Source organism: Taudactylus pleione, unplaced genomic scaffold, assembly GCF_031769625.1.
Source record: "Taudactylus pleione unplaced genomic scaffold, aTauple2 ptg000862l, whole genome shotgun sequence".
NCBI lineage: Eukaryota > Metazoa > Chordata > Amphibia > Anura > Myobatrachidae > Taudactylus > Taudactylus pleione.
In genome coordinates this window covers 3,456,741-3,745,098 of record NW_028285264.1, presented here as the reverse complement: position 1 = coordinate 3,745,098, position 288,358 = coordinate 3,456,741, and the positions used below count along the sequence as shown (strand labels likewise).

The 288,358-nt window shown below is 47.7% G+C and overlaps 1 protein-coding gene across 1 annotated transcript; it reads left to right on the top strand.

The window, feature by feature from the left end:
• Window positions 1-87,866: 87,866 nt before the first annotated feature.
• On the top strand, window positions 87,867-225,365 carry LOC148474249 (uncharacterized). Its single transcript, XM_088458898.1, has 6 exons — window positions 87,867-87,876; window positions 88,116-88,302; window positions 113,098-113,189; window positions 113,318-113,361; window positions 222,542-222,664; window positions 224,869-225,365. Exons 1-6 carry the CDS (start codon window positions 87,867-87,869, stop codon window positions 224,980-224,982), a joined length of 570 nt encoding a protein of 189 aa, XP_088315024.1. The 3' UTR covers window positions 224,983-225,365.
• The last annotated feature ends 62,993 nt before the right edge of the window (window positions 225,366-288,358 follow it).

Sequence of the window (288,358 nt, the reverse complement as noted above, 5' to 3'; positions counted from 1 at the left end):
GCTCTGAACGAGCGCCCGCTCTGAATCAGGGCATTTTTTTATTTTTCTTTTGCGGCCTTTTGGCCACACGCATAGCTGTGGGTTACCACCCACAGCTTATGTGAGCGGCCATGATGATGGTCGCGATGGTCAAGACCATCACGACCATCGGGCTTGTGACGAGACACTTGTGGTAGGGTCTCGTTGACGCAAGCCCCAGAGTGCTTTTGGCTCTAACAGAGCCAAAAGTACTCCCACTGACATCACTTGTGATGTCAGTGGGGCCGCCCCAGATGGTAGGTGTTCCCATGGGAATGCCTCCGTCTGGGCAGCCACGCCCCCGGCCCAAACACCAATGGGGGCGTGCTGTCACTCAACATCGACAGCACGCCCCCTTTGGTACGAGACCCAGAGTGATGGTTTGCCCATCGCTATCCGGGTCTCATGCATGCGCACGACGGAGCCGGCTCCCTCATGCGCATGCGCACTGGGCACCATCGACCCACTTGCGAGCATATAGCGCTAGCGAGTGGGTCTGAATCAGGCCCACAGTTCTACTCCCTCACTCAGACACCCCCAACACACAGCTCTTCTTCCTCACTCAGATCTCCTCCCCTCACACACACACAGTTCTGCTCACTCATACAGCTCTTCTTCTTGAATCAGGGGATGGGAAATCAAAGGAAAACATTGGAACTTTGAATACAAAACATTATTTAGAAATAAACATTGGTTCTCTGGAACCGATGTTTACCGATGTTTTTTTTTAAAGCAAACTGTATTTGTTTGCACACGTTTTTATTTTCTTGCTGCAGTATCTGCAAATAGCTGTTTTGGGCTCATTATCTTTCCTTTCAAAGTGTTTCCACAAATGACTTTTGGGTGGTGCCATGTTATTGTTATTGTCATTACTCACTACTAGTTACATACAGTATTACAGAGATGTGTTGTGTGTTACTGCTGGCAGGGCACTACTAGTGACAGACAGTATTACAGAGCAGTGTTGTGTGTTACTGCTGGCAGGGCACTACTAGTGTCAGACAGTATTGCAGAGAAGTGCTGTGTGTTACTGCTTTTTTAGGGCACTACTAGTGACAGACAGTATAGCAGAGAAGTATTGTGTGTTACTGCTAGCGGGGCACTACTAGTGACAGACAGTATTGCAGAGAAGTGTTGTGTGTTACTGCTGGCAGGGCACTACTAGTGACAGACAGTATTACAGAGAAGTGCTGTGTGTTACTGCTGGCAGGGCACTACTAGTGACAGACAGTATTACAGAGAAGTGCTGTGTGTTACTGCTGGCAGGGCACTACTAGTGACAGACAGTATAGCAGAAGTTCTGTGTGTTACTGCTGGCAGGGCACTACTAGTGACAGATAGTATAGCAGAAGTGTTGTGTGTTACTGCTGGCAGGGCACTACTAGTGACAGACAGTATAGCAGAAGTTCTGTGTGTTACTGCTGGCAGGACACTACTAGTGACAGGCAGTATTGCAAAAGTATTGTGTGTTACTGCTGGCAGGGCACTACTAGTGACAGACAGTATTACAGAGAAGTGCTGTGTGTTACTGCTGGCAGGGCACTACTAGTGACAGATAGTATTGCAGAGAAGTATTGTGTGTTACTGCTGGCAGGGCACTACTAGTGACAGACAGTATTATAGAGAAGTGTTTTGTGTTACTGCTGGCAGGGCACTACTAGTGATAGATAGTATTGCAGAGAAGTATTGTGTGTTACTGCTGGCAGGGCACTACTAGTGATAGACAGTATTGCAGAGAAGAATTGTGTGTTACTGCTGACAGGGCACTACTAGTGACAGACAGTATAGCAGAAGTGCTGTGTGTTACTGCTGGCAGGACACTACTAGTGACAGACAGTATTGCAAAAGTATTGTGTGTTACTGGTGGCAGGGCACTACTAGTGACAGACAGTATTACAGAGAAGTGCTGTGTGTTACTGCTGGCAGGGCACTACTAGTGACAGACAGTATTGCAGAGAAGTATTGTGTGTAACTGCTGAGAGGGCACTACTAGTGACAGACAGTATAGCAGAAGTGCTGTGTGTTACTGCTGGCAGGGCACTACTAGTGACAGACAGAATTGCAGAAGTGTTGTGTGTTACTGCTTGCAGGGCACTACTAGTGACAGACAGTACTACAGAGAAGTGTTGTGTGTTACTGCTGGCAGGGCACTACTAGTGACAGACAGAATTGCAGAAGTGTTGTGTGTTACTGCTGGCAGGGCACTACTAGTGACAGACAGTATTACAGAGAAGTGCTGTGTGTTACTGCTGGCAGGGCACTACTAGTGACAGACAGTATTGCAGAGAAGTATTGTGTGTTACTGCTGGCAGGGCACTACTAGTGACAGACAGTATTGCAGAGAAGTGTTGTGTGTTACTGCTGGCAGGGCACTACTAGTGACAGACAGTATAGCAGAAGTGCTGTGTGTTACTGCTGGCAGGGCACTACTAGTGACAGACAGTATTGCAAAAGTATTGTGTGTTACTGCTGGCAGGGCACTACTAGTGACAGACAGTATTACAGAGAAGTGCTGTGTGTTACTGCTGGCAGGGCACTACTAGTGACAGACTGTATTGCAGAGAAGTATTGTGTGTAACTGCTGAGAGGGCACTACTAGTGACAGACAGTATAGCAGAAGTGCTGTGTGTTACTGCTGGCAGGGCATTACTAGTGACAGACAGAATTGCAGAAGTGTTGTGTGTTACTGCTTGCAGGGCACTACTAGTGACAGACAGTACTACAGAGAAGTGTTGTGTGTTACTGCTGGCAGGGCACTACTAGTGACAGATATAATTGCAGAAGTGTTGTGTGTTACTGCTGGCAGGGCACTACTAGTGACAGACAGTATTACAGAGAAGTGCTGTGTGTTACTGCTGGCAGGGCACTACTAGTGACAGACAGTATTGCAGAGAAGTATTGTGTGTTACTGCTGGCAGGGCACTACTAGTGACAGACAGTATTGCAGAGAAGTGTTGTGTGTTACTGCTGGCAGGGCACTACTAGTGACAGACAGTATAGCAGAAGTGCTGTGTGTTACTGCTGGCAGGGCACTACTAGTGACAGACAGTATTGCAAAAGTATTGTGTGTTACTGCTGGCAGGGCACTACTAGTGACAGACAGTATTATAGAGAAGTGCTGTGTGTTACTGCTGGCAGGGCACTACTAGTGACAGACAGTATTGCAGAGAAGTATTGTGTGTAACTTCTGACAGGGCACTACTAGTGACAGACAGTATAGCAGAAATGCTGTGTGTTACTGCTGGCAGGGCACTACTAGTGACAGACAGAATTGCAGAAGTGTTGTGTGTTACTGCTGGCAGGGCACTACTAGTGACAGACAGTATTACAGAGAAGTGTTGTGTGTTACTGCTGGCAGGGCACTACTAGTGACAGACAGTATTGCAGAGAAGTGCTGTGTGTTACTGCTTTTTTAGGGCACTACTAGTGACAGACAGTATAGCAGAGAAGTATTGTGTGTTACTGCTAGCGGGGCACTACTAGTGACAGACAGTATTGCAGAGAAGTGTTGTGTGTTACTGCTGGCAGGGCACTACTAATGACAGACAGTATTACAGAGAAGTGCTGTGTGTTACTGCTGGCAGGGCACTACTAGTGACAGACAGTATTACAGAGAAGTGCTGTGTGTTACTGCTGGCAGGGCACTACTAGTGACAGACAGTATAGCAGAAGTTCTGTGTGTTACTGCTGGCAGGGCACTACTAGTGACAGATAGTATAGCAGAAGTGTTGTGTGTTACTGCTGGCAGGGCACTACTAGTGACAGACAGTATAGCAGAAGTTCTGTGTGTTACTGCTGGCAGGACACTACTAGTGACAGACAGTATTGCAAAAGTATTGTGTGTTACTGCTGGCAGGGCACTACTAGTGACAGACAGTATTACAGAGAAGTGCTGTGTGTTACTGCTGGCAGGGCACTACTAGTGACAGATAGTATTGCAGAGAAGTATTGTGTGTTACTGCTGGCAGGGCACTACTAGTGACAGACAGTATTATAGAGAAGTGTTTTGTGTTACTGCTGGCAGGGCACTACTAGTGATAGATAGTATTGCAGAGAAGTATTGTGTGTTACTGCTGGCAGGGCACTACTAGTGACAGACAGTATTATAGAGAAGTGTTTTGTGTTACTGCTGGCAGGGCACTACTAGTGATAGACAGTATTGCAGAGAAGAATTGTGTGTTACTGCTGACAGGGCACTACTAGTGACAGACAGTATAGCAGAAGTGCTGTGTGTTACTGCTGGCAGGACACTACTAGTGACAGACAGTATTGCAAAAGTATTGTGTGTTACTGGTGGCAGGGCACTACTAGTGACAGACAGTATTACAGAGAAGTGCTGTGTGTTACTGCTGGCAGGGCACTACTAGTGACAGACAGTATTGCAGAGAAGTATTGTGTGTAACTGCTGAGAGGGCACTACTAGTGACAGACAGTATATCAGAAGTGCTGTGTGTTACTGCTGGCAGGGCACTACTAGTGACAGACAGAATTGCAGAAGTGTTGTGTGTTACTGCTTGCAGGGCACTACTAGTGACAGACAGTACTACAGAGAAGTGTTGTGTGTTACTGCTGGCAGGGCACTACTAGTGACAGACAGAATTGCAGAAGTGTTGTGTGTTACTGCTGGCAGGGCACTACTAGTGACAGACAGTACTACAGAGAAGTGCTGTGTGTTACTGCTGGCAGGGCACTACTAGTGACAGACAGTATTGCAGAGAAGTATTGTGTGTTACTGCTGGCAGGGCACTACTAGTGACAGACAGTATTGCAGAGAAGTGTTGTGTGTTACTGCTGGCAGGGCACTACTAGTGACAGACAGTATAGCAGAAGTGCTGTGTGTTACTGCTGGCAGGGCACTACTAGTGACAGACAGTATTGCAAAAGTATTGTGTGTTACTGCTGGCAGGGCACTACTAGTGACAGACAGTATTACAGAGAAGTGCTGTGTGTTACTGCTGGCAGGGCACTACTAGTGACAGACAGTATTGCAGAGAAGTATTGTGTGTAACTGCTGAGAGGGCACTACTAGTGACAGACAGTATAGCAGAAGTGCTGTGTGTTACTTCTGGCAGGGCATTACTAGTGACAGACAGAATTGCAGAAGTGTTGTGTGTTACTGCTTGCAGGGCACTACTAGTGACAGACAGTACTACAGAGAAGTGTTGTGTGTTACTGCTGGCAGGGCACTACTAGTGACAGATATAATTGCAGAAGTGTTGTGTGTTACTGCTGGCAGGGCACTACTAGTGACAGACAGTATTACAGAGAAGTGCTGTGTGTTACTGCTGGCAGGGCACTACTAGTGACAGACAGTATTGCAGAGAAGTATTGTGTGTTACTGCTGGCAGGGCACTACTAGTGACAGACAGTATTGCAGAGAAGTGTTGTGTGTTACTGCTGGCAGGGCACTACTAGTGACAGACAGTATAGCAGAAGTGCTGTGTGTTACTGCTGGCAGGGCACTACTAGTGACAGACAGTATTGCAAAAGTATTGTGTGTTACTGCTGGCAGGGCACTACTAGTGACAGACAGTATTACAGAGAAGTGCTGTGTGTTACTGCTGGCAGGGCACTACTAGTGACAGACAGTATTGCAGAGAAGTATTGTGTGTAACTGCTGACAGGGCACTACTAGTGACAGACAGTATAGCAGAAATGCTGTGTGTTACTGCTGGCAGGGCACTACTAGTGACAGACAGAATTGCAGAAGTGTTGTGTGTTACTGCTGGCAGGGCACTACTAGTGACAGACAGTATTACAGAGAAGTGTTGTGTGTTACTGCTGGCAGGGCACTACTAGTGACAGACAGTATTGCAGAGAAGTGCTGTGTGTTACTACTGGCAGGGCACTACTAGTGACAGACAGTATTGCAGAAGCTTTGTGTGTTACTGCTGGCAGGGCACTACTAGTGACAGACAGTATTACAAAGAAGTGTTGTGTGTTACTGCTGGCAGGGCACTACTAGTGACAGACAGTATTGCAGAGAAGTGCTGTGTGTTACTGCTGGTAGGGCACTACTAGTGGCAGACAGTATTGCAGAAGTGTTGTGTGTTACTGCTGGCAGGGCACTACTAGTGACAGACAGTATCGCAGAGAAGTATTGTGTGTTACTTCTGACAGAGCACTACTAGTGACAGACAGTATAGCAGAAGTGCTGTGTGTTACTGCAGGCAGGGCACTACTAGTGACAGACAGTATTGCAGAGAAGTATTGTGTGTTACTGCTGGCAGGGCACTACTACTGACAGACAGTATTGCAGAGAAGTATTGTGTGGTACTGCTGGCAGGGCACTACTAGAGACAGACAGTACTGCAGAGAAGTATTGTAAGGTACTGCTGGCAGGGCACTACTAGAGACAGACAGTATAGCAGAGAAGGGCTGTGTGTTACTGCTGGCAGGGCACTACTAGTGACAGATAGTATTGCAGAGAAGTATTGTGTGTTACTGCTGGCAGGGCACTACTAGTGACAGAGAGTATTACAGAGAAGTGCTGTGTGTTACTGCTGGCAGGGCACTACTAGTGACAGATAGTATTGCAGAGAAGTATTGTGTGTTACTGCTGGGAGGGCACTACTAGTGACAGACAGTATTGCAGAGAAGTGTTGTGTGTTACTGCTGGCAGGGCACTACTAGTGACAGACAGTATTACAGAGAAGTGCTGTGGGTTACTTCTGGCAGGGCACTACTAGTGACAGATAGTATAGCAGAGAAGTATTGTGTGTTACTGCTGGCAGGGCACTACTAGTGACAGACAGTATTATAGAGAAGTGTTTTGTGTTACTGCTGGCAGGGCACTACTAGTGATAGACAGTATTGCAGAGAAGAATTGTGTGTTACTGCTGACAGGGCACTACTAGTGACAGACAGTATAGCAGAAGTGTTGTGTGTTACTGCTGGCAGGGCACTACTAGTGACAGACAGTATAGCAGAAGTGCTGTGTGTTACTGCTGGCTGGACACTACTAGTGACAGACAGTATTGCAAAAGTATTGTGTGTTACTGCTGGCAGGGCACTACTAGTGACAGACATTATTACAGAGAAGTGATGTGTGTTACTGCTGGCAGGGCACTACTAGTGACAGACAGTATTACAGAGAAGTGTTGTGTGTTACTGCTGGCAGGGCACTACTAGTGACAGACAGTATTGCAGAGAAGTATTGTGTGTAACTGCTGACAGGGCACTACTAGTGACAGACAGTATAGCAGAAGTGCTGTGTGTTACTGCTGGCAGGGCACTACTAGTGACAGACAGTATTGCAGAGAAGTATTGTGTGTAACTGCTGACAGGGCACTACTAGTGACAGACAGTATAGCAGAAGTGCTGTGTGTTACTGCTGGCAGGGCACTACTACTGACAGACAGTATTGCAGAGAAGTATTGTGTGGTACTGCTGGCAGGGCACTACTGGAGACAGACAGTACTGCAGAGAAGTATTGTAAGGTACTGCTGGCAGGGCACTACTAGAGACAGACAGTATTACAGAGAAGTGCTGTGTGTTACTGCTGGCAGGGCACTACTAGAGACAGACAGTACTGCAGAGAAGTATTGTATGTTACTGCTGGCAGGGCACTACTAGAGACAGACAGTATAGCAGAGAAGTGTTGTGTATTACTGCTGGCAGGGCACTACTAGTGACAGATATAATTGCAGAAGTGTTGTGTGTTACTGCTGGCAGGGCACTACTAGTGACAGACAGTATTACAGAGAAGTGTTGTGTGTTACTGCTGGCAGGGCACTACTAGTGACAGACAGTATTGCAGAGAAGTGCTGTGTGTTACTACTGGCAGGGCACTACTAGTGACAGACAGTATTGCAGAAGCTTTGTGTGTTACTGCTGGCAGGGCACTACTAGTGACAGACAGTATTACAAAGAAGTGTTGTGTGTTACTGCTGGCAGGGCACTACTAGTGACAGACAGTATTGCAGAGAAGTGCTGTGTGTTACTGCTGGTAGGGCACTACTAGTGGCAGACAGTATTGCAGAAGTGTTGTGTGTTACTGCTGGCAGGGCACTACTAGTGACAGACAGTATCGCAGAGAAGTATTGTGTGTTACTTCTGACAGAGCACTACTAGTGACAGACAGTATAGCAGAAGTGCTGTGTGTTACTGCAGGCAGGGCACTACTAGTGACAGACAGTATTGCAGAGAAGTATTGTGTGTTACTGCTGGCAGGGCACTACTACTGACAGACAGTATTGCAGAGAAGTATTGTGTGGTACTGCTGGCAGGGCACTACTAGAGACAGACAGTACTGCAGAGAAGTATTGTAAGGTACTGCTGGCAGGGCACTACTAGAGACAGACAGTATAGCAGAGAAGGGCTGTGTGTTACTGCTGGCAGGGCACTACTAGTGACAGATAGTATTGCAGAGAAGTATTGTGTGTTACTGCTGGCAGGGCACTACTAGTGACAGAGAGTATTACAGAGAAGTGCTGTGTGTTACTGCTGGCAGGGCACTACTAGTGACAGATAGTATTGCAGAGAAGTATTGTTTGTTACTGCTGGGAGGGCACTACTAGTGACAGACAGTATTGCAGAGAAGTGTTGTGTGTTACTGCTGGCAGGGCACTACTAGTGACAGACAGTATTACAGAGAAGTGCTGTGGGTTACTTCTGGCAGGGCACTACTAGTGACAGATAGTATAGCAGAGAAGTATTGTGTGTTACTGCTGGCAGGGCACTACTAGTGACAGACAGTATTATAGAGAAGTGTTTTGTGTTACTGCTGGCAGGGCACTACTAGTGATAGACAGTATTGCAGAGAAGAATTGTGTGTTACTGCTGACAGGGCACTACTAGTGACAGACAGTATAGCAGAAGTGTTGTGTGTTACTGCTGGCAGGGCACTACTAGTGACAGACAGTATAGCAGAAGTGCTGTGTGTTACTGCTGGCTGGACACTACTAGTGACAGACAGTATTGCAAAAGTATTGTGTGTTACTGCTGGCAGGGCACTACTAGTGACAGACATTATTACAGAGAAGTGATGTGTGTTACTGCTGGCAGGGCACTACTAGTGACAGACAGTATTACAGAGAAGTGTTGTGTGTTACTGCTGGCAGGGCACTACTAGTGACAGACAGTATTGCAGAGAAGTATTGTGTGTAACTGCTGACAGGGCACTACTAGTGACAGACAGTATAGCAGAAGTGCTGTGTGTTACTGCTGGCAGGGCACTACTAGTGACAGACAGTATTGCAGAGAAGTATTGTGTGTAACTGCTGACAGGGCACTACTAGTGACAGACAGTATAGCAGAAGTGCTGTGTTTTACTGCTGGCAGGGCACTACTAGTGACAGACAGTATTGCAGATGTGTTGTGTGTTACTGCTGGCAGGGCACTACTAGTGACAGACAGTATTACAAAGAAGTGTTGTGTGTTACTGCTGGCAGGGCACTACTAGTGACAGACAGTATTGCAGAGAAGTGCTGTGTGTTACTGCTGGTAGGGCACTACTAGTGACAGACAGTATTGCAGAGAAGGGCTGTGTGTTACTGCTGGCAGGGCACTACTAGTGACAGATATAATTGCAGAAGTATTGTGTGTTACTGCTGGCAGGGCACTACTAGTGACAGACAGTATAGCAGAAGTGCTGTGTGTTACTGCTGGCAGGGTACTACAAGTGACAGACAGTATTGTAGAGAAGTGTTGTTTGTTACTGCTGACAGGGCACTACTAGTGACAGACAGTATTGCAGAGAAGTATTGTGTGTTACTGCTGGCAGGGCACTACTAGTGACAGACAGTATTACAGAGAAGTGCTGTGTGTTACTGCTGGCAGGGCACTACTAGTGACAGACAGTATTGCAGAGAAGTGCTGTGTGTTAATGCTTTTTCAGGGCACTACTAGTGACAGACAGTATAGCAGAGAAGTATTGTGTGTTACTGCTAGCGGGGCACTACTAGTGACAGACAGTATAGCAGAGAAGTATTGTGTGTTACTGCTGGCAGGGCACTACTAGTGACAGACAGTATAGCAGAGAAGTTTTGTGTGTTACTGCTGGCAGGGCACTACTAGTGACAGACAGTATTACAGAGAAGTGCTGTGTGTTACTGCTGGCAGGGCACTACTAGAGACAGACAGTACTGCAGAGAAGTATTGTATGTTACTGCTGGCAGGGCACTACTAGAGACAGACAGTATAGCAGAGAAGTGTTGTGTATTACTGCTGGCAGGGCACTACTAGTGACAGATATAATTGCAGAAGTGTTGTGTGTTACTGCTGGCAGGGCACTACTAGTGACAGACAGTATTGCAGAGAAGTGCTGTGTGTTACTGCTGGCAGGGCACTACTAGTGACAGATAGTATTGCAGAGAAGTATTGTGTGTTACTGCTGGCAGGGCACTACTAGTGACAGACAGTATTGCAGAGAAGAGTTGTGTGTTACTGCTGGCAGGGCACTACTAGTGACAGACAGTATTGCAAAAGTATTGTGTGTTACTGCTGGCAGGGCACTACTAGTGACAGACAGTATTACAGAGAAGTGCTGTTTGTTACTGATGGCAGGGCACTACTAGTGACAGACAGTATTACAGAGAAGTGTTGTGTGTTACTGCTGGCAGGGCACTACTAGTGACAGACAGTATTGCAGAGAAGTATTGTGTGTAACTGCTGACAGGGCACTACTAGTGACAGACAGTATAGCAGAAGTGCTGTGTGTTACTGCTGGCAGGGCACTACTAGTGACAGACAGAATTGCAGAAGTGTTGTGTGTTACTGCTGGCAGGGCACTACTAGTGACAGACAGTATTACAGAGAAGTGTTGTGTGTTACTGCTGGCAGGGCACTACTAGTGACAGACAGTATTGCAGAGAAGTGCTGTGTGTTACTGCTGGCAGGGCACTACTAGTGATAGACAGTATTGCAGAAGTGTTGTGTGTTACTGCTGGCAGGGCACTACTACTGACAGACAGTATTGCAGAGAAGTATTGTGTGGTACTGCTGGCAGGGCACTACTAGAGACAGACAGTACTGCAGAGAAGTATTGTATGGTACTGCTGGCAGGGCACTACTAGAGACAGACAGTATAGCAGAGAAGGGCTGTGTGTTACTGCTGGGAGGGCACTACTAGTGACAGATATAATTGCAGAAGTATTGTGTGTTACTGCTGGCAGGGCACTACTAGTGACAGACAGTGTAGCAGAAGTGCTGTGTGTTACTGCTGGCAGGGCACTACTAGTGACAGACAGTATTGCAGAGAAGTATTGTGTGTTACTGCTGGCAGGGCACTACTAGTGACAGACAGTATTGCAGAAGTGCTGTGTGTTACTGCTGGAAGGGCACTTCCAGTGACAGACAGTATTACAGAGAAGTGCTGTGTGTTACTGCTGGCAGGGCACTACTAGTGACAGACAGTACTGCAGAGAAGTGCTGTGTGTTACTGCTTTTTCAGGGCACTACTAGTGACAGACAGTACTGCAGAGAAGTGCTGTGTGTTACTGCTTTTTCAGGGCACTACTAGTGATGGACAGTATTATAGAGAAGTATTTTGTGTTACTGCTGGAAGGGCACTTCCAGTGACAGACAGTATTACAGAGAAGTGCTGTGTGTTACTGCTGGCAGGGCACTACTAGTGACAGACAGTATAGCAGAGAAGTGCTGTGTGTTACTGCTGACAGGGCACTACTAGTGACAGACAGTATAGCAGAAGTGCTGTGTGTTACTGCTGGCAGGACACTACTAGTGACAGACAGTATTGCAAAAGTATTGTGTGTTACTGCTGGCAGGGCACTACTAGTGACAGACAGTATTACAGAGAAGTGCTGTGTGTTACTGCTGGCAGGGCACTACTAGTGACAGACAGTATTACAGAGAAGTGTTGTGTGTTACTGCTGGCAGGGCACTACTAGTGACAGACAGTATTGCAGAGAAGTATTGTGTGTAACTGCTGACAGGGCACTACTAGTGACAGACAGTATAGCAGAAGTGCTGTGTGTTACTGCTTGCAGGGCACTACTAGTGACAGACAGAATTGCAGAAGTGTTGTGTGTTACTGCTGGCAGGGCACTACTAGTGACAGACAGTATTACAGAGAAGTATTGTGTGTTACTGCTGGCAGGTCACTACTACTGACAGACAGTATTGCAGAGAAGTATTGTGTGGTACTGCTGGCAGGGCACTACTAGTGACAGACAGTATTACAGAGAAGTGTTGTATGTTACTGCTGGTAGGGCACTACTAGTGACAGACAGTATTGCAGAAGTGTTGTGTGTTACTGCTGGCAGGGCACTACTAGTGACAGACAGTATTGCAGAGAAGTATTGTGTGTTACTTCTGACAGAGCACTACTAGTGACAGACAGTATAGCAGAAGTGCTGTGTGGTACTGCTGGCAGGGCACTACTAGTGACAGACAGTATTGCAGAGAAGTATTGTGTGTTACTGCTGGCAGGTCACTACTACTGACAGACAGTATTGCAGAGAAGTATTGTGTGGTACTGCTGGCAGGGCACTACTAGAGACAGACAGTACTGCAGAGAAGTATTGTATGGTACTGCTGGCAGGGCACTACTAGAGACAGACAGTATAGCAGAGAAGGGCTGTGTGTTACTGCTGGCAGGGCACTACTAGTGACAGATATAATTGCAGAAGTATTCTGTGTTACCGCTGGCAGGGTACAACAAGTGACAGACAGTATTGTAGAGAAGTGTTGTGTGTTACTGCTGACAGGGCACTACTAGTGACAGACAGTATTGCAGAGAAGTATTGTGTGTTACTGCTGGCAGGGCACTACTAGTGACAGACAGTATAGCAGAGAAGTATTGTGTGTTACTGCTGGCAGGGCACTACTAGTGACAGACAGTATTACAGAGAAGTGCTGTGTGTTACTGCTGGCAGGGCACTACTAGAGACAGATAGTACTGCAGAGAAGTATTGTATGTTACTGCTGGCAGGGCACTACTAGAGACAGACAGTATAGCAGAGAAGTGTTGTGTATTACTGCTGGCAGGGCACTACTAGTGACAGATATAATTGCAGAAGTGTTGTGTGTTACTGCTGGCAGGGCTCTACTAGTGACAGACAGTATTGCAGAGAAGTGCTGTGTGTTACTGCTGGCAGGGCATTACTAGTGACAGATAGTACTGCAGAGAAGTATTGTATGTTACTGCTGGCAGGGCACTCCTAGAGACAGACAGTATAGCAGAGAAGTGTTGTGTATTACTGCTGGCAGGGCACTACTAGTGACAGATATAATTGCAGAAGTGTTGTGTGTTACTGCTGGCAGGGCACTACTAGTGACAGACAGTATTACAGAGAAGTGCTGTGTGTTACTGCTGGCAGGGCACTACTAGAGACAGATAGTACTGCAGAGAAGTATTGTATGTTACTGCTGGCAGGGCACTACTAGAGACAGACAGTATAGCAGAGAAGTGTTGTGTATTACTGCTGGCAGGGCACTACTAGTGACAGATATAATTGCAGAAGTGTTGTGTATTACTGCTGGCAGGGCACTACTAGTGACAGACAGTATTGCAGAGAAGAGTTGTGTGTTAATGCTGGCAGGGCACTACTAGTGACAGACAGTATTGCAAAAGTATTGTGTGTTACTGCTGGCAGGGCACTACTAGTGACAAACAGTATTACAGAGAAGTGTTGTGTGTTACTGCTGGCAGGGCACTACTAGTGACAGACAGTATTGCAGAGAAGTATTGTGTGTAACTGCTGACAGGGCACTACTAGTGACAGACAGTATAGCAGAAGTGCTGTGTGTTACTGCTGGCAGGGCACTACTAGTGACAGACAGAATTGCAGAAGTGTTGTGTGTTACTGCTGGCAGGGCACTACTAGTGACAGACAGTATTACAGAGAAGTGTTGTGTGTTACTGCTGGCAGGGCACTACTAGTGACAGACAGTATTGCAGAGAAGTGCTGTGTGTTACTGCTGGCAGGGCACTACTAGTGACAGACAGTATTGCAGAAGTGTTGTGTGTTACTGCTGACAGGGCACTACTACTGACAGACAGTATTGCAGAGAAGTATTGTGTGGTACTGCTGGAAGGGCACTACTAGAGACAGACAGTACTGCAGAGAAGTATTGTATGGTACTGCTGGCAGGGCACTACTAGAGACAGACAGTATAGCAGAGAAGGGCTGTGTGTTACTGCTGGCAGGGCACTACTAGTGACAGATATAATTGCAGAAGTATTGTGTGTTACTGCTGGCAGGGCACTACTAGTGACAGACAGTATAGCAGAAGTGCTGTGTGTTACTGCTGGCAGGGTACTACAAGTGACAGACAGTATTGTAGAGGTGTTGTGTGTTACTGCTGACAGGGCACTAATAGTGACAGACAGTATTGCAGAAGTGCTGTGTGTTACTGCTGGAAGGGCACTTCTAGTGACAGACAGTATTACAGAGAAGTGCTGTGTGTTACTGCTGGCAGGGCACTACTAGTGACAGACAGTATTGCAGAGAAGTGCTGTGTGTTACTGCTTTTTCAGGGCACTACTAGTGACAGACAGTATAGCAGAGAAGTATTGTGTGTTACTGCTAGCGGGGCACTACTAGTGACAGACAGTATAGCAGAGAAGTATTGTGTGTTACTGGTGGCAGGGCACTACTAGTGACAGACAGTATTGCAGAGAAGTGCTGTGTGTTACTACTGGCAGGGCACTACTAGTGACAGATAGTATTGCTGAGAAGTATTGTGTGTTACTGCTGGCAGGGCACTACTAGTGACAGACAGTATTACAGAGAAATGCTGTGTGTTACTGCTGGCAGGGCATTACTAGTGACAGATAGTATTGCAGAGAAGTATTGTGTGTTACTGCTGGCAGGGCACTACTAGTGACAGACAGTATTATAGAGAAGTGTTTTGTGTTACTGCTGGCAGGGCACTACTAGTGATAGACAGTATTGCAGAGAAGAATTGTGTGTTACTGCTGACAGGGCACTACTAGTGACAGACAGTATAGCAGAAGTGCTGTGTGTTACTGCTGGCAGGACACTACTAGTGACAGACAGTATTGCAAAAGTATTGTGTGTTACTGCTGGCAGGGCACTACTAGTGACAGACAGTATTACAGAGAAGTGTTGTGTGTTACTGCTGGCAGGGCACTACTAGTGACAGACAGTATTGCAGAGAAGTATTGTGTGTAACAGCTGACAGGGCACTACTAGTGACAGACAGTATAGCAGAAGTGCTGTGTGTTACTGCTTGCAGGGCACTACTAGTGACAGACAGAATTGCAGAAGTGTTGTGTGTTACTGCTGGCAGGGCACTACTAGTGACAGACAGTATTACAGAGAAGTGTTGTGTGTTACTGCTGGCAGGGCACTACTAGTGACAGACAGTATTGCTGAGAAGTGCTGTGTGTTACTGCTGGCAGGGCACTACTAGTGACAGACAGTATTGCAGAGAAGTGCTGTGTGTTACTGCTGGTAGTGCACTACTAGTGACAGACAGTATTGCAGAAGTGTTGTGTGTTACTGCTGGCAGGGCACTACTAGTGACAGACAGTATTGCAGAGAAGTATTGTGTGTTACTGCTGACAGAGCACTACTAGTGACAGACAGTATAGCAGAAGTGCTGTGTGGTACTGCTGGCAGGGCACTACTAGTGACAGACAGTATTGCAGAGAAGTATTGTGTGTTACTGCTGGCATGTCACTACTACTGACAGACATTATTGCAGAGAAGTATTGTGTGGTACTGCTGGCAGGGCACTACTAGAGACAGACAGTACTGCAGAGAAGTATTGTATGGTACTGCTGGCAGGGCACTACTAGAGACAGACAGTATAGCAGAGAAGGGCTGTGTGTTACTGCTGGCAGGGCACTACTAGTGACAGATATAATTGCAGAAATATTGTGTGTTACTGCTGGCAGGGCACTACTAGTGACAGACAGTATTATAGAGAAGTGTTTTGTGTTACTGCTGGCAGGGCACTACTAGTGATAGACAGTATTGCAGAGAAGAATTGTGTTATTGCTGACAGGGCACTACTAGTGACAGACAGTATAGCAGAAGTGCTGTGTGTTACTGCTGGCAGGACACTACTAGTGACATACAGTATTACAGAGAAGTGCTGTGTGTTACTGATGGCAGGGCACTACTAGTGACAGACAGTATTACAGAGAAGTGTTGTGTGTTACTGCTGGCAGGGCACTACTAGTGACAGACAGTATTGCAGAGAAGTATTGTGTGTAACTGCTGACAGGGCACTACTAGTGACAGACAGTATAGCAGAAGTGCTGTGTGTTACTGCTGGCAGGGCACTATTAGTGACAGACAGAATTGCAGAAGTGTTGTGTGTTACTGCTGGCAGGGCACTACTAGTGACAGACAGTATTACAGAGAAGTGTTGTGTGTTACTGCTGGAAGGGCACTACTAGTGACAGACAGTATTGCAGAGAAGTGCTGTGTGTTACTGCTGGCAGGGCACTACTAGTGACAGACAGTATTGCAGAAGTGTTGTGTGTTACTGCTGGCAGGGCACTACTACTGACAGACAGTATTGCAGAGAAGTATTGTGTGGTACTGCTGGCAGGGCACTACAAGAGACAGACAGTACTGCAGAGAAGTATTGTATGGTACTGCTGGCAGGGCACTACTAGAGACAGACAGTATAGCAGAGAAGGGCTGTGTGTTACTGCTGGGAGGGCACTACTAGTGACAAATATAATTGCAGAAGTATTGTGTGTTACTGCTGGCAGGGCACTACTAGTGACAGACAGTATAGCAGAAGTGCTGTGTGTTTCTGCTGGCAGGGTACTACAAGTGAAAGACAGTATTGTAGAGAAGTGTTGTGTGTTACTGCTGACAGGGCACTACTAGTGACAGACAGTATTGCAGAGAAGTATTGTGTGTTACTGCTGGCAGGGCACTACTAGTGACAGACAGTATTGCAGAGAAGTATTGTGTGTAACTGCTGACAGGGCACTACTAGTGACAGACAGTATAGCAGAAGTGCTGTGTGTTACTGCTTGCAGGGCACTACTAGTGACAGACAGAATTGCAGAAGTGTTGTGTGTTACTGCTGGCAGGGCACTACTAGTGACAGACAGTATTACAGAGAAGTGTTGTGTGTTACTGCTGGCAGGGCACTACTAGTGACAGACAGTATTGCAGAAGTGTTGTGTGTTACTGCTGGCAGGGCACTACTAGTGACAGACAGTATTGCAGAGAAGTGCTGTGTGTTACTGCTGGTAGGGCACTACTAGTGACAGACAGTATTGCAGAAGTGTTGTGTGTTACTGCTGGCAGGGCACTACTAGTGACAGACAGTATTGCAGAGAAGAATTGTGTGTTACTGCTGGCAGGTCACTACTACTGACAGACAGTATTGCAGAGAAGTATTGTGTGGTACTGCTGGCAGGGCACTACTAGAGACAGACAGTACTGCAGAGAAGTATTGTATGGTACTGCTGGCAGGGCACTACTAGAGACAGACAGTATAGCAGAGAAGGGCTGTGTGTTACTGCTGGCAGGGCACTACTAGTGACAGATATAATTGCAGAAGTATTGTGTGTTACTGCTGGCAGGGTACTACAAGTGACAGACAGTATTGTAGAGAAGTATTGTGTGTTACTGCTGGCATGGCACTACTAGTGACAGACAGTATTGCAGAAGTGCTGTGTGTTACTGCTGGAAGGGCACTACTAGTGACAGACAGTATAGCAGAGAAGTATTGTGTGTTACTGCTGGCAGGGCACTACTAGTGACAGACAGTATTACAGAGAAGTGCTGTGTGTTACTGCTGGCAGGGCACTACTAGAGACAGACAGTACTGCAGAGAAGTATTGTATGTTACTGCTGGCAGGGCACTAGTAGAGACAGACAGTATAGCAGAGAAGTGTTGTGTATTACTGCTGGCAGGGCACTACTAGTGACAGATATAATTGCAGAAGTGTTGTGTGTTACTGCTGGCAGGGCACTACTAGTGACAGACAGTATTGCAGAGAAGTGCTGTGTGTTACTGCTGGCAGGGCACTACTAGTGACAGATAGTATTGCAGAGAAGTATTGTGTGTTACTGCTGGCAGGGCACTACTAGTGACAGACAGTATTGCAGAGAAGAGATGTGTGTTACTGCTGGCAGGGCACTACTAGTGACAGACTGTATTGCAAAAGTATTGTGTGTTACTGCTGGCAGGGCACTACTAGTGACAGACAGTATTACAGAGAAGTGCTGTGTGTTACTGCTGGCAGGGCACTACTAGTGACAGACAGTATTACAGAGAAGTGTTGTGTGTTACTGCTGGCAGGGCACTACTAGTGACAGACAGTATTGCAGAGAAGTATTGTGTGTAACTGCTGACAGGGCACTACTAGTGACAGACAGTATAGCAGAAGTGCTGTGTGTTACTGCTGGCAGGGCACTACTAGTGACAGACAGAATTGCAGAAGTGTTGTGTGTTACTGCTGGCAGGGCACTACTAGTGACAGACAGTATTACAGAGAAGTGTTGTGTGTTACTGCTGGCAGGGCACTACTAGTGACAGACAGTATTGCAGAGAAGTGCTGTGTGTTACTGCTGGCAGGGCACTACTAGTGACATACAGTATTGCAGAAGTGTTGTGTGTTACTGCTGACAGGGCACTACTACTGACAGACAGTATTGCAGAGAAGTATTGTGTGGTACTGCTGGCAGGGCACTACTAGAGACAGACAGTACTGCAGAGAAGTATTGTATGGTACTGCTGGCAGGGCACTACTAGAGACAGACAGTATAGCAGAGAAGGGCTGTGTGTTACTGCTGGCAGGGCACTACTAGTGACAGATATAATTGCAGAAGTATTGTGTGTTACTGCTGGCAGGGCACTACTAGTGACAGACAGTATAGCAGAAGTGCTGTGTGTTACTGCTGGCAGGGTACTACAAGTGACAGACATAATTGTAGAGAAGTGTTGTGTGTTACTGCTGACAGGGCACTACTAGTGACAGACAGTATTGCAGAGAAGTATTGTGTGTTACTGCTGGCAGGGCACTACTAGTGACAGACAGTATTGCAGAAGTGCTGTGTGTTACTGCTGGAAGGGCACTTCTAGTGACAGACAGTATTACAGAGAAGTGCTGTGTGTTACTGCTAGCGGGGCACTACTAGTGACAGACAGTATAGCAGAGAAGTATTGTGTGTTACTGGTGGCAGGGCACTACTAGTGACAGACAGTATTACAGAGAAGTGCTGTGTGTTACTGCTGGCAGGGCACTACTAGAGACAGACAGTACTGCAGAGATGTATTGTATGTTACTGCTGGCAGGGCACTTCTAGTGACAGACAGTATTGCAGAGAAGTGTTGTGTGTTACTGCTGGCAGGGCACTACTAGTGACAGATATAATTGCAGAAGTGTTGTGTGTTACTGCTGGCAGGGCACTACTAGTGACAGACAGTATTGCAGAGAAGTGCTGTGTGTTACTGCTGGCAGGGCACTACTAGTGACAGATAGTATTGCTGAGAAGTATTGTGTGTTACTGCTGGCAGGGCACTTCTAGTGACAGACAGTATTGCAGAGAAGTGTTGTGTGTTACTGCTGGCAGGGCACTACTAGTGACAGACAGTATTACAGAGAAGTGCTGTGTGTTATTGCTGGCAGGGCACTACTAGTGACAGATAGTATTGCAGAGAAGTATTGTGTGTTACTGCTGGCAGGGCACTACTAGTGACAGACAGTATTATAGAGAAGTGTTTTGTGTTACTGCTGGCAGGGCACTACTAGTGATAGACAGTATTGCAGAGAAGAATTGTGTGTTACTGCTGACAGGGCACTACTAGTGACAGACAGTATAGCAGAAGTGCTGTGTGTTACTGCTGGCAGGACACTACTAGTGACAGACAGTATTGCAAAAGTATTGTGTGTTACTGCTTGCAGGGCACTACTAGTGACAGACAGTATTACAGAGAAGTGCTGTGTGTTACTGCTGGCAGGGCACTACTAGTGACAGACAGTATAGCAGAAGTGCTGTGTGTTACTGCTTGCAGGGCACTACTATTGACAGACAGAATTGCAGAAGTGTTGTGTGGTACTGCTGGCAGGGCACTACTATTGACAGACAGTATTACAGATAAGTGTTGTGTGTTACTGCAGGCAGGGCACTACTAGTGACAGACAGTATTGCTGAGAAGTGCTGTGTGTTACTGCTGGCAGGGCACTACTAGTGACAGACAGTATTGCAGAGAAGTGCTGTATGTTACTGCTGGTAGGGCACTACTAGTGACAGACAGTATTGCAGAAGTGTTGTGTGTTACTGCTGGCAGGGCACTACTAGTGACAGACAGTATTGCAGAGAAGTATTGTGTGTTACTGCTGGCAGGTCACTACTACTGACAGACAGTATTGCAGAGAAGTATTGTGTGGTACTGCTCGCAGGGCACTACTAGAGACAGCCAGTACTGCAGAGAAGTATTGTATGGTACTGCTGGCAGGGCACTACTAGAGACAGACAGTATAGCAGAGAAGGGCTGTGTGTTACTGCTGGCAGGGCACTACTAGTGACTGATATAATTGCAGAAATATTGTGTGTTACGGCTGGCAGGGCACTACTAGTGACAGACAGTATTATAGAGAAGTGTTTTGTGTTACTGCTGGCAGGGCACTACTAGTGATAGACAGTATTGCAGAGAAGAATTGTGTGTTATTGCTGACAGGGCACTACTAGTGACAGACAGTATAGCAGAAGTGCTGTGTGTTACTGCTGGCAGGACACTACTAGTGACAGACAGTATTACAGAGAAGTGCTGTGTGTTACTGATGGCAGGGCACTACTAGTGACAGACAGTATTACAGAGAAGTGTTGTGTGTTACTGCTGGCAGGGCACTACTAGTGAAAGACAGTATTGCAGAGAAGTATTGTGTGTAACTGCTGACAGGGCACTACTAGTGACAGACAGTATAGCAGAAGTGCTGTGTGTTACTGCTGGCAGGGCACTACTAGTGACAGACAGAATTGCAGAAGTGTTGTGTGTTACTGCTGGCAGGGCACTACTAGTGACAGACAGTATTACAGAGAAGTGTTGTGTGTTACTGCTGGCAGGGCACTACTAGTGACAGACAGTATTGCAGAAGTGTTGTGTGTTACTGCTGGCAGGGCACTACTACTGACAGCCAGTATTGCAGAGAAGTATTGTGTGGTACTGCTGGCAGGGCACTACTAGAGACAGACAGTACTGCAGAGAAGTATTGTATGGTACTGCTGGCAGGGCAATACTAGAGACAGACAGTATAGCAGAGAAGGGCTGTGTGTTACTGCTGGCAGGGCACTACTAGTGACAGATATAATTGCAGAAGTATTGTGTGCTACTGCTGGCAGGGCACTACTAGTGACAGACAATATAGCAGAAGTGCTGTGTGTTACTGCTGGCAGGGTACTATAAGTGACAGACAGTATTGTAGAGAAGTGTTGTGTGTTACTGCTGACAGGGAACTACTAGTGACAGACAGTATTGCAGAGAAGTATTGTGTGTTACTGCTGGCAGGGCACTACTAGTGACAGACAGTATTGCAGAAGTGCTGTGTGTTACTGCTGGAAGGGCACTTCCAGTGACAGACAGTATTACAGAGAAGTGCTGTGTGTTACTGCTGGCAGGGCACTACTAGTGACACAGTATTGCAGAGAAGTGCTGTGTGTTACAGCTTTTTCAGGGCACTACTAGTGACAGACAGTATTATAGAGAAGTGTTTTGTGTTACTGCTGGCAGGGCACTACTAGTGATAGACAGTATTGCAGAGAAGAATTGTGTGTTACTGCTGACAGGGCACTACTAGTGACAGACAGTATAGCAGAAGTGCTGTGTGTTACTGCTGGCAGGACACTACTAGTGACAGACAGTATTGCAAAAGTATTGTGTGTTACTGCTGGCAGGGCACTCCTAGTGACAGACAGTATTACAGAGAAGTGCTGTGTATTACTGCTGGCAGGGCACTACTAGAGACAGACAGTATTACAGAGAAGTGTTGTGTGTTACTGCTGGCAGGGCACTACTAGTGACAGACAGTATTGCAGAGAAGTATTGTGTGTAACTGCTGACAGTGCACTACTAGTGACAGACAGTATAGCAGAAGTGCTGTGTGTTACTGCTTGCAGGGCACTACTAGTGACAGACAGAATTGCAGAAGTGTTGTGTGTTACTGCTGGCAGGGCACTACTAGTGACAGACAGAATTACAGAGAAGTGTTGTGTGTTACTGCTGGCAGGGCACTACTAGTGACAGACAGTATTGCAGAGAAGTGCTGTGTGTTACTGCTGGCAGGGCACTACTAGTGACAGACAGTATTGCAGAAGTGTTGTGTGTTACTGCTGGCAGGGCACTACTAGTGACAGACAGTATTGCAGAGAAGTATTGTGTGTTACTGCTGGCAGGTCACTACTACTGACAGACAGTATTGCAGAGAAGTATTGTGTGGTACTGCTGGCAGGGCACTACTAGAGACAGACAGTACTGCAGAGAAGTATTGTATGGTACTGCTGGCACGGCACTACTAGAGACAGACAGTATAGCAGAGAAGGGCTGTGTGTTACTGCTGGCAGGGCACTACTAGTGACAGATATAATTGCAGAAGTATTGTGTGTTACTGCTGGCAGGGCACTAATAGTGACAGACAGTATTATAGAGAAGTGTTTTGTGTTACTGCTGGCAGGGCTCTACTAGTGATAGACAGTATTGCAGAGAAGAATTGTGTGTTATTGCTGACAGGGCACTACTAGTGACAGACAGTATAGCAGAAGTGCTGTGAGTTACTGCTGGCAGGACACTACTAGTGACAGACTGTATTGCAAAAGTATTGTGTGTTACTGCTGGCAGGGCACTACTAGTGACAGACAGTATTACAGAGAAGTGCTGTGTGTTACTGCTGGCAGGGCACTACTAGTGACAGACAGTATTGCAGAGAAGTATTGTGTGTTACTGCTGGCAGGGCACTACTAGTGACAGACAGTATTGCAGAAGTGCTGTGTGTTACTGCTGGAAGGGCACTTCCAGTGACAGACAGTATTACAGAGAAGTGCTGTGTGTTACTGCTGGCAGGGCACTACTAGTGACACAGTATTGCAGAGAAGTGCTGTGTGTTACAGCTTTTTCAGGGCACTACTAGTGACAGACAGTATTATAGAGAAGTGTTTTGTGTTACTGCTGGCAGGGCACTACTAGTGACAGACAGTATAGCAGAAGTGCTGTGTGTTACTGCTGGCAGGACACTACTAGTGACAGACAGTATTGCAAAAGTATTGTGTGTTACTGCTGGCAGGGCACTCCTAGTGACAGACAGTATTACAGAGAAGTGCTGTGTATTACTGCTGGCAGGGCACTACTAGAGACAGACAGTATTACAGAGAAGTGTTGTGTGTTACTGCTGGCAGGGCACTACTAGTGACAGACAGTATTTCAGAGAAGTATTGTGTGTAACTGCTGACAGGGCACTACTAGTGACAGACAGTATAGCAGAAGTGCTGTGTGTTAATGCTTGCAGGGCACTACTAGTGACAGACAGAATTGCAGAAGTGTTGTGTGTTACTGCTGGCAGGGCACTACTAGTGACAGACAGAATTACAGAGAAGTGTTGTGTGTTACTGCTGGCAGGGCACTACTAGTGACAGACAGTATTGCAGAGAAGTGCTGTGTGTTACTGCTGGCAGGGCACTACTAGTGACAGACAGTATTGCAGAAGTGTTGTGTGTTACTGCTGGCAGGGCACTACTAGTGACAGACAGTATTACAGAGAAGTGTTGTGTGTTACTGCTGGCAGGGCACTACTAGTGACAGACAGTATTGCAGAGAAGTGCTGTGTGTTACTGCTGGTAGGGCACTACTAGTGACAGACAGTATTGCAGAAGTGTTGTGTGTTACTGCTGGCAGGGCACTACTAGTGACAGACAGTATTGCAGAGAAGTATTGTGTGTTACTTCTGACAGAGCACTACTAGTGACAGACAGTATAGCAGAAGTGCTGTGTGGTACTGCTGGCAGGGCACTACTAGTGACAGACAGTATTGCAGAGAAGTATTGTGTGTTACTGCTGGCAGGTCACTACTACTGACAGACAGTATTGCAGAGAAGTATTGTGTGGTACTTCTTGCAGGGCACTACTAGAGACAGACAGTACTGCAGAGAAGTATTGTATGGTACTGCTGGCAGGGCACTACTAGAGACAGACAGTATAGCAGAGAAGGGCTGTGTGTTACTGCTGGGAGGGCACTAATAGAGACAGATATAATTGCAGAAGTATTGTGTGTTACTGCTGGCAGGGCACTACTAGTGACAGACAGTGTAGCAGAAGTGCTGTGTGTTACTGCTCGCAGGGCACTACTAGTGACAGACAGTATTGCAGAGAAGTATTGTGTGTTACTGCTGGCAGGGCACTACTAGTGACAGACAGTATTGCAGAAGTGCTGTGTGTTACTGCTGGAAGGGCACTTCCAGTGACAGACAGTATTACAGAGAAGTGCTGTGTGTTACTGCTGGCAGGGCACTACTAGTGACAGACAGTATTGCAGAGAAGTGCTGTGTGTTACTGCTTTTTCAGGGCACTACTAGTGACAGACAGTATTATAGAGAAGTGTTTTGTGTTACTGCTGGAAGGGCACTTCCAGTGACAGACAGTATTACAGAGAAGTGCTGTGTGTTACTGCTGGCAGGGCACTACTAGTGACAGACAGTATAGCAGAGAAGTGCTGTGTGTTACTGCTGACAGGGCACTACTAGTGAAAGACAGTATAGCAGAAGTGCTGTGTGTTACTGCTGGCAGGACACTACTAGTGACAGACAGTATTGCAAAAGTATTGTGTGTTACTGCTGGCAGGGCACTACTAGTGACAGACAGTATTACAGAGAAGTGCTGTGTGTTACTGCTGGCATGGCACTACTAGTGACAGACAGTTTTACAGAGAAGTGTTGTGTGTTACTGCTGGCAGGGCACTACTAGTGATAGACAGTATTGGAGAGATGTATTGTGTGTAACTGCTGACAGGGCACTACTAGTGACAGACAGTATAGCAGAAGTGATGTGTGTTACTGCTTGCAGGGCACTACTAGTGACAGACAGAATTGCAGAAGTGTTGTGTGTTACTGCTGGCAGGGCACTACTAGTGACAGACAGTATTACAGAGAAGTGTTGTGTGTTACTGCTGGCAGGGCACTACTAGTGACAGACAGTATTGCAGAGAAGTGCTGTGTGTTACTGCTGGCAGGGCACTACTAGTGACAGACAATATTGCAGAAGTGTTGTGTGTTACTGCTGGCAGGGCACTACTAGTGACAGACAGTATTACAGAGAAGTGTTGTGTGTTACTGCTGGCAGGGCACTACTAGTGACAGACAGTATTGCAGAGAAGTGCTGTGTGTTACTGCTGGTAGGGCACTACTAGTGACAGACAGTATTGCAGAAGTGTTGTGTGTTACTGCTGGCAGGGCACTACTAGTGACAGACAGTATTGCAGAGAAGTATTGTGTGTTACTTCTGACAGAGCACTACTAGTGACAGACAGTATAGCAGAAGTGCTGTGTGGTACTGCTGGCAGGGCACTACTAGTGACAGACAGTATTGCAGAGAAGTATTGTGTGTTACTGCTGGCAGGTCACTACTACTGACAGACAGTATTGCAGAGAAGTATTGTGTGGTACTGCTGGCAGGGCACTACTAGAGACAGACAGTACTGCAGAGAAGTATTGTATGGTACTGCTGGCAGGGCACTACTAGAGACAGACAGTATAGCAGAGAAGGGCTGTGTGTTACTGCTGGCAGGGCACTACTAGTGACAGATATAATTGCAGAAGTATTCTGTGTTACCGCTGGCAGGGTACAACAAGTGACAGACAGTATTGTAGAGAAGTGTTGTGTGTTACTGCTGACAGGGCACTACTAGTGACAAACAGTATTGCAGAGAAGTATTGTGTGTTACTGCTGGCAGGGCACTACTAGTGACAGACAGTATTGCAGAAGTGCTGTGTGTTACTGCTGGAAGGGCACTACTAGTGACAGACAGTATAGCAGAGAAGTATTGTGTGTTACTGCTGGCAGGGCACTACTAGTGACAGACAGTATTACAGAGAAGTGCTGTGTGTTACTGCTGGCAGGGCACTACTAGAGACAGACAGTACTGCAGAGAAGTATTGTATGTTACTGCTGGCAGGGCACTACTAGAGACAGACAGTATAGCAGAGAAGTGTTGTGTATTACTGCTGGCAGGGCACTACTAGTGACAGATATAATTGCAGAAGTGTTGTGTGTTACTGCTGGCAGGGCACTACTAGTGACAGACAGTATTGCAGAGAAGTGCTGTGTGTTACTGCTGGCAGGGCATTACTAGTGACAGATAGTATTGCAGAGAAGTATTGTGTGTTACTGCTGGCAGGGCACTACTAGTGACAGACAGTATTGCAGAGAAGAGTTGTGTGTTACTGCTGGCAGGGCACTACTAGTGACAGTATTGCAGAGAAGTATTGTGTGTAACTGCTGACAGGGCACTACTAGTGACAGACAGTATAGCAGAAGTGCTGTGTGTTACTGCTTGCAGGGCACTACTAGTGACAGACAGAATTGCAGAAGTGTTGTGTGTTACTGCTGGCAGGGCACTACTAGAGACAGACAGTACTGCAGAGAAGTATTGTATGGTACTGCTGGCAGGGCACTACTAGAGACAGACAGTATAGCAGAGAAGGGCTGTGTGTTACTGCTGGGAGGGCACTAATAGAGACAGATATAATTGCAGAAGTATTGTGTGTTACTGCTGGCAGGGCACTACTAGTGACAGACAGTGTAGCAGAAGTGCTGTGTGTTACTGCTCGCAGGGCACTACTAGTGACAGACAGTATTGCAGAGAAGTATTGTGTGTTACTGCTGGCAGGGCACTACTAGTGACAGACAGTATTGCAGAAGTGCTGTGTGTTACTGCTGGAAGGGCACTTCCAGTGACAGACAGTATTACAGAGAAGTGCTGTGTGTTACTGCTGGCAGGGCACTACTAGTGACAGACAGTACTGCAGAGAAGTGCTGTGTGTTACTGCTTTTTCAGGGCACTACTAGTGACAGACAGTATTATAGAGAAGTGTTTTGTGTTACTGCTGGAAGGGCACTTCCAGTGACAGACAGTATTACAGAGAAGTGCTGTGTGTTACTGCTGGCAGGGCACTACTAGTGACAGACAGTATAGCAGAGAAGTGCTGTGTGTTACTGCTGACAGGGCACTACTAGTGAAAGACAGTATAGCAGAAGTGCTGTGTGTTACTGCTGGCAGGACACTACTAGTGACAGACAGTATTGCAAAAGTATTGTGTGTTACTGCTGGCAGGGCACTACTAGTGACAGACAGTATTACAGAGAAGTGCTGTGTGTTACTGCTGGCATGGCACTACTAGTGACAGACAGTTTTACAGAGAAGTGTTGTGTGTTACTGCTGGCAGGGCACTACTAGTGATAGACAGTATTGGAGAGATGTATTGTGTGTAACTGCTGACAGGGCACTACTAGTGACAGACAGTATAGCAGAAGTGCTGTGTGTTACTGCTTGCAGGGCACTACTAGTGACAGACAGAATTGCAGAAGTGTTGTGTGTTACTGCTGGCAGGGCACTACTAGTGACAGACAGTATTACAGAGAAGTGTTGTGTGTTACTGCTGGCAGGGCACTACTAGTGACAGACAGTATTGCAGAGAAGTGCTGTGTGTTACTGCTGGCAGGGCACTACTAGTGACAGACAGTATTGCAGAAGTGTTGTGTGTTACTGCTGGCAGGGCACTACTAGTGACAGACAGTATTACAGAGAAGTGTTGTGTGTTACTGTTGGCAGGGCACTACTAGTGACAGACAGTATTGCAGAGAAGTGCTGTGTGTTACTGCTGGTAGGGCACTACTAGTGACAGACAGTATTGCAGAAGTGTTGTGTGTTACTGCTGGCAGGGCACTACTAGTGACAGACAGTATTGCAGAGAAGTATTGTGTGTTACTTCTGACAGAGCACTACTAGTGACAGACAGTATAGCAGAAGTGCTGTGTGGTACTGCTGGCAGGGCACTACTAGTGACAGACAGTATTGCAGAGAAGTATTGTGTGTTACTGCTGGCAGGTCACTACTACTGACAGACAGTATTGCAGAGAAGTATTGTGTGGTACTGCTGGCAGGGCACTACTAGAGACAGACAGTACTGCAGAGAAGTATTGTATGGTACTGCTGGCAGGGCACTACTAGAGACAGACAGTATAGCAGAGAAGGGCTGTGTGTTACTGCTGGGAGGGCACTAATAGAGACAGATATAATTGCAGAAGTATTGTGTGTTACTGCTGGCAGGGCACTACTAGTGACAGACAGTGTAGCAGAAGTGCTGTGTGTTACTGCTCGCAGGGCACTACTAGTGACAGACAGTATTGCAGAGAAGTATTGTGTGTTACTGCTGGCAGGGCACTACTAGTGACAGACAGTATTGCAGAAGTGCTGTGTGTTACTGCTGGAAGGGCACTTCCAGTGACAGACAGTATTACAGAGAAGTGCTGTGTGTTACTGCTGGCAGGGCAATACTAGTGACAGACAGTACTGCAGAGAAGTGCTGTGTGTTACTGCTTTTTCAGGGCACTACTAGTGACAGACAGTATTATAGAGAAGTGTTTTGTGTTACTGCTGGAAGGGCACTTCCAGTGACAGACAGTATTACAGAGAAGTGCTGTGTGTTACTGCTGGCAGGGCACTACTAGTGACAGACAGTATAGCAGAGAAGTGCTGTGTGTTACTGCTGACAGGGCACTACTAGTGAAAGACAGTATAGCAGAAGTGCTGTGTGTTACTGCTGGCAGGACACTACTAGTGACAGACAGTATTGCAAAAGTATTGTGTGTTACTGCTGGCAGGGCACTACTAGTGACAGACAGTATTACAGAGAAGTGCTGTGTGTTACTGCTGGCATGGCACTACTAGTGACAGACAGTTTTACAGAGAAGTGTTGTGTGTTACTGCTGGCAGGGCACTACTAGTGATAGACAGTATTGGAGAGATGTATTGTGTGTAACTGCTGACAGGGCACTACTAGTGACAGACAGTATAGCAGAAGTGATGTGTGTTACTGCTTGCAGGGCACTACTAGTGACAGACAGAATTGCAGAAGTGTTGTGTGTTACTGCTGGCAGGGCACTACTAGTGACAGACAGTATTACAGAGAAGTGTTGTGTGTTACTGCTGGCAGGGCACTACTAGTGACAGACAGTATTGCAGAGAAGTGCTGTGTGTTACTGCTGGCAGGGCACTACTAGTGACAGACAGTATTGCAGAAGTGTTGTGTGTTACTGCTGGCAGGGCACTACTAGTGACAGACAGTATTACAGAGAAGTGTTGTGTGTTACTGCTGGCAGGGCACTACTAGTGACAGACAGTATTGCAGAGAAGTGCTGTGTGTTACTGCTGGTAGGGCACTACTAGTGACAGACAGTATTGCAGAAGTGTTGTGTGTTACTGCTGGCAGGGCACTACTAGTGACAGACAGTATTGCAGAGAAGTATTGTGTGTTACTTCTGACAGAGCACTACTAGTGACAGACAGTATAGCAGAAGTGCTGTGTGGTACTGCTGGCAGGGCACTACTAGTGACAGACAGTATTGCAGAGAAGTATTGTGTGTTACTGCTGGCAGGTCACTACTACTGACAGACAGTATTGCAGAGAAGTATTGTGTGGTACTGCTGGCAGGGCACTACTAGAGACAGACAGTACTGCAGAGAAGTATTGTATGGTACTGCTGGCAGGGCACTACTAGAGACAGACAGTATAGCAGAGAAGGGCTGTGTGTTACTGCTGGCAGGGCACTACTAGTGACAGATATAATTGCAGAAGTATTCTGTGTTACCGCTGGCAGGGTACAACAAGTGACAGACAGTATTGTAGAGAAGTGTTGTGTGTTACTGCTGACAGGGCACTACTAGTGACAAACAGTATTGCAGAGAAGTATTGTGTGTTACTGCTGGCAGGGCACTACTAGTGACAGACAGTATTGCAGAAGTGCTGTGTGTTACTGCTGGAAGGGCACTACTAGTGACAGACAGTATAGCAGAGAAGTATTGTGTGTTACTGCTGGCAGGGCACTACTAGTGACAGACAGTATTACAGAGAAGTGCTGTGTGTTACTGCTGGCAGGGCACTACTAGAGACAGACAGTACTGCAGAGAAGTATTGTATGTTACTGCTGGCAGGGCACTACTAGAGACAGACAATATAGCAGAGAAGTGTTGTGTATTACTGCTGGCAGGGCACTACTAGTGACAGATATAATTGCAGAAGTGTTGTGTGTTACTGCTGGCAGGGCACTACTAGTGACAGACAGTATTGCAGAGAAGTGCTGTGTGTTACTGCTGGCAGGGCATTACTAGTGACAGATAGTATTGCAGAGAAGTATTGTGTGTTACTGCTGGCAGGGCACTACTAGTGACAGACAGTATTGCAGAGAAGAGTTGTGTGTTACTGCTGGCAGGGCACTACTAGTGACAGACAGTATTGCAAAAGTATTGTGTGTTACTGCTGACAGGGCACTACTAGTGACAGACAGTATAGCAGAAGTGCTGTGTGTTACTGCTGGCAGGGCACTACTAGTGACAGACAGAATTGCAGAAGTGTTGTGTGTTACTGCTGGCAGGGCACTACTAGTGACAGACAGTATTACAGAGAAGTGTTGTGTGTTACTGCTGGCAGGGCACTACTAGTGACAGACAGTATTGCAGAGAAGTGCTGTGTGTTACTGCTGGCAGGGCACTACTAGTGACAGACAGTATTGCAGAAGTGTTGTGTGTTACTGCTGACAGGGCACTACTACTGACAGACAGTATTGCAGAGAAGTATTGTGTGGTACTGCTGGCAGGGCACTACTAGAGACAGACAGTACTGCAGAGAAGTATTGAATGGTACTGCTGGCAGGGCACTACTAGAGACAGACAGTATAGCAGAGAAGGGCTGTGTGTTACTGCTGGCAGGGCACTACTAGTGACAGATATAATTGCAGAAGTATTGTGTGTTACTGCTGGCAGGGCACTACTAGAGACAGACAGTATAGCAGAAGTGCTGTGTGTTACTGCTGGCAGGGTACTACAAGTGACAGACAGTATTGTAGAGAAGTGTTGTGTGTTACTGCTGACAGGGCACTACTAGTGACAGACAGTATTGCAGAGAAGTATTGTGTGTTACTGCTGGCAGGGCACTACTAGTGACAGACAGTATTGCAGAAGTGCTGTGTGTTACTGCTGGAAGGGCACTTCTAGTGACAGACAGTATTACAGAGAAGTGCTGTGTGTTACTGCTGGCAGGGCACTACTAGTGACAGACAGTATTGCAGAGAAGTGCTGTGTGTTACTGCTTTTTCAGGGCACTACTAGTGACAGACAGTATAGCAGAGAAGTATTGTGTGTTACTGCTAGCGGGGCACTACTAGTGACAGACAGTATAGCAGAGAAGTATTGTGTGTTACTGGTGGCAGGGCACTACTAGTGACAGACAGTATTGCAGAGAAGTGCTGTGTGTTACTGCTGGCAGGGCACTACTAGTGACAGATAGTATTGCTGAGAAGTATTGTGTGTTACTGCTGGCAGGGCACTTCTAGTGACAGACAGTATTGCAGAGAAGTGTTGTGTGTTACTGCTGGCAGGGCACTACTAGTGACAGACAGTATTACAGAGAAGTGCTGTGTGTTACTGCTGGCAGGGCACTACTAGTGACAGATAGTATTGCAGAGAAGTATTGTGTGTTACTGCTGGCAGGGCACTACTAGTGACAGACAGTATTATAGAGAAGTGTTTTGTGTTACTGCTGGCAGGGCACTACTAGTGATAGACAGTATTGCAGAGAAGAATTGTGTGTTACTGCTGACAGGGCACTACTAGTGACAGACAGTATAGCAGAAGTGCTGTGTGTTACTGCTGGCAGGACACTACTAGTGACAGACAGTATTGCAAAAGTATTGTGTGTTACTGCTGGCAGGGCACTACTAGTGACAGACAGTATTACAGAGAAGTGCTGTGTGTTACTGCTGGCAGGGCACTACTAGTGACAGACAGTATTACAGAGAAGTGTTGTGTGTTACTGCTGGCAGGGCACTACTAGTGACAGACAGTATTGCAGAGAAGTATTGTGTGTAACAGCTGACAGGGCACTACTAGTGACAGACAGTATAGCAGAAGTGCTGTGTGTTACTGCTTGCAGGGCACTACTAGTGACAGACAGAATTGCAGAAGTGTTGTGTGTTACTGCTGGCAGGGCACTACTAGTGACAGACAGTATTACAGAGAAGTGTTGTGTGTTACTGCTGGCAGGGCACTACTAGTGACAGACAGTATTGCTGAGAAGTGCTGTGTGTTACTGCTGGCAGGGCACTACTAGTGACAGACAGTATTGCAGAGAAGTGCTGTGTGTTACTGCTGGTAGGGCACTACTAGTGACAGACAGTATTGCAGAAGTGTTGTGTGTTACTGCTGGCAGGGCACTACTAGTGACAGACAGTATTGCAGAGAAGTATTGTGTGTTACTTCTGACAGAGCACTACTAGTGACAGACAGTATAGCAGAAGTGCTGTGTGGTACTGCTGGCAGGGCACTACTAGTGACAGACAGTATTGCAGAGAAGTATTGTGTGTTACTGCTGGCATGTCACTACTACTGACAGACAGTATTGCAGAGAAGTATTGTGTGGTACTGCTGGCAGGGCACTACTAGAGACAGACAGTACTGCAGAGAAGTATTGTATGGTACTGCTGGCAGGGCACTACTAGAGACAGACAGTATAGCAGAGAAGGGCTGTGTGTTACTGCTGGCAGGGCACTACTAGTGACAGATATAATTGCAGAAATATTGTGTGTTACTGCTGGCAGGGCACTACCAGTGACAGACAGTATTATAGAGAAGTGTTTTGTGTTACTGCTGGCAGGGCACTACTAGTGATAGACAGTATTGCAGAGAAGAATTGTGTGTTATTGCTGACAGGGCACTACTAGTGACAGACAGTATAGCAGAAGTGCTGTGTGTTACTGCTGGCAGGACACTACTAGTGACAGACAGTATTGCAAAAGTATTGTGTGTTACTGCTGGCAGGGCACTACTAGTGACAGACAGTATTACAGAGAAGTGCTGTGTGTTACTGATGGCAGGGCACTACTAGTGACAGACAGTATTACAGAGAAGTGTTGTGTGTTACTGCTGGCAGGGCACTACTAGTGACAGACAGTATTGCAGAGAAGTATTGTGTGTAACTGCTGACAGGGCACTACTAGTGACAGACAGTATAGCAGAAGTGCTGTGTGTTACTGCTGGCAGGGCACTATTAGTGACAGACAGAATTGCAGAAGTGTTGTGTGTTACTGCTGGCAGGGCACTACTAGTGACAGACAGTATTACAGAGAAGTGTTGTGTGTTACTGCTGGCAGGGCACTACTAGTGACAGACAGTATTGCAGAGAAGTGCTGTGTGTTACTGCTGGCAGGGCTCTACTAGTGACAGACAGTATTGCAGAAGTGTTGTGTGTTACTGCTGGCAGGGCACTACTAGTGACAGACAGTATTACAGAGAAGTGTTGTGTGTTACTGCTGGCAGGGCACTACTAGTGACAGACAGTATTGCAGAGAAGTGCTGTGTGTTACTGCTGGCAGGGCACTACTAGTGACAGACAGTATTGCAGAAGTGTTGTGTGTTACTGCTGGCAGGGCACTACTAGTGACAGACAGTATTACAGAGAAGTGTTGTGTGTTACTGCTGGCAGGGCACTACTAGTGATAGACAGTATTGCAGAGAAGTGCTGTGTGTTACTGCTGGCAGGGCACTACTAGTGACAGACAGAATTGCAGAAGTGTTGTGTGTTACTGCTGGCAGGGCACTACTAGTGACAGATATAATTGCAGAAGTATTGTGTGTTACTGCTGGCAGGGCACTACTAGTGACAGACAGTATAGTAGAAGTGCTGTGTGTTTCTGCTGGCAGGGTACTACAAGTGACAGACAGTATTGTAGAGAAGTGTTGTGTGTTACTGCTGGCAGGGCACTACTAGTGACAGACAGTATTGGAGAGAAGTATTGTGTGTAACTGCTGACAGGGCACTACTAGTGACAGACAGTATAGCAGAAGTGCTGTGTGTTACTGCTTGCAGGGCACTACTAGTGACAGACAGAATTGCAGAAGTGTTGTGTGTTACTGCTGGCAGGGCACTACTAGTGACAGACAGTATTGCAGAGAAGAATTGTGTGTTATTGCTGACAGGGCACTACTAGTGACAGACAGTATAGCAGAAGTGCTGTGTGTTACTGCTGGCAGGACACTACTAGTGACAGACAGTATTGCAAAAGTATTGTGTGTTACTGCTGGCAGGGCACTACTAGTGACAGACAGTATTACAGAGAAGTGCTGTGTGTTACTGATGGCAGGGCACTACTAGTGACAGACAGTATTACAGAGAAGTGTTGTGTGTTACTGCTGGCAGGGCACTACTAGTGACAGACAGTATTGCAGAGAAGTATTGTGTGTAACTGCTGACAGGGCACTACTAGTGACAGACAGTATAGCAGAAGTGCTGTGTGTTACTGCTGGCAGGGCACTATTAGTGACAGACAGAATTGCAGAAGTGTTGTGTGTTACTGCTGGCAGGGCACTACTAGTGACAGACAGTATTACAGAGAAGTGTTGTGTGTTACTGCTGGCAGGGCACTACTAGTGACAGACAGTATTGCAGAGAAGTGCTGTGTGTTACTGCTGGCAGGGCTCTACTAGTGACAGACAGTATTGCAGAAGTGTTGTGTGTTACTGCTGGCAGGGCACTACTAGTGACAGACAGTATTACAGAGAAGTGTTGTGTGTTACTGCTGGCAGGGCACTACTAGTGACAGACAGTATTGCAGAGAAGTGCTGTGTGTTACTGCTGGCAGGGCACTACTAGTGACAGACAGTATTGCAGAAGTGTTGTGTGTTACTGCTGGCAGGGCACTACTAGTGACAGACAGTATTACAGAGAAGTGTTGTGTGTTACTGCTGGCAGGGCACTACTAGTGATAGACAGTATTGCAGAGAAGTGCTGTGTGTTACTGCTGGCAGGGCACTACTAGTGACAGACAGAATTGCAGAAGTGTTGTGTGTTACTGCTGGCAGGGCACTACTAGTGACAGATATAATTGCAGAAGTATTGTGTGTTACTGCTGGCAGGGCACTACTAGTGACAGACAGTATAGTAGAAGTGCTGTGTGTTTCTGCTGGCAGGGTACTACAAGTGACAGACAGTATTGTAGAGAAGTGTTGTGTGTTACTGCTGGCAGGGCACTACTAGTGACAGACAGTATTGGAGAGAAGTATTGTGTGTAACTGCTGACAGGGCACTACTAGTGACAGACAGTATAGCAGAAGTGCTGTGTGTTACTGCTTGCAGGGCACTACTAGTGACAGACAGAATTGCAGAAGTGTTGTGTGTTACTGCTGGCAGGGCACTACTAGTGACAGACAGTATTACAGAGAAGTGTTGTGTGTTACTGCTGGCAGGGCACTACTAGTGACAGACAGTATTGCAGAGAAGTGCTGTGTGTTACTGCTGGCAGGGCACTACTAGTGACAGACAGTATTGCAGAAGTGTTGTGTGTTACTGCTGGCAGGGCACTACTAGTGACAGACAGTATTACAGAGAAGTGTTGTGTGTTACTGCTGGCAGGGCACTACTAGTGACAGACAGTATTGCAGAGAAGTGCTGTGTGTTACTGCTGGTAGGGCACTACTAGTGACAGACAGTATTGCAGAAGTGTTGTGTGTTACTGCTGGCAGGGCACTACTAGTGACAGACAGTATTACAGAGAAGTGTTGTGTGTTACTGCTGGCAGGGCACTACTAGTGACAGACAGTATTGCAGAGAAGTGCTGTGTGTTACTGCTGGCAGGGCACTACTAGTGACAGACAGTATTGCAGAAGTGTTGTGTGTTACTGCTGGCAGGGCACTACTAGTGACAGACAGTATTACAGAGAAGTGTTGTGTGTTACTGCTGGCAGGGCACTACTAGTGATAGACAGTATTGCAGAGAAGTGCTGTGTGTTACTGCTGGCAGGGCACTACTAGTGACAGACAGAATTGCAGAAGTGTTGTGTGTTACTGCTGGCAGGGCACTACTAGTGACAGATATAATTGCAGAAGTATTGTGTGTTACTGCTGGCAGGGCACTACTAGTGACAGACAGTATAGTAGAAGTGCTGTGTGTTTCTGCTGGCAGGGTACTACAAGTGACAGACAGTATTGTAGAGAAGTGTTGTGTGTTACTGCTGGCAGGGCACTACTAGTGACAGACAGTATTGGAGAGAAGTATTGTGTGTAACTGCTGACAGGGCACTACTAGTGACAGACAGTATAGCAGAAGTGCTGTGTGTTACTGCTTGCAGGGCACTACTAGTGACAGACAGAATTGCAGAAGTGTTGTGTGTTACTGCTGGCAGGGCACTACTAGTGACAGACAGTATTACAGAGAAGTGTTGTGTGTTACTGCTGGCAGGGCACTACTAGTGACAGACAGTATTGCAGAGAAGTGCTGTGTGTTACTGCTGGCAGGGCACTACTAGTGACAGACAGTATTGCAGAAGTGTTGTGTGTTACTGCTGGCAGGGCACTACTAGTGACAGACAGTATTACAGAGAAGTGTTGTGTGTTACTGCTGGCAGGGCACTACTAGTGACAGACAGTATTGCAGAGAAGTGCTGTGTGTTACTGCTGGTAGGGCACTACTAGTGACAGACAGTATTGCAGAAGTGTTGTGTGTTACTGCTGGCAGGGCACTACTAGTGACAGACAGTATTGCAGAGAAGTATTGTGTGTTACTTCTGACAGAGCACTACTAGTGACAGACAGTATAGCAGAAGTGCTGTGTGGTACTGCTGGCAGGGCACTACTAGTGACAGACAGTATTGCAGAGAAGTATTGTGTGTTACTGCTGGCAGGTCACTACTACTGACAGACAGTATTGCAGAGAAGTATTGTGTGGTACTGCTGGCAGGGCACTACTAGAGACAGACAGTACTGCAGAGAAGTATTGTATGGTACTGCTGGCAGGGCACTACTAGAGACAGACAGTATAGCAGAGAAGGGCTGTGTGTTACTGCTGGCAGGGCACTACTAGTGACAGATATAATTGCAGAAGTATTCTGTGTTACCGCTGGCAGGGTACAACAAGTGACAGACAGTATTGTAGAGAAGTGTTGTGTGTTACTGCTGACAGGGCACTACTAGTGACAGACAGTATTGCAGAGAAGTATTGTGTGTTACTGCTGGCAGGGCACTACTAGTGACAGACAGTATTGCAGAAGTGCTGTGTGTTACTGCTGGAAGGGCACTACTAGTGACAGACAGTATAGCAGAGAAGTATTGTGTGTTACTGCTGGCAGGGCACTACTAGTGACAGACAGTATTACAGAGAAGTGCTGTGTGTTACTGCTGGCAGGGCACTACTAGAGATAGACAGTACTGCAGAGAAGTATTGTATGTTACTGCTGGCAGGGCACTACTAGAGACAGACAGTATAGCAGAGAAGTGTTGTGTATTACTGCTGGCAGGGCACTACTAGTGACAGATATAATTGCAGAAGTGTTGTGTGTTACTGCTGGCAGGGCACTACTAGTGACAGACAGTATTGCAGAGAAGTGCTGTGTGTTACTGCTGGCAGGGCATTACTAGTGACAGATAGTATTGCAGAGAAGTATTGTGTGTTACTGCTGGCAGGGCACTACTAGTGACAGACAGTATTGCAGAGAAGAGTTGTGTGTTACTGCTGGCAGGGCACTACTAGTGACAGACAGTATTGCAAAAGTATTGTGTGTTACTGCTGACAGGGCACTACTAGTGACAGACAGTATAGCAGAAGTGCTGTGTGTTACTGCTGGCAGGGCACTACTAGTGACAGACAGAATTGCAGAAGTGTTGTGTGTTACTGCTGGCAGGGCACTACTAGTGACAGACAGTATTACAGAGAAGTGTTGTGTGTTACTGCTGGCAGGGCACTACTAGTGACAGACAGTATTGCAGAGAAGTGCTGTGTGTTACTGCTGGCAGGGCACTACTAGTGACAGACAGTATTGCAGAAGTGTTGTGTGTTACTGCTGACAGGGCACTACTACTGACAGACAGTATTGCAGAGAAGTATTGTGTGGTACTGCTGGCAGGGCACTACTAGAGACAGACAGTACTGCAGAGAAGTATTGAATGGTACTGCTGGCAGGGCGCTACTAGAGACAGACAGTATAGCAGAGAAGGGCTGTGTGTTACTGCTGGCAGGGCACTACTAGTGACAGATATAATTGCAGAAGTATTGTGTGTTACTGCTGGCAGGGCACTACTAGTGACAGACAGTATAGCAGAAGTGCTGTGTGTTACTGCTGGCAGGGTACTAGAGAAGTGTTGTGTGTTACTGCTGACAGGGCATTACTAGTGACAGACAGTATTGCAGAGAAGTATTGTGTGTTACTGCTGTCAGGGCACTACTAGTGACAGACAGTATTGCAGAAGTGCTGTGTGTTACTGCTGGAAGGGCACTTCTAGTGACAGACAGTATTACAGAGAAGTGCTGTGTGTTACTGCTGGCAGGGCACTACTAGTGACAGACAGTATTGCAGAGAAGTGCTGTGTGTTACTGCTTTTTCAGGGCACTACTAGTGACAGACAGTATAGCAGAGAAGTATTGTGTGTTACTGCTAGCGGGGCACTACTAGTGACAGACAGTATAGCAGAGAAGTATTGTGTGTTACTGGTGGCAGGGCACTACTAGTGACAGACAGTATTGCAGAGAAGTGCTGTGTGTTACTGCTGGCAGGGCACTACTAGTGACAGATAGTATTGCTGAGAAGTATTGTGTGTTACTGCTGGCAGGGCACTTCTAGTGACAGACAGTATTGCAGAGAAGTGTTGTGTGTTACTGCTGGCAGGGCACTACTAGTGACAGACAGTATTACAGAGAAGTGCTGTGTGTTACTGCTGGCAGGGCACTACTAGTGACAGATAGTATTGCAGAGAAGTATTGTGTGTTACTGCTGGCAGGGCACTAATAGTGACAGACAGTATTATAGAGAAGTGTTTTGTGTTACTGCTGGCAGGGCACTACTAGTGATAGACAGTATTGCAGAGAAGAATTGTGTGTTACTGCTGACAGGGCACTACTAGTGACAGACAGTATAGCAGAAGTGCTGTGTGTTACTGCTGGCAGGACACTACTAGTGACAGACAGTATTGCAAAAGTATTGTGTGTTACTGCTGGCAGGGCACTACTAGTGACAGACAGTATTACAGAGAAGTGCTGTGTGTTACTGCTGGCAGGGCACTACTAGTGACAGACAGTATTACAGAGAAGTGTTGTGTGTTACTGCTGGCAGGGCACTACTAGTGACAGACAGTATTGCAGAGAAGTATTGTGTGTAACAGCTGACAGGGCACTACTAGTGACAGACAGTATAGCAGAAGTGCTGTGTGTTACTGCTTGCAGGGCACTACTAGTGACAGACAGAATTGCAGAAGTGTTGTGTGTTACTGCTGGCAGAGCACTACTAGTGACAGACAGTATTACAGAGAAGTGTTGTGTGTTACTGCTGGCAGGGCACTACTAGTGACAGACAGTATTGCTGAGAAGTGCTGTGTGTTACTGCTGGCAGGGCACTACTAGTGACAGACAGTATTGCAGAGAAGTGCTGTGTGTTACTGCTGATAGGGCACTACTAGTGACAGACAGTATTGCAGAAGTGTTGTGTGTTACTGCTGGCAGGGCACTACTAGTGACAGACAGTATTGCAGAGAAGTATTGTGTGTTACTTCTGACAGAGCACTACTAGTGACAGACAGTATAGCAGAAGTGCTGTGTGGTACTGCTGGCAGGGCACTACTAGTGACAGACAGTATTGCAGAGAAGTATTGTGTGTTACTGCTGGCATGTCACTACTACTGACAGACAGTATTGCAGAGAAGTATTGTGTGGTACTGCTGGCAGGGCACTACTAGAGACAGACAGTACTTAAAGTATTGTATGGTACTGCTGGCAGGGCACTACTAGAGACAGACAGTATAGCAGAGAAGGGCTGTGTGTTACTGCTGGCAGGGCACTACTAGTGACAGATATAATTGCAGAAATATTGTGTGTTACTGCTGGCAGGGCACTACCAGTGACAGACAGTATTATAGAGAAGTGTTTTGTGTTACTGCTGGCAGGGCACTACCAGTGACAGACAGTATTGCAGAGAAGAATTGTGTGTTATTGCTGACAGGGCACTACTAGTGACAGACAGTATAGCAGAAGTGCTGTGTGTTACTGCTGGCAGGACACTACTAGTGACAGACAGTATTGCAAAAGTATTGTGTGTTACTGCTGGCAGGGCACTACTAGTGACAGACAGTATTACAGAGAAGTGCTGTGTGTTACTGATGGCAGGGCACTACTAGTTACAGACAGTATTACAGAGAAGTGTTGTGTGTTACTGCTGGCAGGGCACTACTAGTGACAGACAGTATTGCAGAGAAGTATTGTGTGTAACTGCTGACAGGGCACTACTAGTGACAGACAGTATAGCAGAAGTGCTGTGTGTTACTGCTGGCAGGGCACTATTAGTGACAGACAGAATTGCAGAAGTGTTGTGTGTTACTGCTGGCAGGGCACTACTAGTGACAGACAGTATTACAGAGAAGTGTTGTGTGTTACTGCTGGCAGGGCACTACTAGTGACAGACAGTATTGCAGAGAAGTGCTGTGTGTTACTGCTGGCAGGGCACTACTAGTGACAGACAGTATTGCAGAAGTGTTGTGTGTTACTGCTGGCAGGGCACTACTACTGACAGACAGTACTGCAGAGAAGTATTGTGGTACTGCTGGCAGGGCACTACTAGAGACAGACAGTACTGCAGAGAAGTATTGTATGGTACTGCTGGCAGGGCACTACTAGAGACAGACAGTATAGCAGAGAAGGGCTGTGTGTTACTGCTGGGAGGGCACTACTAGTGACAGATATAATTGCAAAAGTATTGTGTGTTACTGCTGGCAGGGCACTACTAGTGACAGACAGTATAGCAGAAGTGCTGTGTGTTACTGCTGGCAGGGTACTACAAGTGACAGACAGTATTGTAGAGAAGTGTTGTGTGTTACTGCTGACAGGGCACTACTAGTGACAGACAGTATTGCAGAGAAGTATTGTGTGTTACTGCTGGCAGGGCACTACTACTGACAGACAGTATTGCAGAGAAGTATTGTGTGGTACTGCTGGCAGGGCACTACTAGAGACAGACAGTACTGCAGAGAAGTATTGTATGGTACTGCTGGCAGGGCACTACTAGAGACAGACAGTATAGGAGAGAAGGGCTGTGTGTTACTGCTGGGAGGGCACTACTAGTGACAGATATAATTGCAAAAGTATTGTGTGTTACTGCTGGCAGGGCACTACTAGTGACAGACAGTATAGCAGAAGTGCTGTGTGTTACTGCTGGCAGGGTACTACAAGTGACAGACAGTATTGTAGAGAAGTGTTGTGTGTTACTGCTGACAGGGCACTACTAGTGACAGACAGTATTGCAGAGAAGTATTGTGTGTTACTGCTGGCAGGGCACTACTAGTGACAGACAGTATTGCAGAGAAGTATTGTGTGTAACTGCTGACAGGGCACTACGAGTGACAGACAGTATAGCAGAAGTGCTGTGTGTTACTGCTTGCAGGGCACTACTAGTGACAGACAGAATTGCAGAAGTGTTGTGTGTTACTGCTGGCAGGGCACTACTAGTGACAGACAGTATTACAGAGAAGTGTTGTGTGTTACTGCTGGCAGGGCACTACTAGTGACAGACAGTATTGCAGAAGTGTTGTGTGTTACTGCTGGCAGGGCACTACTAGTGACAGACAGTATTACAGAGAAGTGTTGTGTGTTACTGCTGGCAGGGCACTACTAGTGACAGACAGTATTGCAGAGAAGTGCTGTGTGTTACTGCTGGCAGGGCACTACTAGTGATAGACAGTATTGCAGAGAAGAATTGTGTGTTATTGCTGACAGGGCACTACTAGTGACAGACAGTATAGCAGAAGTGCTGTGTGTTACTGCTGGCAGGACACTACTAGTGACAGACAGTATTGCAAAAGTATTGTGTGTTACTGCTGGCAGGGCACTACTAGTGACAGACAGTATTACAGAGAAGTGCTGTGTGTTACTGATGGCAGGGCACTACTAGTGACAGACAGTATTACAGAGAAGTGTTGTGTGTTACTGCTGGCAGGGCACTACTAGTGACAGACAGTATTGCAGAGAAGTATTGTGTGTAACTGCTGACAGGGCACTACTAGTGACAGACAGTATAGCAGAAGTGCTGTGTGTTACTGCTGGCAGGGCACTATTAGTGACAGACAGAATTGCAGAAGTGTTGTGTGTTACTGCTGGCAGGGCACTACTAGTGACAGACAGTATTACAGAGAAGTGTTGTGTGTTACTGCTGGCAGGGCACTACTAGTGACAGACAGTATTGCAGAGAAGTGCTGTGTGTTACTGCTGGCAGGGCTCTACTAGTGACAGACAGTATTGCAGAAGTGTGTGTTACTGCTGGCAGGGCACTACTAGTGACAGACAGTATTACAGAGAAGTGTTGTGTGTTACTGCTGGCAGGGCACTACTAGTGACAGACAGTATTGCAGAGAAGTGCTGTGTGTTACTGCTGGCAGGGCACTACTAGTGACAGACAGTATTGCAGAAGTGTTGTGTGTTACTGCTGGCAGGGCACTACTAGTGACAGACAGTATTACAGAGAAGTGTTGTGTGTTACTGCTGGCAGGGCACTACTAGTGATAGACAGTATTGCAGAGAAGTGCTGTGTGTTACTGCTGGCAGGGCACTACTAGTGACAGACAGAATTGCAGAAGTGTTGTGTGTTACTGCTGGCAGGGCACTACTAGTGACAGATATAATTGCAGAAGTATTGTGTGTTACTGCTGGCAGGGCACTACTAGTGACAGACAGTATAGTAGAAGTGCTGTGTGTTTCTGCTGGCAGGGTACTACAAGTGACAGACAGTATTGTAGAGAAGTGTTGTGTGTTACTGCTGGCAGGGCACTACTAGTGACAGACAGTATTGGAGAGAAGTATTGTGTGTAACTGCTGACAGGGCACTACTAGTGACAGACAGTATAGCAGAAGTGCTGTGTGTTACTGCTTGCAGGGCACTACTAGTGACAGACAGAATTGCAGAAGTGTTGTGTGTTACTGCTGGCAGGGCACTACTAGTGACAGACAGTATTACAGAGAAGTGTTGTGTGTTACTGCTGGCAGGGCACTACTAGTGACAGACAGTATTGCAGAGAAGTGCTGTGTGTTACTGCTGGCAGGGCACTACTAGTGACAGACAGTATTGCAGAAGTGTTGTGTGTTACTGCTGGCAGGGCACTACTAGTGACAGACAGTATTACAGAGAAGTGTTGTGTGTTACTGCTGGCAGGGCACTACTAGTGACAGACAGTATTGCAGAGAAGTGCTGTGTGTTACTGCTGGTAGGGCACTACTAGTGACAGACAGTATTGCAGAAGTGTTGTGTGTTACTGCTGGCAGGGCACTACTAGTGACAGACAGTATTGCAGAGAAGTATTGTGTGTTACTTCTGACAGAGCACTACTAGTGACAGACAGTATAGCAGAAGTGCTGTGTGGTACTGCTGGCAGGGCACTACTAGTGACAGACAGTATTGCAGAGAAGTATTGTGTGTTACTGCTGGCAGGTCACTACTACTGACAGACAGTATTGCAGAGAAGTATTGTGTGGTACTGCTGGCAGGGCACTACTAGAGACAGACAGTACTGCAGAGAAGTATTGTATGGTACTGCTGGCAGGGCACTACTAGAGACAGACAGTATAGCAGAGAAGGGCTGTGTGTTACTGCTGGCAGGGCACTACTAGTGACAGATATAATTGCAGAAGTATTCTGTGTTACCGCTGGCAGGGTACAACAAGTGACAGACAGTATTGTAGAGAAGTGTTGTGTGTTACTGCTGACAGGGCACTACTAGTGACAGACAGTATTGCAGAGAAGTATTGTGTGTTACTGCTGGCAGGGCACTACTAGTGACAGACAGTATTGCAGAAGTGCTGTGTGTTACTGCTGGAAGGGCACTACTAGTGACAGACAGTATAGCAGAGAAGTATTGTGTGTTACTGCTGGCAGGGCACTACTAGTGACAGACAGTATTACAGAGAAGTGCTGTGTGTTACTGCTGGCAGGGCACTACTAGAGATAGACAGTACTGCAGAGAAGTATTGTATGTTACTGCTGGCAGGGCACTACTAGAGACAGACAGTATAGCAGAGAAGTGTTGTGTATTACTGCTGGCAGGGCACTACTAGTGACAGATATAATTGCAGAAGTGTTGTGTGTTACTGCTGGCAGGGCACTACTAGTGACAGACAGTATTGCAGAGAAGTGCTGTGTGTTACTGCTGGCAGGGCATTACTAGTGACAGATAGTATTGCAGAGAAGTATTGTGTGTTACTGCTGGCAGGGCACTACTAGTGACAGACAGTATTGCAGAGAAGAGTTATGTGTTACTGCTGGCAGGGCACTACTAGTGACAGACAGTATTGCAAAAGTATTGTGTGTTACTGCTGACAGGGCACTACTAGTGACAGACAGTATAGCAGAAGTGCTGTGTGTTACTGCTGGCAGGGCACTACTAGTGACAGACAGAATTGCAGAAGTGTTGTGTGTTACTGCTGGCAGGGCACTACTAGTGACAGACAGTATTACAGAGAAGTGTTGTGTGTTACTGCTGGCAGGGCACTACTAGTGACAGACAGTATTGCAGAGAAGTGCTGTGTGTTACTGCTGGCAGGGCACTACTAGTGACAGACAGTATTGCAGAAGTGTTGTGTGTTACTGCTGACAGGGCACTACTACTGACAGACAGTATTGCAGAGAAGTATTGTGTGGTACTGCTGGCAGGGCACTACTAGAGACAGACAGTACTGCAGAGAAGTATTGAATGGTACTGCTGGCAGGGCGCTACTAGAGACAGACAGTATAGCAGAGAAGGGCTGTGTGTTACTGCTGGCAGGGCACTACTAGTGACAGATATAATTGCAGAAGTATTGTGTGTTACTGCTGGCAGGGCACTACTAGTGACAGACAGTATAGCAGAAGTGCTGTGTGTTACTGCTGGCAGGGTACTAGAGAAGTGTTGTGTGTTACTGCTGACAGGGCATTACTAGTGACAGACAGTATTGCAGAGAAGTATTGTGTGTTACTGCTGTCAGGGCACTACTAGTGACAGACAGTATTGCAGAAGTGCTGTGTGTTACTGCTGGAAGGGCACTTCTAGTGACAGACAGTATTACAGAGAAGTGCTGTGTGTTACTGCTGGCAGGGCACCACTAGTGACAGACAGTATTGCAGAGAAGTGCTGTGTGTTACTGCTTTTTCAGGGCACTACTAGTGACAGACAGTATAGCAGAGAAGTATTGTGTGTTACTGCTAGCGGGGCACTACTAGTGACAGACAGTATAGCAGAGAAGTATTGTGTGTTACTGGTGGCAGGGCACTACTAGTGACAGACAGTATTGCAGAGAAGTGCTGTGTGTTACTGCTGGCAGGGCACTACTAGTGACAGATAGTATTGCTGAGAAGTATTGTGTGTTACTGCTGGCAGGGCACTTCTAGTGACAGACAGTATTGCAGAGAAGTGTTGTGTGTTACTGCTGGCAGGGCACTACTAGTGACAGACAGTATTACAGAGAAGTGCTGTGTGTTACTGCTGGCAGGGCACTACTAGTGACAGATAGTATTGCAGAGAAGTATTGTGTGTTACTGCTGGCAGGGCACTAATAGTGACAGACAGTATTATAGAGAAGTGTTTTGTGTTACTGCTGGCAGGGCACTACTAGTGATAGACAGTATTGCAGAGAAGAATTGTGTGTTACTGCTGACAGGGCACTACTAGTGACAGACAGTATAGCAGAAGTGCTGTGTGTTACTGCTGGCAGGACACTACTAGTGACAGACAGTATTGCAAAAGTATTGTGTGTTACTGCTGGCAGGGCACTACTAGTGACAGACAGTATTGCAAAAGTATTGTGTGTTACTGCTGGCAGGGCACTACTAGTGACAGACAGTATTACAGAGAAGTGCTGTGTGTTACTGCTGGCAGGGCACTACTAGTGACAGACAGTATTACAGAGAAGTGTTGTGTGTTACTGCTGGCAGGGCACTACTAGTGACAGACAGTATTGCAGAGAAGTATTGTGTGTAACAGCTGACAGGGCACTACTAGTGACAGACAGTATAGCAGAAGTGCTGTGTGTTACTGCTTGCAGGGCACTACTAGTGACAGACAGAATTGCAGAAGTGTTGTGTGTTACTGCTGGCAGAGCACTACTAGTGACAGACAGTATTACAGAGAAGTGTTGTGTGTTACTGCTGGCAGGGCACTACTAGTGACAGACAGTATTGCTGAGAAGTGCTGTGTGTTACTGCTGGCAGGGCACTACTAGTGACAGACAGTATTGCAGAGAAGTGCTGTGTGTTACTGCTGATAGGGCACTACTAGTGACAGACAGTATTGCAGAAGTGTTGTGTGTTACTGCTGGCAGGGCACTACTAGTGACAGACAGTATTGCAGAGAAGTATTGTGTGTTACTTCTGACAGAGCACTACTAGTGACAGACAGTATAGCAGAAGTGCTGTGTGGTACTGCTGGCAGGGCACTACTAGTGACAGACAGTATTGCAGAGAAGTATTGTGTGTTACTGCTGGCATGTCACTACTACTGACAGACAGTATTGCAGAGAAGTATTGTGTGGTACTGCTGGCAGGGCACTACTAGAGACAGACAGTACTTAAAGTATTGTATGGTACTGCTGGCAGGGCACTACTAGAGACAGACAGTATAGCAGAGAAGGGCTGTGTGTTACTGCTGGCAGGGCACTACTAGTGACAGATATAATTGCAGAAATATTGTGTGTTACTGCTGGCAGGGCACTACCAGTGACAGACAGTATTATAGAGAAGTGTTTTGTGTTACTGCTGGCAGGGCACTACCAGTGACAGACAGTATTGCAGAGAAGAATTGTGTGTTATTGCTGACAGGGCACTACTAGTGACAGACAGTATAGCAGAAGTGCTGTGTGTTACTGCTGGCAGGACACTACTAGTGACAGACAGTATTGCAAAAGTATTGTGTGTTACTGCTGGCAGGGCACTACTAGTGACAGACAGTATTACAGAGAAGTGCTGTGTGTTACTGATGGCAGGGCACTACTAGTTACAGACAGTATTACAGAGAAGTGTTGTGTGTTACTGCTGGCAGGGCACTACTAGTGACAGACAGTATTGCAGAGAAGTATTGTGTGTAACTGCTGACAGGGCACTACTAGTGACAGACAGTATAGCAGAAGTGCTGTGTGTTACTGCTGGCAGGGCACTATTAGTGACAGACAGAATTGCAGAAGTGTTGTGTGTTACTGCTGGCAGGGCACTACTAGTGACAGACAGTATTACAGAGAAGTGTTGTGTGTTACTGCTGGCAGGGCACTACTAGTGACAGACAGTATTGCAGAGAAGTGCTGTGTGTTACTGCTGGCAGGGCACTACTAGTGACAGACAGTATTGCAGAAGTGTTGTGTGTTACTGCTGGCAGGGCACTACTACTGACAGACAGTATTGCAGAGAAGTATTGTGTGGTACTGCTGGCAGGGCACTACTAGAGACAGACAGTACTGCAGAGAAGTATTGTATGGTACTGCTGGCAGGGCACTACTAGAGACAGACAGTATAGCAGAGAAGGGCTGTGTGTTACTGCTGGGAGGGCACTACTAGTGACAGATATAATTGCAAAAGTATTGTGTGTTACTGCTGGCAGGGCACTACTAGTGACAGAAAGTATAGCAGAAGTGCTGTATGTGACTGCTGGCAGGGTACTACAAGTGACAGACAGTATTGTAGAGAAGTGTTGTGTGTTACTGCTGACAGGGCACTACTAGTGACAGACAGTATTGCAGAGAAGTATTGTGTGTTACTGCTGGCAGGGCACTACTACTGACAGACAGTATTGCAGAGAAGTATTGTGTGGTACTGCTGGCAGGGCACTACTAGAGACAGACAGTACTGCAGAGAAGTATTGTATGGTACTGCTGGCAGGGCACTACTAGAGACAGACAGTATAGGAGAGAAGGGCTGTGTGTTACTGCTGGGAGGGCACTACTAGTGACAGATATAATTGCAAAAGTATTGTGTGTTACTGCTGGCAGGGCACTACTAGTGACAGACAGTATAGCAGAAGTGCTGTGTGTTACTGCTGGCAGGGTACTACAAGTGACAGACAGTATTGTAGAGAAGTGTTGTGTGTTACTGCTGACAGGGCACTACTAGTGACAGACAGTATTGCAGAGAAGTATTGTGTGTTACTGCTGGCAGGGCACTACTAGTGACAGACAGTATTGCAGAGAAGTATTGTGTGTAACTGCTGACAGGGCACTACGAGTGACAGACAGTATAGCAGAAGTGCTGTGTGTTACTGCTTGCAGGGCACTACTAGTGACAGACAGAATTGCAGAAGTGTTGTGTGTTACTGCTGGCAGGGCACTACTAGTGACAGACAGTATTACAGAGAAGTGTTGTGTGTTACTGCTGGCAGGGCACTACTAGTGACAGACAGTATTGCAGAAGTGTTGTGTGTTACTGCTGGCAGGGCACTACTAGTGACAGACAGTATTACAGAGAAGTGTTGTGTGTTACTGCTGGCAGGGCACTACTAGTGACAGACAGTATTGCAGAGAAGTGCTGTGTGTTACTGCTGGTAGGGCACTACTAGTGACAGACAGTATTGCAGAAGTGTTGTGTGTTACTGCTGGCAGGGCACTACTAGTGACAGACAGTATTGCAGAGAAGTATTGTGTGTTACTGCTGGCAGGTCACTACTACTGACAGACAGTATTGCAGAGAAGTATTGTGTGGTACTGCTGGCAGGGCACTACTAGAGACAGACAGTACTGCAGAGAAGTATTGTATGGTACTGCTGGTAGGGCACTACTAGAGACAGACAGTATAGCAGAGAAGGGCTGTGTGTTACTGCTGATAGGGCACTACTAGTGACAGACAGTATTGCAGAAGTGTTGTGTGTTACTGCTGGCAGGGCACTACTACTGACAGACAGTATTGCAGAGAAGTATTGTGTGGTACTGCTGGCAGGGCACTACTAGAGACAGACAGTACTGCAGAGAAGTATTGTATGGTACTGCTGGCAGGGCACTACTAGAGACAGACAGTATAGCATAGAAGGGCTGTGTGTTACTGCTGGGAGGGCACGACTAGTGACAGATATAATTGCAAAAGTATTGTGTGTTACTGCTGGCAGGGCACTACTAGTGACAGAAAGTATAGCAGAAGTGCTGTATGTGACTGCTGGCAGGGTACTACAAGTGACAGACAGTATTGTAGAGAAGTGTTGTGTGTTACTGCTGACAGGGCACTACTAGTGACAGACAGTATTGCAGAGAAGTATTGTGTGTTACTGCTGGCAGGGCACTACTACTGACAGACAGTATTGCAGAGAAGTATTGTGTGGTACTGCTGGCAGGGCACTACTAGAGACAGACAGTACTGCAGAGAAGTATTGTATGGTACTGCTGGCAGGGCACTACTAGAGACAGACAGTATAGGAGAGAAGGGCTGTGTGTTACTGCTGGGAGGGCACTACTAGTGACAGATATAATTGCAAAAGTATTGTGTGTTACTGCTGGCAGGGCACTACTAGTGACAGACAGTATAGCAGAAGTGCTGTGTGTTACTGCTGGCAGGGTACTACAAGTGACAGACAGTATTGTAGAGAAGTGTTGTGTGTTACTGCTGACAGGGCACTACTAGTGACAGACAGTATTGCAGAGAAGTATTATGTGTTACTGCTGGCAGGGCACTACTAGTGACAGACAGTATTGCAGAGAAGTATTGTGTGTAACTGCTGACAGGGCACTACGAGTGACAGACAGTATAGCAGAAGTGCTGTGTGTTACTGCTTGCAGGGCACTACTAGTGACAGACAGAATTGCAGAAGTGTTGTGTGTTACTGCTGGCAGGGCACTACTAGTGACAGACAGTATTACAGAGAAGTGTTGTGTGTTACTGCTGGCAGGGCACTACTAGTGACAGACAGTATTGCAGAAGTGTTGTGTGTTACTGCTGGCAGGGCACTACTAGTGACAGACAGTATTACAGAGAAGTGTTGTGTGTTACTGCTGGCAGGGCACTACTAGTGACAGACAGTATTGCAGAGAAGTGCTGTGTGTTACTGCTGGTAGGGCACTACTAGTGACAGACAGTATTGCAGAAGTGTTGTGTGTTACTGCTGGCAGGGCACTACTAGTGACAGACAGTATTGCAGAGAAGTATTGTGTGTTACTGCTGGCAGGTCACTACTACTGACAGACAGTATTGCAGAGAAGTATTGTGTGGTACTGCTGGCAGGGCACTACTAGAGACAGACAGTACTGCAGAGAAGTATTGTATGGTACTGCTGGCAGGGCACTACTAGAGACAGACAGTATAGCAGAGAAGGGCTGTGTGTTACTGCTGATAGGGCACTACTAGTGACAGACAGTATTGCAGAAGTGTTGTGTGTTACTGCTGGCAGGGCACTACTAGTGACAGACAGTATTGCAGAGAAGTATTGTGTGTTACTTCTGACAGAGCACTACTAGTGACAGACAGTATAGCAGAAGTGCTGTGTGGTACTGCTGGCAGGGCACTACTAGTGACAGACAGTATTGCAGAGAAGTATTGTGTGTTACTGCTGGCATGTCACTACTACTGACAGACAGTATTGCAGAGAAGTATTGTGTGGTACTGCTGGCAGGGCACTACTAGAGACAGACAGTACTTAAAGTATTGTATGGTACTGCTGGCAGGGCACTACTAGAGACAGACAGTATAGCAGAGAAGGGCTGTGTGTTACTGCTGGCAGGGCACTACTAGTGACAGATATAATTGCAGAAATATTGTGTGTTACTGCTGGCAGGGCACTACCAGTGACAGACAGTATTATAGAGAAGTGTTTTGTGTTACTGCTGGCAGGGCACTACCAGTGACAGACAGTATTGCAGAGAAGAATTGTGTGTTATTGCTGACAGGGCACTACTAGTGACAGACAGTATAGCAGAAGTGCTGTGTGTTACTGCTGGCAGGACACTACTAGTGACAGACAGTATTGCAAAAGTATTGTGTGTTACTGCTGGCAGGGCACTACTAGTGACAGACAGTATTACAGAGAAGTGCTGTGTGTTACTGATGGCAGGGCACTACTAGTTACAGACAGTATTACAGAGAAGTGTTGTGTGTTACTGCTGGCAGGGCACTACTAGTGACAGACAGTATTGCAGAGAAGTATTGTGTGTAACTGCTGACAGGGCACTACTAGTGACAGACAGTATAGCAGAAGTGCTGTGTGTTACTGCTGGCAGGGCACTATTAGTGACAGACAGAATTGCAGAAGTGTTGTGTGTTACTGCTGGCAGGGCACTACTAGTGACAGACAGTATTACAGAGAAGTGTTGTGTGTTACTGCTGGCAGGGCACTACTAGTGACAGACAGTATTGCAGAGAAGTGCTGTGTGTTACTGCTGGCAGGGCACTACTAGTGACAGACAGTATTGCAGAAGTGTTGTGTGTTACTGCTGGCAGGGCACTACTACTGACAGACAGTATTGCAGAGAAGTATTGTGTGGTACTGCTGGCAGGGCACTACTAGAGACAGACAGTACTGCAGAGAAGTATTGTATGGTACTGCTGGCAGGGCACTACTAGAGACATACAGTATAGCAGAGAAGGGCTGTGTGTTACTGCTGGGAGGGCACTACTAGTGACAGATATAATTGCAAAAGTATTGTGTGTTACTGCTGGCAGGGCACTACTAGTGACAGACAGTATAGCAGAAGTGCTGTGTGTTACTGCTGGCAGGGTACTACAAGTGACAGACAGTATTGTAGAGAAGTGTTGTGTGTTACTGCTGACAGGGCACTACTAGTGACAGACAGTATTGCAGAGAAGTATTGTGTGTTACTGCTGGCAGGGCACTACTACTGACAGACAGTATTGCAGAGAAGTATTGTGTGGTACTGCTGGCAGGGCACTACTAGAGACAGACAGTACTGCAGAGAAGTATTGTATGGTACTGCTGGCAGGGCACTACTAGAGACAGACAGTATAGGAGAGAAGGGCTGTGTGTTACTGCTGGGAGGGCACTACTAGTGACAGATATAATTGCAAAAGTATTGTGTGTTACTGCTGGCAGGGCACTACTAGTGACAGACAGTATAGCAGAAGTGCTGTGTGTTACTGCTGGCAGGGTACTACAAGTGACAGACAGTATTGTAGAGAAGTGTTGTGTGTTACTGCTGACAGGGCACTACTAGTGACAGACAGTATTGCAGAGAAGTATTGTGTGTTACTGCTGGCAGGGCACTACTAGTGACAGACAGTATTGCAGAGAAGTATTGTGTGTAACTGCTGACAGGGCACTACGAGTGACAGACAGTATAGCAGAAGTGCTGTGTGTTACTGCTTGCAGGGCACTACTAGTGACAGACAGAATTGCAGAAGTGTTGTGTGTTACTGCTGGCAGGGCACTACTAGTGACAGACAGTATTACAGAGAAGTGTTGTGTGTTACTGCTGGCAGGGCACTACTAGTGACAGACAGTATTGCAGAAGTGTTGTGTGTTACTGCTGGCAGGGCACTACTAGTGACAGACAGTATTACAGAGAAGTGTTGTGTGTTACTGCTGGCAGGGCACTACTAGTGACAGACAGTATTGCAGAGAAGTGCTGTGTGTTACTGCTGGTAGGGCACTACTAGTGACAGACAGTATTGCAGAAGTGTTGTGTGTTACTGCTGGCAGGGCACTACTAGTGACAGACAGTATTGCAGAGAAGTATTGTGTGTTACTGCTGGCAGGTCACTACTACTGACAGACAGTATTGCAGAGAAGTATTGTGTGGTACTGCTGGCAGGGCACTACTAGAGACAGACAGTACTGCAGAGAAGTATTGTATGGTACTGCTGGCAGGGCACTACTAGAGACAGACAGTATAGCAGAGAAGGGCTGTGTGTTACTGCTGGCAGGGCACTACTAGTGACAGATATAATTGCAGAAGTATTGTGTGTTACTACTGGCAGGGTACTACAAGTGACAGACAGTATTGTAGAGAAGTATTGTGTGTTACTGCTGGCATGGCACTACTAGTGACAGACAGTATTGCAGAAGTGCTGTGTGTTACTGCTGGAAGGGCACTACTAGTGACAGACAGTATAGCAGAGAAGTATTGTGTGTTACTGCTGGCAGGGCACTACTAGTGACAGACAGTATTACAGAGAAGTGCTGTGTGTTACTGCTGGCAGGGCACTACTAGAGACAGACAGTACTGCAGAGAAGTATTGTATGTTACTGCTGGCAGGGCACTACTAGAGACAGACAGTATAGCTGAGAAGTGTTGTGTATTACTGCTGGCAGGGCACTACTAGTGACAGATATAATTGCAGAAGTGTTGTGTGTTACTGCTGGCAGGGCACTACTAGTGACAGACAGTATTGCAGAGAAGTGCTGTGTGTTACTGCTGGCAGGGCACTACTAGTGACAGATAGTATTGCAGAGAAGTATTGTGTGTTACTGCTGGCAGGGCACTACTAGTGACAGACAGTATTGCAGAGAAGAGTTGTGTGTTACTGCTGGCAGGGCACTACTAGTGACAGACAGTATTGCAAAAGTATTGTGTGTTACTGCTGGCAGGGCACTACTAGTGACAGACAGTATTACAGAGAAGTGCTGTGTTTTACTGCTGGCAGGGCACTACTAGTGACAGACAGTATTACAGAGAAGTGTTGTGTGTTACTGCTGGCAGGGCACTACTAGTGACAGACAGTATTGCAGAGAAGTATTGTGTGTAACTGCTGACAGGGCACTACTAGTGACAGACAGTATAGCAGAAGTGCTGTGTGTTACTGCTGGCAGGGCACTACTAGTGACAGACAGAATTGCAGAAGTGTTGTGTGTTACTGCTGGCAGGGCACTACTAGTGACAGACAGTATTACAGAGAAGTGTTGTGTGTTACTGCTGGCAGGGCACTACTAGTGACAGACAGTATTGCAGAGAAGTATTGTGTGTAACAGCTGACAGGGCACTACTAGTGACAGACAGTATAGCAGAAGTGCTGTGTGTTACTGCTTGCAGGGCACTACTAGTGACAGACAGAATTGCAGAAGTGTTGTGTGTTACTGCTGGCAGGGCACTACTAGTGACAGACAGTATTACAGAGAAGTGTTGTGTGTTACTGCTGGCAGGGCACTACTAGTGACAGACAGTATTGCTGAGAAGTGCTGTGTGTTACTGCTGGCAGGGCACTACTAGTGACAGACAGTATTGCAGAGAAGTGCTGTGTGTTACTGCTGGTAGGGCACTACTAGTGACAGACAGTATTGCAGAAGTGTTGTGTGTTACTGCTGGCAGGGCACTACTAGTGACAGACAGTATTGAAGAGAAGTATTGTGTGTTACTTCTGACAGAGCACTACTAGTGACAGACAGTATAGCAGAAGTGCTGTGTGGTACTGCTGGCAGGGCACTACTAGTGACAGACAGTATTGCAGAGAAGTATTGTGTGTTACTGCTGGCATGTCACTACTACTGACAGACAGTATTGCAGAGAAGTATTATTTTTGGTACTGCTGGCAGGGCACTACTAGAGACAGACAGTACTGCAGAGGAGTATTGTATGGTACTGCTGGCAGGGCACTACTAGAGACAGACAGTATAGCAGAGAAGGGCTGTGTGTTACTGCTGCCAGGGCACTACTAGTGACAGATATAATTGCAGAAATATTGTGTGTTACTGCTGGCAGGGCACTACTAGTGACAGACAGTATTATAGAGAAGTGTTTTGTGTTACTGCTGGCAGGGCACTACTAGTGATAGACAGTATTGCAGAGAAGAATTGTGTGTTATTGCTGACAGGGCACTACTAGTGACAGACTGTATTGCAAAAGTATTGTGTGTTACTGCTGGCAGGGCACTACTAGTGACAGACAGTATTACAGAGAAGTGCTGTGTGTTACTGATGGCAGGGCACTACTAGTGACAGACAGTATTACAGAGAAGTTTTGTGTGTTACTGCTGGCAGGGCACTACTAGTGACAGACAGTATTGCAGAGAAGTATTGTGTGTAACTGCTGACAGGGCACTACTAGTGACAGACAGTATAGCAGAAGTGCTGTGTGTTACTGCTGGCAGGGCACTATTAGTGACAGACAGAATTGCAGAAGTGTTGTGTGTTACTGCTGGCAGGGCACTACTAGTGACAGACAGTATTACAGAGAAGTGTTGTGTGTTACTGCTGGCAGGGCACTACTAGTGACAGACAGTATTGCAGAGAAGTGCTGTGTGTTACTGCTGGCAGGGCACTACTAGTGACAGACAGTATTGCAGAAGTGTTGTGTGTTACTGCTGGCAGGACACTACTACTGACAGACAGTATTGCAGAGAAGTATTGTGTGGTACTGCTGGCAGGGCACTACTAGAGACAGACAGTACTGCAGAGAAGTATTGTATGGTACTGCTGGCAGGGCACTACTAGAGACAGACAGTATAGCAGAGAAGGGCTGTGTGTTACTGCTGGGAGGGCACTACTAGTGACAGATATAATTGCAGAAGTATTGTGTGTTACTGCTGGCAGGGCACTACTAGTGACAGACAGTATAGCAGAAGTGCTGTGTGTTACTGCTTGCAGGGCACTACTAGTGACAGACAGAATTGCAGAAGTGTTGTGTGTTACTGCTGGCAGGGCACTACTAGTGACAGACAGTATTACAGAGAAGTGTTGTGTGTTACTGCTGGCAGGGCACTACTAGTGACAGACAGTATTGCAGAAGTGTTGTGTGTTACTGCTGGCAGGGCACTACTAGTGACAGACAGTATTACAGAGAAGTGTTGTGTGTTACTGCTGGCAGGGCACTACTAGTGACAGACAGTATTGCAGAGAAGTGCTGTGTGTTACTGCTGGTAGGGCACTTCTAGTGACAGACAGTATTGCAGAAGTGTTGTGTGTTACTGCTGGCAGGGCACTACTAGTGACAGACAGTATTGCAGAGAAGTATTGTGTGTTACTGCTGGCAGGTCACTACTACTGACAGACAGTATTGCAGAGAAGTATTGTGTGGTACTGCTGGCAGGGCACTACTAGAGACAGACAGTACTGCAGAGAAGTATTGTATGGTACTGCTGGCAGGGCACTACTAGAGACAGACAGTATAGCAGAGAAGGGCTGTGTGTTACTGCTGGCAGGGCACTACTAGTGACAGATATAATTGCAGAAGTATTGTGTGTTACTGCTGGCAGGGTACTACAAGTGACAGACAGAATTTTAGAGAAGTATTGTGTGTTACTGCTGGCATGGCACTACTAGTGACAGACAGTATTGCAGAAGTGCTGTGTGTTACTGCTGGAAGGGCACTACTAGTGACAGACAGTATAGCAGAGAAGTATTGTGTGTTACTGCTGGCAGGGCACTACTAGTGACAGACAGTATTACAGAGAAGTGCTGTGTGTTACTGCTGGCAGGGCACTACTAGAGACAGACAGTACTGCAGAGAAGTATTGTATGTTACTGCTGGCAGGGCACTACTAGAGACAGACAGTATAGCTGAGAAGTGTTGTGTATTACTGCTGGCAGGGCACTACTAGTGACAGATATAATTGCAGAAGTGTTGTGTGTTACTGCTGGCAGGGCACTACTAGTGACAGACAGTATTGCAGAGAAGTGCTGTGTGTTACTGCTGGCAGGGCACTACTAGTGACAGATAGTATTGCAGAGAAGTATTGTGTGTTACTGCTGGCAGGGCACTACTAGTGACAGACAGTATTGCAGAGAAGAGTTGTGTGTTACTTCTGGCAGGGCACTACTAGTGATAGACAGTATTGCAAAAGTATTGTTTGTTACTGCTGGCAGGGCACTACTAGTGACAGACAGTATTACAGAGAAGTGCTGTGTGTTACTGCTGGCAGGGCACTACTAGTGACAGACAGTATTACAGAGAAGTGTTGTGTGTTACTGCTGGCAGGGCACTACTAGTGACAGACAGTATTGCAGAGAAGTATTGTGTGTAACTGCTGACAGGGCACTACTAGTGACAGACAGTATAGCAGAAGTGCTGTGTGTTACTGCTGGCAGGGCACTACTAGTGACAGACAGAATTGCAGAAGTGTTGTGTGTTACAGCTGGCAGGGCACTACTAGTGACAGACAGTATTACAGAGAAGTGTTGTGTGTTACTGCTGGCAGGGCACTACTAGTGACAGACAGTATTGCAGAGAAGTGCTGTGTGTTACTGCTGGCAGGGCACTACTAGTGACAGACAGTATTGCAGAAGTGTTGTGTGTTACTGCTGACAGGGCACTACTACTGACAGACAGTATTGCAGAGAAGTATTGTGTGGTACTGCTGGCAGGGCACTACTAGAGACAGACAGTACTGCAGATAAGTATTGTATGGTACTGCTGGCAGGGCACTACTAGAGACAGACAGTATAGCAGAGAAGGGCTGTGTGTTACTGCTGGCAGGGCACTACTAGTGATAGATATAATTGCAGAAGTATTGTGTGTTACTGCTGGCAGGGCACTACTAGTGACAGACAGTATAGCAGAAGTGCTGTGTGTTACTGCTGGCAGGGTACTACAAGTGACAGACATTATTGTAGAGAAGTGTTGTGTGTTACTGCTGACAGGGCACTACTAGTGACAGACAGTATTGCAGAGAAGTATTGTGTGTTACTGCTGGCAGGGCACTACTAGTGACAGACAGTATTGCAGAAGTGCTGTGTGTTACTGCTGGAAGGGCACTTCTAGTGACAGACAGTATTACAGAGAAGTGCTGTGTGTTACTGCTAGCGGGCACTACTAGTGACAGACAGTATAGCAGAGAAGTATTGTGTGTTACTGGTGGCAGGGCACTACTAGTGACAGACAGTATTACAGAGAAGTGCTGTGTGTTACTGCTGGCAGGGCACTACTAGAGACAGACAGTACTGCAGAGATGTATTGTATGTTACTGCTGGCAGGGCACTTCTAGTGACAGACAGTATTGCAGAGAAGTGTTGTGTGTTACTGCTGGCAGGGCACTACTAGTGACATATATAATTGCAGAAGTGTTGTGTGTTACTGCTGGCAGGGCACTACTAGTGACAGACAGTATTGCAGAGAAGTGCTGTGTGTTACTGCTGGCAGGGCACTACTAGTGACAGATAGTATTGCTGAGAAGTATTGTGTGTTACTGCTGGCAGGGCAATTCTAGTGACAGACAGTATTGCAGAGAAGTGTTGTGTGTTACTGCTGGCAGGGCACTACTAGTGACAGACAGTATTACAGAGAAGTGCTGTGTGTTACTGCTGGCAGGGCACTACTAGTGACAGATAGTATTGCAGAGAAGTATTGTGTGTTACTGCTGGCAGAGCACTACTAGTGACAGACAGTATTATAGAGAAGTGTTTTGTGTTACTGCTGGCAGGGCACTACTAGTGATAGACAGTATTGCAGAGAAGAATTGTGTGTTACTGCTGACAGGGCACTACTAGTGACAGACAGTATAGCAGAAGTGCTGTGTGTTACTGCTGGCAGGACACTACTAGTGACAGACAGTATTGCAAAAGTATTGTGTGTTACTGCTTGCAGGGCACTACTAGTGACAGACAGTATTACAGAGAAGTGCTGTGTGTTACTGCTGGCAGGGCACTACTAGTGACAGACTGTATTGCAGAGAATTATTGTGTGTAACTGCTGAGAGGGCACTACTAGTGACAGACAGTATAGCAGAAGTGCTGTGTGTTACTGCTTGCAGGGCACTACTATTGACAGACAGAATTGCAGAAGTGTTGTGTGTTACTGCTGACAGGGCACTACTAGTGACAGACAGTATTGCAGAGAAGTATTGTGTGTTACTGCTGGCAGGGCACTACTAGTGACAGACAGTATTGCAGAGAAGTATTGTGTGTAACTGCTGACAGGGCACTACGAGTGACAGACAGTATAGCAGAAGTGCTGTGTGTTACTGCTTGCAGGGCACTACTAGTGACAGACAGAATTGCAGAAGTGTTGTGTGTTACTGCTGGCAGGGCACTACTAGTGACAGACAGTATTACAGAGAAGTGTTGTGTGTTACTGCTGGCAGGGCACTACTAGTGACAGACAGTATTGCAGAAGTGTTGTGTGTTACTGCTGGCAGGGCACTACTAGTGACAGACAGTATTACAGAGAAGTGTTGTGTGTTACTGCTGGCAGGGCACTACTAGTGACAGACAGTATTGCAGAGAAGTGCTGTGTGTTACTGCTGGTAGGGCACTACTAGTGACAGACAGTATTGCAGAAGTGTTGTGTGTTACTGCTGGCAGGGCACTACTAGTGACAGACAGTATTGCAGAGAAGTATTGTGTGTTACTGCTGGCAGGTCACTACTACTGACAGACAGTATTGCAGAGAAGTATTGTGTGGTACTGCTGGCAGGGCACTACTAGAGACAGACAGTACTGCAGAGAAGTATTGTATGGTACTGCTGGCAGGGCACTACTAGAGACAGACAGTATAGCAGAGAAGGGCTGTGTGTTACTGCTGGCAGGGCACTACTAGTGACAGATATAATTGCAGAAGTATTGTGTGTTACTACTGGCAGGGTACTACAAGTGACAGACAGTATTGTAGAGAAGTATTGTGTGTTACTGCTGGCATGGCACTACTAGTGACAGACAGTATTGCAGAAGTGCTGTGTGTTACTGCTGGAAGGGCACTACTAGTGACAGACAGTATAGCAGAGAAGTATTGTGTGTTACTGCTGGCAGGGCACTACTAGTGACAGACAGTATTACAGAGAAGTGCTGTGTGTTACTGCTGGCAGGGCACTACTAGAGACAGACAGTACTGCAGAGAAGTATTGTATGTTACTGCTGGCAGGGCACTACTAGAGACAGACAGTATAGCTGAGAAGTGTTGTGTATTACTGCTGGCAGGGCACTACTAGTGACAGATATAATTGCAGAAGTGTTGTGTGTTACTGCTGGCAGGGCACTACTAGTGACAGACAGTATTGCAGAGAAGTGCTGTGTGTTACTGCTGGCAGGGCACTACTAGTGACAGATAGTATTGCAGAGAAGTATTGTGTGTTACTGCTGGCAGGGCACTACTAGTGACAGACAGTATTGCAGAGAAGAGTTGTGTGTTACTGCTGGCAGGGCACTACTAGTGACAGACAGTATTGCAAAAGTATTGTGTGTTACTGCTGGCAGGGCACTACTAGTGACAGACAGTATTACAGAGAAGTGCTGTGTTTTACTGCTGGCAGGGCACTACTAGTGACAGACAGTATTACAGAGAAGTGTTGTGTGTTACTGCTGGCAGGGCACTACTAGTGACAGACAGTATTGCAGAGAAGTATTGTGTGTAACTGCTGACAGGGCACTACTAGTGACAGACAGTATAGCAGAAGTGCTGTGTGTTACTGCTGGCAGGGCACTACTAGTGACAGACAGAATTGCAGAAGTGTTGTGTGTTACTGCTGGCAGGGCACTACTAGTGACAGACAGTATTACAGAGAAGTGTTGTGTGTTACTGCTGGCAGGGCACTACTAGTGACAGACAGTATTGCAGAGAAGTATTGTGTGTAACAGCTGACAGGGCACTACTAGTGACAGACAGTATAGCAGAAGTGCTGTGTGTTACTGCTTGCAGGGCACTACTAGTGACAGACAGAATTGCAGAAGTGTTGTGTGTTACTGCTGGCAGGGCACTACTAGTGACAGACAGTATTACAGAGAAGTGTTGTGTGTTACTGCTGGCAGGGCACTACTAGTGACAGACAGTATTGCTGAGAAGTGCTGTGTGTTACTGCTGGCAGGGCACTACTAGTGACAGACAGTATTGCAGAGAAGTGCTGTGTGTTACTGCTGGTAGGGCACTACTAGTGACAGACAGTATTGCAGAAGTGTTGTGTGTTACTGCTGGCAGGGCACTACTAGTGACAGACAGTATTGAAGAGAAGTATTGTGTGTTACTTCTGACAGAGCACTACTAGTGACAGACAGTATAGCAGAAGTGCTGTGTGGTACTGCTGGCAGGGCACTACTAGTGACAGACAGTATTGCAGAGAAGTATTGTGTGTTACTGCTGGCATGTCACTACTACTGACAGACAGTATTGCAGAGAAGTATTATTTTTGGTACTGCTGGCAGGGCACTACTAGAGACAGACAGTACTGCAGAGGAGTATTGTATGGTACTGCTGGCAGGGCACTACTAGAGACAGACAGTATAGCAGAGAAGGGCTGTGTGTTACTGCTGCCAGGGCACTACTAGTGACAGATATAATTGCAGAAATATTGTGTGTTACTGCTGGCAGGGCACTACTAGTGACAGACAGTATTATAGAGAAGTGTTTTGTGTTACTGCTGGCAGGGCACTACTAGTGATAGACAGTATTGCAGAGAAGAATTGTGTGTTATTGCTGACAGGGCACTACTAGTGACAGACAGTATTGCAAAAGTATTGTGTGTTACTGCTGGCAGGGCACTACTAGTGACAGACAGTATTACAGAGAAGTGCTGTGTGTTACTGATGGCAGGGCACTACTAGTGACAGACAGTATTACAGAGAAGTTTTGTGTGTTACTGCTGGCAGGGCACTACTAGTGACAGACAGTATTGCAGAGAAGTATTGTGTGTAACTGCTGACAGGGCACTACTAGTGACAGACAGTATAGCAGAAGTGCTGTGTGTTACTGCTGGCAGGGCACTATTAGTGACAGACAGAATTGCAGAAGTGTTGTGTGTTACTGCTGGCAGGGCACTACTAGTGACAGACAGTATTACAGAGAAGTGTTGTGTGTTACTGCTGGCAGGGCACTACTAGTGACAGACAGTATTGCAGAGAAGTGCTGTGTGTTACTGCTGGCAGGGCACTACTAGTGACAGACAGTATTGCAGAAGTGTTGTGTGTTACTGCTGGCAGGACACTACTACTGACAGACAGTATTGCAGAGAAGTATTGTGTGGTACTGCTGGCAGGGCACTACTAGAGACAGACAGTACTGCAGAGAAGTATTGTATGGTACTGCTGGCAGGGCACTACTAGAGACAGACAGTATAGCAGAGAAGGGCTGTGTGTTACTGCTGGGAGGGCACTACTAGTGACAGATATAATTGCAGAAGTATTGTGTGTTACTGCTGGCAGGGCACTACTAGTGACAGACAGTATAGCAGAAGTGCTGTGTGTTACTGCTTGCAGGGCACTACTAGTGACAGACAGAATTGCAGAAGTGTTGTGTGTTACTGCTGGCAGGGCACTACTAGTGACAGACAGTATTACAGAGAAGTGTTGTGTGTTACTGCTGGCAGGGCACTACTAGTGACAGACAGTATTGCAGAAGTGTTGTGTGTTACTGCTGGCAGGGCACTACTAGTGACAGACAGTATTACAGAGAAGTGTTGTGTGTTACTGCTGGCAGGGCACTACTAGTGACAGACAGTATTGCAGAGAAGTGCTGTGTGTTACTGCTGGTAGGGCACTTCTAGTGACAGACAGTATTGCAGAAGTGTTGTGTGTTACTGCTGGCAGGGCACTACTAGTGACAGACAGTATTGCAGAGAAGTATTGTGTGTTACTGCTGGCAGGTCACTACTACTGACAGACAGTATTGCAGAGAAGTATTGTGTGGTACTGCTGGCAGGGCACTACTAGAGACAGACAGTACTGCAGAGAAGTATTGTATGGTACTGCTGGCAGGGCACTACTAGAGACAGACAGTATAGCAGAGAAGGGCTGTGTGTTACTGCTGGCAGGGCACTACTAGTGACAGATATAATTGCAGAAGTATTGTGTGTTACTGCTGGCAGGGTACTACAAGTGACAGACAGAAATTTAGAGAAGTATTGTGTGTTACTGCTGGCATGGCACTACTAGTGACAGACAGTATTGCAGAAGTGCTGTGTGTTACTGCTGGAAGGGCACTACTAGTGACAGACAGTATAGCAGAGAAGTATTGTGTGTTACTGCTGGCAGGGCACTACTAGTGACAGACAGTATTACAGAGAAGTGCTGTGTGTTACTGCTGGCAGGGCACTACTAGAGACAGACAGTACTGCAGAGAAGTATTGTATGTTACTGCTGGCAGGGCACTACTAGAGACAGACAGTATAGCTGAGAAGTGTTGTGTATTACTGCTGGCAGGGCACTACTAGTGACAGATATAATTGCAGAAGTGTTGTGTGTTACTGCTGGCAGGGCACTACTAGTGACAGACAGTATTGCAGAGAAGTGCTGTGTGTTACTGCTGGCAGGGCACTACTAGTGACAGATAGTATTGCAGAGAAGTATTGTGTGTTACTGCTGGCAGGGCACTACTAGTGACAGACAGTATTGCAGAGAAGAGTTGTGTGTTACTTCTGGCAGGGCACTACTAGTGATAGACAGTATTGCAAAAGTATTGTTTGTTACTGCTGGCAGGGCACTACTAGTGACAGACAGTATTACAGAGAAGTGCTGTGTGTTACTGCTGGCAGGGCACTACTAGTGACAGACAGTATTACAGAGAAGTGTTGTGTGTTACTGCTGGCAGGGCACTACTAGTGACAGACAGTATTGCAGAGAAGTATTGTGTGTAACTGCTGACAGGGCACTACTAGTGACAGACAGTATAGCAGAAGTGCTGTGTGTTACTGCTGGCAGGGCACTACTAGTGACAGACAGAATTGCAGAAGTGTTGTGTGTTACTGCTGGCAGGGCACTACTAGTGACAGACAGTATTACAGAGAAGTGTTGTGTGTTACTGCTGGCAGGGCACTACTAGTGACAGACAGTATTGCAGAGAAGTGCTGTGTGTTACTGCTGGCAGGGCACTACTAGTGACAGACAGTATTGCAGAAGTGTTGTGTGTTACTGCTGACAGGGCACTACTACTGACAGACAGTATTGCAGAGAAGTATTGTGTGGTACTGCTGGCAGGGCACTACTAGAGACAGACAGTACTGCAGATAAGTATTGTATGGTACTGCTGGCAGGGCACTACTAGAGACAGACAGTATAGCAGAGAAGGGCTGTGTGTTACTGCTGGCAGGGCACTACTAGTGATAGATATAATTGCAGAAGTATTGTGTGTTACTGCTGGCAGGGCACTACTAGTGACAGACAGTATAGCAGAAGTGCTGTGTGTTACTGCTGGCAGGGTACTACAAGTGACAGACATTATTGTAGAGAAGTGTTGTGTGTTACTGCTGACAGGGCACTACTAGTGACAGACAGTATTGCAGAGAAGTATTGTGTGTTACTGCTGGCAGGGCACTACTAGTGACAGACAGTATTGCAGAAGTGCTGTGTGTTACTGCTGGAAGGGCACTTCTAGTGACAGACAGTATTACAGAGAAGTGCTGTGTGTTACTGCTAGCGGGCACTACTAGTGACAGACAGTATAGCAGAGAAGTATTGTGTGTTACTGGTGGCAGGGCACTACTAGTGACAGACAGTATTACAGAGAAGTGCTGTGTGTTACTGCTGGCAGGGCACTACTAGAGACAGACAGTACTGCAGAGATGTATTGTATGTTACTGCTGGCAGGGCACTTCTAGTGACAGACAGTATTGCAGAGAAGTGTTGTGTGTTACTGCTGGCAGGGCACTACTAGTGACATATATAATTGCAGAAGTGTTGTGTGTTACTGCTGGCAGGGCACTACTAGTGACAGACAGTATTGCAGAGAAGTGCTGTGTGTTACTGCTGGCAGGGCACTACTAGTGACAGATAGTATTGCTGAGAAGTATTGTGTGTTACTGCTGGCAGGGCAATTCTAGTGACAGACAGTATTGCAGAGAAGTGTTGTGTGTTACTGCTGGCAGGGCACTACTAGTGACAGACAGTATTACAGAGAAGTGCTGTGTGTTACTGCTGGCAGGGCACTACTAGTGACAGATAGTATTGCAGAGAAGTATTGTGTGTTACTGCTGGCAGGGCACTACTAGTGACAGACAGTATTATAGAGAAGTGTTTTGTGTTACTGCTGGCAGGGCACTACTAGTGATAGACAGTATTGCAGAGAAGAATTGTGTGTTACTGCTGACAGGGCACTACTAGTGACAGACAGTATAGCAGAAGTGCTGTGTGTTACTGCTGGCAGGACACTACTAGTGACAGACAGTATTGCAAAAGTATTGTGTGTTACTGCTTGCAGGGCACTACTAGTGACAGACAGTATTACAGAGAAGTGCTGTGTGTTACTGCTGGCAGGGCACTACTAGTGACAGACTGTATTGCAGAGAATTATTGTGTGTAACTGCTGAGAGGGCACTACTAGTGACAGACAGTATAGCAGAAGTGCTGTGTGTTACTGCTTGCAGGGCACTACTATTGACAGACAGAATTGCAGAAGTGTTGTGTGTTACTGCTGGCAGGGCACTACTAGTGACAGACAGTATTACAGATAAGTGTTGTGTGTTACTGCTGGCAGGGCACTACTAGTGACAGACAGTATTGCTGAGAAGTGCTGTGTGTTACTGCTGGCAGGGCACTACTAGTGACAGACAGTATTGCAGAGAAGTGCTGTGTGTTACTGCTGGTAGGGCACTACTAGTGACAGACAGTATTGCAGAAGTGTTGTGTGTTACTGCTGGCAGGGCACTACTAGTGACAGACAGTATTGCAGAGAAGTATTGTGTGTTACTTCTGACAGAGCACTACTAGTGACAGACAGTATAGCAGAAGTGCTGTGTGGTACTGCTGGCAGGGCACTACTAGTGACATACAGTATTGCAGAGAAGTATTGTGTGTTACTGCTGGCAGGTCACTACTACTGACAGACAGTATTGCAGAGAAGTATTGTGTGGTACTGCTGGCAGGGCACTACTAGAGACAGCCAGTACTGCAGAGAAGTATTGTATGGTACTGCTGGCAGGGCACTACTAGAGACAGACAGTATAGCAGAGAAGGGCTGTGTGTTACTGCTGGCAGGGCACTACTAGTGACTGATATAATTGCAGAAATATTGTGTGTTACGGCTGGCAGGGCACTACTAGTGACAGACAGTATTATAGAGAAGTGTTTTGTGTTACTGCTGGCAGGGCACTACTAGTGATAGACAGTATTGCAGAGAAGAATTGTGTGTTATTGCTGACAGGGCACTACTAGTGACAGACAGTATAGCAGAAGTGCTGTGTGTTACTGCTGGCAGGACACTACTAGTGACAGACAGTATTACAGAGAAGTGCTGTGTGTTACTGATGGCAGGGCACTACTAGTGACAGACAGTATTACAGAGAAGTGTTGTGTGTTACTGCTGGCAGGGCACTACTAGTGACAGACAGTATTGCAGAGAAGTATTGTGTGTAACTGCTGACAGGGCACTACTAGTGACAGACAGTATAGCAGAAGTGCTGTGTGTTACTGCTGGCAGGGCACTACTAGTGACAGACAGAATTGCAGAAGTGTTGTGTGTTACTGCTGGCAGGGCACTACTAGTGACAGACAGTATTACAGAGAAGTGTTGTGTGTTAATGCTGGCAGGGCACTACTAGTGACAGACAGTATTGCAGAAGTGTTGTGTGTTACTGCTGGCAGGGCACTACTACTGACAGCCAGTATTGCAGAGAAGTATTGTGTGGTACTGCTGGCAGGGCACTACTAGAGACAGACAGTACTGCAGAGAAGTATTGTATGGTACTGCTGGCAGGGCACTACTAGAGACAGACAGTATAGCAGAGAAGGGCTGTGTGTTACTGCTGGCAGGGCACTACCAGTGACAGATATAATTGCAGAAGTATTGTGTGTTACTGCTGGCAGGGCACTACTAGTGACAGACAATATAGCAGAAGTGCTGTGTGTTACTGCTGGCAGGGTACTACAAGTGACAGACAGTATTGTAGAGAAGTGTTGTGTGTTACTGCTGACAGGGAACTACTAGTGACAGACAGTATTGCAGAGAAGTATTGTGTGTTACTGCTGGCAGGGCACTACTAGTGACAGACAGTATTGCAGAAGTGCTGTGTGTTACTGCTGGAAGGGCACTTCCAGTGACAGACAGTATTACAGAGAAGTGCTGTGTGTTACTGCTGGCAGGGCACTACTAGTGACACAGTATTGCAGAGAAGTGCTGTGTGTTACAGCTTTTTCAGGGCACTACTAGTGACAGACAGTATTATAGAGAAGTGTTTTGTGTTACTGCTGGCAGGGCACTACTAGTGATAGACAGTATTGCAGAGAAGAATTGTGTGTTACTGCTGACAGGGCACTACTAGTGACAGACAGTATAGCAGAAGTGCTGTGTGTTACTGCTGGCAGGACACTACTAGTGACAGACAGTATTGCAAAAGTATTGTGTGTTACTGCTGGCAGGGCACTCCTAGTGACAGACAGTATTACAGAGAAGTGCTGTGTGTTACTGCTGGCAGGGCACTACTAGAGACAGACAGTATTACAGAGAAGTGTTGTGTGTTACTGCTGGTAGGGCACTACTAGTGACAGACAGTATTGCAGAGAAGTATTGTGTGTAACTGCTGACAGGGCACTACTAGTGACAGACAGTATAGCAGAAGTGCTGTGTGTTACTGCTTGCAGGGCACTACTAGTGACAGACAGAATTGCAGAAGTGTTGTGTGTTACTGCTGGCAGGGCACTACTAGTGACAGACAGTATTGCAGAGAAGTGCTGTGTGTTACTGCTGGCAGGGCACTACTAGTGACAGAGAGTATTGCAGAAGTGTTGTGTGTTACTGCTGGCAGGGCACTACTAGTGACAGAGAGTATTGCAGAAGTGTTGTGTGTTACTGCTGGCAGGGCACTACTAGTGACAGACAGTATTGCAGAGAAGTATTGTGTGTTACTGCTGGCAGGTCACTACTAGTGACAGACAGTATTACAGAGAAGTATTGTGTGTTACTGCTGGCAGGGCACTACTAGAGACAGACAGTACTGCAGAGAAGTATTGTATGGTACTGCTGGCACGGCACTACTAGAGACAGACAGTATAGCAGAGAAGGGCTGTGTGTTACTGCTGGCAGGGCACTACTAGTGACAGATATAATTGCAGAAGTATTGTGTGTTACTGCTGGCAGGGCACTACTAGTGACAGACAGTATTACAGAGAAGTGCTGTGTGTTACTGATGGCAGGGCACTACTAGTGACAGACAGTATTACAGAGAAGTGTTGTGTGTTACTGCTGGCAGGGCACTACTAGTGACAGACAGTATTGCAGAGAAGTATTGTGTGTAACTGCTGACAGGGCACTACTAGTGACAGACAGTATAGCAGAAGTGCTGTGTGTTACTGCTGGCAGGGCACTACTAGTGACAGACAGAATTGCAGAAGTGTTGTGTGTTACTGCTGGCAGGGCACTACTAGTGACAGACAGTATAGCAGAAGTGCTGTGTGTTACTGCTGGCAGGGCACTACTAGTGACAGACAGTATTACAGAGAAGTGTTGTGTGTTACTGCTGGCAGGGCACTACTAGTGACAGACAGTATTACAGAGAAGTGTTGTGTGTTACTGCTGGCAGGGCTCTACTAGTGACAGACAGTATTGCAGAGAAGTGCTGTGTGTTACTGATGGCAGGGCACTACTAGTGACAGACAGTATTGCAGAAGTGTTGTGTGTTACTGCTGGCAGGTCACTACTACTGACAGACAGTATTGCAGAGAAGTATTGTGTGGTACTGCTGGCAGGGCACTACTAGAGACAGACAGTACTGCAGAGAAGTATTGTATGGTACTGCTGGCAGGGCACTACTAGAGACAGACAGTATAGCAGAGAAGGGCTGTGTGTTACTGCTGGGAGGGCACTACTAGTGACAGATATAATTGCAGAAGTATTGTGTGTTACTGCTGGCAGGGCACTACTAGTGACAGACAGTATAGCAGAAGTGCTGTGTGTTACTGCTGGCAGGGTACTACAAGTGACAGACAGTATTGTAGAGAAGTGTTGTGTGTTACTGCTGACAGGGCACTACTAGTGACAGACAGTATTGCAGAGAAGTATTGTGTGTTACTGCTGGCAGGGCACTACTAGTGACAGACAGTATTGCAGAAGTGCTCTGTGTTACTGCTGGAAGGGCACTTCCAGTGACAGACAGTATTACAGAGAAGTGCTGTGTGTTACTGCTGGCAGGGCACTACTAGTGACAGACAGTATTGCAGAGAAGTGCTGTGTGTTACTGCTTTTTCAGGGCACTACTAGTAACAGACAGTATTATAGAGAAGTGTTTTGTGTTACTGCTGGCAGGGCACTACTAGTGACAGACAGTATTGCAGAGAAGAATTGTGTGTTATTGCTGACAGGGCACTACTAGTGACAGACAGTATAGCAGAAGTGTTGTGTGTTACTGCTGGCAGGACACTACTAGTGACAGACAGTATTGCAAAAGTATTGTGTGTTACTGCTGGCAGGGCACTACTAGTGACAGACAGTATTACAGAGAAGTGTTGTGTGTTACTGCTGGCAGGGCACTACTAGTGACAGACAGTATTGCAGAGAAGTATTGTGTGTAACTGCTGACAGGGCACTACTAGTGACAGACAGTATAGCAGAAGTGCTGTGTGTTACTGCTTGCAGGGCACTACTAGTGACAGACAGAATTGCAGAAGTGTTGTGTGTTACTGCTGGCAGGGCACTACTAGTGACAGACAGTATTACAGAGAAGTGTTGTGTGTTACTGCTGGCAGGGCACTACTAGTGACAGACAGTATTGCAGAGAAGTGCTGTGTGTTACTGCTGGCAGGGCACTACTAGTGACAGACAGTATTGCAGAGAAGTATTGTGTGTTACTGCTGGCAGGGCACTACTAGTGACAGACAGTATTGCAGAGAAGTGTTGTGTGATACTGCTGGAAGGGCACTACTAGTGACAGACAGTATTGCAGAGAAGTATTGTGTGTTACTGCTGGCAGGGCACTACTAGTGACAGACAGTATTGCAGAGAAGTGCTGTGTGTTACTGCTGGCAGGGCACTACTAGTGACAGATAGTATTGCAGAGAAGTATTGTGTGTTACTGCTGGCAGGGCACTACTAGTGACAGACAGTATTGCAGAGAAGAGTTGTGTGTTACTGCTGGCAGGGCACTACTAGTGACAGACAGTATTACAGAGAAGTGCTGTGTGTTACTGATGGCAGGGCACTACTAGTGACAGACAGTATTACAGAGAAGTGTTGTGTGTTACTGCTGGCAGGGCACTACTAGTGACAGACAGTATTGCAGAGAAGTATTGTGTGTAACTGCTGACAGGGCACTACTAGTGACAGACAGTATAGCAGAAGTGCTGTGTGTTACTGCTGGCAGGGCACTACTAGTGACAGACAGAATTGCAGAAGTGTTGTGTGTTACTGCTGGCAGGGCACTACTAGTGACAGACAGTATTACAGAGAAGTGTTGTGTGTTACTGCTGGCAGGGCACTACTAGTGACAGACAGTATTGCAGAGAAGTATTGTGTGGTACTGCTGGCAGGGCACTACTAGAGACAGACAGTACTGCAGAGAAGTATTGTATAGTACTGCTGGCAGGGCACTACTAGAGACAGACAGTATAGCAGAGAAGGGCTGTGTGTTACTGCTGGCAGGGCACTACTAGTGACAGATATAATTGCAGAAGTATTGTGAGTTACTGCTGGCAGGGCACTACTAGTGACAGACAGTATAGCAGAAGTGCTGTGTGTTTCTGCTGGCAGGGTACTACAAGTGACAGACAGTATTGTAGAGAAGTGTTGTGTGTTACTGCTGACAGGGCACTACTAGTGACAGACAGTATTGCAGAGAAGTATTGTGTGTTACTGCTGGCAGGGCACTACTAGTGACAGACAGTATTGCAGAAGTGCTGTGTGTTACTGCTGGCAGGGCACTACTAGTGACAGACAGTATTACAGAGAAGTGCTGTGTGTTACTGATGGCAGGGCACTACTAGTGACAGACAGTATTACAGAGAAGTGTTGTGTGTTACTGCTGGCAGGGCACTACTAGTGACAGACAGTATTGCAGAGAAGTATTGTGTGTAACTGCTGACAGGGCACTACTACTGACAGACAGTATAGCAGAAGTGCTGTGTGTTACTGCTGGCAGGGCACTACTAGTGACAGACAGAATTGCAGAAGTGTTGTGTGTTACTGCTGGCAGGGCACTACTAGTGAAAGACAGTATTACAGAGAAGTGTTGTGTGTTACTGCTGGCAGGGCACTACTAGTGACAGACAGTATTGCAGAGAAGTGCTGTGTGTTACTGCTGGCAGGGCACTACTAGTGACAGACAGTATTGCAGAAGTGTTGTGTGTTACTGCTGGCAGGGCACTACTAGTGACAGACAGTATTACAGAGAAGTGTTGTGTGTTACTGCTGGCAGGGCACTACTAGTGATAGACAGTATTGCAGAGAAGTGCTGTGTGTTACTGCTGGTAGGGCACTACTAGTGACAGACAGTATTGCAGAAGAGTTTTGTGTTACTGCTGGCAGGGCACTATTAGTAACAGACAGTATTGCAGAGAAGTATTGTGTGTTACTTCTGACAGAGCACTACTAGTGACAGACAGTATAGCAGAAGTGCTGTGTGGTACTGCTGGCAGGGCACTACTAGTGACAGACAGTATTGCAGAGAAGTATTGTGTGTTACTGCTGGCAGGTCACTACTACTAACAGACAGTATTGCAGAGAAGTATTGTGTGGTACTGCTGGCAGGGCACTACTAGAGACAGACAGTACTGCAGAGAAGTATTGTGTGTTACTGCTGGCAGGGCACTACTAGTGACAGACAGTATTGCAAAAGTATTGTGTGTTACTGCTGGCAGGGCACTACTAGTGACAGACAGTATTACAGAGAAGTGCTGTGTGTTACTGATGGCAGGGCACTACTAGTGACAGACAGTATAGCAGAGAAGGGCTGTGTGTTACTGCTGGCAGGGCACTACTAGTGACAGATATAATTGCAGAAGTATTGTGTGTTACTGCTGGCAGGGTACTACAAGTGACAGACAGTATTGCAGAGAAGTATTGTGTGTTACTGCTGGCAGGGCACTACTAGTGACAGACAGTATTACAGAGAAGTGCTGTGTGTTACTGATGGCAGGGCACTACTAGTGACAGACAGTATTACAGAGAAGTGTTGTGTGTTACTGCTGGCAGGGCACTACTAGTGACAGACAGTATTGCAGAGAAGTATTGTGTGTAACTGCTGACAGGGCACTACTAGTGACAGACAGTATAGCAGAAGTGCTGTGTGTTACTGCTGGCAGGGCACTACTAGTGACAGACAGAATTGCAGAAGTGTTGTGTGTTACTGCTGGCAGGGCACTACTAGTGACAGACAGTATTACAGAGAAGTGTTGTGTGTTACTGCTGGCAGGGCACTACTAGTGACAGACAGTATTGCAGAGAAGTATTGTGTGGTACTGCTGGCAGGGCACTACTAGAGACAGACAGTACTGCAGAGAAGTATTGTATGGTACTGCTGGCAGGGCACTACTAGAGACAGACAGTATAGCAGACAAGGGCTGTGTGTTACTGCTGGCAGGGCACTACTAGTGACAGATATAATTGCAGAAGTATTGTGAGTTACTGCTGGCAGGGCACTACTAGTGACAGACAGTATAGCAGAAGTGCTGTGTGTTTCTGCTGGCAGGGTACTACAAGTGACAGACAGTATTGTAGAGAAGTGTTGTGTGTTACTGCTGACAGGGCACTACTAGTGACAGACAGTATTGCAGAGAAGTATTGTGTGTTACTGCTGGCAGGGCACTACTAGTGACAGACAGTATTGCAGAAGTGCTGTGTGTTACTGCTGGCAGGGCACTACTAGTGACAGACAGTATTACAGAGAAGTGCTGTGTGTTACTGATGGCAGGGCACTACTAGTGACAGACAGTATTACAGAGAAGTGTTGTGTGTTACTGCTGGCAGGGCACTACTAGTGACAGACAGTATTGCAGAGAAGTATTGTGTGTAACTGCTGACAGGGCACTACTACTGACAGACAGTATAGCAGAAGTGCTGTGTGTTACTGCTGGCAGAGCACTACTAGTGACAGACAGAATTGCAGAAGTGTTGTGTGTTACTGCTGGCAGGGCACTACTAGTGACAGACAGTATTACAGAGAAGTGTTGTGTGTTACTGCTGGCAGGGCACTACTAGTGACAGACAGTATTGCAGAGAAGTGCTGTGTGTTACTGCTGGCAGGGCACTACTAGTGACAGACAGACAGTATTGCAGAAGTGTTGTGTGTTACTGCTGGCAGGGCACTACTAGTGACAGACAGTATTACAGAGAAGTGTTGTGTGTTACTGCTGGCAGGGCACTACTAGTGATAGACAGTATTGCAGAGAAGTGCTGTGTTTTACTGCTGGTAGGGCACTACTAGTGACAGACAGTATTGCAGAAGAGTTGTGTGTTACTGCTGGCAGGGCACTACTAGTAACAGACAGTATTGCAGAGAAGTATTGTGTGTTACTTCTAATAGAGCACTACTAGTGACAGACAGTATAGCAGAAGTGCTGTGTGGTACTGCTGGCAGGGCACTACTAGTGACAGACAGTATTGCAGAGAAGTATTGTGTGTTACTGCTGGCAGGTCACTACTACTAACAGACAGTATTGCAGAGAAGTATTGTGTGGTACTGCTGGCAGGGCACTACTAGAGACAGACAGTATTGCAGAGAAGTATTGTGTGTTACTGCTGGCAGGGCACTACTAGTGACAGACAGTATTGCAAAAGTATTGTGTGTTACTGCTGGCAGGGCACTACTAGTGACAGACAGTATTACAGAGAAGTGCTGTGTGTTACTGATGGCAGGGCACTACTAGTGACAGACAGTATAGCAGAGAAGGGCTGTGTGTTACTGCTGGCAGGGCACTACTAGTGACAGATATAATTGCAGAAGTATTGTGTGTTACTGCTGGCAGGGTACTACAAGTGACAGACAGTATTGTAGAGAAGTGTTGTGTGTTACTGCTGACAGGGCACTACTAGTGACAGACAGTATTGCAGAGAAGTATTGTGTGTTACTGCTGGCAGGGCACTACTAGTGACAGACAGTATTGCAGAAGTGCTGTGTGTTACTGCTGGCAGGGCACTACTAGTGACAGACAGTATTAAAGAGAAGTGCTGTGTGTTACTGCTTGCAGGGCACTACTAGAGACAGACAGTACTGCAGAGAAGTATTGTATGTTACTGCTGGCTGGGCACTACTAGAGACAGACAGTATAGCAGAGAAGTGTTGTGTATTACTGCTGGCAGGGCACTACTAGTGACAGATATAATTGCAGAAGTGTTGTGTGTTACTGCTGGCAGGGCACTACTAGTGACAGACAGTATTGCAGAGAAGTGCTGTGTGTTACTGCTGGCAGGGCACTACTAGTGACAGATAGTATTGCTGAGAAGTATTGTGTGTTACTGCTGGCAGGGCACTACTAGTGACAGACAGTATTACAGAAAAGTGCTGTGTGTTACTGCTGGCAGGGCACTACAAGTGACAGACAGTATTGCAGAGAAGTATTGTGTGTTACTGCTGGCAGGGCACTTCTAGTGACAGACAGTATTGCAGAGAAGTGTTGTGTGTTACTGCTGGCAGGGCACTACAAGTGACAGACAGTATTGCAGAGAAGTATTGTGTGTTACTGCTGGCAGGGCACTTCTAGTGACAGACAGTATTGCAGAGAAGTGTTGTGTGTTACTGCTGGCAGGGCACTACAAGTGACAGACAGTATTGCAGAGAAGTGTTGTGTGTTACTGCTGGCAGGGCACTACTAGTGACAGACAGTATTACAGAGAAGTGCTGTGTGTTACTGCTGGCAGGGCACTAGTAGTGACAGACAGTATAGCAGAAGTGCTGTGTGTTACTGCTGGCAGGGCACTACTAGTGACAGACAGTATTACAGAGAAGTGCTGTGTGTTACTGCTGGCAGGGCACTACTAGTGACAGACAGTATTACAGAGAAGTGCTGTGTGTTACTGCTGGCAGGGCACTAGTAGTGACAGACAGTATTACAGAGAAGTGTTGTGTGTTACTGCTGGCAGGGCACTACTAGTGACAGACAGTATTGCAGAGAAGTATTGTGTGTAACTGCTGACAGGGCACTACTAGTGACAGACAGTATAGCAGAAGTGCTGTGTGTTACTGCTTGCAGGGCACTACTAGTGACAGACAGAATTGCAGAAGTGTTGTGTGTTACTGCTGGCAGGGCACTACTAGTGACATACAGTATTACAGAGAAGTGTTGTGTGTTACTGCTGGCAGGGCACTACTAGTGACAGACAGTATTGCTGAGAAGTGCTGTGTGTTACTGCTGGCAGGGCACTACTAGTGACAGACAGTATTGCAGAGAAGTGCTGTGTGTTACTGCTGGTAGGGCACTACTAGTGACAGACAGTATTGCAGAAGTGTTGTGTGTTACTGCTGGCAGGGCACTACTAGTGACAGACAGTATTGCAGAGAAGTATTGTGTGTTACTTCTGACAGAGCACTACTAGTGACAGACAGTATAGCAGAAGTGCTGCGTGGTACTGCTGGCAGGGCACTACTAGTGACAGACAGTATTGCAGAGAAGTATTGTGTGTTACTGCTGGCAGGTCACTACTACTGACAGACAGTATTGCAGAGAAGTATTGTGTGGTACTGCTGGCAGGGCACTACTAGAGACAGACAGTACTGCAGAGAAGTATTGTATGGTACTGCTGGCAGGGCACTACTAGAGACAGACAGTATAGCAGAGAAGGGCTGTGTGTTACTGCTGGCAGGGCATTACTAGTGACAGATATAATTGCAGAAGTATTGTGTGTTACTGCTGGCAGGGCACTACTAGTGACAGACAGTATTATAGAGAAGTGTTTTGTGTTACTGCTGGCAGGGCATTACTAGTGATAGACAGTATTGCAGAGAAGAATTGTGTGTTATTGCTGACAGGGCACTACTAGTGACAGACAGTATAGCAGAGAAGGGCTGTGTGTTACTGCTGGCAGGGCACTACTAGTGACAGATATAATTGCAGAAGTATTGTGTGTTACTGCTGGCAGGGCACTACTAGTGACAGACAGTATTGTAGAGAAGTGTTGTGTGTTACTGCTGACAGGGCACTACTAGTGACAGACAGTATTGCAGAGAAGTATTGTGTGTTACTGCTGGCAGGGCACTACTAGTGACAGACAGTATTGCAGAAGTGCTGTGTGTTACTGCTGGAAGGGCACTTCCAGTGACAGACAGTATTACAGAGAAGTGCTGTGTGTTACTGCTGGCAGGGCACTACTAGTGACAGACAGTATTGCAGAGAAGTGCTGTGTGTTACTGCTTTTTCAGGGCACTACTAGTGACAGACAGTATTATAGAGAAGTGTTTTGTGTTACTGCTGGCAGGGCACTACTAGTGATAGACAGTATTGCAGAGAAGAATTGTGTGTTACTGCTGACAGGGCACTACTAGTGACAGACAGTATAGCAGAAGTGCTGTGTGTTACTGCTGGCAGGACACTACTAGTGACAGACAGTATTGCAAAAGTATTGTGTGTAACTGATGACAGGGCACTACTAGTGACAAACAGTATAGCAGAAGTGCTGTGTGTTACTGCTTGCAGGGCACTACTAGTGACAGACAGAATTGCAGAAGTGTTGTGTGTTACTGCTGGCAGGGCACTACTAGTGACAGACAGAATTACAGAGAAGTGTTGTGTGTTACTGCTGGCAGGGCACTACTAGTGACAGACAGTATTGCAGAGAAGTGCTGTGTGTTACTGCTGGCAGGGCACTACTAGTGACAGACAGTATTGCAGAAGTGTTGTGTGTTACTGCTGGCAGGGCACTACTAGTGACAGACAGTATTACAGAGAAGTGTTGTGTGTTACTGCTGGCAGGGCACTACTAGTGACAGACAGTATTGCAGAGAAGTGCTGTGTGTTACTGCTGGTAGGGCACTACTAGTGACAGACAGTATTGCAGAAGTGTTGTGTGTTACTGCTGGCAGGGCACTACTAGTGACAGACAGTATTGCAGAGAAGTATTGTGTGTTACTTCTGACAGAGCACTACTAGTGACAGACAGTATAGCAGAAATGCTGTGTGGTACTGCTGGCAGGGCACTACTAGTGACAGACAGTATTGTAGAGAAGTATTGTGTGTTACTGCTGGCAGGTCACTACTACTGACAGACAGTATTGCAGAGAAGTATTGTGTGGTACTGCTGGCAGGGCACTACTAGAGACAGACAGTACTGCAGAGAAGTATTGTATGGTACTGCTGGCAGGGCACTACTAGAGACAGACCGTATAGCAGAGAAGGGCTGTGTGTTACTGCTGGCAGGGCACTACTAGTGACAGATATAATTGCAGAAGTATTGTGTGTTACTGCTGGCAGGGCACTACTAGTGACAGACAGTATTATAGAGAAGTGTTTTGTGTTACTGCTGGCAGGGCATTACTAGTGATAGACAGTATTGCAGAGAAGAATTGTGTGTTATTGCTGACAGGGCACTACTAGTGACAGACAGTATAGCAGAAGTGCTGTGTGTTACTGCTGGCAGGACACTACTAGTGACAGACAGTATTGCAAAATTATTGTGTGTTACTGCTGGCAGGGCACTACTAGTGACAGACAGTATTACAGAGAAGTGCTGTGTGTTACTGATGGCAGGGCACTACTAGTGATAGACAGTATTACAGAGAAGTGTTGTGTGTTACTGCTGGCAGGGCACTACTAGTGACAGACAGTATTGCAGAGAAGTATTGTGTGTAACTGCTGACAGGGCACTACTAGTGGCAGACAGTATAGCAGAAGTGCTGTGTGTTACTGCTGGCAGGGCACTACTAGTGACAGACAGAATTGCAGAAGTGTTGTGTGTTACTGCTGGCAGGGCACTACTAGTGACAGACAGTATTACAGAGAAGTGTTGTGTGTTACTGCTGGCAGGGCACTACTAGTGACAGACAGTACTGCAGAGAAGTATTGTATGGTACTGCTGGCAGGGCACTACTAGTGACAGACAGTATAGCAGAGAAGGGCTGTGTGTTACTGCTGGCAGGGCACTACTAGTGACAGATATAATTGCAGAAGTATTGTGTGTTACTGCTGGCAGGGCACTACTAGTGACAGACAGTATAGCAGAAGTGCTGTGTGTTACTGCTGGCAGGGTACTACAAGTGACAGACAGTATTGTAGAGAAGTGTTGTGTGTTACTGCTGACAGGGCACTACTAGTGACAGACAGTATTGCAGAGAAGTATTGTGTGTTACTGCTGGCAGGGCACTACTAGTGACAGACAGTATTGCAGAAGTGCTGTGTGTTACTGCTGGAAGGGCACATCCAGTGACAGACAGTATTACAGAGAAGTGCTGTGTGTTACTGCTGGCAGGGCACTACTAGTGACAGACAGTATTGCAGAGAAGTGCTGTTTGTTACTGCTTTTTCAGGGCACTACTAATGACAGACAGTATTATAGAGAAGTGTTTTGTGTTACTGCTGGCAGGGCACTACTAGTGACAGACAGTATTACAGAGAAGTGCTGTGTGTTACTGCTGGCAGGGCACTACTAGTGACAGACAGTATTGCAGAGAAGTATTTTGTGTAACTGCTGACAGGGCACTACTAGTGACAAACAGTATAGCAGAAGTGCTGTGTGTTACTGCTGGAAGGGCACTTCTAGTGACAGACAGTATTACAGAGAAGTGCTGTGTGTTACTGCTGGCAGGGCACTACTAGTGACAGACAGTATTGCAGAGAAGTGTTGTGTGTTACTGAAGGCAGGGCACTACTAGTGACAGACAGTATTGCAGAGAAGTGTTGTGTGTTACTGAAGGCAGGGCACTACTAGTGACAGACAGTATTGCAGAGAAGTGCTGTGTGTTACTGCTGGCAGGGCACTACTAGTGACAGACAGTATAGCAGAAGTGCTGTGTGTTACTACTGGCAGGGCACTACTAGTGACAGACAGTATTGCAGAGAAGTGCTGTGTGTTACTGCTGGCAGGGCACTATTAGTGACATACAGTATTGCAGAGAAGTATTGTGTGTTACTTCTGACAGGGCACTACTAGTGACAGACAGTATAGCAGAAGTGCTGTGTGTTACTGCTGGCAGGGCACTACTAGTGACAGACAGTATTGCAGAGAATTGTTGTGTGTTACTGCTGGCGGGGCACTACTAGTGACAGACAGAATTGCAGAAGTGTTGTGTGTTACTGCTGGCAGGGCACTACTAGTGACAGACAGTATTACAGAGAAGTGTTGTGTGTTACTGCTGGCAGGGCACTACTAGTGACAGACAGTATTGCAGAGAAGTATTGTGTGTAACTGCTGACAGGGCACTACTAGTGACAGACAGTATAGCAGATGTGCTGTGTGTTACTGCTGGCAGGGCACTACTAGTGACAGACAGAATTGCAGAAGTGTTGTGTGTTACTGCTGGCAGGGCACTACTAGTGACAGACAGTATTACAGAGAAGTGTTGTGTGTTACTGCTGGCAGGGCACTACTAGTGACAGACAGTATTGCAGAGAAGTATTGTGTGTTACTGCTGGCAGGGCACTACTAGTGACAGACAGTATTGCAGAAGTGTTGTGTGTTACTGCTGGCAGGGCACTACTACTGACAGACAGTATTGCAGAGAAGTATTGTGTGGTACTGCTGGCAGGGCACTACTAGAGACAGACAGTACTGCAGAAAAGTATTGTATGGTACTGCTGGCAGGGCACTACTAGAGACAGACAGTATTGCAGAAAAGTGCTGTGTGTTACTGCTGGCAGGGCACTACTAGTGACAGACTGTGTTGCAGAAGTGCTGTGTGTTACTGCTGGCAGGGTACTACAAGTGACAGACAGTATTGCAGAAGTGCTGTGTGTTACTGCTGGCAGGGCACTACTAGTGACAGACAGTATTGCAGAGAAGTGTTGTGTGCTACTGAAGGCAGGGCACTACTAGTGACAGACAGTATTGCAGAAAAGTGCTGTGTGTTACTGCTGGCAAGGCACTACTAGTGACAGACAGTATAGCAGAAGTGCTGTGTGTTACTGCTGACAGGGCACTACTAGTGACAGATAGTATTGCAGAGAAGTGTTGTGTGTTACTGCTGGCAGGGCACTACTTGTGACAGACAGTATTGAAGAGAAGTGTTGTGTGTTACTGCTGGCAGGGCACAACTAGTGACAGACAGTATTGCAGAGAAGTGTTGTGTGTTACTGGTGGCAGGGCACTACTTGTGACAGACAGTATTGCAGAGAAGTGTTGTGTGTTACTGCTGGCAGGGCACTACTAGTGACAGACAGTATAGCAGAGAAGTATTGTGTGTTACTGGTGGCAGGGCACTACTTGTGACAGACAGTATTGCAGAGAAGTGTTGTGTGTTACTGCTGGCAGGGCACTACTATTGACAGACAGTATAGCAGAGAAGTATTGTGTGTTACTGCTGGCAGGGCACTACTTGTGACAGACAGTATTGCAGAGAAGTGCTGCGTGTTACTGCTGGCAGGGCACTACTAGTGACAGACTGTATTACAGAGAAGTGCTGTGTGTTACTGCTGGCAGGGCACTACTAGTGATAGACAGTATTACAGAGAAGTGCTGTGTGTTACTGCTGGCAGGGCACTACTAGTGACGGACAGTATAGCAGAGAAGTGCTGTGTGTTACTGCTGACAGGGCACTACTAGTCACAGACAGTATTGCAGAGAAGTGTGGTGTGTTACTGCTGGCAGGGAACTACTAGTGACAGACAGTATTGCAGACAAGTGCTGTGTGTTACTGCTGGCAGGGTACTACTAGTGATAGACAGTATTGCAGAAGTGTTGTGTGTTACTGCTGGCAGGGCACTGGCTGATCCTGTTGGTGATAGTGGTACAGTAACTTAATGTCCTCCACCTCCACACACAAGTAACACTCACAGACTTCCTTCTCACTCTCTTCTCAATTTAATTTCTCTTGTCCATTTTTATAGACTTTACTCTTAAATGGGCCTATTCATCAACATGAAAATAACGTTTTTAAGGACATTTTCCTTAATTACCATGATTTTAGCATTCATTAAGAGACTGAACACAGGAGATATCACTGTCACTGCTACTCTCCAGTCACTGCTACTCTCCTGTCACTGATCTCTCTCCTGTCACTGCTTTCTCCTGTCACTGCTATCTCCTGTCACTGCTACTCTGCTGTCACTGGTACTCTCCTGTCACTGGTACTCTCCTGTCACTGATACTCTCCTGTCACTGCCCATCTCCAGTCACTGCCATCTCCTGTCACTGATATCTCCTGTCACTGCCATCTCCTGTCACTGATACTCTCCTGTCACTGCCATCTCCTGTTATTGCTACTCTCCTGTCACTGCTATCTCCTGTCATTGATACTTTCCTGTCACTGCTTCTCTCCTGTCACTGATACTTTCCTGTCACTGCAACCTCCTGTCACTGCTACTCTCCTGTCACTGCCATCTCCTGTGACTGATATCTCCTATCACTGATACTCTCCTGTCACTGCTATCTCCTGTCACTGCCATCTCCTGTCACTGATACTCTCCTGTCACTGCCATCTCCTGTTATTGCTACTCTCCTGTCACTGCCATCTCCTGTTATTGCTACTCTCCTGTCACTGCTCCTCTCCTGTCTCTGCTCTTCTCCTGTCACTGCTATCTCCTGTCACTGATACTCTGCTGTCACTGATACACTGATACAGGACATAGTAGTGACAGGAGATAGCAGTGACTGGAGAGTAGCAGTGACAGGAGACAGCAGTGACAGGAGATAGCAGTGACAGGAGTGTAGCAGTGATAGGAGATATCAGTGACAGGAGATATCAGTGACAGGAGAGTATCAGTGAGAGGAGAGTATCAGTGACCGGAGAATATCAGTGACAGGAGAGTATCAGTGACAGGAGAAGAGCAGTGACAGGAGAAGAGCAGTGACAGGAGAAGAGCAGTGACAGGAAAGTATCAGTGACAGGAGATATCAGTGACAGGAGAGTATCAGTGACAGGAGAGGAGCAGTGACAGGAGAAGAGCAGTGACAGGAGAAGAGCAGTGACAGGAGAAGAGCAGTGACAGGAGAGATAGCAGTGACAGGAGAGTAGCAGTGACAGGAGAGTAGCAGTGACTGGAGAAGAGCAGTGACTGGAGAAGAGCAGTGACAGGAGAGTAGCAGTGACAGGAGAGTAGCAGTGACAGGAGAGTATCAGTGACAGGAGAGATCAGTGACAAAGGATAGCAGTGACAGGAGAGTATCAGTGACAGGAGATAGCAGTGACAGGAGAGTAGCAGTGACAGGAGACAGCAGTGACAGGAGACAGCAGTGACAGGAGACAGCAGTGACAGGAGAGTATCAGTGACAGGACATAGTAGTGACAGGAGATAGCAGTGACAGGAGAGTAGTAGTGACAGGAGAGATCAGTGACAGGAGAGTATCAGTGACAGGAGAGTATCAGTGACTGGAGATAGCAGTGACAGGAGAGTTTCAGTGACAGGAGAGATCAGTGACAGGAGAAGAGCAGTGACAGGAGAAGAGAAGTGACAGGAGAAGAGCAGTGACAGGGGAAGAGCAGTCACAGGAGAGTAGCAGTGACAGGAGATAGCAGTGACAGGAGAGTAGCAGTGACAGGAGAGTATCAGTGACAGGAGACAGCAGTGACAGGAGACAGCAGTGACAGGAGAGTAGCAGTGACAGGAGAAAGCAGTGACAGGAGAAAGCAGTGACAGGAGAGTATCAGTGACAGGACATAGTAGTGACAGGAGAGGAGCAGTGACAGGAGAGGAGCAGTGACAGGAGAAGAGCAGTGACAGGAGAAGAGCAGTGACAGGAGAAGAGCAGTGACAGGAGATAGCAGTGACAGGAGAGTATCAGTGACAGGAGAGGAGCAGTGACAGGAGAGGAGCAGTGACAGGAGATAGCAGTGACAGCAGGATAGCAGTGACAGGAGGTAGCAGTGACCGGAGGTAGCAGTGACCGGAGATAGCAGTGACAGGAGAGGAGCAGTGACAGGAGAGGAGCAGTGACAGGAGAGGAGCAGTGACAGGAGAGTATCAGTGAAAGGAGAAGAGCAGTGACAGTAGATAGCAGTGACATGAGAAGAGCAGTGACAGTAGATAGCAGTGACATGAGAGTATCAGTGACAGGAAATAGCAGTGACATGAGAGTAACAGTGACATGAGAGTAACAGTGACAGGAGAGTAACAGTGACAGGAGACAGCAGTGACAGGAGACAGCAGTGACGGGAGACAGCAGTGACAGGAGAGTAGCAGTGACAGGAGAAGAGCAGTGACAGGGAAAGAGCAGTGACAGGGGAAGAGCAGTGACAGGGGAAGAGCAGTGACAGGGGAAGAGCAGTGACAGGAGATAGCAGTGACAGGAGATAGCAGTGACATAAGAGTTACAGTGACAGGAGAGTAGCAGTGACAGCAGAGTAGCAGTGACAGGAGAGTAACAGTGACAGGAGATATCAGTGACAGGAGAAGAGAAGTGACAGTAGATAGCAGTGACAGCAGAGTATCAGTGACAGAAGACAGCAGTGACAGGAGAAGAGCAGAGTCAGGAGAGGAGCAGTGACAGGAGATAGCAGTGACAGGAGATAGCAGTGACAGGAGAGTATCAGTGACAGGAGAGGAGCAGTGACAGGAGAGGAGCAGTGACAGGAGATAGCAGTGACAGCAGGATAGCAGTGACAGGAGATAGCAGTGACATAAGAGTTACAGTGACAGGAGAGTAGCAGTGACAGCAGAGTAGCAGTGACAGGAGAGTAACAGTGACAGGAGATATCAGTGACAGGAGAAGAGAAGTGACAGTAGATAGCAGTGACAGCAGAGTATCAGTGACAGAAGACAGCAGTGACAGGAGAAGAGCAGTGACAGGAGAAGAGCAGTGACAGGAGAAGAGCAGTGACAGGAGATAGCAGTGACAGGAGAGTATCAGTGACAGGAGAGGAGCAGTGACAGGAGAGGAGCAGTGACAGGAGATAGCAGTGACAGCAGGATAGCAGTGACAGGAGGTAGCAGTGACCGGAGGTAGCAGTGACCGGAGATAGCAGTGACAGGAGAGGAGCAGTGACAGTAGAGGAGCAGTGACAGGAGAGTATCAGTGAAAGGAGAAGAGCAGTGACAGTAGATAGCAGTGACATGAGAAGAGCAGTGACAGTAGATAGCAGTGACATGAGAGTATCAGTGACAGGAAATAGCAGTGACATGAGAGTAACAGTGACATGAGAGTAACAGTGACAGGAGAGTAACAGTGACAGGAGACAGCAGTGACAGGAGACAGCAGTGACGGGAGACAGCAGTGACAGGAGAGTAGCAGTGACAGGAGAAGAGCAGTGACAGGGAAAGAGCAGTGACAGGGGAAGAGCAGTGACAGGGGAAGAGCAGTGACAGGAGATAGCAGTGACAGGAGATAGCAGTGACATAAGAGTTACAGTGACAGGAGAGTAGCAGTGACAGCAGAGTAGCAGTGACAGGAGAGTAACAGTGACAGGAGATATCAGTGACAGGAGAAGAGAAGTGACAGTAGATAGCAGTGACAGCAGAGTATCAGTGACAGAAGACAGCAGTGACAGGAGAAGAGCAGAGTCAGGAGAGGAGCAGTGACAGGAGAGTATCAATGACAGAAGAGTAGCAGTGACAGGAGAGTAGCAGTGACAGAATAGATCTGTGACAGGAGAGTATCAGTGACAGGAGACAGCAGTGACAGGAGACAGCAGTGACAGGAGAGTAGCAGTGACAGGAGACAGCAGTGACAGTAGAGTATCAGTGACAGGACATAGTAGTGACAGGAGATAGCAGTGACAGGAGAGTATCAGTGACAGGACATAGCAGTGACAGGAGAGGAGCAGTGACAGGAGAGGAGCAGTGACAGGAGAGGAGCAGTGACAGGAGAAGGGCAGTGACAGGAGAAGGGCAGAGACAGGAGAAGGGCAGTGACAGGAGAAGGGCAGTGACAGGAGAGAGTATCAGTGACAGGAGAGTATCAGTGACAGGAGATAGCAGTGGCATGAGAGTAACAGTGACAGGAGATAGCAGTGACAGGAGAGGAGCAGTGACAGGAGAGTAGCAGTGACAGGAGAGTAGCAGTGACAGGAGATAGCAGTGATAGGAGATATCAGTGACAGGAGATAGCAGTGACAGGAGATAGCAGTGACAGGAGATAGCAGTGACAGGAGAAGAGCAGTGACCGGAGATAGCAGTGACCGGAGATAGCAGTGACCGGAGAGTATCAGTGACAGGAGAGTATCAGTGACAGGAGAAGAGCAGTGACAGGAGAAGAGCAGTGACAGTAGATAGCAGTGACAGGAGAAGAGCAGTCACAGTAGATAGCAGTGACATGAGAGTATCAGTGACAGGAGATAGCAGTGACATGAGAGTAACAGTGACAGGAGATAGCAGTGACAGGAGACAGCAGTGACAGGAGACAGCAGTGACAGGAGGTAGCAGTGACAGGAGAGTAGCAGTGACAGGAGAGTAGCTACTCTCCTGTCACTGCTACTCTCCTGTCACTGCTATCTCTCCTGTCACTGCTACTCTCTTGTCACTGCTATCTCTTGTCACTGATACTCTCCTGTCACTGCTCTTCTCCTGTCACTGCTCTTCTCCTGTCACTGCTCTTCTCCTGTCACTGATACTCTCCTGTCACTGATACTCTCCTGTGACTGCTCTTCTCCTGTCACTGATCTCTCCTGTCACTACTACTCTCCTGTCACTGCTATCTCCTGTCACTACTATGTCCTGTCACTGATACTCTCCTGTCACTGCTGTCTCCTGTCACTGCTGTCTCCTGTCACTGCTACTCTCCTGTCACTGCTATCTCCTGTCACTGATACTCTCCTGTCACTGCTATCCTCTGTCACTGATCTCTCCTGTCACTGATACTCTCCTGTCACTGCTACTCTCCTGTCACTGCTACTCTCCTGTCACTGCTCTTCTCCTGTCACTGCTACTCTCCTGTCACTGCTACTCTCCTGTCACTGCTATCTCCCCTGTCACTACTACTCTCCTGTCACTGAGACTCTGCTGTCACTGCTCTTCTCCTGTCACTGCTCTTCTCCTGTCACTGCTCTTCTCCTGTCACTGCTCCTCTCCTGTCACTGATTCTCTCCTCTCACTGATACTCTCCTGTCACTGATATCTCCTGTCACTGATATCTCCTATCACTGCTACACTCCTGTCACTGCTATCTCCTGTCACTGCTGTCTCCTGTCACTGCTACTCTCCAGTCACTGCTGTCTCCTGTCACTGCTATCTCCTGTCACTGCTATCTCCTGTCACTGCTGTCTCCTGTCACTGATACTCTCCTGTCACTGCTATCCTCTGTCACTGATCTCTCCTGTCACTACTACTCTCCTGTCACTGATACTCTCCTGTCACTACTACTCTCCTGTCACTGATACTCTCCTGTCACTGATACTCTCCTGTCACTGCTCTTCTCCCGTCACTGCTATCTCCCGTCACTGCTACTCTCCCATCACTGCTCTTCTCCCGTCACTGCTCTTCTCCCGTCACTGCTCCTCTCCCGTCACTGCTCCTCTCCCGTCACTGCTACTCTCCCGTCACTGCTCCTCGCCTGTCACTGCTCCTCTCCCGTCACTGCTCCTCTCCTGTCACTGCTACTCTCCTGTCACTGCTACTCTCCTGTCACTGCCATCTCCTGTCACTGATACCTCCTGTCACTGCTCTTCTCCTGTCACTGCTACTCTCCTGTCTCTACTATCTACAATCACTGATACACTCATGTCACTGCTACCTCCTGTCACTGCTGCTCTTCTGTCACTGCTATCTCCTGTCACTGCTCTTCTCCTGTCACTGCTCTTCTCCTGTCACTGCTCTTCTCCTGTCACTGCTCCTCTCCTGTCACTGCTCCTCTCCTGTCACTGCTCTTCTCCTGTCACTGCTCCTCTCCTGTCACTGATACTCTCCTGTCACTGATATCTCCTGTCACTGCTACCTCAAAATTGCCACAGCTGTAGGCAGTGCTCCTCATGCACTGGTTATACAGATGTAACAGCGCATGCGCAGCACGGATTACAGCTGCGGTAAGTTAGTGTAGAAAGAGAAAAATACCTATTTCCTGAAAAGCTGTCATGCAAAAATGGCAGCTTTTGGGAATAGATAGTTGTAGGGAGGATGTATAGGTTTAGGTATGATGAATAGGCCCCTGTGTCTCCTTTTTTTTTCTCTCTGTCTTCTCCACCCTCAGTCTCTGTCTATATGACAAACACACTCTCGCTCTCTCCTCACCAATGATGTCACGCCAGACACTTAAGCTGGCCACACACATAGCGATATTTTTCACGATTTGGCTGATTTCGACAAATCGTGATGAGAAATCATGTAAAATATGCCCAAATCATGAGTCCCCGCTGGTTGCACATCGCATTGTCAGATTTGCCGTGCAGTAGAGCAGATCTGACAATCTAGGAAAGCGATGCACTGTGACAGTCTGGATGCAGGAGAAATCGTATGAAGATTGGACACCAAATTGTGTGGAGATCATGTGCTGCTGCCGGGGAGAGTTTCAAGGGAAATCGTACACATTGGGTAATCGTGTGCACATCACTATGTGTGTGGGCACCTTTAGGCACCACTGGGTCTGTCACATGCAGTGAGTGCCTAACAGTGACACTGTGACTGACAGCTCAGTTACCAATAGCTGCAGCAGCCAGACACCCCAGTAGCCAACCAATGCTCACTGAGAGCAGCACAGTGAGCCAGGGGTGTGACTGTCCTATATGCTGCTGCTAATTGGATGACCATAGTGTCTTTCACTCTGCAGCCACCTCCCCCCAGCAGCAGCATGCACACAGCAGCCATAGCCCATGCCAATGCGTTCCAATGGCATTGCAGGGGCGTGCATAAATTAGCCAGTGTGTGGCCTTACACAGCCTGAGGTCTCATAGTGTGCACTGCAGTTAGCAATTTCTGAGTAAGGACAGAGCCTGTGTAAGTGTGTGTGAGGCTGCGATGGTTCTCCATGTTACCGATGGTTTCAATATTCTTCTAAACATTATGGATGTCTGTGAGGAAACTGGGCGTCCTTATGCAGTGCTGTCGCAGTTGAACTATGTGCGTACGCAGTATTGTGATCCATAGTGAATCAGGCCCTGTGATAGCTCTTAATGCTCATGTGGCAAAATATTGATAAATTCCAATTGTTTATAAAATATGAAAAAACTTGAACAGTTTTAAAGCCATTGATAAATTTCCCCCCCCCCAACAAAAGTGTCTCCTAACAATACATTGGGATTTTCTATCCAGGCATAAAGAAAAGTGACAAAAGTAAAGAAGAGACATGTGGTGACCGCAAACAGGAATCCAAAAAAATAAATAAAGGGACCAAAGGTAGCACTAAAAATAAGCCGTGTGTATGTAATGAAGCAAAGTGCCCAGGTGACCGTGATCAGGATAAGGAGAAAGACAATGAGAACGAGGACACTAGTGATCGGTGAGTCTGCGTTTGTCTATGTGTGATAACACCTATCATGGAGCACCCACACATCAGAATGGAGTCATTCGTCAGATGGGCTCAGGGCCCAATGCCCGTACTGTCATACCCCGCTATGTGACATATTACACCTGACACTGTGCAGCGCATATGTATGTAATTTCATACACCACACTTCCCAGCAGCCTCTGCTGCCATTCAGGAGTTCTGGAGCAGGTCACATGAGCAGTGTCAGATGGTCAAACATGTGACAGTTGGGGGACAGAAGCAATTGGTCAGGGCAGAACTTAGGTAACTGATCTGGAGGGTGGCACTATGCTGACAATTGGAGAGTTGGCAAGTAGGGATGGGCAGATCGAATCACTGCACCGAGTTGAGCCTCATGGCTCAACTCAGTGAAGTGTCTTGAGACACGACACGGCTCTTTAGATAGAGCAGTGCAGGGGAGCCAGCGACTCAGAGTGAGTCACTGACAGCTCCGCCCCCTACACTGCTGATCTGTGCACAGAAGTATAATCAGGACGGATCAGCAGTGTAGGGGGCGGAGCTGCCATTCTCTAGCTACCACTGACAGAGAGGCTAGGGGAGATGACAGAGAGGCTGGGGGAGGTGACAGAGAGGCTGGGGGAGGTGACAGAGGCTAGGGGAGGTAACAGAGGCTGGGGGAGGTGACAGACGCTAGGGGAGGTGACAGAGAGGCTAGGGGAGGTGACACAGAGACTAGGGGAGGTGACAGAGAAGCTAGGGGAGGTGACAAAGAGGATAGGGGAGGTGACAGAAAGGCTAGGGGAGGTGACAGAGAAGCTAGGGGAGGTGACAAAGAGGATAGGGGAGGTGACAGAGAGGCTGGGGGAGGTGACAGAGGCTGGGGGAGGTGACAGAGGCTAGGGGAGGTGACAGAGGGGCTAGGGGAGGTAACAGAGGCTGGGGGAGGTAACAGAGAGGCTAGGGGAGGTGACAGAGAGGCTAGGGGAGGTGACAAAGAGGCTAGGGGAGGTGACAAAGAGGCTAGGGGAGGTGACAAAGAGAATAGGGGAGGTGATAGAGAGGCTAGGGGAGGTGACAGAGAGGCTGGGGGAGGTGACAGAGATGCTGGGGGAGGTGACAGAGAGGCTAGGGGAGGTGACAGAGAGGCTAGGGGAGGTGACAGAGAGGCTAGGGGAGGTGACAGAGAGGATAGGGGAGGTGACAAAGAGGATAGGGGAGGTGACAGAGAGGCTAGGGGAGGTGACAGAGGCTGGGGGAGGTGACAAAGAGGATAGGGGAGGTGACAGAGAGGCTAAGGGAGGTGACAGAGAGGCTGGGGGAGGTGACAGAGAGGCTAGGGGAGGTAACAGAGGCTGGGGGAGGTAACAGAGAGGCTAGGGGAGGTGACAGAGAAGCTAGGGGAGGTGACAGAGAGGCTAGGGGAGGTGACAGAGGCTAGGGGAGGTGGGTGTCTGCACTCGCCAAACACTGAGTGACTCCAATCATTCACTCATCTGAATGATTCGAGTCAGTGTGTTGAGACACTCACTCACTAGCCTTCTCTATTGGCAAGTGTGCACAGCACAGCAAGGCATAGCACAGAGCACCACAGCAAAGGCATAGCACAGCATAGCACAGCATAGCACAGCAAGGGATAGCACAGAGCACCACAGCATAGTACAGCAAGGCATAGCATAGCACAGAGCAGCATAGCACAGCAAGGCATAGCACAGAGCACCACAGCATAGTGCAGCAAGGCATAGCACAGCATAGTACAGCAAGGCATAGCACAGCATAACACAGCAAGGCATAGCACAGCATAGCACAGCATAGCACAGAGCAGTGCAGCATAGTACAGCAAGGCATAGCACAGAGCACCACAGCATAGCACAGCAAGGCATAGCACAGCATAGCATAGAGCAGCACAGCATAACACAGCAAGGCATAACACAGAGCAGCACAGCAAGGCATAGCATACCACAGAGCAGCACAGCATAGCACAGCACAGAACAGCATAGCAAAGGTATAGCACAGAGCACCACAGCATAGTACAGCAAGGCATAGCACAGCATAACACAGCAAGGCATAGCACAGCATAGCACAGAGCAGTGCAGCATAGTACAGCAAGGCATAGCACAGCATAGCACAGAGCACCACAGCATAGCACAGCAAGGCATAGCACAGCATAGCATAGAGCAGCACAGCATAGTACAGCAAGGCATAGCACAGCATAGCACAGAGCACCACAGCATAGCACAGCAAAGCATAGCACAGCATACCACAGAGCAGCACAGCATAACACAGCAAGGCATAACACAGAGCAGCACAGCAAGGCATAGCATACCACAGAGCAGCACAGCATAGCACAGCACAGAACAGCATAGCAAAGGTATAGCACAGAGCACCACAGCATAGTACAGCAAGGCATAGCACAGCATAGCACAGAGCAGTACAGCATAGCACAGCAAGGCATAGCACAGCAAAGGCAAAGCACAGCATAGCACAGAGCACAGCAAGGCATAGCAAAGCACAGCACAGCACAGCAAAGGCATAGCACAGCGTAGCACAGAGCAGCATAGCATAGCACAGAGCAGTACAGTATAGCACAGAGTAGCATAGCACAGAGTAGCATAGCGCAGTGTAACACAGCACAGAGAAGCATAGCATAGCAAAGGCATAGTACAGTGTAGCACAGAGCAGAACAGCATAGCACAGCAAGGCAGAGCACAGAGCAGCATAGCATAGCACAGCAAAGGCATAGCACAGAGCAGTACAGCATAGCATAGCACAGAGCAGTACAGCGTAGCACAGCATAGTGTGATGCCATCAATTTTACATGTTATACTAACAACAAAGTAACTTTAAATTTCAGTATACATTAACATAAACAATTCCTATTTAAGATTCTAATGAAGATACAATAAGTTTTCCAGAAGAAATGTGCACTTTCTGGCCAGGCACCCTTGCGTTGGTGCACATATGTCTGGTTAATGGTTTGCTGGTGTATTGGTGAATGACAAGGGCTGTGGGAAGGTTCCTGCTGCTAAATATGTGGCTGTAATGGTTGCTTGCATGGTGCAAACCCAGGCTTGTTAACTTGGCCGCAGTGAGGGAAGCTGTTACCGGGTCCACATCGGCAGGAGTATGCAGTTCAGTGCCACAAGAGGCTGATACAGCGCTTTCTCCACAGTGCCGAGCCTTAGCTGTCACTCAATAGGAAAGGGGAGGCTTCAGGGCCGGCAGCAGAGCACTCCAACGGAGCTCACTGACACAGCTCTTCTGCAGCACAGTAGAGGTCTTCTGCAGCACAATAGAGGTCTTCCCAATAATTCACTCTGCACTTGGACATTAAGATATTCTTGTCTGCGTCCATATGGTCTCCTTGAATAGTGTGGTGGATAGCACCGCTTGTGGTATGGCCATTGTTGACTAGGACCCTAACCCCTTGCCTCACTTTCAACTTCTTTTGGATTCTCTTTACCTTCACTGTGTCAGTAGTTTTGCTGATAGTTACAGTGATGACCTCTGCAACATGGATGGAGTAATGATTGCGATCTGCAGCCTTGGACTGGAAAACCACCAGGACCAATTACTTTAGCTGCCCTTGCACCCTTCTCTCCATTGACTACATCAAGCTCAGCAGTTTCTCCAGTTCCAGTTCCCAGACTGTGAAGATATTTTCTTGGGTTTTTATTCTGGATGGCCGTGTAGTGCACAAATATATCTCTCTTGTTGTCATCGCGATTTATAAACCCATGACCGCGTTGCACATGGAACCATTTGACGTTGCCCAAAATTTTTCTTGAGCTGGTTTGGTCATTATAGCTTGTAACTGGTGCTACCACAGCTTTAATTTTATTCTGGACTACAGGATGAGGTTCCACATCTCTGGGCTGTCCTACTTCTAATGACCTTTGAATATCTACATTTAAAGACTCCAAATGATTGCAAGCAATTTCTATATAGCCACTGCTATTGCAATGCCTACACATAGGCTGGCCATGGTCTAAGAGGAGTCTTCTTTTTCTCTATTGGTAGTCCCATGAACAATCATTTTGCTGCCATCTGTGAAAACACCAGTCTGTCTCTTCTCGGCACAGGGCTGGTTGCTTCATGAAATTGTGCAATTCACGGTAAATATCAGTTACCCCACAGATCAGTATAGCAACTTGTTCTTTTATATCACTAGGTGGATCAGTTCTAGGTGCTTGTGCATCCCGTGCAACAACTTCTCTCAGTGTGTGAGGTCCCATGATTCCCTGCTGCACAGTCTCTGGAGGGTATTGATTTTCTAGGTACCCTGGCATCTCAAGAAAAGACATTTCATGAACCTTAAATTTCCCTTCCACTTTAATAGCAGCTTCTTTGAAGTTCAAGAATGAATTATGTGGGGTCTGTAGCTGAAGTAGCCATCACTGTGCCTTCACAATCTCACCGTGAGATCCCTCTATAAACTGAAGAATCAATACCTCATCTGTTGGATTGAAAGCCTGTAGTTCCTGAAGTACCTCCTGTAGACTGATGGCAAAGTTACGCAGAGTATCTCCTGGCTGCTCTTTTCTAGCACCTTAAGCTCAGACAATATTTTTTTAGTGTCAAATGTGGTAGTTAGTCGGTTCAGGATGAGACCATCTGTTTTTCTTTCTTCTGCCGGCCATGAAGTCAGGATCTCCACTTGCTGCTGCTCTGATAGTGGGTACAGGCAGAACATAGAACATAATACTTTAAGAGAATTTAAGAATAAAATGTGGTCTAAGTCACAAGCATCCCCAGAATCAGTGGTTAGTGAAAGGGGTGCCAAAATAGTATGGTAATGTAATCGGGTTTAATTGGGTAATCATTATAGCCCTTTGTCTCATGCTGCTGGCACCTACATCAGGCAAATCCACAATTTTTTGCTGCTCACAGGACATCTTCGTCAATTTGGATACCTAATTACTTTGAACTCTGGATTGTGTTTTTTTTGATGCCATCAATTTTACATGTTCTACTAATAACAAAGTAACTTTTAATTTCAGTATACATTAACATAAACAATTCCTATTTAATATTCTAATGAAGACACAATAAGTTTTCCAGAAGAAATGTGCACTTCCTGGCCAGGTATCCTTGCGTTGGTGCACATACTGTGTGTCTGGTTAATGGTTTGCTGGTGTATTGGTGAATGGTAAGGGAAGGTTCCTGATGCTCAATATGTTGCTGTAATGGCCACTTGCATGGTGCAAACTCGGGTTTGTTAAATTGGCTGCAGTGGGGGAAGCTGCTACCTGGTCCTCAATGGCAGGAGTATGCAGTTCAGTGCCACAATAGGCTGGTACAGCACTCTCTACACAGTGCAGAGCCTCAGCTGTCACTCATCAGGAAAGGGGAGGCTTTAGGGGCGGTGCCAGAGCTGTCTTCTAATGGAGCTCACTGACACATAGCATAGCATAGCACAGCATAGCACACTGTATCATAGCACAGCATAGCACACTGTATCATAGCATAGCACAGCATAGCACAAAGCAGCACAGCATAGCACACTGCAGTAAGGCATAGCACAGCATAGCACAACTGTGACTGGATGGAGCAGGCCATTCTTGGTGCTGAGAACTGCCCATTGGGGCCAGAGCAGGAGTGGTGCACCTAGCAGTGGAACAACAAGAGCCCTGAGGAAACCAAAATATATATCTAAGCTGTCTCCATTAGCCTGCCCACTCACTTCAGTCATAACAGCAACTGCTCATGTAGCGGAGGAGGGAACAGGCTTCCTCTCATATCAGACAGGAGGGCGGCTGTCCTGCTGTAACTCCGGTGACAGTCTCACTGCACACAAACCCCAGCCGCTGACTTCTGCTCAGTGGTGTATCTATAATCGGTGTGGGGCACACGGGCCCCCGGGTCCAGGGGGTCCCGCACTCACACCCTGCACCCACCCATATTATTTTAAACTTACCTGGCCATGGTCCCACGTTGGGTGTCAGCGCTGCTCAGAACACCAGAAAAATGGCCGCCACGGTTGTTCCAGTTCTCTGCGCAAGTGCAGTAGTTTCTGGGCACACTCTAGTGCCCGGAGTTACTAATGCTCTGGTGGCTGGCCTCCCATGTCAGTCGGCTACTGGCCACCGGGGAGAGATGAGGGGGCCCCACATGGGGAGTGCACACGGGCCCCCTCCTCTCTTAAGATGCAATACAGGAAACCGGGTGCTGTGGTCTAAAAAGAGTGAAATCTATAAGCAGCTACACCTAAGGGGTGGCTAGCCCCTAATAGAAAAGATGAATTGAAAAGAAGGGAGCGCTAATAGAAGTCATAAAACATTTAATAACAATTCATGGGGATAAAAGTAAAAATCACATATAGGAAAACATAGCATAGCACAGTATATATATTGCACATATGTACAGATATGAGCTGGTTCTATATAATTAGGTGAATGAGAACAGCAGCAATGTTACCATATGAATAATGTCCATAGTTAGGAGGTATTAAGGACCTCATTCAGAGCCGGTCGCACAAAGCGTGCGGTCGGTCTGAATGAGGGGAGGACCTCTTGAATTTTCAAGATGTCCTCCTTTGCAGTGGTAAGGCTGTGGGTTAGCCTATGGTGATGGTCGCGACCATCGGGACTTACGACGAGGCCGTAGGGTAGGGTCTCCCTTGTCGTAAGCCCCGGAGAGCTTTCGGCTCTGTCTGAGCCGGAAGCTCTCCACTGACATCACTATCAGTGGGGCCGCCCCCAAATGGTAGGCATTCCCATGGGAATGCCCCCGTATGGGCTGCCACCCCCCGGCCCGCCTTCCAAGCGGGGCGAGCTGTCAATCAACATCAACAGCTCACCCCCTTTGGATCGAGACCAGCTACGACCGGCGCTGTCGGTCATAGCGGGTCTCACGCATGCGCACAAAGGAGCCGGCTCCCTCGTGCGCATGCGCACTAGACAAACATCGAGGCGGGCGTGCGGTTGTAGACCATACGGCCGCCTCTGAATAAAGCCACACATTACACGTTATTCGCTTTGATTCAATTTTTAGATATATGTTAATTTAATATAAATTGTTTAAACCTATCTGTGCATACACTTTATACTATTCTAATCATTATTGTCTGTTTCTACTTTAAGAAATATTGATTAAGGGCACTGTTTTCCAATTATTATCTATTTATTCAGCAATGTCAGAATAAATCCCATTTTCATTATCCTATATGAGTAACAACAGAGATCACACCTGCTACCTAATTTTGTCTAATTAATAAGAGTATAATTAAGTCTGTGTGAGAAGTAGGAAACAATACCTCTGAGGAAACTGCCAGACTACCACAGGCAGAGAAACGCGTTAGAGTATCATATATTCTCACCACCCATTGTCTATTACACTACAGGACTGCTCAGACCCCCACGAGCTGTTTTTGTCCAGCCCGACTGGTTTTTCAACTAGCCGCTACTTCCCCCGAATCAAGGGGCTGCTCAGACCTTCATGAGCCATCTTTACCCAGCCAGACCGGCTTTTCCGTCAGCTGCTGCATCCCCTGCACCAAGGGTGAGCTGCCTTGCATCGGCTTCACCCGTCCTGCTCACGGTGTGACCAGGGAGAGCGAGGACTGCATTTCACGCTCCAGTACATACGGACCAGCTCAGGCTGAGCATTACCCTTTTACCACTATCTTCCTTCCTTAAGGCCACCTCAGAGCGGCATTCCGGACACTGCCTGCCACGAGAGGACAGGACTAGAAGGAACACTGTCTGATTAACATCGAGACCGGTCCAGTCACTTTCATCCATCAGCTTAATACTGGATTTAACATCCATTCATATTCCAGTCATCATACCCATCTGGGTTAACCCTCCTCAACGTTTTTATACATTGTGACACATTTTTTCACTACAGTGCAAGAACACTAGTCAGGATAGCACTGGTTCATAGAATTTTCACTACCAACCACTATTTTCTGGAAATGGAATCATCCTTTTTTATATGATTGGACATTCATGATCTCATATAGGTCACTTACAACAGCACTTAATACCTCCTAACCACGGACATTATTCATATGGTAACATTGCTGCTGTTCTCATTCACCTAATTATATAGAACTAGCTCATATCTGTACATATGTGCAATATATATATACATTTTATGTTTTCCTATATGTGATTTTTACTTTTATCCCCATGAATTGTTATTAAATGTTTTATGACTTCTATTAGCGCTCCCTTCTTTTCTATTCATCTCTTAAGATTCCCCTGCTTCTGCTATTATATAGACAGTGAGGTAAAGGAGGGAGATATCTTCATATCTCACAATTCATATATTATGGTGACAGTCAGCGTTACAGCAGCAATACTGAGTACTAAACTTACAGCTTCTTATGAGAAAGGGACTCTGAATAGAGGAAAGTGTAAGGACTAGCTATATGAACACTATATACTGTTAGCTGGTATTTATACAAAGCTGACTCATTATAAGGGGTGTATTTACTAAGAATCATGTCTGGCCGAGTTAGTATTCCCGTGAGAGTTTCCCCTAAATTTCAATCACGGAGATTTACTAAAGGAAAATACGGGTGTAAGATCAAAATTCTATCCACAAAACACGACTGAACACACAAATAGACGTCAATATACCATCGGCCAAACTCGCAAGTACTTTCCATAGACAGGAACAGAACACAGGGATTTACCAAGAATCATGGGCCTGATTCAGAGCCGTTCGCTATTTGTGGTCGTTCGTTCAAAAACAAGGGGTGGCTATTCAAATGATCAGTTCGCAAATTGCAGTCTGTTCCCACCTCTAAGTCTGAACGAGCGAGCAAAACATACGCTCGTTTATTTGATAAAAACGCCCCCTGGCCGCACGCACCATACGTCATGTCCGCTATTTATTAGATTAATCGAGTACATCGTACAGCGTATGAACTGCTCGCTATTCTTGCGGTTGGTGTTTTCAACCGCTATTTTGAGAGCAGTTCTGAGTTAAAAAAAACCAAGTGACGTGGTCAATGACGCTGCTGTATTAATTATGCACTCCCTTAAAACGCCCGTTTTGACCTTTAAGCACGCCTGCGTTCGGATCTCCACTCCCCGTTTTCAAGCACCTTCCCCTGTTACCACCCACATACGCCTCATTCTGTCACTCAAAATAGCAGGCCCTCGCTATATTGCGTACCAACGATTTTCGGCCGCACTGACTGGTTCGCGCATGCGTACTAAAAACCGTACGCATGCGCAGATGTGCGAACATCGCTCGGAACGAGCGTACTGCCGCTAGCGAGTGGCTCTGAATGAGGGCCCATGTCTGCAAACATGATCGTACATGGAGCAGACGCAAGACAAAATAGAAGTTAGAAATAGTCCCCCTCCTCAGCAACAGTGTGGTCTGCACTGCGCAGATCAGTATGATCTGTGCTGCTTCTGTGTCTACTACCATAATAAAAAGGATAAGTTGAAAAAACAAAACGGCTTTGGGCCCCCCACCCAAATGCATAACCAGACCTAGACCTCTGAGCCCAGTCTGTTAGAGAAAAATTAGGAGAAAAACTGGTATGGTGTTTTCCAGACCATACACAGTGTCAAACAGACACGCACATAGTCACACAGACACGCACATAGTCACACAGAGACGCACATTGGCCCTCATTCAGAGCCACTCGCTAGCGGCAGTACGCTCGTTCCGAGCGATGTTCGCACATCTGCGCATGCGTACGGATTGTTATACGCATGCGCGAACCAGTCAGTGCGGCCGAAATTCATGTGCTCGCAAAATAGCGAATGCCTGATAATTTGAGTGACAGGATGAGGCGTATGTGGGTGGTAACAGGGGAAGGTGCTTGAAAACGGGGAGTGGAAATCAGAACGCAGGCGTGCTTAAAGGTCAAAACGGGCGTTTTATTGGTGTGCATATTTAAAACAGCAGCGTCATTGACCACATCACTGGGTTTTTTTTAAGCCGGAACTGTTTGCAAAATTGTGGTAGCAAAAACCAACCACAAGAATAGCGAGCAGTTCATACGCTGGTCGATGTACTCGATTAATCTAATAAATAGCGGACATGACGTATGGTGCGAGCGGCCAGGGGGCGTTTTTAACAAATAAACGAGCGTATGTTTTGCTCGCTCATTCAGACTTAGAGGCGTGAACAGACTGCAATTTGCGAACGGATCATTTGAATAGCCACCCCTTATTTTTGAACGAACGACCGCAAATAGCGAACGGCTCTGAATCAGGCCCATAGTCACACAGACACGCACATAGTCACACAGAAACGCACATAGTCACACAGACAACACACATAGGCCCTCATTCAGAGGCGGTCGGAGGATGCAAGCGGTCGCTCAGAAACTTGGCGGCCGCTTGCATCCTGACCGGCCGCCTCTGTTTCGGTCGTTAGGCTGTGGGTTAACACCCACAGCTCTAACGACCGCTAGGGTGATGGTCGCTATGGTCTTTGACCATCGTGACCATCGGGGCTTACGACGAGACCTAGGGTAGGGTCTCACTTGTCGTAAGCCCCAGAGAGCTTCTGGCTCTGTCAGAGCCGGAAGCTCTCCACTGACAGCACTAGTGATGTCAGTGGGGCCTCCCCCAAATGGCAGGCGTTCCCATGGGAACACCTCCGTTTGGTCTGCCACCACCCCGGCCCACCTTCCAAACGGGGCGAGCTGTCAATCAACATCGACATTTCGCCACCCTTTGGAAAGAGACCAGCTACGACCGGCGCTGTCAGTCGTAGCAGGTCTCACGCATGCGCACGAAGGAGCCAGCTCCCTCGTGCGCATGCGCACTAGACAAACATCGAGGTGGCCGTGCGGTCGTAGACCTTACGGCCACCTCTGAATAAAGCCCATAGTCACACAGACAACACACATAGTCACACAGACAACACACAGTCACACAGACACGCACATAGTCACACAGACAACACACATAGTCACACAGACAACACACAGTCACACAGACAACACACATAGTCACATAGACACACACAGAGGCCCTGATTCAGAGCCGGACGCTCTGACAGAGCGCTCGCTCTGAATCAGGGCCAGCCTTCTTGTTTTTTAGAGCGGCCTCCTGGCCGCTCGCATAGCTGTATGTGACCACCCACAGCTATAGCGAGCAGCCAGGAAAATGGTCGCGATGTTCAAGACCATCGCGACCATCAGGCTTGCGACGAGACCCTTGTGGTAGGGTCTCGTTGCCGCAAGCCCTAGAGAGATTTCGGCTCTTACAGAGCCGAAATCTCTCCCACTGACAATCAACAGTTTTCCCATTGCTATCCGGGTCTCGTGCATGCGCACGACGGAGCCGGCTCCATCGTGCGCATGCGCACTGGGCCACCATCGACCCACTTGCGAGCGCATAGCAATCGTGAGCGGGTCTGAATCAGGCCCAGAGTCACACAGACACGCACAGAGTCACACAGACATGCACAGAGTCACACAGACACGCACAGAGTCACACAGACACGCACAGAGTCGCACAGACACGCACAGACATGCACAGAGTCACACAGACACGCACAGTAACAGAGTCACACAGACATGCGCAGAGTCACACAGACATGCGCAGAGTCACACAGACATGCGCAGAGTCACACAGACATGCGCAGAGTCACACAGACATGCACAGAGTCACACAGACCATGCCCATAGTCACACAGACCATGCACATAGTCACACAGACCATGCACATAGTCACACAGACCATGCACATAGTCACACAGACCATGCACATAGTCACACAGACCATGCACATAGTCACACAGACCATGCACATAGTCACACAGACCATGCACATAGTCACACAGACCATGCGCAGAATCACACAGACCATGCGCAGAATCACACAGACCATGCGCAGAATCACACAGACCATGCGCAGAATCACACAGACCATGCGCAGAGTCACACAGACCATGCGCAGAGTCACACAGACCATGCGCAGAGTCACACAGACCATGCCCAGAGTCACACAGACCATGCCCAGAGTCACACAGACCATGCCCAGAGTCACACAGACCATGCCCAGAGTTACACAGACATGCACAGAAAAACTGGTATGGTGTTTTCCAGACCATACACAGTGTCACAGATACATGCACAGAGTCACACAGACCACACACATAGTCACACAGACAACACACATAGGACCTCATTCTGAGTCGGTCGTTGTGGCCGCACGGTCGTACTGGAAAAGGGGCCGGATATGCAAATGATGTACACGCATGTTGCGTCCCTAAGGTCGGATCGTTAGCTGGCCGACCAAGGGGAGGATGCGGTCAGATCGCTAAAAAAACGCCCCCATCTCGTACGCATTACACATCATCTCCGGCCATATAAGGATTAATCGCGAGCATCGGAAACCATCGGATCTGGTCATAGAGCTAAAGGTTGGCCATACCCTCTCTTTGGGCTCTATTTACTACAATCCGCATATTGAATGCGGATTGTAGTGTGATATTACAGAGTGAATTCGCATTGCGAATTCAGGCAATATCACAGGGATTTACTATAAATCCCTTGCAGGGACAGAGCTTGCGATAAAGCTCTGTCCCTGCGGATCCCATCTGCACTCTAGTCGCGGTATTTTCAGAAAAAATACCGCGACTAAGAGGCCGCGCATGCGCCGACCCATCGTCGCTGCTACCACCCCACCGACGCTAAGTCCTGCCCCCGGCGATGAGGTCCATAGTCACATAGACACCCACAGAGTCACACAGAGAAACACAGAAACACACAGACATGCAAAGAGTCACGCATATTTTTCATGAAAAGTACTTCAGAGTTTTCTCATGGTGAGTTGATTCGAGTGGAATATAGTTAATACACTGGCGGATGCAGAGCCGTAACTAGAGAGAGCATTGGGCCACCCCATTTTTTAAATAGGGACATATTATAGTGCACCTGAAAAAGACCCATGGCTTCATGGGGAAGGGCCAGGGAAGACATAGGAGAGGCCAGGAGATGCTGGGGATAAATAGGGATATAATATAGTGCACCTGAGAGAGGGCCATGGCCTCATGTGGAAGGACCTGTGAAGAGATAGGGGAGGCCAGGAGATGCTGGGGATAAATAGGGACATAATATAGTGCACCTGAGAGAGGGCCATGGCTTCATGGGGAAGGGCCAGGGAAGAGATAGGAGAGGCCAGGAGATGCTGGGGATAAATAGGGATATAATATGGTGCACCTGAGAGAGGGCCATGCCTTCATGGGGAAGGGCCAGGGAAGAGATAATGGAGGCTAGGAGATGCTGGGGATAAATAGGGACAAAATATAGTGCACCTGAGAGAGGGCCATGGCCTCATGGGGAAGGGCCAGGGAAGAGATAGGGGAGGCCAGGAGATGCTGGGGATAAATAGGGACATAATATAGTGCACCTGAGAGAGGGCCATGGCCTCATGGGGAAGGGCCAGGGAAGAGATAGGAGAGGCCAGGAGATGCTGGGGATAAATAGGGACATAATATAGTGCACCTGAGAGAGGGCCATGGCCTCATGGGGAAGGGCCAGGGAAGAGATAGGGGAGACCAGGAGATGTTGGGGATAAATAGGGACATAATATAGTGCACCTGAGAGAGGGCCATGGCCTCATGGGGAAGGGCCAGGGAAGAGATAGGGGAGGCCAGGAGATGCTGGGGATAAATACGGACAGAGGGCCATGGCCTCATGGGAAGGGCCAGGGAAGATATAGGGGAGGCCAGGAGATGCTGGGGATAAATAGGGACATAATACAGTGCACCTGAGAGAGGGCCATGGCCTCATGGGGAAGGGCCAAGGAAGAGATAGGGGAAGCCAGGAGATGCTGGGGATAAATAGGGACATAATATAGTGCACCTGAGAGAGGGCCATGGCCTCATGGGGAAGGGCCAGGGAAGAGATAGGGGAGGCCAGGAGATGCTGGGGATAAATAGGGACATAATATAGTGCACCTGAGAGAGGGCCATGGCCTCATGGGGAAGGGCCAGGGAAGAGATAGGGGAGACCAGGAGATGTTGGGGATAAATAGGGACATAATATAGTGCACCTGAGAGAGGGCCATGGCCTCATGGGGAAGGGCCAGGGAAGAGATAGGGGAGGCCAGGAGATGCTGGGGATAAATAGGGACAGAGGGCCATGGCCTCATGGGAAGGGCCAGGGAAGATATAGGGGAGGCCAGGAGATGCTGGGGATAAATAGGGACATAATACAGTGCACCTGAGAGAGGGCCATGGCCTCATGGGGAAGGGCCAAGGAAGAGATAGGGGAAGCCAGGAGATGCTGGGGATAAATAGGGACTTAATATAGTGCACCTGAGAGAGGGCCATGGCCTCATGGGGAAGGGCCAGGGAAGAGATAGGGGAGGCCAGGAGATGCTGGGGATAAATAGGGACATAATATAGTGCACCGGAGAGAGGGCCATGGCTTCATGGGGAAGGGCCAGGGAAGAGATAGGAGAGGCCAGGAGATGCTGGGGATAAATAGGGATATAATATAGTGCACCTGAGAGAGGGCCATGGCCTCATGTGGAAGGACCTGTGAAGAGATAGGGGAGGCCAGGAGATGCTGGGGATAAATAGGGACATAATATAGTGCACCTGAGCGAGGGCCATGGCTTCATGGGGAAGGGCCAGGGAAGAGATAGGAGAGGCCAGGAGATGCTGGGGATAAATAGGGATATAATATGGTGCACCTGAGAGAGGGCCATGCCTTCATGGGGAAGGGCCAGGGAAGAGATAATGGAGGCTAGGAGATGCTGGGGATAAATAGGGACAAAATATAGTGCACCTGAGAGAGGGCCATGGCCTCATGGGGAAGGGCCAGGGAAGAGATAGGAGAGGCCAGGAGATGCTGGGGATAAATAGGGACATAATATAGTCCACCTGAGAGAGGGCCATGGCCTCATGGGGAAGGGCCAGGGAAGAGATAGGGGAGGCCAGGCGATGTTGGGGATAAATAGGGACATAATATAGTGCACCTGAGAGAGGGCCATGGCCTCATGGGGAAGGGCCAGGGAAGAGATAGGGGAGGCCAGGAGATGCTGGGGATAAATAGGGACAGAGGGCCATGGCCTCATGGGAAGGGCCAGGGAAGATATAGGGGAGGCCAGGAGATGCTGGGGATAAATAGGGACATAATACAGTGCACCTGAGAGAGGGCCATGGCCTCATGGGGAAGGGCCAAGGAAGAGATAGGGGAAGCCAGGAGATGCTGGGGATAAATAGGGACTTAATATAGTGCACCTGAGAGAGGGCCATGGCCTCATGGGGAAGGGCCAGGGAAGAGATAGGGGAGGCCAGGAGATGCTGGGGATAAATAGGGACATAATATAGTGCACCGGAGAGAGGGCCATGGCTTCATGGGGAAGGGCCAGGGAAGAGATAGGAGAGGCCAGGAGATGCTGGGGATAAATAGGGATATAATATAGTGCACCTGAGAGAGGGCCATGGCCTCATGTGGAAGGACCTGTGAAGAGATAGGGGAGGCCAGGAGATGCTGGGGATAAATAGGGACATAATATAGTGCACCTGAGCGAGGGCCATGGCTTCATGGGGAAGGGCCAGGGAAGAGATAGGAGAGGCCAGGAGATGCTGGGGATAAATAGGGATATAATATGGTGCACCTGAGAGAGGGCCATGCCTTCATGGGGAAGGGCCAGGGAAGAGATAATGGAGGCTAGGAGATGCTGGGGATAAATAGGGACAAAATATAGTGCACCTGAGAGAGGGCCATGGCCTCATGGGGAAGGGCCAGGGAAGAGATAGGAGAGGCCAGGAGATGCTGGGGATAAATAGGGACATAATATAGTCCACCTGAGAGAGGGCCATGGCCTCATGGGGAAGGGCCAGGGAAGAGATAGGGGAGGCCAGGCGATGCTGGGGATAAATAGGGACATAATATAGTGCACCTGAGAGAGGGCCATGGCCTCATGGGGAAGGGCCAGGGAAGAGATAGGGGAGACCAGGAGATGCTGGGGATAAATAGGGACATAATATAGTGCACCTGAGAGAGGGCCATGGCCTCATGGGGAAGGGCCCGGGAAGAGATAGGGGAGGCCAGGAGATGCTGGGGATAAATAGGGACATAATATAGTATACCTGAGAGAGGGCCATGGCCTCATGGGAAGGGCCAGGGAAGAGATAGGGGAGGCCAGGAGATGCTGGGGATAAATAGGGACATAATATACTGCACCTGAGAGAGGGCCATGGCCTCATGGGGAAGGGCCAGGGAAGAGATGGGGGGGCCAGGAGATGCTGGGGATAAATAGGGACATAATATAGTGCACCTGAGAGAGGGCAATGGCCTCATGGGGAAGGGCCAGGGAAGAGATAGCGGATGCCAGGAGATGCTTGGGATAAATAGGGATATAATATAGTGCACCTGAGAGAGGGCCATGGCCTCATGGGGAAGGGCCAGGGAAGAGATAGCGGAGGCCAGGAGATGCTGGGGATAAATAGGGATATTATATAGTGCACCGGAGAGAGGGCCATGGCCTAATGGGGAAGGGCCTGTGAAGAGATAGGAGAGGCCAGGAGATGCTGGTGATAAATAGGGATATAATATAGTGCACCTGAGAGAGGGCCATGGCTTCATGGGGAAGGGCCAGGGAAGAGATAGGAGAGGCCAGGAGATGCTGGGGATAAATAGGGATATAATATAGTGCACCTGAGAGAGGGCCATGGCCTCATGGGGAAGGGCCAGGAAAGAGATAGTGGAGGCCTGGAGATGCTGGGGATAAATAGGGACATAATATAGTGCACCAGAGAGAGGGCCATGGCCTCATGGGGAAGGGCCAGGGAAGAGATAGGGGAGGCCAGGCGATGCTTGGGATAAATATGGACATAATATAGTGCACCTGAGAGAGGGCCATGGCTTCATGGGGAAGGGCCAGGGAAGAGATAGGAGAGGCCAGGAGATGCTTGGGATAAATAGGGATATAATATAGTGCACCTGAGAGAGGGCCGTGCCTTCATGGGGAAGGGCCAGGGAAGAGATAGGGGCGGCCAGGAGATGCTGGGGATAAATAGGGACATAATATAGTGCACCTGAGAGAGGGTCATGGCCTCATGGGGAATGGCCAGGGAAGAGATAGGAGAGGCCAGGAGATGCTGGGGATAAATAGGGACATAATATAGTGCACCAGAGAGAGGGCCATGGCCTCATGGGGAAGGGCCAGGGAAGAGATAGGGGAGGCCAGGCGATGCTTGGGATAAATATGGACATAATATAGTGCACCTGAGAGAGGGCAATGGCCTCATGTGGAAGGGCCAGGGAAGAGATAGGGGAGGCCAGGAGATGCTGGGGATAAATAGGGACATAATATAGTATACCTGAGAGAGGGCCATGGCCTCATGGGAAGGGCCAGGGAAGAGATAGGGGAGGCCAAGAGATGCTGGGGATAAATAGGGACATAATATACTGCACCTGAGAGAGGGCCATGGCCTCATGGGGAAGGGCCAGGAAAGAGATAGGGGAGGTCAGGAGATGCTGGGGATGAAATAAGAGGAAACTACAATTAAGAATGCTACTAAACTGGAAAACTGACAGATCCAAACAGCACCCTCTGCCCTGCGGTGCCGTGTCATGGCACAGGTCGCACTACCCTAGTTACGGCCCTGGAAAGATGCAATGCCACTGTTCTAAATCCTGACACTACCTGCCCGACACGGGACTTAAGATATTCATCAAAATATCGACGCCTATCTCAAATCCGATGCCAGAAGATCAACCCCCGCCATCCCAATCATCATGTGCCGGGTAAGTATAACACTTAGCCCAGGGATGGGGGGGTTAGGTTTAGGGACCCCCGGGGGGACTTAGGGTTAGGCATCACCCCCCGTAGTTAGGTTTAGGCTGCGGGAAGGGGGCTTAAGTTTAGGCACAAGTTGGGAGGTTAGAGTTAGGCACCCCGAAGGGAGGGTTGGGGTTATGGGGGAGAGGGGAGGGTTAGGATACTTACCACTGGGCATTGGGATCTCCTACTGTCGGCCTTCCACTGTCAGGATTTGATCCAGCGGCTGTTGAGCCATCGGTATTTCATTACCATTCGGAGTTTGCAATCTTACCCGTTTTTCAGTGAAAAATTAAAACACTCTGCCACACTCACCCGAGTTTGTCTTTAGTAAATTTGCAAGATGAAAAACATGCCTAAACTCACCCGAAATTGCAATCTCAACCAAACTCGATTCTTAGTAAATTTGGGGGTCATTCAGACCCGTTCGCGAGCAAAGGACACTCGCAAACGTGTCGATGTTCCCCCACTGCACATGCGCACGATGGAGGGAGCCAAGCTGTCACTCCGGGGCTCGCACCAAAGGGTGCGTGCTGTCGATGTTGATTGACAGCACGCCCCCTTTCGTGGGCGTGCCGGGGGCGTGCCTGCCAGACGGAGGCGCTCCCATGGGAATTCCTACCGTCTGGAGCCGGCCCCACTGACATCACTAGTGATGTAAGTGGGAGTGATTTTGGCTCTGATAGAGCCAAAATCACTCCTGGGCTTGCGGCAGCGAGACCCTACCGCAGGGTCTCCGTCGCAAGCCCGATGGTCGCGATGATCAAGACCATCGCGACCATCATCATGGACGCTCGCATATGCTGTGAGTGGTCTCCATTTTCAGGGAGGAGGACCCTGATTCAGAGCGAGCGCTCTTGTCAGAGTGTTCAGCTCTGAATCAGGCCCTTTATCCCTACAGTATGTGTCCAAAGTCAGAGGCAGAAATAGAGGAAATTAAGAAAGAATCATTGGAATGCTAATGTAGGTGTTGGCACATATCCACACATCATGCAGTGAGTCGTGTTAGCCATTTTGCAAACAACCATGGAAGGGAACACTAAAACACTATACTATAACACTATACTATAACACTATACTATAACTCTACACTATAACTCTATACTATAACACTATACTATAACTCTACACTATAACTCTACACTATAACACTATACTATAACACTATACTATAACACTATACTATAACACTATACTATAACTCTACACTATAACTCTATACTATAACACTATACTATAACTCTACACTATAACTCTACACTATAACACTATACTATAACACTATACTATAACTCTACACTATAACACTACACTATAACACTACACTATAACTCTATACTATAACACTATACTATAACACTATACTATAACTCTACACTATAACTCTATACTATAACACTATACTATAACACTATACTATAACTCTACACTATAACACTACACTATAACACTACACTATAACTCTATACTATAACACTATACTATAACACTATACTATAACTCTACACTATAACTCTACACTATAACACTATACTATAACTCTACACTATAACACTACACTATAACTCTACACTATAACTCTACACTATAACACTACACTATAACACTATACTATAACACTACACTATAACACTACACTATAACACTACACTATAACACTATACTATAACACTACACTATAACACTATACTATAACACTACACTATAACACTACACTATAACACTACACTATAACACTATACTATAAATGTATTATTAGATACCTGAAGGGTACTAGCTCTTTAAAACCCAATTTTTCAAAAGCTGAAAGTCTGGAGTTACATATGTGATGAGAAGTGATGAGGATGATGTTTCCCAGTGGCAAACGCAGGATTTTAGAAGGGGGGTTTCCAATACTTGGTTACAAAACCAATATCAAAAAATCTAACCACATACAGGCAGCGCTCCTCAGGTACTCAATAATCCAAGCTTGTTAATCTATTACTGTGCAACATTTCAGATGAATTTATTACATATTTTGGCAAAGCCTTCATGAAATATGTAATAATTGCATCTGAATCGTTGCACAGTAATAGATTAACAAGTTTGGATTATTGAGTACCTGAGGAGCGCTGCCTGTATGTGATTGTATGATCAAGACTGAGCAGTCTGCACCCCGGCTGTTGAATGTTATTTGGAGTGTCGGTCTACTTGACTATATTTATGTGGAGCTTTTCAGCTCCTCGAAGAAATAAAAAAGACAGCACCGCAAACATACACAGTGACATATACACGCACACACTGACAAAGCCTAAATTCACACACTCACACACGCACTCACTGCACTGACAAAGCCTACACACACACCTAACACTACACACCCACACTGACAAAGCCAACACACACATACACACTGACACACTCACTGCACTGACAAAGCCAACACACACACCTAACACTACACACCCACACTGACAAAGCCAACACACACACATACACACTGACACACACTCACTGCACTGACAAAGCCAACACACTGACAGACACACAAACTGCACTGACAAACACATACACAGACTGACAAAGGCTAGACACACACACACTGCACTGTCAAAGCCTATACACACAGACTGACAAAGCCTATACACACACACACACTTATACACACACACACACACTGACAAAGCATAGAGTCAGACACACACACACACTGACAAAGCATAGAGTCACACACACACACACACTGACAAAGCCTAGAGTCACACCACACACTGACAGAGCCTAGAGTCACACACACACACACAGACACAAAGCCTAGAGTCACACATACACACTGACAAAGCCTAGAGTCAAACACACACACACACACACACACACTGACAAAGCATAGCGTCACACACACACTGACAAGGCCTAGAGTCACACACACACTGACAAAGCCTACACATACACTGACAAAGCCTAGAGTCACACAAACACACACACACACACACTGACAAAGCATAGAGTCACACACACACACACTTACAAAGCCTAGAGTCACACACATACACACTGACAAAGCCTAGAGTCACACACAAACACACTGACAAAGTCTAGAGTCACACACACACACTGACAAAGCCTAGAGTCACACACATACACACTGACAAAGCCTAGAGTCACACACAAACACACTGACAAAGTCTAGAGTCACACATACACACTGACAAAGCCTAGAGTCACACACATACACACTGACAAAGCCTAGAGTCACACACAAACACACTGACAAAGTCTAGAGTCACACAAACACACTGACAAAGTCTAGAGTCACACATACACACTGACAAAGCCTAGAGTCACACACACACTGACAAAGCATAGAGTCACACACACACTGACAAAGCATAGAGTCACACACACACACACACACACACTTACAAAGCCTAGAGTCACACAAATACACACTGACAAAGCCTAGAGTCACACACATACACACTGACAAAGCCTAGAGTCACACACACACACACTAACAAAGCCTAGAGTCACACACACACTGACAAAGCCTAGAGTCACACACACTCACTGACAAAGCCTAGAGTCACACACACACACACTGACAAAGCCTAGAGTCACACACACACACACACACACACACACACACACACACACACTAACAAAGCCTAGAGTCACACACACACTGACAAAGCCTAGAGTCACACACACACACTGACAAAGCCTAGAGTCACACACACACACTGACAAAGCCTAGAGTCACACACACACACTGACAAAGCATAGTCACACACATACACACTGACAAAGCATAGAGTCACACACACACACACACTGACAAAGCCTAGAGTCACACAGACACTGACAAAGCCTAGAGTCACACACATACACACTGACAAAGCATAGAGTCACATAAACACACACTAACAAAGCCTAGAGTCACACACACACTGACAAAGCCTAGAGTCACACATACACACTGACAAAGCCTAGAGTCAAACACACACACACACACACACACACTGACAAAGCATAGCGTCACACACACACTGACAAGGCCTAGAGTCACACACACACACTGACAAAGCCTACACATACACTGACAAAGCCTAGAGTCACACACACACACACACACACACACTGACAAAGCATAGAGTCACACACACACACACACACACACTGACAAAGCATAGAGTCACACACACACACACTTACAAAGCCTAGAGTCACACACATACACACTGACAAAGCCTAGAGTCACACACAAACACACTGACAAAGTCTAGAGTCACACACACACACACACACACACTGACAAAGCATAGAGTCACACACAAACACACTTACAAAGCCTAGAGTCACACACATACACACTGACAAAGCCTAGAGTCACACACACACTGACAAAGCCTTGAGTCACACACACACACTAACAAAGCCTAGAGTCACACACACACTGACAAAGCCTAGAGGCACACACACACACTGACAAAGCCTAGAGTCACACACAAACACACTGACAAAGCCTAGAGTCACACACAAACACACTGACAAAGTCTAGAGTCACACACACACACTTACAAAGCCTAGAGTCACACACATACACACTGACAAAGCCTAGAGTCACACACACACTGACAAAGCCTTGAGTCACACACACACACACTAACAAAGCCTAGAGTCACACACACACTGACAAAGCCTAGAGGCACACACACACACTGACAAAGCCTAGAGTCACACACACACACTGACAAAGCCTAGAGTCACACACACACACACTGACAAAGCTTAGAGTCACACACACACACACACACACACACTGACAAAGCCTAGAGTCACACAGACACTGACAAAGCCTAGAGTCACACATACACACTGCCAAAGCCTAGAGTCACACACACACTGACAAAGCCTAGAGTCACACACACACTGACAAAGCCTAGAGTCACACATACACACTGACAAAGCCTAGAGTCACACACACACTGACAAAGCCTAGAGTCACACACACACTGACAAAGCCTAGAGTCACACACACACTGACAAAGCCTAGAGTCACACACACACTGACAAAGCCGGCGCACACACACTGAAATACACACTGACACAAACACACCTCTCACTTGACACAAATTCAGCCTTATAAATACAGCGCTGGCATGGCTTATTAAAGATCACCCTCCCCCCACATGTAATAGATTACACCCTCCTGCGGCTCTGGGAGAGAGCACCGGTCACTGAGGAGGATCCGACACACGAGCTCTCAGCCTCCCACAATGTGGTGCCCATAGGAATTTAGAGCTGCCCGGGAGGAGCTGCACTACTGCTGCATCTCCCCCTACAGGCAGCTCAGCCAGGAACAGCTGCCGACTCACTCTGATCTCTTCACAAAAAAGAAAAATATTGCTAAGCTGTGCTGCGCTGCAATGTAGTGGTGGGCAGGGGGGGTTTCTAGGTACTCGGAAACCCCCCCTGCGTGCGCGTATGATGTTTCCCTACACTGGATACCAGTCTGCACTAGTGGACGCAGCCATCAGCTGGGAGAGCAGAAAACAGCCTATCGTATTGTCTACAAGCAAAGCTGAGTGCATGACACTCACAGAAACAGCCAAAGAGGCGATGTGGCTGGAGGAGATGTCTCAGATGTGATGTGATGTAATAAATTTGCACAAAATCACAATTCTATATATAAATATTTGAAGGGATATAAGAAATGTATCACATGCAGGAACAGAACTTGCAGGAAAGCTCCGTCCATGCGAATCCTCTCCCTGCACTTCTCAGGGCATTTTTCACAAAAAGTACCCTGAGACTGTGCCTGTGCCGCCAGGGACCCTCACCCCTCTCCACAACCTTCCTCCATGAACACCCCCCACATCCTCCACCCTTCCCTGCAATCCCACCTTAGCTAACACTTACCTGCATGATGATTGTTGATCTTCTCCGTGACCCCAGTCAGCTGGTCTGCGCTGTGAACCGACATCTCCATTTACAGGAAAGCAGCTGACTGGGGACACGGACCAGTAGCCCAGGGACCAGCTGGCTGCAGTCACCGAGGAGCTCACTGATCACCAGCCCCTGTTGCAGGTAAGTGTTATTCATTTTTTGTTGTAATATTTCCTTGTGATCTATATCTATCAGACTCACAGGAGCCGGCTCAGCGCTCTGCTTTCCCTGCATAACGCCATCTCCAGGTAGCGTTATTATCGCAGGGCTACTCCCAGTGTTTTTTTCACAATTTCTGTTAGTAAATCTGAATCAGATCGAATTTCCCATTATCAGTACGAGAAAGGCAATTTGCTTACTAAAGAATGTGAATTTAAGGTCTTGGAGTAGTTTTTTTTATGAAAACTGCTCCAAAAGCATTTAAGTGATACTAAAATAATGAGAAGAGGGTGTGAAAACACCTCTTTTCACATCATTTCTGTAAAAATAATATTGATAAATACACCCATTTGTGTGAACTGAGTTTTTCTTTATTCAAATAACCCATCAGCATTACATGGGGCATAAAGGGGCAACTGATTTCTCTTCTAGCACCAAACACTGTACTGCAGCTGCTCTGAGCATGTGACCATAAGACACTATTACATAAGAGGTAGCACTATAGTCAGTCATTTATGTGACTAATGAGATAAATCTTACAGATATAAAAATTAAGATTCTGATGTCACATGGGCTAAATGCCTTATTACTAAACTGTGAACTAGTGCGCATTTTATTTATTACTTCTCTTATATAGCGCAGAAAAACATGTAGTCCCCGTAGTAATAAAGGTTTGCTGCTGCACATACACGATCGCCGACCCCTGTACCCCCTGTGGCTGAGCACCATGTGCAGTCTTCTTCCTCTGTCTTCTAGACAAATAGGAGGTGGTACCACTGGGTGTCTCTTAGTGAGACCGTCCCTGAGAGATACTAGTGCCACATATAGCAGCGGTACTGCCACTATACACAACCGTGCCCCTGCCGAGGGCTGCACTACCAGTCACGTTTCTGCAATATGTCACTTGAATGCGTGTAAATATTATTAGTAGATATGTAACATTACATCAGGCAGGGGACATATCACACACAAACAATAAAATTATATATATGTTTCCCCTTAGAACCGGTACAACGCAGACTCTTCTTCTCATAATACTGCTAATCCTGCTTATATGTAGTGTTCTCCTATGGATATGGAAATACAAGTGTCAATGTAAGTGACAAATATCTCATAGCATTCTTATTACCGGTATGCTGGTACAGGAAGCGCTGTGATTTGCTAATGGCTGTGGAATCTCACAACACACAAGATAATGATACCATTGTCCGCTGATTTCCTAGGTAAGAAGAAAGCTAATTTGGCCAGAGGTGACAGTACTGTGGTGGTAAGTGTTGTATGACATGGGAATTATTATTACTGACCAGGATCTGTAGCACTAACTATAGCAGAGGTGCAGTGAGCTGCACTGGGCAATACCCCTCTGGAATGCCAGGTAGGGTACAAAGAGGAAGGGTACCAGGTAGGATATGAAGATGAAGAGTCCCAGGTATGGTCAAAATAGGAAGAGTACCAGGTATGGTAGGAATAGGAAGAATACCAAGTAGGGTAGAAATAGGAATTAGGAAGGGTACCAGGTAGGGTAGAAATAGGAAGGGTACCAGGTAGGGTAGAAATAGGAAGAGTTCCAGGTTGGGTAGAAATAGGATGGGTACCAGGTAGGGTAGAAATAGGAAGAGTACCAGGTAGGGTAGAAATAGGAAGGGTACCAGGTAGGGTAGAAGTAGGAAGAGTACCAGGTAGGGTAGAAATAGGAAGGGTACCAGGTAGGGTAGAAATAGGAAGAGTACCAGGTAGGGTAGAAAGAGGAAGAGTACCAGGTAGAGTAGAAATAGGAAGGGTAACAGGTAGGGTAGAAAGAGGAAGGGTACCAAGTAGGATATGAAGATGAAGAGTACCAGGTAGGGTAGAAAGAGGAAGGGTACCAGGTAGGATATGAAGATGAAGAGTACCAGGTAGGGTAGAAAGAGGAAGAGTACCAGGCAGGATATGAAGAGGAAGGGTAGCAGGTAGGGTAGAAATAGGAAGGGTAACAGGTAGGGTAGAAAGAGGAAGGGTACCTGGTAGGATATGAAGATGAAGAGTACCAGGTAGGGTAGAAAGAGGAAGAGTACCAGGTAGGATATGAAGATGAAGAGTACCAGGTAGGGTGGAAAGAGGAAGGGTACCAGGTAGGGTAGAAAGAGGAAGGGTACCAGGTAGGGTATGAAGATGAAGAGTACCAGGTAGGGTAGAAAGAGGAAGGGTACCAGGTAGGATATGAAGATGAAGAGTACTAGGTAGGGTAGAAAGAGGAAGAGTACCAGGTAGGATATGAAGATGAAGAGTACCAGGTAGGGTAGAAAGAGGAAGAGTACCAGGTAGGATATGAAGATGAAGAGTACCTGGTAGGGTAGAAATAGGAAGGATACCAGGTAGAGTAGAAAGAGGAAGGGTACCAGGTAGGGTAGAAAGAGGAAGGGTACCAGGTAGGGTAGAAAGAGGAAGAGTACCAGGTAGGATATGAAGAGGAAGGGTAGCAGGTAGGGTAGAAATAGGAAGGGTACCAGGTATGGTAGAAAGTGGAAGGGTACCAGGTAGGATATGAAGATGGAGAGTACCAGGTATGGTAGAAAGTGGAAGAGTACCAGGTAGGGTGGAAAGAGGAAGGGTACCAGGTAGGGTAGAAAGAGGAAGGGTACCAGGTAGGATATGAAGATGAAGAGTACCAGGTAGGGTATAAATAGGAAGGGTACCAAGTAAGGGATGAAGAAGGGTATTAGGGAAGAGTACCAGGTTATGGTACTAGTTAGGGTTGAAGTTGAAAGGTTACCAGGTAGGGCAGAAGAATAAGGTGTAAAGGGAGAATAGGATGGAGACATGGATGGATGGATCCTTATGGGAAACCAACAGTTAGTGGAAGGGGTGAGAGGTGTAGTTTGAGTATGAGACAGAAAGGAATAGCTAGGTGATTCATGAAAGGACAGTCTCCTGGATACATTACTGAAGAAATGCAGAGTGTGAAGAAGAAGTTGGTGATCTCCAGCTGATAGATCTAGCAACCAATCAGATTCTAGCTATTATCTTCTAGAAGGTGCTAGTTAAATGGTTGCTATGGGCAACATCTTCACGTCTAAAAACTCTCACTTTAGTAAATATACCCTTAAGACTGGAGGGAAGGGGGGTCAAGGGACATTTGAGGAAGAATTACCTCACATAAAGGGTAGTGGATAAGTGGAATAGCCTCCCATCAGAGGAGGTAGAGGCTAAGGGGGATATGTATAAACAGATTTTTAAAAAATGAAAGTGATAAAAAGGATTTTCGTCTAATTTTCCCTATAAATAAGTATTGTGGGAATGTAAGAAAGTCTATCGCTATAAATTTCGCTATTTTATTTTAGTTGAACTCTGATTTTAGCTTTTTTCACTTTTTTTATTTTCTTTTATTATAAATTAATGAGACCCTTATGTGTCATTGTTTTATCATTTGTTACACAACTTATCATTAATTTTTTTTGGCAGCTTTTGCTGGCATTAATTATATTAGAGCATCATAAATCTTGCTGTAAAATAATTTTTATCTTGTTTTTTTGTGAAATAAAGTACTTATGTATAATCAAAATGACCGTTGGCTATTATACTGTATATAGGGGAAATCTAGTAACAAGGGATTTCTTTATTTTGAAGAACCACTAGAATTTTGCTTGTTACTCACGCAGAACGCCATCTACCATTCACTGCGCATGTCCAAGACTGAAAGAGATCCTTGTTATTTTTTTTATCGGAATATAAAAAAAATCAACTATGCAGTTATTTTCCCATTACCTAATTCAAAAACTAAAATGCGTAAATTATCACAAATCAGAGGGTTTATTCCCATTTCTGGCAAAAATCAATGAGAAATGAAACGATAAAAATAAGCAAAAAGATGGTGATAAATACACGATGTCTGGCGGAAAGAAACTGGATCTTTTAGCATTTTTTGATACATCAGCCCCTAAGACAGTAGAGCTATATAAGCATGCATGGGATAGGCATTAGGGTATCTTTACAAAGGGCTAAGGATCACATAGCGTTGAGGTTGCCAAAAGGGCAAAACAAGGGGCAGACTAGATGGGCCGAGTGGTTCTTATCTGCCGTCACATTCTATGTTTCTATGGGCTCTATAAAGCCCAGAATACTACAACTCTGCTGCACTGCAGTCCCTACAGACATGCTGGAAGTGTCTAATCCAGTCTGTGCCCCTGTATGAAGTCCAGGATCAGAGGTGGATCTATTGTGAAACTAATGAAACTTAAGCTTCAGGACCCTCAACCCTGGAGGAGCCCTGAAGCAATTTTATTTTTTAGTGAATTTTTCAACAAAATCAATGGAGTTATTTAAGTGTGTGATATTAAAATAAGGTTATTTTAGTGATAGAATCATAAGCCAATGGGTTGTAGTACTTAATATTGACCTTAGTATATGCTCTACAGTAGTGCATGTCGGGAGGTTTTCTGAATACCCAGAAACCACCCCTCGTCAACAGTACTGTCCGGCAGATACTCTATCTACAGCTCCAACCAGAGGATGGATCTTATGAGCTGGCTGGGCACAGAATAGAGAGCTCCTGTCAGTGTCACTGCTGAATGCAGTACTGGCAGGTGCCACTAGATGCTCCAATCTCCATTTGTGCTGTCCCATCTGCCAGAAGTTGGCCCTGCAGTGCTGACCACAAACTGAAAACTGAGTTGACCGAGGGATGCAATTCAGCTCAGAGGTGGGAGCACGCAGCGTGGGGGAGAGACCTGATTCAGGGGGATAAATAGCTGGGATCCTACAAAGAAAGTGAGTTTTTGGTTTTGTATGTGATCTATCTACAGTCTCACTCTCTCTGGGTTTTGTTTACATCTATCTATCTGTCTCATATCTATCTGTCTAATCTATCTATCTACAATCTCTCACTTTCTGGGGGTATCTATCTATCTATCTAATTACCTTCAATCTCTCACTCTCTTGGGGTTTCTCTATCTATCTATCTATCTATCTATCTATCTATCTAACTCATATTTATCTATCTATCTCATATCTATCTGTCTATCTATCTTCAATCTCTCACTTTCTGGGGGTATCTATCTATCTATCTTCAATCTCTCACTCTCTGGGGGTTTCTACATCTATCTATCTATCTATCTATCTACAATCTCTCACTTTCTGGGGGCATATATCTATTTATCTATCTATCTTCAATCTCTCACTTTCTGGGGGTATCTATCTATCTATCTTCAATCTCTCACTCTCTGGGGGTTTCTACATCTATCTATCTATCTATCTATCTATTTATCTTACTTTCTTGGGGTTTCTACATCTATCTATCTATCTATCTATCTATCTATCTTCAATCTCTCACTTTCTGGGGGCATCTATCTATTTATCTATCTATCTTCAATCTCTCACTTTCTGGGGGTATCTATCTATCTATCTAACTATCTATCTTCATTCTCTCACTCTCTGGGGGTTTCTACACCTATCTATCTATCTCTCTATCTCTCTCTCTCTGTCTGTCTATCTATCCATTTTGTCTTACTTTCTGGGGGTTTCTACATCTATCTATCTATCTATCTATCTATCTATCTATCTATCTATCTATCTATCTATAATCTCTCACTCTCTGGGTTTTTTTTTACATCTATCTACAGTATCTGTCTGTCTATCAATCTATCTACAGTCTCTCACTTTTTGGGGAGTTTCTACATCTCCACCATTTGGGCATCAAGGCCCTTTGAATTTTTTGGGATATTGCTCTATTGTTGCTAGTTACAAAGGGGCCCCAATAACAGTTCAAGCTTTTGGGCCCCAAAAATGTAGATCCACCACTGTCCAGGATAATTCAGACACTGCACATGTGAATCAGCATGGATGTTTTCACACCTCACAATATTGTTGTCCCCCTCTCCACCCTGGTGCCACTAGGTCTGCGGTGGGAAAATTAATTTAAATATATATATACAAACCGAAAACTCAGCACTCACCATTGTTAAATCACGCACCATAATGCATAGATAATGGGGATTTGGTTATTTCACAAGCCACATGCACCCCAGGCCTGGGAGTGGCGAGTGCAGTGGATTTCTGACTAATATATATATATATATATATATATATAAAATATACAGTACTGTGCCGTAGTTTTAGGCAGGTGTGGAAAAAATGCTGCAAGTTAAGAATGCTCTCAAAAATAGAAGAGTTGAAAGTTTAATTTTTAGCAATTAACACAATGCAAAGTGAATGAACAGAAGAGGGATCTAAATCAAATCAATATTTGGTGTGACCACCCTTTGCCTTCAAAACAGCACCAATTCTAGGTACACTTACACAAAGTCAGGAATTTTGTAGGATTACAGTCAGTTGTATGATTAACCAATCATACCAAACAGGTAATAGTGATCATCTTTTTCACATGCAGATTGAAACACAGTCATTAACTGAAACAGAAACAGCTGCATAGGAGGCTTAAAACAGGGTGAGGAACAGCCAAATTCTGCTACAAAGGTGAGGTTGTGGAAGACAGTTTCATGTCAAAGGTCATACACTATGGCAAGACTGAGCACAGCAACAAGACACAAGGTAGTTATAATGCAACAGCAAGGTCTCTCCCAGACTGGGGTTTCAAGATGTGCTGTTCAAGCTCTTTTGAAGAAGCACAAAGAAACAGGCAACATTGAGGACCATAGGTGCAACGGTTGGCCAAGGAAACTTAGTGCATCAGATGAAAAACACCATGCTTACCTCACTTTCAAAATCGGAAGATGTCCAACAGTGCCATCAGCTCAGAATTGGCAGAAACCAGTGGGACTCGGGTACTCCCATCTACTGTTGGAGAAGTCTGGCCAGATGTGGTCTTCTTGGAAGAATTGTGGCCAATAGAAACAAGGTCAAGTGACTCAACTATGCACAAATTCATTGGAACTAGGGTGCAGAAAAATGGCAGCTGGTGCTCTGGACTGAGGAGTCAAAATGTGAATATTTGGCTGTAACAGAAGGTAATTTGTTTGCTGAAGGGCTGGAGAACATGGTGGAGGTTCCTTACATGTTTGGGGCTGCATTTCAGCTAATGGAGTTGGGAATTTGGTCAGGATTAATGGTGTCCGCCATGCTGAGAAATGCAGGCAGGTCCATCATGTAATACTATCAGGGGGAATCTGATCAGCTCCAAATTTATTCTGCAGCAGGACAACAACCCCAGACATATAGCCAATGTCATTAAGAACTATCTTTAGTGTAAAGAATTACAAGGAGTCCTGGAAGTGATGATATGGCCCCATAGAGTCCTGATCTCACCATCATAGAGTCTGTCTGGGATTACTTGAAGAGACAGAAGGATGTGAGCAAGCTACATCCACAGAAGCTCTGTGGTTAGTTCTCCAAGATGTTTGGAACAACCTCTCTGACAAGTTCCTCCAAAACTGGGCAAGTGTACCTAGAAGAATTGATGCTATTTTGAAGACTAAGGGGTATATTTACTAAAGTGAGAGTATTTAGAAGTGGAGATGTTGCCCACAGCAACCTATCAGATTCTACTTAACATGTAACTAGCACCTTCTAAAATCTGATTGGTTGCTATGGGCAGCATCTCCTCTTCTAAAAGCTCACTTTAGTAAATATACACGAAAGAATGGTCACACCAAATATTGATTTGATTTAGATTTCTCTTCTGTTCATTCACTTTGCATTTTGTTAATTAATAAAAATAAACTATTACCACTTCTATTATTGAAAGCATTCTTACTTTGTATTCAGACCCAGTCGCTAAGTTGCGTTCATTCGCTCTGAGCGATTTTCGCCCATCTGGGCATGTGTATAATTCAGTGCATGTGCGCAAGCCTGTATTTGCAATGTGATTTTGGTTGCACGTAAGTCACTATCAGGTCGCTACTTTGAGTGACAGTGGCAGTTTGTTGGTGGTAACAGGGAAAGGTGCTTGTAAATGGGGGAGTGGTGTTGTGGACACAGGCATGTCAGGCCGCCAAAATGCCATTTAAAGGGCGTGCATAATTAGCAAAGTAGCGTCATTGTACATGTCACCTGCATGTATTTCAGCCAGCGCTGATCGCTGTGCTTGCGCGGGTTAAGGCAACCTTAAGGGCTGCGAGCAGCTGTGATGGCTCTCGATGGTCCCGATTAATCCTACATATCCTGGAGATGACGTGTGTTGCGAGTGGCAAGGGGCGTCTTTATACACTTGCGAGCGCACTTTGCCGTAGCTCGCTAAAACATAGTGCGCGTCCTGACGCGACGCAGTTTGAGCACTTCATTTACATATGCGTCCCCTTTTTGCCAGAGAGCGACCGCTACTTGCGATCAGGTCTGAATGAGCTCCTGGATCCAGTGATGAATTCAGGTGTGTGTAGGGAGATGATCAGGGGGAATGCTCCCTGAAACCAGTGTGGGGCAGTGTTTCCAAAAATGAGTCCTCAGGGACCCCAGCATGTTTTACAGATCTCCTAGTTGGTGCACACGGGGTACTCAATACTGGCTGACACTTTTTGAAAGATCAACAGGTGAAATAAATTATTTCAATTATGATACTGAGAAAATCTGTAAAACATGCGCTGTGAGGGGCCCCTGGGGCCTGGAGTTGGGATACACTGATGTAGGGCACAGGGTAACAGACAGTGCAAGTTTGCAGGCTACGGGCAGGATGCCTCCCACCACTCATCGCAAGCATAACCATGTGTATAAGCTCCGCCACATAGGATAGATCTCCTGGTAAGAGTTTTCCTTTGTGATAGAAGCATTTCCGGGTTTATGACCCATAAGTCCTTCTGTACGTGTGTATAGTGACGCTTGCTCACAGGGGGGGTGGGGGGCTGGTGGATTCCTCTCAGCACTAATAGAAGCCCATAGGCTTTTATGGAGCAATGCCTGCCACTTCTAAGCCCCAGAATATATCACATTTCGGAGCATGGTGCATTTGCCGTAAGTGACCAAACCTCAGAAAACATCATTTTAAAAGGTTTGACCACAAAATCTGAATTTGCTGAATCCCACCCAAGATGAGCAATGCGGTTCATTCACATTTCACGGCTTATGTGAGCTGGTATATAGGACCGATGTGGACAGACCTTTAGATTTCATTCCTTGCTGCCCCTCCTGTGATACTGCGGAGTTGCAGAGCTGATTCTGAGTGGCGCACATAGTGGCTGTAAGTGCTGGCAGCCACGGAACACAGATTACTGCCTTATGCTAATGTGAGGGTCCTTAGGGCTAGTCTGGGGGTCCGTGTGCCTGCTAGCAGAAACCAGTACTGCCCATTAATGTTACACAGCTGCTGCAGATGCCATCATTGGTATCAGCAGGTGCCCCATCATGCTAGCTACAAGGGATCCCTAGGAGACAGGCTTCCTTCACCTGTATGCACTGCTCAGAATCACATGGGGCTCTCCATACACACTCATTAAACACCTATGACACTCCCATAACACACCTATGACACTCCCATAACACACTCATAACACACCTATGACACTCCCATAACACACTCATAACACACCTATGACACTCCCATAACACACTTATAGCACACCTATGACACTCCCATAACACACTCATAACACACCTATGACACTCCAATAACACACTTATAGCACACCTATGACACTCCCATAACACACTCATTACACACCTATGACACTCCCATAACACACTTATAGCACACCTATGACACTCCCATAACACACTCATTTCACACCTATGACACTCCCATAACACACCCATAACACACCTATGACACTCCCATAACACACTTATAGCACACCTATGACACTCCCGTAACACACTCATAACACACGTATGACACTCCCATAACACACTCATTACATACCTATGACACTCCCATAACACACTCATAACACACCTATGACACTACAATAACACAACTATGACACTCCCATAGCACACCAATGACACTCCAATAACACACCCACAACACACCTATGACACTCCCATAACACAACCACAACACACCTATGACACTCCCATAACACACCTATGACACTCCCATAGCACACCTATGATACTCCAATAACACACCCATAACACACCTATGACACTCCCATAACACAACCACAACACACCTATGACACTCCCATAACACACCTATGACACTCCCATAGCACACCTATGACACACCCATAACACACCTATGAGACTCCCATAACACACCTATGACACTCCCATAACATACCTATGACACTCCCATAGCACACCTATGACACACCCATAACACACCTATGACACTCCCATAACACACCCATAACACACCTATGACACTCCCATAGCACACCTATGACACTCCCATAACACACCCATAACACACCTATGACACTCCCATAACACATATATGACACACCCATAACACACCTATGACACTCCCATGACACACCTATGACACTCCCATAACACACCTATGACACTCCCAAAACACAACCCTGACACTCCCATAACACACCTATGACACTTCCATAACACACCTATGACACTCCCATAACACACCCATGACACTTCCATAACACACCTATGACACTCCCATAACACACCTATGACACTCCCATAACACACCCATGACACTCCCATAACACACCCATGACACTCCCATAACACACCCCTGACACTCCCATAACACACCCTTGAGACTCCCATAACACACCCATGACACTCCAATAACACACCCATAACACACCTATGACACTCCCATAACACAGTCATAACACACCTATGACACTCCCATAAAAACTCATAACACACATAGGACACTCCCATAACACACTCATTACACACCTATGACACTGCCATAACACACTCATAACACACCTATGACACTCCAATAACACACCAATTACACACCTATGACACTCCCATAACACAATCATTACACACCTATGACACTCCAATAACACACCCATAACACACCTATGACACTCCCATAGCACAACCACAACACACCAATGACACTCCCATAACACACCTATGACACTCCCATAGCACACCCATAACATACCTATGACACTCCCATAACACACCTATGACACTCCCATAACATACCTATGACACTCCCATAACACACCCATAACATACCTATGACACTCCCATAACACACCTATGACACTCCCATAACACACCTATGACACTCCCATAACACACCCATAACACACCTATGACACTCCCATAACACACCTATGACACTCCCATAACACACCTATGACACTCCCATGACACACCTATGACACTGCCATAACACACCTCTGACACTCCCATAACACACTCCTGACACTCCAATAACACACCCATAACACACCTATGACACTCCCATAAAACACTCATAACACACCTATGACACTCCCATAACACACTCATAACACACCTATGACACTCCCATAACACACTTATTACACACCTATGACACTCCCATAACACACTCATAACACACCTATGACACTCCAATAACACACCTTTGACACTCCCATAACACACTCATAACACACCTATGACACTCCCATAAAAACTCATAACACACATAGGACACTCCCATAACACACTCATTACACACCTATGACACTGCCATAACACACTCATAACACACCTATGACACTCCCATAACACACTCATAACAAAGCTATGACACTCCAATAACACACCTATTACACTCCCATAGCACACCTATGACACTCCAATAACACACCCATAACACACCTTTGACATTCCCATAACACAACCACAACACACCTATGACACTCCCATAACACACCTTTGACACTCCAATAACACACCCATAACACACCTATGACACTCCCATAACACAACCACAACACACCTATGACACTCCCATAACACACCTATGACACTCCCATAGCACACATATGACACACCCATAACTCACCTACGACACTCCCATAACACACCAATGACACTCCCATAGCACACCTATGACACACCCATAACACACCTATGACACTCCCATAACACACCCATTACATACCTATGACACTCCCATAACACACCAATGACACTCCCATAGCACACCTATGACACTTCCATAACACACCTATGATACTCCCATAAAACACCTATGACACTCCCATAACACCTATGACACTCCCATAGCACACCTATGACACACCCATAACACACCTATGACACTCCCATAACACACCCATGACACTCCCATGACACTCCCATAACACACCTATGACATGCCCATAGCACACCTATGACATTCCCATAACATACACATAACATACCTATGACACTCCCATAGCACACCTATGACATTCCCATAACACACCCATAACACACCTATGACACTCCCATAACACACCTATGACACACCCATAACAAACCTATGACACTCCCATAACCCTCCCCTTGACACTCCCATAACACACCTATGACACTTCCATAACAAACCTATGACACTCCCATAACACACACTATGACACTCGAATAACACACCCATGACACTCCCATAACACACTCATGACACTCCCATAACTCACCCCTGACACTCCCATAACACACCTATGACACTTCCATAACAAACCTATGACACTCCCATAACACACACTATGACACTCCCATAACACACCCATGACACTCCCATAACACACCCCTGACACTCCCATAACACACCCATGACACTCCCATAACACACCCATAACACACCTATGACACTCCCATAACACACTCATAACACACCTATGACACTCCCATAAAAACTCATAACACACATAGGACACTCCCATAACACACTCATTACACACCTATGACACTGCCATAACACACTCATAACACACCTATGACACTCCAATAACACACCCTTTACACACCTATGACACTCCCATAACACACTCATAACACACCTATGACACTCCAATAACACACCTATGACAATCCCATATCACACCTATGACACTCCAATAACACACGCATAACACACCTATGACACTCCCATAACACAACCACAACACACCTATGACACTCCCATAACACACCTATGACATTCCCATAGCACACCCATAACATACATATGACACTCCCATAACACACCTATGACACTCCCGTAACACACCTATGACACTCCCATAGCACACCTATGACACACCCATAACATACCTATGACACTCCCATAACACACCCATAACATACCTATGACACTCCCATAGCACACCTATGACACTCCCATAACACACCCATAACACACCTATGAGACTCCCATAACACACCTATGACACTCCCATAACACACCTATGACACTCCCATGACACACCTATGACACTCCCATAACACACCTATGACACTCCCATAACACACCCCTGACACTCCAATAACACACCCATAACACACCTATGACACTCCCATAACACACTCATAACACACCTATGACACTCCCATAACACACTCATAACACACCTATGACACTCCCATAACACACTTATTACACACCTATGACACTCCCATAACACACTCATAACACACCTATGACACTCCAATAACATACCTATGACACTCCCATAACACACTCATAACAAAGCTATGACACTCCAATAACACACCTATTACACTCCCATAGCACACCTATGACACTCCAATAACACACCCATAACACACCTTTCACATTCCCATAACACAACCACAACACACCTATGACACTCCCATAACACACCTTTGACACTCCAATAACACACCCATAACACACCTATGACACTCCCATAACACAACCACAACACACCTATGACACTCCCATAACACACCTATAACACTCCCATAGCACACATATGACACACCCATAACACACCCATGATACTCCCATAACACACCCATAACACACCTACGACACTCCCATAACACACCAATGACACTCCCATAGCACACCTATGACACAACAATAACACACCTATGACACTCCCATAACACACCCATTACATACCTATGACACTCCCATAACACACCAATGACACTCCCATAGCACACCTATGACACTTCCATAACACACCTATGACACTCCCATAACACACCTATGACACTCCCATAACACCTATGACACTCCCATAGCACACCTATGACACACCCATAACACACCTATGACACTCCCATAACACTCCCATGACACTCCCATAACACACCTATGACACTCCCATAGCACACCTATGACACTCCCATAACACACCCATGACACTCCCATAACACACCCATGACACTCCCATGACACTCCCATAACACACCCATGACACTCCCATGACACTCCCATAACACACCTATGACACTCCCATGACACTCCCATAACACACCCATGACACTCCCATAACACACCCATGACACTCCCATAACACACCCATGACACTCCCATGACACTCCCATGACACTCCCATGACACACCCATGACACTCCCATAACACACCCATGACAGTCCCATAACACACCTATGACACTCCCATAACACACCCATGACACTCCCATAACACACCCATGACACTCCCATAACACACCCATGACACTCCCATAACACACCCCTGACACTCCCATAACACACCCGTGACACTCCCATAACACACCCGTGACACTCCCATAACACACCCATGACACTCCCATAACACACCCATGACACTCCCATAACACACCCATGACACTCCCATAACACACCCCTGACACTCCCATAACACACCCGTGACACTCCCATAACACTCCCATGACACTCCCATAACACACCTATGACACTCCCATAGCACACCTATGACACTCCCATAACACACCCATGACACTCCCATAACACACCCATGACACTCCCATAACACACCCGTGACACTCCCATAACACACCCCTGACACTCCCATAACACACCCGTGACACTCCCATAACACACCCGTGACACTCCCATAACACACCCATGACACTCCCATAACACACCCGTGACACTCCCATAACACACCCGTGACACTCCCATAACACACCCGTGACACTCCCATAACACACCCGTGACACTCCCATAACACACCCGTGACACTCCCATAACACACCCGTGACACTCCCATAACACACCCGTGACACTCCCATAACACACCCATGACACACCCATGACACTCCCATAACACACCCATGACACTCCCATAACACACCCATGACACTCCCATAACACACCCATGACACTCCCATAACACACCCGTGACACTCCCATAACACACCCGTGACACTCCCATAACACACCCGTGACACTCCCATAACACACCCGTGACACTCCCATAACACACCCGTGACACTCCCATAACACACCCGTGACACTCCCATAACACACCCGTGACACTCCCATAACACACCCGTGACACTCCCATAACACACCCATGACACTCCCGTAACACACCCGTGACACTCCCGTAACACACCCGTGACACTCCCGTAACACACCCGTGACACTCCCATAACACACCCGTGACACTCCCATGACACTCCCATGACACACCCATGACACTCCCATAACACACCCATGACACTCCCATAACACACCCATGACACTCCCATAACACACCCGTGACACTCCCATAACACACCCGTGACACTCCCATAACACACCCGTGACACTCCCATAACACACCCGTGACACTCCCATAACACACCCGTGACACTCCCATAACACACCCGTGACACTCCCATAACACACCCGTGACACTCCCATAACACACCCATGACACACCCATGACACTCCCATAACACACCCATGACACTCCCATAACACACCCATGACACTCCCATAACACACCCATGACACTCCCATGACACACCCATGACACTCCCATGACACTCCCATGACACACCCATGACACTCCCATAACACACCCATGACACTCCCATGACACTCCCATAACACACCCATGACACTCCCATGACACTCCCATGACACTCCCATAACACACCTATGACACTCCCATGACACACCCATGACACTCCCATAACACACCCATGACACTCCCATAACACACCCATGACACTCCCATAACACACCCATGACACTCCCATAACACACCCATGACACTCCCATAACACACCCATGACACTCCCATAACACACCCATGACACTCCCATGACACTCCCATGACACACCTATGACACTCCCATGACACTCCCATGACACACCCATGACACTCCCATGACACACCCATGACACTCCCATAACACACCCATGACACTCCCATAACACACCCATGACACTCCCATAACACACCCATGACACTCCCATAACACACCCATGACACTCCCTTAACACACCCATGACACTCCCATAACACACCCATGACACACCTATGACACTCCCATGACACTCCCATAACACACCCATGACACTCCCATAACACACCTATGACACTTCCATAACACACCCATGACACTCCCATAACACACCCATGACACTCCCATAACACACCCATGACACTCCCATGACACTCCCATGACACACCCATGACACTCCCATGACACTCCCATAACACACCTATGACACTCCCATGACACACCCATAACACACCTATGACACTCCCATAACACACCCATGACACTCCCATAACACACCTATGACACTCCCATAACACACTCATAACACACCTATGACACTCCAATAACACACCTTTGACACTCCCATAACACACTCATAACACACCTATGACACTCCCATAAAAACTCATAACACACATAGGACACTCCCATAACACACTCATTACACACCTATGACACTGCCATAACACACTCATAACACACCTATGACACTCCCATAACACACTCATAACAAAGCTATGACACTCCAATAACACACCTATTACACTCCCATAGCACACCTATGACACTCCAATAACACACCCATAACACACCTTTGACATTCCCATAACACAACCACAACACACCTATGACACTCCCATAACACACCTTTGACACTCCAATAACACACCCATAACACACCTATGACACTCCCATGACACTCCCATAACACACCTATGACACTCCCATGACACTCCAATAACACACCCATAACACACCTTTGACATTCCCATAACACACTTATTACACACCTATGACACTCCCATAACACACTCATAACACACCTATGACACTCCAATAACACACCTTTGACACTCCCATAACACACTCATAACACACCTATGACACTCCCATAAAAACTCATAACACACATAGGACACTCCCATAACACACTCATTACACACCTATGACACTGCCATAACACACTCATAACACACCTATGACACTCCCATAACACACTCATAACAAAGCTATGACACTCCAATAACACACCTATTACACTCCCATAGCACACCTATGACACTCCAATAACACACCCATAACACACCTTTGACATTCCCATAACACAACCACAACACACCTATGACACTCCCATAACACACCTTTGACACTCCAATAACACACCCATAACACACCTATGACACTCCCATAACACAACCACAACACACCTATGACACTCCCATAACACACCCATGACACTCCCATAACACCTATGACACTCCCATAGCACACCTATGACACACCCATAACACACCTATGACACTCCCATAACACTCCCATGACACTCCCATAACACACCTATGACACTCCCATAGCACACCTATGACACTCCCATAACACACCCATGACACTCCCATAACACACCCATGACACTCCCATGACACTCCCATAACACACCCATGACACTCCCATGACACTCCCATAACACACCTATGACACTCCCATGACACTCCCATAACACACCTATGACACTCCCATGACACTCCCATGACACACCTATGACACTCCCATAACACACCCATGACACTCCCATAACACACCCATGACACTCCCATAACACACCCATGACACTCCCATAACACACCCATGACACTCCCATAACACACCCATGACACTCCCATAACACACCCATAACACACCCATGACACTCCCATGACACTCCCATAACACACCCATGACACTCCCATAACACACCCATGACACTCCCATAACACACCCATGACACTCCCATAACACACCCATGACACTCCCATAACACACCCATGACACTCCCATAACACACCCATGACACTCCCATAACACACCCATGACACTCCCATAACACACCCGTGACTCCCATAACACACCCGTGACACTCCCATGACACACCTGTGACACACCTATGACACACCTGTGACACTCCCATAACACACCCATGACACTCCCATAACACACCCATGACACTCCCATAACACACCCATGACACTCCCATAACACACCCATGACACTCCCATAACACACCCGTGACACTCCCATAACACACCCGTGACACTCCCATAACACACCCGTGACACTCCCATAACACACCCGTGACACTCCCATAACACACCCGTGACACTCCCATAACACACCTATGACACTCCCATAACACACCCATGACACTCCCATAACACACCCATGACACTCCCATAACACACCCATGACACTCCCATGACACTCCCATGACACACCCATGACACTCCCATGACACTCCCATAACACACCTATGACACTCCCATGACACACCCATAACACACCTATGACACTCCCATAACACACCCATGACACTCCCATAACACACCTATGACACTCCCATAACACACTCATAACACACCTATGACACTCCAATAACACACCTTTGACACTCCCATAACACACTCATAACACACCTATGACACTCCCATAAAAACTCATAACACACATAGGACACTCCCATAACACACTCATTACACACCTATGACACTGCCATAACACACTCATAACACACCTATGACACTCCCAATACACACTCATAACAAAGCTATGACACTCCAATAACACACCTATTACACTCCCATAGCACACCTATGACACTCCAATAACACACCCATAACACACCTTTGACATTCCCATAACACAACCACAACACACCTATGACACTCCCATAACACACCTTTGACACTCCAATAACACACCCATAACACACCTATGACACTCCCATGACACTCCCATAACACACCTATGACACTCCCATGACACTCCAATAACACACCCATAACACACCTTTGACATTCCCATAACACACTTATTACACACCTATGACACTCCCATAACACACTCATAACACACCTATGACACTCCAATAACACACCTTTGACACTCCCATAACACACTCATAACACACCTATGACACTCCCATAAAAACTCATAACACACATAGGACACTCCCATAACACACTCATTACACACCTATGACACTGCCATAACACACTCATAACACACCCATGACACTCCCATAACACACCCATGACACTCCCATAACACACCCATGACACTCCCATAACACACCCATGACACTCCCATAACACACCCATGACACACCTATGACACTCCCATGACACTCCCATAACACACCCATGACACTCCCATAACACACCTATGACACTTCCATAACACACCCATGACACTCCCATAACACACCCATGACACTCCCATAACACACCCATGACACTCCCATGACACTCCCATGACACACCCATGACACTCCCATGACACTCCCATAACACACCTAAGACACTCCCATGACACACCCATAACACACCTATGACACTCCCATAACACACCCATGACACTCCCATAACACACCTATGACACTCCCATAACACACTCATAACACACCTATGACACTCCAATAACACACCTTTGACACTCCCATAACACACTCATAACAGACCTATGACACTCCCATAAAAACTCATAACACACATAGGACACTCCCATAACACACTCATTACACACCTATGACACTGCCATAACACACTCATAACACACCTATGACACTCCCATAACACACTCATAACAAAGCTATGACACTCCAATAACACACCTATTACACTCCCATAGCACACCTATGACACTCCAATAACACACCCATAACACACCTTTGACATTCCCATAACACAACCACAACACACCTATGACACTCCCATAACACACCTTTGACACTCCAATAACACACCCATAACACACCTATGACACTCCCATGACACTCCCATAACACACCTATGACACTCCCATGACACTCCAATAACACACCCATAACACACCTTTGACATTCCCATAACACACTTATTACACACCTATGACACTCCCATAACACACTCATAACACACCTATGACACTCCAATAACACACCTTTGACACTCCCATAACACACTCATAACACACCTATGACACTCCCATAAAAACTCATAACACACATAGGACACTCCCATAACACACTCATTACACACCTATGACACTGCCATAACACACTCATAACACACCTATGACACTCCCATAACACACTCATAACAAAGCTATGACACTCCAATAACACACCTATTACACTCCCATAGCACACCTATGACACTCCAATAACACACCCATAACACACCTTTGACATTCCCATAACACAACCACAACACACCTATGACACTCCCATAACACACCTTTGACACTCCAATAACACACCCATAACACACCTATGACACTCCCATAACTCTCCCATAACACACCTATGACACTCCCATAACACACCCATGACACTCCCATAACACCTATGACACTCCCATAGCACACCTATGACACACCCATAACACACCTATGACACTCCCATAACACTCCCATGACACTCCCATAACACACCTATGACACTCCCATAGCACACCTCTGACACTCCCATAACACACCCATGACACTCCCATAACACACCCATGACACTCCCATGACACTCCCATAACACACCCATGACACTCCCATGACACTCCCATAACACACCTATGACACTCCCATGACACTCCCATAACACACCTATGACACTCCCATGACACTCCCATGACACACCTATGACACTCCCATAACACACCCATGACACTCCCATAACACACCCATGACACTCCCATAACACACCCATGACACTCCCATAACACACCCATGACACTCCCATAACACACCCATGACACTCCCATAACACACCCATAACACACCCATGACACTCCCATGACACTCCCATAACACACCCATGACACTCCCATAACACACCCATGACACTCCCATAACACACCCATGACACTCCCATAACACACCCATGACACTCCCATAACACACCCATGACACTCCCATAACACACCCATGACACTCCCATAACACACCCATGACACTCCCATAACACACCCGTGACACTCCCATAACACACCCGTGACACTCCCATGACACACCTGTGACACACCTATGACACACCCGTGACACTCCCATAACACACCCATGACACTCCCATAACACACCCATGACACTCCCATAACACACCCGTGACACTCCCATAACACACCCGTGACACTCCCATAACACACCCGTGACACTCCCATAACACACCCGTGACACTCCCATAACACACCCGTGACACTCCCATAACATACCCGTGACACTCCCATGACACTCCCATGACACTCCCATGACACACCCATGACACTCCCATGACACACCCATGACACTCCCATAACACACCCATGACACTCCCATAACACACCCATGACACTCCCATAACACACCCATGACACTCCCATAACACACCCATGACACTCCCATAACACACCCATGACACTCCCATAACACACCTATGACACTCCCATAACACACCCATGACACTCCCATAACACACCCATGACACTCCCATAACACACCCATGACACTCCCATAACACACCCATGACACTCCCATAACACACCCGTGACACTCCCATAACACACCCATGACACTCCCATAACACACCCATGACACTCCCATAACACACCCATAACACTCCCATAACACACCCATGACACTCCCAAAACACACCCATGACACTCCCATAACACACCCATGACACACCCATGACACTCCCATGACACTCCCATGACACACCCATGACACTCCCATGACACACCCATGACACTCCCATAACACACCCATGACACTCCCATAACACACCCATGACACTCCCATAACACACCCATGACACTCCCATAACACACCCATGACACTCCCATAACACACCCATGACACTCCCATAACACACCCATGACACTCCCATAACACACCCATAACACACCTATGACACTCCCATGACACTCCCATAACACACCCATGACACTCCCATAACACACCCATGACACTCCCATAACACACCCATGACACTCCCATAACACACCTATGACACTCCCATAACACACCCATGACACTCCCATAACACACCCATGACACTCCCATAACACACCCATGACACTCCCATAACACACCCATGACACTCCCATAACACACCCGTGACACACCTATGACACACCTATGACACTCCCATAACACACCCATGACACTCCCATAACACACCTATGACACTCCCATGACACTCCCATGACACACCTATGACACTCCCATGACACACCTATGACACTCCCATGACACTCCCATGACACACCCATGACACTCCCATAACACACCCATGACACTCCCATAACACACCCATGACACTCCCATAACACACCCATGACACTCCCATAACACACCTATGACACTCCCATAACACACCCATGACACTCCCATAACACACCCATGACACTCCCATAACACACCCATGACACTCCCATAACACACCCATGACACTCCCATAACACACCCGTGACACTCCCATAACACACCCGTGACACTCCCATAACACACCCGTGACACTCCCATAACACACCCGTGACACTCCCATAACACACCCGTGACTCCCATAACACACCCGTGACACTCCCATAACACACCCGTGACACTCCCATAACACACCCGTGACACTCCCATAACACACCCGTGACACTCCCATAACACACCCGTGACACTCCCATAACACACCCGTGACACTCCCATGACACTCCCGTGACACACCCATGACACTCCCGTGACACACCCATGACACTCCCGTGACACTCCCATGACACACCCGTGACACTCCCATAACACACCCGTGACACTCCCATATCACACCCGTGACACTCCCATAACACACCCGTGACACTCCCATAACACACCCATGACACACCCATGACACTCCCATAACACACCCATGACACTCCCATAACACACCCATGACACTCCCATAACACACCCATGACACTCCCATAACACACCCATGACACTCCCATAACACACCCATGACACTCCCATAACACACCCATGACACTCCCATAACACACCCATGACACTCCCATAACACACCCGTGACACTCCCATAACACAGCCGTGACACTCCCATAACACACCCGTGACACTCCCATAACACACCCGTGACACTCCCATAACACACCCATAACACACCTATGACACTCCCATGACACTCCCATAACACACCCATGACACTCCCATAACACACCTATGACACTCCCATAACACACCCATGACACTCCCATAACACACCCATGACACTCCCATAACACACCCATGACACTCCCATAACACACCCATGACACTCCCATAACACACCCGTGACACTCCCATAACACACCCGTGACACTCCCATAACACACCCGTGACACTCCCATAACACACCCGTGACACTCCCATAACACACCCGTGACTCCCATAACACACCCGTGACACTCCCATAACACACCCGTGACACTCCCATAACACACCCGTGACACTCCCATAACACACCCGTGACACTCCCATAACACACCCGTGACACTCCCATAACACACCCGTGACACTCCCATGACACTCCCGTGACACACCCATGACACTCCCGTGACACACCCATGACACTCCCGTGACACTCCCATGACACACCCGTGACACTCCCATAACACACCCGTGACACTCCCATATCACACCCGTGACACTCCCATAACACACCCATGACACTCCCATAACACACCCATGACACACCCATGACACTCCCATAACACACCCATGACACTCCCATAACACACCCATGACACTCCCATAACACACCCATGACACTCCCATAACACACCCATGACACTCCCATAACACACCCATGACACTCCCATAACACACCCATGACACTCCCATAACACACCCATGACACTCCCATAACACACCCGTGACACTCCCATAACACAGCCGTGACACTCCCATAACACACCCGTGACACTCCCATAACACACCCGTGACACTCCCATAACACACCCATAACACACCTATGACACTCCCATGACACTCCCATAACACACCCATGACACTCCCATAACACACCCATGACACTCCCATAACACACCCATGACACTCCCATAACACACCGTGACACTCCCATAACACACCCGTGACACTCCCATAACACACCCGTGACACTCCCATAACACACCCGTGACACTCCCATAACACACCCATGACACTCCCATAACACACCCATGACACTCCCATGACACTCCCATGACACACCCATGACACTCCCATAACACACCCATGACACACCCATGACACTCCCATGACACACCCATGACACTCCCATAACACACCCATGACACTCCCATAACACACCCATGACACTCCCATAACACACCCATGACACTCCCATAACACACCCATGACACTCCCATAACACACCCATGACACTCCCATAACACACCCATGACACTCCCATAACACACCTATGACATTCCCATAGCACACCCATAACATACCTATGACACTCCCATAACACACCTATGACACTCCCATAACATACCTATGACACTCCCATAACACACCCATAACATACCTATGACACTCCCATAACACACCTATGACACTCCCATAACACACCTATGACACTCCCATAACACACCCATAACACACCTATGACACTCCCATAACACACCTATGACACTCCCATAACACACTCATAACACACCTATGACACTCCAATAACACACCTTTGACACTCCCATAACACACTCATAACACACCTATGACACTCCCATAAAAACTCATAACACACATAGGACACTCCCATAACACACTCATTACACACCTATGACACTGCCATAACACACTCATAACACACCTATGACACTCCCATAACACACTCATAACAAAGCTATGACACTCCAATAACACACCTATTACACTCCCATAGCACACCTATGACACTCCAATAACACACCCATAACACACCTTTGACATTCCCATAACACAACCACAACACACCTATGACACTCCCATAACACACCTTTGACACTCCAATAACACACCCATAACACACCTATGACACTCCCATGACACTCCCATAACACACCTATGACACTCCCATGACACTCCAATAACACACCCATAACACACCTTTGACATTCCCATAACACACTTATTACACACCTATGACACTCCCATAACACACTCATAACACACCTATGACACTCCAATAACACACCTTTGACACTCCCATAACACACTCATAACACACCTATGACACTCCCATAAAAACTCATAACACACATAGGACACTCCCATAACACACTCATTACACACCTATGACACTGCCATAACACACTCATAACACACCTATGACACTCCCATAACACACTCATAACAAAGCTATGACACTCCAATAACACACCTATTACACTCCCATAGCACACCTATGACACTCCAATAACACACCCATAACACACCTTTGACATTCCCATAACACAACCACAACACACCTATGACACTCCCATAACACACCTTTGACACTCCAATAACACACCCATAACACACCTATGACACTCCCATAACACAACCACAACACACCTATGACACTCCCATAACACACCTATGACACTCCCATAGCACACATATGACACACCCATAACTCACCTACGACACTCCCATAACACACCAATGACACTCCCATAGCACACCTATGACACACCCATAACACACCTATGACACTCCCATAACACACCCATTACATACCTATGACACTCCCATAACACACCAATGACACTCCCATAGCACACCTATGACACTTCCATAACACACCTATGATACTCCCATAAAACACCTATGACACTCCCATAACACCTATGACACTCCCATAGCACACCTATGACACACCCATAACACACCTATGACACTCCCATAACACACCCATGACACTCCCATGACACTCCCATAACACACCTATGACATGCCCATAGCACACCTATGACATTCCCATAACATACACATAACATACCTATGACACTCCCATAGCACACCTATGACATTCCCATAACACACCCATAACACACCTATGACACTCCCATAACACACCCATGACACTCCCATGACACTCCCATAACACACCTATGACATGCCCATAGCACACCTATGACATTCCCATAACATACACATAACATACCTATGACACTCCCATAACACACCAATGACACTCCCATAGCACACCTATGACACTTCCATAACACACCTATGATACTCCCATAAAACACCTATGACACTCCCATAACAAACCTATGACACTCCCATAACCCTCCCCTTGACACTCCCATAACACACCTATGACACTTCCATAACAAACCTATGACACTCCCATAACACACACTATGACACTCGAATAACACACCCATGACACTCCCATAACACACTCATGACACTCCCATAACTCACCCCTGACACTCCCATAACATACCTATGACACTTCCATAACAAACCTATGACACTCCCATAACACACACTATGACACTCCCATAACACACCCATGACACTCCCATAACACACCCCTGACACTCCCATAACACACCCATGACACTCCCATAACACACCCTTGAGACTCCCATAATACACCCATGACACTCCAATAACACACCCATAACACACCTATGACACTCCCATAACACACTTATAACACACCTATGACACTCCCATAAAAACTCATAACACACATAGGACACTCCCATAACACACTCATTACACACCTATGACACTGCCATAACACACTCATAACACACCTATGACACTCCAATAACACACCCTTTACACACCTATGACACTCCCATAACACACTCATAACACACCTATGACACTCCAATAACACACCTATGACAATCCCATATCACACCTATGACACTCCAATAACACACGCATAACACACCTATGACACTCCCATAACACAACCACAACACACCTATGACACTCCCATAACACACCTATGACACTCCCATAGCACACCCATAACATACATATGACACTCCCATAACACACCTATGACACTCCCGTAACACACCTATGACACTCCCATAGCACACCTATGACACACCCATAACATACCTATGACACTCCCATAACACACCCATAACATACCTATGACACTCCCATAGCACACCTATGACACTCCCATAACACACCCATAACACACCTATGAGACTCCCATAACACACCTATGACACTCCCGTAACACAACCACAACACACCTATGACACTCCCATAACACACCTATGACACTCCCATAGCACACCCATAACATACATATGACACTCCCATAACACACCTATGACACTCCCGTAACACACCTATGACACTCCCATAGCACACCTATGACACACCCATAACACACCTATGACACTCCCATAACACAACCACAACACACCTATGACACTCCCATAACACACCTATGACACTCCCATAGCACACCCATAACATACATATGACACTCCCATAACACACCTATGACACTCCCGTAACACACCTATGACACTCCCATAGCACACCTATGACACACCCATAACATACCTATGACACTCCCATAACACACCCATAACATACCTATGACACTCCCATAGCACACCTATGACACTCCCATAACACACCCATAACACACCTATGAGACTCCCATAACACACCTATGACACTCCCATAACACACCTATGACACTCCCATGACACACCTATGACACTCCCATAACACACCTATGACACTCCCATAACACACCCCTGACACTCCAATAACACACCCATAACACACCTATGACACTCCCATAACACACTCATAACACACCTATGACACTCCCATAACACACTCATAACACACCTATGACACTCCCATAACACACTTATTACACACCTATGACACTCCCATAATACACTCATAACACACCTATGACACTCCAATAACATACCTATGACACTCCCATAACACACTCATAACAAAGCTATGACACTCCAATAACACACCTATTACACTCCCATAGCACACCTATGACACTCCAATAACACACCCATAACACACCTTTCACATTCCCATAACACAACCACAACACACCTATGACACTCCCATAACACACCTTTGACACTCCAATAACACACCCATAACACACCTATGACACTCCCATAACACAACCACAACACACCTATGACACTCCCATAACACACCTATAACACTCCCATAGCACACATATGACACACCCATAACACACCCATGATACTCCCATAACACACCCATAACACACCTACGACACTCCCATAACACACCAATGACACTCCCATAGCACACCTATGACACAACAATAACACACCTATGACACTCCCATAACACACCCATTACATACCTATGACACTCCCATAACACACCAATGACACTCCCATAGCACACCTATGACACTTCCATAACACACCTATGACACTCCCATAACACACCTATGACACTCCCATAACACCTATGACACTCCCATAGCACACCTATGACACACCCATAACACACCTATGACACTCCCATAACACTCCCATGACACTCCCATAACACACCTATGACACTCCCATAGCACACCTATGACACTCCCATAACACACCCATGACACTCCCATAACACACCCATGACACTCCCATGACACTCCCATAACACACCCATGACACTCCCATGACACTCCCATAACACACCTATGACACTCCCATGACACTCCCATAACACACCTATGACACTCCCATAACACACCCATGACACTCCCATAACACACCCATGACACTCCCATGACACTCCCATGACACTCCCATAACACACCCATGACACTCCCATAACACACCCATGACAGTCCCATAACACACCTATGACACTCCCATAACACACCCATGACACTCCCATAACACACCCATGACACTCCCATAACACACCCATGACACTCCCATGACACTCCCATAACACACCCATGACACTCCCATGACACTCCCATAACACACCTATGACACTCCCATGACACACCCATAACACACCTATGACACTCCCATAACACACCCATGACACTCCCATAACACACCCATGACACTCCCATAACACACCCATGACACTCCCATAACACACCCATGACACTCCCATAACACACCCATGACACTCCCATAACACACCCATGACACTCCCATAACACACCCCTGACACTCCCATAACACTCCCGTGACACTCCCATAACACACCCATGACACTCCCATAACACACCCATGACACTCCCATAACACACCCATGACACTCCCATAACACACCCATGACACTCCCATAACACACCCGTGACACTCCCATAACACACCCGTGACACTCCCATAACACACCCATGACACTCCCATAACACACCCATGACACTCCCATAACACACCCATGACACTCCCATAACACACCCATGACACTCCCATAACACGCCCATGACACTCCCATAACACGCCCATGACACTCCAATAACACGCCCATGACACTCCCATAACACACCCGTGACACTCCCATAACACACCCGTGACACTCCCATAACACACCCGTGACACTCCCATAACACACCCGTGACACTCCCATAACACACCCGTGACACTCCCATAACACACCCATGACACTCCCATAACACACCCATGACACTCCCATAACACACCCGTGACACTCCCGTAACACACCCGTGACACTCCCGTAACACACCCGTGACACTCCCGTGACACTCCCATAACACACCCGTGACACTCCCATGACACTCCCATGACACACCTATGACACTCCCATAACACACCCATGACACTCCCATAACACACCTATGACACTCCCATAACACACCCATGACACTCCCATAACACACCCATGACACTCCCATAACACACCCGTGACACTCCCATAACACACCCGTGACACTCCCATAACACACCCGTGACACTCCCATGACACTCCCGTAACACACCTATGACACTCCCATGACACTCCCATGACACACCTATGACACTCCCATAACACACCCATGACACTCCCATAACACACCCATGACACTCCCATAACACACCCATGACACTCCCATAACACACCCATGACACTCCCATAACACACCCGTGACACTCCCATAACACACCCGTGACACTCCCATAACACACCCGTGACACTCCCATACACACCCGTGACACTCCCATGACACTCCCATAACACACCTATGACACTCCCATGACACTCCCATGACACACCCATGACACTCCCATAACACACCCATGACACTCCCATAACACACCCATGACACTCCCATAACACACCCATGACACTCCCATAACACACCCATGACACTCCCATAACACACCCATGACACTCCCATAACACACCCATGACACTCCCATAACACACCCATGACACTCCCATAACACACCCATGACACTCCCATAACACACCCGTGACACGCCCATAACACACCCGTGACACTCCCATAACACACCCGTGACACTCCCATAACACACCCGTGACACTCCCATAACACACCCGTGACACTCCCATGACACTCCCATGACACTCCCATGACACTCCCATGACACACCCATGACACTCCCATGACACACCCATGACACTCCCATAACACACCCATGACACTCCCATAACACACCCATGACACTCCCATAACACACCCATGACACTCCCATAACACACCCATGACACTCCCATAACACACCCATGACACTCCCATAACACACCCATGACACTCCCATGACACACCCATGACACTCCCATAACACACCCATGACACTCCCATAACACACCCATGACACACCTATGACGCTCCCATGACACTCCCATAACACACCCATGACACTCCCATAACACTCCCATGACACTCCCATAACACACCCATGACACTCCCATAACACACCCATGACACTCCCATAACACACCCATGACACTCCCATAACACACCCATGACACACCTATGACACTCCCATGACACTCCCATAACACACCCATGACACTTCCATAACACACCTATGACACTCCCATAACACACCCATGACACTCCCATAACACACCCATGACACTCCCATAACACACCCATGACACTCCCATAACACACCCATGACACTCCCATAACACACCCATGACACTCCCATAACACACCCATGACACACCTATGACACTCCCATGACACTCCCATAACACACCTATGACACTCCCATAACACACCCATGACACTCCCATAACACACCCATGACACTCCCATAACACACATATGACACACCCATAACACACCCATGATACTCCCATAACACACCCATAACACACCTACGACACTCCCATAACACACCAATGACACTCCCATAGCACACCTATGACACAACAATAACACACCTATGACACTCCCATAACACACCCATTACATACCTATGACACTCCCATAACACACCAATGACACTCCCATAGCACACCTATGACACTTCCATAACACACCTATGACACTCCCATAACACTCCCATGACACTCCCATAACAAACCCATGACACTCCCATAACACACCCATGACACTCCCATAACACACCCATGACACTCCCATAACACACCCATGACACACCTATGACACTCCCATGACACTCCCATAACACACCCATGACACTCCCATAACACACCCATGACACTCCCATAACACACCCATGACACTCCCATAACACACCCATGACACTCCCATAACACACCCATGACACTCCCATAACACACCCATGACACTCCCATAACACACCCATGACACTCCCATAACACACCCATGACACTCCCATAACACACCCATGACACTCCCATAACACACCCATGACACACCTATGACACTCCCATGACACTCCCATAACACACCCATAACACACCTACGACACTCCCATAACACACCAATGACACTCCCATAGCACACCTATGACACAACAATAACACACCTATGACACTCCCATAACACACCCATTACATACCTATGACACTCCCATAACACACCAATGACACTCCCATAGCACACCTATGACACTTCCATAACACACCTATGACACTCCCATAACACACCTATGACACTCCCATAACACCTATGACACTCCCATAGCACACCTATGACACACCCATAACACACCTATGACACTCCCATAACACTCCCATGACACTCCCATAACACACCTATGACACTCCCATAACACACCCATGACACTCCCATAACACACCCATGACACTCCCATAACACACCCGTGACACTCCCATAACACACCCGTGACACTCCCATAACACACCCGTGACACTCCCATAACACACCTATGACACTCCCATGACACTCCCATGACACACCTATGACACTCCCATAACACACCCATGACACTCCCATAACACACCTATGACACTCCCATAACACACCCATGACACTCCCATAACACACCCATGACACTCCCATAACACACCCGTGACACTCCCATAACACACCCGTGACACTCCCATAACACACCCATGACACTCCCATAACACACCCATGACACTCCCATAACACACCCGTGACACTCCCATAACACACCCATGACACTCCCATAACACACCCATGACACTCCCATAACACACCCATGACACACCTATGACACTCCCATGACACTCCCATAACACACCCATAACACACCTACGACACTCCCATAACACACCAATGACACTCCCATAGCACACCTATGACACAACAATAACACACCTATGACACTCCCATAACACACCCATTACATACCTATGACACTCCCATAACACACCAATGACACTCCCATAGCACACCTATGACACTTCCATAACACACCTATGACACTCCCATAACACACCTATGACACTCCCATAACACCTATGACACTCCCATAGCACACCTATGACACACCCATAACACACCTATGACACTCCCATAACACTCCCATGACACTCCCATAACACACCTATGACACTCCCATAACACACCCATGACACTCCCATAACACACCCATGACACTCCCATAACACACCCGTGACACTCCCATAACACACCCGTGACACTCCCATAACACACCCGTGACACTCCCATAACACACCTATGACACTCCCATGACACTCCCATGACACACCTATGACACTCCCATAACACACCCATGACACTCCCATAACACACCTATGACACTCCCATAACACACCCATGACACTCCCATAACACACCCATGACACTCCCATAACACACCCGTGACACTCCCATAACACACCCGTGACACTCCCATAACACACTCGTGACACTCCCATAACACACCTATGACACTCCCATGACACTCCCATGACACACCTGTGACACTCCCATGACACACCCATGACACTCCCATAACACACCCATGACACTCCCATAACACACCTATGACACTCCCATAACACACCCATGACACTCCCATAACACACCCATGACACTCCCATAACACACCCATGACACTCCCATAACACACCCATGACACTCCCATAACACACCCATGACACTCCCATGACACTCCCATAACACACCCATGACACTCCCATAACACACCCATGACACTCCCATAACAAACCCATGACACTCCCATAACACACCCATGACACTCCCATAACACACCCATGACACTCCCATGACACTCCCATGACACACCCATGACACTCCCATAACACACCCATGACACTCCCATAACACACCCATGACACACCTATGACACTCCCATGACACTCCCATGACACACCCATGACACTCCCATAACACTCCCATGACACTCCCATAACACACCCATGACACTCCCATAACACACCCATGACACTCCCATAACACACCCATGACACTCCCATAACACACCCATGACACACCTATGACACTCCCATAACACTCCCATGACACTCCCATAACACACCCATGACACTCCCATAACACACCCATGACACTCCCATAACACACCCATGACACTCCCATAACACACCCATGACACTCCCATAACACACCCATGACACACCTATGACACTCCCATGACACTCCCATAACACACCTATGACACTCCCATAACACACCCATGACACTCCCATAACACACCCATGACACTCCCATAACACACATATGACACACCCATAACACACCTATGACACTCCCATGACACACCTATGACACTCCCATGACACACCTATGACACTCCCATAACACACCTATGACACTCCCATAACACACCCCTGACACTCCAATAACACACCCATAACACACCTATGACACTCCCATAACACACTCATAACACACCTATGACACTCCCATAACACACTCATAACACACCTATGACACTCCCATAACACACTTATTACACACCTATGACACTCCCATAACACACTCATAACACACCTATGACACTCCAATAACATACCTATGACACTCCCATAACACACTCATAACAAAGCTATGACACTCCAATAACACACCTATTACACTCCCATAGCACACCTATGACACTCCAATAACACACCCATAACACACCTTTCACATTCCCATAACACAACCACAACACACCTATGACACTCCCATAACACACCTTTGACACTCCAATAACACACCCATAACACACCTATGACACTCCCATAACACAACCACAACACACCTATGACACTCCCATAACACACCTATAACACTCCCATAGCACACCTATGACACACCCATAACACACCCATGATACTCCCATAACACACCCATAACACACCTACGACACTCCCATAACACACCAATGACACTCCCATAGCACACCTATGACACAACAATAACACACCTATGACACTCCCATAACACACCCATTACATACCTATGACACTCCCATAACACACCCATGACACTCCCATAGCACACCTATGACACTTCCATAACACACCTATGACACTCCCATAACACACCTATGACACTCCCATAACACCTATGACACTCCCATAGCACACCTATGACACACCCATAACACACCTATGACACTCCCATAACACTCCCATGACACTCCCATAACACACCTATGACACTCCCATAGCACACCTATGACACTCCCATAACACTCCCATGACACTCCCATAACACACCTATGACACTCCCATAGCACACCTATGACACTCCCATAACACACCCATGACACTCCCATAACACACCCATGACACTCCCATGACACTCCCATAACACACCCATGACACTCCCATGACACTCCCATAACACACCTATGACACTCCCATGACACTCCCATAACACACCTATGACACTCCCATAACACACCCATGACACTCCCATAACACACCCATGACACTCCCATGACACTCCCATGACACTCCCATGACACACCCATGACACTCCCATAACACACCCATGACAGTCCCATAACACACCTATGACACTCCCATAACACACCCATGACACTCCCATAACACACCCATGACACTCCCATAACACACCCATGACACTCCCATGACACTCCCATGACACACCCATGACACTCCCATGACACTCCCATAACACACCCATGACACTCCCATGACACACCCATAACACACCCATGACACTCCCATAACACACCCATGACACTCCCATAACACACCCATGACACTCCCATAACACACCCATGACACTCCCATAACACACCCATGACACTCCCATAACACACCCGTGACACTCCCATAACACACCCGTGACACTCCCATAACACACCCGTGACACTCCCATAACACACCCGTGACACTCCCATAACACACCCGTGACACTCCCATAACACACCCGTGACACTCCCATAACACACCCGTGACACTCCCATAACACACCCGTGACACTCCCATAACACACCCGTGACACTCCCATAACACACCCGTGACACTCCCATAACACACCCGTGACACTCCCGTAACACACCCGTGACACTCCCGTAACACACCCGTGACACTCCCGTAACACACCCGTGACACTCCCGTAACACACCCGTGACACTCCCGTAACACACCCGTGACACTCCCGTGACACTCCCTTAACACACCCGTGACACTCCCATGACACTCCCGTGACACACCCCTGACACTCCCATAACACACCCATGACACTCCCATAACACACCCATGACACTCCCATAACACACCCGTGACACTCCCATAACACACCCGTGACACTCCCATAACACACCCGTGACACTCCCATAACACACCCGTGACACTCCCATAACACACCCGTGACACTCCCATAACACACCCGTGACACTCCCATAACACACCCGTGACACTCCCATAACACACCCGTGACACTCCCATAACACACCTATGACACTCCCATAACACCTATGACACTCCCATAGCACACCTATGACACACCCATAACACACCTTTCACATTCCCATAACACAACCACAACACACCTATGACACTCCCATAACACACCTTTGACACTCCAATAACACACCCATAACACACCTATGACACTCCCATAACACAACCACAACACACCTATGACACTCCCATAACACACCTATAACACTCCCATAGCACACATATGACACACCCATAACACACCCATGATACTCCCATAACACACCCATAACACACCTACGACACTCCCATAACACACCAATGACACTCCCATAGCACACCTATGACACAACAATAACACACCTATGACACTCCCATAACACACCCATTACATACCTATGACACTCCCATAACACACCAATGACACTCCCATAGCACACCTATGACACTTCCATAACACACCTATGACACTCCCATAACACACCTATGACACTCCCATAACACCTATGACACTCCCATAGCACACCTATGACACACCCATAACACACCTATGACACTCCCATAACACTCCCATGACACTCCCATAACACACCTATGACACTCCCATAGCACACCTATGACACTCCCATAACACACCCATGACACTCCCATAACACACCCATGACACTCCCATGACACTCCCATAACACACCCATGACACTCCCATGACACTCCCATAACACACCTATGACACTCCCATGACACTCCCATAACACACCTATGACACTCCCATAACACACCCATGACACTCCCATAACACACCCATGACACTCCCATGACACTCCCATGACACTCCCATAACACACCCATGACACTCCCATAACACACCCATGACAGTCCCATAACACACCTATGACACTCCCATAACACACCCATGACACTCCCATAACACACCCATGACACTCCCATAACACACCCATGACACTCCCATGACACTCCCATAACACACCCATGACACTCCCATGACACTCCCATAACACACCTATGACACTCCCATGACACACCCATAACACACCTATGACACTCCCATAACACACCCATGACACTCCCATAACACACCCATGACACTCCCATAACACACCCATGACACTCCCATAACACACCCATGACACTCCCATAACACACCCATGACACTCCCATAACACACCCATGACACTCCCATAACACACCCCTGACACTCCCATAACACTCCCGTGACACTCCCATAACACACCCATGACACTCCCATAACACACCCATGACACTCCCATAACACACCCATGACACTCCCATAACACACCCATGACACTCCCATAACACACCCGTGACACTCCCATAACACACCCGTGACACTCCCATAACACACCCATGACACTCCCATAACACACCCATGACACTCCCATAACACACCCATGACACTCCCATAACACACCCATGACACTCCCATAACACGCCCATGACACTCCCATAACACGCCCATGACACTCCAATAACACGCCCATGACACTCCCATAACACACCCGTGACACTCCCATAACACACCCGTGACACTCCCATAACACACCCGTGACACTCCCATAACACACCCGTGACACTCCCATAACACACCCGTGACACTCCCATAACACACCCATGACACTCCCATAACACACCCATGACACTCCCATAACACACCCGTGACACTCCCGTAACACACCCGTGACACTCCCGTAACACACCCGTGACACTCCCGTGACACTCCCATAACACACCCGTGACACTCCCATGACACTCCCATGACACACCTATGACACTCCCATAACACACCCATGACACTCCCATAACACACCTATGACACTCCCATAACACACCCATGACACTCCCATAACACACCCATGACACTCCCATAACACACCCGTGACACTCCCATAACACACCCGTGACACTCCCATAACACACCCGTGACACTCCCATGACACTCCCGTAACACACCTATGACACTCCCATGACACTCCCATGACACACCTATGACACTCCCATAACACACCCATGACACTCCCATAACACACCCATGACACTCCCATAACACACCCATGACACTCCCATAACACACCCATGACACTCCCATAACACACCCGTGACACTCCCATAACACACCCGTGACACTCCCATAACACACCCGTGACACTCCCATACACACCCGTGACACTCCCATGACACTCCCATAACACACCTATGACACTCCCATGACACTCCCATGACACACCCATGACACTCCCATAACACACCCATGACACTCCCATAACACACCCATGACACTCCCATAACACACCCATGACACTCCCATAACACACCCATGACACTCCCATAACACACCCATGACACTCCCATAACACACCCATGACACTCCCATAACACACCCATGACACTCCCATAACACACCCATGACACTCCCATAACACACCCGTGACACGCCCATAACACACCCGTGACACTCCCATAACACACCCGTGACACTCCCATAACACACCCGTGACACTCCCATAACACACCCGTGACACTCCCATGACACTCCCATGACACTCCCATGACACTCCCATGACACACCCATGACACTCCCATGACACACCCATGACACTCCCATAACACACCCATGACACTCCCATAACACACCCATGACACTCCCATAACACACCCATGACACTCCCATAACACACCCATGACACTCCCATAACACACCCATGACACTCCCATAACACACCCATGACACTCCCATGACACACCCATGACACTCCCATAACACACCCATGACACTCCCATAACACACCCATGACACACCTATGACGCTCCCATGACACTCCCATAACACACCCATGACACTCCCATAACACTCCCATGACACTCCCATAACACACCCATGACACTCCCATAACACACCCATGACACTCCCATAACACACCCATGACACTCCCATAACACACCCATGACACACCTATGACACTCCCATGACACTCCCATAACACACCCATGACACTTCCATAACACACCTATGACACTCCCATAACACACCCATGACACTCCCATAACACACCCATGACACTCCCATAACACACCCATGACACTCCCATAACACACCCATGACACTCCCATAACACACCCATGACACTCCCATAACACACCCATGACACACCTATGACACTCCCATGACACTCCCATAACACACCTATGACACTCCCATAACACACCCATGACACTCCCATAACACACCCATGACACTCCCATAACACACATATGACACACCCATAACACACCCATGATACTCCCATAACACACCCATAACACACCTACGACACTCCCATAACACACCAATGACACTCCCATAGCACACCTATGACACAACAATAACACACCTATGACACTCCCATAACACACCCATTACATACCTATGACACTCCCATAACACACCAATGACACTCCCATAGCACACCTATGACACTTCCATAACACACCTATGACACTCCCATAACACTCCCATGACACTCCCATAACAAACCCATGACACTCCCATAACACACCCATGACACTCCCATAACACACCCATGACACTCCCATAACACACCCATGACACACCTATGACACTCCCATGACACTCCCATAACACACCCATGACACTCCCATAACACACCCATGACACTCCCATAACACACCCATGACACTCCCATAACACACCCATGACACTCCCATAACACACCCATGACACTCCCATAACACACCCATGACACTCCCATAACACACCCATGACACTCCCATAACACACCCATGACACTCCCATAACACACCCATGACACACCTATGACACTCCCATGACACTCCCATAACACACCCATAACACACCTACGACACTCCCATAACACACCAATGACACTCCCATAGCACACCTATGACACAACAATAACACACCTATGACACTCCCATAACACACCCATTACATACCTATGACACTCCCATAACACACCAATGACACTCCCATAGCACACCTATGACACTTCCATAACACACCTATGACACTCCCATAACACACCTATGACACTCCCATAACACCTATGACACTCCCATAGCACACCTATGACACACCCATAACACACCTATGACACTCCCATAACACTCCCATGACACTCCCATAACACACCTATGACACTCCCATAACACACCCATGACACTCCCATAACACACCCATGACACTCCCATAACACACCCGTGACACTCCCATAACACACCCGTGACACTCCCATAACACACCCGTGACACTCCCATAACACACCTATGACACTCCCATGACACTCCCATGACACACCTATGACACTCCCATAACACACCCATGACACTCCCATAACACACCTATGACACTCCCATAACACACCCATGACACTCCCATAACACACCCATGACACTCCCATAACACACCCGTGACACTCCCATAACACACCCGTGACACTCCCATAACACACCCATGACACTCCCATAACACACCCATGACACTCCCATAACACACCCGTGACACTCCCATAACACACCCATGACACTCCCATAACACACCCATGACACTCCCATAACACACCCATGACACACCTATGACACTCCCATGACACTCCCATAACACACCCATAACACACCTACGACACTCCCATAACACACCAATGACACTCCCATAGCACACCTATGACACAACAATAACACACCTATGACACTCCCATAACACACCCATTACATACCTATGACACTCCCATAACACACCAATGACACTCCCATAGCACACCTATGACACTTCCATAACACACCTATGACACTCCCATAACACACCTATGACACTCCCATAACACCTATGACACTCCCATAGCACACCTATGACACACCCATAACACACCTATGACACTCCCATAACACTCCCATGACACTCCCATAACACACCTATGACACTCCCATAACACACCCATGACACTCCCATAACACACCCATGACACTCCCATAACACACCCGTGACACTCCCATAACACACCCGTGACACTCCCATAACACACCCGTGACACTCCCATAACACACCTATGACACTCCCATGACACTCCCATGACACACCTATGACACTCCCATAACACACCCATGACACTCCCATAACACACCTATGACACTCCCATAACACACCCATGACACTCCCATAACACACCCATGACACTCCCATAACACACCCGTGACACTCCCATAACACACCCGTGACACTCCCATAACACACTCGTGACACTCCCATAACACACCTATGACACTCCCATGACACTCCCATGACACACCTGTGACACTCCCATGACACACCCATGACACTCCCATAACACACCCATGACACTCCCATAACACACCTATGACACTCCCATAACACACCCATGACACTCCCATAACACACCCATGACACTCCCATAACACACCCATGACACTCCCATAACACACCCATGACACTCCCATAACACACCCATGACACTCCCATGACACTCCCATAACACACCCATGACACTCCCATAACACACCCATGACACTCCCATAACAAACCCATGACACTCCCATAACACACCCATGACACTCCCATAACACACCCATGACACTCCCATGACACTCCCATGACACACCCATGACACTCCCATAACACACCCATGACACTCCCATAACACACCCATGACACACCTATGACACTCCCATGACACTCCCATGACACACCCATGACACTCCCATAACACTCCCATGACACTCCCATAACACACCCATGACACTCCCATAACACACCCATGACACTCCCATAACACACCCATGACACTCCCATAACACACCCATGACACACCTATGACACTCCCATAACACTCCCATGACACTCCCATAACACACCCATGACACTCCCATAACACACCCATGACACTCCCATAACACACCCATGACACTCCCATAACACACCCATGACACTCCCATAACACACCCATGACACACCTATGACACTCCCATGACACTCCCATAACACACCTATGACACTCCCATAACACACCCATGACACTCCCATAACACACCCATGACACTCCCATAACACACATATGACACACCCATAACACACCTATGACACTCCCATGACACACCTATGACACTCCCATGACACACCTATGACACTCCCATAACACACCTATGACACTCCCATAACACACCCCTGACACTCCAATAACACACCCATAACACACCTATGACACTCCCATAACACACTCATAACACACCTATGACACTCCCATAACACACTCATAACACACCTATGACACTCCCATAACACACTTATTACACACCTATGACACTCCCATAACACACTCATAACACACCTATGACACTCCAATAACATACCTATGACACTCCCATAACACACTCATAACAAAGCTATGACACTCCAATAACACACCTATTACACTCCCATAGCACACCTATGACACTCCAATAACACACCCATAACACACCTTTCACATTCCCATAACACAACCACAACACACCTATGACACTCCCATAACACACCTTTGACACTCCAATAACACACCCATAACACACCTATGACACTCCCATAACACAACCACAACACACCTATGACACTCCCATAACACACCTATAACACTCCCATAGCACACCTATGACACACCCATAACACACCCATGATACTCCCATAACACACCCATAACACACCTACGACACTCCCATAACACACCAATGACACTCCCATAGCACACCTATGACACAACAATAACACACCTATGACACTCCCATAACACACCCATTACATACCTATGACACTCCCATAACACACCCATGACACTCCCATAGCACACCTATGACACTTCCATAACACACCTATGACACTCCCATAACACACCTATGACACTCCCATAACACCTATGACACTCCCATAGCACACCTATGACACACCCATAACACACCTATGACACTCCCATAACACTCCCATGACACTCCCATAACACACCTATGACACTCCCATAGCACACCTATGACACTCCCATAACACTCCCATGACACTCCCATAACACACCTATGACACTCCCATAGCACACCTATGACACTCCCATAACACACCCATGACACTCCCATAACACACCCATGACACTCCCATGACACTCCCATAACACACCCATGACACTCCCATGACACTCCCATAACACACCTATGACACTCCCATGACACTCCCATAACACACCTATGACACTCCCATAACACACCCATGACACTCCCATAACACACCCATGACACTCCCATGACACTCCCATGACACTCCCATGACACACCCATGACACTCCCATAACACACCCATGACAGTCCCATAACACACCTATGACACTCCCATAACACACCCATGACACTCCCATAACACACCCATGACACTCCCATAACACACCCATGACACTCCCATGACACTCCCATGACACACCCATGACACTCCCATGACACTCCCATAACACACCCATGACACTCCCATGACACACCCATAACACACCCATGACACTCCCATAACACACCCATGACACTCCCATAACACACCCATGACACTCCCATAACACACCCATGACACTCCCATAACACACCCATGACACTCCCATAACACACCCGTGACACTCCCATAACACACCCGTGACACTCCCATAACACACCCGTGACACTCCCATAACACACCCGTGACACTCCCATAACACACCCGTGACACTCCCATAACACACCCGTGACACTCCCATAACACACCCGTGACACTCCCATAACACACCCGTGACACTCCCATAACACACCCGTGACACTCCCATAACACACCCGTGACACTCCCATAACACACCCGTGACACTCCCGTAACACACCCGTGACACTCCCGTAACACACCCGTGACACTCCCGTAACACACCCGTGACACTCCCGTAACACACCCGTGACACTCCCGTAACACACCCGTGACACTCCCGTGACACTCCCTTAACACACCCGTGACACTCCCATGACACTCCCGTGACACACCCCTGACACTCCCATAACACACCCATGACACTCCCATAACACACCCATGACACTCCCATAACACACCCGTGACACTCCCATAACACACCCGTGACACTCCCATAACACACCCGTGACACTCCCATAACACACCCGTGACACTCCCATAACACACCCGTGACACTCCCATAACACACCCGTGACACTCCCATAACACACCCGTGACACTCCCATAACACACCCGTGACACTCCCATAACACACCCGTGACACACCCATGACACTCCCATAACACACCCATGACACTCCCATAACACACCCATGACACTCCCATAACACACCCATGACACTCCCATGACACTCCCATAACACACCTATGACACTCCCATGACACACCCATGACACTCCCATAACACACCCATGACACTCCCATAACACACCCATGACACTCCCATGACACTCCCATAACACACCTATGACACTCCCATGACACACCCATGACACTCCCATAACACACCCATGACACTCCCATAACACACCCATGACACTCCCATAACACACCCATGACACTCCCATAACACACCCATGACACTCCCATAACACACCCATGACACTCCCATAACACACCCATGACACTCCCATGACACTCCCATGACACACCTATGACACTCCCATGACACTCCCATGACACACCCATGACACTCCCATGACACACCCATGACACTCCCATGACACACCCATGACACTCCCATAACACACCCATGACACTCCCATAACACACCCATGACACTCCCATAACACACCCATGACACTCCCATAACACACCCATGACACTCCCATAACACACCCATGACACTCCCATAACACACCCATGACACTCCCATGACACACCCATGACACACCTATGACACACCCATGACACACCTATGACACTCCCATGACACTCCCATAACACACCCATGACACTCCCATAACACACCCATGACACTCCCATAACACACCCATGACACTCCCATAACACACCCATGACACTCCCATAACACACCCATGACACTCCCATAACACACCCATGACACTCCCATAACACACCCATGACACTCCCATAACACACCCATGACACACCTATGACACTCCCATGACACTCCCATAACACACCCATGACACTCCCATAACACACCTATGACACTTCCATAACACACCCATGACACTCCCATAACACACCCATGACACTCCCATAACACACCCATGACACTCCCATGACACTCCCATGACACACCCATGACACTCCCATGACACTCCCATAACACACCTATGACACTCCCATGACACACCCATAACACACCTATGACACTCCCATAACACACCCATGACACTCCCATAACACACCTATGACACTCCCATAACACACTCATAACACACCTATGACACTCCAATAACACACCTTTGACACTCCCATAACACACTCATAACACACCTATGACACTCCCATAAAAACTCATAACACACATAGGACACTCCCATAACACACCCATTACATACCTATGACACTCCCATAACACACCAATGACACTCCCATAGCACACCTATGACACTTCCATAACACACCTATGACACTCCCATAACACACCTATGACACTCCCATAACACCTATGACACTCCCATAGCACACCTATGACACACCCATAACACACCTATGACACTCCCATAACACTCCCATGACACTCCCATAACACACCTATGACACTCCCATAGCACACCTATGACACTCCCATAACACACCCATGACACTCCCATAACACACCCATGACACTCCCATGACACTCCCATAACACACCCATGACACTCCCATGACACTCCCATAACACACCTATGACACTCCCATGACACTCCCATAACACACCTATGACACTCCCATAACACACCCATGACACTCCCATAACACACCCATGACACTCCCATGACACTCCCATGACACTCCCATAACACACCCATGACACTCCCATAACACACCCATGACAGTCCCATAACACACCTATGACACTCCCATAACACACCCATGACACTCCCATAACACACCCATGACACTCCCATAACACACCCATGACACTCCCATGACACTCCCATAACACACCCATGACACTCCCATGACACTCCCATAACACACCTATGACACTCCCATGACACACCCATAACACACCTATGACACTCCCATAACACACCCATGACACTCCCATAACACACCCATGACACTCCCATAACACACCCATGACACTCCCATAACACACCCATGACACTCCCATAACACACCCATGACACTCCCATAACACACCCATGACACTCCCATAACACACCCCTGACACTCCCATAACACTCCCGTGACACTCCCATAACACACCCATGACACTCCCATAACACACCCATGACACTCCCATAACACACCCATGACACTCCCATAACACACCCATGACACTCCCATAACACACCCATGACACTCCCATAACACACCCGTGACACTCCCATAACACACCCGTGACACTCCCATAACACACCCGTGACACTCCCATAACACACCCATGACACTCCCATAACACACCCATGACACTCCCATAACACGCCCATGACACTCCCATAACACGCCCATGACACTCCCATAACACGCCCATGACACTCCCATAACACGCCCGTGACACTCCCATAACACGCCCGTGACACTCCCATAACACACCCGTGACACTCCCATAACACACCCGTGACACTCCCATAACACACCCGTGACACTCCCATAACACACCCCTGACACTCCCATAACACACCCATGACACTCCCATAACACACCCGTGACACTCCCGTAACACACCCGTGACACTCCCGTAACACACCCGTGACACTCCCGTGACACTCCCATAACACACCCGTGACACTCCCATGACACTCCCATGACACACCTATGACACTCCCATAACACACCCATGACACTCCCATAACACACCTATGACACTCCCATAACACACCCATGACACTCCCATAACACACCCATGACACTCCCATAACACACCCGTGACACTCCCATAACACACCCGTGACACTCCCATAACACACCCATGACACTCCCATGACACTCCCGTAACACACCTATGACACTCCCATGACACTCCCATGACACACCTATGACACTCCCATAACACACCCATGACACTCCCATAACACACCCATGACACTCCCATAACACACCCATGACACTCCCATAACACACCCATGACACTCCCATAACACACCCGTGACACTCCCATAACACACCCGTGACACTCCCATACACACCCGTGACACTCCCATGACACTCCCATAACACACCTATGACACTCCCATGACACTCCCATGACACACCCATGACACTCCCATGACACACCCATGACACTCCCATAACACACCTATGACACTCCCATAACACACCCATGACACTCCCATAACACACCCATGACACTCCCATAACACACCCATGACACTCCCATAACACACCCATGACACTCCCATAACACACCCATGACACTCCCATAACACACCCATGACACTCCCATAACACACCCATGACACTCCCATAACACACCCATGACACTCCCATAACACACCCATGACACTCCCATAACACACCCGTGACACTCCCATAACACACCCGTGACACTCCCATAACACACCCGTGACACTCCCATAACACACCCGTGACACTCCCATGACACTCCCATGACACTCCCATGACACTCCCATGACACACCCATGACACTCCCATGACACACCCATGACACTCCCATAACACACCCATGACACTCCCATAACACACCCATGACACACCTATGACGCTCCCATGACACTCCCATAACACACCCATGACACTCCCATAACACTCCCATGACACTCCCATAACACACCCATGACACTCCCATAACACACCCATGACACTCCCATAACACACCCATGACACTCCCATAACATACCCATGACACACCTATGACACTCCCATGACACTCCCATAACACACCCATGACACTTCCATAACACACCTATGACACTCCCATAACACACCCATGACACTCCCATAACACACCCATGACACTCCCATAACACACCCATGACACTCCCATAACACACCCATGACACTCCCATAACACACCCATGACACTCCCATAACACACCCATGACACACCTATGACACTCCCATGACACTCCCATAACACACCTATGACACTCCCATAACACACCCATGACACTCCCATAACACACCCATGACACTCCCATAACACACATATGACACACCCATAACACACCCATGATACTCCCATAACACACCCATAACACACCTACGACACTCCCATAACACACCAATGACACTCCCATAGCACACCTATGACACAACAATAACACACCTATGACACTCCCATAACACACCCATTACATACCTATGACACTCCCATAACACACCAATGACACTCCCATAGCACACCTATGACACTTCCATAACACACCTATGACACTCCCATAACACACCTATGACACTCCCATAACACCTATGACACTCCCATAGCACACCTATGACACACCCATAACACACCTATGACACTCCCATAACACTCCCATGACACTCCCATAACAAACCCATGACACTCCCATAACACACCCATGACACTCCCATAACACACCCATGACACTCCCATAACTCACCCATGACACACCTATGACACTCCCATGACACTCCCATAACACACCCATGACACTCCCATAACACACCTATGACACTCCCATAACACACCCATGACACTCCCATAACACACCCATGACACTCCCATAACACACCCATGACACTCCCATAACACACCCATGACACTCCCATAACACACCCATGACACTCCCATAACACACCCATGACACTCCCATAACACACCCATGACACTCCCATAACACACCCATGACACACCTATGACACTCCCATGACACTCCCATAACACACCCATAACACACCTACGACACTCCCATAACACACCAATGACACTCCCATAGCACACCTATGACACAACAATAACACACCTATGACACTCCCATAACACACCCATTACATACCTATGACACTCCCATAACACACCAATGACACTCCCATAGCACACCTATGACACTTCCATAACACACCTATGACACTCCCATAACACACCTATGACACTCCCATAACACCTATGACACTCCCATAGCACACCTATGACACACCCATAACACACCTATGACACTCCCATAACACTCCCATGACACTCCCATAACACACCTATGACACTCCCATAACACACCCATGACACTCCCATAACACACCCATGACACTCCCATAACACACCCGTGACACTCCCATAACACACCCGTGACACTCCCATAACACACCCGTGACACTCCCATAACACACCTATGACACTCCCATGACACTCCCATGACACACCTATGACACTCCCATAACACACCCATGACACTCCCATAACACACCCATGACACTCCCATAACACACCCATGACACACCTATGACACTCCCATAACACTCCCATGACACTCCCATAACACACCCATGACACTCCCATAACACACCCATGACACTCCCATAACACACCCATGACACTCCCATAACACACCCATGACACTCCCATAACACACCCATGACACACCTATGACACTCCCATGACACTCCCATAACACACCTATGACACTCCCATAACACACCCATGACACTCCCATAACACACCCATGACACTCCCATAACACACATATGACACACCCATAACACACCTATGACACTCCCATGACACACCTATGACACTCCCATGACACACCTATGACACTCCCATAACACACCTATGACACTCCCATAACACACCCCTGACACTCCAATAACACACCCATAACACACCTATGACACTCCCATAACACACTCATAACACACCTATGACACTCCCATAACACACTCATAACACACCTATGACACTCCCATAACACACTTATTACACACCTATGACACTCCCATAACACACTCATAACACACCTATGACACTCCAATAACATACCTATGACACTCCCATAACACACTCATAACAAAGCTATGACACTCCAATAACACACCTATTACACTCCCATAGCACACCTATGACACTCCAATAACACACCCATAACACACCTTTCACATTCCCATAACACAACCACAACACACCTATGACACTCCCATAACACACCTTTGACACTCCAATAACACACCCATAACACACCTATGACACTCCCATAACACAACCACAACACACCTATGACACTCCCATAACACACCTATAACACTCCCATAGCACACCTATGACACACCCATAACACACCCATGATACTCCCATAACACACCCATAACACACCTACGACACTCCCATAACACACCAATGACACTCCCATAGCACACCTATGACACAACAATAACACACCTATGACACTCCCATAACACACCCATTACATACCTATGACACTCCCATAACACACCCATGACACTCCCATAGCACACCTATGACACTTCCATAACACACCTATGACACTCCCATAACACACCTATGACACTCCCATAACACCTATGACACTCCCATAGCACACCTATGACACACCCATAACACACCTATGACACTCCCATAACACTCCCATGACACTCCCATAACACACCTATGACACTCCCATAGCACACCTATGACACTCCCATAACACACCCATGACACTCCCATAACACACCCATGACACTCCCATGACACTCCCATAACACACCCATGACACTCCCATGACACTCCCATAACACACCTATGACACTCCCATGACACTCCCATAACACACCTATGACACTCCCATAACACACCCATGACACTCCCATAACACACCCATGACACTCCCATGACACTCCCATGACACTCCCATGACACACCCATGACACTCCCATAACACACCCATGACAGTCCCATAACACACCTATGACACTCCCATAACACACCCATGACACTCCCATAACACACCCATGACACTCCCATAACACACCCATGACACTCCCATGACACTCCCATGACACACCCATGACACTCCCATGACACTCCCATAACACACCCATGACACTCCCATGACACACCCATAACACACCCATGACACTCCCATAACACACCCATGACACTCCCATAACACACCCATGACACTCCCATAACACACCCATGACACTCCCATAACACACCCATGACACTCCCATAACACACCCGTGACACTCCCATAACACACCCGTGACACTCCCATAACACACCCGTGACACTCCCATAACACACCCGTGACACTCCCATAACACACCCGTGACACTCCCATAACACACCCGTGACACTCCCATAACACACCCGTGACACTCCCATAACACACCCGTGACACTCCCATAACACACCCGTGACACTCCCATAACACACCCGTGACACTCCCATAACACACCCGTGACACTCCCGTAACACACCCGTGACACTCCCGTAACACACCCGTGACACTCCCGTAACACACCCGTGACACTCCCGTAACACACCCGTGACACTCCCGTAACACACCCGTGACACTCCCGTGACACTCCCTTAACACACCCGTGACACTCCCATGACACTCCCGTGACACACCCCTGACACTCCCATAACACACCCATGACACTCCCATAACACACCCATGACACTCCCATAACACACCCGTGACACTCCCATAACACACCCGTGACACTCCCATAACACACCCGTGACACTCCCATAACACACCCGTGACACTCCCATAACACACCCGTGACACTCCCATAACACACCCGTGACACTCCCATAACACACCCGTGACACTCCCATAACACACCCGTGACACTCCCATAACACACCCATGACACACCCATGACACTCCCATAACACACCCATGACACTCCCATAACACACCCATGACACTCCCATAACACACCCATGACACTCCCATGACACTCCCATAACACACCTATGACACTCCCATGACACACCCATGACACTCCCATAACACACCCATGACACTCCCATAACACACCCATGACACTCCCATGACACTCCCATAACACACCTATGACACTCCCATGACACACCCATGACACTCCCATAACACACCCATGACACTCCCATAACACACCCATGACACTCCCATAACACACCCATGACACTCCCATAACACACCCATGACACTCCCATAACACACCCATGACACTCCCATAACACACCCACCCATGACACTCCCATGACACTCCCATGACACACCTATGACACTCCCATGACACTCCCATGACACACCCATGACACTCCCATGACACACCCATGACACTCCCATGACACACCCATGACACTCCCATAACACACCCATGACACTCCCATAACACACCCATGACACTCCCATAACACACCCATGACACTCCCATAACACACCCATGACACTCCCATAACACACCCATGACACTCCCATAACACACCCATGACACTCCCATGACACACCCATGACACACCTATGACACACCCATGACACACCTATGACACTCCCATGACACTCCCATAACACACCCATGACACTCCCATAACACACCCATGACACTCCCATAACACACCCATGACACTCCCATAACACACCCATGACACTCCCATAACACACCCATGACACTCCCATAACACACCCATGACACTCCCATAACACACCCATGACACTCCCATAACACACCCATGACACACCTATGACACTCCCATGACACTCCCATAACACACCCATGACACTCCCATAACACACCTATGACACTTCCATAACACACCCATGACACTCCCATAACACACCCATGACACTCCCATAACACACCCATGACACTCCCATGACACTCCCATGACACACCCATGACACTCCCATGACACTCCCATAACACACCTATGACACTCCCATGACACACCCATAACACACCTATGACACTCCCATAACACACCCATGACACTCCCATAACACACCTATGACACTCCCATAACACACTCATAACACACCTATGACACTCCAATAACACACCTTTGACACTCCCATAACACACTCATAACACACCTATGACACTCCCATAAAAACTCATAACACACATAGGACACTCCCATAACACACCCATTACATACCTATGACACTCCCATAACACACCAATGACACTCCCATAGCACACCTATGACACTTCCATAACACACCTATGACACTCCCATAACACACCTATGACACTCCCATAACACCTATGACACTCCCATAGCACACCTATGACACACCCATAACACACCTATGACACTCCCATAACACTCCCATGACACTCCCATAACACACCTATGACACTCCCATAGCACACCTATGACACTCCCATAACACACCCATGACACTCCCATAACACACCCATGACACTCCCATGACACTCCCATAACACACCCATGACACTCCCATGACACTCCCATAACACACCTATGACACTCCCATGACACTCCCATAACACACCTATGACACTCCCATAACACACCCATGACACTCCCATAACACACCCATGACACTCCCATGACACTCCCATGACACTCCCATAACACACCCATGACACTCCCATAACACACCCATGACAGTCCCATAACACACCTATGACACTCCCATAACACACCCATGACACTCCCATAACACACCCATGACACTCCCATAACACACCCATGACACTCCCATGACACTCCCATAACACACCCATGACACTCCCATGACACTCCCATAACACACCTATGACACTCCCATGACACACCCATAACACACCTATGACACTCCCATAACACACCCATGACACTCCCATAACACACCCATGACACTCCCATAACACACCCATGACACTCCCATAACACACCCATGACACTCCCATAACACACCCATGACACTCCCATAACACACCCATGACACTCCCATAACACACCCCTGACACTCCCATAACACTCCCGTGACACTCCCATAACACACCCATGACACTCCCATAACACACCCATGACACTCCCATAACACACCCATGACACTCCCATAACACACCCATGACACTCCCATAACACACCCATGACACTCCCATAACACACCCGTGACACTCCCATAACACACCCGTGACACTCCCATAACACACCCGTGACACTCCCATAACACACCCATGACACTCCCATAACACACCCATGACACTCCCATAACACTCCCATGACACTCCCATAACACGCCCATGACACTCCCATAACACGCCCATGACACTCCCATAACACGCCCGTGACACTCCCATAACACGCCCGTGACACTCCCATAACACACCCGTGACACTCCCATAACACACCCGTGACACTCCCATAACACACCCGTGACACTCCCATAACACACCCATGACACTCCCATAACACACCCATGACACTCCCATAACACACCCGTGACACTCCCGTAACACACCCGTGACACTCCCGTAACACACCCGTGACACTCCCGTGACACTCCCATAACACACCCGTGACACTCCCATGACACTCCCATGACACACCTATGACACTCCCATAACACACCCATGACACTCCCATAACACACCTATGACACTCCCATAACACACCCATGACACTCCCATAACACACCCATGACACTCCCATAACACACCCGTGACACTCCCATAACACACCCGTGACACTCCCATAACACACCCATGACACTCCCATGACACTCCCGTAACACACCTATGACACTCCCATGACACTCCCATGACACACCTATGACACTCCCATAACACACCCATGACACTCCCATAACACACCCATGACACTCCCATAACACACCCATGACACTCCCATAACACACCCATGACACTCCCATAACACACCCGTGACACTCCCATAACACACCCGTGACACTCCCATACACACCCGTGACACTCCCATGACACTCCCATAACACACCTATGACACTCCCATGACACTCCCATGACACACCCATGACACTCCCATGACACACCCATGACACTCCCATAACACACCTATGACACTCCCATAACACACCCATGACACTCCCATAACACACCCATGACACTCCCATAACACACCCATGACACTCCCATAACACACCCATGACACTCCCATAACACACCCATGACACTCCCATAACACACCCATGACACTCCCATAACACACCCATGACACTCCCATAACACACCCATGACACTCCCATAACACACCCGTGACACGCCCATAACACACCCGTGACACTCCCATAACACACCCGTGACACTCCCATAACACACCCGTGACACTCCCATAACACACCCTTGACACTCCCATGACACTCCCATGACACTCCCATGACACTCCCATGACACACCCATGACACTCCCATGACACACCCATGACACTCCCATAACACACCCATGACACTCCCATAACACACCCATGACACACCTATGACGCTCCCATGACACTCCCATAACACACCCATGACACTCCCATAACACTCCAATGACACTCCCATAACACACCCATGACACTCCCATAACACACCCATGACACTCCCATAACACACCCATGACACTCCCATAACATACCCATGACACACCTATGACACTCCCATGACACTCCCATAACACACCCATGACACTTCCATAACACACCTATGACACTCCCATAACACACCCATGACACTCCCATAACACACCCATGACACTCCCATAACACACCCATGACACTCCCATAACACACCCATGACACTCCCATAACACACCCATGACACTCCCATAACACACCCATGACACACCTATGACACTCCCATGACACTCCCATAACACACCTATGACACTCCCATAACACACCCATGACACTCCCATAACACACCCATGACACTCCCATAACACACATATGACACACCCATAACACACCCATGATACTCCCATAACACACCCATAACACACCTACGACACTCCCATAACACACCAATGACACTCCCATAGCACACCTATGACACAACAATAACACACCTATGACACTCCCATAACACACCCATTACATACCTATGACACTCCCATAACACACCAATGACACTCCCATAGCACACCTATGACACTTCCATAACACACCTATGACACTCCCATAACACACCTATGACACTCCCATAACACCTATGACACTCCCATAGCACACCTATGACACACCCATAACACACCTATGACACTCCCATAACACTCCCATGACACTCCCATAACAAACCCATGACACTCCCATAACACACCCATGACACTCCCATAACACACCCATGACACTCCCATAACTCACCCATGACACACCTATGACACTCCCATGACACTCCCATAACACACCCATGACACTCCCATAACACACCTATGACACTCCCATAACACACCCATGACACTCCCATAACACACCCATGACACTCCCATAACACACCCATGACACTCCCATAACACACCCATGACACTCCCATAACACACCCATGACACTCCCATAACACACCCATGACACTCCCATAACACACCCATGACACACCTATGACACTCCCATGACACTCCCATAACACACCCATAACACACCTACGACACTCCCATAACACACCAATGACACTCCCATAGCACACCTATGACACAACAATAACACACCTATGACACTCCCATAACACACCCATTACATACCTATGACACTCCCATAACACACCAATGACACTCCCATAGCACACCTATGACACTTCCATAACACACCTATGACACTCCCATAACACACCTATGACACTCCCATAACACCTATGACACTCCCATAGCACACCTATGACACACCCATAACACACCTATGACACTCCCATAACACTCCCATGACACTCCCATAACACACCTATGACACTCCCATAACACACCCATGACACTCCCATAACACACCCATGACACTCCCATAACACACCCGTGACACTCCCATAACACACCCGTGACACTCCCATAACACACCCGTGACACTCCCATAACACACCTATGACACTCCCATGACACTCCCATGACACACCTATGACACTCCCATAACACACCCATGACACTCCCATAACACACCTATGACACTCCCATAACACACCCATGACACTCCCATAACACACCCATGACACTCCCATAACACACCCGTGACACTCCCATAACACACCCGTGACACTCCCATAACACACCCGTGACACTCCCATAACACACCTATGACACTCCCATGACACTCCCATGACACACCTATGACACTCCCATGACACACCCATGACACTCCCATAACACACCCATGACACTCCCATAACACACCTATGACACTCCCATAACACACCCATGACACTCCCATAACACACCCATGACACTCCCATAACACACCCATGACACTCCCATAACACACCCATGACACTCCCATAACACACCCATGACACTCCCATGACACTCCCATAACACACCTATGACACTCCCATGACACTCCCATAACAAACCCATGACACTCCCATAACACACCCATGACACTCCCATAACACACCCATGACACTCCCATGACACTCCCATGACACACCCATGACACTCCCATAACACACCCATGACACTCCCATAACACACCCATGACACACCTATGACACTCCCATGACACTCCCATGACACACCCATGACACTCCCATAACACTCCCATGACACTCCCATAACACACCCATGACACTCCCATAACACACCCATGACACTCCCATAACACACCCATGACACTCCCATAACACACCCATGACACACCTATGACACTCCCATGACACTCCCATAACACACCCATGACACTCCCATAACACACCTATGACACTCCCATAACACACCCGTGACACTCCCATAACACACCCATGACACTCCCATAACACACCCATGACACTCCCATAACACACCCATGACACTCCCATAACACACCCATGACACTCCCATAACACACCCATGACACTCCCATAACACACCCATGACACTCCCATAACACACCCATGACACACCTATGACACTCCCATGACACTCCCATAACACACCTATGACACTCCCATAACACACCCATGACACTCCCATAACACACCCATGACACTCCCATAACACACATATGACACACCCATAACACACCTATGACACTCCCATGACACACCTATGACACTCCCATGACACACCTATGACACTCCCATAACACACCTATGACACTCCCATAACACACCCCTGACACTCCAATAACACACCCATAACACACCTATGACACTCCCATAACACACTCATAACACACCTATGACACTCCCATAACACACTCATAACACACCTATGACACTCCCATAACACACTTATTACACACCTATGACACTCCCATAACACACTCATAACACACCTATGACACTCCAATAACATACCTATGACACTCCCATAACACACTCATAACAAAGCTATGACACTCCAATAACACACCTATTACACTCCCATAGCACACCTATGACACTCCAATAACACACCCATAACACACCTTTCACATTCCCATAACACAACCACAACACACCTATGACACTCCCATAACACACCTTTGACACTCCAATAACACACCCATAACACACCTATGACACTCCCATAACACAACCACAACACACCTATGACACTCCCATAACACACCTATAACACTCCCATAGCACACATATGACACACCCATAACACACCCATGATACTCCCATAACACACCCATAACACACCTACGACACTCCCATAACACACCAATGACACTCCCATAGCACACCTATGACACAACAATAACACACCTATGACACTCCCATAACACACCCATTACATACCTATGACACTCCCATAACACACCAATGACACTCCCATAGCACACCTATGACACTTCCATAACACACCTATGACACTCCCATAACACACCTATGACACTCCCATAACACCTATGACACTCCCATAGCACACCTATGACACACCCATAACACACCTATGACACTCCCATAACACTCCCATGACACTCCCATAACACACCTATGACACTCCCATAGCACACCTATGACACTCCCATAACACACCCATGACACTCCCATAACACACCCATGACACTCCCATGACACTCCCATAACACACCCATGACACTCCCATGACACTCCCATAACACACCTATGACACTCCCATGACACACCCATAACACACCCATGACACTCCCATAACACACCCATGACACTCCCATAACACACCCATGACACTCCCATAACACACCCATGACACTCCCATAACACACCCCTGACACTCCCATAACACACCCGTGACACTCCCATAACACACCCGTGACACTCCCATAACACACCCGTGACACTCCCATAACACACCCGTGACACTCCCATAACACACCCGTGACACTCCCATAACACACCCGTGACACTCCCATAACACACCCGTGACACTCCCATAACACACCCGTGACACTCCCATAACACACCCGTGACACTCCCATAACACACCCGTGACACTCCCATAACACACCCGTGACACTCCCATAACACACCCGTGACACTCCCATAACACACCCGTGACACTCCCGTAACACACCCGTGACACTCCCGTAACACACCCGTGACACTCCCGTAACACACCCGTGACACTCCCGTAACACACCCGTGACACTCCCGTAACACACCCGTGACACTCCCGTGACACTCCCATGACACACCCGTGACACTCCCATGACACTCCCATGACACACCCCTGACACTCCCATAACACACCCATGACACTCCCATAACACACCCATGACACTCCCATAACACACCCGTGACACTCCCATAACACACCCGTGACACTCCCATAACACACCCGTGACACTCCCATAACACACCCGTGACACTCCCATAACACACCCGTGACACTCCCATAACACACCCGTGACACTCCCATAACACACCCGTGACACACCCATGACACTCCCATAACACACCCATGACACTCCCATAACACACCCATGACACTCCCATGACACTCCCATAACACACCTATGACACTCCCATGACACACCCATGACACTCCCATAACACACCCATGACACTCCCATAACACACCCATGACACTCCCATAACACACCCATGACACTCCCATGACACTCCCATAACACACCTATGACACTCCCATGACACTCCCATAACACACCTATGACACTCCCATAACACACCCATGATACTCCCATAACACACCCATAACACACCTACGACACTCCCATAACACACCAATGACACTCCCATAGCACACCTATGACACAACAATAACACACCTATGACACTCCCATAACACACCCATTACATACCTATGACACTCCCATAACACACCAATGACACTCCCATAGCACACCTATGACACTTCCATAACACACCTATGACACTCCCATAACACACCTATGACACTCCCATAACACCTATGACACTCCCATAGCACACCTATGACACACCCATAACACACCTATGACACTCCCATAACACTCCCATGACACTCCCATAACACACCTATGACACTCCCATAGCACACCTATGACACTCCCATAACACACCCATGACACTCCCATAACACACCCATGACACTCCCATGACACTCCCATAACACACCCATGACACTCCCATGACACTCCCATAACACACCTATGACACTCCCATGACACACCCATAACACACCCATGACACTCCCATAACACACCCATGACACTCCCATAACACACCCATGACACTCCCATAACACACCCATGACACTCCCATAACACACCCCTGACACTCCCATAACACACCCGTGACACTCCCATAACACACCCGTGACACTCCCATAACACACCCGTGACACTCCCATAACACACCCGTGACACTCCCATAACACACCCGTGACACTCCCATAACACACCCGTGACACTCCCATAACACACCCGTGACACTCCCATAACACACCCGTGACACTCCCATAACACACCCGTGACACTCCCATAACACACCCGTGACACTCCCATAACACACCCGTGACACTCCCATAACACACCCGTGACACTCCCATAACACACCCGTGACACTCCCGTAACACACCCGTGACACTCCCGTAACACACCCGTGACACTCCCGTAACACACCCGTGACACTCCCGTAACACACCCGTGACACTCCCGTAACACACCCGTGACACTCCCGTGACACTCCCATGACACACCCGTGACACTCCCATGACACTCCCATGACACACCCCTGACACTCCCATAACACACCCATGACACTCCCATAACACACCCATGACACTCCCATAACACACCCGTGACACTCCCATAACACACCCGTGACACTCCCATAACACACCCGTGACACTCCCATAACACACCCGTGACACTCCCATAACACACCCGTGACACTCCCATAACACACCCGTGACACTCCCATAACACACCCGTGACACTCCCATAACACACCCGTGACACACCCATGACACTCCCATAACACACCCATGACACTCCCATAACACACCCATGACACTCCCATGACACTCCCATAACACACCTATGACACTCCCATGACACACCCATGACACTCCCATAACACACCCATGACACTCCCATAACACACCCATGACACTCCCATAACACACCCATGACACTCCCATGACACTCCCATAACACACCTATGACACTCCCATGACACACCCATGACACTCCCATAACACACCCATGACACTCCCATAACACACCCATGACACTCCCATAACACACCCATGACACTCCCATAACACACCCGTGACACTCCCATAACACACCCGTGACACTCCCATAACACACCCGTGACACACCCATGACACTCCCATAACACACCCATGACACTCCCATAACACACCCATGACACTCCCATGACACTCCCATAACACACCTATGACACTCCCATGACACACCCATGACACTCCCATAACACACCCATGACACTCCCATAACACACCCATGACACTCCCATAACACACCCATGACACTCCCATGACACTCCCATAACACACCTATGACACTCCCATGACACACCCATGACACTCCCATAACACACCCATGACACTCCCATAACACACCCATGACACTCCCATAACACACCCATGACACTCCCATAACACACCCATGACACTCCCATAACACACCCATGACACTCCCATAACACACCCATGACACTCCCATAACACACCCATGACACTCCCATAACACACCCATGACACTCCCATGACACTCCCATGACACACCTATGACACACCCATGACACTCCCATAACACACCCATGACACTCCCATAACACACCCATGACACTCCCATAACACACCCATGACACTCCCATAACACACCCATGACACTCCCATGACACACCCATGACACACCTATGACACACCCATGACACACCTATGACACTCCCATGACACTCCCATAACACACCCATGACACTCCCATAACACACCCATGACACTCCCATAACACACCCATGACACTCCCATAACACACCCATGACACTCCCATAACACACCCATGACACTCCCATAACACACCCATGACACTCCCATAACACACCCATGACACTCCCATAACACACCCATGACACACCTATGACACTCCCATGACACTCCCATAACACACCCATGACACTCCCATAACACACCTATGACACTTCCATAACACACCCATGACACTCCCATAACACACCCATGACACTCCCATAACACACCCATGACACTCCCATGACACTCCCATGACACACCCATGACACTCCCATGACACTCCCATAACACACCTATGACACTCCCATGACACACCCATAACACACCTATGACACTCCCATAACACACCCATGACACTCCCATAACACACCTATGACACTCCCATAACACACTCATAACACACCTATGACACTCCAATAACACACCTTTGACACTCCCATAACACACTCATAACACACCTATGACACTCCCATAAAAACTCATAACACACATAGGACACTCCCATAACACACTCATTACACACCTATGACACTGCCATAACACACTCATAACACACCTATGACACTCCCATAACACACTCATAACAAAGCTATGACACTCCAATAACACACCTATTACACTCCCATAGCACACCTATGACACTCCAATAACACACCCATAACACACCTTTGACATGCCCATAACACAACCACAACACACCTATGACACTCCCATAACACACCTTTGACACTCCAATAACACACCCATAACACACCTATGACACTCCCATGACACTCCCATAACACACCTATGACACTCCCATGACACTCCAATAACACACCCATAACACACCTTTGACATTCCCATAACACACTTATTACACACCTATGACACTCCCATAACACACTCATAACACACCTATGACACTCCAATAACACACCTTTGACACTCCCATAACACACTCATAACACACCTATGACACTCCCATAAAAACTCATAACACACATAGGACACTCCCATAACACACTCATTACACACCTATGACACTGCCATAACACACTCATAACACACCTATGACACTCCCATAACACACTCATAACAAAGCTATGACACTCCAATAACACACCTATTACACTCCCATAGCACACCTATGACACTCCAATAACACACCCATAACACACCTTTGACATTCCCATAACACAACCACAACACACCTATGACACTCCCATAACACACCTTTGACACTCCAATAACACACCCATAACACACCTATGACACTCCCATAACACAACCACAACACACCTATGACACTCCCATAACACACCCATGACACTCCCATAACACCTATGACACTCCCATAGCACACCTATGACACACCCATAACACACCTATGACACTCCCATAACACTCCCATGACACTCCCATAACACACCTATGACACTCCCATAGCACACCTATGACACTCCCATAACACACCCATGACACTCCCATAACACACCCATGACACTCCCATGACACTCCCATAACACACCCATGACACTCCCATGACACTCCCATAACACACCTATGACACTCCCATGACACTCCCATAACACACCTATGACACTCCCATGACACTCCCATGACACACCTATGACACTCCCATAACACACCCATGACACTCCCATAACACACCCATGACACTCCCATAACACACCCATGACACTCCCATAACACACCCATGACACTCCCATAACACACCCATGACACTCCCATAACACACCCATAACACACCCATGACACTCCCATGACACTCACATAACACACCCATGACACTCCCATAACACACCCATGACACTCCCATAACACACCCATGACACTCCCATAACACACCCATGACACTCCCATAACACACCCATGACACTCCCATAACACACCCATGACACTCCCATAACACACCCATGACACTCCCATAACACACCCATGACACTCCCATAACACACCCGTGACACTCCCATAACACACCCGTGACACTCCCATGACACACCTGTGACACACCTATGACACACCTGTGACACTCCCATAACACACCCGTGACACTCCCATAACACACCCGTGACACTCCCATAACACACCCATGACACTCCCATAACACACCCATGACACTCCCATAACACACCCGTGACACTCCCATAACACACCCGTGACACTCCCATAACACACCCATGACACTCCCATAACACACCCATGACACTCCCATAACACACCCATGACACTCCCATAACACACCCATGACACTCCCAAAACACACCCATGACACTCCCATAACACACCCATGACACACCCATGACACTCCCATGACACTCCCATGACACACCCATGACACTCCCATGACACACCCATGACACTCCCATGACACACCCATGACACTCCCATAACACACCCATGACACTCCCATAACACACCCATGACACTCCCATAACACACCCATGACACTCCCATAACACACCCATGACACTCCCATAACACACCCATAACACACCTATGACACTCCCATGACACTCCCATAACACACCCATGACACTCCCATAACACACCCATGACACTCCCATAACACACCCATGACACTCCCATAACACACCTATGACACTCCCATAACACACCCATGACACTCCCATAACACACCCATGACACTCCCATAACACACCCATGACACTCCCATAACACACCCGTGACACACCTATGACACACCTATGACACACCTATGACACTCCCATGACACACCCATGACACTCCCATAACACACCTATGACACTCCCATGACACTCCCATGACACACCTATGACACTCCCATGACACACCTATGACACTCCCATGACACTCCCATGACACACCCATGACACTCCCATAACACACCCATGACACTCCCATAACACACCCATGACACTCCCATAACACACCCATGACACTCCCATAACACACCTATGACACTCCCATAACACACCCATGACACTCCCATAACACACCCATGACACTCCCATAACACACCCATGACACTCCCATAACACACCCATGACACTCCCATAACACACCCATGACACTCCCATAACACACCCGTGACACTCCCATAACACACCCGTGACACTCCCATAACACACCCGTGACACTCCCATAACACACCCGTGACACTCCCATAACACACCCGTGACTCCCATAACACACCCGTGACACTCCCATAACACACCCGTGACACTCCCATAACACACCCGTGACACTCCCATAACACACCCGTGACACTCCCATAACACACCCGTGACACTCCCATAACACACCCGTGACACTCCCATGACACTCCCGTGACACACCCATGACACTCCCGTGACACTCCCATGACACACCCGTGACACTCCCATGACACACCCGTGACACTCCCATAACACACCCGTGACACTCCCATAACACACCCATGACACTCCCATAACACACCCATGACACTCCCATAACACACCCATGACACACCCATGACACTCCCATAACACACCCATGACACTCCCATAACACACCCATGACACTCCCATAACACACCCATGACACTCCCATAACACACCCATGACACTCCCATAACACACCCATGACACTCCCATAACACACCCGTGACACTCCCATAACACAGCCGTGACACTCCCATAACACACCCGTGACACTCCCATAACACACCCGTGACACTCCCATAACACACCCATAACACACCTATGACACTCCCATGACACTCCCATAACACACCCATGACACTCCCATAACACACCCATGACACTCCCATAACACACCCATGACACTCCCATAACACACCCGTGACACTCCCATAACACACCCGTGACACTCCCATAACACACCCGTGACACTCCCATAACACACCCGTGACACTCCCATAACACACCCGTGACACTCCCATAACACACCCATGACACTCCCATAACACACCCATGACACTCCCATGACACACCCATGACACTCCCATGACACACCCATGACACACCCATGACACTCCCATGACACACCCATGACACTCCCATAACACACCCATGACACTCCCATAACACACCCATGACACTCCCATAACACACCCATGACACTCCCATAACACACCCATGACACTCCCATAACACACCCATGACACTCCCATAACACACCTATGACATTCCCATAGCACACCCATAACATACCTATGACACTCCCATAACACACCTATGACACTCCCATAACATACCTATGACACTCCCATAACACACCCATAACATACCTATGACACTCCCATAACACACCTATGACACTCCCATAACACACCTATGACACTCCCATAACACACCCATAACACACCTATGACACTCCCATAACACACCTATGACACTCCCATAACACACTCATAACACACCTATGACACTCCAATAACACACCTTTGACACTCCCATAACACACTCATAACACACCTATGACACTCCCATAAAAACTCATAACACACATAGGACACTCCCATAACACACTCATTACACACCTATGACACTGCCATAACACACTCATAACACACCTATGACACTCCCATATCACACTCATAACAAAGCTATGACACTCCAATAACACACCTATTACACTCCCATAGCACACCTATGACACTCCAATAACACACCCATAACACACCTTTGACATTCCCATAACACAACCACAACACACCTATGACACTCCCATAACACACCTTTGACACTCCAATAACACACCCATAACACACCTATGACACTCCCATGACACTCCCATAACACACCTATGACACTCCCATGACACTCCAATAACACACCCATAACACACCTTTGACATTCCCATAACACACTTATTACACACCTATGACACTCCCATAACACACTCATAACACACCTATGACACTCCAATAACACACCTTTGACACTCCCATAACACACTCATAACACACCTATGACACTCCCATAAAAACTCATAACACACATAGGACACTCCCATAACACACTCATTACACACCTATGACACTGCCATAACACACTCATAACACACCTATGACACTCCCATAACACACTCATAACAAAGCTATGACACTCCAATAACACACCTATTACACTCCCATAGCACACCTATGACACTCCAATAACACACCCATAACACACCTTTGACATTCCCATAACACAACCACAACACACCTATGACACTCCCATAACACACCTTTGACACTCCAATAACACACCCATAACACACCTATGACACTCCCATAACACAACCACAACACACCTATGACACTCCCATAACACACCTATGACACTCCCATAGCACACATATGACACACCCATAACTCACCTACGACACTCCCATAACACACCAATGACACTCCCATAGCACACCTATGACACACCCATAACACACCTATGACACTCCCATAACACACCCATTACATACCTATGACACTCCCATAACACACCAATGACACTCCCATAGCACACCTATGACACTTCCATAACACACCTATGATACTCCCATAAAACACCTATGACACTCCCATAACACCTATGACACTCCCATAGCACACCTATGACACACCCATAACACACCTATGACACTCCCATAACACACCCATGACACTCCCATGACACTCCCATAACACACCTATGACATGCCCATAGCACACCTATGACATTCCCATAACATACACATAACATACCTATGACACTCCCATAGCACACCTATGACATTCCCATAACACACCCATAACACACCTATGACACTCCCATAACACACCCATGACACTCCCATGACACTCCCATAACACACCTATGACATGCCCATAGCACACCTATGACATTCCCATAACATACACATAACATACCTATGACACTCCCATAACACACCAATGACACTCCCATAGCACACCTATGACACTTCCATAACACACCTATGATACTCCCATAAAACACCTATGACACTCCCATAACAAACCTATGACACTCCCATAACCCTCCCCTTGACACTCCCATAACACACCTATGACACTTCCATAACAAACCTATGACACTCCCATAACACACACTATGACACTCGAATAACACACCCATGACACTCCCATAACACACTCATGACACTCCCATAACTCACCCCTGACACTCCCATAACATACCTATGACACTTCCATAACAAACCTATGACACTCCCATAACACACACTATGACACTCCCATAACACACCCATGACACTCCCATAACACACCCCTGACACTCCCATAACTCACCCATGACACTCCCATAACACACCCTTGAGACTCCCATAATACACCCATGACACTCCAATAACACACCCATAACACACCTATGACACTCCCATAACACACTTATAACACACCTATGACACTCCCATAAAAACTCATAACACACATAGGACACTCCCATAACACACTCATTACACACCTATGACACTGCCATAACACACTCATAACACACCTATGACACTCCAATAACACACCCTTTACACACCTATGACACTCCCATAACACACTCATAACACACCTATGACACTCCAATAACACACCTATGACAATCCCATATCACACCTATGACACTCCAATAACACACGCATAACACACCTATGACACTCCCATAACACAACCACAACACACCTATGACACTCCCATAACACACCTATGACACTCCCATAGCACACCCATAACATACATATGACACTCCCATAACACACCTATGACACTCCCGTAACACACCTATGACACTCCCATAGCACACCTATGACACACCCATAACATACCTATGACACTCCCATAACACACCCATAACATACCTATGACACTCCCATAGCACACCTATGACACTCCCATAACACACCCATAACACACCTATGAGACTCCCATAACACACCTATGACACTCCCGTAACACAACCACAACACACCTATGACACTCCCATAACACACCTATGACACTCCCATAGCACACCCATAACATACATATGACACTCCCATAACACACCTATGACACTCCCGTAACACACCTATGACACTCCCATAGCACACCTATGACACACCCATAACACACCTATGACACTCCCATAACACAACCACAACACACCTATGACACTCCCATAACACACCTATGACACTCCCATAGCACACCCATAACATACATATGACACTCCCATAACACACCTATGACACTCCCGTAACACACCTATGACACTCCCATAGCACACCTATGACACACCCATAACATACCTATGACACTCCCATAACACACCCATAACATACCTATGACACTCCCATAGCACACCTATGACACTCCCATAACACACCCATAACACACCTATGAGACTCCCATAACACACCTATGACACTCCCATAACACACCTATGACACTCCCATGACACACCTATGACACTCCCATAACACACCTATGACACTCCCATAACACACCCCTGACACTCCAATAACACACCCATAACACACCTATGACACTCCCATAACACACTCATAACACACCTATGACACTCCCATAACACACTCATAACACACCTATGACACTCCCATAACACACTTATTACACACCTATGACACTCCCATAATACACTCATAACACACCTATGACACTCCAATAACATACCTATGACACTCCCATAACACACTCATAACAAAGCTATGACACTCCAATAACACACCTATTACACTCCCATAGCACACCTATGACACTCCAATAACACACCCATAACACACCTTTCACATTCCCATAACACAACCACAACACACCTATGACACTCCCATAACACACCTTTGACACTCCAATAACACACCCATAACACACCTATGACACTCCCATAACACAACCACAACACACCTATGACACTCCCATAACACACCTATAACACTCCCATAGCACACATATGACACACCCATAACACACCCATGATACTCCCATAACACACCCATAACACACCTACGACACTCCCATAACACACCAATGACACTCCCATAGCACACCTATGACACAACAATAACACACCTATGACACTCCCATAACACACCCATTACATAGCTATGACACTCCCATAACACACCAATGACACTCCCATAGCACACCTATGACACTTCCATAACACACCTATGACACTCCCATAACACACCTATGACACTCCCATAACACCTATGACACTCCCATAGCACACCTATGACACACCCATAACACACCTATGACACTCCCATAACACTCCCATGACACTCCCATAACACACCTATGACACTCCCATAGCACACCTATGACACTCCCATAACACACCCATGACACTCCCATAACACACCCATGACACTCCCATGACACTCCCATAACACACCCATGACACTCCCATGACACTCCCATAACACACCTATGACACTCCCATGACACTACCATAACACACCCATGACACTCCCATAACACACCCATGACACTCCCATAACACACCCATGACACTCCCATGACACTCCCATGACACTCCCATAACACACCCATGACACTCCCATAACACACCCATGACAGTCCCATAACACACCTATGATACTCCCATAACACACCCATGACACTCCCATAACACACCCATGACACTCCCATAACACACCCATGACACTCCCATGACACTCCCATAACACACCCATGACACTCCCATGACACTCCCATAACACACCTATGACACTCCCATGACACACCCATAACACACCTATGACACTCCCATAACACACCCATGACACTCCCATAACACACCCATGACACTCCCATAACACACCCGTGACACTCCCATAACACACCCGTGACACTCCCATAACACACCCGTGACACTCCCATAACACACCCGTGACACTCCCATAACACACCCGTGACACTCCCATAACACACCCGTGACACTCCCATAACACACCCGTGACACTCCCATAACACACCCGTGACACTCCCGTAACACACCCGTGACACTCCCGTAACACACCCGTGACACTCCCGTGACACTCCCATGACACACCCGTGACACTCCCATGACACTCCCATGACACACCTATGACACTCCCATAACACACCCATGACACTCCCATAACACACCTATGACACTCCCATAACACACCCATGACACTCCCATAACACACCCATGACACTCCCATAACACACCCGTGACACTCCCATAACACACCCGTGACACTCCCATAACACACCCGTGACACTCCCATAACACACCCGTGACACTCCCATGACACTCCCGTAACACACCTATGACACTCCCATGACACTCCCATGACACACCTATGACACTCCCATAACACACCCATGACACTCCCATAACACACCCATGACACTCCCATAACACACCCATGACACTCCCATAACACACCCGTGACACTCCCATAACACACCCGTGACACTCCCATAACACACCCGTGACACTCCCATAACACACCCGTGACACTCCCATAACACACCCGTGACACTCCCATGACACTCCCATAACACACCTATGACACTCCCATGACACTCCCCCATGACACACCCCATGACACTCCCATACACACCCCACACCCATGACACTCCCATAACACACCTATGACACTCCCATAACACACCCATGACACTCCCATAACACACCCATGACACTCCCATAACACACCCATGACACTCCCATAACACACCCATGACACTCCCATAACACACCCATGACACTCCCATAACACACCCATGACACTCCCATAACACACCCATGACACTCCCATAACACACCCATGACACTCCCATAACACACCCATGACACTCCCATAACACACCCGTGACACGCCCATAACACACCCGTGACACTCCCATAACACACCCGTGACACTCCCATAACACACCCGTGACACTCCCATAACACACCCGTGACACTCCCATGACACTCCCATGACACACCCATGACACTCCCATGACACACCCATGACACTCCCATAACACACCCATGACACTCCCATAACACACCCATGACACTCCCATAACACACCCATGACACTCCCATAACACACCCATGACACTCCCATAACACACCCATGACACACCTATGACACTCCCATGACACTCCCATAACACACCTATGACACTCCCATAACACACCCATGACACTCCCATAACACACCCATGACACTCCCATAACACACATATGACACACCCATAACACACCCATGATACTCCCATAACACACCCATAACACACCTACGACACTCCCATAACACACCAATGACACTCCCATAGCACACCTATGACACAACAATAACACACCTATGACACTCCCATAACACACCCATTACATACCTATGACACTCCCATAACACACCAATGACACTCCCATAGCACACCTATGACACTTCCATAACACACCTATGACACTCCCATAACACACCTATGACACTCCCATAACACCTATGACACTCCCATAGCACACCTATGACACACCCATAACACACCTATGACACTCCCATAACACTCCCATGACACTCCCATAACAAACCCATGACACTCCCATAACACACCCATGACACTCCCATAACACACCCATGACACTCCCATAACACACCCATGACACACCTATGACACTCCCATGACACTCCCATAACACACCCATGACACTCCCATAACACACCTATGACACTCCCATAACACACCCATGACACTCCCATAACACACCCATGACACTCCCATAACACACCCATGACACTCCCATAACACACCCATGACACTCCCATAACACACCCATGACACTCCCATAACACACCCATGACACTCCCATAACACACCCATAACACACCTATGACACTCCCATGACACTCCCATAACACACCCATAACACACCTACGACACTCCCATAACACACCAATGACACTCCCATAGCACACCTATGACACAACAATAACACACCTATGACACTCCCATAACACACCCATTACATACCTATGACACTCCCATAACACACCAATGACACTCCCATAGCACACCTATGACACTTCCATAACACACCTATGACACTCCCATAACACACCTATGACACTCCCATAACACCTATGACACTCCCATAGCACACCTATGACACACCCATAACACACCTATGACACTCCCATAACACTCCCATGACACTCCCATAACACACCTATGACACTCCCATAACACACCCATGACACTCCCATAACACACCCATGACACTCCCATAACACACCCGTGACACTCCCATAACACACCCGTGACACTCCCATAACACACCCGTGACACTCCCATAACACACCTATGACACTCCCATGACACTCCCATGACACACCCATGACACTCCCATAACACACCCATGACACTCCCATAACACACCCATGACACTCCCATAACACACCCATGACACTCCCATAACACACCCATGACACTCCCATAACACACCCGTGACACTCCCATAACACACCCGTGACACTCCCATAACACACCCGTGACACTCCCATAACACACCTATGACACTCCCATGACACTCCCATGACACACCTATGACACTCCCATGACACACCCATGACACTCCCATAACACACCCATGACACTCCCATAACACACCCATGACACTCCCATAACACACCCATGACACTCCCATAACACACCCATGACACTCCCATAACACACCCATGACACTCCCATAACACACCCATGACACACCTATGACACTCCCATGACACTCCCATAACACACCCATGACACTCCCATAACACACCTATGACACTCCCATAACACACCCATGACACTCCCATAACACACCCATTACACTCCCATAACACACCCATGACACTCCCATAACACACCCATGACACTCCCATAACACACCCATGACACTCCCATAACACACCCATGACACTCCCATAACACACCCATGACACTCCCATAACACACCCATGACACACCTATGACACTCCCATGACACTCCCATAACACACCTATGACACTCCCATAACACACCCATGACACTCCCATAACACACCCATGACACTCCCATAACACACATATGACACACCCATAACACACCCATGATACTCCCATAACACACCCATAACACACCTACGACACTCCCATAACACACCAATGACACTCCCATAGCACACCTATGACACAACAATAACACACCTATGACACTCCCATAACACACCCATTACATACCTATGACACTCCCATAACACACCAATGACACTCCCATAGCACACCTATGACACTTCCATAACACACCTATGACACTCCCATAACACACCTATGACACTCCCATAACACCTATGACACTCCCATAGCACACCTATGACACACCCATAACACACCTATGACACTCCCATAACACTCCCATGACACTCCCATAACACACCTATGACACTCCCATAGCACACCTATGACACTCCCATAACACACCCATGACAATCCCATAACACACCCATGACACTCCCATGACACTCCCATAACACACCCATGACACTCCCATGACACTCCCATAACACACCTATGACACTCCCATGACACTCCCATAACACACCTATGACACTCCCATAACATACCCATGACACTCCCATAACACACCCATGACACTCCCATGACACTCCCATAACACACCCATGACACTCCCATAACACACCCATGACACTCCCATAGCACACCTATGACACTCCAATAACACACCCATAACACACCTTTCACATTCCCATAACACAACCACAACACACCTATGACACTCCCATAACACACCTTTGACACTCCAATAACACACCCATAACACACCTATGACACTCCCATAACACAACCACAACACACCTATGACACTCCCATAACACACCTATAACACTCCCATAGCACACATATGACACACCCATAACACACCCATGATACTCCCATAACACACCCATAACACACCTACGACACTCCCATAACACACCAATGACACTCCCATAGCACACCTATGACACAACAATAACACACCTATGACACTCCCATAACACACCCATTACATAGCTATGACACTCCCATAACACACCAATGACACTCCCATAGCACACCTATGACACTTCCATAACACACCTATGACACTCCCATAACACACCTATGACACTCCCATAACACCTATGACACTCCCATAGCACACCTATGACACACCCATAACACACCTATGACACTCCCATAACACTCCCATGACACTCCCATAACACACCTATGACACTCCCATAGCACACCTATGACACTCCCATAACACACCCATGACACTCCCATAACACACCCATGACACTCCCATGACACTCCCATAACACACCCATGACACTCCCATGACACTCCCATAACACACCTATGACACTCCCATGACACTCCCATAACACACCCATGACACTCCCATAACACACCCATGACACTCCCATAACACACCCATGACACTCCCATGACACTCCCATGACACTCCCATAACACACCCATGACACTCCCATAACACACCCATGACAGTCCCATAACACACCTATGATACTCCCATAACACACCCATGACACTCCCATAACACACCCATGACACTCCCATAACACACCCATGACACTCCCATGACACTCCCATAACACACCCATGACACTCCCATGACACTCCCATAACACACCTATGACACTCCCATGACACACCCATAACACACCTATGACACTCCCATAACACACCCATGACACTCCCATAACACACCCATGACACTCCCATAACACACCCGTGACACTCCCATAACACACCCGTGACACTCCCATAACACACCCGTGACACTCCCATAACACTCCCATGACACTCCCATAACACACCCATGACACTCCCATAACACACCCATGACACTCCCATAACACACCCATGACACTCCCATAACACACCTATGACACTCCCATAACACACCCATGACACTCCCATAACACACCCATGACACTCCCATAACACACCCATGACACTCCCATAACACACCCATGACACTCCCATAACACACCCGTGACACACCTATGACACACCTATGACACACCTATGACACTCCCATAACACACCCATGACACTCCCATAACACACCTATGACACTCCCATGACACTCCCATGACACACCTATGACACTCCCATGACACACCTATGACACTCCCATGACACTCCCATGACACACCCATGACACTCCCATAACACACCCATGAGACTCCCATAACACACCCATGACACTCCCATAACACACCCATGACACTCCCATAACACACCTATGACACTCCCATAACACACCCATGACACTCCCATAACACACCCATGACACTCCCATAACACACCCATGACACTCCCATAACACACCCATGACACTCCCATAACACACCCGTGACACTCCCATAACACACCCGTGACACTCCCATAACACACCCGTGACACTCCCATAACACACCCGTGACACTCCCATAACACACCCGTGACTCCCATAACACACCCGTGACACTCCCATAACACACCCGTGACACTCCCATAACACACCCGTGACACTCCCATAACACACCCGTGACACTCCCATAACACACCCGTGACACTCCCATAACACACCCGTGACACTCCCATAACACACCCGTGACACTCCCATGACACTCCCGTGACACACCCATGACACTCCCGTGACACACCCATGACACTCCCGTGACACTCCCATGACACACCCGTGACACTCCCATAACACACCCGTGACACTCCCATATCACACCCGTGACACTCCCATAACACACCCGTGACACTCCCATAACACACCCATGACACACCCATGACACTCCCATAACACACCCATGACACTCCCATAACACACCCATGACACTCCCATAACACACCCATGACACTCCCATAACACACCCATGACACTCCCATAACACACCCATGACACTCCCGTGACACACCCATGACACTCCCGTGACACTCCCATGACACACCCGTGACACTCCCATAACACACCCGTGACACTCGCATATCACACCCGTGACACTCCCATAACACACCTATGACACTCCCATAACACACCTATAACACTCCCATAGCACACATATGACACACCCATAACACACCCATGATACTCCCATAACACACCCATAACACACCTACGACACTCCCATAACACACCAATGACACTCCCATAGCACACCTATGACACAACAATAACACACCTATGACACTCCCATAACACACCCATTACATAGCTATGACACTCCCATAACACACCAATGACACTCCCATAGCACACCTATGACACTTCCATAACACACCTATGACACTCCCATAACACACCTATGACACTCCCATAACACCTATGACACTCCCATAGCACACCTATGACACACCCATAACACACCTATGACACTCCCATAACACTCCCATGACACTCCCATAACACACCTATGACACTCCCATAGCACACCTATGACACTCCCATAACACACCCATGACACTCCCATAACACACCCATGACACTCCCATGACACTCCCATAACACACCCATGACACTCCCATGACACTCCCATAACACACCTATGACACTCCCATGACACTCCCATAACACACCCATGACACTCCCATAACACACCCATGACACTCCCATAACACACCCATGACACTCCCATGACACTCCCATGACACTCCCATAACACACCCATGACACTCCCATAACACACCCATGACAGTCCCATAACACACCTATGATACTCCCATAACACACCCATGACACTCCCATAACACACCCATGACACTCCCATAACACACCCATGACACTCCCATGACACTCCCATAACACACCCATGACACTCCCATGACACTCCCATAACACACCTATGACACTCCCATGACACACCCATAACACACCTATGACACTCCCATAAAACACCCATGACACTCCCATAACACACCCATGACACTCCCATAACACACCCGTGACACTCCCATAACACACCCGTGACACTCCCATAACACACCCGTGACACTCCCATAACACTCCCATGACACTCCCATAACACACCCATGACACTCCCATAACACACCCATGACACTCCCATAACACACCCATGACACTCCCATAACACACCTATGACACTCCCATAACACACCCATGACACTCCCATAACACACCCATGCCACTCCCATAACACACCCATGACACTCCCATAACACACCCATGACACTCCCATAACACACCCGTGACACACCTATGACACACCTATGACACACCTATGACACTCCCATAACACACCCATGACACTCCCATAACACACCTATGACACTCCCATGACACTCCCATGACACACCTATGACACTCCCATGACACACCTATGACACTCCCATGACACACCCATGACACTCCCATAACACACCCATGACACTCCCATAACACACCCATGACACTCCCATAACACACCCATGACACTCCCATAACACACCTATGACACTCCCATAACACACCCATGACACTCCCATAACACACCCATGACACTCCCATAACACACCCATGACACTCCCATAACACACCCATGACACTCCCATAACACACCCATGACACTCCCATAACACACCCGTGACACACCTATGACACACCTATGACACACCTATGACACTCCCATAACACACCCATGACACTCCCATAACACACCTATGACACTCCCATGACACTCCCATGACACACCTATGACACTCCCATGACACACCTATGACACTCCCATGACACTCCCATGACACACCCATGACACTCCCATAACACACCCATGACACTCCCATAACACACCCATGACACTCCCATAACACACCCATGACACTCCCATAACACACCTATGACACTCCCATAACACACCCATGACACTCCCATAACACACCCATGACACTCCCATAACACACCCATGACACTCCCATAACACACCCATGACACTCCCATAACACACCCATGACACTCCCATAACACACCCATGACACTCCCATAACACACCCGTGACACTCCCATAACACACCCGTGACACTCCCATAACACTCCCATGACACTCCCATAACACACCCATGACACTCCCATAACACACCCATGACACTCCCATAACACACCCATGACACTCCCATAACACACCCGTGACACTCCCATAACACACCCGTGACACTCCCATAACACACCCATGACACTCCCATAACACACCCATGACACTCCCATAACACACCCATGACACTCCCATAACACACCCGTGACACACCTATGACACACCTATGACACACCTATGACACTCCCATAACACACCCATGACACTCCCATAACACACCTATGACACTCCCATGACACTCCCATGACACACCTATGACACTCCCATGACACACCTATGACACTCCCATGACACTCCCATGACACACCCATGACACTCCCATAACACACCCGTGACACACCTATGACACACCTATGACACACCTATGACACTCCCATAACACACCCATGACACTCCCATAACACACCTATGACACTCCCATGACACTCCCATGACACACCTATGACACTCCCATGACACACCTATGACACTCCCATGACACTCCCATGACACACCCATGACACTCCCATAACACACCCATGACACTCCCATAACACACCCATGACACTCCCATAACACACCCATGACACTCCCATAACACACCTATGACACTCCCATAACACACCCATGACACTCCCATAACACACCCATGACACTCCCATAACACACCCATGACACTCCCATAACACACCCATGACACTCCCATAACACACCCGTGACACTCCCATAACACACCCGTGACACTCCCATAACACACCCGTGACACTCCCATAACACACCCGTGACTCCCATAACACACCCGTGACACTCCCATAACACACCCGTGACACTCCCATAACACACCCGTGACACTCCCATAACACACCCGTGACACTCCCATAACACACCCGTGACACTCCCATAACACACCCGTGACACTCCCATAACACACCCATGACACTCCCATAACACACCCATGACACTCCCATAACACACCCATGACACTCCCATAACACACCCGTGACACACCTATGACACACCTATGACACACCTATGACACTCCCATAACACACCCATGACACTCCCATAACACACCTATGACACTCCCATGACACTCCCATGACACACCTATGACACTCCCATGACACACCTATGACACTCCCATGACACTCCCATGACACACCCATGACACTCCCATAACACACCCATGACACTCCCATAACACACCCATGACACTCCCATAACACACCCATGACACTCCCATAACACACCTATGACACTCCCATAACACACCCATGACACTCCCATAACACACCCATGACACTCCCATAACACACCCATGACACTCCCATAACACACCCGTGACACTCCCATAACACACCCGTGACACTCCCATAACACACCCGTGACACTCCCATAACACACCCGTGACACTCCCATAACACACCCGTGACACTCCCATAACACACCCGTGACACTCCCATAACACACCCGTGACACTCCCATAACACACCCGTGACACTCCCATAACACACCCGTGACACTCCCATGACACTCCCGTGACACACCCATGACACTCCCGTGACACACCCATGACACTCCCGTGACACTCCCATGACACACCCGTGACACTCCCATAACACACCCGTGACACTCCCATATCACACCCGTGACACTCCCATAACACACCCGTGACACTCCCATAACACACCCGTGACACTCCCATGACACTCCCATGACACACCTATGACACTCCCATGACACACCTATGACACTCCCATGACACTCCCATGACACACCCATGACACTCCCATAACACACCCATGACACTCCCATAACACACCCATGACACTCCCATAACACACCCATGACACTCCCATAACACACCCATGACACTCCCATAACACACCCGTGACACTCCCGTAACACACCCGTGACACTCCCGTAACACACCCGTGACACTCCCGTGACACTCCCATGACACACCCGTGACACTCCCATGACACTCCCATGACACACCTATGACACTCCCATAACACACCCATGACACTCCCATAACACACCTATGACACTCCCATAACACACCCATGACACTCCCATAACACACCCATGACACTCCCATAACACACCCGTGACACTCCCATAACACACCCGTGACACTCCCATAACACACCCGTGACACTCCCATAACACACCCGTGACACTCCCATGACACTCCCGTAACACACCCATGACACTCCCATGACACTCCCATGACACACCTATGACACTCCCATAACACACCCATGACACTCCCATAACACACCCATGACACTCCCATAACACACCCATGACACTCCCATAACACACCCGTGACACTCCCATAACACACCCGTGACACTCCCATAACACACCCGTGACACTCCCATGACACTCCCATAACACACCTATGACACTCCCATGACACTCCCATGACACACCCATGACACTCCCATAACACACCCATGACACTCCCATAACACACCTATGACACTCCCATAACACACCCATGACACTCCCATAACACACCCATGACACTCCCATAACACACCCATGACACTCCCATAACACACCCATGACACTCCCATAACACACCCATGACACTCCCATAACACACCCATGACACTCCCATAACACACCCGTGACACGCCCATAACACACCCGTGACACTCCCATAACACACCCGTGACACTCCCATAACACACCCGTGACACTCCCATGACACTCCCGTGACACACCCATGACACTCCCATGACACACCCATGACACTCCCATAACACACCCATGACACTCCCATAACACACCCATGACACTCCCATAACACACCCATGACACTCCCATAACACACCCATGACACTCCCATAACACACCCATGACACACCTATGACACTCCCATGACACTCCCATAACACACCTATGACACTCCCATAACACACCCATGACACTCCCATAACACACCCATGACACTCCCATAACACACATATGACACACCCATAACACACCCATGATACTCCCATAACACACCCATAACACACCTACGACACTCCCATAACACACCAATGACACTCCCATAGCACACCTATGACACAACAATAACACACCTATGACACTCCCATAACACACCCATTACATACCTATGACACTCCCATAACACACCAATGACACTCCCATAGCACACCTATGACACTTCCATAACACACCTATGACACTCCCATAACACACCTATGACACTCCCATAACACCTATGACACTCCCATAGCACACCTATGACACACCCATAACACACCTATGACACTCCCATAACACTCCCATGACACTCCCATAACAAACCCATGACACTCCCATAACACACCCATGACACTCCCATAACACACCCATGACACTCCCATAACACCCATGACACACCTATGACACTCCCATGACACTCCCATAACACACCCATGACACTCCCATAACACACCTATGACACTCCCATAACACACCCATGACACTCCCATAACACACCCATGACACTCCCATAACACACCCATGACACTCCCATAACACACCCATGACACTCCCATAACACACCCATGACACTCCCATAACACACCCATGACACTCCCATAACACACCCATGACACACCTATGACACTCCCATGACACACCTATGACACTCCCATGACACTCCCATAACACACCCATAACACACCTACGACACTCCCATAACACACCTATGACACAACAATAACACACCTATGACACTCCCATAACACACCCATTACATACCTATGACACTCCCATAACACACCAATGACACTCCCATAGCACACCTATGACACTTCCATAACACACCTATGACACTCCCATAACACACCTATGACACTCCCATAACACCTATGACACTCCCATAGCACACCAATTACACACCCATAACACACCTATGACACTCCCATAACACTCCCATGACACTCCCATAACACACCCATGACACTCCCATAACACACCCATGACACTCCCATAACACACCCATGACACTCCCATAACACACCCGTGACACTCCCATAACACACCCGTGACACTCCCATAACACACCCGTGACACTCCCATAACACACCTATGACACTCCCATGACACTCCCATGACACACCTATGACACTCCCATAACACACCCATGACACTCCCATAACACACCTATGACACTCCCATAACACACCCATGACACTCCCATAACACACCCATGACACTCCCATAACACACCCGTGACACTCCCATAACACACCCGTGACACTCCCATAACACACCTATGACACTCCCATGACACTCCCATGACACACCTATGACACTCCCATGACACACCCATGACACTCCCATAACACACCCATGACACTCCCATAACACACCTATGACACTCCCATAACACACCCATGACACTCCCATAACACACCCATGACACTCCCATAACACACCCATGACACTCCCATAACACACCCATGACACTCCCATAACACACCCATGACACACCTATGACACTCCCATGACACTCCCATAACACACCCATGACACTCCCATAACACACCTATGACACTCCCATAACACACCCATGACACTCCCATAACACACCCATGACACTCCCATAACACACCCATGACACTCCCATAACACACCCATGACACTCCCATAACACACCCATGACACTCCCATAACACACCCATGACACTCCCATAACACACCCATGACACTCCCATAACACACCCATGACACACCTATGACACTCCCATGACACTCCCATAACACACCTATGACACTCCCATAACACACCCATGACACTCCCATAACACACCCATGACACTCCCATAACACACATATGACACACCCATAACACACCCATGATACTCCCATAACACACCCATAACACACCTACGACACTCCCATAACACACCAATGACACTCCCATAGCACACCTATGACACAACAATAACACACCTATGACACTCCCATAACACACCCATTACATACCTATGACACTCCCATAACACACCAATGACACTCCCATAGCACACCTATGACACTTCCATAACACACCTATGACACTCCCATAACACACCTATGACACTCCCATAACACCTATGACACTCCCATAGCACACCTATGACACACCCATAACACACCTATGACACTCCCATAACACTCCCATGACACTCCCATAACACACCTATGACACTCCCATAGCACACCTATGACACTCCCATAACACACCCATGACACTCCCATAACACACCCATGACACTCCCATGACACTCCCATAACACACCCATGACACTCCCATGACACTCCCATAACACACCTATGACACTCCCATGACACTCCCATAACACACCTATGACACTCCCATAACATACCCATGACACTCCCATAACACACCCATGACACTCCCATGACACTCCCATGACACTCCCATAACACACCCATGACACTCCCATAACACACCCATGACAGTCCCATAACACACCTATGACACTCCCATAACACACCCATGACACTCCCATAACACACCTATGACACTCCCATAACACACCCATGACACTCCCATAACACACCCATGACACTCCCATAACACACCCATGACACTCCCATAACACACCCATGACACTCCCATAACACACCCGTGACACTCCCATAACACACCCGTGACACTCCCATAACACACCCGTGACACTCCCATAACACACCCGTGACTCCCATAACACACCCGTGACACTCCCATAACACACCCGTGACACTCCCATAACACACCCGTGACACTCCCATAACACACCCGTGACACTCCCATAACACACCCGTGACACTCCCATAACACACCCGTGACACTCCCATAACACACCCATGACACTCCCATAACACACCCATGACACTCCCATAACACACCCATGACACTCCCATAACACACCCGTGACACACCTATGACACACCTATGACACACCTATGACACTCCCATAACACACCCATGACACTCCCATAACACACCTATGACACTCCCATGACACTCCCATGACACACCTATGACACTCCCATGACACACCTATGACACTCCCATGACACTCCCATGACACACCCATGACACTCCCATAACACACCCATGACACTCCCATAACACACCCATGACACTCCCATAACACACCCATGACACTCCCATAACACACCTATGACACTCCCATAACACACCCATGACACTCCCATAACACACCCATGACACTCCCATAACACACCCATGACACTCCCATAACACACCCATGACACTCCCATAACACACCCGTGACACTCCCATAACACACCCGTGACACTCCCATAACACACCCGTGACACTCCCATAACACACCCGTGACACTCCCATAACACACCCGTGACACTCCCATAACACACCCGTGACACTCCCATAACACACCCGTGACACTCCCATAACACACCCGTGACACTCCCATAACACACCCGTGACACTCCCATAACACACCCGTGACACTCCCATAACACACCCGTGACACTCCCATGACACTCCCGTGACACACCCATGACACTCCCGTGACACACCCATGACACTCCCGTGACACTCCCATGACACACCCGTGACACTCCCATAACACACCCGTGACACTCCCATATCACACCCGTGACACTCCCATAACACACCCGTGACACTCCCATAACACACCCGTGACACTCCCATGACACTCCCATGACACACCTATGACACTCCCATGACACACCTATGACACTCCCATGACACTCCCATGACACACCCATGACACTCCCATAACACACCCATGACACTCCCATAACACACCCATGACACTCCCATAACACACCCATGACACTCCCATAACACACCCGTGACACTCCCGTAACACACCCGTGACACTCCCGTAACACACCCGTGACACTCCCGTGACACTCCCATAACACACCCGTGACACTCCCATGACACTCCCATGACACACCTATGACACTCCCATAACACACCCATGACACTCCCATAACACACCTATGACACTCCCATAACACACCCATGACACTCCCATAACACACCCATGACACTCCCATAACACACCCGTGACACTCCCATAACACACCCGTGACACTCCCATAACACACCCGTGACACTCCCATAACACACCCGTGACACTCCCATGACACTCCCGTGACACACCCATGACACTCCCATGACACTCCCATGACACACCTATGACACTCCCATAACACACCCATGACACTCCCATAACACACCCATGACACTCCCATAACACACCCATGACACTCCCATAACACACCCGTGACACTCCCATAACACACCCGTGACACTCCCATAACACACCCGTGACACTCCCATAACACACCCGTGACACTCCCATGACACTCCCATAACACACCTATGACACTCCCATGACACTCCCATGACACACCCATGACACTCCCATAACACACCCATGACACTCCCATAACACACCTATGACACTCCCATAACACACCCATGACACTCCCATAACACACCCATGACACTCCCATAACACACCCATGACACTCCCATAACACACCCATGACACTCCCATAACACACCCATGACACTCCCATAACACACCCATGACACTCCCATAACACACCCGTGACACGCCCATAACACACCCGTGACACTCCCATAACACACCCGTGACACTCCCATAACACACCCGTGACACTCCCATAACACACCCGTGACACTCCCATGACACTCCCGTGACACACCCATGACACTCCCATGACACACCCATGACACTCCCATAACACACCCATGACACTCCCATAACACACCCATGACACTCCCATAACACACCCATGACACTCCCATAACACACCCATGACACTCCCATAACACACCCATGACACACCTATGACACTCCCATGACACTCCCATAACACACCTATGACACTCCCATAACACACCCATGACACTCCCATAACACACCCATGACACTCCCATAACACACATATGACACACCCATAACACACCCATGATACTCCCATAACACACCCATAACACACCTACGACACTCCCATAACACACCAATGACACTCCCATAACACACCCATTACATACCTATGACACTCCCATAACACACCAATGACACTCCCATAGCACACCTATGACACTTCCATAACACACCTAAGACACTCCCATAACACACCTATGACACTCCCATAACACCTATGACACTCCCATAGCACACCTATGACACACCCATAACACACCTATGACACTCCCATAACACTCCCATGACACTCCCATAACAAACCCATGACACTCCCATAACACACCCATGACACTCCCATAACACACCCATGACACTCCCATAACACCCATGACACACCTATGACACTCCCATGACACTCCCATAACACACCCATGACACTCCCATAACACACCTATGACACTCCCATAACACACCCATGACACTCCCATAACACACCCATGACACTCCCATAACACACCCATGACACTCCCATAACACACCCATGACACTCCCATAACACACCCATGACACTCCCATAACACACCCATGACACACCTATGACACTCCCATGACACACCTATGACACTCCCATGACACTCCCATAACACACCCATAACACACCTACGACACTCCCATAACACACCTATGACACAACAATAACACACCTATGACACTCCCATAACACACCCATTACATACCTATGACACTCCCATAACACACCAATGACACTCCCATAGCACACCTATGACACTTCCATAACACACCTATGACACTCCCATAACACACCTATGACACTCCCATAACACCTATGACACTCCCATAGCACACCAATTACACACCCATAACACACCTATGACACTCCCATAACACTCCCATGACACTCCCATAACACACCCATGACACTCCCATAACACACCCATGACACTCCCATAACACACCCATGACACTCCCATAACACACCCGTGACACTCCCATAACACACCCGTGACACTCCCATAACACACCCGTGACACTCCCATAACACACCTATGACACTCCCATGACACTCCCATGACACACCTATGACACTCCCATAACACACCCATGACACTCCCATAACACACCTATGACACTCCCATAACACACCCATGACACTCCCATAACACACCCATGACACTCCCATAACACACCCGTGACACTCCCATAACACACCCGTGACACTCCCATAACACACCTATGACACTCCCATGACACTCCCATGACACACCTATGACACTCCCATGACACACCCATGACACTCCCATAACACACCCATGACACTCCCATAACACACCTATGACACTCCCATAACACACCCATGACACTCCCATAACACACCCATGACACTCCCATAACACACCCATGACACTCCCATAACACACCCATGACACTCCCATAACACACCCATGACACACCTATGACACTCCCATGACACTCCCATAACACACCCATGACACTCCCATAACACACCTATGACACTCCCATAACACACCCATGACACTCCCATAACACACCCATGACACTCCCATAACACACCCATGACACTCCCATAACACACCCATGACACTCCCATAACACACCCATGACACTCCCATAACACACCCATGACACTCCCATAACACACCCATGACACTCCCATAACACACCCATGACACACCTATGACACTCCCATGACACTCCCATAACACACCTATGACACTCCCATAACACACCCATGACACTCCCATAACACACCCATGACACTCCCATAACACACATATGACACACCCATAACACACCCATGATACTCCCATAACACACCCATAACACACCTACGACACTCCCATAACACACCAATGACACTCCCATAGCACACCTATGACACAACAATAACACACCTATGACACTCCCATAACACACCCATTACATACCTATGACACTCCCATAACACACCAATGACACTCCCATAGCACACCTATGACACTTCCATAACACACCTATGACACTCCCATAACACACCTATGACACTCCCATAACACCTATGACACTCCCATAGCACACCTATGACACACCCATAACACACCTATGACACTCCCATAACACTCCCATGACACTCCCATAACACACCTATGACACTCCCATAGCACACCTATGACACTCCCATAACACACCCATGACACTCCCATAACACACCCATGACACTCCCATGACACTCCCATAACACACCCATGACACTCCCATGACACTCCCATAACACACCTATGACACTCCCATGACACTCCCATAACACACCTATGACACTCCCATAACATACCCATGACACTCCCATAACACACCCATGACACTCCCATGACACTCCCATGACACTCCCATAACACACCCATGACACTCCCATAACACACCCATGACAGTCCCATAACACACCTATGACACTCCCATAACACACCCATGACACTCCCATAACACACCCATGACACTCCCATGACACTCCCATGACACTCCCATGACACTCCCATGACACTCCCATAACACACCCATGACACTCCCATAACACACCCGTGACACTCCCGTAACACACCCGTGACACTCCCGTAACACACCCGTGACACTCCCGTAACACACCCGTGACACTCCCATGACACTCCCATAACACACCCATGACACTCCCATGACACACCTATGACACTCCCATAACACACCCATGACACTCCCATAACACACCCATGACACTCCCATAACACACCCATGACACTCCCATAACACACCCATGACACTCCCATAACACACCCATGACACTCCCATAACACACCCGTGACACTCCCATAACACACCCGTGACACTCCCATAACACACCCGTGACACTCCCATAACACACCTGTGACACTCCCATAACACACCCGTGACACTCCCATGACACTCCCATAACACACCTATGACACTCCCATAACACACCCATGACACTCCCATAACACACCTATGACACTCCCATAACACACCCATGACACTCCCATAACACACCCATGACACTCCCATAACACACCCATGACACTCCCATAACACACCCGTGACACTCCCATAACACACCCGTGACACTCCCATAACACACCCGTGACACTCCCATAACACACCCGTGACACTCCCATAACACACCCGTGACACTCCCATAACACACCCGTGACACTCCCATGACACTCCCGTGACACTCCCATGACACTCCCATGACACACCCATGACACTCCCATGACACACCCATGACACTCCCATAACACACCCATGACACTCCCATAACACTCCCATGACACTCCCATAACACACCCATGACACTCCCATAACACACCCATGACACTCCCATAACACACCCATGACACTCCCATAACACACCCATGACACACCTATGACACTCCCATGACACTCCCATAACACACCCATGACACTCCCATAACACACCCATGACACTCCCATAACACACCCATGACACTCCCATAACACACCCATGACACTCCCATAACACACCCATGACACTCCCATAACACACCCATGACACTCCCATAACACACCCATGACACTCCCATAACACACCCATGACACTCCCATAACACACCCATGACACTCCCATAACACACCCATGACACTCCCATGACACTCCCATGACACACCTATGACACTCCCATGACACTCCCATGACACACCCATGACACTCCCATGACACACCCATGACACTCCCATGACACACCCATGACACTCCCATAACACACCTATGACACTCCCATAACACACCCATAACACACCCATGACACTCCCATAACACACCCATGACACTCCCATAACACACCCATAACACACCTATGACACTCCCATGACACTCCCATAACACACCTATGACACTCCCATAACACACCCATGACACTCCCATAACACACCCATGACACTCCCATGACACTCCCATGACACTCCCATGACACACCCATGACACTCCCATAACACACCCATGACAGTCCCATAACACACCTATGACACTCCCATAACACACCCATGACACTCCCATAACACACCCATGACACTCCCATAACACACCCATGACACTCCCATGACACTCCCATGACACACCCATGACACTCCCATGACACTCCCATAACACACCTATGACACTCCCATGACACACCCATAACACACCCATGACACTCCCATAACACACCCATGACACTCCCATAACACACCCATGACACTCCCATAACACACCCATGACACTCCCATAACACACCCATGACACTCCCATAACACACCCCTGACACTCCCATAACACACCCCTGACACTCCCATAACACACCCGTGACACTCCCATAACACACCCGTGACACTCCCATAACACACCCGTGACACTCCCATAACACACCCGTGACACTCCCATAACACACCCGTGACACTCCCATAACACACCCGTGACACTCCCATAACACACCCGTGACACTCCCATAACACACCCGTGACACACCCATGACACTCCCATAACACACCCATGACACTCCCATAACACACCCATGACACTCCCATAACACACCCATGACACTCCCATGACACTCCCATAACACACCTATGACACTCCCATGACACACCCATGACACTCCCATAACACACCCATGACACTCCCATAACACACCCATGACACTCCCATAACACACCCATGACACTCCCATGACACTCCCATGACACTCCCATGACACACCTATGACACACCCATGACACTCCCATGACACACCCATGACACTCCCATGACACACCCATGACACTCCCATGACACACCCATGACACTCCCATAACACACCCATGACACTCCCATAACACACCCATGACACTCCCATAACACACCCATGACACTCCCATAACACACCCATGACACTCCCATGACACACCCATGACACTCCCATGACACACCCATGACACACCTATGACACACCCATGACACACCTATGACACTCCCATGACACTCCCATAACACACCCATGACACTCCCATACACCCATGACACTCCCATAACACACCCATGACACTCCCATAACACACCCATGACACTCCCATAACACACCCATGACACTCCCATAACACACCCATGACACTCCCATAACACACCCATGACACTCCCATAACACACCCATGACACACCTATGACACTCCCATGACACTCCCATAACACACCCATGACACTCCCATAACACACCTATGACACTTCCATAACACACCCATGACACTCCCATAACACACCCATGACACTCCCATAACACACCCATGACACTCCCATGACACTCCCATGACACACCCATGACACTCCCATGACACTCCCATAACACACCTATGACACTCCCATGACACACCCATAACACACCTATGACACTCCCATAACACACCCATGACACTCCCATAACACACCTATGACACTCCCATAACACACTCATAACACACCTATGACACTCCAATAACACACCTTTGACACTCCCATAACACACTCATAACACACCTATGACACTCCCATAAAAACTCATAACACACATAGGACACTCCCATAACACACTCATTACACACCTATGACACTGCCATAACACACTCATAACACACCTATGACACTCCCATAACACACTCATAACAAAGCTATGACACTCCAATAACACACCTATTACACTCCCATAGCACACCTATGACACTCCAATAACACACCCATAACACACCTTTGACATTCCCATAACACAACCACAACACACCTATGACACTCCCATAACACACCTTTGACACTCCAATAACACACCCATAACACACCTATGACACTCCCATGACACTCCCATAACACACCTATGACACTCCCATGACACTCCAATAACACACCCATAACACACCTTTGACATTCCCATAACACACTTATTACACACCTATGACACTCCCATAACACACTCATAACACACCTATGACACTCCAATAACACACCTTTGACACTCCCATAACACACTCATAACACACCTATGACACTCCCATAAAAACTCATAACACACATAGGACACTCCCATAACACACTCATTACACACCTATGACACTGCCATAACACACTCATAACACACCTATGACACTCCCATAACACACTCATAACAAAGCTATGACACTCCAATAACACACCTATTACACTCCCATAGCACACCTATGACACTCCAATAACACACCCATAACACACCTTTGACATTCCCATAACACAACCACAACACACCTATGACACTCCCATAACACACCTTTGACACTCCAATAACACACCCATAACACACCTATGACACTCCCATAACACAACCACAACACACCTATGACACTCCCATAACACACCCATGACACTCCCATAACACCTATGACACTCCCATAGCACACCTATGACACACCCATAACACACCTATGACACTCCCATAACACTCCCATGACACTCCCATAACACACCTATGACACTCCCATAGCACACCTATGACACTCCCATAACACACCCATGACACTCCCATAACACACCCATGACACTCCCATGACACTCCCATAACACACCCATGACACTCCCATGACACTCCCATAACACACCTATGACACTCCCATGACACTCCCATAACACACCTATGACACTCCCATGACACTCCCATGACACACCTATGACACTCCCATAACACACCCATGACACTCCCATAACACACCCATGACACTCCCATAACACACCCATGACACTCCCATAACACACCCATGACACTCCCATAACACACCCATGACACTCCCATAACACACCCATAACACACCCATGACACTCCCATGACACTCCCATAACACACCCATGACACTCCCATAACACACCCATGACACTCCCATAACACACCCATGACACTCCCATAACACACCCATGACACTCCCATAACACACCCATGACACTCCCATAACACACCCATGACACTCCCATAACACACCCATGACACTCCCATAACACACCCATAACACACCTATGACACTCCCATGACACTCCCATAACACACCCATGACACTCCCATAACACACCCATGACACTAACATAACACACCCATGACACTCCCATAACACACCTATGACACTCCCATAACACACCCATGACACTCCCATAACACACCCATGACACTCCCATAACACACCCATGACACTCCCATAACACACCCATGACACTCCCATAACACACCCGTGACACACCTATGACACACCTATGACACACCTATGACACTCCCATAACACACCCGTGACACTCCCATAACACACCCGTGACACTCCCATAACACACCCGTGACACTCCCATAACACACCCGTGACACTCCCATAACACACCCGTGACACTCCCATAACACACCCGTGACACTCCCATAACACACCCGTGACACTCCCATAACACACCCGTGACACTCCCATAACACACCCGTGACACTCCCATGACACTCCCGTGACACACCCATGACACTCCCGTGACACTCCCATGACACACCCGTGACACTCCCATGACACACCCGTGACACTCCCATGACACACCCGTGACACTCCCATAACACACCCGTGACACTCCCATAACACACCCATGACACTCCCATAACACACCCATGACACACCCATGACACTCCCATAACACACCCATGACACTCCCATAACACACCCATGACACTCCCATAACACACCCATGACACTCCCATAACACACCCATGACACTCCCATAACACACCCATGACACTCCCATAACACACCCGTGACACTCCCATAACACAGCCGTGACACTCCCATAACACAGCCGTGACACTCCCATAACACACCCGTGACACTCCCATAACACACCCATAACACACCTATGACACTCCCATGACACTCCCATAACACACCCATGACACTCCCATAACACACCCATGACACTCCCATAACACACCCATGACACTCCCATAACACACCCGTGACACTCCCATAACACACCCGTGACACTCCCATAACACACCCGTGACACTCCCATAACACACCCGTGACACTCCCATAACACACCCGTGACACTCCCATAACACACCCGTGACACTCCCATAACACACCCGTGACACTCCCATGACACTCCCATGACACACCCATGACACTCCCATAACACACCCATGACACACCCATGACACTCCCATGACACACCCATGACACTCCCATAACACACCCATGACACTCCCATAACACACCCATGACACTCCCATAACACACCCATGACACTCCCATAACACACCCATGACACTCCCATAACACACCCATGACACTCCCATAACACACCCATGACACTCCCATAACACACCTATGACATTCCCATAGCACACCCATAACATACCTATGACACTCCCATAACACACCTATGACACTCCCATAACATACCTATGACACTCCCATAACACACCCATAACATACCTATGACACTCCCATAACACACCTATGACACTCCCATAACACACCTATGACACTCCCATAACACACCCATAACACACCTATGACACTCCCATAACACACCTATGACACTCCCATAACACACTCATAACACACCTATGACACTCCAATAACACACCTTTGACACTCCCATAACACACTCATAACACACCTATGACACTCCCATAAAAACTCATAACACACATAGGACACTCCCATAACACACTCATTACACACCTATGACACTGCCATAACACACTCATAACACACCTATGACACTCCCATAACACACTCATAACAAAGCTATGACACTCCAATAACACACCTATTACACTCCCATAGCACACCTATGACACTCCAATAACACACCCATAACACACCTTTGACATTCCCATAACACAACCACAACACACCTATGACACTCCCATAACACACCTTTGACACTCCAATAACACACCCATAACACACCTATGACACTCCCATGACACTCCCATAACACACCTATGACACTCCCATGACACTCCAATAACACACCCATAACACACCTTTGACATTCCCATAACACACTTATTACACACCTATGACACTCCCATAACACACTCATAACACACCTATGACACTCCAATAACACACCTTTGACACTCCCATAACACACTCATAACACACCTATGACACTCCCATAAAAACTCATAACACACATAGGACACTCCCATAACACACTCATTACACACCTATGACACTGCCATAACACACTCATAACACACCTATGACACTCCCATAACACACTCATAACAAAGCTATGACACTCCAATAACACACCTATTACACTCCCATAGCACACCTATGACACTCCAATAACACACCCATAACACACCTTTGACATTCCCATAACACAACCACAACACACCTATGACACTCCCATAACACACCTTTGACACTCCAATAACACACCCATAACACACCTATGACACTCCCATAACACAACCACAACACACCTATGACACTCCCATAACACACCTATGACACTCCCATAGCACACATATGACACACCCATAACTCACCTACGACACTCCCATAACACACCAATGACACTCCCATAGCACACCTATGACACACCCATAACACACCTATGACACTCCCATAACACACCCATTACATACCTATGACACTCCCATAACACACCAATGACACTCCCATAGCACACCTATGACACTTCCATAACACACCTATGATACTCCCATAAAACACCTATGACACTCCCATAACACCTATGACACTCCCATAGCACACCTATGACACACCCATAACACACCTATGACACTCCCATAACACACCCATGACACTCCCATGACACTCCCATAACACACCTATGACATGCCCATAGCACACCTATGACATTCCCATAACATACACATAACATACCTATGACACTCCCATAGCACACCTATGACATTCCCATAACACACCCATAACACACCTATGACACTCCCATAACACACCCATGACACTCCCATGACACTCCCATAACACACCTATGACATGCCCATAGCACACCTATGACATTCCCATAACATACACATAACATACCTATGACACTCCCATAACACACCAATGACACTCCCATAGCACACCTATGACACTTCCATAACACACCTATGATACTCCCATAAAACACCTATGACACTCCCATAACAAACCTATGACACTCCCATAACCCTCCCCTTGACACTCCCATAACACACCTATGACACTTCCATAACAAACCTATGACACTCCCATAACACACACTATGACACTCGAATAACACACCCATGACACTCCCATAACACACTCATGACACTCCCATAACTCACCCCTGACACTCCCATAACATACCTATGACACTTCCATAACAAACCTATGACACTCCCATAACACACACTATGACACTCCCATAACACACCCATGACACTCCCATAACACACCCCTGACACTCCCATAACACACCCATGACACTCCCATAACACACCCTTGAGACTCCCATAATACACCCATGACACTCCAATAACACACCCATAACACACCTATGACACTCCCATAACACACTTATAACACACCTATGACACTCCCATAAAAACTCATAACACACATAGGACACTCCCATAACACACTCATTACACACCTATGACACTGCCATAACACACTCATAACACACCTATGACACTCCAATAACACACCCTTTACACACCTATGACACTCCCATAACACACTCATAACACACCTATGACACTCCAATAACACACCTATGACAATCCCATATCACACCTATGACACTCCAATAACACACGCATAACACACCTATGACACTCCCATAACACAACCACAACACACCTATGACACTCCCATAACACACCTATGACACTCCCATAGCACACCCATAACATACATATGACACTCCCATAACACACCTATGACACTCCCGTAACACACCTATGACACTCCCATAGCACACCTATGACACACCCATAACATACCTATGACACTCCCATAACACACCCATAACATACCTATGACACTCCCATAGCACACCTATGACACTCCCATAACACACCCATAACACACCTATGAGACTCCCATAACACACCTATGACACTCCCGTAACACAACCACAACACACCTATGACACTCCCATAACACACCTATGACACTCCCATAGCACACCCATAACATACATATGACACTCCCATAACACACCTATGACACTCCCGTAACACACCTATGACACTCCCATAGCACACCTATGACACACCCATAACACACCTATGACACTCCCATAACACAACCACAACACACCTATGACACTCCCATAACACACCTATGACACTCCCATAGCACACCCATAACATACATATGACACTCCCATAACACACCTATGACACTCCCGTAACACACCTATGACACTCCCATAGCACACCTATGACACACCCATAACATACCTATGACACTCCCATAACACACCCATAACATACCTATGACACTCCCATAGCACACCTATGACACTCCCATAACACACCCATAACACACCTATGAGACTCCCATAACACACCTATGACACTCCCATAACACACCTATGACACTCCCATGACACACCTATGACACTCCCATAACACACCTATGACACTCCCATAACACACCCCTGACACTCCAATAACACACCCATAACACACCTATGACACTCCCATAACACACTCATAACACACCTATGACACTCCCATAACACACTCATAACACACCTATGACACTCCCATAACACACTTATTACACACCTATGACACTCCCATAATACACTCATAACACACCTATGACACTCCAATAACATACCTATGACACTCCCATAACACACTCATAACAAAGCTATGACACTCCAATAACACACCTATTACACTCCCATAGCACACCTATGACACTCCAATAACACACCCATAACACACCTTTCACATTCCCATAACACAACCACAACACACCTATGACACTCCCATAACACACCTTTGACACTCCAATAACACACCCATAACACACCTATGACACTCCCATAACACAACCACAACACACCTATGACACTCCCATAACACACCTATAACACTCCCATAGCACACATATGACACACCCATAACACACCCATGATACTCCCATAACACACCCATAACACACCTACGACACTCCCATAACACACCAATGACACTCCCATAGCACACCTATGACACAACAATAACACACCTATGACACTCCCATAACACACCCATTACATACCTATGACACTCCCATAACACACCAATGACACTCCCATAGCACACCTATGACACTTCCATAACACACCTATGACACTCCCATAACACACCTATGACACTCCCATAACACCTATGACACTCCCATAGCACACCTATGACACACCCATAACACACCTATGACACTCCCATAACACTCCCATGACACTCCCATAACACACCTATGACACTCCCATAGCACACCTATGACACTCCCATAACACACCCATGACACTCCCATAACACACCCATGACACTCCCATAACACTCCCATGACACTCCCATAACACACCCATGACACTCCCATAACACACCCATGACACTCCCATAACACACCCATGACACTCCCATAACACACCCATGACACACCTATGACACTCCCATGACACTCCCATAACACACCCATGACACTCCCATAACACACCTATGACACTCCCATAACACACCCATGACACTCCCATAACACACCCATGACACTCCCATAACACACCCATGACACTCCCATAACACACCCATGACACTCCCATAACACACCCATGACACTCCCATAACACACCCATGACACTCCCATAACACACCCATGACACTCCCATAACACACCCATGACACACCTATGACACTCCCATGACACTCCCATAACACACCTATGACACTCCCATAACACACCCATGACACTCCCATAACACACCCATGACACTCCCATAACACACATATGACACACCCATAACACACCCATGATACTCCCATAACACACCCATAACACACCTATGACACTCCCATAACACACCAATGACACTCCCATAGCACACCTATGACACTTCCATAACACACCTATGACACTCCCATAACACACCTATGACACTCCCATAACACCTATGACACTCCCATAGCACACCTATGACACACCCATAACACACCTATGACACTCCCATAACACTCCCATGACACTCCCATAACACACCTATGACACTCCCATAGCACACCTATGACACTCCCATAACACACCCATGACACTCCCATAACACACCCATGACACTCCCATGACACTCCCATAACACACCCATGACACTCCCATGACACTCCCATAACACACCTATGACACTCCCATGACACTCCCATAACACACCTATGACACTCCCATAACATACCCATGACACTCCCATAACACACCCATGACACTCCCATGACACTCCCATGACACTCCCATAACACACCCATGACACTCCCATAACACACCTATGACACTCCCATAACACACCCATGACACTCCCATAACACACCCATGACACTCCCATAACACACCCATGACACTCCCATAACACACCCATGACACTCCCATAACACACCCATGACACTCCCATAACACACCCATGACACTCCCATAACACACCCATGACACTCCCATAACACACCTATGACACTCCCATAACACACCCATGACACTCCCATAACACACCCATGACACTCCCATAACACACCCATGACACTCCCATAACACACCCATGACACTCCCATAACACACCCATGACACTCCCATGACACTCCCATGACACACCTATGACACTCCCATGACACACCCATGACACTCCCATGACACACCCATGACACTCCCATGACACACCCATGACACTCCAATAACACACCTATTACACTGCCATAACACACCCATAACACACCCATGACACTCCCATAACACACCCATGACACTCCCATAACACACCCATAACACACCTATGACACTCCCATGACACTCCCATAACACACCCATGACACTCCCATAACACACCCATGACACTCCCATAACACACCCATGACACTCCCATAACACACCCATGACACTCCCATGACACTCCCATAACACACCTATGACACTCCCATAACACACCCATGACACTCCCATAACACACCCATGACACTCCCATAACACACCCATGACACTCCCATAACACACCCATGACACTCCCATAACACACCCATGACACTCCCATAACACACCCATGACACTCCCATAACACACCCATGACACTCCCATAACACACCCATGACACTCCCATAACACACCCATGACACTCCCATAACACACCCATGACACTCCCATAACACACCCATGACACTCCCATAACACACCCGTGACACTCCCATAACACACCCGTGACACTCCCATAACACACCCGTGACACTCCCATAACACACCCGTGACACTCCCATGACACTCCCATGACACTCCCATGACACACCCATGACACTCCCATAACACACCCATGACACTCCCATAACACACCCATGACACTCCCATAACACACCCATGACACTCCCATAACACACCCATGACACTCCCATAACACACCCATGACACTCCCATAACACACCCATGACACTCCCATAACACACCCATGACACTCCCATGACACTCCCATGACACACCCATGACACTCCCATAACACACCCATGACACTCCCATAACACACCCATGACACACCTATGACACTCCCATGACACTCCCATGACACACCCATGACACTCCCATAACACTCCCATGACACTCCCATAACACACCCATGACACTCCCATAACACACCCATGACACTCCCATAACACACCCATGACACACCTATGACACTCCCATGACACTCCCATAACACACCCATGACACTCCCATAACACACCTATGACACTCCCATAACACACCCATGACACTCCCATAACACACCCATGACACTCCCATAACACACCCATGACACTCCCATAACACACCCATGACACTCCCATAACACACCCATGACACTCCCATAACACACCCATGACACTCCCATAACACACCCATGACACTCCCATAACACACCCATGACACACCTATGACACTCCCATGACACTCCCATAACACACCTATGACACTCCCATAACACACCCATGACACTCCCATAACACACCCATGACACTCCCATAACACACCCATGACACTCCCATAACACACCCATAACACACCTACGACACTCCCATAACACACCAATGACACTCCCATAGCACACCTATGACACAACAATAACACACCTATGACACTCCCATAACACACCCATTACACACCAATGACACTCCCATAACACACCAATGACACTCCCATAGCACACCTATGACACTTCCATAACACACCTATGACACTCCCATAACACCTATGACACTCCCATAGCACACCTATGACACACCCATAACACACCTATGACACTCCCATAACACTCCCATGACACTCCCATAACACACCTATGACACTCCCATAGCACACCTATGACACTCCCATAACACACCCATGACACTCCCATAACACACCCATGACACTCCCATGACACTCCCATAACACACCCATGACACTCCCATGACACTCCCATAACACACCTATGACACTCCCATGACACTCCCATAACACACCTATGACACTCCCATAACATACCCATGACACTCCCATAACACACCCATGACACTCCCATGACACTCCCATGACACTCCCATAACACACCCATGACACTCCCATAACACACCCATGACACTCCCATAACACACCCATGACACTCCCATAACACACCCATGACACTCCCATAACACACCCATGACACTCCCATAACACACCCATGACACTCCCATAACACACCCATGACACTCCCATAACACACCCATGACACTCCCATAACACACCCATGACACTCCCATAACACACCCATGACACTCCCATAACACACCCATGACACTCCCATAACACACCTATGACACTCCCATAACACACCCATGACACTCCCATAACACACCCATGACACTCCCATAACACACCCATGACACTCCCATAACACACCCATGACACTCCCATAACACACCCATGACACTCCCATGACACTCCCATGACACACCTATGACACTCCCATGACACTCCCATGACACACCCATGACACTCCCATGACACACCCATGACACTCCCATGACACACCCATGACACTCCCATAACACACCTATGACACTCCCATAACACACCCATAACACACCCATGACACTCCCATAACACACCCATGACACTCCCATAACACACCCATAACACACCTATGACACTCCCATGACACTCCCATAACACACCTATGACACTCCCATAACACACCCATGACACTCCCATAACACACCCATGACACTCCCATAACACACCCATGACACTCCCATGACACTCCCATAACACACCTATGACACTCCCATAACACACCCATGACACTCCCATAACACACCCATGACACTCCCATAACACACCCATGACACTCCCATAACACACCCATGACACTCCCATAACACACCCATGACACTCCCATAACACACCCATGACACTCCCATAACACACCCATGACACTCCCATAACACACCCATGACACTCCCATAACACACCCATGACACTCCCATAACACACCCATGACACTCCCATAACACACCTATGACACTCCCATAACACACCCATGACACTCCCATAACACACCCATGACACTCCCATAACACACCCATGACACTCCCATAACACACACATGACACTCCCATAACACACCCATGACACTCCCATAACACACCCATGACACACCCATGACACTCCCATGACACTCCCATAACACACCTATGACACTCCCATAACACACCCATGACACTCCCATAACACACCCATGACACTCCCATAACACACCTATGACACTCCCATAACACACCCATGACACTCCCATAACACACCCATGACACTCCCATAACACACCTGTGACATGAGCTGTGTGCGTCTGTGCACAGAGATCTGTCCCACTGTCTTGGCACTATAGCCTATAGCAGACATATTATTCTTTAAAAATATCATTTATTTTGATTAACTGTTTGAGTGCCGCCTTTACTGCTACTACTTTTATATTCCAAATTGAGGAAGGCACCTTCAACTGCTGAGTCATTTGTGATAGGTGTTAGTGCCGAGTTTTTGCACTGATATACATATATATATATTTGGGGTGAGCGGGTTCGGATTTCTGAAATCCGAACCCCGCCGAGCCCCCCCGAGCCCCCCCGATCCGAGTCCGATCCGAGTAAGGCTCGACTTTTCCCGCCTGACTCGGATCTGAAATCGAGGCAAAACGTCATCATCCCGCCTTCCAGGTCTCGTGGGTTTTTGGATCCTATATAAGGTACCCGCGTCGGCGCCATTTTCTCACTCGGCTGTGGACAGTGAAGAGGGATGGTGGGAGTTAGGGATGGCTGGGCTGTGTAGTGTAGTCAGTTGTCCATAGGGGCTGTGTCCACTCCAAAGTCCTGTGCAGTGTCCCAGTCCTAAAGGGGTGCTGTAGTGTTGTCCAGGGGGTGCTCTGTCCATCAGGGGTGCTCCCCCCAAGTGCAAAAAAAAAAAATATTTTCTGTGTTTGTGAATTGTGTGCGCAATAGCCGCACGTGCATCACCAAAGTAGTGCCAAGCGTGCGCCTGTGTCATAAGTAAAGGGCGGGCTGGCTTGACCGTTAAAGGGTGCTGTAACCCCCAAAGTACACTCCAAACAAAATAAAAAAATATATTTTTTTGTGTTTGTGAATTGTGTGCGCACTAGCCGCACGTGCATCAACAAAGTAGTGCCAAGCGTGCGCCTGTGTCCCATAAATAAAGGGCGGGCTGGCTTGACCGTTAAAGGGTGCTGTAACCCCCAAAGGGCACTCCAAACAAAATAAAAAATATATTTTTTTGTGTTTGTGAATTGTGTGCGCAGTAGCCGCACGTGCATCAACAAAGGAGCAGCGCCAAGCGTGCGCCTGTGTCCCATAAGTAAAGGGCCGGCTGGCTCATTTCTTAAAGGGTGGTGTAACCCACAAAGTGCACTACTCTCCAGCAAAAATAAAAAAATATTTTCTGTGTTTGTGAGCGCCTTAGCCGCACATATATATCAATATAACATAAATGGAGGACCAAACTTTCTCCGATGAAAATAAAATAGGGAAAGATCAAGAACCACTTCCTCCTAGTGCTCTTGCTGCTGCTGGGAGTTGTTCATTATCCCAGAGAGGAAGTAGGAACACCACTACTTTTACTAAACAATTGACCCTCCAACAGTCTCCCTAGCGATGAGGATGAAGTACGACAGCAGTCATCCTGAAGCAAAACGTATAACTGAGGCCTTGACTGCTATGTTGGTGTTAGACGTGCGTCCGGTATCCGCCATTAGTGCAGTGGGATTTAGACAATTGATGGAGGTAGTGTGTCCCCGGTTCCAAATCCCGTCTAGATTCCACCTGCATCCTTAAAGCAGCAGCGACAAGCGTGCGTCTGTCTGTTAAAGGGTGGTGTAACCCTCAAAGTGTGCTCCACAAACAATAAAAACATTCTTTTTTTTCTGTCTTTGTGAATTGTGTGGGCTATAGCCGCACCTGCATCCTCAAAGCAGCAGCTACAAGCGAGCGTCTATCTGTTAAAGGGTGGTGTAACCCTCAAATTGCGCTCCACAAACAATAAAAAAAATCTTCTTTTTTTTTCTGTCTTTGTGAATTGTGTGGGCTGTAGCCGCACCTGCATCCTCAAGGCAGCAGTGACAAGCGTGCGTCTGTCTGTTAAAGGGTGGTGTAACCCTCAAAGTGCTCCAAAAAATAAAAAACTATTTTTTTTTGTGTTTGTGACTTGTGTGCGATGTAGCCGCACGTGCATCAACACAGTAGCAGCGCCAAGCGTGCGCCTGTGTCATAAGTCAAGGGCCAGTTTGGACATCTGGTCCGGACTGAAGGACGTGCCAACAATTTCTGACAAGTCTACTGTCACTGCATATGATACTGTCCTCAAAGCAGCAGTGACAAGCGTGCGTCTGTCTGTTAAAGGGTGGTGTAACCCTCAAAGTGCGCTCCACAAACAATAAAAAAAATCCTTTTTTTTTTTTGTCTTTGTGAAATGTGTGGGCTGTAGCCGCACCTGCATCCTTAAAGCAGCAGCGACAAGCATGTGTCTGTCTGTTAAAGGGTGATGTAACCCTCAAAGTGCGCTCCACAAAAAATAAAAAATTCTTTTTTTTTCTTTTTTTGTGAATTGTGTGGGCTGTAGCCGCACCTGCATCCTCAAAGCAGCAGCGACAAGTGTGCGTCTGTCTGTTAAAGGGTGGTGTTACCCCAAAGTGCGCTCCAACAAAATAAAATAATCTTCTTTTTTTCTGTGTTTGTGTGTGAAATGTATGCACAGTAGCCGCACCTGCATCCTCAAAGCAGCAGTGACAAGCGTGCGGCTGTCTGTTAAAGGGTGGTGTAACCCTCAAAGTGCGCTACACAAAAAATAAAAAATTCTTCTTTTTTTTCTGTCTTTGTGAATTGTGTGGGCTGTAGCCGCACCTGCATCCTCAAAGCAGCAGCGACAAGCATGCGTCTGTCTGTTAAAGAATTACATCGGTGACAGCATCCAAGTAGGCATGTCAGACAGTCCGTACCTGTACTGGCAGGAAAAAGAAGCAATTTGGAGGTCCCTGTACAAACTGGCTCTATTTTACCTGAGTTGCCCCCCTTCCAGTGTGTACTCCGAAAGAGTGTTTAGTGCAGCCGGGATCCTTGTCAGCAAAAGGCGTAGGAGGTTGCTTCCATAAAATGTGGAGAAGATGATGTTCATAAAATGAATTATCAACTCTTCCAGGGAGACCAGCCTCCAGAACGTACTGAGGGACCTGTGGTTGTGGATTCCAGCGGGGGCGAATTTGATACTCTGTGAGGATGAGGATGTACACAACACTGAAGAGGGTGAGGAATCGGTGGATGAGGAGGATGAGGACGACATCTTGCCTCCGTAGAGCCAGTTTGTGCAGGGACAGATTAATTGCCAGCTTGTTTTGTGGGGGCCCAAACGAACCAATCATTTCAGCCACAGTCGTGTGGCAGACCCTGGCACTGAAATGTTTGGTTTGTTAAAGTGTGCATGTCCTGTTTATACAACATAAGGGTGGGTGGGAGGGCCCAAGGACAATTCCATCTTGCACCTCTTTTTTTTCTTTGAATTATGTACTGTTTGGGGCCTAGTTTTTCAAACTGCCATCCTGTCTGCCACTGCAGTGTCACTCCTAGATGGGTCACGTGCTTGTGCCGCCCACTCGTGTCGCTTAGCATAGTTATCCAGCTACCTCTGTGCAACCTATTGGACATAAAAACACTATTGTGAGGTGTGAGGTGTTCAGAATAGACTGGAAATGAGTGGAAATTAAGGTTATTGAGGTTAATAATAGCATAGGAGCAGAAAAACCCACATATTCTGTGAGTTTAGCTGTTTTTATGCTTTTTAAAAAAAAAATACAGATCCAAAACACAAAACCCAGAACCCAAAACACGGAAGGGTGGTTTTGGCAAAACCAATCCAGATCCAAAACACGAAGAAAGATCCAGATCCAAAACCAAAACACAAAACACGAAAAGTGGCCGGTGCACACCCCTAATATATATATATATATATATATATATAAACAATTGTTTTTCTATAGCTCCACCCCCAGTTGCTCCACACACAGGCCCTCATTCAGAGGCGCTTGCAAGAAGCGAGTGCTCACTCTGAATGAGGGCGGCCGCTTGACTTTACAAGTGCGGTCTCCTGGTCGCTAGCTAAGCTGTGGGCTACCACCCACAGCTTTAGCGTCTGACCAGGTTGATGGTCGCGATGGGCTTGACCATCGGGGCTTGCGACGAGATCCTAAGGTTGGGTCTCGGCAACTGCAAACCCCAGGGAGCTTCCTGCTCTGATCGAGCAGGAAGCTCCCCACTGACATCACTGCTGATGTCAGTGCGGCCGCCCACAAAACGGCAAGTGATCCTTAAGGAATGCCTCCATTTGTGAAACCTTCCCACGCCTACAAAACAGGGCGAGCTGTCGATCACCATCGACAGCCGCCCCTTTTGTAGTGAGCTCCGGAGCTAGAGAATTTCTCTCTCGCACAGTGCGGCGATGCGCGTGCGCAGACCCTAAACATCGACCCGCTTGCGAGCACTCAGTGCTTGCGAGCGGGTCTGAATGAGGGCCACAGTTCCTGAACCTATTTTTCCAGCAATATATTCCTGGTCGTTTCCAAGATAAATGACAGGAGCTGATTGGTTACTTTGTACATATACTTCACTTTATGTCTTTCCAAGGGGTAAATTTACTAAAAGTCGGTCTTGTTCCAAAAAAAAGCGTCTGAAATCAATGGTTATCACCAATGTGTTTGTGTCTAAAAAATGTGCTGTATAATTATTAATAACCATCAGGTTTCAGCTTCATATGAAACCCGTGGCGATGTCTGTCATTTTCTGCTGCTATAAATCGTTATTGATCTTTCAGTTCAAAGATGACGGCTTTAAGAAAAACAAACGCGACGGTAGACCCGCCCCAAACAGAAGCACTATCAGTCTGATCAATATGATCTGTGCAGGATTCTTAGGTGTTAAATGTACAGAAAAAGATAAAAGTATACAAAAAAACTGTGTGAACCCCATTCCGTGTGTCCCCTGCTATGGCATTGTCACCCCAGCTTGTTCAGCCTGGTTATAGGAAAATAGGTGGAACCCCATGCCATACTTTTCCCCTTGTTTTTCAGGTCCAGGGCTGGTTACACATATTTTTAAGCCTTTGCTGTTTACTGTAACAAAGCCTGCACAGATCACGGTCTTTAAAATCGACCACTAGTAAGCGCCCAATTTCTATAGTCCTCTATGTAAAAGTATTGATTGTTGGTCCGATGTTCTAAAGTTGGTCTGTTTGCAGGTTTCCCCGTCGGTTTGCAAAATCGCTGAAAAATCAACCAAAAACATAAAACCGTAGTAAATTTACCCGCAATTCTTGATACATATCCCCCACTGTGTGGTTGTAATGGTTTATGGATGTTGTTCCTATGCTCTCTGGTCCTCCTGAGCACCGGTAATATGCCCGAGGCCTAGGCCACAGCACACCAAAAGAGTTTTTATTATTGGATTCTACCCGATCTTCTATTTGTAACAGATGGAGCCTAAGAAAAATGTGACAACCATCTACGTGACAGCCAATGACCCGGGAGTGACCGGGGAACCGCTGCCCCCCAGCAAACCTCACCATCTCTACCAGGAAATTTATGATGTGCCCATGGTAAGTTTCCCAGCTTGCGATCAGCTAAATCTAGCCAATTATCTACTTTATAGCAAGACCCAGTGCCCCTTGTAACAGCACTTTTTGGGACAACAAGTCATTATTAAATCCCTATTTTAATAACCATTAGAGATCATGTTTTTGTGGGTAAAGTCAGGCTTGCCTACCCTCCCGATTTGTCCGGGAGCCTCCCAATTTTTGGGTGCCGGTCCCAGCCCCCCCAGATAAGCAGGCCATGCGAGCCGCCAGGGGGTGTTTTTTTCAAAATTACGTCCGCATGTTTTGTTCGCTCGTTCAGACACAGAGGCGTGAACAGACCGCAAAGAGCGAACGGTTAATTTAAATAGCCACCCCCTTTTTTCTGAACGAGCGAGTGCAAATAGCGTCCGGCTCTGAATCAGGCCCTTAGGGCAGACTCTCCGGGTTTTTGCTGATGCCTGCAAATCACAGGTTATTATATTTACCCCACTATATCAGTATTTATTATCTGATGCCCATAGGCCAGGGATACCAGGAGGGACCCAGTGCTACTTAGCATTGAGCTAAGATTTGTTAAATAAATAAATGAATATTGAGGTGTAAAGCATTGCCACATGAGTGACAAGGATCGTCCCAATATATATATATCGCCCCAAAATCCACTGACTCTCAGTTATGTGAGACTGGAATGAGGGTAAACTCAGCAGAGCTATAGGGGGGGGTGGAACACTAATTGTGACATTTCTCCCTGAGCCCCCAATCCTGGCTATAGTGACACAGTAATACTAGAGGTTGCAGGGGCCTCACTAGATGTTTTTGCGTCCCATGGCACCTACATCCTGGCACCTGTGTAAGTTACACCCATGAGTAGGTGAGACCCTTGAGTCTGAGATGGATCAGAGGCACCTTTATACATACCTCCCAACCGTCACACTGTCCCACCCCCAGGCCGCTGTGTCCCACGGTGGGTGGGTGGGTGGGGGAAGCTGGTGGGAGCACACACTGCTGATCTGCATACTAGTGTGTAAGCAGGGGAAGAATAGATGCCGCATCTATTATTAGTGCAGGGGGAGCCTGAGCCCAGCACCCCTGTTCGCCCCACCAGTGAGGGGAACAGGGGTGTTGCGAGGCTCCACCCTCTTTTCCATGAGATCCCACCCCTTTCCATTAAGCTCTACACCTTTTTTGGACAGGCGCACGACATGTCCCGAATGCTATTACTGTAAAGTTGGGAGGTATGTTTCTATGTAAGTCTCTGAGTCATGTATAGTCCTGTATGTCTATCCTTACAGAGTGTTAGCAAGGACAGGGCTTTGTGTTGTAGGTAATGCCAATGCTGTGAATAGAGATATACTGTATATGTTTGTATATGTACGGAATATTTTCCCTTTACTGTTGGGAGTAGCTGATCCTGCCAGGTGAGCTGCAGCTGTTATCTGTGTAGTGTTTCCTCCTCGGCCTCAGCGTCTCGTCACATACTCAGTATAAATACAGTGTGACTGGACAATTATCACAGGCACAAGGCCGGATTCAGTGATGGACGCAATGCCCAAGTTTTCACAGTTAAGTGATTATCGGTGATCTATGCAAGTGTCTGAGTTACCGTTCATTACCGTCGGCTGTGGCAGCGAGTATTTGCCGGCAGTGTGATTGACAGTCAGAGCATTTGGGGGAGGGAAGTGGAAGATGAAATGCAGACGTGTCTCAGCCTACAACTGCCATCCTGTATGCAGAAAATATGGCTCCAGTGTCTCAGTTCCCGCGGCCATTCTGTGAGATCCATAGGGTTACTCAGAAGGCTGAATATTGTCTGATCTGTGACTGCGGCGTCTTCGCGGATAGTTGCTTGGGTTTGTGAAGCCGCCGGTGGGCATCTAAATACAGATCCCGGAGGCTTCAACATTTTCATATTTTCGCACAGACGCTTTATACAAATTTGCAGCAATGGCGTCATTAGCGTCCATCCCGGAATCAGGCCCACGGGCAACAAACTTCCATTATATGGTTCCCAAAAATGTTTAAATGATGTTGCCCAGTATTGTTGGAATAAGACATTTAATGTAAATATTCTATTTTGCCAAAACTAGTTAAAATCAGCAAATATGTTTAATATAAAATAAACCTAATAAAGGAAGTTTTATGGTCAGTGGAAACACGTTGGGTTTTTGCTACAAACCATCTATACTATATAATCACCCATTTTTCTCATGGCTTCTTGGTTGTAGGAGTCAGCTAAGAATGTACCAGACACAACATACTCTACCGTCGGGTTTCCATATGACATACCGCAGCCTGTGTTCCCGGCTCAGCCCCCAGCAGATGGAACCTTAGCCCAGTGATGATGGATCTCTGCATCAGCCAATGACAATGACCTGTGTCTCCGGATCAGCCCCCAGCAAATGGATCTCCAGCCCAGGGATAATGTGTCTCTGCATAAGCCAATGACAATGAACTGTGTCCCCGGCTCAACCCCAGCAGACAGATCCCCAGCCCAGTGATGATGGATCTCTGCATCAGCCAATGACAATGACCTGTGTCCCTGGCTAAGCCCCCAGCAGATAGGCAAACAGCCCAGGGATGATGGATCTCTGCATCAACCAATGACAATGATATATGTCCCTGGCTCAGCCCCCAGCAGATGGATCCCCAGCCCAGTGAAGCTGAATCTCTGCATCAGCCAATGACAATGACCTGTGTCCCCAACAAAGCCCCCAGCAGATAGACAAACAGCCCAGGATGATGGATCTCTGCTTCAACCAATGACAATGACCTGTGCCCCAAACTCTGCCCCCAGCAGATGGATCCCCAGCCCAGTGATGCTGGATCTTTGCATCAGCCAATGACAATGACCTGTGTCTCCAGATCAGCCCCCAGCAGATGGATCTCCAGCCCAGTGATGCTGTATCTCTGCATCGGCCACTGACAATGACATATGTCCCTGGCTCAGCCCCCAGCAGACATATCCCCAGTACAGTGATGATGGATCTCTGCATCAACTAATGACAATGACCTGTGCCCCCAGCCCAGTGATGCTGGATCTCTGCATCAGCCAATGACAATGACCTGTGTCCCTGGTTTAGCCCCCAGTGGATGGATCCCCAGCCCAGTGATGCTGGATCTCTGCATCAGCCAATGACAATGACCTGTGTCCCCAGCTCAGATCCCAGTAGATGGATCTCCAGCCCAGGGATGATGGATCTCTGAATCACCCAATGACAATGACCTGTGTCCCCGGCTCAGCCCCCAGCAGATGGATCACCAGCCCAGTGATGCTGGATCTCTGCATCAGCCACTGACAATGACCTATGTCCCTGGCTCAGCCCCCAGCAGATGGATCCCCAGCCCAGTGATGCTGGATCTCTGCATCAGCCAATGACAATGACCTGTGTCCCTGGCTAAGCAACCAGCAGATAGACAAACAGCCCAGGATGATTGATCTCTGCTTCAACCAATGACAATGACCTGTGTCCCTGGCTCAGCCCCCAGCAGGCGGATCCCCAGCCGTGGGATGATGGATCTCTGCTTCAGCCAATGACAATGACCTGTGTCCCCAGCTCAGCCCCCATCAGATGGATCGCCAGCCCAGTGATGCTGGATCTCTGCATCAGCCACTGACAATGACATATGTCCCTGGCTCAGCCCCCAGCAGATGGATCCCCAGCCCAGTGATGCTGGATCTCTGCATCAGCCAATGACAATGACCTGTGACCCCAGTTCAGCCCCCAGCAAATGGATCCCCAGCCCAGTGAAGGTGGATCTCTGCATCAGCCACTGACAATGACCTGTGTCCCTGGCTCAGCCCTACACGGATGGATCGCCAGCCCAGTGATGATGGATCTCTACAGCAACCACTGACAATGACCTGTGTCCCTGGCTCAGCCCTACATGGATGGATCGCCAGCCCAGTGATGATGGATCTCTGCATCCGGAAAACTACAATTGACCTGTGTCCCTAGTTTAGCCCCAGTAGATGGATCACCAGCCCAGTGATGCTGGATCTCTGCATCAGCCAATGACAGTGACCTGTGTCCCTGGCTCAGCCCCCAGCAGATGGATCCCCAGCCCAGTGATGCTGGATCTCTGCATCAGCCAATGACAATGACCTGTGTCCCTGGCTAAGCCACCAGCAGATAGACAAACAGCCCAGGATGATTGATCTCTGCTTCAACCAATGACAATGACCTGTGTCCCTGGCTCAGCCCCCAGCAGGCGGATCCCCAGCCATGGGATGATGGATCTCTGCCTCAGCCAATGACAATGACCTGTGTCCCTGGCTCAGCCCCCATCAGATGGATCGCCAGCCCAGTGATGCAGGATCTCTGCATCAGCCACTGACAATGACCTGTGTCCCCGGCTCAGCCCTACATGGATGGACCGCCAGCCCAGTGATGATGGATCTCTGCATCAGCCAATGACAATGACCTGTGTCCCTGGTTTAGCCCCAGTAGATGGATCCCCAGCCCAGTGATGCTGAATCTCTACAGCAACCAATGACAATGACCTGTGGGCCTGAATCTCTACAGCAACAAATGACAATGACCTGTGGGCTCAGCCCCCAGCAGACAGATCCCCAGCCCAGTGATGATGGATCTCTGCATCAGCCAATGACAATGACCTGTGGGCCTGATTCAGAGCCGGACGCTCTGACAAGAGCGCTTGCTCTGAATCAGGGCCCTCCTACCTAAAATTGGAGCGGCCTCCTGGCCGCTCGCATAGCTGTGGGTGACCACCCACAGCTTATGCGAACGGCCAAGAAGATGGTCGCGATGGTCTTGACCATCGTGACCATCGGGTTTTGCGGTGAGACCCTGTGGTAGAGTCTCACTGCCGCAAGCCATGGAGTGCTTTTGGCTCTATCAGAGCCAAAAGCACTCCCACTGACATCACTAGTGATGTCAGTGGAGCCGGCCCCAGACGGTAGGCGTTCCCATGGGAACGCCTCCGTCTGGGCAGCAATGCCCCTGGCACGCCCACCAAAGGGGGCGTGCTGTCACTCACCATCGACAGCACGCCCCCTTTGGTGCGAGACCCATAGAGATGGCTTGGCCGTCGCTCTTTGGGTCTCGCGCATGCGCACAATGGAGCTCCCTCCATCATGCGCACTAGGGCACCATCGACCCGCTTGCGAGCGCTCAGCGTTCGCGAGCGGGTCTGAATCAGGCCCTGTGTCCCTGGTTTAGCCTCCAGTGGATGGATTCCCAGCCCAGTGATGCTGGATCTCTGCCTCAGCCAATGACAATGACCTGTGTCCCCAGCTCAGACCCCAGCAGACAGATCCCCAGCCCAGTGATGCTGAATCTCTGCATCAACCAACGACAATGACCTGTATCCCTGGCTCAGCCCACAGCAGACGAATCCCCAGCCCAGTGATGCTGGATCTCTGCATCAACCAATGACAATGACCTGTGTCCCTGCTCAGTCACAGCAGAAGGATCCTTAGCCCAGTGATGCTGGATCTCTGCATCAACCAATGACAATGACCTGTGTCCCCAGCTCTGCCCCCAGCAGACAGATCCCCAGCCCAGTGACGCTGGATCTCTGCATCAACTAATGACAATGACCTGTGTCCTTGGCTCAGCCCCCAGCGGATGAATCCCCAGCCCAGTGATGCTGGATCTCTGCATCAACTAATGACAATGAACTGTGTCCCTGGCTCAACCCCAGCAGACAGATCCCCAGCCCAGTTATGCTGGATCTCTGCATCAGCCAATGACAATGACCTGTGTCCCCAACAAAGCTCCCAGCAGATGGATCCCCAGCCCAGTGATGCTGGATCTCTGCATCAGCCAATGACAATAACCTTGTCAGGATGCGGCCTGGGATCAGCCACTACTCACCTCTGTGCCAGCTTCCATGTGCTTAGGTGTTTAGTCACTGGGAGAGGAGGTGAGTGGTGGCTGAGTATTCTCCCTGACTTATGCTAGCGCTGTGTGTGCATCCTGGTTCCCTTGTTAGCGGGCATTGGCGCAGCCATGTTGGTCCATATCATCTGACTAGTCTCCCCCAGTGGTAGCCCTGTGGTCACTCAGTTGATCCTCTGATCAAATGACCAGCTACCTAGGGTATATAGTCTCATTCCAAGAACAGGAAGATGTTGTACAACTGCGCTTTCCAAGTGACTGTGATGCCAGTGTTTGTTGAAGGTTCTAGGTTGCTTTTCTCAGCTTATCCCACAGCTAGTCTGCAGTGATTATAATTCTGTGACTAGATCTACTATCAAGTTTACACCCTGTGTTATTTGCAGCAGCTCTCTATACTGAAATCCCTGAGTTACATGCTTCAGCTGCTAGGCTGATTACCACAGTGTCAAGTGTCTTGCTGATTTCTGGATTGCTGTTCAGCTCTCTACATTGACTCTCTGTGTTTCAAGTCTCAGCTGTTTAGCTGATTACCTATGTTCCAAGCCTCATCTCTCCTGCTGCATTCCCTACAGTTATTATCCTCCATGTACATTTCCAGTGTAACAAGTTCACTCACCAACATCTGTGTTCTCTGGGCAGCTACTTGATTCCTGAAGCTATTCCAACATCACCCATTATTGCAGTGTCATTCTCTAGTCTCCTCATCTCTCCGAGGAACCTAGCCAGAGGGTCGCGAGCTGCTCACTCGGTACAGTGAAACCCACATCCCAATTGGAGGGGTCACTGGTGAAGAACACCGAGTGGACCTCTGGCTAGGTATAGCCAACACCTGGGTTTGACCTTTATTGAGTGATTCTGGATCTCTGCATCAGCCAATGACAATGACCCGTGTCTTATTTCAGAATGATGGATTATTAATATCTATATTTATGTCCAGAGGCAATAAAGTTATACAGTGACTAATAATGTGGACGTTATCTTTTACTTGTCATTTTATATTTCCAATGATTCTACAAAATCAAACTGGTGGATAAGTGAATAGTTTTACATTTATAATTTGTGTTATATACTATTTATATATATACTAGCAGGGATAACTGGCAAACAGTGGCATAACTACAGTGGGTGCAAGGAGTGTGGCTGCTATGATGCCTGAGCTGCCTCTATGGCCTGCCGCTACCCCGGCACCCAGTCACATACACAAGGTGGGCCGGTCCCGTCAGGGCCATCGAGGGGGTTCCGGTTGTTAGAAATGTTGATCTGGTGCCGGCCCACCAAGTGATTACAGCTGGCGCACTGGCAGACAGTCATGGAGAAACAGCGCCATGTCTGCCACTGCCTGCTGGTGCACCAGCTGTAATTAGCTGGTGACCTGGCCCCATCCATACCTGCTGGCTGCTGATGACACACAGAGGGAGTCGAGAGGCTGCTGGAGGGACACAGGGTAGTGAGTTGCTGGGGGGGCAATAATGTGTATGGGGCATCACTATTGTGTGGAATAATGTGTTATGTGAGGCAATACTAATATGTGACACATTCTGTAAAGGGTATAATGTGTAAGGGACATTACTGTGTACTATCTTCTAGTTACGCAAACACAGTGGCTCTGGATTTACTGTTATATGAACTTGCATATGCCATCAAGTTTGCTCAGACTGAAGTTAAAATTATACTTTTGTAGCTTTCTCATGGGTATTTGACAGATTGTCATTTTCCACTGGAGCCTGCCTGAAATCTGTGTGTCCTCATTTTTAGGGATTATGTGACATGTGTGGTGTGAGGATCCCGGGTTTATGCGTGCGTTATTTTTTACCCTCTCACCATATACTGCCTTGAGAAAGGCAGAAAGGTTATAGCCCTTTCTCGCACAGTACCCTGGGTCCCTTATGAGTCCCTTTAGATTGCACAGGAACCACACAATAGCAAAGGTATAACGATACCTTTATTTTACACACACACTACTTCTACATGTAAAAAACAGCAACTACACACTATTATACAATATATACAGAAATGCCAGTAGTATAAACTTTAGGGAACCCAGACACGTCCTCTACAGCAGAGGCCCTGTTAGTGTTAGAAAGGTGGACAGTTACTCTGTCCGGCTTACCCGCCTGTGCTGGGGACACCACACTTGTGCGAGGATGCTGTGTGGCTCCACGCTTCTCTGGGAAATGGCTTCTCCGTCCATGACTTGCAGTTTCCTCACTTGGCCTGATCATCCTCTGCCCGCCAAGAGCAGGGCGAGCAGATGAGTCACCTAGCTCCAGCTAGCACACCAGTCCCACACCAGGGGACTGCTCCGGTGGGAGCATACACTTGGGATCCATGGATACCAGCCTGGCAGGATCTCCCAACTCCTTTGTCCAGCCTGGGTCCTGCCACTCAGGCTAGGAACTCCGCTACCCTCAGGTCTCTGGTCAGAACAACCTCAAAACCCTTGCACTTGCCATTATGAAACCTCTGATGTTCCCATGGTTAGGTGCCACCCCTGAGCCCTAGTATTAGTTGGTTTGAATGCAGGGGCTGGGTACTGAGCAGTTAGTGATCATATCATTCCCTGCTTTCCCCAGGCTTGCCTACCCTCCCGATTTGGTCGGGAGCCTCCCGATTTTCGGGTGCCGCTCCCGGCACTCTGGAAAGGCAGGCAAGCCTCCTGGAAGTCTCCGACCCTCCCCACCTCCCCTCTGAAAAAAACAGAAATACCCGCAGCAGGGGGCTCGGTGACGCAATTCGCGCAGAATCGCAAAATCACGGCATTGTGAAGAGGGGCTGGAGTCACGATGACGCGATCATGCGGCTCCGCCCCCAGTGTGACACAAAATGGCCACCCCGCCCCGGGCTCCGCCCCCAATGGCCGGCCCCGCCCCCGCTATTAGCCGACAATCAGCTCCCTCCTGGAAGGCTGGAGCTGATTGTCGGCAAGTATGGCTTTCCCGCTGTGGATATCGGTGCTGGCCAGTCTCGCAATGGCCACTTTGGTACAAAGGTAACTTAATCATGTTGATAAGAGGGCCGGCTCCCCTGGGGCTATAGATGGAGTCCCTATTAACCCCTCATAGTCATTTGTGATGTCACATGCCATTCAGCTGACTGTAGCTTCCTGTCTAGAGCTTAGAGAGATGGGGCTGTGGGGTTATCAGCTTTGTCACTTCCTATGGGGGATATCAGCAGGCACACACAGTTTACCTGCATATTACACACAGTAACGCAACATGGTCAGACCCATTTATATTAGGTCACATTAATGTCCAATACGCAGTTCTGTCCACATCACAATATGATGCACAAATACTTAATTTGCATATAATATGTCCCATTCCACAGACACACATGCTGTGATGCTTGAGCAGGAGACACAGCTATTTTCCACCTCCTGTCCTTATACACAGGAAAGCAGAAAGCAGGTTGTAAAAAGTACATGATTTGGGATGGGCTGAGTAGCAGGGTTGTAAGATGCTAGGGGGGTACGTAGGACATCACATGTAGTCCATGGGAAGCCACTCCCCTGCTATCACGGCAGCCCTATCTGGCTCATAGGGGCTGCAGCTCATGCAACCCCTAAAAGCCAGCTTGTCTAGCAGCTCCGGGTTGAGTCACACACCCTCTTTAGGCTCCACCCTCAGGACATGGGACTTAAGCCCCACCTCCCAGAAACATCACCTGTCAATCACTGGGATGGCAGGGAGAAGACTGCAGCCTATGATGATGTGCAGACCCCCCCGGCCAGACAGGTAAGGAGCCACCACTGCTCATTACAATCACAAGCTGGCCAGTCACTTAGGGCCATAATGAAGGGGAGGCCATCCCAATCTTCTTCTAGGGAACAGCGGATGGCATCACCATTACTGACACTTGAAAACTTTGTAGTGTCAGTGCATCCATTGGCTGCTGTGCTTGCCTCTTCTGCAAGTGAATTGTTATGTGGTGGCTGGTCTCTCCTCCAGGACCAGCAACTGTGCTGCAGCTGTACTGTCCCAAGTTCCCCTCCCTTTTTCAGGACCAGGTCAGCCTCCTTCCCCTCTACCCTTCCACCCTTTATCCTGCTGCCCTCTATTCTGCTTCCTCCCTTGCAGACTAGGCCCACCCCCTCCTTCCCCTCTATCTTGCATCCTTCTATTTGGATCCCTCAAACCCATAGGACCAGGCCTGCCCCTTCCTTCCCCTCTACCATGCCGCCCTCCTTCCACTCCACCCTGCTGCCCTCTCTTCTGATCCCTCCAACCCATAGGACCAGTCCTGCCTGCTCCTTCCCCTCTACCCTACCACCCTCTGTTCTGTCCATATTGCCCAGAGAACCAGGCCTATCCCCTCCTTCTGCTCTAATCTGCTGCCCTATATTCTGATACCTCACACCCATAGGTCCAGGCCTATGCTTCCTTCCACTCTACCCTGTCATCCTTGTTCTACTCTGCCTGGAGCTCCATAGGCAAAGGGGCTGAGAGAACTGGTAAGTTCATGTGGAGGGATGCACTGGTATGTTCAAATATTATTGTGGGGAATGTACTGATGTAGTGAAACCTATAGAGGGATGTACTGCAGTAATGTAGTGTAGTGATGCATTGCAATGTATAAGTGGATGTAGTGCAGTTATGTAGTGCAGCATATAGGGGAATGTAGTGCAGTGATGTAGTGTAATGATATAGTGTAGTAATGTTGTGTGGTGATGTAGTGTAGTGATGCATACTTACCTACCCTCCCGATTTGGTCGGGAGCCTCCCGAAAATCGGGTTCCACTCCCGACCTCCCGCGAAGGCAGGCAAGTCTCCCGGCTGTCGCCGACCCCTCCTGGCCCACCCCAATTGTTTGTAAAACCCCCGGCAGCAAAGGGGGGTGGTGATGTGATTCGCGTCATTTTGCGACCGCCCCCTGCATCACACTGCCTGTAATATCGGCAGTGTGTAGCGGGGGCGGGGCCAAAATGACGCGCTCGCGTGGCTCCGCCCCAGCTCCGCCCCAGCTCCGCCCACAAAACGTCTCACTCAGCCGGCCACGCCCCCTGTTTGCTGGCCACGCCCCCCAGTAATGCCGATCTGGCTGCTCCCTCCCGGAAGGGGCAGCCAGATAGTCGGCAAGTATGAATGATGTAGTGAGGTAATGTAGTGTAATGATATAGTGTAGCAATGTAGTGTAGAGATGTAGTGTAGTGATGTAGTGAAGTGATGTAGAGTGATGATGTAGAGAAGTGATGTAGTGTAGAGATGTAGTGTAGTGAAGTGATGTAGAGTGATGATGTAGTGCAGTCATGTGTGTTGATGTACTGAAGTGATGTAGTGTAGTGATGTAGTGCAGTGATGTAGAGTGATGATGTAGTGCAGTGATGTGTAGTGATGCAGTGTAGTGATGTAGTGAAGTGATGTAGAGTGATGATGTAGTGCAGTGATGTGTGGTGATGTACTGAAGTGATGTAGTGTAGTGATGTAGTGCAGTGATGTAGTGAAGTGATGTAGAGTGATGATGTAGTGCAGTGATGTGTGGTGATGTAGTCTAGTGATATAGTGCAGTGATGTGTGGTGATGTAGTGAAGTGATGCAGTGTAGTGATATAGTGAAGTGATGTAGCATGATGATGTGGTGCAGTGATGTGGTGATGTACTGAAGTGATGTAGTGTAGTGATGTAGCGAAGTGATGAAGTGTAGTGATGTAGTGAAGTGATGTAGAGTGATGATGTAGTGCAGTGATGTGTGGTGATGTACTGAAGTGATGTAGTCTAGTGATATAGTGAAGTGATGTAGCATGATGATGTAGTGCAGTGATGTGGTGATGTACTGAAGTAATGTAGTGTAGTGATGTAGCGAAGTGATGAAGTGTAATGATATAGTGAAGTGATGTAGAGTGATGATGTAGTGCAGTGATGTGTGGTGATGTACTGAAGTGATGTAGTCTAGTGATGTAGTGAAGTGATGTAGTGCAGTGATGTAGTGAAGGGATGTAGAGTGATGATGTAGTGCAGTGATGTTTGGTGATGTAGTGCAGTGATGTAGTGAAGTGATGAAGTGGAGTGATGTAGTGAATTTATGTAGAGTGATAATGCAGTGCAGTGATGTAGTGCAGTGATGTAGGGAAGTGATGTTGAGTGATGTGTGGTGATGTAGTGTAGTGATGTAGTGAAGTGATGGAGTGTAGTGATGTAGTGAAGTGATGTAGAGTGATGATGTAGTGCAGTGATGTGTGGTGATGCAGTGTAATGATGTAGTGAAGTGATGCAGAGTGATGATGTAGTGCAGTGATGTATGGTGATGTAGTGAAGTGATGTAGTATAGTGATGTAGTGAAGTGATGCAGTGTAGTGATGTGGTACATCAGGTTCCACACTTGCCTGTAGCCTTATTAATTCAGCATAGATAAGGGCTGCTAACCCATAATGGTTACTATGGTTATGTCATGACCGGGCACTAGTCTCCTAATTGCGGCCAAACCCAGGTTTGACCAGACCAGCCCAGAGGCCCGGAGTCTAACTCACTTGGTGGTTTTCTCCAGTGACCCCCTCCAATCAGGATTTGGGTTTCCGCTGCACCAAGTGAGCAGGTCGTGACCCTCTGGACAGGTACCTGGGAGTGACAGAAGACTGTATATATATATATATATATATATATAAAACACATGGAACACTAAGAATAACACAACAGAATAGTTTGGCCTGAAGCACAGGGACTGAGTGTACTAAGATGCTCCGAAGACATACTGGATGTGCAGGGATGAACGAAATACTTGAACACTGGAGATAAACTTGAGAATGCTTGAACACTGGTGATGAACTTGAGAATGCTTGAACACTGGTGAGGAACTTGAGAATGCTTGAACACTGGTGATGAATGGAATACTTGGACACTTGGAATGAACTTGAGAATGTACTGGGAATTGTTAGAGGACAAAGTGCTGATTTGCACAGAGAAACACAAAGGAAATGGACAAAGGTACAGTGGGCTTGATTCAGACCTGGACGCTAAGCTGCGCTCTCTCGCAGCCGAAAGGGGCCGGGCATGCAAATGCCATGATCGCACTGTCTAGTGGAAGGACACCCTCTATGTCTTAAAGTGCGACAGGAGAATTATCGCACGCTGGTATAAAGACACCCACCTTTCCCTCTTAGCACACGTCATCTCCAGGAAGTGTGTGAATAATCAAAACCATTGAGAGCCATCAGAGCTGCACGCAATGCCTGCAGTAGACCCTACCCCACCACAAGCACACCCATAAGACTCCATTTTGACACCCAGACATGCCTGCATTCGCAGCACCACTCCCCTGTTCACAAGCACCTTCCCCTGTTACCACACACAAATGGCACTATCTGTCACTCAAAGTAGCACTCAGTCTTTGTGCTATGAGCGCACGACTCCTGATCACAATGACTGGCTGGCGCATGCACACTGTGACTTATACGCATGCACAGTTTGCAACAATCACTCAGCAGCGTGCGATCACAGCCTAGCGAATGGGTCTGAATCAGGCCCTGTATGTACTGGGAATAGCTAGAGCCTCAGCTGTAAGCTAACTAGCAATTATCATGAAAGCTGTCACCACAGGAACACAAGGAAGTGATTAGAGAGCTAAGCAGCACACTAAATCACAGGGTTTTACAAGGACACTGGAGTTCTGCGAGAGCTGAAGTAACACAGGGATTAAGCATGGGAGCTAATATAAGTAACACTGGTGGTCAGCGTGAGGGCTGCAGCAACAAACTGTAGAAGCTTCTTGGGAAACACCATGGGCATAGTAATCACAGGAACAGCAAAGTTGATCAGGCAACTTCCTGTTGTAGTAGTCAGACCTAATACCCCTAGGCAATTGGTCATAGGATCATGAGATCAGCTGACAGACCAGAGGACTGCCATTGGAGGAGACTGATCAGTTGAGATGAACTAACATGGCTGCACCCTTCAGGGCTGGATTAAGGGCAGGGCGACAGGGGAGGTCATCATGGGGCCCCCACACACTGTCCCTGGTGCCTGATCCCCGGGTGCTTCTAGTAACTACAATTGCTGTAGTCCTCGGCAGCTCAGCTGTTCCCTTACACAGCGGCTGCCGAGGAGAGTGACTCACTACAGTGACAGTCACAGTCTCGAGAGATTATGATGTCAGGCTGCCTGCACTGCGTGCGGGGCATAGCAACTGCCTCAGCATTTCCCTAGACAGCTGGCCGTGGAGCAGGAGAGCAGTCAGAGAGCTGGCAGAAAGGTAGCCCACTGTCCCACTACCATGCAATATCATAAATATATGAGCATTTGGAAGTTTGTATGTATGTACCATATATATATAACACACATACTTATACTGTCTGTATTGGCATATATATATATATATATATATATAAATTTACACACAAAAGGGCACTCAACAACACCAGGGTTTATTACACACACACACACTCTAACATATATGTGTATATATATATATATATAATATATATATATATATTATATATATAATATATTATATATATATATATACTGTATATGTGTGTGTGTACATATATCTACAGTATATATACTGTGTATATTGGGGCCCACAAGTTTGTTGCCCAGGGGCCCCCACAGCCCTTAATCTGGCCCTGGCACCCGTGCCTGTTAACACAGGAACCAGGATGCATGCACAGAAGCCCTAGCAGTCCCCGGGGAGAATACTCAGCTATAACTCATCACTACAACTGGTGACTGAATGCCTTGGAGCCTAAAGTCACCAGTTCAGCGGTGAGTAAAGGCCAATCCCAGGCTGCATCCTGACAGCACTCCCCCCTTTTAGGGTGGACTTCAAACACCAAAAACATGCACAAGAATTTCCTTCCAGAAAAATTCCAGGAATATAAGAAAGTTTCCTAAAAATTAGAAAAATCTTCACCAGGAATATGATTCAGGAATCTTGAAAAGATTTCTTCTGGAAAATCCAAAAATTTGACTCAGGTTCCACAAGACTTGAAAATGAATTTTCAGATGTCTTCCCAACTCTCGTATCCCAAAAAATTATTCTTATCTTCAGGGTCCGTAGACCATTCATCTTCACTATAGATGGAGCTTTTAACATCCACAAAGACTTTGGTAATGCCTAAAAAAGGAGTATTTTCAAGAAATGAAGCAAACAAAGATTTAGCATGAGGAACTGTGGCCTTCCCAATCTCGAGATGATATCTAGCATGGAAAGAAGAACTTTTCTTTTGCAGCGTAATAGTTCTTATTAGTAATTCTTGGGGAAACACACAACTAGGAAGAATAGGGTCGAATATCAATGGTCTTCAGGGAAAGGAGTATTGTCATGTACAGGATTGAATTCGGAGTCAGAATCCATGTCCAAAGGAAGAAAGGAAGAGTTAATATGATTTTTAGACTCAGAGGATTTCGGATATAGGCTGAGGGAAGTGTAACCACTTCTGATGGTATCAGGTTGTTGGCCCCTAATAATGCTCTGAGTCTTTTTCCCCTTCTGGACAGCTTTAACTTGGTCTGTATAGTTATGAGAGGGAAGTAAAGCAGTGTACCTTTTATGTCTGTGGATTGTAAACTCAAACTAGAGGCTTTAACAGTGACGGTATCAGTAGGCGGAAGCCAATGGGCATAAGAATGGGTAGAACCCAATGACCGGGTTAAATTGATATTAAATAATCCATCGTTCTCAAGAGAGATAGGCTCGGAAAATGATTCTTCCCTGGGCGAGGAGTATATTAATTCAAACAAACCATCCACATCAATAATCTTAATTTCAAGACTCTCTGTCATCTTCCATTTGGATTCATCACCGTCATGGCTCATGATGAGGTAGTTGGTTTCTTTACTAATGTTTCCCGTAACTTTGCCTCCCATGGCCTCTATTAATGACTGGAGTTGCTTTTTTCCCAAGAGTCCTGAGGCTTCAGAGATCACAAACGTCAGACCCTATATGGAACTAACAACTCCGTGTGGAGTCTGCTTGACCTCAAAAGCTTCAGGGCTAGATTTTAGAAAGGTTGTAGTTTGTGAAGCAGCTTCGAGAGTAGAAAGAGAAGAATTATCAACCAGGATGGATTGGTCACTGGAAATTGCCACCTGAGACATGAAGTTCAAAACCCCCTCCTGGGGACTAGCACCTGGAACCCCCTCCTGGGGTATAACACTTGAAAAAAAACCCTGGAGAATGGCACTTGAAACCCCCTCCTGGGGTAGGACACTTGAAAACCCCTCCTGGGATATGGCACTTGGGACCCCCTCTCTCTTGGGATGCAAAACCACAGACTCCCTCATGGGGTGAGAGACCCAAGACCCCTTTTAGTGGTATAATACTCAAAAACCACTCCTGGGGTATAGAACCAGAAGACCCCTCTCTTGGGGTGTGAAACTCAAAATGAAGGCCCCCTCCTCTGGCATAAGACTCAAAACGAAGGCCCCCTCCTGGGGCGTGAAACTTGAAATGAAGGCCCCCTCCTGGGGCGTGAAACTCAAAACATTTCCTTGGGAAGAGAAACTCAAAACCCTCTCCTGGGGTTCGACACTTGAAATTTCTCCCTAAGGAATGCAACTAGAATCCTCATGCTGGTGTTAAAGACTTAAATTACCCTCCTGGGGATTGAAACTTGGAATAATAGAAATATGAATAGATTATTCTCAAGACCCTTCTTGAACTAGACTGGGAACTAATTTTAGAGTATCGAAAGTCCTCCTAGAAACTTTAGTACAGTGTACCCTTGTTGGTACTGAAAACTCAGGTGAGGAACTGGTTCTTGGTGAGGCAAACTGCTCTTCTGAAGGTGATAATACACCCGCCTCTGGCGTGGTGACCTCAGACTCTCCCCCAGTGGGTAGTGACATAGTTGCCCCTCCAGAACCTAGTAGATCACAACAGTTCTTAGCGCAGGATTCATTTGGTTTGAGACCTGATCTACCAGAAACTCATGTCACTGTGAGCTTCGTAGAGAAAGCTATTCTCCCCAAATTTCTCACACATGGACAGCAATATCTTGTAGCTGGACCCCAATTGAAAATTTGGATTTTCTCATCTTGGGTGGACTTCCCTTCCTTGCCTGGACCTAGGGATACTGAAACCTCCAATGGCGGATGGCCAGAACCAAAAGTGTAGGCATGAGCGCTCTCACTTTTTTCATAATTTATTGGTAAAAAAAATGATCTTCATGACCACAATATAGGCAAAGGTGTAATTCTCTGCATCACTGCCATTCAAGCTCAGAAAGTCTAGGATGCAGGAAACTTCGATACTTCACTCTATCTTGGGTGGAAGAGATGGTAACATAATCAGCAGTGGCATTTGAAGCTTTAGAAAGACCTTGGAAATTTTCAGGGAGAAGAAATTGTAGTTTTTCCAACAGATGGAGGAAACTCATGAAATGTTTGGTAACACCAGTATCAGACCACTGTGGGGTTGGAAGACACTGGGAAGGTGGATTAGAATATTTAGAAGAATTTCCTGCCATAGGTGTAGATGAAACTTGAGACTTGAAAGAACCAGGCACAGGAGACTTCACTGAATGAAATTGTAAATTAACTGGAGATAATGTAGAGAGAACGGAATTTTTATTTTTAATTGGTCAGAAAATTCTTGCAGTTGTTGACTCATGAGTTGCAGACTGATCTCATGAGCTTTAATTCGAGAAAGCAATTCATGACAACTTGCTCGATCCTGAAACCTGGCAGCTTGCATATTGGGCTGTTTAAACTGTCATGACCGGGTACTAGGCAAACCTTTGATGAGGTTAGGAACTGGGGGGGTTGCAGGCTAAGTTTCCTAATTGTATCCAAACCCAGGTTTGACTTGACCTGCCCAGAGGCGCAGAGTCTAACTCACTTGGTGGTTTTGTCCAGTGACCCCTCCAATTGGGATTTGGGTTTCCGCTGCACCAAGTAAGCAGGTCGCGGCCCTCTGGACAGGTACCTGGGAGTGACAGAAGACTGAATATATATATATATATATATATAACACAGGGAACACTAGGAATAACACAAATGAATACTGTAGTTTGGACTGAAGTACAAGGACTGAGTATACTAAGATGCTCTGAAGACATACTGGATGTACAGGGATGAACAAAATACTTGAACACTGGAGATAAACTTGAGAATGCTTGAACACTGGTGATGAAGTAAATACTTGAACACTGGTGATGAACTTGGGAATGCTTGAACACTGGTGAGGAACTTGAGAAGGGCTGCATAAACAAACTGCAGGATTTTATTGGGAAAACCAGAGAGCACAGTAATCACAGGAACAGTGAAGTTGATGAGGCAACTTCCTGTTGCAGGAGTCAGACCTAAATACCCCAAGGCAGTTGGTCATAGGATTATGAGATCAGCTGACAGACCACAGGACTGCCACTGGAGGAGACTGATCAGGTGAAATTAATTAACATGGTTGTGCCCATGCCTGCTAACACAGGAACCAGGATGCATGCATGGAAGCCCTAGCAGTTCCCGGGGAGAATACTCAGCCATAACTCATCACTACAACTGGCACCTGAATGCCTCCAAGCCTAAAGTCACCAGTTCAGTAGTGAGTAAAGGCCAATCCCAGGCTGCATCCTGACACTATGGTGTTTAGGTTTTTCAGTGTTATGATATTTTTTAATTATTATCAGAGTTATACCAGAGTTAAACAGGAGGAAAACATTATTTTTATCAACTCTGCTCCTAAATGATTGCTGAAATCAATGTGAATCATCTAACTCACCAGCTTAAGCACTTGTTTTCTGCATTACCTGGACTCTCCTCACCTCCCTGCCTGTATGCTCCTCACTGACCTCCCTGCCAAGATACTCCTCACTGACCTCCCTACCTGTATGCTCCTTACTGACCTCCTGGACACTTCTTGCTTCCAAGCAGGGAGGTCAGTGAGGAGCATCCAGGCAGGGAGGTCAGTGCAGAGCAGCCGGGAAGCTCCTCACTGACCTCCCTGCCTATACGCTCCTCACTGACCTCCCTGCCAGGATGCTCCTCACTGACCTCCCTGCCTGGATGCTCCTAACTGACCTTCCTACCTGGACGCTCCTCACTGGCCTCCCTGCCTGGATGCTCTTAACTAACCTCCCTGTCTGAATGCTCACTGACGTCCCTGCCTGGAAGTTCCTCACTGACATCCCTGCCTGGATGCTCCTCACTGACATCCCTTTATGTACATTCCTGACTGACCTCCCTGTATGGATGCTCCTCACTGACCTCCCTGCCTGGACACTGCAATGATTTTTCACCTTGCTTGCTGCACTTACTGATTGCTTTTTGTTTTGTATAACGTATCTTACTATATAATTTCAGTAACAAAATAATTTTGTCTTTATACCCTAAAAGTTCCTATCTACACTTCCATTTGCCTTTAACCACACCGTCATGTCTATGCATGTTTAACATTGGTTATATTAGTATTTTCTTCCTACACCCATAACATCTCCTGAACATTTCCTTTAACAATACACTAATGTAGTTGTGCTTAGAATCTTACTTGCACTGCTCTTTGATCTGCATTTTTACCTATTATCTGCTTTGTCTCTATCCGCTGTAAACACTACAACTCTATCAATAGCTTAACCCTGAGTCATGTCCTCGCTCCTGCCCAAAACACATCCTCACTCCCTGACCTTATCTCCCCCCCTGACCCAGCCCACCCCCACGCACCTACAACTGGGCCAATCTCATCCATATCTTCCATTTCCCTCCCTGACTTTCTCCTCCTCTCCTATGTGGGCCTCTCCTTCACCCACTCCATTAGACATGATGACCACCCAGGCAGCAAAGTGGACATCCTCGTATAGACCACCGGTACCTTTTGTGTTATCCCCGTGAGCCCTCCCTTTCCTTTTGAAATCCACTCTATGCAGCTCTACTACCCTATCCATCTCGGTGTCTCAGTCATCTATTGTCTGCCTAGCCCCACTTCTCAATTCCTTGACTACTTTGCTGCCTGGCTTCCCCACTACCTCTCATCTGACCTCCCCTCTCTCTCTAGGTGACTTTAACATCCCCACAAACCCAGCTTTAACCAAACTTCTTGCCATCTCCTTCTCTTTTGGCCTTTCTTCTTGGACTTCCTACCCCCACCCACTGTCTCGGCCACTCCCTTGACCTTGACTTCTCCCATTTCTGCACTCTTTCAGACTTTTCTAACTCTCCCTTACCACTCTCTGACCACCATCTCCTCTTCTTCACTCTCTCCACATCTCCTGCACATTTCCTCATCCCCAAATCTACCATCAGCAGACACATCTCAACACTCTTGACCACACTATTCTCTCCTTTTTGCTTGATACTCTCCTCTACCCTCTATCTACCCTGGCTTGCCCAAACCAGATAGCCTCCTTCTACAACCTCACGATCACCTCTACTCTTGACTTTGCTGCCCCCACCTGTTCTGTCCCATTTCACCGCTCAAATCTCAACCTCGGTATACAAAATTTACCTGGTTCCTTCAAAAATGCACACACACTGCCGAATGCCACTAGAGAAACTTTTGATCCTTAGCAGACATCCTCCACTTCAAGTTCATACTCTCTTCCTAATGCTGTGCTCTTTACCTTGAAAAACAATCGTTCACGTTTTTCATCTTAGTCCTCCAATCCCCATCATTTCTTTGCCGCATTAAATACTGCCTTTAACTGCCTCTTTTTCCCCTTCAAATTTGAGGCCATCCATCATGAAATCTCCTCCTCCCATCACTCTTTTGCCACCCCTACCACATCACCCTCCCCTTTCTGTAGCCACTTATCCTTTTGCTCCTCCCGTCACCATGGAAAACAAAGTCCATTCACTTATTTTATAATCTCCCCCACTACTTGCCCCTTTGATCCCATCCACTCTCATCTCCTTCGTTCTCTCTCCTTCACTGCCTACTTCCACATTGCTCTTCCCCTCATCAAACTCACTGTTGCCTCACCTATTTTAAAAAACCTTACCTTGACTTCTTCTCACTCTCTTCTCTCTTTTGCCTCTAAAATGCTCTAGTGGCTTGTCTACAAACGTCTTACATGCTACCTCCCTGATAACTCTATCTTTCATGCTTTCCAATCTGGCTGATGCCCCCTCCATGCCACTGAAACTTCCCTGGCCTATGTCACCAACAATCTTCTCTTGGCCCAATCAAGGGACCACTTTTCCTTCCTCATCCTCCTGGACCTCCCTTTGGACTTTGACACCATGGATCACCTTCTCCTAATGCTCACCCTTCAAACCATGGGCCTTTCTGACATTGTACTTTTCTGGTTCTACCTCACTGATTGCTCCTTCTTTGTCTCCACTTCTGGCTCCACCTCCCACCATCCATCCTTCCCATGGGCATACCGCATGGATCTGTTCTTGGCCCTCCACTTTTTTCTCTGTACACCTCCTCTCTGGGTGAACTCATCAGTTGCTTTTGCCACCTGTATCACCTCTATATCAATGACACTCAACTCTCCCCTTCTCTCTCTTTGGTGTGCAGTTGCCTCTTCGCCATATCCTCTTGGATGCCCAATTGCTTTCTCAAACTCAACTTGGCTGAAACTGAATTATTTGACTTCCCTTCATCTAGAGTCTCCTCCCCTCCCAACCTATCTATCACTGTCAACAACACCACTATCTCCTTTGTTCCCCAACCCCACGGCCAGGGTGTCATTATCATCCCTCACCTTCACCCCCCATATTCAGTCTCTAGCCTTATTCTCTTAATTCCAGCTCCACAACATTACTTGCATCAGACCCTTCCTCTCACAGGATGCCACCAAAACAATTGTCCACTCACTGATCTTCTTTCACATCATTTACTGCAACGTTCTTCAATGGACTCCCCTGCTCCCATCTTCCTTTCCTCCAATCTGTACTCAATGCTGCAGCTAGGCTTATCTTCCTCTCCTGCCACTCCACATCTACCTCCCCTTTCTGCCAATCCATTCTCTGGCTCCCCTTCCCATACAGAATACTTTTCAAACTTCTAACCATCATGTACAAGGCCTTCTCCAACTCCACAGCTCTCTACATCTCTAACCTCATCTCCTCTAACTCCCACCTGGTCAGTCAATGACTGCTGCCTTGCCTCCCTTCTGGTTACAATATCTTGCTCCATAATTTAAGATTTCTCCCATGCTGCCCCCTACAATTGGAACAATCTCACTTGTTTCATCAGACTCTCCCCAGCCTGCCTTGCTTCAAGCAGACACTGAAAACCCACCTGTTCCTAAAAGCATATCCATCCACCACTTAACCATGTCACCACATAGTCCAAATCACCCTCTTGTACTCTCCCATTTTAACACCCCTGCTCTTGCCCTTAGATCACCATACACTGGCTCACTCCTTATGTCTTACAAAGGTCTCCCTCTTCCCTTTAGACTGTAAGCCCCATGTCCAGGACCCTCCTCCCTCTGTTCTCATTACATACTTCCCTTGCACACCATATACTGTACACTCTACACCTCCTCAATGGGCTTTCTGCCCCTGGGTTCCACTCCCAGTGGCATCACAAGGGGGGTGTGGGCCACACCCCCACCACTCCAAGGATAACCATGGGCCAGGATTCAGGCCACAAGACCCCACCCATGCTCGCTAGGCCTCCTCCCTGCTTGTGAGGCCATGCCCCTTTTTTGGCATCACGCGGTTGCGTCGCGCACAGTGCATCCCTCCCCTCAATGGGTGTCATCACAGGGAGGGATGTCACTGTCCACTCCAACAACCTAGATCCAATCCGAAGTAGCAAAGAAAATTGCAGACTACAGACTTGTAGAAATTTAAACTGGTCACAGACTCAAGACCCTGCAATCTGATAATGATGGAGAATACCTAAACAAAGTTGTGGAATCTATCTAGAGAAAATATGGAATAGAGACTCAATTAACCATTGTCAATACTCCTGAGCAACATGGTGTAAGTGAGCAAGCAAACCATACGCCAGTGGAGAGAGAAAAAATATGCTGCAGGACACAGGCCTATAAACACAGTTTTGGGCAGAAGTTATGTCAACAGCAGTATATGCCCTAAAGGACATAAATAACACCTATTGAAGTGTGGGCAAAGAAAAAATCAAATGTAAGACATCTTAGAACATTTGGAAGAACTGCTTATGTACATATACCAAAGGAAAGAAGATGAAAGCTGGATTCAAAATCAGTAAAGTGTATCATACTTGGCGATTCCCATAAAGCAAAAGCTACAGATTATGGATTCCAAATACCAAAAAGCTTGTGAAATACATAGATGTTATAGTCATGGAAACAACCAGGGGCATCGTGCGGGGCCCCCTCCTCTCTCCCTGGTGACTGACAGCCGACTGATGCGTCTGGCCAGCCACCGGAGGCTTAGTAGACTCCGGGCACTAGAGTGTGCCCAGAGTCTACTGCGCATGCGCAGAATGCTGGAAAATGGGCGCGGCGTCCATTTCCCGGTGTTCTGCACATGCGCAGTAGACTGTGGGCACTAGAGTGTGCCCGGAGTCTACTGCGCATGTGCAGAACACCGGGAAAATGGTCATGGTGGCCATTTTCTGGTGTTCTGAGCAGCGCTGACACCCGACGCGGGACCACAGACAGGTAAGTTTTAAAAAAAATGGGTGCGGTGTGTGCGGTGCAGGGCCTCCCTGGACCCGGGGGCCCGTGTGCCCCACACACACTGAGCCCATTATAGATACGCCACTGGAAACAACACAAGAAGCGCTGGAAGCTGACATGTATGTGTCACTGGACATGCCAGCAGCTGGAGATGTTTTTGACCCAGAAACTCAACCACAGAAAAGATTTTCTGCAAGATGAAATACTGGCAGACCACCTAAGAGGTATGACGAGGAATTTGCAAATGTTGCATTTAGTGACCCTCAGAATATCCAGAAGCCAAAGTTTATAACCAGTTGATGTGAGTGGAAATTCAAGATATAATAGTCGCAAGGGTGAAAGACATCAAGAATAATGACAGTTTGCTTTGGATTGGGGGGAGATGGGTTGAGGGAAATCTCTTTTGTTGTGTTAAACTTTGTAAATATAATGCATTCATTTTTTTTGTATTCAAAGATATTTTGTACTATTTTCAATCTTCAGAACAAAAATGTATCCATTGATGATTACTGTACGCTTCATCTTCATCTCTTATTTTCCTATGCAACACTCATTGCTTTAATAAAAAATATATAAAATAATAATAACAGTGATCTCAGTTCTGAGTTTGTGAGTGAAGAGACTGCTATTATGGCCCATTCTTTCAGTGAGGGGACTCCTGCTAACATATCTACTAAGAAGGTCAAAGTAAAGACATGTGATATGTTGCTGTCATTTTTGTGTGTAACACTCTTTTCCTTCCAGGTTGCTTCAGAAAGCTAAAGTTCAATGTTTGTGTAACATGGAGAAGCTGATAGTGAGGGGGGTAATGATAAAGGAGTGCACTACTGCACAGACTTCATTTTGTTTTTCCAGGGAGGCTTCAGTTACTGTTCCAAGATGGCTGCAGAGATTACTACTTAGCATGTGCGAGGCCATCTTGTCTTTACTGTGAGAGAGTGACTCAGTGGGGGATGGACCTACAATTATCACTGTACCAGCATCCGGCACTGCTACCCACAAGCTATATCCAGTCACTGGCTGGCGATCTGTGTCCCACCCAGCTCCACTCAAGCTCCGCTTGAATCATAACCAGTGTATCATAGTGAGTCCGGCTGTTCATCACCTGTCTTCCAATAAACCATCCAACCAATTAAGCAACTGAACTGTCTGTAGTGATAAGGCATCCGCAGATGTGTACATAACTCCCCCATCCCCAGGGTTGTCTTAACAGCAGTGTGGGCCCTGGGCAAAGCACTGCACTGGGGCCCCTACCCACCCATTCACAGGAAAAAATGTAAATGGTCAATAAAATTAAAGCCCCTGCATGCCTATAAGACCTCCCACACATGCAGAGACTCTGTTTGACTGGTCTGAAGCTGGCGGATGAAGTGTAACTGAGACTGAGGTGAGTGCTCGTCACCAGGGGGGGATGGGGTGGGGGAGGTTAGATCAGAATACAGTGCACAGGCAGCCGGCTTCTAAAAATATCACAAATTTACCAACTGGCCGCAGCTGCAGAGGGGCGGGTTGGCGGGCCATTACAAGCTTCAGGCACTTGGGCAACTGCCCAACAAGCCCAATGGAAGAGATGGCCCTGGCCATCCCACCGCACCTGTCACATGCATTTTTCAACAGATAGGACTCTAAGCTAGTAGCAGCAATAAGGGAAGGGGTGATGCACAGGGAGAACAGGGGTATTGAGCTTACCAAAGTGGTGCCACCATGGGATGCAAATTCCAACCCTGCCGTAAGCAGCTGTATATAGAAGAGGATAGTCAGTCCTCACACAAATAGTACAGAGAAGGTGGGAAAGAGACAGCGCTTTATACTAGTATTCAGGGCACAATGTAGCATGTATGAATACACATTTATTCTTAAAAATTCATGTGCATAAAATCACAATGCTAAAGATACATTTATAAGAAAATGCTAAATAATAACAAATAAATAATAAATAACACAATATAAGTGAGAGTAAAAAGTTCACTCAATCCACACAGTGTACAGTATATACTCAGTCCCAGATGTTATAATTAGTTGGGGCCTTAGTTAATATATATGTAAGTCCATGCAAGAAACAGTCTCTTGGTGCTATATAGTGCTAAAACCAACATGTGATGCACCGGATTAAGAGCAATTAGGGAAAATGATATAGGCGAGGAGGAGGGCAGTGGCTCAGTGGTTATGGCTTTTTAAAAAATGTACATGGTCCTCCATGGTACCATATCGCAAGTGGCGAGGCCGCAAGCTGGGTGCAGCCACAGATGAATCACAGTGGAAGGTGTACTCTGCCGTGGCTGTTCTGTGCTTGTGCTGTGCTTACCTCTTTAGGGGCGGGATGCACTAACATATGCGATCAGTAGTACAAAGGACAGCTCTTCTGATGGCTGGGATACACTAACATATGTGATCAGTAGCACAAAGGACAGCTCTTCTGATGGCCGGGATGCACTAACATATGCGATCAGTACTACAAAGGACAGCTCTTCTGATGGCCGGGATGCACTAACATATGCGATCAGTAGTACAAAGGACAGCTCTTCTGATGGCTGGGATGCACTAACATATGTGATCAGTAGCACAAAGGACAGCTCTTCTGATGGCCGGGATGCACTAACATATGGGATCAGTAGTACAAAGGACAGCTCTTCTGATGGCCGGGATGCACTAACATATGTGATCAGTAGTACAAAGGACAGCTCTTCTGATGTCCGGGATGCACTAATATATGCGATCAGTACTACAAAGGACAGCTCTTCTGATGGCCGGGATGCACTAACATATGCGATCAGTAGTACAAAGGACAGCTCTTCTGATGGCCGGGATGCACTAACATATGTGATCAGTAGTACAAAGGACAGCTCTTCTGATGTCCGGGATGCACTAATATATGCGATCAGTACTACAAAGGACAGCTCTTCTGATGGCCGGGATGCACTAACATATGCGATCAGTAGTACAAAGGACAGCTCTTCTGATGGCCGGGATGCACTAACATATGTGATCAGTAGTACAAAGGACAGCTCTTCTGATGGCCGGGATGCACTAACATATGTGATCAGTAGTACAAAGGACAGCTCTTCTGATGGCCGGGATGCACTAACATATGTGATCAGTAGTACAAAGGACAGCTCTTCTGATGGCCGGGATGCACTAACATATGTGATCAGTAGTACAAAGGACATCTCTTCTGATGGCCGGGATGCACTAACATATGTGATCAGTAGTACAAAGGACAGCTCTTCTGATGGCCGGGATGCACTAACATATGTGATCAGTAGTACAAAGGACAGCTCTTCTGATGGCCGGGATGTACTAACATATGTGATCAGTAGTACAAAGGACAGCTCTTCTGATGGCCGGGATGTACTAACATATGTGATCAGTAGTACAAAGGACAGCTCTTCTGATAAGATCTGTCCTTTGTGATCTGCCCTGTGCCGTGGAATTCCGGGTTTATAACCCGTGAGTCCATCTGCGCATGCGCAGAGTGATGCAGTGGCTGCGGGGCATGCTGGGAGGGATCATGGTGAAGCGCAATGCGGTAGAAGCCTATAGGCTTCTATAGGGTAGCGCCAGCAAAAGTTGACGTTACCCACCGCATCAGAGCCTGGTGGTCAGGAGAATAATGCATACAATAAATGGGTTTTTACCGCATTTTCCATTTAGTGCATCCCACCCCTAGACCTGATGGAGATCATTTGACGTCTGAGGGCTTGTATCTTTTTATTGAGGATTTATTTAGGGAGGACTTATGGAGTTGGTTTAGGTGTAGTTGTCAGGTACTTATGGTGCTGGTGCTGTGACTTAGTTGCCTTCCAGTAGAGTTAGAACGCTACATGGTTATTGAATTGTTCATTAGTTATTAGTGGATACACTTTCCTCATGTGTCATGATTCCCTACCGGGCATCAACACAATCCTGCCTGGGTGTGTTATTTGATTTTGGATAGTTGAACACCAACATGTTTTATTATATAAGTTAAATATTATTACGTTTTAGAACATCTATGCGAAAGAAAGGTAACCAGTAGGGAGTTTAATAAGGACCAAACGAGGTATCTGGCTAATCATTGATAAACCACTAGATGGGTTCAAGCAAGGCCCACTTTAATACTTATTTGGTTGCTCCTTTAAATTATGAGTTTGTTTGTTGATTGGATTAGATGTTATCCAGCTCGGCTAGAAGGGTGTGTTTGTGTGTATTTATAGACAACTATCAGCTGGCAGCTTCCCCTTTTATCCTGGAATCCCTCCCTCCCTCTTTTAATTTGTTTTTGTTATTAATAACCCCTTTTCCGCTGGAATTGCACCCGGGATGATGTTCACATGCCCATCCTGGGAGTGACCCGGCTGAGACCCCGGTTGATGGTGCCATCGGCATCACGTGTGAGCCGGCGCTGGGAGATGATCTAATCTCAAAGCACTGACTCTCCCTATGTAGAGAACAGGACCTGGGTCACATTGAACCAGGTTATCCGTTCACACTGCTTCACGAGCCGGGTGGAGCCCGTGTTCTACCCTGCCCGTGACCAAGGTTGAAATGCTTGGTTGCTCGGCCAGACTTATTTCAACCCTGCCCTTTCACATAGCATAATAGCCCAGGTTATTGCTGGCAGTGCAATAGGGGTATTATTGTTCGGTGGTGGTAGAATGGCTGCCATGTTCTTGCATTGTTTATTAGCTATTAGTGGGTGCACTCTCCTCGTGTGTTTGTGATGGCCAAGCAAATGTCACCCGTTCTTAGTCGGCTACTATACTAACGTTAGTCATTTAATTATAATTCATTCAATTTGATTTCAATTAATTAAATCAATTTGATCTTATTTTGAAAAACGCCAACTTCTGTTGTCCATGTTTCATTTATTACATAAGCTGCATATTATTAAGTTTTATAGGGTCTATGCAAAGAAAGGTACCAGTGATACTTATTGTATGAAACATCTGATAGAGAAAATAAAACATAACTTTCTTTTAAATTATTTATTGAATAAATGTCAGAAATACATATTATAGCAGTCTCTGGTTGCGGCCATATGAGCGTGCCCCCATCTCGTGGCTTTTGTGGAACACACCAGGCCTAATGCAGATTTGGACGTTCGCCTGTGTACAGGGTGGATCTTGTGAGTGTTTGCACTGAGCGTGATCTGTAGCCAGCTAGACACAAGCATGGGCGATGTGTATCTACACTGACAACTGAAGGGCGTATCTGGGCTGTAACAGGGCGTTCTCATGTAGGGTAGATTCATAGAGGGTGTGTTTGGCAGAATTGGGGTCTGCACAGAGTGTGTGTACGTGTAATTACACCTCTTTTCGGATGCATCTTTTGCCCCATGTAAAGGCTCTGAGCACTGATGGAGATTATTATTACATGTTATTTATAGGGCACCACAAGAGATCCGCAGCGCCGTACATACAGTAAGGGTACACAGAACATTACATTACAGTAGAGTAACCAACTTATAAACAGAGCACTAGTAACAATTAGCAACACAATTCTCCATACACAATACAGCTGGGAAGGTAAAGGCTGTCATAGAAGTGCTAGAGAAGAAGGCTGTGAGACAGTGGGGAAGAGGACCCTGTTCCTAGGAGCTTACAATCTAGGGGAGAGGGGAGACAGGTGACATGAGGCATGAGTGTGTAGAGGGGGACCAGAGAGCATGAAGTAGGGAAGGTAGAGATGGCTGAGGCAGGAGGGACAGAGGACTGGTGACGGCTATGAGACTAGGGGGTCTATTTACTAAGCAGTGTTAGGAGACAGAGTGAAAAGTGATAAGAAAGTGATAAGGTACCAGCCAATCAGGTCCCAACTGTCATTTTTCTAACACTATGTGAGATGACAGTTGGAAGCTGATTGGCTGGCACCTTATCACTTTATTATCACTTTTCACTCTGTCTCATAACACTGCTTAGTAAATAGACCCTAGGTATATGGATGGAGGGTGGTCAGTCCAGAGATGCGTACAAGTCGGTATACAGGGGAATATATGCATTTAGTTACATACACGCAATGTGGGAGCAATTATGGCGACACATCTGACTCAAGACCAGACCCACAATCCCCCCCACCAACTTCCATGTCTTATCTGGTGCACTCCCGCACAGGTTATGCAGGACATCAGGAGGAGGAAATCGCATCTGATAACATCGCCCATCGCTTCTGTCATTGATCATTAGCCGCACAGAAAAAAATAAGCTACCTTTTATTACATGAATACTCTGCATCATACAAAGTAAATTTATAATTATTATTATATGTGCTCTTTGAAGCTAATACAAGGGGCCTTTCACAAATCCATCTCCTTACGTAACTGCAGTGATACTGCACCAGTCTCCCGCTGCTGAATTTCCAGCAATTCCATGACCTGTAAATAAAATGTTGTAGTTATATATGAGATGCGGAATTTACACAGCAAAACTATGAGAAAATAAATAGAGGATGACGCAAAGACTGAAAGAAGCGAGCACGGGAGAATAAGCGCAGGATAGAGAAATAAGAATGTACAGGAAGATATAGAGAGACAGACAGGCGATAATAATCAGACTTGGATTACAGTGATTTATTTACATGTACAGTATATACTGGTGGCATATTACACAGCACTTTACAATTAGTAACAAACAGAATGATAATAAAAGATGACTAAGGGCAAAATTTACTAAGCGGCGGTTTGACAGCGGTTTCTATTCTATTCTAAACCCCGGCAGTTTGGTGGCGGGTTCTATTCTGTTCTAAACCCCCGGGGTTTGGTGACGGTTTTGTAGTGGTTTCTAAATGACAGCCCTGTTCTATTCTATTCTAAAATGTGTTTTGATGGCAGTTTTGCAACGGTTTTGGCCTTAGTAAATCTGCAGATAGCAAAACCGCTGCCAAACCATAGGCAAAACACATTTTAGAATAGAACAGGGCTGTCATTTAGAAACCGCTGAAAAACCACCACCAAACCCCCGGGGTTTAGAATAGAATAGAAACTGCCACCAAACCACCATGGATTATAATAGAATAGAAACCGCAGTCAAACCATTGCTTAGTAAATTTTGCCCTAAGTATTAAAAGATAGACAAAGAGGTTAGAGTACCCTGCTCACCAGCACATCCTCTATAGACAGATTTGTTGGATCTGGAAAGCTCAGTTGGTGAATGTCACTGATAACTAGAGATGACCCACCCAAACTTCGTGTTCTGAGGCGAGATCTGTGTCTGGCTCGAGTTTTCCCACCTGACTCAGATCCAGAAACTAAGCACACTGTCGGATTCTCACAGGGTTTGGATTATATAAAGGTCCCCATGATCGGCGGCTGTAGAGTGAGAAGCTAGCAGATGTAGTCAGTCACTGTCAGTCACTCAGTGTGTGTGTCCAGTCAGGGGCTTAGGCTGCTGCTGTGTTGTCCATAAAGGGGCTTAGGCTGCAGTATATAAAGGGGGGCTGTAAATTAACTGTGGCTGCTGCTGTGTTGTTGTCCTGTCCATCAGGCTAGGGCTGCAGTGCATGAAGGGGTGCTGTGTTGTCCAGGAGAGGTGCTCTGTCAATTAGGGGTGCTCTTCCACAGTTTAAAATAAATTAAAGTACTTTTTTTCTTTTTCTTTTTGTGTGTGTGTGCTAGCAACTTAGCTGCATTATTAAGGTTCGGTGACACTGTCCATGTATTTGTGACTCATCAGGGGTGCTTTGTTGTCCATAAAGAAGGGGTGCTGTCTGTGTTGTTCATCAAGGGGCTGCTGCCTCATTCAGGGGTGCTCTTCCCCAGTGTAAAAAAAAATATTGTTCAGTGACACTGCCGGCCAGACCGCAGTGTAAGTTTGTTGATATGAAGGACGATCAAATGAGAGGAGAGAAGGAGCCACATACCAGTCTTGCAGATGCTGCCAACAGTTATGATGATGATGCATCAACGTCATCTACGAAGGCCGATGCCCAAGGGCTTAAGTCAATATTAAACAAGCAATGTTTTACAGTGTTAAAGAAAATAAATGAAAAGCTAAGTTAGCTGCAGAGAAACATAAAGTTGTCAATATGCCACTTACTACACAAAGTGGCAAGGAAAGGATAATGACTGGTGGTTCTACATCTTATGATGATGTAAGCCCTTCTCCCTGTAAAAGTGTCAAAAAAATTTAAATTGCTAAGGCACATGAACCAAGTGTGTGTTAACAAGAAAGATGAGGATGTTGATGTCAACGATGTTGTTTGTGTAAATCAGGCAACAGTTGTTGCCCATGATATGAAAAAGCCCACTGTTGTCATGCCGGGGCAAAAGACAAAAAAATCCACTTCTCATTTGTGGAAATTTTTCCACCCAAATCCGGACAACAGTTGTCAAGCCATCTGTAATGTTTGCCAAGCAAGTGTGAGTAGAGGTAAGGATCTTAACCATCTAGGTACCTCCTCCATGTTACGTCACTTGCAGCGCATTCATTAAATTAAAAAGTGTTTGTCAAATTCGGATACTTTGGCTAAAAACGTAACAATCAATCCAGTGTCACCTAGCTGCTCCCTTTTCTCTGTTAGATCCAAGCACCTGCAATCACCACCACCAACAACTGCATCATCACCAACATCCTCAATCGTGATCGGAAGTAGTTCTGCATCCAATATTAAAAGAATGACTGACTCCTCCCCTATCCATGGTTCCTCAGAAGGATTCTTGAGCCTGTTGTTGCTGCTGCTGCTGTGAGTGGATTTTCATCCCAGAAGGGAACAGGAAGAAGACTACTTATAGTAGTTTAACAAAACAATTGATTTGCAATGGGGATCAAGTATGACAGCAGTCACCTAGTTGCACAGCAGATTACAGATGGCATAACAGCTATGCTGGTATTAGATGTACGTCCAGTAACCACCATTACTGCAGATTCCACTTCACTAGAACAGCATTTCCCAATCTGTACAAGGACATTAAAAAAAAATAATTATTGTCCTCCGAAATGCTGTTGTGCCCACTGTCCACTTAACCACAGATATGTGGACAAGTGGGACAGGGCAAACTAAAGATTACATGACTGTGACAGCCCAATGGGTAGGTGTATTGCCTCCAACAGTGCAAACAGCAACAGTAGCTAACAAATGCCAGCTCATTCAGATGCAGGCTACTCTGTGTATCACCAGTTTCACTAAGAGGCATACCACTGAGAACCTCTTAGAAAAACTCAGGGAAATCATTGCAAAATGGCTTACCCCACTTGGACTCTCCTTGGGATTTGTGATTTATGACAATGCCACCAATATTGAGCGAGCATTACAACTTGGCAAATTTGAACATGTCCAATGTTTTGCTCACACAATTAATTTGGTGGTGCAACTTTTTTAAAAAAATGAAAGGGGTGTGCAGGAGATGCTTTCGGTGGCCTGAAAGATTTCGGAACATTTTCGACATTCAGCAACTGCGTGTCGAAGATTGCAGCACCATCAAGTACTGTTGAATTTGCCCTGCCATCAGCTGAAGCAAGAGGTAGTAACTAGGTGGAATTCTACCATTTTTGGCCCTCATTCAGAGCCGCTCTTAAGCGGCCGCTTGTTCGTTCTGAGCGATGTTTGCCCAACTGCGCATGCGTACGGATCGTTATACGCATGCGCGAACCAGTCAGTGCGGACAAAATTCATGTGCTCGCAAAATAGCGAATGCCTGCTAATTTGATTGACAGAAAGAGGCGTATGTGGGTGGTAACAGGGGAAGGTGCTTGAAAATGGGGAGTGGAAATGAGAACGCAGGCGTGCTTAAAGGTCAAAACGGGTGTTTTGTGGGTGTGCATATTTAAAACAGCAGCGTCATTGACCACGTCACTGGGTTATTTTATAGCCAGAACTGCTCGCAAAATTGTGGTAGCAAACACCAGCCCCAAGAATAGCGAGCAGTTCATACCCTGGTCGATGTACTCGATTAATCTAATAAATAGCGGACATGACGTAGGATGCGAGCGGCCAGGGGGCGTATTTTTTTAAAAAATGACCGCAAGTTTTGTTCGCTCGTTCAGACATAGAGGCGTGAACAGACCGCAAACAGCGAACGGTTCATTTGAATAGCCATCCCTTGTTTTAGAACGAACGACTGCAAATAGCGAGTGGCTCTGAATGAGGGCCTATATGCTTCAGCAGATGTAGGAGCAGCAAAAGGCCATCCAAGGCTACACAACAGCCTATGACATAGGGAAAGGAGTGGGAATGCACCTCAAACAAGCGCAGTGGAGAATAATTTGTGTGTTGTGCAAGGTTCTCAAACCCATTTGAACTTGTCACATGTGAAGTTAGTTCAGACACTACCAGCTTGAGTCAGGTCATTCCCCTAATCAGACTTTTGCAAAAGCAGCTGGAAAAACTGAAGGAGGAGCTGAATCGGAGTGATTCCACTAAGTATGTCAGACTTGTAGATCAAGCCCTTCATTTGCTTCACCAGGATCCAAAGGTCGTCAATCTCTTGAAATCAGATCATTATATTTTGGCGACCATACTTGATCCTAGGCTTAAGTCATACCTTGTGTCTTTCTTTCCAAGAGATATAAATCTGAAAAAATGAAAAAGCTGTTGTTGAAAAAATTCCCAGCTCAAGCAGCACGTGATGCGGCAGCATCTCCTCCTTCAGTTTCTGCGACTGCCAGGAAAAAACTAAATTTTCCTAAGAGACCCACTGCTGGTGGTGCAGATCAGTCAGCAAAACCTAATGACATCTGGTTGGGTCTGAAAGAACTGACTACAATTAGTGACATGTCTACCGTGACTTTTTATGATACAGTCACTGTTCAGAGAATTTTGGATGATTATTTTAGGGATAGCATCCAAATAGGCATGTTAGACAGTCCCTTTCACTACCTGAAGGAAAAAGAGGCAATTTAGAGTCCCTTACACAACCTGCCTTTGCTGTACTTAAGTTGCCCACCCTCCAGTGTGTACTCTGAAAGAGTTTTCAGCGCAGCCGGGAACCTTGTCAGTGATTGATGTAGGGGGTTACTTCCCCAAAATGTGGAAAAGATGATATTCACCAAAATGAATTACAAATTCCACGAGGAAGACATTTACCAGCAATTAAGTAAAAAAAATACAGAGGTGCCTGTAACGGTGGATTCCAGCGGAGACAAATTAATATTGTGTGAAGAAGAGGATGTACATACTGATGGGGATGACTATGACAATGACGACATCTGATCTTACCTATGTTGTAAAGCCAGTTTGTGTATGGGATCATTGCCACCAATGTGCACTGTGCATTGGCAGCTTGTTTTGTGGGGGGTCCAAACAAATCAATAATTTCAGCCACAAGTAGCAGCCCCTGTCACTGAAGTGATGGGTTTTTTAAACTGTGAATGTCCTATTTCATATACCATAAAGGTGGGTGGGAGGGCCCAAGGACAAATCCAACTTGCACCTCTTTTCTTTGCAGTATGTGCTGGTTGGGGCATTGCTGCCTGACATTTTTCATTTTATGGTTTATGAATGTCCAGAAATTGTAATGGCCACAGACAGCATCTCCTGCATGCCCCTTTCATTTTTTTTCTCAAATTCTGAACCACCAGGATGATGGGGTGGGCAAATAGACAAACAGAGTGATTGGATGAGAACGGAGTGGGTTAAACTTCGAGTCTGGGGGCTGGCTTAGGTGACACCATGTGACTGAAGTTGCCCTATTAGGATAGGTGTGTGTGTTAGCTTGTTATATGATGCTGTGTGGGCTGAGACAAAGCCTCTTTTGTTCCTGTCTTCCCACCCTCCCTTCCTATGTGTCTTTAGTGGGATTGTCTGTAGTTGGCTGTTTTCTGTGGCAGGAAAGAACGTCAGGTCGCCACTTAGGGTGCAAATCTCTTTCAGTTTGTGGTATTATAGTATTTGGGTGCGCTCACCTTCTTTGACTTGTTAATTTCACTGGATCACCCTGCCAAGAATAGCGTCATCACCCTTCCGAGTGGGTAGTCATGTTAGAGGGGTGAGTGGATACCTTTGTTGACAGTTGTTTAGTTACTGGTTGCTCTGCACCTTAGGCGGTGTCCGATTGGTATGCATGTCTGTGTGCTGTATGTCTGTGTGCTGCATGTCTGTGTGCTATGTCTGTGTGCTGCATGTCTGTGTGCTGCATGTCTGTGTGCTATGTCTGTGTGCTGCATGTCTGTGTGCTACGTCTGTGCGCTGCATGTCTGTGTGCTGCATGTCTGTGTGCTATGTCTGTGTGCTGCATGTCTGTGTGCTATGTCTGTGTGCTGCATGTGTGTGTGCTGCATGTGTGTGTGCTACGTCTGTGTGCTGCATGTCTGTGTGCTGCATGTCTGTGCTGCATGTCTGTGTGCTGCATGTCTGTGCGCTGCATGTCTGTGCGCTGCATGTCTGTGTGCTACGTCTGTGTGCTGCATGTCTGTGTGCTACGTCTGTGTGCTGCATGTCTGTGTGTTGCATGTCTGTGTGCTGCGTCTGTGTGCTGCATGTCTGTGTGCTACGTCTGTGTGCTGCATGTCTGTGTGCTATGTCTGTGTGCTGCATGTGTGTGTGCTGCATGTCTGTGTGCTACATCTGTGTGCTGTATATCTGTGTGCTGCATGTCTGTGTGCTGCATGTCTGTGTGCTGCATGTCTGTGTGCTGCATGTCTGTGTGCTGCGTGTCTGTGTGCTGCGTGTCTGTGTGCTGTGTGCTGTATGCTGCTTGTCTATTTGCTGTATGTCTGTGTGCTGCATGTCTGTGTGCTGTGTGCTGCATGTCTGTGTACTGCGTGTCTGTGTGCTGTGTGTCTGTGTGCTGCATATCTGTGTGTTGCATGTCTGTGTGCTGTATATCTGTGTGCTGTATATCTGTGTGCTGCATGTCTGTGTGCTGCATGTCTGGAGTAAGCTGCATGTCTGTGTGCTGCATGTCTGGAGTAAGCTGCATGTCTGTGTGCTGCATGTCTGTGTGCTGCATGTCTGTGCGCTGCGTCTGTGTGCTGCATGTCTGTGTGCTACGTCTGTGTGCTGCATGTCGGTGTGCTACGTCTGTGTGCTGCATGTCTGTGCGCTGCATGTCTGTGCGCTGCATGTCTGTGTGCTACGTCTGTGTGCTACGTCTGTGTGCTGCATGTCTGTGTGCTGCATGTGTGTGTGCTGCATGTCTGTGTGCTACATCTGTGTGCTGCATGTCTGTGTGCTGCATGTCTGTGTGCTGCATGTCTGTGTGCTGTATATCTGTGTGCTGCGTGTCTATGTGCTGCATGTCTGTGTGCTGTGTGCTGTATGTCTGTGTGCTGCATGTCTATTTGCTGTATGTCTGTGTGCTGCATGTCTGTGTGCTGCATGTCTGTGTACTGCGTGTCTGTGTGCTGTGTGTCTGTGTGCTGCATATCTGTGTGCTGCATGTCTGTGTGCTGCATGTCTGTGTGTTGCATGTCTGTGTGCTGTATATCTGTGTGCTGTATGTCTGTGTGCTGCATGTCTGTGTGCTGCATGTCTGGAGTAAGCTGCATGTCTGTGTGCTGCATGTCTGGAGTAAGCTGCATGTCTGAGTGCTGCATGTTTGTGTGCTGCATGTCTGTGTGCTGCATGGCTGGAGTAAGCTGTATGTTGCCGTCCTTTCTTTGCCACCATATCTTCAATCAGTTTAGATTAATTTAATACTCATTAGGTAATTTTAATAAATTGGTAACTAATTATTCTGCCAAATCTCATGTCTCCGAGTCTTTATTTCATATAATTTATTAAGAAGATGTTTTATCGCATGGTGTTACACAGGGCACCCCTCTGACTATTGAAAGTTTATGAGCAGCAGCAGCACAGAGCATCTTCCTGCCAGAATGTGTACAATAAAGTGCAAATACGTTTAATACAAAAATTAGTTGTGTATACTGGTCACATACATACATATTTGTTTTAAATTTCTTTTATTCATCAGAGCAATAATACAACAAAAATACAACTGTTGACAGTATTAGCAAGTAACACATAGAATAAAGAATCATTAATGGCAGTAACATATACATATTATTGATCTTATGCTATTTGTATCATTTTCTTCGTTGAGCAGAACCAGAATAAACATATATTCCTTAAAATAATCTAGACATGGCCGAAACACCCCTCAAAAATAATAAGGTATCCAAAATCCAACCAGAGACAGGTTTCCTCTTAACCCGTGGTAGGAAGCACAATAGGCGGATCATCTTGTAAAATTCTTGTTTCATACCAAGAGGTGTGTCTAAAACATAAATAAATTTGGCTTCGTAGTTCCACCATAAGGGAGTCTATAAAACATTCCCACAATTGAAAAAATTCTGCTGTCTTAGCTTCCTTATGTAGTGTAGTCTCTAGCCAGTCCATTTGAAAAGCAAAAAATAATTTAGCCCTAAATAAAGAAACCGACGGGGGATCTGCATGGGTCCATCTCTGTAATATACATTTACGAGCCATACGGATATAATCAATAATAATTTTTTACTATCTCTCGTACCCGAAACATATGGTGGTAAAATACCCAAAATCGCCCACTCCGCTGACAATGGGAGGTAACAAACCAGATATCTAGATGCAAATCTATTAACCGATGACCAGAATCTACGTATAAGGGGACATTCCCACATACAATGAGTGAAAGTTGCTTCAGAGGCCCCACATTTAGCACAGTTACTATTATCAGACAATCCCATGAAGAACCTGCGGTGGGGGGAGAAATACCCATTATGATAAATGTTGTAAAACATTTCTTTGTACATGCTCGATGAGAGTACTGATTGAGAATAGAGGAATGAGCGCAATAAACCCTCCACAGTGATATGGGGAAACACACTACACCAAGTAGATAATCCCGTAGAGATTTTTGAATGATCTAGAGGAGTCTGAAGTATTTTGTAGTGAAGGGAAATTACTCCCCTGCCTCCCATAGGTCTATTTAATAGTAGGTCCAAAGAGTTGGACCAATCTACTGGAGAAAAAACGCGTATCATAGAGCTCACATAATGCTGCGCCTGATACATTGCCAAAGAGTGGGAATGAGGCAAATTATATGTATTCACCATTTCCGCCACTCGATAGGGTCTACAGTTCTCGATGTCGACCAATACCCGGACATAAGGTATTCCCCTATCTGGCTATGACGAGAAAGGCGCTGAAGCCTCCCCATTTTGAAACTCGGGATTTAGTAGTAGTGGGAGGAAAAGAGAATGGTGAGAATTTAAATTTCTTTGTTTTCTAGTGTATTGCCAAACTCTCCATGTAACCATCAGTAAGGGATTATTAATAATATCCTCAGAAATCTCCTGTTTATGGGAATGGAGAAACGCCAATATGTGTTGGTCAGGTAAAAAATGTTGGTCCATCTGTGAGTCAGTATATAGGTCAGTCTTGTGTATCCAATCTCGTATATATCTCAAAATTCCAGCATGACTATATAACTTTAGGTTAGGTAAGTTAACCCCTCCATTGGCCCTAATTTGCTGAAGTTTCACTAAGACAATACGAGGTCGTTTGTTCTTCCAAATCATACATACATATTTACATGGTACATACAGTGTGTAAAGAAGGCTGAGGTAACCTGAAGCACACCAGTTGCTAACAAATAACTTCCAGTAGGCCCAGCAAACATCACAGATTCTGGGAGTTCTAGTTCAGCTGGAGAGCTACAGGCTGCTTTCCTCTAATGTAAACAGCAAGTCTTGGTCACATTATCCCTAACAACCTCCCTAAGCACAAAGTAAATGTCTGTTTACAGTATGTTCTAGCAGCACCTCCACAAGCAAGGCCACCTCATTTCTATTAGATGTATAAAATATTAAAAAACCTCCTCCAGATCAAAGATGTCTTAAAGGAACTGAAGAACTTGATCCTAATTTGATTTCCCTTCAAATTTGTTTTTTAGGAATCAAAACATTAAACTAAATAAATTAAAAACTAATCAATCCTTCTGTTCTTTCCCTGTCTTCAGTCCATAAACATATTCCAACTCCGTTGGGCCTCTGACCTAGTTAAGTAAAACATTCTTGGTTTTTAAAATTCCTAGGGGTCATATAGTTTAGTAAACTGCCATGCTATCTCCACTGCAATGCTACTTTGTGCCATGTTGGAAGCTGAACTGCCACATGTTAGTGCTGCCCACTACTGTCGCTTAGCTTAGTCAGCCAGCTAGCCAGATGCAACCTTTTGGCCCTAAACTAGATGAAAAAAAATCAATATTGTGAACTGTGAGGTGGTCAAAATTGACTGGAAATTACTGGAAATAAATGTTATTGAGGTTAATAAAACTGTAGGAACAAAAACAGGCCCAAATTATGTGATTTTAGCTTTTTTATGATTTTTTTAGAAAAAATACAGATCCAAAACCAAAACACACAAGGGGCGGTTTTGGCAAAACCAATCCAGATCCAAAACACAAGGATATACAGATCCAAAACCAAAACACGGGGGTCAATGCACATCCCTACTGATAACCTCTTTGAGGACTCCAGTTTATATTTTATTTTTGGCTATTTATCTCCTAAATCACCTTTTCTGTCTGTGTTTCCCAGGCAAAAACTTATAGTTTGTACCATTACCCAGACAGGGCAGACAAGGTGTATCCGAAATCCTGCGTGTAGATTCTACATACAGTAATATACTTATGGCTTACCTTTCAACTTTTGAAGATGGGGAAGAGGGACATCTGCACGTGCTGTAGGCATGCACCTGAATATAGGCTGTATGGCCTATCCACTTGGGGCATGGCCTTACAGGAAATGCTTTACACACAAGCCATACCCCCATTTTAGTCATGCTGGGGGCTTACCCAGTGCTTTAGGATCTGCTGGACAGCACCCTAGCCTCATCCAGACCCGGTAATGTGTATATGATGTGTGTCAGTCATTCATGCATAGCTGAGCAACAGTGTGAGAATGTCCTCCTCAACTTCTCTGAGCCCACGGGACACTGCGATCCGTGGGTTGGACAGCGGGACAGCCAGGGGCACCGAGAGGGGCACCAAGAGGGTGGCGGGTACTGATTACCCAAGCCCAGGCTTGCTGGAGGGGCCCGGCTGGGGTCCAATGCTGCCCCCATCCCTCTTTCCTGTCAGTAGCCAAGCACCCACTGCCATGTGCTGGGCAGCTGTGGGAGACTACTGAGCAGCAGCAGTTTCCTCAGCCTGTAGGGGCAGAGTGATCACACTGATTGTGCCCCCCATGGATTTGTGCTGGGCTAATGGGTGCCCCCTCCCCAACCCCCAACTTTAAATGTTTTTTTTTTCTGAAGGGGCATGGAAACGCCTCCCACGTTTACTTCATGCCCCCTTCACCTGGGCCTGGGCAGCTCTTAATGGCCCTGGGACAGTGCCTGTAGAATTGGACTATTCTGCTGAAATGGGGACAGTTGGTAGGTATGATATAGTCTGGCACACATGCAACGAACCTCTGCAAGTATTGTAGGATACAGGTGCATAAGGATTATGTGTATTCAGTACCCTATTTGTACATAAAGTAATAAAATTAACTATTTTTTATATAAATTCTTTAATTTCAGAAGCTTTTTAAAATGATTGTCTATATCAAGAGCCGTAACTAGACTTTTTGGTGACCTGTGCCAGAGAGAGCACTTGTTACATAGGAACATAATATAGTGCACCTGAGAGAGGGCCATAGCTTCATGGGGAAGGGCCAGGGAAGAGATAGGGAAAGGCCAGGAGATGCTGGGGATAAATAGGGACATAATATAGTAGTGTTCCCTCTAGCTCCGGTGGAAGACAGGGTGCCGGAGCTAGAGAGGGCAATCTTGTGCGCGCGCCGAAGGCGCGTGCGTGCCCGAAAAGGGGGTGTGGTTATGAAAAGGGGGCGTTTATATAAGACGCGTCCCCTTTTCGTCATAATTGGGGGCGTGCCCAGCGCTTACGGACATGCCGGGCAGCCCCCAAGCGCTGCAGAAAGGGAGAATAGATGCCGGGCGCATGCGCCCGGCGTCTATTCTCTGGCGGTGACCGGGTCACCGCATGTTTGTCAACCTGCGGGACACTGCGTCCCGCGGGTGAGAACGGCTCCCACAGGCTGTTAGGGCAGGGTGATTTTTGCCCTCCTCCTGGAGGGCAGGATGCTTTTTGCCCTCCAGAAGGAGGGCAGGGCGCCGCGCCCCGCTAAAACAGCCTAGCGGGAACGCTAATATAGTGCACCTGAGAGAGGACCATAGCCTCATGGGGAAGGGCCAGGGAAGAGATAGGGGAGGCCAGGAGATGCTGGGGATAAATAGGGACATAATATAGTGCACCTGAGAGAGGGCCATGGCCTCATGGGCAAGGGCCAGGGAAGAGATAGGGGAGGCCAGGAGATGCTGGGGATAAATAGGGACATAATATAGTGCACCTGAGAGAGGGCCATGGCCTCATGGGGAAGGGCCAGGGAAGAGATAGGGGAGGCCAGGAGATGCCGGGGATAAATAGGGACATAATATAGTGCACCTGAGAGAGGGCCATGGCCTCATGGGGAAGGGCCAGAGAAGAGATAGGGGAGGCCAAGAGATGCCGGGGATAAATAGGGACATAATATAGTGCACCTGAGAGAGGGCCATGGCCTCATGGGGAAGGGCCAGGGAAGAGATAGGGGAGGCCAGGAGATGCTGGGGATAAATAGGGACATAACATAGTACACCTGAGAGAGGGCCATGGCCTCATGGGGAAGGGCCAGGGAAGAGATAGGGGAGGCCAGGAGATGCTGGGGATAAATGGGGACATAATATAGTGCACTTGAGAGAGGGCTATGGCCTCATGGGGAAGGGCCAGAGAAGAGATAGGGGAGGACAGGAGATGCTGGGGATAAATAGGGACATAATATAGTGCACCTGAGAGAGGGCCATGGCCTCATGGGGAAGGGCCAGGGAAGAGATAGGGGAGGCCAGGAGATGCTGGTGATAAATAGGGACATAATATAGTGCACATGAGAGAGGGCCATGGCCTCATGGGGAAGGGTCATGGAAGAGATAGGGGAGGCCAGGAGATGCTGGGAATAAAAGAAGAGGAAGCTACAAGTGTGAATGATAATAAACAGGATAATTGACAGGCCTAAACAGCGCCCCCTACCCTGCAGTGCCCTGTGCCATGGCACTGGTCACACCACCCTAGTTACGGCCCTGGTTGACACTATTCTCATGCTGGCAGCATTGATAATGTATTTAAGAAGTGACCTATTTTAACTGGAAACAGGAATGCTCGAATGAGAAAGAAGCCAGAAATCAGGGCCAGAGGGAATCGAATGCCGAGGCAATTGTTTTCTGCAAGAATGGACTAATGAGGGAGCAGTCCCACCAGATATGTATCATTGTACCCTTCTCCTTGCAGCACATCCAGCAGAGAGGGGATACCGTGGGGAAATACTTGTGAATAATCACAGGGCAATGGTACTATCTGGTCAAAACTTTGTATTAAGTTTGAAGTACTTCTGAACTAGGGGAGCAAGCCTCAGTAACTTGGAAATCTTTGTCCCATTTAAATTGTATTCCCCTATGTGCTAATCCCTTTCCCAGGCCTCAACAAAGAGATGGTTTGAGGTCAACAAACCATGCAGCAGGATTTTATATATTCCCCATATAACGTGTATGGGAGGAGTACGATGAAAGCACATAGACTCAAAGGGCATCATATCTATAGGAAACAAGGAAGCTCCCCTAAGACAGGAAAAGGTAAGTCCATGAGTCTCGTTCTGTTAGTGAAGTGTTAGCACATAACTCTGGGAAATTCGAAAAACGACCATCAGATACTAAGAGTTTCACTCTAAAATTCCCAGCTGCCGACCAAGTGGAGATAAACCACCACAATGTACCTGGAGGGAAGAGGGGGTTGTGTAAAATGGGATTGCATTGAAACTACCCCTCTTCTAGGGCAGAGCCGTCTCCAGCATAGGGCCAACTTACGGATGGAGTGAACAAGGTATTTTAGAATACCATGGGAGAATGTTCAAGGAGGTATCAGTGGACAGGGATTCCAATTCTACCCACTGCTTGCCCACTGTCTACTAAGTCCAATCCAGAACCCTACTTAGTACATTGGCCTGACAGCTGTGCTCAAAGTGTGTCGGTATGCAACACTGGCAACTTCAAGCACTAAACATTTAATCAAATGCTCTTAGTATTTAGGGGTAAATTTACTAAAGGTTGATATGCAGGTCGATTTGAGGAGTGATTTAGCTCTTCTCAAACTGACTCAAATTGGCATGTTCATGTACAAATCGAACAGCAAATCACACTTCAAAATGAACTGCAAATCCCCAACACTATAGAACTGATTCATGCTTTCACTTTCAGCATGAGCAGTTCATTCTCACACAGATACATGCAGACATCAGTGAGATGCCTGCATGTATCTGACTGTAAAAAGTGACTAAAGAGTTAAAAAAAACCTCAAAAAATGTGAGGTCCCCCCCCAAAACAGAAACAGTCCCAGACTGTTCAAACCCAGGTCTGGTTGACTAAGTAGAGGAAAAAAAATTACGTAGGGTCTCCCTGTACTAGAGGGCTGAATCAAACATGGCAACAGACCCAATGAGTCCTATTGCATCACAAGGGCAGTTATCCTTGCTGTCTTTAGAGCTTAAGGGGTAAATTTACTAAAGGGTGATTTGAGGTGCGATTTGTATTCGAATTTGCTTTTGGGTAAAGGCCAAATCAAAATTATAATCAAATCAGCCTTAAATCGACCATCAGAAAAACATTGGTACACACAAAACCCTTATTTACTATCATTCGATTTTAAATCAACCTCAAAATCGGACTTCAAATGAAACTTCAAATCACCAAATGAATAGACCTGCTTCATGCTTTCAATTTGAGCATGAGCAGGTCGGATTGACACAGATACATGCAGACATCAGTGAGATGCCTGCATGTATCTGACTGTAAAAAGTAATTAAACAGTTACAAGTTATAAAAAAATTGACGTGATTTCCCCCCCCAAAACAGAACCAGCCCCGGACTGTTCAAACATAGGTCTGGTTGACTAAGTAGAGGGAAAAAATTGTGTAGGTCTCCCTCTACTCAGTACTGGGCTATGGGAATCAGTGCTGGTTCTGGAATTACAGGGAAAAATTTGCATAGGGTCTCCCTGTAATTCACAGAACCAGCCCTGTACCCTTTCTAATGGGGGACTGATTCCACAGCCAGGGGAGCCCTATCACCAGGCCCACCAACCACAGCATCAGCCCTGACTGCTAGTAAGTCCAGGCCAGGCATCCCTGGGGAGTTGGAGACCCCTCCAAAAAAAGGGGTCTCCCTCTCCAGGGCAACCCTAGCCTAAGCTGATAGCCCGGGGCTATCCCCGCCACCCCTGGGTGGTGGGTGGCAGGTTGCTCGTGTGAGTGATGTGTAAAAATAGAAGAATTAAAACATTGTCTTTCCAGTAGAACTGCATGTACCAGCAAGCTTCCCCCGCATCCTGGTACTTGGAGAATTACAAGTACCAGCTTGCGGGGCATTAAGGGCCTGTAGTTCACCTGTAAAGATATGTTGAAAGAAACACACACACCTTACACAGTATAAGTTTAATACATACATACATACACACTCACACATACTCATCTATATTACCTCGAGTGGTCCCCTTGTCCAGGAGGCATCCATGGATCTTCTTAAAATAACAAAACGAAGAATCCAACCATCACACTAAGCAACAATCATCCTAAACAGAATGATTATTCCTTCCCGAATGAAGCGCACAGACATGGCTTCCTCCTTTGAAGCTCCATGCCTGTGCGTTCATTGGCTGAGAGAGGTCAGGCCCCGCCTCTCAGCCAATGAACAGCTCCTCCATTGAACTCAATGGTGGGAGCTGCAGGATGAACTTTAAATTTGATTAAAAATTCGATTTGAAGTTCAATTTTACATTAGATTTGGCCTTTAGTAAATACCCAAAAGCAAAATCGAATACAAATCTCCCTTTAGTAAATTTATCCCTTAAGCTCTAAAGACAGCAAGGATAACTGCCCTTGTGATGCAATAGGACTCACTGGGTCCGTTGCCATGTTTGATTCAGCCCTCTAGGCCCAAGCAAACAATTTTAAAGATCTAGGGCCAAATGTAATAGGTAGTCAGTTTTAGTAACAGTACAAACTCGCACTTTCTCGCACTTTTAAAAAGTGCGAGTTTGTACTGTAACTCGCAAATTCAATAGCCTGCAAACTTTTCAGCTCGAGGCTACTACATTTGCGAGTGCAGGCGAGTTTAGGACTATGTAAACTGACACCTTTTAATGCGAGTAGCATTCAAAGGTGCGAGTTTTAGAGAAGCCATCACAGATCAGTGAGATCCGTGATGGCTTCTGTGTGTGTTAAAAAAAAAAAAAACGTGCACCCCCTCCCCAAAAGCATAACCAGCCCCGGGCTTTATAAAGCCTGTTCTGGTTCTAAAATACAGGGGCCAAAATGCGTTGGGGGCCCCTGTATATTAAGAACCAGCACAGGGCTTTGTTGAGCTGGTCCTGGTTCTGGAAAATCAGGGGACAAAACGAGTAGGGGTCCCCTGAAAATTCCTGAACCAGCACCGAACTCTTCTAGCAGGGGGATAATGCCACAGCCAGGGAAAACCTTTCACCGGTTTCCCCGGCCAAAGCATTATCCCTGACTGCTAGTCAGCCCAGGCCGGGGATCCCTGGGGAGTTGGGTACCCCCCCAATAAAGGGGTACCCCTCTCCAGGGCACCCCAGGCATAGACTGATAGCCCGGGGCTATCCCCGACACCCTAGGGCGGTGGGTGCCGGGTTGATAGTGTAAAGTGAAAGTGTAAAATTAAATTTACCATATTGTCTTTATCTGTAGAACCACAAGTACCAGCAAGCCTCCCCTGCATGCTGGTATTTGGAGAACCACAAATACCAGCATGCGGGGCATTACGGGCCCGCTGGCACTTGTAGTTCCACAACTAAAGAAATACGTAAAAAAACAAACTTACACCGTGAAAGTATAATTTTAATAAAACATACATGCACACTCACACTCACACTCACACATACTCACCTATTATCCGAAGTAATCCATAGGGGTGTACCTGAAAAAAAAATCCATACTCACCTCTCTTATGCGTAGATCACGTCCTCTTCTCCAAGCAGGCAATCCAGGGGTTAAAATAAAAAAACGAAAAAAAAAACGATCCATGCGGACTGAACAAATGTATGTGTGTACACATACCTTTGCTCCGCGTAAATGACCGGGGCACACGTGTGCCCCGTCAGTGCAGGGGCCGCCAGCCAATCAGGGAGCTTCTCCGTTGGAGCAGCTCCCTGATTAGCTGAATGCGGCCAGCCTCTGTCTCCCTTAGACGTCTATGGTGAGAAATCCCCATAGCCCGTCTATGGTGAGAGCCGCTACATAGTAACCGCAAGATTAATTGATGTTAATCTTGTGGTTTACATCAATGATACAATGTCGCGACATACACACATACCTTTGCTCAGTCCGCATGGATCGTTTTTTTTTTCGTTTTTTTATTTTAACAACTGGATTGCCTACTTGGAGAAGAGGACGTGATCTACGCATAGGAGAGGTGAGTATGGATTTTTTTTTCAGGTACACCCCTATGGATTACTTCGGATAATAGGTGAGTATGTGTGAGTGTGAGTGTGAGTGTGCATGTATGTTTTATTAAAATTATACTTTCACGGTGTAAGTTTGTTTTTTTACGTATTTCTTTAGTTGTGGAACTACAAGTGCCAGCAGGCCCGTAATGCCCCGCATGCTGGTATTTGTGGTTCTCCAAATACCAGCATGGAGGGGAGGCTTGCTGGTACTTGTGGTTCTACAAATAAAGACAATATGGTAAATTTAATTTGACACTTTCACTTTACACTATCAACCCGGCACCCACCGCACTAGGGTGCCGGGGATAGCCCCGGGCTATCAGTCTAGGCCTGGGGTGCCCTGGAGAGGGGTACCCCTTTATTGGGGGGGTACCCAACTCCCCAGGGATCCCCGGCCTGGACTGACTAGCAGTCAGGGATAATGCTTTGGCCGGGGAAACCGGTGAAAGGTTTTCCCTGGCTGTGGCATTATCCCCCTACTAGAAAGAGTTCGGTGCTGGTTCAGGAATTTTCAGGGGACCCCTACTCGTTTTGTCCCCTGATTTTCCAGAAACAGGACCAGCTCAACAAAGCCCTGTGCTGGTTCTTAATATACAGGGGCCCCAACGCATTTTGGCCCCTGTATTTTTAGAACCAGAACAGGCTTTATAAAGCCCGGGGCTGGTTATGCTTTTGGGGAGGGGGTGCACATCATTTTTTTTTTATTTAAACACATTTTACATAAGTACACACAGAAACATGTAGATATCTCATGGATATGTGCATGTTTCTGTGTTAATCTGACCTGCTCAGGATGTACTCGCTAGCCTGAAGCAGGTCTATTATTTGGGGACTTTTGGTAATCTTTTTTTTGCGAGTCTGAAACAGACCCTATTACTATTACATTGGGCAAGTTGATTGTTTTCAATGTGAAAACATCTGGATGCGAGTTTGAGAATGGAGAGTTTTAGTGAACAGACCCCGATTACATTGGAGAGTTGTGAAAAATTGCGAGTTTAGCACCAAACTCGCCATTTACCAAAACAGACTACCTATTACATTTGGCCCCTAGAGTTTCTTATATGTCACTTTATACCATAAACATTAGGGAGAGCATTTTTATTTTAATTGTATATTTTTAGAATATATCTCTTCACCCACAATACCCACCTCATGCCAATCACATCCACTGGATCCCATATGTCAACCATGCAGGAAAAGGCCAAAACACCACATCAATCATGATCACATTGGACAAATGACAAGATAATTTGCATATATGGAAATTGTATGTCCACAATGCACCAGTTTATGCAATGTTTGCACTCTGCACTGTGCAACTGATACACAGGAATCAAGAAATAAGGACCAGAACATAGCAAAAGGAAACACAAGCACATAAAGAGGAAATATATAAATAATAATAATAATTTAAAAAAAATAGTTCCCTAATCCTACTGGTGTGTGATTTAAACTATCCTCAGTGTAATGGTTTTCTTATTTTAACTTATATCTAGGGTAAATGGGCTGCTCTTTATCTAATCCACTGAGACTATTCTCTTTTGGGAAAACTCAAAGAGGGGTATTCAATATAAAACGTTAACCTCGCCAGCGAGGTTTTCGTCGCACATCGGAGGTTTTGCCAGCGAAAAAGTTTTGCTGCGTATCCCCGTATTCAATTTGAAATCGTCGAAAACGGGACCCGGCGATACTTGGATTGGCAAAAAAAAATTGAATTTTCTGGAAATAATTGTAGGAGCCCCCTAAAGATGTCCAGACCTCGGGGATCGCTATGGGTACCCCCGTTTTTGCCTGCAGAAGAAAGTCGGGGTTTTTAAATAGCCGCGCAGGTTTTTTTTTTCGTTTTTTTAAGTGGTCCCATCAAATTTGGGGTACATGAAAATGGGTACAAGCATATTTATAAATCCCTAAAGGTAATTTTATAAAATTCTGCAAAAATGCACCTGCCGCTACTTTGCGCAATGAAGAAAACACCTGCCCCATACTTGGGGACCCCACCAGAAATAATTTTGTTAGTTTGGCAATTTTTTTACCTATTTTTTTTTTTTTTAAGGGTGTCCCGATTTTATTTGGGACATTTTTTTTTTAACATTTCCTTTTAAGGGGACATTCCCAAAACTACAGGCTATTTTTTATAAGCCTACACCCCCAAACCCCTATTCTGCATTTTTTTTCACTTACTTTAGTGATTTGAAAAATTATCCCTGTTTTTTTAAAAATGACCCTTGACCCCATTTAAGGAAAAAAATGGGAATTTTCGGGAAATATGCCTGGGACCCCCCTAAAGATGTCCAGACATGGGGGATCACTATGGGTAACCCCGTTTTTGCCTACAAAAGAAAGTCGGGTTTTTAAATAGCTTTGCCAGGTGATTTTTCCTGCAGCGGCTATTAGAAACCCCGACTTTCTTCAGTAGTTAAAAATTGGGGTACCCATAGTGATCCCCCATGTCTAGACATCATTAGGGGGGGTCCCTAGAATATTTCCCGAAAATTCCCGTTTTTGTTAACCTGTAAAAAAATTTGTAAAAATGTTGAAAAAAAATTACATAAGGTCCCTCCCAATAGCCAAACCAGCCCCAGCCAGTGGTGATTTCTAAAAATACGGGGAACAAAATGTGTAGGGTTCCACCGTATTTTAGAAACCAACACCAGGCTGCAGGGACTAGTGCTGGTTTTAAATATAGGGAGCAAAAACGACGTGGGGTACCCCCTATATTTAAGACCAGCACCAGACCCAACCGACCGGGGTGTAATGCCACAGCCCGGAGACCCAATCACCAGGGCTCCAGGTCCAAAGCATTACACCCCAAGTCGGTCAGCGCAAGCCGGTGATCTCGGGGGAGTTGGGGACCCCCCAAAAAAGGGTCTCCCCTCTCCCGAGCACCACAGGTTTACACTGAAGCCTGGGGCTCATCCCCATACCCCTGGAGCAGTGGGTATGGGGGTAATAGGGGGGCCAAATAATGTAACACTATTGTAATTTACAGTGTAACTACAAGTGCCAGCATGCCTGCCATTTTGCACTTGTAGAACTACAAGTGCCAGCAGACATGTGGCACCTGTAATTTCACTGTAAATTAAATAGTTAAAAAAAGACAAAAACACACACACCGTGTCCAGTATAAGTTTATTACACACACCTACCCATTCACACATACTTACCTATACCAGATGTTCTGTCCCCTTCTCCAGTAGAAATCCATGATGAGTGGCCCTGCAAAGAAAGATTTCATACTTACCTACTTCCAGCGCTGGTCTCCGCAGTAATCCAAGGCAGTTTAAAAACAAAAAAAATGCATTTAGCCGATCCACGCAACACAGCTATCTGTATGTGTTTTGCCACACATACAGATAGCTCCCGAATGGCCGCTGCCGGCACTTCACGGGGCATTGCAGTTCGGTGAGCCAATCAGCGGCAGTGCTGACTGTAGAGCACCCGCTTATTGGCTCCGGCTACTGACAGTTCCCACATGGTGTGACTCGCCCACGTGGGAACTGTCAGTAGCCGGAGCCTATCAGCAGCCGCGCTACAATCAGCGCGGCTGCTGATTGGCTTTCAGGACTGAAAGCTCCGTCGATGTGCCGTCAGCTGGCATTCGGGAGTTATGAGTATGCGTGGGAACACACATATTCATAGCTCGTTCGTGGCTCGGGTAAGGTGTTTTTTGTTTTGCCAAGTACGTGGATTACTGTGGAGACCAGCGCCAGGATATAGGTGAGTATATGTGTGAATGGGTAAGTGTGTGTAATAAACTTATACTGGGCACGGTGTGTGTGTTTTGTCTTTTTTTAACTATTTATTTTACATGTCTGCTGGCACTTGTAGTTCCACAAGTGCAAAATGGCAGGCATGCTGGCACTTGTAGTTCCACTGTAAAGTACAATGGTGTTACATTATTTTGCCCCCCTATTACCCCTATACACACCAAGTAAGGGGTATGGGGATGAGCCCCAGGCTTCAGCGTAAGCCTGTGGTGCTCGGGAGAGAGGGGACCCTTTTTTGGGGGGGTCTTTAACTCCCCCGAGATCACCGGCTTGGGGTATAATGCTTTGGACCTGGAGCCCTGGTGATTGGGTCTCCGGGCTGTGGTATTACACCCTGGACGGTTGGGTCTGGTGCTGGTCTTAAATATAGGGGGTACCCCACGTCGTTTTTGCCCCCTATATTTAAAACCAGCACTAGTCCCTGCAGCCTGGTGTTCGTTTCTAAAATACGGTGGAACCCTACACATTTTGTTCCCGTATTTTCAAAAACCACCACTGGCTGCAAGCCTGGGGCTGGTTTGGCTATTGGGGGGGGGACCTTATGTCATTTTTTTTAAAATTTTTTTTTACAGGTCAACAAAAACGGGAATTTTTGGGAAATATTCCTGGGACCCCCCCTAATGATGTCTAGACATGGGGGATCACTATGGGTACCAACATTTTTAACTCCTGAAGGAAGTCGGGGTTTCTAATAGCCGCGGCAAGTGCATAAATACGACTTTGAAGAAAGTGGTGCAGAAGAGCATTCAGATTTTTTTTGGGGGGAAAAATAACTAAGCCCAGCAAATTTGGGGTACTTGAAAATGGGGGTCAGCATATTTTAAAGTTGCTAAAGAGACTTGAAAAAAATGTGAAAAACCCACTTGCGCAAGGAGCTGCAATGAAAAAAACACCTGGGGCATACTTGGGGACCCCCCCAGAGTCAAGTTCACTATTTTTTAACTTTGTTCCCCAACATTTTTTTTTTTGGCCCCCAAATTCAAAGTGTTTTTTTGGGGTGTCCTGATTTTTTTTTTTTTTTACACAGATAGTTTCAAGGGGTCATTCTGAAGGGTGCAGGCTATTTTTTTTAAGCCTGCACCCCTAAACTCCAATTCTGCACTTTTTTCCGCCACCTATTCAGTGGTGAAAAGTTATCCCCGTTTTTTTTTCAAAGACTTTTCGAACCTGCGAAAAGTCTTTGAAATTTAATACGGTGTAAAACTAAAACCTGCGATAATGACGTCATAGGTGCGATATTAATGCAAAAAACTGAGTTTTCGCTCCATATTGAATTCCCCTAAAAGTGTTAGTTTCTTAGAGGGGGAGGCCCTTGTCCAATCTTTAGGGTATAAAAAAAAAGGTGGACTGCAAATTAGGGATGGGCTTCCACTATCAACACTTTTGATGTGATGGTAAGTAACCATTGCATCAAAAGTATTCAATAAAGAAAAATGAATCATGAATGACAAGAGCAAAAGACCCATCCCTACTTTAAATGTTATGTGCAATTGGCTGTAGCTAGGTCTATTTGCAAATATGCTAATTGTTATACCTACAATGCACTGTGGTGACAGTATAAAGTTTTTTTTTTTTATCTCTCCCTAATCCTACTGGTATTTTACTTAAACTACCCCCAGTGTAATGTACTTTCTTTAACATTGTACTCAAGTTAGACATTTGTGCTCACTTCTGTGTTTTGCATTAACATTAACTGTCTGGCATTCTCATGTATTTTGGTTTTGTATTCTGTTTAAAAATTTATTAAAACTGCTAAAATCACACAATTTGGGCATTTTTTTTGTTCCTACAGTATTATTAACCAAAATAATAATTTCCACTAGTTTCCAGTCAATTTTGACTGACCACCTCAAAGCTCACAATATTGTTTTCATCCAATTTAACACCAAAAATTTGCACCAAGCTAGCTGGCTGACTAAGCTAAGTGGCAGCAGTGGGTGGCACAAACAAATTGCAGTTCAACTTCCAACATGGCACATCTAGGAAACAAATGTTTCCATAAATCGAGAGGCCTGAGGGAGATGGAGTATATACTGTAGTTAAAGGCAGGGAAAGAAAGGGTTGATTTGTAGTAAATTTTATTACATTTTTGATTATGAAGCAAATTTATGAGGGAGGAGGGTAGAGCATTGGTGAACAACATGTCTCATGTTATGCACACAAAATAAACTTGATGGTTCAGAATAGCTTTTAAAATGAAAGGGGCATGCAGTAGATGCTGTCTGTGGCCATAAATCTCCTGCATGCATGAAAGGGGCATGCAGGAGATGCTGTCTGTGGACAATTTCGGCATTCAGGAACCGCATGTCAAAGATTGCAGTAGTTGTGATAGTTTAACTTTTTGTTTTTATTAATCAAGAGGCCCGAGGGAGTTGGAGTATGTATGTAGTTGAAGGCAGGGAAAGGAAGGGTTGATTCGTAGTAAATTCAAGTTTTGTATTCCAAAGCAAATTTATGAGGGAGGAGGGGAGTCATTTAGAAAAAAAAATGTAATCATTCACATCAGTCCATGCCCCAGTTGAGCTCTTTGGTGGTTCCACATTTTTTTTTTTTTTTAAAGAAAGGGGTATGCAGGAAAAGCTGTCTGCGGCCATAAAAAATTCTGGACATTTTTGGCATTCAGCAACCGCATGTCGAAGACTTCAGCATCTGTGACAGTTCAATTACCAACATGGATCCCTGGACATACAATACCAAGCTCGGTCACAAGAGGACAGCAGACACTAATAGTTGTTGTACCAAGAAAATGATGGTTGACTATATGAGAGCTGCAATCTTGTCACACTCTGAGTTAAAGAAACCCCAACCCAAAGGGACAGCCAGACAGTAATAGAACAATGGACCAAGGGTCTGATTCATTATGGATCGCAATTGCAATAGCGATTAAAAGCGCAGTTCAACTGCGATAGTTTGCTAATCCATTGCGATCACTATGCCATCACAGCACTACACAAGGACGCCCACTTTACCTTACACACATCTGTAATGTTTTGCAAGATTACAAAACCATCTGTACAATCGAGTACCCTCAAAGCTGCACGCACACTTGCATACACATGCGCAGTATGCAACAATCGCCTGTCTGCGTGCGTAATTGCAGTAGCAATCTGTAATGAATCAGCCCATTTGTTTCCAATCTCTCTGACTGTTATAGGGTTGAATGATGTAAACCATTCTTGATTGCAGCTGAAATGCCTCATGGCTCCTGAGTCCATATACCAGCAATGCTTCCTGTGACTGTCTGACAAAGCTACCTCATTTCTATGATCACACTTCTTCTGGATAACCCATAACTCTTTCTGCATTCAGAGGCTATTTATGAAACACTTGTACTCAGGCCTTTTTGGCTTAGTGTCTTTTGTAAGTAAAGTTGAACTCTTAAAATTTGTCTCAACTGGTATGCATTCATGGTACTGCAGCAGTTTAGCATTCACGATCTCAGTTGATAGCTTAGTCACACTGGATTCCAAAACCACTATTGAGAAATCAAATTCAAGTGTCAGATTTTGCAGAATCGCCACTGCAACCTCCTAGTTATTCCCCTGGACTATTAGCAGTGCCTGAGCTGCTGGCTAGCTGTTAGCAGTGCCTGAGCCACTATGGTTATTATCAGTCCCTGAGCTGCTGGCTGGCCAGGGCTGCCATCAGAAATTGTGGGGCCCAGGACTGACAAAATAGGCAGGTACCCCCAAACCCTCCCCCGCCCCCCCCTTTGCCACGCTAACTTACTCATAAGAAAAAAACATAATGTATAAGAATATAAAGGCTGCGCTAATTGGTGAGGGATCACAAATTTAAATGGGTTGCTGTTAGTACTTTGGCCGGGTAGAACTACAAAACCTGTATAGGAATGTTACCAGTGCATGCCCCTGAGTGTAAAATAATCCATAACATAATTTGGCTTTATTCATTAAAAATGTATCAATAAGCAATGTAATTATTCTATAAATTGAGGTATACAGTTCTAACTAACTGTGCCTATTAATGGTATACAAGAGAAGCAACATTTAAAAAAACATTTGAAAAAATTATAAAAATTAGTTGAAAATAAAAAAATTCTCTTTTCAAAGCATATATCACTTTTGTATGCAAGTCCCAAGTTCTGTATTCCTTTTAAAAATCTCCCAGTCTAGCTAGCCATAGTTCCTATTTGAAATTATATGTGGCCAATTCAGGTATATACCTCCCACAGGTCCCCCTTGGCAGCTCTCCAAAATGCAGGATATAAACAAATGACACCAATGCCTTGCTCGTACCCTCCTTCTGCTTCCCGTCCGTGCACCCTATCGCAAAAGGGTCGGATTGGTGTTTATGGTACCTGTGGTCTGGGCGTTCCTTCTGCAGTCCCGGATTGGTGATCTAGTATCAGTGGTGAGCAGTTGCGTCTATGGCGTAGGTAGGAAGCAGAGCTGGAAGCATGCCCTAGGCCTGTCACTCTTGTGCAGGGACAGGGGCGGGGATGCCGGCAGGGGAGTTAGCAGCGGGCAGCGCGCTGGAGCGGGAACCTGAGCCTGTCACTTTTAACTCAAGGGACTTGTAGTATCGGGCACCGGGTGGTAGGAGCGGGTGGGCCCCCAAGTGTCCGGGCCCGGGACTCCAGTCCCGACAGTCCCCCCCTGATGGCGGGCCTGCGGCTGGCTATTAGCAGTGCCTGAGCCACTGGCTGGCTATTAGCAGATCTTGAGCCACCGGCTGGCTAATAGCAGTGTCTGAGCGGCCGGCTGGCTATTAGCAGTGTCTGAGCGGCCGGCTGGATATTAGCAGTGTCTGAGCCGCCGGCTGGCTATTAGCAGTGTCTGAGCCGCCGGCTGGCTATTAGCAGTGTCTGAGCCGCCGGCTGGCTATTAGCAGTGTCTGAGCCGCCGGCTGGCTATTAGCAGTGCCTGAGCCGCCGGCTGGCTATTAGCAGTGCCTGAGCCGCCGGCTGGCTATAAGCAGTGCCTGAGCCGCCGGCTGGCTATTAGCAGTGTCTGAGCCGCCGGCAGGATATTAGCAGTGTCTGAGCGGCCGGCTGGCTATTAGCAGTGTCTGAGCCGCCGGCTGCTATTAGCAGTGTCTGATCCACCTGCTGGCTATTAGCAGATCTTGAGCCACCGGCTGGATATTAGCAGTGTCTGAGCCGCCGGCTGGCTATTAGCAGTGCCTGAGCCGCCGGCTGGCTATTAGCAGTGCCTGAGCCGCCGGCTGGCTATTAGCAGTGCCTGAGCCGCCGGCTGGCTATTAGCAGTGTCTGAGCCGCCGGCTGGCTATTAGTAGATCTTGAGCCACCGGCTGGATATTAGCAGTGTCTGAGCCACCGGCTGGCTATTAGCAGATCTTGAGCCACCGGCTGGATATTAGCAGTGTCTGAGCCGCCGGCTGGCTATTAGCAGTGCCTGAGCCGCCGGCTGGCTATTAGCAGTGCCTGAGCCGCCGGCTGGCTATTAGCAGTGCCTGAGCCGCCGGCTGGCTATTAGCAGTGCCTCAGCCGCCGGCTGGCTATTAGCAGTGCCTGAGCCGCCGGCTGGCTATTAGCAGTGTCTGAGCCGCCGGCTGGCTATTAGTAGATCTTGAGCCACCGGCTGGATATTAGCAGTGTCTGAGCCGCCGGCTGGATATTAGCAGTGTCTGAGCCACCGGCTGGCTATTAGTAGATCTTGAGCCGCCGGCTGGCTATCAGCAGTGTCTGAGCCGCCGGCTGGCCATTAGCAGTGTCTGAGCCACCGGCTGGCTATTAGCAGTGTCTGAGCGGCCGGCTGGCTATTAGCAGTGTCTGAGCCGCCGGCAGGCTATTAGCAGTGTCTGAGCCGCCGGCTGGCTATTAGCAGTGTCTGAGCTGCCGGCTGGCTATTAGCAGTGTCTGAGCTGCCGGCTGGATATTAGCAGTGTCTGAGCGGCCGGCTGGAAAATAGCAGTGTCTGAGCCGCCGGCTGGATATTAGCAGTGTCTGAGCCGCCGGCTGGCTATTAGCAGTGTCTGAGCCGCCGGCTGGCTATTAGCAGTGCCTGAGCCGCCGGCTGGCTATTAGCAGTGCCTGAGCCGCCGGCTGGCTATTAGCAGTGTCTGAGCCGCCGGCTGGCTATTAGCAGTGTCTGAGCCGCCGGCTGGCTATTAGCAGTGTCTGAGCTGCCGGCTGGATATTAGCAGTGTCTGAGCGGCCGGCTGGATATTAGCAGATCTTGAGCCACCGGCTGGATATTAGCAGTGTCTGAGCCGCCGGCTGGCTATTAGCAGTGTCTGAGCTGCCGGCTGGCTATTAGCAGTGTCTGAGCGGCCGGCTGGAAATTAGCAGTGTCTGAGCCGCCGGCTGGATATTAGTAGTGTCTGAGCCGCCGGCTGGCTATTAGCAGTGTCTTAGCGGCCGGCTGGCTATTAGCAGTGCCTGAGCCGCCGGCTGGCTATTAGCAGTGTCTGAGCCGCCGGCTGGCTATTAGCAGTGTCTGAGCCGCCGGCTGGCTATTAGCAGTGTCTGAGCCGCCGGCTGCTATTAGCAGTGTCTGAGCCGCCGGCTGCTATTAGCAGTGTCTGAGCCACCGGCTGGCTATTAGTAGATCTTGAGCCACCGGCTGGATATTAGCAGTGTCTGAGCCGCCGGATGACTATTTGCAGATCTTGAGCCACCGGCTGGATATTAGCAGTGTCTGAGCCGCAGGCTGGATATTAGCAGTGTCTGAGCCGCCGGCTGGCTATTAGCAGTGTCTGAGCCGCCGTCTGGATATTAGCAGTGTCTGAGCCGCCGGCTGGATATTAGCAGTGTCTGAGCCGCCGGCTGGCTATTAGCAGTGTCTGAGCCGCCGGCTGGAGATTAGCAGTGTCTGAGCCGCCGGCTGGCTATAAGCAGTGTCTGAGCCGCCGGCTGGATATTAGCAGTGTCTGAGCCACCGGCTGGCTATTAGCAGTGTCTGAGCGGCCGGCTGGCTATTAGCAGTGTCTGAGCCGCCGGCAGGCTATTAGCAGTGTCTGAGCCGCCGGCTGGCTATTAGCAGTGTCTGAGCTGCCGGCTGGCTATTAGCAGTGTCTGAGCTGCCGGCTGGATATTAGCAGTGTCTGAGCGGCCGGCTGGAAATTAGCAGTGTCTGAGCCGCCGGCTGGATATTAGTAGTGTCTGAGCCGCCGGCTGGCTATTAGCAGTGTCTTAGCGGCCGGCTGGCTATTAGCAGTGCCTGAGCCGCCGGCTGGCTATTAGCAGTGTCTGAGCCGCCGGCTGGCTATTAGCAGTGTCTGAGCCGCCGGCTGGCTATTAGCAGTGTCTGAGCCGCCGGCTGCTATTAGCAGTGTCTGAGCCGCCGGCTGCTATTAGCAGTGTCTGAGCCACCGGCTGGCTATTAGTAGATCTTGAGCCACCGGCTGGATATTAGCAGTGTCTGAGCCGCCGGATGACTATTTGCAGATCTTGAGCCACCGGCTGGATATTAGCAGTGTCTGAGCCGCAGGCTGGATATTAGCAGTGTCTGAGCCGCCGGCTGGCTATTAGCAGTGTCTGAGCCGCCGGCTGGATATTAGCAGTGTCTGAGCCGCCGGCTGGATATTAGCAGTGTCTGAGCCGCCGGCTGGCTATTAGCAGTGTCTGAGCCGCCGGCTGGAGATTAGCAGTGTCTGAGCCGCCGGCTGGCTATAAGCAGTGTCTGAGCCGCCGGCTGGATATTAGCAGTGTCTGAGCCACCGGCTGGCTATTAGCAGTGTCTGAGCGGCCGGCTGGCTATTAGCAGTGTCTGAGCCGCCGGCAGGCTATTAGCAGTGTCTGAGCCGCCGGCTGGCTATTAGCAGTGTCTGAGCTGCCGGCTGGCTATTAGCAGTGTCTGAGCTGCCGGCTGGATATTAGCAGTGTCTGAGCGGCCGGCTGGAAATTAGCAGTGTCTGAGCCGCCGGCTGGATATTAGCAGTGTCTGAGCCGCCGGCTGGCTATTAGCAGTGTCTGAGCCGCCGGCTGGCTATTAGCAGTGCCTGAGCCGCCGGCTGGCTATTAGCAGTGCCTGAGCCGCCGGCTGGCTATTAGCAGTGTCTGAGCCGCCGGCTGGCTATTAGCAGTGTCTGAGCCGCCGGCTGGCTATTAGCAGTGTCTGAGCAGCCGGCTGGATATTAGCAGTGTCTGAGCGGCCGGCTGGATATTAGCAGATCTTGAGCCACCGGCTGGATATTAGCAGTGTCTGAGCCGCCGGCTGGCTATTAGCAGTGTCTGAGCTGCCGGCTGGCTATTAGCAGTGTCTGAGCTGCCGGCTGGATATTAGCAGTGTCTGAGCGGCCGGCTGGCTATTAGCAGTGCCTGAGCCGCCGGCTGGCTATTAGCAGTGTCTGAGCTGCCGGCTGGCTATTAGCAGTGTCTGAGCCGCCGGCTGGCTATTAGCAGTGTCTGAGCTGCCGGCTGGATATTAGCAGTGTCTGAGCGGCCGGCTGGATATTAGCAGATCTTGAGCCACCGGCTGGATATTAGCAGTGTCTGAGCCGCCGGCTGGCTATTAGCAGTGTCTGAGCTGCCGGCTGGCTATTAGCAGTGTCTGAGCTGCCGGCTGGATATTAGCAGTGTCTGAGCGGCCGGCTGGAAATTAGCAGTGTCTGAGCCGCCGGCTGGATATTAGCAGTGTCTGAGCCGCCGGCTGGCTATTAGCAGTGTCTTAGCGGCCGGCTGGCTATTAGCAGTGCCTGAGCCGCCGGCTGGCTATTAGCAGTGTCTGAGCCGCCGGCTGGCTATTAGCAGTGTCTGAGCCGCCGGCTGGCTATTAGCAGTGTCTGAGCCGCCGGCTGGCTATTAGCGGTGTCTGAGCGGCAGGCAGGATATTAGCAGTGTCTGAGCCGCCGGCTGGCTATTAGCAGTGTCTGAGCCGCCGGCTGGCTATTAGCAGTGTCTGAGCCGAAGGCTGGCTATTAGCAGTGTCTGAGCCGCCGGCTGGCTATTAGCAGTGTCTTAGCGGCCGGCAGGCTATTAGCAGATCTTGAGCCGCCGGCTGGCTATTAGCAGTGTCTGAGCCGCCGGCTGGCTATTAGCAATGCCTGAGCCGCCGGCTGGCTATTAGCAGTGTCTGAGCCGCCGGCTGGCTATTAGCAGTGTCTGAGCCGCCGGCTGCTATTAGCAGTGTCTGAGCCACCAGCTGGCTATTAGTAGATCTTGAGCCACCGGCTGGATATTAGCAGTGTCTGAGCCGCCGGATGACTATTTGCAGATCTTGAGCCACCGGCTGGATATTAGCAGTGTCTGAGCCGCAGGCTGGATATTAGCAGTGTCTGAGCCGCCGGCTGGCTATTAGCAGTGTCTGAGCCGCCGGCTGGATATTAGCAGTGTCTGAGCCGCCGGCTGGATATTAGCAGTGTCTGAGCCGCCGGCTGGCTATTAGCAGTGTCTGAGCCGCCGGCTGGAGATTAGCAGTGTCTGAGCCGCCGGCTGGCTATAAGCAGTGTCTGAGCCGCCGGCTGGATATTAGCAGTGTCTGAGCCGTCGGCTGGCTATTAGCAGTTCCTGAGCCGCCGGCTGGCTGTTAGCAGTGTCTGAGCCGCCGGCTGCTATTAGCAGTGTCTGAGCCGCAGGCAGGATATTAGCAGTGTCTGAGCCGCCGGCTGGCTATTAGCAGTGTCTGAGCCGCCGGCTGGCTATTAGCAGTGTCTTAGCGGCCGGCAGGCTATTAGCAGATCTTGAGCCGCCGGCTGGCTATTAGCAGTGTCTGAGCCGCCGGCTGGCTATTAGCAATGCCTGAGCCGCCGGCTGGTTATTAGCAGTGTCTGAGCCGCCGGCTGGCTATTAGCAGTGTCTGAGCCGCCGGCTGCTATTAGCAGTGTCTGAGCCACCGGCTGGCTATTAGTAGATCTTGAGCCACCGGCTGGATATTAGCAGTGTCTGAGCCGCCGGATGACTATTTGCAGATCTTGAGCCACCGGCTGGATATTAGCAGTGTCTGAGCCGCAGGCTGGATATTAGCAGTGTCTGAGCCGCCGGCTGGCTATTAGCAGTGTCTGAGCCGCCGGCTGGATATTAGCAGTGTCTGAGCCGCCGGCTGGCTATTAGCAGTGTCTGAGCCGCCGGCTGGCTATTAGCAGTGTCTGAGCCGCCGGCTGGCTATTAGCAGTGTCTGAGCGGCAGGCAGGATATTAGCAGTGTCTGAGCCGCCGGCTGGCTATTAGCAGTGTCTGAGCCGCCGGCTGGCTATTAGCAGTGTCTGAGCCGAAGGCTGGCTATTAGCAGTGCCTGAGCCGCCGGCTGGCTATTAGCAGTGTCTGAGCCGCCGGCTGGCTATTAGCAGATCTTGAGCCGCCGGCTGGCTATTAGCAGTGTCTGAGCTGCCGGCTGGCTATTAGCAGTGCCTGAGCAACCGGCTGGTTATTAGCAGTGTCTGAGCCGCCGGCTGGCTATTAGCAGTGTCTGAGCCGCCGGCTGCTATTAGCAGTGTCTGAGCAGCAGGCAGGATATTAGCAGTGTCTGAGCCGCCGGCTGGCTATTAGCAGTGTCTGAGCCGCCGGCTGGCTATTAGCAGTGCCTGAGCCGCCGGCTGGCTATTAGCAGTGTCTTAGCGGCCGGCTGGCTATTAGCAGATCTTGAGCTGCCGGCTGGCTATTAGCAGTGTCTGAGCCGCCGGCTGGCTATTAGCAGTGCCTGAGCCGCCGGCTGGCTATTAGCAGTGTCTGAGCCGCCGGCAGGCTATTAGCAGTGTCTGAGCCGCCGGCTGCTATTAGCAGTGTCTGATCCACCGGCTGGCTATTAGTAGATCTTGAGCCACCGGCTGGATATTAGCAGTGTCTGAGCCGCCGGATGACTATTTGCAGATCTTGAGCCACCGGCTGGATATTAGCAGTGTCTGAGCCGCCGGCTGGATATTAGCAGTGTCTGAGCCGCCGGCTGGCTATTAGCAGTGTCTGAGCCGCCGGCTGGATATTAGCAGTGTCTGACCTGCCGGCTGGCTATTAGCAGTGTCAGAGCCGTCGGCTGGCTATTAGCAGTGTCTGAGCCACTGGCTGGCTATTAGCAGTGTCTGAGCCGCCGGCTGGCTATTTGCAGTGTCTGAGCCGCGGGCTGGATATTAGCAGTGTCTGAGCCGCCGGCTGGCTATTAGCAGTGTCTGAGCCGCCGCCTGGCTATTAGCAGTGTCTGAGCCGCCGGCTGGCTATTAGCAGTGTCTGAGCCGCCGGCTGGCTATTAGCAGTGTCTGAGCCGCCGGCTGGCTATTAGCAGTGTCTGAGCCGCAGGCAGGATATTAGCAGTGTCTGAGCCGCCGGCTGGATATTAGCAGTGTCTGAGCCGCCGGCTGGATATTAGCAGTGTCTGAGCCGCCGGCTGGCTATTAGCAGTGTCTGAGCCGCCGGCTGCTATTAGCAGTGTCTGAGCCGCAGGCAGGATATTAGCAGTGTCTGAGCCGCCGGCTGGCTATTAGCAGTGTCTGAGCCGCCGGCTGGCTATTAGCAGTGCCTGAGCCGCCGGCTGGCTATTAGCAGTGTCTGAGCCGCCGGCTGCTATTAGCAGTGTCTGAGCCGCAGGCAGGATATTAGCAGTGTCTGAGCCGCCGGCTGGCTATTAGCAGTGTCTGAGCCGCCGGCTGGCTATTAGCAGTGCCTGAGCCGCCGGCTGGCTATTAGCAGTGTCTTAGCGGCCGGCTGGCTATTAGCAGATCTTGAGCCGCCGGCTGGCTATTAGCAGTGTCTGAGCCGCCGGCTGGCTATTAGCAGTGCCTGAGCCGCCGGCTGGCTATTAGCAGTGTCTGAGCCGCCGGCTGGCTATTAGCAGTGTCTGAGCCGCCGGCTGCTATTAGCAGTGTCTGAGCCACCGGCTGGCTATTAGTAGATCTTGAGCCACCGGCTGGATATTAGCAGTGTCTGAGCCGCCGGATGACTATTTGCAGATCTTGAGCCATCGGCTGGATATTAGCAGTGTCTGAGCCGCCGGCTGGATATTAGCAGTGTCTGAGCCGCCGGCTGGCTATTAGCAGTGTCTGAGCCGCCGGCTGGATATTAGCAGTGTCAGAGCCGACGGCTGGATATTAGCAGTGTCTGCGCCGCCGGCTGGCTATTAGCAGTGTCTGAGCCGCCGGCTGGCTATTAGCAGTGTCTGAGCCGCCGGCTGGATATTAGCAGTGTCTGAGCCGCCGGCTGGATATTAGCAGTGTCTGAGCCGCCGGCTGGATATTAGCAGTGTCTGAGCCGCCGGCTGGATATTAGCAGTGTCTGAGCCGCCGGCTGGATATTAGCAGTGTCTGAGCCGCCGGCTGGCTATTAGCAGTGTCTGGGCCGCCGGCTTGCTATTAGCAGATCTTGAGCCGCCGGCTGGATATTAGCAGTGTCTGAGCCGCCGGCTGGATATTAGCAGTGTCTGAGCTGCCGGTTGGATATTAGCAGTGTCTGAGCCGAAGGCTGGCTAACCATCATTTCTCTCTGTGGACAGTACTGATAGTATAGGCAAATGGTATTAGCTTATTTAGGATGACAGATTTTTGTTTTGCTGTAACGCATGAATGACATATGCAATTAAAACTGTGGCACTATGCATATCATGTTTGTGTTACAAATTGGAGCCATGTGAGTCACATTATGTTATAACCTGGACATAGCCCAAATGTCAGTGTATTATGTGTAGGATTAGGGTGTCATAGACAGTCAGAGAAGACAGAAGGGTGTGCAAGAAACAGACAGCAGCCATCAGGAGATGGTTTGGGAAGAGGCAGACAGAGGACACTACTAAGCAGCAGGACCCAGACACAGAGTCAGTACCCACAAAAGTGTTGCACAGCTAGAAAGCACAGACACAGCTCACTCACTTCGGTGTGATGACCCAGTACTCTGCATCTTCATTGGGCAGGGAGGCCTGAAAATAATGTTCAAAGTTTATGAAACTACTGTGGAAGGTAATACCATCGTTACCTATATACACATAATAAAATGAGATAGTCCGACAGCTGCTGGGGCAGCCCACAGCCTCTCTCCCCAGCCTCTCTCCCCAGCCTCTCCCCAGCCTCTCTCCCCAGCCTCTCCCCACAGCCTCTCTCCCCAGCCTATCCCCACAGCCTCTCTCCCCACAGCCTCTCTCCCCACAGCCTCTCTCCCCAGCCTCTCTGCGCAGCCTCTCCCCACAGCCTCTCTCCCCAGCCTCTCTCCCCAGCCTCTCTCTAAGTTGCGACTGCTTGGTGACCATATCTGATGGGGTGACACCTAAATAGCAGAGCAGCTTTGCTATTTTGATGATACCCCCTGGGATGGTGTCACCTAATGCTGCCCGCACCCCCTGCACCCCCTTAGTGACGCCAGTGCATACATAATAAGAACAGATGCTGTGAATGACATCCAGCATACAGAGTAGAATTGTCACTGTATCATTAATAAAACCTATAGAATAATAATAAACTCTGGGGGGTAAATTTACTAAGAATCGAAATAGGTCGAGATGACAATTCTCGGGTGGTTATAGGCATGTTTTACATCTCGCAAATTTACTAAGTACAAACTCGGTGGGTTTTTTAGTGAGTTTGGTTTTCTCACTTTTTTTTCTCTCCCGAGATGTAAATCTCGCCTTTACTCGCCATCGGCAAAAATCGGTCAGTTTTTTACTGTCAGATATACATCTCTCAAATTTACCAAGAATCGAGATTACAATCTCGGGAGAGGTGCCTGAAAACTCGCTGCCAAATTGACATTTCAAACACTCACCTCCTGATCAGCGAGTTATGCAGAAACATGCCCAAAACACTAACCAGCCCCGAACTTGCCAGCCTGTCCTGGTACCTAAAATTCTGGGGAACAAAATGAATAGGGTTACCCCGTAAATTAGGTACCAGCAACAGGCAGCAGGGACAGGGCTGGTTTTAAATATAGAGGCAAAAAAATTGCATAGGGGTACCGCTATATTTAAAACCAGCCCTGGACCCTTACTAGCGGGGGGACTGATGCCACAGCCAGGGAAGCACTTTCACCGGGCCCCCCAGCCGCAGCATCAGTCCTGACTGCTAGTCAGCCCAGGCCCAGGCCAGGGATCCCTGCGGAGTTGAGTACCCCTCCAATTAAGGACACCCCTGGCCTAGGCTGACAGCCCGGGGCTATCCCTGCCACCCCTGGGTGGTGGGAGGCGGGTTGATAGTGTCCGTGAGTACGGCGCACAAAGCACCCCGGACATGAACCCCTTAGTGTTAGGGACTGATAGTGACAGAGAAGCCGTGACAAGGCCTAGCAGCTTCCCGTGTATTTGCAAATGCATGCAACCAATATCTCTGATTTCTATTACCATATAGTCTTCATATATTGTTACTAGTATAATTCAGTGTGCTGAGGAACAATAGGGGGTAAAACCCCCCTCCCTTTTCTGCTTATCTGCACCAATGTCAGTTTATCTCTATACCCCTGAAAGTCCTGTCTGAATTATTTTTGCCGTAATTGCCCATCACACTTCTCACACAGTCTACTTTAATATTATATTTCAGCACCGATTATATCTCCACATTTATTCTGCTGAATAATAAAGAATTGATGCTGCACCTACACATTTACCAACACTGACCTTTCACCTACATCTCCACAAATTTACTGCACTGTCTCTATTCCCAGAGAGCCTCCATTCCTACCAGGGCCGCAAGGGGGTGGTGTGGCAGGGTGGAATCTGCTAAGTTCACCAGCTGCTGCAAACTACGCGGCTCCAGAAGCCTGCATGGGGAGACCTGCACTGCTGCTTGCATACCTCCTAACATTGTAAAATGCAGAGTAGGGACAAGATGCGCTCTGAAGGTGCACACGTCAAAAAGGGGGCATGGCCAAGCATTGAGGGGGAGTGGCTTAGCACAGAGGAGCCCTCCCTGTTTTGTCACTCTGGGGTTATGCCCAGCACTCCTGGTGATGCGGGACTACCCCCAGAGACTCAGCCTGCACAGTATAGATGCCGTGCACACGGACACTGCATCTACTTACCTGCTGCTCTGCAACTCCACCCCCCACATCACAGGACACTGTGGCCAATGGGCAGGACAGTCCCAGGAAAACAGGTCTGTCCTGCCAAAAATGGTGCAGTTGGACGGTATGTGCTTGCAGTGCAGGAGTTGCCCTGCAATGAAAAACCCCACCAAACCCCTGATGGTAATGTAATGTGCTCAGGAGTGAGGGGGGCAGAGAGAGTGATGGAAAGAGAGGGGGTGGGCAGCAGTGTGGCACAGGGTGCACTGCCGCTCTGATACGGCAATGATTCTTACTTTTTTCTCCCCTTATTTACCTCATGGTCATCTCTGCTACACCTCCT

Bases quoted from the DNA above. Each gene is read 5' to 3' on its own strand.
- LOC148474249 (XM_088458898.1), top strand. The intron at 88,303-113,097 runs GTGAGTCTGCGT...GTTTCCCCTTAG, and splicing joins AACGAGGACACTAGTGATCG to AACCGGTACAACGCAGACTC. The intron at 113,190-113,317 runs GTAAGTGACAAA...CTGATTTCCTAG, and splicing joins ATGGAAATACAAGTGTCAAT to GTAAGAAGAAAGCTAATTTG.